This window comes from Vidua chalybeata, chromosome 2, assembly GCF_026979565.1.
Source record: "Vidua chalybeata isolate OUT-0048 chromosome 2, bVidCha1 merged haplotype, whole genome shotgun sequence".
Lineage (NCBI taxonomy): Eukaryota > Metazoa > Chordata > Aves > Passeriformes > Viduidae > Vidua > Vidua chalybeata.
The window spans coordinates 101446940-101657188 of record NC_071531.1 but is presented as its reverse complement, the minus strand read 5'-3'; the positions used below and the strand labels follow the sequence as shown (position 1 = coordinate 101657188).

Below are 210249 nucleotides of genomic sequence, written 5' to 3'. Positions count from 1 at the left end.
AAACTGAAGTGCTGTAAATAGTGCTGGGCTCTTTGAAGCCACAAAGAGGAGACTGTTCTGCTGGGAGATGCCAGGCCTGGGAACACGGCTTTCCTTTGTCCGTGCGTCATTATGCAGCAGCTGGCGTGCGCTGAGCACGACTCCCAGATTTGCTTGTGCTGCTAACTCAGGACAAAGAAGAGACAGTGGCTGCCTGGGAATGGTGGCCAAGAGAATTCTAAGTCCTTCAACCCACCTGGCTCAATGGGGCAATGGTCTTCTATGGATACATGTGGTAGGGTAAAGAACCGGTCTGCAAGCTAAATTTGCTCAGATTATCTGAGATAATTGTTTCTGTTTTGTCTTAGGAAGGATAAAGAAATCCCAGTTCTTTTTTTTAGGAGATACAGCTTGGTCTCTAATGTCTTTGTCACCAGTGCCAGTGGGTTTTGCACTGGGAGTGGTGGCAGCTGACATGAGCACCCCTGTGGGTTGTCCATGACTCCTGAAAACAGCATTCCTGTGCCCTGCTTGAGCAGTTTGGCTTAAAATGCACCTGAGGAAGCAACAGACACTGATGGGGTTAGTCCTGAACCTGGCTGAAACTTCTCCATGGATACACGCCAAGGGCAAATCACAGGGTACTTTGACTGGACGCAACTGCCCAAAAGTGTCACCTAATAAGAGATGGTTGAACTGAGCCCAAACACATAAGACAGCTGTAGGAGCCCATTACGTTTTGTCTGGTGCAAATTTTTCTTCGGGGAATTTCGACCCCATCCTACACCCCTGTCTGATTTCTGCATGGATGGTGTCTCGCCTTGAAACTTGGAGCTATTTTCTTCCACCAGTTGTCTGTGGCTGGGCTTCAGCTTTGCACAGCCCCTGCTCAGCTTTCAGTGTTGAAAGCAAGGAGGGTCATTAAATCCCACTGACCTTCAAAAGAGCCCCAGATGAAACCTTAACAATGCTTTTAATAAAGGTGCTGGCTCTGAAGGGTTTGGTCTCATGTACCTCATGCCAGATAATGGCACAAGAGATGCTTGTAAATGGGAACTTTATTAAACTTCATTAAAGGAGTCACAGGAGCAAGGGCTGCACCTTTTAGCCTTGCCATGGGAGAACCACTGCATTAAAGCTTAGTTTTTAAATTAGGCTATGGAAATCAGGTTTAACCACTCACAGTGATTTTATCACATGTGTATGCATGGAAACATTTTCTTAACTAATGAACACATGGTGAAGTGGTTAATTGATTGTAGGTGCCTGAGAGCCTCCATGCATTGCACTGATTAATTTCCTGCTCAGCTTTTAGTCTGTGAACGGCTGCAGGAATGAATGTCCCATGGAGTCAAGCCTGAGGACAGACAACCACAAAACAAGAGGGTTAGGCACAGTTTCACCAAGGAACAGTAGCCAAGATCTGGGGGGGAAAACCTGCCAAGATCATCAGCTGAAGTAAGTAACTCAAGAAGGAGCTGGGCAAGTTTCCAGAGCTGCAGAGTATGAGGTAAAGCCATTAACGGGATTTTTGGTTTTAAGATAATGAGAGATTGGTTAGTGATTGGGATTTCCTGGACTCCTGAGGCTTAGGAAATACTAGAAACACGGATGTGGAAGGCTGGCCTTGGGGAAGTGGGCTCAGGGGCTGCTCTGTGCCAACAACCAGCCTCCCCTGATCCTGTGTTCTGCAGAAGGAGGTGCCTGGCAGGATCTGTGTCGTGTTGGTGTTCCCAAATACAAGGGAAGGGTGAGCTGCCCCATTTGGCCTGGCACTTGACAGCCATAGGGCAGCAGCTGGTGGTCTGTACCCAGAGGAGGATGGAGTTACCTCCAAGGCAGGGGGTCTTTCAGCTATTTTTATTATGTTCCTTCTTCTTCCAGTTGTTTGGACAAAGGAGGTTGCACTTTTCAGGGACAAAATTCACAAAACCCAGACAGTGATCACAAGAGCACAATGAGGTGTCTGCTTACAAAATGAATCTCTTGTGGGTTTAATTCTAAACTCTGCTCTTGCATTTGGAGAAGCCATAGAGAATTTTTTTCATTGTAAGGGTTTTCCGACAGTGTTGTGGTGAAAAGAAGGAGGATTGCATAAAAATGAATTGACCACTGGCTGTGGGTTCTGAGTCCAAGCAGAAATGGTCAGTGTGTACTGACACCCTGCTGAACAGGCAGCAGGAGCTTGGATGATGATGGATTAGCCATTTTATTGAGCTTCTTACATGTCTGTGTCCTCCTGTGTACCTGCACACTGGGGGCTGGAGTTGACCCTCTCAGATCCCACCAGAGATGTGCCATTGTGCTGCCCTTTGGAGCATGGTGGCCCCTGAGCCTGGGAGCCAACATGTTTGCCATGCCCACTAGGAGAGGGAAGAGAACCCCCAAAATCCTCTGATTGCTCTCTTCTTGGTTTTTTTTTTTTTGTTTTTTTTTTTTTTTTTTTTTTTTTTAATATGCATGAGATACAAATAGCATAAGTTAATAAAGCCCATCAGCCTAAATGAAGAGAGATCTTCAGGTGGGCCTGCAAGATGGAGCTGGATTTTTCCTAGAGCACCTTGTTGCAATTAGATTGTGTCAAACCTGGTACAAGCGTGTACCATTGCCTCTGCTTGGGCAAGGGTTAACGTGATTCATAGGATGTCTCATGCCTTTATGTTTTTTCCATAAGCAAATGATCATTGCAAATCTCTTGGCATGCTTTGCAGCAATGACAAACAGATCAAATAAATATTAATAAAATAATTAGCTTTTCAGAAAAGGGTTAAACCACACTACCAGCTGTGTCTTCACAAACACCACAGCATCTGAGCCGCAAAAGTAATGTTCAAACCCCATCTGTAATGGAACAAGTTACTTTCATGCCTATGCATAGAATTTCTGTCTGTGACTCCCTGAGGAGTTTGCTTCATCTTGGCATTTTTCAGTGGTAACCCAGGCTTGATGACTGATGGAAACTTGGGAGTTTTAGTTACTAGAAAGGGATACTCAAATACTTAAATATTTGTGTGCATTAGCCCTTGTTAAATTAAAACTGTTTTAATCATGGGTTTGTTGCAAGAATCTTAATTCCTGTCTTGACTTAATGTAATCCTGTACCATAATACTTTAATGCTGAGAAAGCCTCTGCCTGTTCCATTTTCCACTACCCTTTCCTGTAGGAGGCATACCCACCTTACAGGGGCTTGGGAGCACACTGGCACATCCCTCTTGCTGCGGACAAAGCTGGCTGATTAGCACCCACATGAAAATATCAATCATCAATAAGGTTAAAACCAGCAAATTCTTCCCACCTGCAGTGATGCTGCTGAAGCAGGAGACAAGAAATGAGAAGAAATGGTGTAGGATGGGAGCTGTCAGCCTGAGGCAGCGAAGGAGAACATTAGTGGCACGGTGGAAAGTCAGCAGCAGTGAGTACTGCAGCCTGAAAGGAACTGGAGATTCAGGCCTGGAGACTGGTCCCTTATGGTTTGGGTCCAGACCCACCCGAAACTCTAGAGATTAAAATATTTAAGGATTGAACAAATGACACTTACCTAGTTTTGGACAGAGTGTGAAACTTGAGCCATTCAAAGGGGGTTGATTAGATATTAGGCATTCTTAAAGCCATGAAGTGTTAAATTCCTGTTTTGAGGAAAAATTGACTAAACTTTGACCTTCATTGCCTTGCCAGTCCGAGTTTCCCACATTCACACACATGCTTTTCCTAGAAGAAGTCATCCAGAGGAACAAGGTGCCTTTTGTTAGGAGCAGCCAGCTGAGTTAAATAATGCTGCTTTCAGATCACTCCACTGCACGGAAGGAGCTCAGTGCCCTTCTGGTTTGCTGTCTCCCATTACCTCAAGTTAGGCTGGGCTTTGCAGACTGTGAGCTGACAGACAGGAGGCCTCAAGACTTCTGAAGAAGTGTGTTTGTTTTCTGAAGCATGCACTGAGCAGGGCTCAGCTGAAAGCCCATGGAGATGCTGCCTTGCCAAGCCTGGGCCTCCAAAGGGCGGCTGGGAAGAGCTGCTGGGTGGGACAAGGAGACACCAAGTCTGGAGTCTGACACCTACTCAAGAACCAGTGTGCACAGCACTTGAGAGGAACAGAGGGTAGAAAAGAGCTCTTTTTAGGGTCTCCTCTGCCTGGGCACACTTGTTCTTGGCTGTTTGCTTTTGTTTGTGTCAGCTTGGCTTTGACTGGTTTCCTGCCTCCTTCTAGCCAGCCCCTCGCATCTATTTCTGCTCTCATTTATTTTAGAAAAATAACTTCTTTCCTGGTTTCCCCTCTTCATTTTTGCTGGTGGTTGTTAAAGGAAGGATCTTTTCCCTTTTTGTCTTTACAGAGTATCACTGCTGCTTTCTTTTTCCTTTTTTTCCACCCTGCAAATGAGGCACACTAATGAGAACGCACACCAGTGCTCAAGAAGTAGGGAGCTTTTAAACCCCACCACGTGCTGGCTCCAATTTGTGTAACGGATTTTTGGGCAGGTGTGGAGGGTGCAAACAAGGCCTAAAAAGGCTCATGTGCCAGTTCTCTGCAAGGGTGATGCTTAGGTGTCAGTGCAGACACCTGCTGCAGATGCTTGGTGTACATGATAGCGTCTTGCTCTAGCAAACCACTTGAGCAATCTTTTAGCCAAACCATCTGGATGAGGCTGAGAAGGGAGTGCAGAGTGCTGTGGAGAGGACTTGCAGGTGCCAGTGGGTGTTAAGTGACTGTGCATCTGCCTGTCAATCCTGAGACCCACCCCCCTTTTAGGAGCTGCACTAAACAGGAAGGATTATTAAAAAAAGAAAAAGGCTGTGAGCTGCTTTTGACCAAACACTAGGATCTTTCAGCTGCTTTGTAAACCATTCAGATGAATTTATGGAAATGTTTTGTTTATATTTTTTGATTCCAAGTACAGGATTGACACTCTAAGATGCTAATTTAAATGACATTTTGGCGTTTGTCACTATCCAGTTTTAACCGAATGATTTATCTGTGATATGCATGTGGATAAGAATTCACAATTGATGAATTAAAAAGCAGACGAGAAAGGATATATTTTCATTGCATTATAAACTCCTTAATGACTTCAGAGCTTTAAAACCATGTGATTAAGGCTTTATAAAACAATTCATACTTTTCTGCACCCAGTGCACAAGCAGCATTAATGCTGGCCCATGTTTGGGTATGGATGCTGCAGTTCAGGGCCTGGCTTCTGAGTGTTGGGATGTGGGGCTTCTCTTGTTTTAATCTTGTGCATTTTAAGACATTCTTCTTACAACCTATCCTGCCTGCAAAAGACCAGACCCCACAGGCTCCTTGATCTTATAGTACTATTTGCATCAGGGAGAGGAATGATTTGAGGGGGTGATGATGTATTTTTTCTGAGATGGTGCTAAAGGAGAGGAGAGTTTTGAGGTCTTCAACGCAGAGGGAAATCTGCTGTTTAGTGGGCATGGAGACCTTCTTAAGTGCAATGGTGATCGAGGGCACTTAAAAATGTAAGAATAAGGGAGAATAAGGCAACTTCTTAAAAACTTTTTTCAGTGGCACTTCCAGTGACTGCCCTCACTGCTCCATCAGTCTGTGCCTGTTCAGTGCTCAGCTACAACCTTTGCAGCAAATTTTTGAAATCACAGCAGGAGCAGGAAACAATCTCTGTCCTCTTCAAACGAGAAGATAACAGCAGAGGAGGTCAGTGATGACACGGGGAGCAGCTGCAGTGTGGCAGACCCATGTGTTGCAGGTCAGCATGGCCCTGGGCGAGCATGGGCTCCACTGCTCTTCCTAACACGATTGCTGCCCTCAGACACCAAGCTGACAGCCAGTTTAGAGCATCTCCTCACTAGGGGCTTGCTTGCCAATCTGTGCCTGCCCTTGACCAATGCTCAGCCCTTGTCCCATGAAATCTGTGCTTAAAGATAAATATGGTCCTTCTCCAGGGTCATAATTGCAAATGTATTGATGAGTGGGAGGTCCCCTTTCCTCTTGCCTCTGGCTCACTCCCTGGAACTGTGCCACACTGAAAGTGGGTCATGTCAGAAAACTCAGGCAGTGAGGAGGACTATGGCAGCTGTATCACTACTCTGATTTTGCTGTTTTGGTCGCATTATATGACTTCTTTCTGAAGGGATGCAGTGAGGTACTCAGTCCTCAGTACAGCAGAGAAGGAGGACAGAGTTTCAGTGTTCCTTGTTCACCCTCCTGAGGAATGCCAAGGGAGCTAGAGACAGCAGGAGACCTGCACAGCAGTTTCAGATAATTCTGAAGGAAAAAAATATATGGTCATTTTGGTGCATCAAAATTCTACCACGCATTCTGCTGCTGAATGCAGCACTCGAGGGGAGCATCCTTGCTTCTAACAAAATGCATTTCTTTAAAAACCTCAAACTTATTTATAATTATCAATTTGGAAACCAAAGTAGGTGACCCTTGCAGATGCTGAACCAAGCTGAAATACAGATGTTGGTGCAGATGGTATGGAGCATGACTTAGTCATGACGACAGCAACAATATGTGGGACACCATTCCTCATACGGCCCTGCAGTATAACACATTTTCCTAACCATGAATGCTACTTGTGGACTTTTTCCAGACCACAGTCTGCACATAATATTGTCATCTTACTCAGCCTGGCCAGAGAAGCCCATATAAAATATTCATTTAATGATTTGAACTGAAATGGCTGTTTCTAAGAATGGGCTTTTTATCAAGTCCTGATATAAAAAGAACTTTTTTCCTTCATATTTGTGAGATGTGTTTAGTTTATAGGTGCTGAGTGAATATTTCCACCCTCAGTAAGAGGTTCCAGGGACCAGTAAATTTTGGCTTGTGCTAGAATGAACTTGTACATATTTAAAAAGCAAGCAAGCTCCTGCAATTTGTATGCAGGGAACATAGATGTTGTATGCTAGTCCCCATGGCGCTGTTCCATGAGGTTAACAAGCCTCAATTAGTTCTGAGCACATGCCTGGGAAGTTTATTTGATGCCTGTTGCTGATGAGGAGGCTTAAGCACAAGAGCTGAAGGGCCAAAGCCTGAGGCTCAGCCCATCTCTGAGCCTGCCCACCCTCAGCCAGGGTGGCTTTGTGCTGCTTGGTGCCCACAGCTGGGCTTGGCCAGGGCATGGCACACCTCACTCTGCTCCGTGTGCCCGGTGTGCCTCCCCTGGCCACCCTCTCCTGGCACCGGGGGTTGCACCGGGGGTGATTCTGCTGCTCTGGCTGTGCCTGGCAGATCTTTCTGGCTACTTCATCTGCTTTTCTCACCTCCATCCTGATTACGCATGCTTTGCTGCTCAAGTCAAGCCAGTTCAGAAAGCTGAGCAGGTTGAAAATGAGGAATTTGTCCTTTTTTCCCCTGCTTGCCCTCTCTCCTTATGTTTGTTTTGGAACTGAGGGAACTCTGGTGCCAGGTTACACGCAGCTTTTAGGGATCCACTGCCTCAGGCAACGAGGGTCTGGGTCTAGTTTCCAGACCTACCTGGATTTGCACAGCTCAGCCTGTCCGAAGAACAACTGTATGTGATGGGTGAAAAAAACAGGGTCAATATCTGAGATTTTTTTTTTACATTTCTAACTCTCAGTAAATTTACTGCCATGAGGTTTTTCTTGACTATGATTTCACTACAAGTGTAGTAGTAGATCTGTGTTCTGATACACAGAATTTTTCTGCATGCAGTCACACCAGATGCTCAGACTAAGGATGTTATGAGTACTGTTAAAGTATATGGTTTTTAAAAATAGATTTTCATTTTCATATGTTTAATTGTCCTGTCAAAAGGTGGAGAATAGATGGTCATGAAAATTAAGTTATTAAATTTTTATAGTTTTGTCCTTGTCTTTGGAAAAAACTCACCATCACTTTCATCCTGAAGAATTGTTGAATCTCTTCTGCATTCTTCACACATACACTTATTTCCCAGAAAATGCAGTTGACTTGAAAACATTTTATTCAGTGAAAATGCTGTTCACATTGACACAGCAATCTCAAAATCAAAACCACTTCAGATTTAGGCAATTCGTTACCTGTTTATTTTGGTGGTGTAAAGACTGTCTCCTAGAGAGGAAATCCTTCAGCTGAACAGTTTGCTTTGCAAGCTATTTTTTTGTAGAGGACTTTGTTTGCTACAAATTGTTGTGAACAATCTGACATGCCTGAATGAGACATCACCTGCATTTGCTCTGATTGAAATCTCATCCGCCTGGGCTTTCTGGTGGTTTCTTCTTTTTTTTTTTTTTTTTTTTTTTTTTAATTTTTACACCAAAGTTGAATAATAATCCCAAAAATGACTGTATAGTGTAACTAGATGGCTAGTGGGTATGAACACATTACATATACAAACAGAATTAGACCAAAATCTGCATTACAAGAGGTAATTAAAAGAACTACTTCTGATGTGACTAATGCTATTACAGCACTAGTGATAGTTCAGGCCCTGCTCCAACTGGCAGCTCTATTCTTTTGCCAAAACTGGGCCTTTCCATAAAAACTGATGAGTGCAAAAGTGCCTTATTAAACTGTGAGAAGAGATGAAAAATACCTTAACATGCTTTCAGAGGGGATGAGTGACACACAAAGCTGCTGCCTGCATTGCAGTGAGAGCAGCCACTGGTTAGGCAGACAAAGCCATGTTACTCTTAAGCATTCCACTAATTAAAAATAAATGCATATTAGGAAGCTCTGCAAATCCTAGGAACATGAAAGAGGAGTGTTTGCTGAATTTTTGAGCGGTGAAATAACACTGCAAGTCCTGGTGAGACAGGGAAAAGCACAGTTGCTGCTTTGATTTCCCTGGGGTAGTGATGGGCATTAAAGCAGGTGAGAGATGTACAGCCTGGGGAAAATTTTGCCCTGAATTTTTATGATTTAGAAAGACACTGTCAGGTCAAATATGCTCTGCAATGAAATGTTATTAAAGCCAAAACCCAACCCCTTTCCTTCTGAAAAGTTTCACTCATTTCTTCTCCCTTTCTCTCAAAATCTACTGCAGTGCCTCTTCCCCTCCACTCGTGACAGAGCCCAGCTGCAGTGCTGCATCCAGCTCTGGCCCAGCACAGTAAGGACACTCCCTGTGGGAGTGAGTCCAGAGAATGGACATAAAGATGGTCTGGGGGCTGGAGCACCTCACCTGTGAAGACAGCCTGAGAGAGCTGGGGTTGCTCAGCCTGGAGAAGAAAAGGCTGCAGGGACACCTTACAGCACCTTCCAGTACCTAAAGAAGAGCTGGAGAGGGACTTGGTACAAGGGCATGTAGCAATAGGACAAGTGGGAATGGCCTGATACTGAAAGAGGACAGGTTTAGAACTTCCACCCACTCCCACCCACCCTCACAGCCAGGCCTGGCCCTGGACATGGCTGAATCCTACTGGCCGAGGGAACAAGAACTGAAACGCAGCAAACATCTTCTGAAACAAAGATAAAACCAAACACTACAGAAAGGTAACTGTAAATGATACTTATACATGAAGTATGATTTAGAGGCATAATCAAGTAAAAGATTAAAAACTGGATTTATCATAGTTTTTCCCTTAAATAGCATTGATTTTTTTAATGATAAAGATGACAGTATTTTACTGCATTTAAATCTGAGGTGAGAAAGTTTATCCACACACGTCATGTAGAAAGTGTACAGTGCATTTGCTGTACTGCAAGAAAAAGGTTCTTTTTTTCAGGACTTGCTGGCATTAAAGGCAGATATGCTAAAGGAATTTTCATGTAACCACATGTTTAGTAAGAGCCTTACTAATATTTCAATTCTTTATTGCATTTAGTATCTCATCACATGTTTACAGAACCAAGATATTTTTATTTTGAAGCATACTTCCCCCTTAGTAGCAGCATCTGTGTTTATGTGTGTACAAGTGCATTTGTCCCAACCAGGGATAACCTTCTCAACCTTCTCCTCCCAATTCCAAACAGGAACTGCATCTTCAATCTCTTTGTTTTCACATATACAGTTATCATAACAATGCTAACAAGACTTTGAAAAATGTCTTCCGTCCCCTCTTGTCATACAGAGTTTGAAAGCTGACCAGGCTTCAAAACTCATCCTAAACAGGGGACATTTTTGATGCTCTGGTAAAGATTTTTGCTGCAGGACTGATGGACTAGAGAATGACCACCAGAAGCTGGACCCTTTGAAATACCAATGGTTGTATTTAATGAGACCAAATTAATTTGCCTCCTCTCTCCCAAAGATATTGTTCAAGGTACAGCTTGATCAACTGCAGGAGTAAGAGAAAAATTAAAAGAATTGCAATTCCTCCTTCAGATTTTTATAAGCACTCTTCCTGAATGTTCTTTTATTCAGTTACTCTCTAATTAGTATCAGTTATGATGTACATCCCCCGCACCAGCTTAATTAAATCATACATTCAATTCATTGAGTATTCCACTGTTCCCAAAGAACTACAAAATAGCTCTTCTTTAGTAGATAAAGAGGAATTATCACCTCATGGGACAAGCCAAACACCAACTGATTGAATCATAAAGTAAGTCTTTACAACTAACTTGGATATTAAATACATTCTAACACAGATATCTTGCTAAAATACTTTTCCCTCTTCCTTTATAAAAAATAGCTTATTTTTTCGTGCCTAAATCTCTCCTGCAGTTTAACCTTCAAATGACCCAAGAAAAACAGACTGTGAATGTGCTCTAGCAAAGCACTAGTAATCTTTTTGTCTCCTGATTGAAGAGTCACCCCCACGTGCTGAGGCCATCTCAGGGATTCTGTGTAACAGCGCAGTGGGTGCAGCATCATCAGCTGTGCAAAGGAGACACGGCCCTTCTTGGAAACACTGCCTCTTGGGTTCTTAAGAGTGTTTTGACCTTTTCCCCTTATCATAGGCAGAACTGAACCAATGTATTTTTGTTTTTTTTTACTTCTTAACAGGCACTTTCTCTAGCTCTGACAACTCGAGCACAGTGCCTGATCAGATAATGAATGTTTACACGTGATGGTCAGTGTTTCCAAACTGCTCCATTGTTCCCAGCATCGGGGTGGAGCCCTGATGCCCATCAAGACAAGAAAGCAACAGGAGAGGAAGGATTTCCTGCCTGGCAAGAGCAATCCTGTTTAAATCAGAGTTAACCACTCATTCAAACATATGCACGCGAAACACTGACACAGATTGCCTGGATCTGCCTTGCACAGGATTACCAAATCCCAGTGAACTGTGTTTAATGAAATAGGGTGAGATGATTCCGTAAAGCTGGCAACACGGCAGGCAGAGGAATGATCACAGACTGTCCTTTGTTTGTCCCTCAGGAAAAACAGTCATTCTGTCACCATCCTCTGCCCTGATGCAGCCCTTTGAATGTGCTGAGTCGCTTGAGAGATTCTGGAGGAAAATTTACAGCCTGGCCATCATGTAGATTATGGTTGCTTGGCTGATTAAAGAAGGGTATGTATTTTATTAATAATTGTATTTATCCTCAGCTTTAGGGTTTGTACCTCCAGCAGGAGTGGGTTTCCTCTTTTGAGTTCACACCTGGTGACATTGGTGATGCTTAGGTGCTTGACAACATGGTGGATGTGAAGATCTGCTGCAAAATCTGAGGGATTTCTTTGGTATCCATGGCAATGAAAGAGCGACCTGCTGGCAGTGTCCTCTGCAGCCTAAGGAGCAGAATGAGGGACAAAACACAATTAACACCTCAAATTATCTTCCCTACCACAGGACAGGATTCCTCACATTGCTGTCACCATGCAATTAAAGGTTTGGGAAAGCAACAGAGGGAGAAACATTGAGAGCAGGTAGGGCACAGAGTTCCTTTCAGCAACACAAACAAGAGTGTTTCCAGAGATTTCTATCAATTTCCTGGATAGAAATCCTCTTTCTGACATGCCAGAACTCCATTTTAATCAAGATACCAGTGATCCCATGAGGTGTCACCACAACTGGTTTGCTGTGGACAGCTACAGATTTACACTGGAAATGAAGATACTTATCCTAAATCGACTACCATGAACCCACTGCTCTTTCAGTTCAACAAGTCCAATGATTCCAACTGTGCTCTTTGTATTTCTTTGACATTGCTGCAAATTACACAGAAATGTATTCTTCTGCCAATATTAAACTGACACATTTTTATTCACAGCTTAACCCATCCTTAAAAGTCAAACTAGATGCATATTACAAATCCTATCTCCCTCATGCCCAGTTAGCAGCCTTGGGATTTATTTTTTCTTTGCTTTTTATAGGAGATTTTACTCTATACTATTCCTCCAAGTGAGTAAAAGTGAGTAAACGCTCATGTTTAAAATTAGTTTAAAAGAAAACTGAAACTGAAAATTCCCTTCTCCTTCCCCCACAGCAGTTACAGGAAGGCTTTGTCTAATTCTGCACTTCCACATACATAGAAATGCATTTCAGTGACAGCACTGTGTGCATTTTCCATACCCAGTGAACTAGGCCATTATAAGATCTCTTACAAAGCAGGATATGGTCAAAGATTATTCTTTTCCCTTTTTTAAATTCCTATCAAAAAGTAAAATAAATTTACTTTCTGTAATTATAATCTTTCAGAATGGATTCTGTTTTGATGATTAACACAGGTCTGATGTACACACCTGCGGCCACAACTCATGGTGTCTGTGCAGTTGTATCTTTCAACCCTTTACTGCTTAAAATTATTTACTGGGGGCCAACTCCCTTTCAGATTTCTCTCATTCTCCTCTAGCTGAAGACTCAAACAGAAACAGAAAAGACACTGTTGATATTTGTGGCTATACCAGCTTTTTGCTGCAGGTACTGGTCCTCAGTGGATGTGGAACCTGAAAGAACAACTGGGACAGAATTTCTTTTTTTCCCCCTTGTGCCCAAACATTTTAAAGTGAAATTATGTAGCAGAACTAAAACCAGGCATATTGTCTCAGACACTCCAAAGAATTTATGTCTCTAACATAAGGGGTGTATCTGAATCAAAATTTTGGCTGTTTAGAAGACCAATTAAGTCCAGCATATTTTGTTTTAACCTCTTTTCTTAGGCCTACATACACTGGAACCATAAACTGGGCAATAACAAAGGCACCACATCTCTATTATGATTACATGGTGACACTACATAAGGGTATAGTGCATATCTGGCAGCAGGAGAATGGCATCAGCTGCTCCCTTTGGATGCACAGGATGCTCTGTAGTTGCTGTCTATAAGGGATGTCTGCAGGATCTACAAGCCAGTCTCCTCCCTGACACAACTCAGGAGCTATAGCTTCTCACCAGTACATTAATAACGAAAATAGTAAAAACAAGATGGGTGAAAACTCGGGCATGACCCATAAATGTGCACATGCAGCCCAGAAAGCCAATTGTACCCTGGCTTTCTTTCATCAAAAGCAGCACAGCCAGCAGGGTGAACAAAGTGATTGTGCCCCTCTAATCCACTCTGGTGAGACTCCACCTGGACTGAGTGCTGTGTACAGCTCTGTGGTCCTCAGCACAGGAAAGACATGGAGGGGGTCCAGAGGAGGACCACAAAAATGGTCAGCAGGATGGAGCACCTTTGCAATGAAGACAGGCTGAGAGAGTTGGGGTTGTTTGGCTTGGAGAGAAAACTCCAGCGAGAGCTTATTGAGGCCTTTCAATAAATACAGGGGGCTCATAAGGACATAGAGTTTTTACTGGGGCCTGTAATGACAGGATAAGGTGTAGCAGTTTTAAACTGGAGGAGGGTAGATTTAGACTGGAGCTATGGAAGAAATTTTTACAATGAGAGTGATGATGCACTGGCACAGGTCATCCAGAGAAGTTGTGAAAGATGTCCCTGCTCATGGCAGGAGAGTTGGAATAGATGATATTTAAAGGTCCCTTCCAACCCAAACCATTCTATGATCTTATGGTACTATGACCAAAATCTTGGTGTAGAACAACAGCGTGGGCAACTCACTGCAATAAAAGCGTAATTTAGATTTATGTGAATGAAAGCAAACAGTACTAGGCATAAACTAAACATGCTTACCTATCTGCCTGGTCTCCCAAGGATCCTATAAATATGGCGAAAGCATTGACTTGAGTGTTGGTGGTCAAGACCTGTGCAAACCTCGATGGCGGAATTCCGTAACGCTCCAGATTTGCGTCACTTAAGACGATAACAAAATACTCGTCCGCCTCCTCCTTGGCGATTTCCCGAATGGCATGTTCTGTCCCTTCCAAGGTATGGTCTCCACTCATGCAGAACTGAGCGTGGGCATGCATGGTCTGTGTGCACAGCACAACCACGTGGAAACATGTAAAATGACTTTAGGAACAAGCATTCATTTCAGCTAGCACAGGAGGCAGTAAATACTCAGTACTGCAGTATTAGAGGATCCATCAGAAGTGCAGACATGTGCTCCAGATAGAAAAGAAGGTACAGCTTTTTGTACATAATATGTTGTATTTTAAGACAGGCAGCACTTCTTGAAAACAGTTGGTCAAACAATCAAAATCCACACAGGGACCTAATTAGACTGGGCCTTTGGGAAGATAAAATACTTCAGTCAGCTGCAGTTTGAGTAAATACATTCCTATGTATTTTAAGAAGAAAACAGGGCTTAGTTTTCTAATGCTATGAACAGCTCCTGCATGTTCATAATTTGCACTGGACTTCCAAATCCTAGTAGTGTCTTAGTTATCAAATATCTGATTCCTAACAGTGGCAGTCACATTTAAAAATGATAAAACATTTTGTTTGAGCTGTTACAAAATAAATACACCATATTCAATGATGAAGCTGTTACCTATGTAGAAGGCCAGGAATTTTAGATGTTATTAAATCAGGTTCTGCTGATCAAAGGAGCTATTTTAAAAATAGTTTTTGAAGGAAGCTCAGATACATGCTTCTAGCCTATCAAGCTGCCAACCATGTAAATCCTACAACATACTCAATTTTTCTTCATCCTACTATAGAAAAAAATTGGTGAATACACTCACTTTGCCATTGTGATTTAACATGTTTCCAATTTAGTATTGATGCATTTTCCCAATGCTACTGTGATGCATTACTTCTTGAAGGTACCGGGCTAAATCACTGACCTGGGGTCCCTCTACAGTTTTGAAAGAGTCACTTATGCACTAATAATATCACATGATTTGGGCAGACTATCTACATCACTGTATCATCTTTGGAACTTCCCCTATCCTTTGACAGGAAGTCAAAATGACACATTTAGGGCGTAGAAATCCAGAATACGGCATACCTAGCTTCTAGTACTTTGGCACAATTTGTTTTCTGCCATGTCTCTGTAAGGTCCTGTTTAAATTTAAGGAAATACACAGATTTTTGCTTTGGTGTCTTTATTTTACTATCCTCATGTTTTGCATTCTGTGACTTGCCTACAATTTTATCTTTGCAGTCATAAAATCCTTAATTACCAGCATCACTTTTACCTTAAGAATCTCTAATCTTTGCTTATTGTTCTTGGGAACTTTGTCACACCCAACCAAGGCGATGTTGAAGCCATCTCCTGAATGTCCAACAATGTCGTACTACAAGAAAGAAACATCATCAGTCATCTGTTAGTCACAAACGGCCCTTGGCTCACAATGACATAAAACAGATCAAAGGCAATTTGCAATTTTCAACAGAAGACCCCAAGTGCTGTTGCCTATTTCTGTTTATCAGCTGTTTAAGAGAACTACTTGCATTTTCTCACTGACACGAAAACATAGGAAAGAATTGCTAAATAATGAAATTAAGGAACAGTTCCTTATTTCCATGATCTGTTTTTCACATCATCCCACCAACTGCAGAGTGGAGATTTGTAAGATCAAGACCTTGCCCTCTCACATTGTCCACGTATTTCTTTTAAAACAGCAATTTTCATCCTCTTGAGTCTGACAAAAAGCACATTGTTTAAGAGTAGCTCCTATGTTTGATGAATCCTTTTGGTGACCTCATTCTGCTCTGAAAAAAAAGGTATTACAAATCCCCTTTCTTGAAAATCAGCACTCCTAATTTTTGTGCGTAACAGATCAAAGCCATTGTTGGAAGTATGTAGAGAAGCGAATTCCAAGAGCCCCAGTATGTTTTCAAAGGAAATGGTGTGCACATCATTCTCCTGTAAGATGCTGCAAAACTGACACATAGAACTGCTATTGCAGTTCAAATATTCAATAGTTCAAATATTCAAATATAATATAGAACAAATAACGCAATATTGCGAAGGCCTCTGTTTCTTGTGAGAGCCTCATTGCTGTTACATGAAAACCAAGACAAGCTGAGTTATGGCAAGGTCCTGACCTGCCCTTTGTGTTGTGGCAGTCACTCCAGGGAGAATTCATGAGCAGGACAAAAATGGATTTAAGAGCTGTCTACACCAAGCAAGAGAGCAGAGTGTACAGAATCTGAGCCCAGACAGACCTGAGCTGGCAATTCCTCAGCATGAACATGCCTGCATTTCCGGACCTGCCTTTACTTGACAGGGAGCCTCGATGCAGTATTTTACCTTTCTGTTTTCTTTTTTTCAAGTACTGTTACAGGTTCCTGCTGGGTTCACCATCCCTAATTCCCACATAATCATTAGGTAAAAGTCAGGTCTATTCCTCAATGTTTTTCTGTCTTTTCTTTCTTATTGAAAGACACTTTGTTTGGTATAAGTCAGGTCCTAGAGAGAGGAGAAATGGCAGTCTTTACAGACAAAGCTCTTTTTGTTTCCACATCACCAATTTGCTTAAAAATGTATCAAAAGAAAGCTAGAGCAGCTGGAACAACACTTTTAAAGGTGACACCTCACTCTGTTAAAGAGCAAATGTGCTACATACTGTAGATTATTTCACCGAAGTTCAGACCATTTTATGACAGCCCCATGTAAACCAGACTTCCTTTCCCTAGGAAACCTTTATATAATCTAGTCCCCACACAATCCCATTTCTTTCTGTTCTGTTGGCTTTTCCCATTTCTGCTCTCCTCAGCTCTTACATGCCTGATATTTGCTACCAAGCCTCATGTAAAGCTTTCTGTCTGCTTTTTCTTCAAAACCTATTTCTTATCACTGATAATGCTTCAGACTCTCTCTCGATGGACATGAAGACATAGCAAATGAAAATATACAAATTTTGAGAATAATGCTGAGGCTACATTCAGCATACTTCCTAAATACAACAGGAATATATCCTGTTTAATAAAATCTGAACCACGCACAGGGAATATGCACACGAGTACCGTTTTAAAAATTAGAGGCTATTCAAATCAGAGGAACTAAATAAAGCAGAGGTTTAACGGAGCAGAAAATATACAGTGCTCGTGGTTCTTATGCAATGTCAGAAATGCCCACACATCTTCAGGGTAGGCTCTTAATTATGAATCCTTGCACATCCTCTGCTGAGCAGTTTTGCATTTGGTATCACTTTTAAATCAATAATCTAACTATGTAAAGCAAAATGCTGCCATTCTCCTGTATAAAAAGGCTGATCCCTTAGCAGAAGGCTCCTTCCTGGCTTCCTGGATGTCTCCCACTGGCTGTCCTTGGGTCAGCTCTGCCATACTGAGTTAATGGGAATAGGCCAAACTTTGCTGTTTGGGAATATCATTGTGGTTCTTGACATACACCAGTAACAGACCAAGCTTTCATCTCAAACGGTCTGAGTTTAAACTCAGTGTGACAGCCTGTGTAAAGGGAATTGCTGTATCTCCTGATGAAACACTAGATGTTGACCCTACAGCAGGGCCCCCTCCACATTCTTGCACAAGGCAGGAACAGACAACCTGGTTACAGGCAAGGCGAGGCTGAAATGATCTGAGCAAACTATTGCAGGCACGGAAAGGCATCCACCTGGGAACATCATGTCCTGTCTGCTCCCTGCTCAGAGAACTGCTTATTATTCTTTGTGTGTGCCCATGCATGCACCCAATACGATATGTGTGCTTATCTTTAGCAGATGTTATCAGTTTCCTTGTTTCTTGCCTGACAGCTTACTATGCTATTTGTGATTTAAAAACATTTGGTGAGGCAGCAGGGGAGAAGTGGCTATTTGATTCATCCTGACTGCTGCATTCTGGGTCAGCTAGGGCCTCCTGAACAACAGAGTGAGATCCTGCTGCACTGGGGAAAAGAGGAGCTGTGGTCAACAGCCTCATGTGCTGGTCCTCATGGTCCTCTGATCCCTCTCGAAGCCAAGTCAAGGACCAGGAGTAGCCAAAATCTAATGAGTGAGAGTTTGCTTTTGGGAAGCTCAGCTCCCCAAACTGTGAGGCTGGATGAGTTCACAGCAAGGGAATGTAGCTGCACTGACTTGGATTGACTTAAATCAACATAAGACTGCAGGCTGGGAGATGTTCCCTGGGAGGGGGGATGGGAGTAGGCTCACAGCAAAGTTCTAGAAGTGACAGAAGAGAGATGTTTGCCCAGGGGAATGTATGGAATCTGTCACAATTTAGGAAAACAGAGTTTGGGAGAGGAGTAAAACTGAAGCAAAGAAGCTCACTCTGAAGAGGCAAAGAATTAAAATCTCTCCTGCAGCAAATTATTACCTCTGCCTGATCTGTGTTCTAGTAAATGAACCCTTAGTGATTTCATATTACCTTGGTGCACTCTCTGTAAAGTAAAGGTGCAGACAGCTCCTCAGTCCCGGTCAACTGGGAACCCCAACACATGCAGGCACATGCAGACTTTGTCAAAACCAGTTTCCTTCCTTTGCAGTAGCTAAAGATGAGCGCAGATGAAAGGCCCTTGAAAAGCAGGGATCCAATCTGATGCTTTTTCCCCATAAATTCCCTAAGGAGGATTTATGTGGATGGAGTTACAAGTGAGAGAAAAGCTGTGATACAATCTTAGTTGAAACTGACTTTGGTTAAGTTTCACAAAATTGCAAGCAAAGGCTCTCAGGACAAATCCAGCAGCAAAATACATTTGCCATGGTGCAGCTTAATTGAAATATATTATCGTGGAACACCGGAGCATGTTTTCCAATAGCCTAAGGTACGCTGAGACAAGGACTGCTCTATTCAGGGTACACAACATGTAAACATGTATCTCAAAATAGCATCATTTTGTTGGTTTCTTTCCATAGGAAAAGGTTAAAACAATCTCTGTTTCACTGCCACATTTTGCACTGAATGGATGGTTGCTGCTGCCTAAAATGGGTAAAATGGAAGACTGTCTTCTGCAGCTGCCATGGCAAAAGGTTTCATTTCTGAAGGCATTTAAAAAGCTAAAAGAAGATGTGTGCTGAATTGTAAAAGGCAGTGTGAATCAGACTCTGCTGGAGGGCTAGATCTTTATAAATTCGTCTCTTCTTTGGACAACACTGAACATTCTATTTTTCTAAATTTATTTTAAACCTTTTGTTTATTACTTAAAATAAACTATTCTGCCAAACATGTGGACCATTTCTTCTTTTCCTGAATTAGCAATGCTGCCTCCACTGTAAATGTTGCAAACACATAATGCTGGAAGAGGCATATAAAATCTTCAATATCCCTTTAATATAGCTATAAATAACAATTCAGGCTTTTCCTACCAGTTACATAATATGCTATTTATTGAGTCACAATATTTTTAAGGCTTCATAAAATTGCTGTTGGATAATTTACTGGACATGCCTCCTCAATCTGCCATTATGTGTGCAAATCACAGTAATCCAGGATGATATAAAAACATACAGTTTGTGACAGACATACTACTACCTCAAACAAAAAAGAGAACAAAATGCCCTTCTGTGCATTTTCAAACAATTGGAACCTAAAATGGGATGTTCAGAAGATGGGCCTCCTGTTTTCCCCTTGACAAGGAATGATTCAATACCTGCACTTACGCAAAATACAAGTAGGGAGGATGTCCCACATGAGCATAAAAAGCTGATAAAAACCTGCTGCACTCGTCTGACTTTATAAAAGGTAACTTCATTACCTGCTTGGTGCAGTCACACACCCAATACTCAGGTCTTCTGTATAAGGAGGCAAGAAGAAACTATTTTTTACCTTCAATCAGTGCTATTAAGATCATCAGACAATCAACATCATCCCTGATACCAAAGGGTACCACCCATGGGAAAACTCAGCTGGGTGGGATAAAACAGCCAAAGAAGAGCCCATCTGATTAATTCGAAACTGTATGTAGCAGAGAAGTAAACCAAGCATCATCAGAAAAGTCATCCTGAGCAAAAGCCAGGAATTGCTTTCCAAAGTCTGCACTACACTTAGGTAGCTGAAGAGAACTTTACTATGTAAATCCCCTTTGCTCAACAAGCTAGATGATCCCCTTGGTTCAACACATGTTTTACGAGATACCCCTCAAATTTGCAGCATTTGTTGTTGCGAGCCATGCAGATGGGGCTACAACAGGAACAGATAACAGCAGGCATATCTGAAGGCCAAAAAAGTCTATTTTTATAAAACCAGGGAAGAAGAGAATAAGGAAAAGGAAGAAAGAAAACAGTGATAAACTGCAGGTTTTTAACTGAACACTACACAGTTGTGTGCTCTTCTTTTTCAAATGGTTCCTCTCTTAGATATGAGAAATGCATGCTACTTTTGCAGACATACCAAACCTTCAGCTTTGTCCTGAGAAAAATCAGCAGCACCATGCAAAGTGTCAAGAGTTGTACAGAAAGAAGTCAGTGATATTTTAAAAAAATCACTGCCTCTCCTGCTCTCTAAAGCCTGACCCATAGATTTTAAAATCACAGAATTGAAGAGAGTTTGTAATGATCTTAACTAATTATCCACAGCGTGCTGGCTGCATATCTAGTTCTACATGTCATTCCTTTAGCATGCACTTGAGGGTTCTGGATTCTCAGCTTCAGAGCTGCACTGGAAATAAGGACAAATGGTTATCTGTCATTGCGTTACATCCTCCAGTGTTATCACTTTCTAAGCCATTCTTCTCAGGTGTGTGAATGTAACATAATTTATTGTTCAAAATAAGAGCAGAATGAACAATTGTCCCCTGGTCACCATTTCTGTTTTAGACAAGATTTTATCAGCTTCTTGATTTTCATCTCTTCCACACCGAGCAGTTCTTACTATATAACTTGCTTAGTTATTTAGTAATTCCTTGTATGGGGACACTTCCATACCCTTTGCAATCTTTGTTATCTTTGTTATATCTTTTCTTTTTCATGTCTACAAGAACTTTTGTGAGATGGGGGAGCAAAAATTCTTTTCTTCCACCTGCCGTGCTTTACATCGAAAATCACTAAACATCACCTACCATTTTATTTCCCAGTCACCATTTATGGCTAGGTCTTTCTCAGCTTCTTGTAGCTGGATTTCCCTTGTTACTTTCTCAAGTAACTTCATATAATTAGCAACTTTTGTCACTATTCATCCCCTTTAACAGATCACTCATGTATATACAGAACAACAAAACAGCATGGGCTCTGGCACAGATCCTACCACAGCTCCTCCACGGACCCACTAAAAAATTACCACTTAGGCTGTTTCTTATATTTTTAGCAGTATTTTCTTTATCTAAAGGATTTCTCTTTTATCCCCAAAAGCCTCTGCCAAGGGACTTTGTCAATTGCTTTTGGCTAAGGAGACTCTACCAACCAACCAACCAAATTACCTTGCTTGTCATATGCATAGATACCTTACTTGCCTTTACAAAACCATGTGGACTACACCACAATATATGATATTTATCTTTGTGCCCACTACTTTTCTGTGTGAATGATCCTGCATTTTGCCATACTCATATCTGTGTTGCTCAGATATGCCTGATTTACCAAGCTACACAAATCATGCTGCATAATTGAACTGTCACTGAAAATATTTGTCCTTAACTTTTCTATTATCAGTGAGCAGGAGATACATGAACAGCAGAACCAATAAAGCCCTGATTTCCAATTATTTTTTAAATTACATTTGAATTCCCACATGGGTTCTCTGGGCTAAGATAGAAGTTTATGGTTACAGCATTTTCCTCCAACAGGATTACAGAGCATCACTCTCTACCAAGTGAATTTTCATTATGTTTTCAGGAATGTAGTGACTTTGGGAGCAAAACCATAGTTTCAAATTTGTTTGAAATTCTGCAGTGTGCTCTGTTTAAGAAAGTTTAAGGGCAAGAAAGCATTACTGCCAAAGAAGATGGCAGCACATGCCCTTTTTCTTAGAAAAAAACATAATGCCTGTCTCCTGTTATAGACTTTTCTCTTGAAAAATAGAAGTGTGCATGATTGGACTTTAGAAGACATTCTAAAAGCACATGCCTGATTTTGTACATGAGATTCTATGGAAGAACAGAAACCTGTAGAATCATGTCATTGGAGGAAGAAGGTGAAGCAGACCTGACTGAATTGATCTGGATTAAATTTCTATTAACTTTGTTTAGGAGATTTTACATTTTGTTCAGATGTATTTCAATTCTTATGTTTGATATGCTCTTCAGTAAAGGTGGTGGACATTTCTATTCTTCCGTTTAACACAGAGGATGTCCAGAATTAACTGGAGACTGCCATTCCTCTCCTCTGTACGGTTAAAGAAACATGGCCTAGACCTTTTTTAGGCTTACTGAGACAAGAAGAATACATTTATTTACATTTCATTTGCAGGCTACCATTAAATAACATTTGTAACCTAGTATGTTTCAGTACAAGAAATTACTTCTTGCTTTCAGTTAACTAGAAGAGAGAAGGGACAAAGAAGTCTGGTCTCTTCCCATGACCAAGTACTGCTGTGTGCACTCTGGCCGGATGGAAGGACGTGGTATCTCTGCACATCCTGAAACTCATATTTACTTTGTAGGCTTAAGTGTTTCTTCTCAAAGAAACAGATAAAACTAGAAAAAAAAACCAAAAAAAACTCTAGCAAATCTCACTAAATCCAAGTCTTAGATTGAATACTCCCCTGCTGAAATGTGTAATGTTTCTTACCCTCTCACTAGTATTACTTTTCAGGTTGCTAGAAATAGATTAATGTCTTTATTTCCTTGTGGGAATGAATAATATTCTTTGGCTAGATTGACTGCTGAAACACTTTTTCCAGTGCTGCAAACAGCCTGTGCAATAACCCCAGAGCTCCTAGCCCAGCTGCAATTACCTTGAATTTGTGCTCATAATTCTCAAAAGCTTCCATGACCATGCAGACAGCCTCCATGGAGCGCTCCAGCCGCCCATCCACCCCGTTGAAGCGGTACATGCTGCCGGAAACATCCACCACCAGGCGCAGGCGCTTGGGCTTCTGCTGGGGGCTCCCCGGCTGACAGGGAAACACAACACAACTGAACCCACTAGAAACGGGGAAGCTAACCATTAGTAAAAATAAAACATACCAGAAAGAGAACCTAATGCACTTTGTAAATCAAGAAAATTTTATCCAGCAAACATTGTTTGGTTTTGCTGTTGGTTTTTGTTTTCAAGAACAAAAAACCCAACTATTTTTCTATTTCAAACCAGCTCTTTGACAGATAACACAGCTCATTGTTTCCCCTCAGCTTCAATGACTGGAAACAAAATATCTCAAAAAATTCCACAGATGCTTGTCAGGAAAATACTTTTTTCTGTTTCAGTTTTGATTCTTAACATTTTATTTCAGTAAAAAAAGTCTCAAATTTGCGCTTTCTGCCAGGGCTCATAATAGAAATGCTTTTCCTTGGCATGCAGTACTAACAGCGACTGTATATGACTGTAAAAACTTGTATGCTGAGGTTAGTAACATTCCAAAAATGTTTGAAATCTTGTTCTGATTAACTACTAGTTCCATCTTCATTCTAATGCTGAAACCATTATTTTTCTCTGAAAACAAATCCCATCTGTTCTAACACGTTTTGGCACAGTACATTCAAGGGAGGTGTTTTATTTAGCATGCAATGAGATGTGTCTAGATTCAAGTATGAGGCTATTAAAGATGACCTGACAAAAGAAACCTAGTCACAATATAAACAAATAGCTAAAATGTTCCTTTTACCTTAAAGGATTTCTGTACTTTATTCTTTTAATTATTCTTTTAATAGACTGTGGCATCCCTACCCTCCCAGAAACAAAAGAAGGCCTATTAAATCCTACATTTGTTTTGGTTTTTATGCACACACTTAAAGGTGTCCTTTTTTTTTCCTCAATGAATTATTTTTACAAAGCCTTAAAACTGATACATTGAGTAAACACATTTTTAAAAAATGAGAATTCAATCACTTTTCTCTTACTAATCTTTTAGACAAGCAGTGGCAAATTCCATCAATCATTCAAAGCAACCTAAGGACCAAACAGCATAAAAAAAAATATCAGGGATTTATCACATGTAGGTATCTGACATGTAAAAAGATGCTGTACTCAGCCATTTAAAAAAAACAACTTTGTGTACTTAAAAATTGCCATCTGTCATTAAGTATTACTATTAAATATTGTGGACTAGCCCCAATAGTTTTGGCCAGGTTTAGTTGGTCTGATTCAAGTGGTTTCTTGTTGTTGCTGACTCACATAGATCTTACTGTAAAGCCTTCTAAGGAATGGCTGAATCAGGCCATAGGACAGTCAACTTTATAGTATCTTAATGGCTTTCACTCACACTTTTTTATATTATAATTTTTATATAATTTTTATAAATGTTTTCTTCTAATTACCTTCTGACCATTAAAATACAAAATAAAAATGTAAAAAACTGTTGCCCTGGATCAAAACTTAGCACTGCTTAGATTGGTATCCTCTTTCTGAGGGTGGCCAACAGGAAATATTTATGCAACACTATAAGAAGAGGAACAGCAAATTTTCCATCCAGTGGTTGCCTCTGTGCCAGGGACATCCCAAGCCAGAGATATTTTTCTGAGTTTCTCATCCATATAACCTACTCAAACTCCAAACAGAGGCACTGTACAGCCACTATGAAATCAGCAAACTGGTTAAGCGCTTCTCCACCTTTCCCTGGTTCTTGTTAGAGACTTACTTGTGGCTCAAGTTCTCCACGTCGTTTATATATGGCTTTTTCTCCTGTCAGGCCATCAATGATTTTGGCATCATCTAGCTCTCCAACAGCTTGGTGTCTCAGCCATTGTCTTTCTTTACCTTTGGCCTACAACAGAAAAGATGTGATGTGAGTGTGTGTTAGACAATGTATGACCTACTGCACATGACATACACATTAATTTCTTTGTAATGATGTGATAGTTTTGGTGTAAGTCAAAGAAATCCAAACACATGTTCACAGCTGTCCTGGCCTTCTTCTCTGAAAGAAAAATCAACACTGACAAAGAACATGTTCCCTCTGTAACTTGGTCTTTTTTCAGTAGTTTCATTTATGGGAATGTAACGTGAACTGCAGAAATGTTAACCCTTCTTCTTGCAAATACGCTGAAAATGTGTGTGGCAAGGCTGTTCAGATACACATACAACTGAAGAGACACACATGACTGACCATTTGTTAGGTGTTTTCAATACACACAGAACAAGAAAAAGTCACTGGCTGACTTAAAAAACAAAATAGTATCCACTTTATCCATTTTAGGCAATGGTAAATGGTTGCTTTTAAAACAATATTAACAGTATAAACTAATTACATATTTTAAAAAACCTATTTTTAAGATCATGATACTCAAGAGACAGTCCAATAAACTTGTTTTAGTTAAAAGGACATTGGTTATCTACAGCCCCACTTGATGAAAATACATTACAATCCATGAACTCAAACATTCATGCAACTCCTGTTGCATGCTCCTGCAGAGCATGCAGTTAAGATTGAAGACTCAAGTGTTACAATGTTATAAGCAACATATTTAAGCATGTTTTCAAAGGATAGCTTCATCATAAGGTAGGATAGGTTCATAATACATAAGATCCCCTAAAGACAGTAGAGTCTTTATATACGGGGTTTATGGTTTATTTAATTTGTTTAACTCTTCATGTTAAAATTGCTCATCCTAATAGTAAGCCCAACAAGGAAAGACAATTGTGAATTTCTATATATATAATGTTTTTGACATCTCAGTAAATTGCTGGTCAGCAACTGGAGGAAAATCAAATATCCAACAGGACACAAACTACCTTAAACATTGACTTTTGGGAATGAAAATCAATTCCTCTCTGATGAGCAGGAAGTCTTACATTACAAATCCTCAGTAAACTGCAGGCCTGGGATTTGAAAAGATGAATCTTTATAGTTCTGTATAGGCAGGTAATGACTTCTTCGGGTTCAGAGAATCTTTGATTTTGCTTTGGACTTAATGTATGAGTTTTTTGTTTCAGTGTGTAGAGAGGAGTTCTGAACTTCAGACTACTGCCTGTAATTTCTCAAGATTAATGGACTACTTGCCCATGAAAATAAGTGGGCAGAAAGACTACAAAGCCACAGAAAAATGTTTTGATTAACAAAATCAAAAGCTTTACAGATGCTTCCTGATGGGAAGAAAAAACAATGCTTCCCAAAAGACATGGAAACCTCAGCCTTTTAGTAAATCACAGAAGGGAAAGTTGAAAAGATTTCTGAGGTTGTGAATTCAGCCACTTACGTTCTCTGATACATTTTCACGGTGCTACAGTCAATTGAGCTTTGAGCCTCTTTGGCAGTGGGGCATCCATGAGTTTGTTTGTACCACCAACTAGGAATTTCTATTATCATTAAATACGCCTGGGATGAAAGCTAAATTACTTTTTACATAGGATCACTGATTCCTTTGTTGCCTTCAGAGTTGCGTAACATTCACCTGTGAATTCCCAGTGACCTCAAAAGCCAGAATTTGAGCTGAAATTTTACTGAAGGAACATGGAGTTGACATCCTATCCTAAAATAGGAAAGAATGCTGACAAAATCTGATCTTGCCTCTTTCCAAAATAATGCTAAAATCAGGCTACTTAGTGTCGCCTCTTCTATGCAGAACTACTGAGAATTTTTTTCCTTTTATGAATGCTGAAAAAATAATCCCCTTAAGCAAGGATATTATACAAAGCACACATTTTACATATGACAGAGAAAATTCAAATCTTATTTAATATGTGATTTTCATATGTTTAAAACCAACTTAAGTTTAAAAGCATTCAGAATTTTAAGAGAAAACCATAACTAATATATATACACCTTGTTTTGATACTTGATTAGAAAGGACATACAACATATTACAATTTCAATATACTGCAACCATATTGGTGGAAAAATACATTTATTGTGCTGCTTTTGAATTAGAAAAATGTGCTACATACTGTATCTTATCAGTATGGCAGTGGCTGATCACAGTGCATCACTACAGTAATTCTTTTCACCAGAAGATGTCATAGGCATATTTACAAAAAAAATTACAGCTGTTATGTCAGAGAAAAAGGTTTGTATGTGTAATTATCACATCTAACTATGTAGCTCATAATGGTAGAGATGTATTAAACACTGCCAGTTGTGGTCTGCATTTCTGGGAAATTTCTGGGAAAATGTTACACAAATGTTCCCTTAGCTGCTGAAATAATGAAAATACTACTGACAGGGCACAGGATTTTTCATATTTCCAGCTCTCCAAGCCATACTTATTATAGGACTGCTACTATTTTATTCTTACTGCTATGACCAGACCGTTCCTATATGGTCTAAATCAGAGAGTGCCCAGCAGTCTCAGTAACTCAGGCTCAGGTTTGCCCAGTTTAAATGTAGCCTAAATGATGCTCAGAAGCCACAGGGACAGTTGCCCCTAGTTCTCTCTGCAATAATCAATAATGAGAGAAGTACTTTCTGGAAAGCAAGTCACCTCACATTAAAGAAGGTCTTTCTGAGTGACTGACTGACATAACCTTTTGAATTTGGCCAGACAAGCTTCAGGGGAGAGAAGAAAGAGCCCATCAGTGGCAGGATTTCCTGGACTTCTGGCTTTGCTACTTCTACAGAAGATAAAAAAAACCTCATTATGTTTTGACAATGTTGTTCAAAGAGCTGACAGAGATCAGTAAGTTATAAAAAGCAAAATGAACAATGAAATTACATTCTCAGACTATGTTTATATGTCACTTTCAAGGATCTGCCTATTCAAAAAATCTCTTTCTGCTGCTACTAATGTTTGGAGAGCCATAGACAACTGGACCCAAACCCCAGCCTCTTGATTCTAGGGAGGTAAAATTTAATTAAATGAATATATTTTAAACAAACACACAAAATTAACAATAAAAAGGCATATGTTTAAGAGAAAATCCAGGTTAAGTGAACATGGGCAACATATTTTAATTATGTGAACATAGTTTGAAACAAAGCAAATGCAAACATTTTTAAAAAGCCAAACATTCTCTACTGAGAAGGTAATTTGGGATTTTCACAAAGTTAAAAACATATAGACATCTGAGTTGCAAATTTTACTGCAACGAACTTTGCCATTGGTTTCTTATTTGAGATATGAGAAATGACTGACTGGTAACAGAAAGAAAACTGTTCTAGTTGAGAACTCAGGGTGTACACAGGACTATACAGAAAATAATGGGAGACAGATGCACAGCTCTTCATGAGGGCTGGATGAATTACTATGCTTAAGAATTCAAACAACTTTTTTTCCTCTCAAAAATATCACATGAAATGTATTTGTACTTAGCTTCCTTATTAACAAAAGGCGTTTTACAACTAAGTATCTCCTACTACAATTTATCTTCATTTTCCTAGTTCATCTTCTAGTAAAATCCCTACCAAAATTGGTATTAAAATTAGGAAGTTAAAAATTTTATTTCCTATTGCTCTTATTCTATGCCCAGCTTTTTCAAATTCAGTTTTTATAATCATAAATTACATTTCCTAACTTTGTGGTTATCTGTTACAGGTTTTGGCAGAAAGTGAACAAAGTCTCATAAGCAGCTTATAAGACTTTACCTTGGTATTAAAATGACCTTTTTTAAAAAAGCAAGAGGATATGATTCCTTATGTTAAAATATTTTATTTTTTTTATTATGATTAACATGACCCTTGAACGTAAGAATTTTGGCTCCAAGGGACAGATGAGGCAGACTCAAAAAAATACTTCAAACTGAAGATTCACTTATTGATTTCATACACAGAGCATCCTTCCAATAGTATGTGTGCTAAAAACATGGCAAAAACCCCCCCAAGATGTAAATGTTGTAGACAAAACTGAGATTTACGTCCGATTTTTTTCAACAGAGACCTGTCTTTATAAGCCAAAAGTCTGTGTCCTGAACTGAGACACATATTAATTGCATGAATCACCTAATTATGCCCAACTTAAATGTTCACTACAGGAGGAGTTCTCTGAATTGGTACATTCATAATAAAACTGGCTAATGGTTCTTTGTGTATATATATGATTATAGTAATGCTGTTGTAGCCACAAAGGTTTAAAGGTAAAAAAAATGTAAAGAAGTATTACCCTTCTTGCTTGCAATGCCAGAGGATTGGATATCATTGTCCAGGAGGAGGCTGTTTATCATACAGAGTGATTTCTTTCTGTATTTCAGTTTTATTGCTTAAGATACAGCACAGTGACTAATAAACTAAGGTATATATACACTAGTGGTTAGTAGCCCTCAACAGAAATATTTATACTCAAATAAGCCTTATAAGGAGTAAATCACTTTTCCTTTAATTTTCACTGAAGATTAGCAGATGCCTCCTAGAAACAATGCACTTACAATTTTATTTACCCTGTATATGAATACTAGTATTAAAAAAAAAACCTAGAACAGCTACCACGCCAGTTAGCAGATGAAAGGCAAACTGCTGGTTTCAGTGAGTTTCCACTTAGGAGATTTGGGCTATACCTATTTCTATTACCAAGAGTTAAAAAGCCTGAGAAAAATCCATGTTTTCAGCTGCAAATGAAATAAAGCTCCTACCTGGAGTGGGTGCCTCTTTTAACATCTATAGCACTTGCACTTCACACCTAAAAAATACTCTTTTGGACTGGAGGTAAAGACAAAGACTGGGCTCTACAGACCTTCAAAAATTCTTTTAATAATGTGTAGTAGCATTTTCTGTCACAAAACTGTGCTCCTGAGTTAAGTAATCTCTGTAAGGTGTGGAATGGGAATAATGGAACATGTAGAGATGAGCACTGGCATTCACATGTAGGTTGCTTTTTAAAACAGTAATATGAAACTGTTTTTCCTAACTGATTATAACCTGAATCTGCTTTTAGCCTCCAAAGGTATGACCACCAGATTTTAACAGGATATTAGCAGGATAGCATTTGGGGCCTAATGTAATAACCTCCCTGTGTTCCTTTATCAGAGGATCTCAGACTACCTGCAGATTGTCCAAGATGATGCGGAGTGACTGAACTTGACGTCGGACTGCTCCAGAGAACCTTTCATAAGTTGATGCATCATATTCACTCATCTGAATCTCTTTCAATCTAAAGGAAAGAACAAGGAGCTAAGAACAGTTTAGGAAACATGCATATCTTCCATTTACTTATGTAAACGAAAAGTTTATTTACTTGGTAATAGGGAAATTTAGACTCCAACAAGCACACAGAAGAGACAAATCAGAGAAGTGGCAGCTGCTCTTGTGAATTTTTGATAAGGCAGAGGTTCACCAATGTCTATAGGGACTGTATCACATTAAAACTTATTAAAGTTACTAATATATTACTCTCTTCTAATCTGCTTTGAAGTTCGAGAAGTAAATCAGAGGTTCTGAAAATGTGATCAAATTTGAAAGGTTTTGTTGGCTCAGGTGCTGCTATCTGTACATAAAAGGATCACAAGTGTCTATTCATTACTTCACTGTCAGAGTATTTTAAACATATCCTGACTCATGCTTCAACACAAAGGTTAAGTGAAATGCAATAAAATCTGTCCTTGAAGACTTACAAATAGTAACTGTTTCAAATACTTATCTTTGTGCTTAATTAAATGAAGCAACCTTGAAACAAAGAAGTTTTAAATGACCATTAACAAAAATGTGCTCCCCCCACTGAAAATGAGTCATGCACTATCCTGTTCAGAGGCCTGTGACAGAGAGCACACCTGCACCATGAAAACAGATACATGCTTTCTTTATAAGCAAAGATGTGTCCATTTCAAGTTCTGTACCACCTTTTGAACAGCATAGCTTAGCAGAACAGGTGAAATTCACCACTGGAATGTAATTACAGAGGTCCAACAGTGAAGATGAGCTAGAGGACAGACAGATATGCCTGGAGTGCTCACTGTTCAGTATTTGCCATGACCTAACATCACTCAGAGAGGCAGCAGTCGTGTACCTGCCCACCCCACCCCCCAACATGTGGCTGGGTTCAGTCCTGAGCTGAAATATATTGGCCTATCTGTGCCCAGCCCATTTCCAACAAGCACTTCATAACAGCATAATCTCACTCATGGTGTTTAAAAAAATACTGTGTTTTTAACTGAACTATAAATGGAGAGTAAAGTATGTATAGGCTAATTTTATTTCTAATGACAAGTTTTTATAACACTATCACAAGTTAATTGCCTGGATCATAAAGTATATCTGAGAACTGCTGTTAGACTGACCCTTTGAAGATAATATTAAAATCAAACATCAAATCTTTGTTGTCTCTATCATGTCTTTTTCTATTTAAAGTTTTCATACACACAGTCATTATAGCCAACTCTTATTCATTAGAAATAGGAAAAACTAACTTTCAGTGCTGTACATTTAATTTCATGAATCCTGCCAACAGAGTTCAGTATCTTCATATCTATAAAGAAACATTTTGTTTCAAAAAAAAAAAAAACCAAAAAACCTCACATGCTGTTTTACTTTGTTGCATTCTACATAAATCCAAAGTGAAAGGTAGTTTTCAGAAAAATACCATGAAAAATTCTGCATCTATTCCAGAGTAGTTGTTAATTTTGTTTTGTCAAATAGGGCAATTTAAAATGTTTACCACTAAAAATACTATCTAGCCAGGAAAGCATCAATAACTTTTATATGAAATTTCTCCTCTCCAGATAATCCTGTATAAACAAAGCAGTGAAATCTGCAGTTTCCTTTTTTTTTTTTGTCAGCCTGAGGACTCCAACCTCCCTATTTTTATCTGTTAGTTCCCATAACTATACAAGTGGTACAGAATAATGATCCAAGTCAAATGTGGTTTCATAATAAGCTACATTTGGAGCTGGTACATGCCAGTCCTGTTGGGTTTTGCAGGACAGGAATTGGGACTTCATGTACAGATACCCAAATTTTACAGGGCATAGTTGCACTGTTCCTACAGCATGCAGCAGTAGCCAGGAATTTCCCCTTTTTTCTCATTTAGTAAATCACAGGCAGTAGAAACTCATCAAAGCATGCCAGGTGGACATATGCACAGACATATGTACAGTATCCAAGACCATACATATCCATTGTTTCTATTATGAATCAGATGCTTTTTTATGGGATGCTTTTTTTAAATACAAAATACTAGAGATTGACTTGAGAGTTCAGTTGGTGGAAGAAATCTGAATCTCTGTGCACATTCTGGGAAAGGGTTGATCAGTAATCACACATTACATTCACGCTGGGAAGACGTGCTGTTTGTGTTAATTAGTTGCTGAAGCTTAATAGTTCAAATTACAGAATCACACAATATTCTGAGGTGGAAGGGACCCACAAGGATCATCAAGTCCAATTCTTAAGTGAATGGCCCATACAGGGATCAAACCCACAATATTATAAGCACCATGCTCTAACCATCTGGCTACAGATCTTTCAAAGAAAAGCAATTTGCTTGCAGTGTTCCATTTTGAAAGACACTTGTTAAGTGATTAATTCCTAACAACATACAATCTGGATTCATCATAATTCAAAGAATTTTTCATATAATCTATTTCTTTGAAAAAAGATAAATATTTACTTCACTCTCCTTCTCCATCTAGCTATGTTTTACCAAACCACACAGTCATTTTAACATTGTGGCTTAATTCAATAAAACATTCCTTACATCTTATCCAGAACAGCTGAAAAACATGTGCTGGTAATCTCTGTTAAGTGATAATGAACAGGTTAAGGTAGCTAATAAATGCAGTTAAGAAAGAAAATTCTTTTCAGCCATCTTTTTTGAATTCTTCTGGGAAATGGAAAAGCAAAGGAAGACTTTTACATCACCTCTGTTTAAAGGCCTTTTCACCCATCTCTCGAGCAGCTCTCTTAACTTCCTCAGGAACCGCATCCTTTTCAGCCTGAGATACTTGGTAAACCCTGTGGCCAGCGTCCAGTCGATACGGCCCACCTTTGCCGCCTAACCCAGCAGTGTCTCTCCCTCCTAAGATGGTTGAGATAAAAAAAACCATTAGGAATATATATTCGATAAAAAAATAAGAACAAATTTTCTTTAAAGCTTCCATTATCATCTACACATGTTCCAAAAATATTGTTAACAATCCCCAGTTGAAATATTTATTGTGAAAGGTTTTCAAAGCCTAACAGCTATCATGGTAAACAAGAACTCCCTTGGAATACTTGTGTTTGCAGTTCCTTGAGACATGGTTCATAATGCTTTCCATGCTGTACAAAGGGGACCATAGAACATATAAATCTTGTACATCTCTTCAAAGCTCCTGGTCCCAGACTCTGTCTCTTGTGACCACTATCATGACCTATTAGAATTAGGAAGTACTTTGCCTGTTCTGTGTACCTCTTGCCTACACTATCTAAATTTTTACAGCAACAGGGACATCTAAGAGAATGGCAAATGACTCAGCCTAGTTTCAGTGGCTGCAAGCTTCTTGTTCTCTGTATGGCCAGTAAAAGGAAACACAAAAATATATTTGAGGAAGAGATCTGCTACATACAGTTTATGTTAGACATTGCAAATACTTCTTTTCTCTTCTTTTACTGGCAATAAATCAACGCTGTATTGGGTAAAATAGCTCTAGGCAGAGGACAGCTTGTATATTTTTGACTGGCACAGCATCTCCCTTAGATATCTGTCAATGATGAATAAAAAAAAAAATCAAAAAACAACCAAAAACAATGAAAAACCTGTTCCACCAGCCCACATATTCCCACCAACATGTGGCATGTTGTCTGGATCCACTTTTCCATGTTTGGGGGAGCTGACATCCAAACCACTTTCCCTCTCAATGGTTATCTGTAAAAAAGAGAGAGATGTAAATATCTCTTACAGTAAAGAAAACACCGCAACAACCTAGTAACATACTAGGTGTGCTGAGCAGCTGTAGGACCAGCATTAGTTCAGTAAATGCAACATTCCACCTCAGAACAGAGCAGAGTAAAACAGGGCTCCCGAGTGGCACATTAGATTCACACCTGAACTAAGGCTACTGTCACATCTGAGCCCCTCTGCATTCTGTTCATATCCAGATCAGAAATTGCTTCCTGGTAACTGCCCAACATAACTCAAAATCCCCCTGTAGACAGAATCACCTGCAGTTCAAACACTTCTCAGAGTATTGTATATCCACAGAACTGCACATCCATTTACACATTTCATGTGCACCCAGCTGCAGTTCCACACTCCCTATTGATGGGTAGATTGATGTTCCTTTCATGAACAGTGACTAGAGATGAGACTGGTCAGCAAATGGCCAGTTCAATGACAGGCTCACCAGTTTTCAACACTACTGCCTGGACCACAGAAGTTCTCCCATGCTGGGTTTTCCAGACCTGTCCGCTGATGACACTTTCGCCACTGACTCACAGCACAGCTGAACGCCCAACAGCTGCCAGATGGTCAGGGCTGAGTCACTTTAAGCTGGGGCTGGATTTAAGTGGGTGACTGAAGGCAAAAATACTCCTTCCTGTTATGAACTCTGAGTCATGTAGTAAATCAGTGAATCATGTGTGAACTGCCCCTTACTAATCTTCTATAATTTAGTGCCACTTTATATTTTTTTTGACGAAACCCAGTGATTGAGATAGAAAATTAATGTATCTAACCACTTAAAATTAACTTCCTTTTTATCTACCATAATACATTTAATTCTCCAATGAATTTAGATGTCCTAATAACTATGATTTATTGCCTTCTCAGAAGTTCACTGGCATTATCAGGGTTTTCATTGTAGAGCAGTGAATTCACTGTCTTGCAGACTCAACTTCATGCTGACATGAATTCCACACGTGTTTTTGAACTGAAAACATGTGCTCTAACAACACCGTCCTGGCAGCTATTCAAAACATCATTTTCTTTCCCTTTACAGAATTTATATCAATTCAAAGAGGTACAATACATCCTCTGTGAACCATATCATTAGTGTAAAATCAAGATCTAATCTGCAAAATTACATCCATTTAACATTTGTATACAAATGTTAAAACACGTAACCACAACAGCATGCTAGGGTTATATACCTTAGGGTTATATACTTTTTTTGGTTTAAGAGATTTCCTCTAAAATAAACTGTTCTTTTTTTGCATAACTGGTAGATTTAAAAATTATCAAAAACACTGGTTAATAAAAATTGCTGAGTTTAGTTTAAAACAGAATTATAAATCCAAAATGATACTTTCAGCCTCATGAAACAAAATAAAATATTATTCTATAATGAGAAACATTAAATTAGGCAAAAATTTTACATGTTCATGCTTATATATTTTTATAGAAACATATTCCTTCTTCAAAAGAAAGCTCTATGAAACAAACAAACCTATAATCAGTGATGCAAATGTCATATTCTATTTTTATCAAGTTTTTCCATTGAAAAATTCTACTAAACATTTTGAAATACAAGCGTTGTTTAAATCTTCAGTGAAAAGGTCTGTAGACAAAAGAGCTTTGGTGCTCGTATATCTTTCTCAAGTATAAGTTGTTCACAAATGGTGTTTCTAGTACACATGCACTAGACAAGTTTCTAGTATAAACTTATTTTACAACAGTATTGATCTGATTAAATCTGATTAAAGCAGGTATTTGTAACTTTGAAATGGCATGTGGTTAATAGAAAATCTTCTATCTTATAATGATTTTTTTGCTTTCTCTTCTTGAAAGAACACCAAATGTCCAACATTTAATTTCTGTTAAAACTCTGAAAAAAATTGGTTGAGAAAGAAGAAAATAAACAAGGGCTACGATCTATCATAGCTTCAGAATGGGAGTTCTTCACTATTTTTCTTTTTATGTATAGTTAATAGCTGAATGGATAAAATAATTGAAAATTCAATGATACTGGAATGGAACACCACCAGCAGATGTGTAAATGTCATACCAGTGCATTGCAGCAGTTTAATTTACTTTTCTTTTAAGTATCACCTATGCAGACAAAAGGTAGTAGAATTTTGCTAACTCTGAATACTTTAACAACCAGTTTTTATTAGCACTGGTTTGCTGGGGTAATTATTTTTCAAATTTACCATATACTTAGAAATTGCATTATATTAGCACACCGTAGAATCCTCTGAAGAGAATCCTCTGGATATACTTCCCTGTTTTTTCTTTGAGCTCTTAGAGAATTCCCTTAGTGACTTGTCAGACTCTTCCCATTCCCATACCTATGGAAGGTAATTTTACAGCCAACAAATTGTCTCTACTCTGAAAGCACCTCTATAAACTAGAAGTTAGACGACCAAATACCTATATTAGAATTGAAGATATATTTTACAAATAAATAAACAGTAAATCAATGAGCCTTGACATGAAATTAGAGGGACGATCAGGAAAAAAACTGAAGAGAAGAATTTTGGATAATGATACATTCTTCAACATGACAAATAGAAAGAGATGGAAGAGCCACAGGTACGTCACGCCTCTGAGGACTGGAGGAATTCTTGACATTAGAAACTATTGTAAAGATAGATTTAGCAGGCAGAATCCAAAACTGGATGGATTAGGAACCTGAGAAACTGAAGAACACTCAGCAGGAAATATCTAGTTTGTCTAGAGTGAGAAGGAAGACAAGAAATACAAGTACTAAAAGCACAGAAAGGACTCAAGCAAACCTAAAATCCACACTAGCTTGGCCAAGCTTGTCTCACTGTAATTTCTACAATGACTTTTCTATTACTGTTATGATGGGTATTTTTCAAATATATAAATGATTTCCTTGCTTAAAAGTTGACCTGTCCCCTCCTGAATATTTTCCATTTGAATCTAATTGCAAGACTTCTAGGAACTTTTTTCCTTTCAAAAAGTTTTGATTAATCACCCCTTCTTGAGAGAAATATGTGCTCTTCCTAGCTATACATGCACTGAAAGGCACTATTCATTACTGCATCATTGTGCAGATTCCATACTGCCTGGTGTGCATATTATGGCTTTGTGAAACAACACACAAATTCATTCTTGCAGCCTTGGGCTCCAGCTATGAGGCACAGGTCAGAGAAGAATAGCTGGAAAAACTGAATTTTTCCCTCTTAAAGTTCCTTTTGATTTTTAAAAGAACCACTATTTCCAAAACACTCAAGGCACACATACTTCAATTGTAAATTATCTAAACTTGTTTATATATATTGGTGAGTGTGAAAGCTCCTACTTTTCCACTCCCTGTTTGGGAAGGTTTTTTTTTCAGTCTTCATCGCAGAAGTAGCACAACTACCATCCTCTCCTGGAATATACAATTCTTATTTTATTCTCTGTAGAGTCCTAATTGTCAGTAATCATCAATGATCTTAGTCTCTGGTTTCAAATACTTTTGTTCTTTCATTTTCTTTCTATATTCTCACGCACTTATAGCAATAGGTAATGGGTACATTCATAAGGACTTTGTGATGCAGACTCTGTAAGTCTTCCAAATTCAATGAAATAAACAAAAATTTTGCATGAGAAGAATATGAACAGTTAAGGTCAGAAGGATGCCAGAGGAATGTGCTTTTCTTAAGAGGCAATGGCATGAAAGGAGTGCTTAAGAAAAAGGGAAATTAAGAAACAACAACAAATAGCATGACTTGTTAATTCTTTGACTTAATTTTCTGGTCCTGCCTCTTACACACCCATTAACTTCTGACAGTATGGGTAGCCAGGCAGGAATAGAACTAAACACTGATTTTACTTTCAGTGAGAGTTACATGGCACCTGAACAACTTGCTCTAGATCAGTTTCTTCTGAAAAATATGAATGTATGACAAAATGCTTTTATATGGCTACACCTTTTTTTTTTTTTTCTTTTTCCTGACAACACTGGGATTCTAAGAGCAAACTGCATAGGGAAAACTGATAGAAACATATTCAGTTTGGAAACTAAGTGATCTTATCATCCTTCATGAAGAAGATAAAGAGGCTGAAAGAAGTCCATTACATGATTTACCGCATTCAACATCACAGTGAAACCAGGTGTTTCACATCTGTGCCATATTTATGCCAAACAGCCATTAAACACATACCAATCTGTAACAGTGGCCACTGCAAAGATGAGTCAAAGGCTGGTAGTTTTGTCTAGACCTCAGCTGGTCAGACAACCTATGGTATATTGTATACTAAACAAATTTTAACTATTTTGGAAGTGGATCTAGAACCACATTCATGCCAGTTAAGTGAATGTGGGATTGAATTCTATTGAATTCTATTGAATTTTGATGTGAGATCATCTAATTTAATAAAATTAACCCCTGGAGATTAAGGAAGCACTGGCATACTTTTGACACTTTTACAATTCCTCAGTGAGAGACAGAGGCTGTATTGAGGATCACACAGCTGACCCAGATACACTGTGCATTGCCACTACTACAAGACACTGTCACAACTATGGGAAGAAAAGAGCTTGCATGAACTCATTAGAAAATAACCCACAATAAAAGCGTGGGAATTATGAAGACAGATGCTGTACTCTATTATCAAAATTACTGATGCCCCATACACACCCATATTTCATTCTAACATGAGTTATTTTCACAATACAGTACTCCTCTTTTGATTTCAGAATTAATTTGCTTCTAATGCATTGCAAAAAAAATCTCTCTGTCTGAGTAAAATTGACCAAAAGCATTATCAAATTTAGCTTCAGCTGATTTTGTGCAGGTGACCTTAATGACATTTTAGCATCCAGTAATCTTAATCCCACATTGCAGCAAAATTGAGAAGAAAAAAAAAAATCTTTAAAAAGAAGATTAATCATTTCAAGAGAATCCCAAGCAGCACAACTCTGCATTTGTATATCATAGCAAGTACTATTCAAAGTACATCTGCATTAAATGTATATTAATAGCTATATTATTAACATGTTTATAATAATATCCAGTGTAATGAGTAAAAAACATTTAGCAAAGTCAACTGAAATGAACATTTCAGTAGATGTATTATTCAGTCATTCATGTTTCAGATTATTAACAATATTCCTCCAAATATTTTAAGTCATACATCAGCTCCTCATTCTTCAGGTCTGTTACAATTAACTAAAGATTAAGATTCCTCAAGTTGTATTTATTGTGGAGACAGGGAAAGAGAGGGAATTTAATCTCCTCCTGTCTTGTCCCACTTGAAATTTTATTTATTCCTGGCAGGTTTATACAAGAGATTGAGCCAACAGCTTTCACTGTTCAAGCCTCTGTTACCAGTTGTGTAAAAAGCTGGCTCACTAAAAACAAGGGGCAGAACATGTACTCAGACTTAACTGCTGGCAGATAGAGAACTCACGGTTATAGGTTAGGAAATATATTTTAGAATTTGCAAGCAGAAGTCAGACAAGCTTGAAAATATTTCTAGCTTTGAACAGAAAAGTAATCAACAAGTGACAGCTTCCAGTAAAATGTGAATGGCTTTTTCCTTAATGCTAACTGTGATGCAACTGGGATGCAGACAATTTTTTTGGTTGTAGATATTCTTACCATCCTGCCCTGTAACTGACACTGCAGCACTGCAAATTGGCTAAGGAGTGGATGGTCTTTTAATAGAGCAGCTTACTTTTGTATCCTGACAGGGTTAACTTCATTAAAATTCCTGATGGGTGCAGGAGGTGTCAGTGCCTCCCATTCAGGACTGCTTGCCAGAAAGCTCCTTTGTGGGGCTCACAGCAACAAAAGCAAGTTTCTGCCTCAGGAATGGCAAAGAAACTCTGGTTTCCGATGGGGGCAAGCTGCCTCATGTACAGGGGAACAGACCTTTCACCTCTTGGTTTTAATTATCTCTGGCCCTGACAGGCTGAACTCATATCTAATCCTCTCACATAAAACACAATGCTTATTTTAATACTCCAGGCAAAAAAAGGTGGAAAAACCAGAAAATACCACTTTTATTCCAGGCTAACATCCTGCAGGTGTAAAGGGATGAAATTTTCACTTTAAAAAATAGTCTATATTTCCATTCTTCCAACCTCCCCAAACCAAGTATTTCTTATCCTTTTGGGAATGTTTAAGCAGAGCTAGGCATTTCTTACAGGCTTTTACATCTTTATAACAGAAATAAATGGAATTCCTCCTTGTTGCATGTGGTGACAAGGAGAATCAACCTCTCTACTAAGCCCTTTTAAGCATTCAGTGGATCATTTCACATAGAACACATTTACTAAAGATGCAACCAGCATAATTTCATGTGTCACAACTGAATAAATGTGTACAAATTATACAAGCAAACAGGGACACAGCTGCAGTATTTACAGATGTAAAGAATATTTATGGAGGAAAATCTATAAAAATAAAATTCTAGGGTGCCCAAATATTGCTTTCAAAAGTACTTATTCTACTATTAGTAATAGAACTGCATTATTTATTGTTTCTTACTGTTGATCAGAAGAAAACAGGGAAAAGAATGTGTGCACTAAGATTTGAGGCAGAATACAATTAGTACGATTCAGGTGCTTAGTTCAATGTAAATTAAGAAGGTGTGCATTAGCTTAATTTGTTGCATGATTAGACAGTCCTGGAGTGTAGGCAGATGTAGGCTAGCAAGATCCCATTCTTCATTTATTTTTTTTAACATAACAGAAAGAACTCTTCCAAGATCCAATTAGATCTTATTCAATTCTGCTCTTATCAGAACATACCTGAGATGTGGAAGGAAAAAGTTAATTTTATATTGTGGAAGGAAAAAGTTAATCTTATATTTTGCCTTTTCATTGACATAAAACGTATTAAACAGGGCAGTTTATAGTCAATGAAGAAAATGGGTTACTTTCCATGAAAGGCACTCAATTATTGCTGAAAAATATTAGTTATATGACTATAAACCCACTAGAAAGACTGTAAAGTATCTTAACTCGTTCTCCTCATTAGTGCTGTAGACAAAGATTGAGCATCTATCAGAAGCATATTGCAGAAAAATAAGGGAAATGTTGTAGATTTTTGCCTTATGGGTGATTTGGGAGATGGTAATGTCATTATCAAAATCAGTACAAAATCTGCTTTCACTTTCATACATTATTATGAAAAAAGATTGACTTTGACTGTAACAAAACACAAGTGCACTCCATGTGAAAAATACATTAAGCAATCCATCCCACAGTGGCACAAAGGATTAGGAAATGTATTCCATGGAATGCGGAATGTACTTCTGCAGATGTGCAAAAGACTGATTCTTCCCTGAAACAAAATGATTGTTTTTCTTTTATTCCTGAGCTTCTCTAACCTTAATCTCTCAATATTATCCTAGGCTGCATCCTAGGGTTTTACAGGTCACAAGAACATACCTTCCTCTAACACAATCTTTATCAGCAGCACGAGTATACACATTACATTCTCAAAGAGCAAAGAGGTTCCACATCAGGCAGATTGCAGCCTAACCTGCCTATTCCATTGTGGTTTTACACTCTACCGTAAAACTGATTCTACTGAAGAGAGAAAGAAAACATTTTATAATCTACGTACACAAACTGGTGAGAGAAAGGCATAAATAGGCAAAACCCCCTCTAATGGCTTCTATGTTGTTCACTTGTACTGTATCATGTACAGCTTTTTTTCTATGTACAACAAATTAATAGCATAATTTCTGTTCACAACAGCACAAAATTGAGTCCACCAGGAATTTTTCCATAGAAAAGCTATTCAATCTTAGATAAGACAATAAAATGTGTAAAATATATCCTGTTTCTTCACTTGTATCCTGAAATGAAAAAAACACTTGTTGCACTGCAGTATAAAACTTTTAATATGTTTTCTCTTTTTCATTTGACTTCACTTTGATTTTCTACCTTGTCTGTAAAACTTTTCAAGAGTTCAAACTGAACTAATAAACTTCATGCATCATCTGACTAGGGTGAATATTTAATTCTAAAAGTAGCATTTGAAATCCATGCAGGCATTAAGCTTTTGTCTTGAATACCAGAATTGTTGAAAGCATCATCAAACTTTGACGGCATTTTAGAAAAGTGAATCTGGATGGGAAAGAGATGGAGATTTGGAGTGAAACTTACAAAAAAAGCTGTATCTGGCTTACAAATTAAGTTTATATACACCAACTAAAAAAACCAAACCACTGTACAAAATTCTGCAATGGGCTCTTTTTTGAACTAAATGCTGCCACTTGAAGAACAACTCAGAAACTCTGCACAGCAGATGCATTAGAATATTTTGCCCACAATATACAGTGTGTGGCTTAAAAGCTGGAAAACTAAATGAAGTAATAAGATAATATTATAATACATTTATTTCATCTAATGGATCCTCTGTTATGTAAACACCTGTGCAAAGTCCATTTTCCTCTGTCATTATTTAAAATTTCCTAGTCAGTTCTATTCAACTATAAGATGTGAGGTCGTCATCTTTTTAGTATTCTAATCCACTATGAAATATTATCAGAGGAGACAGATGACATCTAGCTTGGTTATTTATCATGACTATTACACACCTCCTAGACAAGCTAGAAGGATGGGATAAGTGAACACATGATGTCAGTTTGGAATAGTCCAGACTGAAGACCACAGGGTAAAATGAAAGTTGAAAAAAATTACATGTGGAAGGAGAAAAGCCTGATTTTCTGTATACCTAGGATCTTGTCAATGCTGTCCTTAAGAAGCAGAGGCAGAAATTATTTAATATCTACTACATTGTTTTCTTTTCTAAAGGAAAGCCTCTTATAATTGGCATTAGTGTAACATATCAGATTATTTATGTTTTCCTTATTTTGTCTTTTCACTAATCAGGGAACCACTTACATAAAGGCATAATTATTAGTATGCATTTGTCTTCCTGGGACAGCAGGATTTCACTGGTGTTAGGAGCTCCAGCCTTTATGTCAGCAATGTGCACTGCTCCAGACTTTCTGGGATCTTCAAGATGGTGAGTTGAGGTAATAACTTTTTCTCCCATGAGGAGTTTGGGCTTCCACAGGAAGGTCAGAGAAAGAAAGGGAACTTTGTGCTGCATCAGACTGCTCTAATAGAAAGTTAAGGTTATTTCCCTTCTGCTCTGTCTGTCTGCTCCAATTAGACTGGAAGATCACCTTAGGAAAGAGAATGTATTTTAGACATGTTTGTACTGTGCTTCTAACAAGGGCCTCACTCAAGCTGAGGAAATTTATAGAAAAGGTATCTGACAGAGAGCCAGTGATCTTAATCTGAGTTACTTTATCCCAAAAATACTTTTAGAGATATGCATTTATTTAGCTCTGTGAGTTCACAGCTTTCCAGTCCCGTGCTTCCCCATACTCAGATGCCTTCATTCAAGGGCTGGTACACAGCTGCTAGTCCTCAGCTGAATAAATTTTATGGCCCTGGAAGAGGTCACAGAACTAAACTATGGATTTGGAGCTCATGGATCTCAGAACTGGAAGTGCTATCAAATTATATCTTGGAATCCACCTATTAACTAAATAACTCTGCAATCTGCAGTATTTCAAGATTTTCAGGATCCTGTGCAGGTCTGCAGAATGCCATCATATGGTTATTCCAAACTTGCAAGAACTCTCCACTGCATGTATTTCTCATAATTTATGGGGTTTGCACAGGCAGTATTTAAAAGCTGAGGGAAATCACTGTTATTAGCCCACTGATGCCCTCATGTGGTCAGAAAGACTGCTTGGTGCAAAGTAGAAAATAGAGAACGGGAGGGTGGTGGGGAGAAGAACCGGCCACTCTTGCTAAAGGTCATGTTTTTGTCTCGATTCAAGAACTGCAGCTTTGCCCAGTTCAGTTTTAACATCAGGAAAAGAGACTGGATTTTTGTTACGTTATAAAGTACAATGTCACTTTTTATAAAGAAAGAAAACCCCCAAACCATCAGTATAGATTAAAGCAGATTCTGAGCAGTAAACACAAGCAAGCTGGAATCACTGAAACTCCTGAATTAATTATTCTTTAGATAAACATCCAACCTAAAAAATTAAATTTCATCAGGTGAACTCACATTAACCTGAACTTTAAAGTACAGCTTCAGAAAATAACAAGAGGAAAAAAGGATGCATTCAATAAAATAAAACAATATGAATTCACTTAAGGGGTGAATACTTCATGTAGAGTTCTACATGATTAGCTGCATGGAATACAAATGGAATAAATGAGACTATTCAAGGAAGGGAATAAGACGATCATTGTCCAAATCGACTTTCAATTCTTGCTCATTATGAAATACAGTCCCCCTGGGACTGGCTGCCTGCAAAGTTATGATGATCTCTTCAGGTAATTCTAATTCAAGAGAACCAGGTATGACAACTGGGGAAAAAAATGAGCACGTGTGTGCATGTGTGTGTGCAAATATATACATGTATCTGTGTGTGAATACATAAGATACACACACTCAGCTACATTTCCACACCCATCACCTAATTTAATGTGATTGGTCTTCTTTTAACTTTAACAGGAAATGTGAGACTTTTGGCATTATGAATACTTCAGGAGTGTACTCAACTTTGACTCCAGTTCAACCTCTACATTAGGTGAAGTCACAAAAGCAAAGTGAGGAAAAAATGGGAGAAAACGTTTCCAGGCTGATTCTTTTCTTTGGAAGGGCCTGGTCTCATACTAAGGTGTCAGTATCTCTCTTACACATTTCCTTTGGACTGACACACCTACAAAGTACGTCATTTTTAAAGTGAGTGTTACCCATCAGTTTTCAGACTAGAGAGGTGGGATGATGTAGGTCTTGTATTATTCAGGTTCTACACAGCGCATACACTTGCTCATGGGTAAGTGTTCTTTATCTATTTTTAAACAGCTGGTGCCCACTCAATTCACACGTGCTACATCTTTACTCTGCTCAGTCCTACACTATGTGGTCTTGACATCACATTGGCTGAACCTGAATCATCTAGGAAACTCACCTGAGTTTCCTAGAGTTATAGGAGACATAACCTGAGTCAAACATTTCAACTTTTTGAATTTCTGAGGAAAACCACACATTACACAGAATGTTAGAGTGGGGCTCTGTCGCGGGCCAGAGACACAAGCAATATCCATCCTTGAAGAAGAAGTATACTGTAAAACAAGCAGGCCTTGACCTTTTAAGATCTGGGATGTACCAGGAAATTGTGACCCCATTTTAGGACAGCAGAAAGATGGGAAAATGGAAAGAAGTCTCTCTTTTTTTACTTGCTAACTATTCACTTAGATGTAAGTATGAATTTATTTCCAACTATGTACCTGAATGCTTATGAGGAAGGCTTCCTATACCAAATATGAGAGAGATCAGTCCATAGGAAATCAAAATAGTTACAATCACAACTACTTAACTCATTAGGCCTTTATATACAGCCACAAACAGAGGGCACTACTGCAATTTCAAAAACCCATCTCACACATGTAGGAGATGATACAACTACTGCAAGTTCCACAAATACATTAAACAACAGACACAAAAAAAAATCCCCCACCCAAATACACTCCTAAAAATCTTAGTTTACAAGAATTATTATTTTTCTTTACTCAATCAGATCACTTCTTTGGACAATCTGAAAGGACAGGAGACTATCCTCAGCTTCAGGATGTCACTTTGCATGGTGATATGACCTAGACCAAGACTACACTGTGATTTAAAAAAATGTGAATCTGATTTTGAGTTAAGATACATATTAGTATAAATTAGATGGCAAAAGCTTTTGCAATCTTTGACTAAGTATATTTTTATGAACTCTACAGGTTTGGATATGTCCTGGGACTTATGAAAACAATGGCATACTGAGTATGCAGCATGAAACATTTTGGACAACAGTCTACAGCAGGAGAACATTAAGTGGAGTGAATACAGAACTAAATGTTTTTGCTAATAGTCACAGATAAATGCCTTAACATCTATTGAAATACCTCTAATGATGTACCTTTAATTTTTTTTAATCTAAGCATTGTACTTTATCTAAATGAGACATACCACTAAATAATGCTTACTGAAAGACTATATCCGAACTATATCAGAATGTAATCAGTGCTGTTCTATTTAATTTCCATTAATAACCCTTGGATGAAAAAAGAAATACAAGCTTATCAATGTCTGCTTATTGCCATGAAACTTCAGGGCAAAATTTTAAAAATAAATTGTCCTTCAAATTCTCTTCTGGTATTTGATAATGAAGCGACCTTTTTGTCGGAGACACCAAAGAGTGAAAAAGCTCAGTGGTTTTTGGAGTAGAGTTCACAGCTTTAGAAAATACAGTATTTTGTTTAGATGTTGTATTTTAGACATTCCAATTTAATAATTTCAGAATACTGTAGTCTTATTTTGAGTTTAAAACTTCAATAAATGAGAAAAAATTTCGACCTGCCTGTATAAATGCAGGCTTATGTAAACACATACCATATTTTGATAAACTAATTTGGTAACCTCAAGACTTCAGCAGTTTGAACTCTGCTGAGTATGTCAACAATACAAAACAAATGTTGACTGTTATGAAGATTGTCACAAATTATATCAAGGGAGCCTAATTACTGATTACAAGTGGAACAGCTGTTTGTTTTCCTCTGTTTCATTGCTTATCTATATTCAGCCTCCTTCTCAGAGCTAACATGTTTGTGAAAGCAAAAATGCAGCCCTAGAAGACAGTACCAGTAGTTCCAACTGAAGCCTGGTTGAAGATTTCATTCAAATTCTTTGAAACTATATTTATATTGTAAGCCCTCTAATTCTTTTTTCTCTAAAGGGTCAGGAAGATTAAACAAATTTGTGTGTGTTTCTGCAGATCAGTGGTTCCCAACCACATAGACAGGTCTTGGATTGGTCTAAGAACATCACCATGAAGGGATAATAAGCTTTGCTAAGCCTGTCACAGTTTTGTGGGATGCAACAATGGCAGTTTTAAGGGAAGGGGAGATTGGACGTGGGTGGGTGATATGTGGAACACTGACAATTCTCTTAAACTGAGTTTCTGCTACAGGATGGCTGGGAATGATGGGTTTAGTCAAAGAACTAGAGAAACCTCATTAGACTAGAAGTTACTTAACATGAGCATGTGCACAAAACATTACACAAAAGGAGGTAATTTTCATACACTTAAATGATCAGATCAATATGTCCAACTTTGCAAAAACAGGTATCAGGAAATATTTAGCTTCAGCATTCTTAGCAAAGGAATTGTCCCTAGATCAAGAGACATGTTCTTGCTATGGTCAATTACCCAGGGAAGCTACATGAATATGTTTTTAAGGTGATAGTATCCTTTCATTTCCAGAAATGAATGCCTTAATAAAGTACTGCTTTTCTCTATTGAGAAATTAAATAGGAAAGGTGAAGGCCTTAATTTCCAATTAGCAAAGTACAGAGTTTACACAGCAACTACATATCTATTACCTTATTGGAGATTACATAAAATAAAAGACCTAATTTATTTCTTATTTCTCTGCAATGCCTTTGTAAACAAAGCTTCTTAGGTCTTGTTATCTTTCCATTCAAAGCAAAGCAAAAAAGTAAAGTAGGGAAACAGAAGTTAGTGATAATCATGCAAGTCAGAAGATCATATAGGAGGCTTTGTTCCAGTCCTTTAGCACAAATCAGAGTGTGAATGTGGGGGGGAGTGGGTTGGAGACAAAGAGAACCACTCACCTGATGTTCATGTGGCAACAGAGAGAGGTTATTCTTCAGCCCTTCTTTATAATGGGTATTTGAAAAACCTGGTCTGGAAAGCTCATTGGTCTGATCTTTTACACCTCCCACATCCTGGACCAGTGATATGCTTGCAGCTTAGGAAGGAACATAACTGCTTGGAGTTCCTGTCAGTCAGCCCAGGGGCTAGTTAATGGAGCTGGCTGGGTAGTGGAATTAATCTGCCCAGTACAAGCCAGCTTGTACTGTGATATAGTATGGCAACAAAAGAGCATGCTATTTCAGTTCTGACAAACCACTGGCTTGACACAGGAAAACAGAAAGATTTTCTAAGGAGGCTTTACCCTGGAGTGTGCCCAGTAGTGAGGCAGGCTGTCAGTGGAGAGGAATTCTACAGCAGATTTTGAAAACTACGTTGTGCCTGTGGTAAAACTTCTTAGTCTTCTTTAAAATAGCTACTTGAGATTTCTAGTTAAATGACTTAAATTTTCTTATGGAGTGCGCTTTCCAAGCCAGTATTGTCTAGTAATTTGTTGGCTATTATTGACAATATACTGTTGAATAAAGTAACAAGTTATTTAAAAAAAAAGAAAAAAGGAAAAAATAACAATTAAAACTAGTCAAACTCCCTGAGCTGGTGTAAACCGACTATATATGACCATAAGATGGTGCTAGTGCTACTGCACTGGCAATGAACATGGCACTGGCAAAGCCGTAAGTGTTGAGCACAAAGGTGCTACTGGGTAACAGTTTGCTTTTGTCATGAGTTTTATGAATAGCATTTGCTGAAGTTCAGTACAAGAACACATCAGTTCTTGCCCAAGTCTCTGTAACCACAGAACATCTTGTAGAAAGGGAGCTAAGAGTGGGAAAAGAAAGTCAAAGACATTTTGGCCTAATATATCTCATTCACACAAACTCCCAACCAACACCAGAGAGAGAGCCAGTTAAGAATAGACTCATTCTGTTTTCCCATTCTAATTAAAGATGCCACTGAACATTCCCTCTGTGTTGCAATGGTGATCACACATGTTAGCCATTAACAGTACATTAACACTCGTATATACATACATACATACATGCACACACACCATAGGTGTATATGCTGTGTATTTTCAGCATCTCCCTAAACATTCCACATGAGAACATGGCTGTATGGAGATCCTTGCTACTCTGCTCAGCTGGGAAAATTATCAAGATTAGCCAAAGGCTCTACTGTGAATTCAAGGCATTTTTCACCTAGTCTCAAGTTTCTTTTTCAAAGTAAAACCCCATTTTTTTTTCCCCCAAGAATTTGAACCCTGGAAAAATATATAACTTTCTTAAAAATTAATTTCATTATTCTAATTTTGAAAGTTACAGTTAAAAATCAGTAGGAGATAAAGAATTTATTTGCATTTAATTGTACTGGAATTTGGCAAAAGTACAAACAGTGTGAGACAAAGAGTCTGTCAGTAACCATAATTACAGGAGTTACAAAATGCTTTCAAATTAAGCTACTGTGCCTCTTTTTCTCAGGGAAGAAATCTATGAATTTTTTTCTCACAGGTGCACTTCTACTTCATAACGTTTTTCAACACACCTCTCCCCTCAACTCCTTTCCCAGCTGGAAACTCATCCATAGCTTATTTTGTTACATTTTCCAGTTCAGCTTTGTGAAGTCCTACCTGCACAGGACGACCATCTTCTTGGCCAATCATGTTCCTCCAGTCCTGCAGTGACTGCTGGAGGCTTTCCAGCCCAGTCTCCCAAAGCCTCACACCTCCTCCCATGTCCACAGTAACCAAACCCACGTTGCCCAGCGGTGCCAGCAGGGCATCAGCATCTGAGATCTTAGAGAGCCAAGATGTATATGGAGAAAGAGACTGTGACCTGAAAAACATGAATTAATGTGATTTTTTTTTGAAGCTGCAATTAAAAGGGGGTGAGTATTTCTGCAGTTAAGGCGACAATTAAATGAAATTACATCCTACTTTCATGAGAGACTATAACTCAGGCCTGTGGACCCACTATTTTGTCTGAAACTTTCCACAGACTGAAACTGGACGTAACCAAAAGACACCTGATTGTGTAAGAAGCAGTATAAAAGCCCAGGCTGAAAGGCAACATGTTGACAAAACCACTGCTGTAGTTTAGATACACTGATGTATCTCATCTATCTAAAAGTAGTCCACCTTTAGAAAACAAACTATTAAGAATATAAAAAATTGTAAAAGATGCTACTGAAAAATATTAAACTAAAATAGAAATAGAACATGATCCAAGCACTGAGGAAAATACAGTTCCATCAATTTAAGAGTAACACTTTTCTCTAGTGCTTTAATAAAACATTAAGATTTAAATATTCATTTAACAATGATAATTTAACAGCTTTATGCACAGAGAATTGCAGCACTTTTTAAAACAGCTTTCTGACAAAAATTTACTGTTTAAAGAAAGTACATAAGTAATAATAAGTACATAATAAGAAGGGAAATTTAGACAATGCAGGGAAGAATCTGTGCATTTTTCAGTACTGTTAATTACGTGCATAAATGATTTGGTAACCTGCACTAATAGCAAAATTAATAATTCTCAAAAAGATAAGAAGGAGCAACGTACAGGCTTCTACCTATGACTGAAACCACCATGTACTAACTCAACTGAAAGTTATCTCAGCATTTGACTGGGCTAACTTTGCCAGAAGGAAGAAAGGTTGTTAGATTTTAACAGAGAACTATTCATATGTTTATGATGAAAACTTAGTTTACTTGTCAGTTCTTACTGGAGTACATTTTTAAACCTGGACTTCTGCTCAGATCTGCCATACACAGCTTAAATCCTAATGCTAGCTTAAGAGTCCTAGTGTTGAAAAATAGCTTTGTAATTTCTGTTATTTCCTATAAAATCCTAGTGAAAAATAAAGCGATTCCTTACTATTTTTATGGTAATGTCTTTCATTTTTGAACGACTGTGTAAGATGTAGCCCAATGGACCAATTATAAATGGTGAACAGTGCAAAAATAATTATTAATTAAAATTTCCCCAGATTATTAATGAACCAGGATGAATTTAAATGAGAATAAATATTGTCAAAATCAACACATTAAGTGAATCGAATAATAAAAAAAATTCTTCATGTGTGAGTTTCATACATGTGCTATTTAAATACACAAAGTGGAGAAAGTGCTATTTAAAACAAAAATGTTTACTATTACAGTAGAAAATTACAATTTGGGACCAAAATATATCTTTATAAAATAAAGATAATAAAATATATTTGCAAATACTCTCCACAGTTGTGAGACACAGATGTTAAAACCAAACAGAAGCCATAGAATCTGGCTATTTTAAGTTATCATACAAGATACTTGTGTATCATGCAAGATACATGGGAATGTATACTTTCCAAAGGAAGAACTACAGAAAAGCTCAAGAGATTTTCAAAGTAAACTTTATATTGGACCAGAACTTGATTCCCAGTTTCCTAACACCTAGCAGTGTTAGGAATTTTGCATTTTAGCATTGCAAAATGCAAGTTAGCATTTTGCCTGTCTTTCTCAGATCCTAAAGATAGGGAAAAAGGAAAAGAAAATATAGACTGCAAACCATAATGAAAGAGGGTTGAGAATAAAGTGGATGGAAGAGGGGGATGGAACAAAGGGAATGAAAATCAGAAGATAAAGCTACCTTTCATATTTACTAATTAACTGCTACATTTTCATCAGCATTACCTAGTAAAAACCAATAAATAATGTTGACAAAAATAAACTGCAATGTCTGTAGAATTTTACACTAGGTATGAATTAGTCTTACTTTCCACATCAAAAGAAATATTTGCTTATCCTGAAGTAATAATAGACACTAAATCCTCTTTGCTCTTCTTCTAAGATGACAGTGATCTAATCAATAAAATCAGTTACCTAGGAATTGCAATGTATTTGATTTTCTTTGAATTAAGATCTGTTACTTCCAAGTATCCAGCAGCTGGTGGAGGAGTGACATCTGAAAACAAACAAACATGTTATTTTCCAGCTGCATGATTAACTGGTTATTACATTTGCATTTAGCAGATTAAATTTAAACATTTTATTATACAGTACATGTCAGAAAATGATAAGCTTTCATATTCAATACAGGAATATAACTTGCAAATAAGGAATTGTTTAATAATTATGATAGTGAGTAATCAGACAGTCACAGTTACGAAAGAACAATGTATTTTTACAGCAAGTGCCAAAATTACTCACAAATATCACTCTGCTCACAAAAGCACTATTCAAGCATTACTGCAGTGCCTACCTCGCTGCTTTGATCTGCCACAGAAGATAATGTCAGTTGTATATCTGACTTTAAACACATGTTGAGGAACATTTCAAAACATTGTGTTTATGACTTCCACTTGAAAACTTCTCAATAATACCAATCTAAATGCTGTTCCCTGAAATTGAACCTCTCTTTTTGGAGGCAGATTCTCAGTATGCAAAGATTTTATAACTTATACGCCCTAGACTATCATGTATTAAATATTCTGTTTATGGACAGTTTAATGAATACAGCTAATATATGGTCCTTCCCTCAGAAACAAATTTGTGTTTGTGTACCTACATTGGCTTTTGCCAACTTATGAGTACACTGTGCCTGGCCTCAAAAGTGTCTTCCAGTTAGGAGCTGACTTTCATCTGTGTGGAGTAAATTGAGGCAGTTTTTTAGAAAAGAAACCACAAGACTGAATCACATTGCCCAGTATGGATACAAAATGTCATTATCACAAGATGAAAACAAGTCTAGATTTTCCTCTGAAACAATGTATCTTTTACCTCCTTGAAATGAAAGAGTCCGACCTTACCTGCAGAAGTGTTGATGCTTGCACAGAGCACACACAGAAAAGACCAACATGATCAGCAGCATAAGGAGATCTAATATTCAAAGCAGCACAGAGAATAACTCACAGCAGCACCTCATGCATATCCAATGTATTTATATATCTATAGTATACATGCCTACAGCAGCATGTCTATTGACTTTACTCATCTTCATAAAAATGGGAATATCAAACACATCAGGAACAAGGGAAAAAGATCTGGAAAAATGCAGGTTTGTGGGCCAAAGGCCACTTTTGGTTTCCCCTAGATTTTGTTACTGTTTTAAAATGTGCTCTCTCTCTTTTGTTAGTAACGGAGAGTAAGATACACATGAAAAATTCTGATGAAGATCTAGAACAAGGGCAGATACTGAACTAGAGAGGGTAGAACTGTGGGATAAGAATTAAAAATTAAGTTAATCAATTAGAGAAAGAACACAAATCAAACAAATTAAAGACAATAAAAAGACAAAGGATTGCAGAGTACAAAGCTGACAAAAAGGCAATCAGATGTTTAAATGCTACACAAGAACTGCTGGCCAGGCTCCAGAACTGCAGTCAAGAATCCTGATGATGAAACATGAACATCAGACATGAACAAGTGCAGTTTGTTCTTCTTTTGCCAAAGCCTGACGGAGAAGAACAACTATGCACAGCTCCAGACATCAAACTTTAAGGAAAACAGACACAATGTTCAGATCTGGGCTCCTCAGTACAAGGGAGACGTGGAGCTCCTGGAGCAGGTCCAGTGGAGGGCTACGAAGATGATTAGGAGACTGAAGCAACTCTCTTATGAGGAAAGGCTGAGGGACGGAGGCCTGCTCAGCCTCAAGAAAAGAAAACTGAGAAGGGACCTCATCAGTGTCTCAAGGGAGGGTGTTAGAGGACAGACCAGGCTCTGCTCTGTGGTGCCAAGCAATAGGACAAGAGATATCAGCGAGAAAATGATGCACAGAAACTGGAACACCTGAAACTGGAACTGGAGCACCTGAAGATGAGAAAAACTTCTTTACTGTGATGGTGACTGAGCACTGGAACTGGATGCCCAGAGAGACTGTAGAGTTTCCTTCCCTGGAGAGGAACTGTTTTGACCCAGTCCTGAGTAACATACTCTAGAGGACCCTGCTGAGCAGGGAGATTGCATCAAATGACCTCAAGTGGTCCCTTCCAACCTTACCCATTCCGTGGTTCTGTGACATGAAATAGTCCTGAGGATGACAAAGTGGTCAGAACACATGGGTTTATTATAAGGACAAATGCAAGGATTTTTTTTTCTTGTCTAAACAGAGTTTTTTTTTTTTAAAACACACCCAATCCTATTGAGAAGATCGTTATAAAAAGAGCAATATTATCCTGAGTGAGTGAAGGTGACATGAAGAATTCAGTTTTGTTTAGAGAAAGAAAAGATGGATACCATGAAAAGCTTTTCTTATACAAGGAGAATGAAGCAATGCAATAGGCCAATTGTTTGACAAACCTCAGTTAAGAAGAGACTACACACGTCATCCTGTCCCTATATAAACAGGTGGACCAGATGATGTGTCAAGGCTATTTTGGTAACATTGTGTTACACTACATGTTCCAGTTACTGTCATACTCACAGAGATACACACTCAGTAATAGGGTGTTATTTTATGTTCATCTATAGAAAGTGCTGAGAATCCAAGTAAATATTTGATCTCAAGTAGTCCCTCATCTTTACAGTCTTGTTTTTAGAATAAACATTAATTCTTCTTTTCTGGATTCTGCCACAATCTCTTGTCTGAGTTTATATTTTGTGTCCATACATCTATTTGGCAGTTTTGGGGGAAATTATTACTTGTTATAATTTCTTTTCAAAAATAACTATCATTTTGTTTACAGTTCCAATAAAACTTACAGACAAATATTTCTTTGCTTATTGTTCCTGGAACAGCTTCACTTATACATATTGGAGTAAGCTAGAGTTTGGCGGAGGACTTTGAATTATTAATAGAAATGGAAGGCTGTATGCCAGAACTGACCAGTTGTCCAATAAGATGAGAAAGAAAATGTGATAGACATGGAAACAAAATCAAAAATATAAAACAAATTCTCAAAGGCAACAGAAGACAACAGAAGACCACAGCAAGTACTTCAAGGGACTGGCACATACTTGATTTCATGTAATAGGATGTCTTTGCTTCACTTTACCATCTCCCAGGGAAGGATACAACTTTCATAGGTAAATAATTACAGGTTTCCAATGCAGAAACAATGGAACACAATTAGGAATAAGCAGCACTGAATTTCAAGGGACCAAGACTGTTAAGCAGCAATTGGTAGCAGGTAATGTGTATTCAATCAAATACTCTGTCAATTAGTGAGACCGAGAGGCAAACTCCAAAAGAAACAGCAGCTCAGCAAAGAAGGTTGCAAAAACAGAATTTCAAATGGGCATCATAAGGGCTACTACCTTATTATTTCACCTTCCAAGAGAGCACAAAGACACATGCTTCTCTTTTCCTGTCTTCTCTTTTTCACTTGGAAATATTTTTGATTTGTGCCATAGTAAAGGCAATAGTAGGTTCCTCTAATCTAGTATCCTGTCCCCAAGAGCAGTTAGGTGCTTGAAATGTGAAAGAACAGACAAGTGCACAAGGTATTTTCCTCAAGCCACCAATCAGTTCCAATCTAGGGCTTCTTAAACTGAATATGCTGTCTGTGTTTTTATATCTATGTATTTAGTTAACTTTCCAGGAATTTGACCGGTTTTCTTTTGGAAAAAGAAACATTCACAACATACTTTGGGAAGTGGTTTCATAGTTAGTACTCTACAAAGAACTATATCTTGTTTGTTTTGATGAATTTCCTAATAGTTTCATTAGCTGCTCCCTAACTCTGGTATTGAGTGCAAAATTGCTGGTTTTTTCCACATCTCCATGCCATACATGTTTTTGTAGAGCTCTACCATATGTCCCTTTCCTGATCTTGTCTTCACATGCTGGAGGGTTGGCCAATGCAATCTTCTTCATCCTTTTTGTCTTTTTCTGAGCTTATTCCAGTTCAGCCTTCTCCCACCTTGAGATGGAGGACCAAAACTGAACAGTGTTAAGGACATGTGGATTTGAACAACAGCACAAAGAGATTTTCTGTTTTTTTTTCCTGTTTCTTCCCTAATAATTCTTAACATTTTATTTGCTTTTTTTTCAAGTACTACTGAGTTTGAACTGCTATCTTAATGAAACCATCTATCATGACAGCAAAATAATGCTTGTAAGATGTTCTCATCATCCCCTCTTTTTTGATGTAGAATTAGAATTGTTTTCTTCCTCCACATATTCATCTACAATGAATTTCACCTGTTATTTCTATTGCATTCAGAATTGTAGTCCTTCTCATAATTCTCCATGGCAAATCCTTCCTACCATGAATAATAACCACTATCATCAGCACTGCTACCTCAGTGTTAATTAATTTTTCGATTTTTTTCATGACATGCTGAATAGCACAGGTCACCACAGGATTTCCCTCCTCTTCCACTAGAAAATCCAGCCACTAATAAAGGGAAATGTCTTGAAAAAGTCCTGAAAAAGGCTATAGAACAGAAAACATAAGAGTCTTGCTCAGATCTTATTTAACTGAATCAGTAAGGTTATATTAAATATGATTCAGTTAAAATTAGTCTTTGTAATTCATAAATTAAAACACCATTCAGAAAAAAAATCAATGATAACGATCTTCAAGACATGAAATCTTTCAACTTAAGTGGCCATAAAGCACAGTGCAAACCTCACACAATTTTTGAAACATTTCAAGCTATCAATCCCTATTCACAAATATATTTCATCACAGCTGATAATAAAAATTAAACTGCTTGGTCAGACAGAAGCCAATTCTGAGACTGATAATATGCTCAGGTTACTGGTAACCTGGATTCATGAAGAATGTCCCCTGGTTTTTAATTATAATAACCTAGCAGTACAAGCTGTTATATGGCACAGCAACTTAAAGGCTTTTAGAAATAGCAGTCAAGATCTCAATTTAGATATCATTTGAAAGCACTGAGGGAAGATACTTCCCTCACTCCCAAATTAGTAAACTAATTTTAACAAAAGCTCAGAAGATTTACCTTCTAAAACATCTACTTCAGATTCAGATTTTTTTTCTGTGAAGGCCTGAAAAAAAGTGACCCAGTCTGACCCTTCTGCAGTTTATAAAGTATGAGAAGATTACAGCCTGAAGTTGTAAAATTAGTTCCAAGATTCTAATTCCAACTAATTTTATTAAGTTTAATCTTTTTAAGAGGTAATCTTTCCTTCAGTTATAAAAGGAGGCAACTTAAGCTTTCTACCTTGTTGATATCCTTGACTTGGCTTCTTTAGTCAAGTAAGTGTTTTATCCTCTTGGTAATAAATAAAAGGTTTTCTCTACATAGGGAAGATGATCTGTGCTTTGAATGATAACAGAAAGCTTGGCATGGCAGCACAAAAATGTCTGAAGATCTGTAGTCTACACCTGCTTTATTAGTGTCAGAGGGGAGGATGGTTTTGCTGCATGTGAATGTTGTTCATGCAACATTCTCTTGGACAGGAGAAGAACTAAATAGTTTGGGTCTCTTCAGTTTGGAGAGAAGGCTCGAGTGACTGAAGCTTAACAAGCCATGAAAGTAATGGTTAAGGTGACTGCAGAACTGTTACTCACCAAAGCCTGCAATGCTAGAATAAGGGGCACCTAGAAACCTGGTAAGAGATCCGTTGATCACAAAAAACCATGAACTGGTGACTTTGCTGTGGAGATGCACAGCTTCAAAGAGGCACCAGATAAACTTGTGGACAACAAGTCCATAAAAGGAGATTTAAAGCTGGAGACAGGGATGTCCTCTACAACATCCCCAGCAAAACAAGTGCAAATATTGAAAAAGTATGAAAAGAAAGACAAAGAAGTAGACAGGCTCACATACATTCCCAAAATAACCTCCACTATTGTCCCTGCTGGGGATAGAATTCTGAGTTAGTCATACAACAAGTTTATCACTGCATCTCTGTGTGACACTGAGCAAAAACTAGAAATACTGGTGAAGGCCAATTGCTGAACTGGAATGATCATCTTCTATTACTGGGTTTCTTCTGCAGACAGAGGAAAATCCCATCTACTGAGATATCCACAGTGTAGACACCCTGTTAATTTCTCAGAAGTATAATTCAGCATGCTAATAAAATTCAGATTAATTTTAAAACTAAGCGCCACTAAACTCCTTCCTTATCAAATGCTTGCTGTGTGACTGTTTAAGAACATTCTGGAAAAATGAATGAGTGATAGCAGATTATGAAACAAAAAACTAGTGTGTTGCAGCACAAGTATATGAACCTCTTACCTTTTGGGTAAATGTCTTTCAGAGGCACATCTCCAGGTGCTAAAATTCGGACTATTTGATTAGAAGCCAATAAAGTAACACAATTGGTTTGTTTTGCAGCTCCTGTTTTCCTCTGGGCTCCATAATAAAGTGGATCAGAAGGAGAAGCACGTTTGTGACTCAGAGAGGAGTTTCTCTTCCAGCTATACACTTCACTGGGAGACTGCAAAAGAGAACGTGTCCACTGAAGAAAACATTACTATTATTATATCTAAGAACAAACACTTTTTGATAAGTTACACTTCTTATTTAATTTCAAATCAAATGTGGTTATTGTGGTTATTTTTTATGCTACCACATGACAAGGATTAACCTGGATTATTTTGTCATCAAAAATTCCTATGGGGTGTAAATCAACAAACCATCTACATGAGTTTTAAGCATCAAGATGCTTTGAAGACCTGAAGTGGAATAGAATTTTTTTTCAATTGAACCAAGAACAGAAATCATTGAAATAACCTGATTTGGAATCAAACTATGTAAAAAACTGTTCGGTTTCCATTAATATAGATAAATGCAAATAGATATTCCAGTAATAAATTCAAAGATAAGCAATAAGGCTGGGACTTAGCTCCAGGTTCAGAGATTTAAGTGTAGATCTCTACATGAAAGCCAGTGGCTTTATCTCCCACTACTGTTGAAAGAGTCTGGCAAAAAAATCATCTTGAAGGTCTCAGTGTTTGGTGAGCTGAGCACTGCTATTACAAATAAGAGCCCAGATACCTTGTTCATACTAAACACCTACACCACCAGCTCTAAACACTGAATCTGAACTTTTACCCCATCACTCTTACATCCTCCCTTAGCACTCCCTCTTTGAAATTCACACGGATATCTAAAATTATGTATGAGGAAAGATACATAACCTCATTCTAAATCAGGCAGAGCCAAAAATGCTTCACCACCCTCACTGGTGTGTTACTATTGAAGTGTGCAGCTTCTTTAGTACTCCCTGCTCTAGACCACCTCCCTTTTCCAGCAATAAACTCACATCTACTGTAAGTAATATGAAAAGCTCGAATAAACCATCTGATAAAATAAAACCAAACCAAGGAAAACTCAAAAGCTAATTGCAAGGACTGTCTTATTGACAAAAAAATATTTTTGAATAATTTTGGATTGCAAAGAATTTTCTTCTCTCATTGCTAATTTGGCCCAATTTATCAAATAAACATGACATACAATTATTTATTCCATTATCACTACCCTTTTTAGGTACCATTAGGTGGCAAATATAAAGAATTAAACAAAGAATTAAACACGCTGCTTGTATTTTCCCTGTGTTTACCGTAACTCCTTGCAACAGCCCTAGTCATTAGACTGCTAAGTTTCACTTTCTTTTCTGGTCCTTTACTAACTGTGTCATGGTAATGAGCACACTTACACATAGTATTTACACTTAACTACATTATTCAGTAATGAAGGAGCTTTATAGTTTTGCTGTGATTTTCTGTATTGGTTTTTTCTTTTTCCTTGATCTAATCTTGCTACCTGCTGCACACTGGTAAGAAGTTCACACTGAACAGTTCAAAATTATATTGATATCCTTTTTCTCAGAGGTTATGCTTAATTAAAAAAACTGTAAAAACACATGATTTATAAAATATTACTCTAGCCAGCACTGTTCAGAGCTTACTGAAAATGTATTTTGTCTGTGATAGACATTGTATTGTCCCATTTCTTATTACCTAAAAAGCCACCTACATGCCTCTAGAATAGACTACCAAAACAAACGGTGTACACTACATGAATTTGTCCCTTGCTGTCATTCCCTTCTTTTTCCAAATCATTTGGTAAACAGGTACTTAATGGGTTACAGAATAAATGAGATTATATTATTTCATTGTACAATAATGCTGAGTATTTACCAAGAGGTCTGGGAAACCAATGACAATAGTAGCATAATTATGCTCATCTGAGAAGATCCTGTTGGGGGAGCTGATCTTTTGTCCCACAGCTGCACTGAGGTTTTCTGAAGATAGCTGGTCAGTTGAAACTGCATGAGGCACACACAATTCTGACACTAAACAGGAAAATTAAACAAAATGAAAGTCATTAAATCCAGATGTGCAATAGGAAATTATATTACCTGTAAGAGTGCTGAGCACTGAACATTGGCTATTACTTTGAGCAAAAAATTAGTAAAAAGCAGACAACATGATTATACTATAACAGAGGAAAAGGAAATAATCCTATTTTTGTAAAGTCGAGTACTTAAAATCAGGAAATACTAGCTTTATAGTTGCTTATACCACTTAATTTTGCCCTCTACTGTACAAATGAGGCAGGAAGCCTATGGAATAGAACAAAACAGCATGTGATCTCATTGAAAATTGCTGTGATGCAAATGCACCAGAAGGCAAAACATAGGTTTGCACGGGTAAGTGTCAATGTGACATTTCTTGGTGATTCTCTTGCTGTCTTTGTAATTTAAATAATGTTGTTTGTAATGCATTTCTGTTAAATATTGGTCTGGTTTTCTTTTGTCTTTAAGCTAAGAAAAACTGAATTTTATTCTGTGCATCTGTGAGAGCCCTTAACCTTGCCTCAAATTACCAACACAGTCCAACAGAACCTGTTATCTTTAGAACTGCACTGTTTCCACTTTGATGGGCACAAGACTATCTTGTTTACATGGCAGTGGGAGAAAATCTTTCCTCCCTCAAAGGACAAATGGTCTGGGTCAGCATTAAACCCGCACTGGTCTACCTTTTTTTAGTTCTTCTGCCACAGATTCTGCCTCAAAGAACAAGAACAGGCTGAATATGCTACATTTAGGGTTCGCTGGATGATTTGGAAAAGGGTGAACAGGGGATATGATAACATTTCAGATTGGAAGAGAAGAAACAAGATAACAAAGGATAAAAATAGGACAGAAAGCATGCAGCAATAAACTGCCCACAAACAGTTTGAGACTGGAAATTATAATAACATTTCTATCCATCTGAGGAATACTACTCCAGAATGGTTTCTAAATAAGGTAGTAAGAGGAAGGAAACAAGTGTGCTCTGATAGCGCTTGATAAGTTGGTAGAGTAAACTGTACAAGAGTTAAAAAGGATTCTGGATCTTTAGGCTGTGGTTAGTTTTTGGTATCCACCTGGTTGCTGTTTATGTAAATGAAGCCCTTTTATTTTTCAAAAACATTTGTTTGTACCATGTTTACACTGTGTTAATCTCATTTTTCTTATTTATGCTAGTCACAAGAACCAGAACAAAACTTGTTCCTTCTTTAAGAGATATAAAGTGGTTTTTCTGTTTGTTTCCTCTGTCTCTCTGATATATAATGACCAAAACCTATGAACTGTTAGGTGGGATGCACATGTACTTCCAGTCTTATTAAACCAAGTATACTACAGATTATGTGCACCGTGATCTAATGTTCAGGGGTGAAAATGTTATCAGATTTGAAGATAGACAGATCTCACCAGGCAGAATGATGATCACTGCAGATTTCTGCCTTACTGTGTAACTAAGACATGCCTCAATGCCTAGCAGCATCTGGCATGCTAGGCTATTGATCAAATTCCCCGTATCTTTTAACACAAGTGTGCTGGCCCCAATGGCCTCCTGCACACTACCAACAGAACTACAGAAACTGTGACTTTTGGTCTGTTTTAACAGTAGGTGGTTTGTATGTTTCTAAGGGTTGGGAAACGTTTTCTACCTCATCTGAGTAGCAGACCTGCAACAGTCTACAGCCTGGAATCATTAGTATATTTGCTCCCTTCTATTCCTCTTCTAATTCCTGCCTAGTGATCTTTCTTTTCCATTCTATATGCTTTTCTGTTTGCTGAAAGTCCATGACTGAGGGTCTTGAATGCTCAAATTAAACAAAAATGCTTTATTCAAACCACTTGAAGTTTGAGCATGGAATGTGCCATGCCTTGAGAAAAGCTGTTATTATTAACCAAGCACGATAAGGGGGAAAAAACAGAATAGGAGGGAGAGTTACTCAGACCTTTAAAGAGTCTTGTTAGTGCAACTGCAAACAGAAATGACAAAAAGAACAACAACAAAAAAAAGGAACTAGCCAAGCTTGCATTCAGTACCTGTTGTTAAGCCAAATCCCATGTCAGCTGGCTCTTCACTCAATGCATGCAGCTGGCAAACCTCACTGCCTTGAGCTTCCACATGGGCATGCTTGGTTAAAAGAAATTTCCTGTAAAAGACACACATTTAGAATAATTCCCTATTAAACTTGTCACTCTAAACAAGGACTTCTATCTGCTGAAACAGTGAAAACATTCTACATTTATATACACAGGTTATCAACACCTTTTGCTAAAACTAAATATAATTTCCCAAACATCTGTGAGATAGGAAAGGGTAGGCCAGCAAATAGCAGATTTGTCTTATGGTAACTATTTTTCATTTGCTGTGCTTTTATAAAAATGAGACAGCAGAGTAACATTTCTTTCATGTGACCATGAAAGTAAATGAAGCAGGTGCTAACTCTGGACTACATGTCTGTATTTCCAGAGATAGGTCCACCAACATTCTCATTTCTAAAAATCAGTATCACCTCAGTAAAATTAATATTAACACACATATGATCAAAGCCAGTTTAGACTTTCAGAGGCTGGAATATCCTCTTCATTTCCTACTCTAAAAGTCTACTTGCATTTTCACCACAGCAAATCTGTATCTTAAACACCCACTTTTTAAGTCCAGCCAGTTTCACAAACAGAAAAAAAAAAGTTTGAGACCAGGAGTGAAACTCCTGAACACAAATGAGACACAAAGAAGAAATAATGCCATCAAGAAAACTAGGCTGAACTAACTTATTTGTTTCATTTTCCACCAAGAGCCACCGGTCTTCAGCCACCAGGAAAACAGATTTCAGACTGATTGGAAGTGAGATGGTGTGAGTTTGACCCTCCAATACATCCAGTACAATAAGGCGGTTTCTATAAAATTGGAAGCCAAGAAAAGAATAATCAGATAGGGATATACACAAGGAGATCTGATTGAAATCATTTTAATACAAGAATATAATTTACTCTCACCCTGTTTCTTTGTAGAACACCAGCCAGTTTTTGTGTGAAAACTCTCGGCACATTTTGTAGTTGCTCTGTATAAACATACATCACAGGACAATCAGCATTTGTTAGATTTGAACCAGTGAGTTTCCCTGACTCCTCTGAAATTGTACTAGTCTTTTTTCCTTTATTTGGAAGAATCCACAGCTTTAATTACCTCTCAAAATGCTGTCTAGCTTGCCTTGTTCCTAGTCATAAATTGTATCATAACTGCATTCACTATTTTGGACATAATTCATTGTAACAAAATGTTCCATTACTTCCAGTTCTAGCCCTAAATAGGGATATTTTAAAGATACATATCTTCAGAAAATTTATTTATATTTTTATATCAGTATTCCACAACAATGCTATTTTATGTATAAGACATTTAAACCTACATAAGAGTAAACAATTAAATAACTGCTTGGGATGTAAAACCAGGAAAACTTAATGATTCTGTTTTTCCAGTACTGATACTTGCTTTTAAAAAAACTTAGTGTAATAGGGGCAGGTGCTATTCCTCACCTTCTCTTCCTTGTTGCTCCACCAAGATGTTCTCTTAGGAGAATCTTGAGCATCTGGTGAGAGCAAAAGTCGGCTAAGGGCACCGTTGCTCGTATCCAGCAACAACACAACATTGCTCTGTAAATGAAAAGCAGATCCATGTACATCTCAAGCTTGTTTAAGAGACTACAATGAATCTATCTGAAGCACTTTTGCAATTTGAGCCACTTAAACATTTTGAAAAGATGATTTTGGTTTTGTTGCAAAACATAAGATGGATTTTCTTGGTTCATTTCAACGTTCATAGAGAAACTGAAGAGGTTAAGCACATGCAAGGGCTGGAATGATACTACAGTTTTTCCACAGCATTTTATCTATACATCTCACATTCACTTTGCATAACATCTAGGAACTGGATTAGTACGGCTTACATATCTAAGATGCAGCTACAGGTAAGAGACATACCAATTAGTTCTGTCAAGTCACTAAAATACTTCATTTCAGTTTTCATGTTTTCTTACCATTTTTCTGTTGTACCTATTGCTTAAGTTCCACTGAAGGTGACAAACTGGTGAAAGAAGAAATGGCTTAGTACTTTTTCTACAAGTTCATACTCTGATACTGTGGAGCCTGTGGATATTAAATATCCCAAGGTGTGACAATCCTTCTGTGACCTGCACTCTCTGACAGCTTATAGTGTCAGAGGTAGGACAGCTGTTGGAGGACAGCAGGATGACTCAAAAGGATGGAGACCAGACGCAGATGGGATTGTGCAAATCTTCATCACATAATGGTGTGCTAAATTTTGAACTTCTTTAGATTTCTCATTTGTTACTTGATGCCCAAGGGTCAACACATGCTATCAAATGATGAGGGCTTTTTAAACATTTCTTTTTGCAAAGCACTATAGCTGCTCCTAATATTTTTAACTAAGAATTTAAGACAATAGTCATTCAGGGCCAACCTTAACTGCAAGAAATGAAACTCAAAAGGTACAAAGGAATAAATTAATTAAGCCTTGGGTTCAATTTTTTGTTTGCCATTCAAGGAAATGTTCACTAGTGCAAGGACATTAGGTTCTGCAAGAACATACTAAAAGTAAACTGCCTACGTACAACATGTGCAATAACACACAATAGACGTTAAGGAAGTAAAACATAAATTCCCATGAATTCCCCTAAATAAAACAAATATGAACAATCTGAGTCACAGCAGTTTTGTTCTCTTTGGGTACTCTTCATACTTTCACTAGAAATATTTGCAAGAGTTAAATTTAATAATGACAGTAATTTGAAGCTAAATATGGTAAAGTATTTAAAATATTATCATGTTATTTGGAGCATTTGGGAATTTCAGTTCAAGTTCAATATTTCTAAAAAAAGAAGCTTGCTTATGTATTACAAACTAAAATTATAGAAATGTGATTCAGGAAAAAAAAATAGGACATTTGCTTTGGATTTTGGTTTTCTGCCATATTTCATTTATATAATTCTGAAACAGCATTAGCCTTCCACGTGAGATAAAGAACACATACGAATCAATTACATTCTTCTACTTAGTGTTAAATTTATGAGAGCAGTTGGTAGTATAAAAAGCTTCTCTACTCCACCCCTTTTGATGTTAATGGTTTCCTTCTGTGCGAAGTGACTGATGTATATTCTGTCTGTGTTTAAGAATAGATTTTTGCGTCACTTGTGAACATATCCAAGAGCAGCTCTGGCAACTCTTCAAGTGGGCTGGGAGAAGACGCTGGTGTGCAATTCCGCTCTGTTTGTTCTTGACTGGGAGAAAAGTAACCTTTGGGCAACCTCCTGACCCCAGTGTCTGGAATTCCAAACTCTGGACAGATGCAATAACCAATCTTGTGAAGTGGTGTGCCTTTATTTTTAGTTACTGCAAAGTTTCCCTTTCCTTACTGCTGTTTTTATTTTAGCCAGCATTTTCCTCTAAAAAGTTCTTAAACCAAACAGGGCTGTGACTTCATTTTGCTGGTATGGGAAGTTGTTCCTTATGGTTTTGCAGACAGAGGAGAGAGCTTGGGGAAGTTTCAGAGTGGGAAAGTGCAAAAAACTCAATTTAACATTCTTGTATTCTTCTCCCCAAACTCACTGTCAGTTTTGATCTGTTCTGCCCTCAATGCTCATGTCCTCAGCAAGCAAGCTTGCATACATAGTCTGCTTTAGACTGAGCCTGATCCTTAGCTGGGCAGGGTAATCATACATCCTCTTGCCTTCTGTCCCACCTTTTCTATTAAAGCTACTCAAGGATCCCTTGAGTGATAGAAACATAACAACTCTGACACTGTAAATATAGGAACAGATACAAACATTAACACACCGTTCATCAGGTTCAATTGGAAAAAGTCTGTGCAAAAATTTATGGCTTGAGGCTCAAACCATCACATCTTAAGAGGTAGGGAAATATTTGCAAATAGATTACTGGTGTTCTAATTAATGCAATTGGTGTCTTTCAGATGATTTGGGAGACTGCATTCAAGATTTCAGTGAATTGAGAACAACAAGTAGTAGTATAAGCTTTGTGCTTACAGAAAATGAGCCTTATCCTATTCTACAGAAGGTGCACACATTTCTATATAAGCAGACCTTTACTATAAGGTGTACTCATAGAAAAGGAAAGTCATATAATATAAAAAAAGAACTAGTTTTTGAAGAAAATAAGAAAATACACCCTTTGTTCTGAAGACATACATCAGAATATCCTGGGGACTAGAGGTTACAGAAGTTACTACTACTATGTTACTGGTATTTTCATATTCAGATTCTCACTTGTGCTTCAGGCTAGATCACAAACTGTTAAAAGAAGTCTTTTAAAAAATGGTTGCCATCTCCTACATGTGGTGAGTGAGGTGTATCTCTGTGTGAGTTTCTGTGCCACAGACTCTCTCACTCCCTTGTTATCAGAGAGCTTTGACAGAACTACAGCAGCACGTGGGACAGGGAAAAGCATTTCCTTCCCCCCCACCCCACTTCCTGGCCAAGAAAGATAAAAGCAGACTTAAAGGATGCCAGCAGGATACTGCCTGAACACAGCTTGTTGTGCTCCCTGAGGTAGCCTGTAGGTTTCTCTGTTTGTCCAGTTGTAGCCTTTCATCACAGTTAAGTGCTTGTAAAAAAATCCCAGAATTGTGCTGTTAATTTACGGGCAAATCAATTCTCCATGCGCAGTTTGTTCCTACAACCCAATAGAAAATCATGCATAAAAGTTATCAAAACTCTTTTCTGTCTGTACCTGTTCTCCTTCTGAGCAGTAGACGTGAGAGATGCAGAAACAAAAGCACATACAGAGAACACAAAGCTTTAGCAGGAAATAAGAGTAGGCCCTGAAGTACTTGTGGGGAGGACAGATGGCAGAGGCATTGCTGCTTTGAAAAGATGAATGCAATTCCCAACTTACAAAGAAGTTACTTGAGATTTCTGCAGAGTCCTTTCAAAGTCTATGAGTTTAGTCTGAACAAAAAGATAGAGTCAAAACAGCTTGAACTCACTGAGACCAATGGCCAACATGAGGAATAAAATAATCTACCCTTTCTTCCAAGAAGATGTAAATGTGGCTTAAAATCAGATACGTCTCCCACTTCTGCCATTAAATTAAATCTCAGAGGAGTTTACTTTCAGTAATTTTTTATTTAAAAGGACAGGGAAAAATGGTGATTTTTCATTTTGTTTTGCTGGAGGGCTCTACTTAATCTAGATGGATGTCATCTGGGAACAAGATAAAACCTACAAGCTTATTTGAAGAGCCACAATATCATAATTTCATCTTTTCCAATAAGGTTATCATCCATTTAAAATTATTCATTTTTTATAACTTAGTCAGAAACAATTATTTACAAAGACCTTTATTAAAAGAAAAAATTGAAAAAGCTGGTTTTGGTATTGTCTTAATTAATGGGTGACATTGATTATTATGAAATAGCAGCTGTCAAGTGGCTACTTTATTTAATAGATGCACGTTGGTTTTTTTTTACAAATATTGTTAATACTTCTTAGTCTTTTTGCAACTAAACACAGATGAATCTCTAAAGCATGTTATTTATATTATTTGTTTTTCCTGTTTTGTTTGATGCACCCTGGCACAACTAGCTAACGCTTATAGCCTTGCTCAAAATGCAGATGTGCCACTAATCTACTTTTATTAACATGTGAATGCTGCAAGTTCTGAGTTTATGCCTGCCCATGATCTTAGTACACCTAAAATGAAGGCACTTTGACTGTATGTCAAGCCTCTTTCTGTAGCCAGTGGAGAGAGCAACTTCCAGGGGGCAATTAAACATGCTCTACTTCAGCTGAGATGAAATGCTCTTCCAGGTCACCTGTATTTGCAGGTTCTCACAGCAAATACAGAAGGTACTTGCATGATTATCTTAGGCCATATGCTTACCTGCTAACATCAATAATAATGGATTAAATTTCATACAAGTAACATCCACCTTATTTCACAGGTGCACAGAGCACATGATTTTTCCATGGCTCCACTGCAGGAAGAGTTAGGAATAAAACCTAAACTCTATGTAGGAAAATTACACTGCTTGAGAATCCCTCTTGTGATTCAGTGGGAGCTAGAGATCCTAACACTTGAACCCCAACATAAGGAAGGATAGCAGTGGCTGTGAAGACTACAACAGCAGCACTTGTCTAACCTTTGTTTTAATGCCTCACTTAAGAACCAATCCCAAATAAATTACCAATACAGTCCATGGATATGAGCATGCAATATACAAGAGAATAATCTTCCTTCTTTTTTGTTTTTTAAGTTGCTTGATGAAGTTCTCAAGAAGTCTAAATTACTTTTGAATGGTGACCTAAGAATAGGACTTTTTGCAAACAAGTTTGTAATTAAATGAAACATCTTTTCACAAACAGTGAATAAGGTCTGCCTTAATGGTAAAAATATGTAAAAAGTTCTAAGATATTGCAAAACATTCAGAATATTTTAATTCTGTATTATTTCTAAAATAGGCTTATCTACAGACAGGATGTACTCACCTGTAGCACTTGCCAAGAAAGGCAAGTCTGAAACTGGCAATATTTAAGCTTTGTTAGAGAAAAACATGAGGTTATAGCATGACTGAAGTCATCTGGAAAGGCACACTGAACTACCACAGTCTCTCTATGTCACAAATTTTATTTCAGAGTCTGAAAAATGTATCTATCATACCATTGCTAAAAGGTGTATTCCATGAGGACAGCCAAAACCAGACTCTGAGATGACTACCTAAAGCTTCACGGAAGAACCTTCATTTCTGACACCAGATGCTACTGTCATTTTGTTAAAAACAAAATGGTAGGAATTTTGGAGATTTGGAATGCAAAGAATATTGCTGGCTTTATATTAAAAAGTGTGAGACGTTCTAAATAAACATTCTTAGATACAAGACAGACTACCATCTGTTTTAGTTTCCTGCATCAATTTCTCCAAAGAAAGCCAAGAATTATTTAGAACCAAAAAAATGTGCTATGTGCACCTCAAAATAGCTCAAATGGTATTTCTATAGCTATTCAACAAGCAGGTAACCTCAGAATCATAGTTGCCAGTTTGCATTGGAAAGAATCCAAAAGGCAGCTGCACCTGCATAGGCAGTTCTACCAAAGGCAGAAAAATTGTGTTTCTCAGAAGGCACTGAACTTAACAGCAGCATCTGACACCAGAAAGTGGCAGCAACACTTGACAAATGTTCCTGGAACAATAGCATTGCAGAAACACTAGAAATTACTGAAAACAACTCTACGTAGGAAAAATTCTTCTAGGTTGAAGTCTCTCACTTACTGAAACAGTGACAGAAGAAATTCAAAGGAAAGGAAAAAAAGCCAACAATGACTGATTTAATGCCCATGTCAAACCACAGTAAGTGCTAGGTAGCCTAATAAACTATTTTTAATGTTAAAAAATGAACAGCAGCAGCAGGTATATACTGTTGCCTCTTCCCACTCCTGGGCAAAGAAATTTTGAATTGGAAATATTACAGTCAGCTCACAGATAGTAAGGAAAAGTGCAAAGTATGCAACAGTTGTCTTTAAAAAAGCATTTGAGTCAAACCAACACTGGAATAGTTAGTGGTTCTCAATTTGCGGACGTCAAGGCTTACTTACTCTTCCTTACTCTTACTTACTCTTCCTTCTAGTCTCAACACTTCACAGGTTACAGAAGAAGAAATACAAGGATTTACAAAAAATATGGAGCAAATACAAGCAACATTTTACTTGGTGACTCAGAATATGTGTCTTTTATATACTAGTTGAAAAGTAAAAGGGGGACAAGATTGGAGCAGAACTTAAGTTCACATAAAACGCTTTACTCTGTATTTTCAGAGCGTATAACAGCGTATGCTGTTTGACTGAGACTCCTGAACTTGACCCACTCTCCCCCTTTCTCCCATAAGCCTAATCTCCCTCTATCAGTAAGAGAAGATAAGCAGGTAGAACTCAGCTTCAAGAATGGAAGAGAACCTTGTCCAGCTAAAGAGTGCAAGAGGAAAATCTCCATTTAAAAACTAAAGCTGAAGGCAACTCCCAAGCTAAAAGTACAGTAAAAGAGAGAACATTCAGCAGGAGGTAGCCTTGTCCAGTCTATAGAGGTGGAGTCTGCAGTGACATACCCTCATGATACTACTTTGCCCATGACTAAGCATTTAGCTGGGATTAAATTTTTTTTACCTCCTCTTCATGTAGAACCACTTGACCTTTAAGTGGATTTCCCAGTGGTGCTGCAATCACAAAAGGTTGCCAGACACTTCCAACTGTTCTTGGGAAGAGGTCATAAAGATCCACAAAGTATCCAGTCTTACTAGAAATGTTCATGAAGTACAAGGAAACAGGATTGCATGTAGTAACATAAAGAACATTTTTATGTTCCTCTTCTGAAATAAGAAAACAAAATAGTGAAAGGGTACTGACATTGTGCATTTCTCTTCTGGAAATAGATATGTCATAAACTTGGCAGATGTTACAGCAAAAAGTACCGAAAAATTACCACTCCCACAAGGGAGATAAAGAGAGATGATCTCTTGCTATTAACTAAATGTTAACAGGCAGAAGCTTGCCACAACACTATTAACTCTAAACAAGTAGTCCAAGACACATTTGTGTAGGCATGACTGCAGTGTCTGCCAGCTGCTAATATGTTCATCTGATTTTGCTGGTTTATAATCTTGTTTCTTCTTCTTCCTCTAGCCTATCGTCCCTTTAAATTTATGTATTTAATAATTAAACATAGTACATTGTACAAACATTGTACAGAACTTTTCACATAAACCACCTTCCTGAATAATTTCAGACAATTCTTGAAACCAATAAAAGCTACCTAATTTCTGTTTCGCTTCCATGAAAGTCTGCTAATGTATTTGCAAATTGGACTGCAAGTAGAAATAGCAGCATTCCACTATTGATCATTAAAGATCTGCATATAATACATAATCATGTTTAGACTGATGCCTTGGAATGGCTACCTAAAACAGAGGATTGACAGAGTTAGATAATAAAGTGAGTATTTATTAAAAGCCTTTAACAGATACACCTTGGGCAGTGCAAAAGCCTTGCAGAGGCAACACCCAAGATGGACAATGGTCATGAGTTTTTTGGGCAGATATGCTTTGTCTATTTGCATATCACAGGTTAATTGTCCAATTACAGCTTCAGGGAATGAAGTCATATTCCCCCAGTTTGCTCCCCCCCATAGACTTTTATCTATACTTTTCAGGGCCTGAGGCTGTGAGGGTGACCTTGGTTCCAGGCCTGTAAGGATTGTTTTGTCTGACCAAAATGTGATGAGAGCTTACTGGCACTCTGTATGGAGTTCAGAGTTATACACTAATGCAATACAGGACTGAAAATTATAAAAGCTAAAACTTAAGGCATCAAGACATGCTTAATGATGAACCCTAAAAACATTTATGAATATTCCCAATGGTGCAATTCCCTCTGGGTGGAATACAGGTGGAGTACAGGTAACTAAAGCAGATTTGGTGCAGTGAGAAAGAATCAGTATGAGCACAGAGGAAAAAAGCACAGCATTCTCCAAGTTAAAAGATTTCTATTAAACTAAATTGAGAGAGGAAAAGTTAAAGAATTGTATTTGTCAAGTAATGCAGTGTTGAACACACAAATTTAACAAACTTGCAATTTTGTGGCTGTGTTCTATTTTAATTACACATCATTTTCTTAGTTTGAGAAAGGATGCATATCTTTACAATGACCACAATGACTCAGTGAAATTATGCACCAATTTCAGTGGATTATTTTTGTATTTCACCTACTATTAAAAAAAATAGTGGAAAAAGGTAAATTGTTATTCCTATAGTTCACTCCCCTACTCTATATTTTTAATTCTCATATTACAATTCCTAGTATTATTCCTATACTCTTACTGCAAGTCTATCTAGAAACACACACTACTGTAAATGCACTGGAGTGCTGTCACTACACTTGAAATCGCTCATATTGTCCTTTTATATTCTGCCACTGGCTACTGTCAAGCACGAAGTTAACAGCCCAGTCCTTCCTCATCTCCAGGACATCTCACCTCTTTGTAATGTTGCAGATCATGACAAAAGCTTTTCTTACTGTACCTTTTGTTACCGTGACGTCGCAAACTAAATTAATTTCATCTAGAGGCAGTGTCCAAAAAGCAAGTTCTTCCGTGAAACTGATGGACCTGGATTCATGTCGCTCCAGTGGAAAGCCTTGAATATTTAAGTACACAGGGCCCTAAAACAAATAATAACCATGAGGACTTCCTAAAATATACCACTCCCCTTTCTTTATGAAAATACAGAAGTCTTCTTAATACTGTAATACTATTAACAATAAAAAACTACTAAATAATTTTATATTTATTACTAAACAAATTAAAGGGAAAAGGAAATGCCTTTTTCTATAAAATCTCTGAATGTCCACACTGCCATTTCCTTTACATTATAGAAACCTTGTGCCTCTCCTCTTTAGTCTTTTCATGGTTTGGAACCATTATCACTTAGTAGCACGAGGAGATATAATGTACTGATGAAACACAGTTTATACAAGGAAAATACCATGCCTTGTCCACACTCTTGCTCCTGAAGAAATTAATCACATTTTAGATTCATCACAACCCAATATATAAAACCAGTATTATATGAGTAAAAAAATAATTCAGAAGACAAACCTTTACACCTATTTTTTGAGTTTCTGATGGACACAGCATTTTCTTTTGTGCATTTCCTGGCTGATCAACCTTCCAGTAGCCCATAAACTTATGATCTGGTAAGGGCAGTCTGTCAAATAAGGCAGGAACAAATGAATTTTTACATTTATTAACCAGCAAGTGTTACGGAATAAATAATTTAGACAACTGCATTTTCCCAACAAAATATATATGAAAACTCTCTTGTAGAAAGTGTTTCCTTGCTAAAATATTTAATTCCTTTTTACATTTTTAGATCACAAAAAAATTAGCCTTCTGGACTACTAATAGATACAATCTAAACAGTATCATAAAAGAAGCAGCAATATATATATAATATGACCTCAAAAGGAAAAGTTTTCCAGCCTGAATTATGTGAGATATATCCAGACCATCTCTTGCTTTCCTTTATTTGGATCAGGTTGTGTCAACACCCCTTAAAGGAACTCCTGTCAGTAGCTCACTCTTCTAAAAGACCAGCAGAATAAGCACAGTAAGCACTGTGGCTCATTAACCATGCAATTAAAGTTGCAAATTATTTCTGCTTATTTTACCATTGCTCACATGAAAAAAGGCAAAAGAATAGACTCTCATGTCTATGAGAGGATCCCTTTGCCTTCTGGCCAGTACAATCTACAGAAAGGATGGGGACATCTTCAAAAGCCACATTTTCTTGCCTTGGTCTAATCTCCTTGTATCTTTTATCTAAGGAAGAAATATGTGGACCACAGCAAAATTCATTTATACAGGAAAAGAAAATGCCAATGTTTGACAATGTAGCATCACAGCAAAACACAGACAGTGCAATATTTTCTTTCTTCCTTTCCTTTCCTTTCCTTTCCTTCCTTTCCTTTCCTTTCCTTTCCTTTCCTTTCCTTTTTCCTTTCCTTTCCTTTCCTTTCCTTTCCTTTCCTTTCCTTTCCTTTCCTTTCCTTTCCTTTCCTTTCCTTTCCTTTCCTTTCCTTTCCTTTCCTTTCCTTTCCTTTCCTTTCCTTTCCTTTCCTTTCCTTTCCTTTCCTTTCCTTTCCTTTCCTTTCCTTTCCTTTCCTTTCCTTTTTCCTTTCCTTTCCTTTCCTTTCCTTTCCTTTCCTTTCCTTTCCTTTCCTTTCCTTTCCTTTCCTTTCCTTTCCTTTCTTCTGAAGTGATTTACAACCACTGAAAGCAGTTTGACTTCATTAATTGGCACAGATACCTTCAAGCTAACGAACTCATAACTGTTGGCTTCTCTTTTTTTTTTGGACCAGTCACTCCTAAAGAGATCTCCTATCAAAACAGCATTCTGTGTTACATGCTGTTGCACATTATTCCACAGCTACAGGAATTGGCAAGAGAATAGAAGACATTCCTTCTCCCACTTTCTATAAATATCTTCAAAGTCTATTTTAAGGAAGTTCTCTTAGACTGTTTGTAAAAAGTATCTGCTTGGTCTCTTCTGTCCTATCTGATGATGCTTGCTCCTACTGTTACAATTATTTTCCCTCTCCTCACCAACCAACCTGGTACTTTTAGATATTAGAGGTTTGTTTCATTTCTTCTCTATATTATTTTCAGAATAAGAAGGGATCCAAAAACAAAAAAAATCACTTGGATTATATATAAAACTTGGAGAATTTTAGTTTTATTTTATTTTCCCCCTAAGAACTTAGAGGAAAAGTCAGGGAATGAATACAGATATCCCTTAATTTTTGCTACTCATTCAAGAAAGATGTCTTAACATTTCTTAGTGATATATTGATACCAAACCTCAAGCAACCAGAAGCCAGAAGTTGCAGGCATTCACTCAGCCTCCATCACCATTCTGTGTTTGGACCATCTGCCATGGCAGACGGCCAAAGACACTGTTTTGCAAACAGAAAATGGTTTGGATGCTATTGATCATTGATGCTCACAGAGAAATAAATGGCCAGCTGCCAGCAATGTGCCACTGGGGCATGTAATGAGGAAAGAGTATCTCATTAATTCCCTCTCTCAGTCAAAGAATCAGGAGAGTCTTCATTGCCTGTTTGTTGCCTGACTAAAAATATCAATAGGTATCAATGTTTGCAGAGTGATTAATTTTGCATTTTTCCTCACTTCAGTCTGCATTTTTCCATTCTTACACCTAGCTAGTATAGCCAAAGTTCTTCCCAAATGAAGAAGAGAAATGAAGCCAGATTAAAAAAAAAATGAAACAAAAAACCCCAAGTACATGGGGTTGTGTTTTTACATGGCAAATGACAACATTCAACACCATTAGGAAAAAACATTCATGATGTAGTATTTCAACATATACAAAATTCTTAGACACATTTATTCATGTAACCAGAAAAACAGGCAAGCCACTAGACTAAATGTCAGTTTAGATGTCTATGAAATAGAATTTTACTTCAGGCTTCCATTTGGGTTTCTAAATGATTTGTTGGCAAAGCATTGTTTATGTCTTGTGTGCAAAAAAACCCTGGAGAATTCTTTTTGCTCTATGACTCTGAGTAGCATAATCTCTGATATGCCTATAATCAGCAATAGTTATTTCCCATTAGCTGAGTGGAACATCAGCTCTCACAAGGATTTGGACTTTAGTTTTAATTCCTTACACATTACTCCCATGGACAACATCCTAGAAATCAAGAACTTTACTAATGATCATTAATAACTATTAAAATTGGAAACAAAACATATGTTAATAACCACCTCTAACCAAATATCCTGCTTTTTATAGCAACAGAATTACAGATTTCATTCCCAAATAAACATTTCCACTCTGTTTCAGCTTTCTGGAGATTTTCTTTGCTAACAGTTCCTTTCTTCCCTCAGGAAAACTGATTTCTTTCTCCTAGATTTTTGAGGTTTTGTTCTCCCTGTTTCTGAATTATTTCATTTCTCTGAGGCAGCAGAGCTAGTCATCATAAATAGCAAAGAGGAGGGAAATGTAGATCTGAATTTCAGAATAATGCAGAAAGCAGAGTTCACAATACAAAGCTCTTTGTCAAGAGTAATAGGGATCTCATTCTTCCAGGGCCTGGCAATTTTTATTTTTCTTTGCTTTCCCACTGCTCTCTCATGTAAATCTGGTCTAAGAAAGACTAAGAGTATTGAAGAAGCTGGTGGCATTAATGTCTTAAAATCAGTCTGCTTCCTGAATGACTTTCAGGAGGGAGTGAGGGTGCAGAACAACTGGAACAACATATCCACACTAAAAATGTGTATACATCTTAACAGCCTTCCCCTAGTGAATACATATGATACACATCAAAGTAAGGAGATTACTTTCTTTTCCCAGGACTTATAATTATAACAGTGAAATTTTAAAAATAACTTGAAGTGACAAGACTAGTAAAAACTTCACTAGATGCTCCTGCCACATGGCTGTATTTCAAATTAATTAACCAAATAGCATTTACATAAAAGGCAGATAGAATACATGGAAATGTCAACATTGGCAAAAATCTGTAAGGCAAAGAGATTTGATAGGTATAAAAAGTGCAGCGGCTGAGTAAGAATGGTACTAAAACTTCACTGGTCTCTCCAAGCTGGAGTGTAAAGAGCAATCCATGATTTTTGCCTTTGTCAAAAGCTAGAAGGGTTTCTAGAACAGAAAAGCTACAGGTAGACTGCATTAATCTTATAAGAAATCCAAGATTTAAGAGCAATGTCTAAGGAATCATTCTGGATCAGTTCTTTGATTATGGATGTGTCAAAGCCTGTTGCTTAAGGAAAATTCAAAATTGTTTTTCTGTTTATTAACCCTTAAATTTAGGTCCCGGTATTCTACATGATTACTGCTGTCCATGAAATGTATATATAGGCAGGGTTCAGAAAAGTGATTGCATGAGACCTACAGCTGATGGGGCAATTCTACAAGAAATTACTGTTTAGCCTGAATTTCTGCATGCACAGCCATCAAAGGGGAAATGATCTGTCAAAACATAATTCTCTTGTGCTACTAGAAAACTTTTCAAAGTAACACCTATAGAACACAGTTTCTTTCCATTTTATATTTTTGATTTAAGAAAATAATTTCATTTTAGGTTATTTTAATAAAATGATCAAAACCCAAAAAACCTAAATCACCAAACAACTGTGTTAAAAAAGTCAACAGAACCTGCTTTATAAAGTTATTTGTTTAGATTTCAGAGACCATACTAGAAGATGGATATGAATGTTGTAAAACTGCAGCTCCACTGAAAGCAAATTCTTCACTGCCAGGCATCGTATTAGTACAGCTGTGGAGATGAACTATGACATACAACAAAGCTGCTTAATATATGATCTTGTAAACCAGCTCAGTGCTGGCACAGAATGTATTACTCAAGGCCTCCAGTAACAGCCTGTGTTCCACCTAGCTGAAAAGATTTCCATCCCACGTAACCTTTTTGGACTTAAGTAAGATACAGCTTGAAATCAGGAGAATTCCTTGCCAACCAGTTCTCCATAATTTATCCAAACATATTTTGATTTGAAGACATTCAGTAGACATTCTGAAGTAGACATTCAGAACAGTTGTATGTTAAAACTCCTGTTCCCTGACAATTCCCCTTCCTCAGCTGGCTCTGCAACACACAGGGTTGACAACAGATGATATGAGACATATCCAATAATTAACTACAGATAACCCAGGAAAAAAAAAAGCCAGACGAAAGAACAGTCTCAAGAGAAAAAAAAAAGCTGTTAAAATTGACATATTTACATTACATATAAAAAACCCAGTTCATATGAAACAAATACTGAATTTATAGGAAACACCTGGAAGTGAATAGTGACAGGAGGAAAAACACAGAATGGCAATTTCATGAAGGATAAATGTCAGAATTAGGATTAAATGCTATTTTACCTAGAAATTGCAGATGGTCTGAACTGCGAACCAAAATGGCAGATTAACATGAATTAGAAAAACATAACAGATGTCAATGGGAAAAACAAAATGTAATTGTACATATAAAGAAAGATAATGAGTTAGTACCATGAATAATTCATTTTACCTACTATGTCTTGGCAAACCATCATAGACAATCCATCTGCTTTACATACAATACTGATAAAAATTATAAACTAGTGGGCAGGTGGTACCAGGAGAGACAGACAGTATTTTAACACCTGACAATACTGAACATGTCAGTGCCTTGAAGAATGGTTATCCTACCTGGAAAAAAATGACAACTGACAAAAGCAAAAAGACCAAGTAAAGCATTCCTTTATAAGTCTAATACATGATATTCATTTTGCTAATAAATAAATTACTATTCAACAAATTAATTTCTCTCTTGAAAAAACAACTATTGCAAGAATCATTCTGTAAATGGTCATTATAGACCATCTAATCTTCCCTTCCAAGACTAGGTATATTAATTCCAGAATTTAATCTAAAATTCCCGTAAGGGTCACTGCAAGCATCTGTTCAATTTCCCCTGGATTTCAGCAATTTCAGCTGGATACATACCTAAATAATTCTTCTACTGATACCCTGTATTTTAGTGTGTTGCTTGTGTGTCTCATGTTTTTTTTTTTTTCTAGATTTACAGCAGTTATGTTGCAGCAGCAATTTAAATAATTCTGATTCATGCAAGTTTTCTTTTTGATTCAGAAATAGGTGATAGACTTCTCCAAAGCTTATTAAAATAAGAATTCACAAATCGTTTGATCCAAGGCATGCCAGAGAGCACTTGTGTAAAGGAGTCAGCATTTCACTATAACAATTTTCCTGCCCTAGAATCTCCTGGAAATGCTTCTGTATCAAAATTTAATTGTTCAGGATTTGTATTCTTATACAACAATTTTAATGCTGTATCACTAACATCCTCAGGAAGAATTGGTTTGGACTGTTAGCCCAGTTTTCATGTTACTTAATAGAAGTGCTGAGCAATTTATTATGATAGCTAGTAAGTCTTTAAAGTCTACCAAAAAAAGACTGGGGAACAGAAGTCACCTATGAGTATATGCTGTTGTCGCTAGAACAACATAGAAATCACACCTAGAAATCACACCTTCAGATTGCCAGCTTGTGAGAGTCTAGAAGCAGGTAGGAAAACTAGCTTAAAACAGAAAGTGATCTTGACATGTCATAAAACCAATCTGAAAAAACTCAATACAGTAAGAAAAATGTAAGCATGAAGAAAGTTGATCACAAAGTGAAGACGGGTAAGTGCTATGGAGGGTTTTGCAAAAAGGATGTGGAGATTTATGTAGAAAACCAGAGATGAGTTAAATATTGCATGAAGTACTTGGCTTTTAAAATGTCAATACATTTCTATTCTATACTCTCATACTACTGTACTTGGCTTCAGCAAAAATGAACTTGACCAGTTTCACACCCAATACTTAACAATGGACACACATCAAGTGAAGACAAGGAGCATAAAAGAAAAATAAAACCAAGCAGAGGCCTTAAAAACAGGGAAGATTGAGAAGTGACTTTCTAGTGCCAAGGCTATTTAGAAACAAGACTGACTTGCCTTGGGAGGTTATAGAACTTCATCTCTGAAGTTCTTCAGGCATGAATCATGAAAAAATGAGATAAGGTTTTAGAATAACCTGCATCTTTTCTGATGGAAGTGGGCCAGACTAGATTAGCACCATTATAATATTCTCAGGTTCATGGAAAACAATAGAGAGATCAGTACTCCAGTATCTTTTCTGCAGCAGTCCAAACAACATAGACCCAATTACCTCAATGTGTCTGTCCATCATGTGAGATTGCAATATGGGCTGGAACAGATTTGGAGAGATTATCTCAATGTTCTTTAATCTCAAGACAGAATCAACATGAAAGATGTAGCTGTAATTCAAGGTGATCTACCTGTGGAGTTTACAAGCTCCATAGGAGTGAATCTCATGACCAAAATCAAGGTTGTCTTACAATGGAGGGGTAAGAACCTGAAATGCCAGCTGTAGTGGATGAGAGTGAGGGATTGAGACCAAGACAGGTACGTTGGACAGATCATCAAAGCCAAGTGCTCAGCCCAGCACAGTGAGATCTAAGAAATAGATCAGCTTTTATCAGCTGTGTGTGAACTGCTGCTGTAGTTGCTCCTCCCCTGGGCCTTCAGTGTACAAATTAGATGCTCACAGCTGCCTGTCTAGTGAAGTTTTTGATGAGCATCTTGTGGGGATCTTGTAGGTCTGTCATCCTTGGTGTCCTAGAAAACCTCAGTGATTAATTCAAAATTATCAGCTGATTATCTTTAATTCAATATAATTACATTTTTCTTTTCTCTTCTAACTTCTAGACTGAGCAGTCCCCAATTATAGCAATCTTTCTGTTATGTTTCCTAAACCTCTGATTGTCTCATTACTAAAGAATCCTCTCCCACATCTAATACTTCTAAAATTATACAAAGACCAAATTTCTCAAAAACTATGACAAATATTGTCATTCGTTAAAATAGAAATTACCACGTGATGTTTAGCAAAGAAATTATGGCAAGAGTTGCAAGTGTTTTCTGTCAATTTGACAGAATTTGTCATTGCTCAAATACTAGTTCCCCAGGCATACAATAGTCCTGTCATCAAAATTAAAAGGTACGCTATAGGCACTACTCTGCCAATCTTTTTTAATAATTATATGTAGAATATTAGATACGATAACAGTGGTGCTGCAGCAGGAGGAACCTACACACAATACCACAGAATGTGTAAGGCTGGTAAGGACCACAGTGGTCATCTGCTCCAACCTCCCTGCTCAAGCAGGGTCACTCAGAGCACGTGGCACAGGGTTGCATCCAAAGGATTTTGAATATGTCCAGTAAGAGACACTCCACAACCTGTCTGGGCAATTTGTTCCAGTGTTCACTCACTTGCACCAGAATCACTATCAATACATCATGCCATAAAAATCAGTCCCTCCTTAGCAAATATAAAATATGTCATATGGCAAACTCAATTTTCCATATATCCATAAACCTTTCTCTGTGAAAGGGAAATATTTGTTTCTTCATAAATAAATTATGTATTAGAGCTCAAGACAGAGTAAGTTTTCTAATTGTTTTTTAATATGATCTACTTAAGCCTGTTCCCTGTGAATTTTGGAAGAATGTATTACATTTGTTTCACAGAATCACAGAATAGTTTGGGCTGTAAAGGACCTTAATGGTCATCTGGTTTCAGCCCTCCCTGCCATGGGAAGGGACACCTTCCACTAGACCAGGCTGCTCAAAGCCCTGCCCAACATTTGCAGTGGCCTTGAACACTTGCAGGGAGGGGGCATCCCTGAACGACCTGTTCCAGTGACTCACCACCCTCACAGTAAAGAATTTCTTCCTAACATCTGATCTAAACATACCCCCTTTCAGTTTAAAGCCATTCCCCCTTGTTCTGTCAATAAAGGCCCTTGTAAAAAGTATCTCTCCAGCTTTCTGGTAAGGCCCCTTCAGAGAGTGGGGGATGGCATGAAGACAGGAGGGCATTACTACGTAATGCAGCTGGTTTGATTCTAACCTCTGCAAAAGAAGTATAAGGTGTAATATGTTAAGTAGTAATATAATTAAAGAATAACAGTGATTTACAGACACATACAAAAGTTGTTCTTGGAGCTTACATGCACTGCTCCATTCAGGAGAAATACTTTTGTAGAGCCCTCTGTGAGCATCAAAGACAAACCCCAGCTACCACTGAAGACAGCTTTTTTTCCTGCAGACTTAGGTGGTAAGTAACAGGACAGAAGTGTATTGCAATTGAATCAAAAACACAGGAGAAGAAACAAGTATTTCCCTTTATTAAGACATACCTGTTTACCTTACAAGATATTAATATGTACATGGATGTTATAGATTAAATATTAATAAGCAAATACTCGATCATGAAATAATTTATATCGTTGTAACTTATTTGGAAGATTATAAATTTGAACCAGTGGAGGACTGACTTCCAAGAATTTCAGGTTGTTTTAAAATCAATTAGCAGCAAGATAACACACTTATAAAGTGATCATGAGAAATATGTCTTCTTAATATATATCTTATGTTATTCTTACTCCTTGGCCAGCTGTACATTGGTTGGTTTTGCTCCAATAGGTATCCCATATTTGTGCAAAGTGCTGTATAAAATTTCACGCATTTCATTGTTGTAGGAGTCAAAGTCAAATACATTTCGAACAACATTTGCGAGTCCTTCAGATGGAAATTTCTGTAAAGAAACAGACCGCCAAATTTCTTTTAGTGACTATCTATTAAGTTACAGCACATCATTATGTACTTCTAAAATGAACAATTTTAACAGTAACTTTGACTGACAGACAAGTTCTGAAGTACTCTTTACTTTTCATTTCCAGGACATCATTTCAAGTCAGAATGAAATTATTGACACCGAACTTGATTTAAACAAAAAAAAAGCATGTGACAATTATTTAACACTAAACACCATTAATGGTTTAAAGAATTACTTTCATTATACACACAACAAGATGATGTAATCATTTGAGAATATAATTAATAATAGCCTGCATTCTTAAAATTTCCTTTCTGTAAACCATGAAGACCTGATACAAACACACACATTAATATAATTCACTCATGCAATTAATTTAAGAATTCTGAGTCTAAATGTTTACTATAGAGAAGCAGATAATACACTGGTTAACAAAAACTATTTTAGGTCATGATGGATTTTAGTAGACACAGAAATTCATTTACAATTCACATTTTTTTTCCCTTAGGGAAAAATACTAGTTGAAATGTGCTATGTACATTTTAAAATCCCAAATATTCATCAGACTTTCATTAGTATCTTTAGCAGAAATTAAAGTTTTGTTACTGTAATGGATTGATTATTCTGAATGAGGAATTAAATAGCTCGATGGTTGCATCTAGAGGTAGTGGTCAATGGGTCAAGGTCCCAATGGAGATGTGTGACAAATGTCTGTCACAAATGTCTACAGGGGTCTGTACTGGGACCAGGACTGTTATTATCTTCATCAATGACACAGTGGGATTGAGTGCACTCTCAGAAAATTTGCAGATTGATACCAAGCTGACTGATATAGCTAACATGCTTGTGGGATGGAATGCTGTCCAGAGGGACCTAGACAGGTAGAGAAGTGGGACCACAGGAGTTTCATAATGTTCAACAAGGCTGTGTGCATTGTCCTGCACCTGGGTTGGGGTAACCACTGGTATCAGCACAGGCTGGGGGATGAACAGATTGAGAACAGTTGGATGGGGCTTTGAGCAACCTAGTCTAGTGAAAGGTGTCCCATCCCAAAGCAGCAGGGTTTGAACTAAAATATCTTTTAGGTGCTTTCTAGCCAAAACTATTCTAGGATTCAATGAGTTAAAATAAGAGAAATGAAGAATTTTTAATATCACAAAACCACTCAGAGAAACTGATGTCATTGATTAAGAAAGCCACTGAGGTGGAGGACCCCAAGCTGGAGTAGGTATATGCCAAAAGGAGGCTGTGATCTCTGGCTGTGAGAAATTCACACTGGAGCAGGTTCCTGGCAGGACTTGTGGCTCCTGTGGGGAGAGGAGCCCATGCTGGAGCAGGTTTGCTGGCAGAATTTGTGACCCTGTGGAAGGGCCCCAGGAGGGAAGGACTCACAGTAGATAAGCTCATGGAAGACTCTCTCCTATGGGAGGGCCCCCACGCTGGAGCAGGGGAAGTCAGTGAGGAGTCCTCCCTCTGAGGAGAAAGTGGTGGCAGAGACAATGTGTGAAGAACTGAACACAGTTCCCATTCCCCATCCTCTTGTGCTGCTGAAGGGAAGGAGGCAGAGAAAGGCAGGAGTGAAGTTGAACTTCAGAATAAGGGAGGAGTAGGGGGAAGGTGTTTTAAGATCTGTGTTTATTTTTCATCTTCCTACTCTGATTTGATTTGCTATAAATTAAAATAATTTCCTCAAGTCAAGTGTGTTTTAACTGTGACAGAAATTAGTGAATGATCTCTCCCTGCTTTTATCTTGATCTACAGGCATTTCATTATATCTTCTCTTCCCAGCTGAGGATGGGAGCAACAGAATAGATTTGGTGGGCACCTGGCATCCAGCCAGAGTTAGCCCATCACAAATGTAAATGGAGCACACCAAAAATAAAGAATTTTAAAAAACTATTATCAACTTGCTGTATATTCTGGAACTTTACTGCCTAACTGATTCATTTTATCCTTTTTTTGGCAAGAGATGGGAGTGAGAATCTTTCTGTTTAAAAATCTCTCACTTTTCCTCCACAGGCCTTTCATTCATATACTAGATTTTTCAGACAAGGATCTAGACACTTCCATCCCAGTATGGCACATTTACATTGATGAACAAACTTGTGGAGAAGTATTTTAGGAAGTTGTAGTCTTAATTGTTTTTTTCCCCATTAGTGAGCTAGGCTGGTACAGAGAACTTGAAAACCAGACTTAGGTGTCAGAGAGGTTTATAAAAGTATTAAAAATAAAGATATTTGAATCTCGATTAAAAATTGAAACAGAAGAGAAGAATTTCAGAAATGTTTTGACCTATACTCTTAATCAAATATCAGCATTAGGAGTTTAATATTTTCCCAACTTTATAAATATCTGATCTCAATAATAAAATACCTGTGACACAAGCAATACTAAAATTAGCTAGTCACTGTGATAGATTAGAATACCACTGCTAAATTAAGCTTGTACAAACCTTTTTTTATCTGTGGTGTACATAGCACAGAATATTTTAGTACTAGTGTTGCTATAAAAGCATGTTAAACTGTGTTCTGCTTTTTAAACCTGTCTATGAGGGACCTATTAGTAGTTCTGCACCATTATAGCTTAGCAAAATACAAGTTATTGTGAGATAATATAAAATTTTTCTACAGCCTGTGCCATCTTTGTTACAACATCCAGTTCTAACAAAGTAACAAGTACAATGAAACAGGTACTAAACCCATTCTCCCATAATCTATTCTAAGTAAACACTGTATAAACATTTAAGGTCAATAAACATGTAAGGTGAATTGAAAATTTTGTGACAATGTTTAGTAGTGAAAGTGCTAACTTCTATATTTTTAATTGCACCTTGGAGTCAAAAAATAGAGAATCATTCTGAAACAACATTTATACAATGAACACTGCATTTTCTCTGTTCTTCTCAGTGCAAAGCACAACCAACACACTGGCACCAAGCTATCTAATTCACTCACAAACTATGCTTTCACCTCCCTGCACTAAGTACTGCAGAAACCTTGGTCAAGTACTTCAAATAATATCCAGTTTTCCCTAGAAGTCGCCAAGTATGTCTGCAGTTTTCTGAATCACTGCATAACTTCTGTCATCAATACACTTTTCTGCAATGAATTGCCTCAACACTTCCATGCCTCTTGTGTCAGCAGGACATCATAAAAAATTTCCTGAGGTACAACAGATGGCTTCTGGGAACACAAGCCACTTGTACAAAGATCCTCTACTTCAAAAATTAAAAAACAATCACAACTCTTCTGTTTCAAACAGAACAAATCCAATCTCTCTTTAATAACTGCTTGGACAACTTACTGAAGAAAGCAAATGACAGTTCACTTAAAGGAAAAAAAAAAGAAAAATACAAGAAAACAAAACAAAAAAAAAAGAAGAAAAAAGGTTGAATGTTTGGGGCTTGAATTGAACATCTAAAAAAAAGTAATTTGGTTTCTATTGATTTTTAAAATGAGATTACTAGAGAAAATATTGATCTCTTATCAGTCTGTCTGGTTGTCATTCACTTATTCTTCCCCTTAAAACTAACACTTCTGTGTGTACTTTAGATTATTTTCACAACTTAGATTCTTGGCTATTCCTTAAAATAGCAAGTAACATAGTTTTTTTCCTTTTAAAAATTATATTTTTATTTATGCATTGTATGCTTTATTTGATACAGAATTTGACTTGGTGAAAAAGCCATATTTTTTTGGACCTAACATTCCATGAGGATATGTATTTCTACAGTCTGCCTAAAATCTATAAGGAAAATTGCAATTTCCAGTAGAAATCAAGAATCTTAATTCAAATATGCTATACCCATTGAGGTCTACTGTACTTCTACCACTGCCCTGAAAAGAAAGTGATAAATTATCTGGTATTCAGTCTGTAATGAGTCCAGACCTTTTGACTTCTACCTTGTGTTCTCACAAATGCTCACTTCCTGTGTATCTTGGTGCCTTCAGATATCTGTTTGTTCCGTGCGCTCTTGGTTTCCCCCTGCACCCACCCCTATGTCCTTTTGCTGAATGCAGCCAAGCTCTCTCTGTGCCTCCTCAGCTGTCCTTCAGCAGGGCCAGAAGCACCATGTCTATGGCTCATCCTGAGTGACAGACATATTAATGGATTAACCAGTACTCGTGTCTTTAGTGAGCATCATCTACAGCCAAATGAAACAGCTGAATTCTCCCACTGCAATTTCAATCAGTTCCTCTCTGTCACATAGCCACTGATTTATATTAAACCAGCAGAAACCTAATTATCTTTGAAAATTGATAACTGAGATCCATTGTGACTGGCCAAAAGGGCAAAAGGTTATTAGGCAGCAAAGTGAGAAGGGGATATAAATTGTTATTTGATATGTCTAGTTTCCTTTTGAGATCAGGCTGAACATAAAAAAAAAAAAAAAAAAAAAAAAGGCATTATCTTACCACAAGAGCTTACTGAATAGGCCTTAAAACCTGATGATGAGTAGATTGCAGGGCCAGAAGGTTTCTTAGGCATTTACTCCTTGAAAACTGTTATACTAATGCCTACTGTTAGGAAGAAATCTCAGATATAAACAAGAAAGATTACCAAGAAGTAAAAATCTGAGCTTTCTGAAACTAAAGAAGAGTTAGTAAAAAAAGCTATTGCCATTTTATCTAGACTAATGTGGCTTTTGTGATTAATATCTACCAAGGTCTCATGAAAAACAGCATGTTAGATTGCAGAGAAGCAGTCATAGGAAGGTGCCTGCTTACAGGCATCTTATGGTAAGCCAACAGAGCAAGGGCAGAGCTTCTGAGCTTACCCACAAGCTACGATTAACATAAAGACTTTCGACATTTGACAGTCTGAAAACTGGAGGTAAGCAAGACAAAAAGGCTGTATCCAGGTCACCTGCCAACTAGAGGTGCAAGACCCAAATTCCTGATACAGAATGTGAGGAGAAAAAGTTGCAGCAATCAAGTTAGGTTCCTTCATTAGGCAACTCTCCCTGTGCCTGGAGTTTTGGGTCTTCAAAATAGTTTGGTGTCTCAAGCATCACCAAAAAACTTTTCCCTAAGAAAAAGTTAGTATAGAGGCAATATAGCTCTGAGCACAATGTCTAAGCTACAAATAAATTACTACATGCATAGTTCCCTAAATTACTACATACAGTTCCCTACTTGCATAATCTTAAGGGGAAGATAATCTTGTAACTGCACTCCCTGTGTGTATCCTAAATGCTGAAGATCACAATTAGTCAGAGATTAGCCTAACAATATGCTGATACCATAGCAATCAGTATATTTTTAACTGACTAGCCCTGATGCTCAGATGTGCTCTCAGACAACAGTAATCAAAAGCACCTTTTTCCTCCAAAACATCCAACCTTTTTTTACACAAGCATAAAATTCCAAAATTATGTGAAAGAAATCAACACAATAGTACAAAGAGAGCAGGGCTGTGGAACTGCTGTAAGGGAAATTGTTTAACAACATGACTAACTTCCCTCCTTCCTTCCTAAGGACCAGCAATTTCATTGACTCATTTCCCTCCTTCCTCTTTCTTCTCTACCTGAAGACCTAAAAGTTTCTTTGGAATAACCATTATGTTTATATTAATTGTTTACATTTGGCTACTCCCAGTTTTTTTATTATTCAGTTTGAAAATCAAGTAAACAAAATGTTGCATTCTTGCTATGAGACTGGGATCTTGAAAATAAATGTTACAAAACAAATCAAAGATGCATGTTGGAGGTGTATTTGGATATTTACACTTTGAAAGAGGTAAAAACTTAGCAGATGGGAAACTTCATCACTGAACTGCATCCAATGTCCAGGTTGAAGAGACTGCACTAATCTGCTTAAGTGAAGGAGACAGAAGCAGACAGTAATGGCCCTTAAGACAATTAGCAATGCAGTTCTTTCCAATTAGATGCTGTTCACACTCAAATAATACAAGAATTAAATCTTATGCTTCTGCACTGGCTGCCAACATAAATCAGTACAACTTCAGGTTACTTGGAGATAGATGATGAACAAAAGAAGTTAGGAAGGAAGGTAGGAAGAGCAGAAAGGTATGAAGACAAAAAGGAGTTAATTTAACAAACACCCTAAAAAATTAGCTTCTCAGCAGCACAGCAAATATTCCTCAGGTCCGTAATCTTTCCACTGTCATTTTGAATGTAACTGTGTGTTTAGAGATCAGCATGTTCTATCAGCTTGGTAAACAAATACCTATCAGCTTGTAGTGGATCCTAATAGACTGCTTTGTTTATGTGTTTATCTGGATTCCTCAGCCTTTAGATCTGAATCTTCTTAACCCTTAGCACAAAGTTACAGAGCATTATTTTTTCTATTATTGATAACATGGTAGCACCAGTTTGTCTGAGATCTTTTTGCACTCTAGAGACCACAGAAGACAAAAATCTATCCTCCCCAGAAATCTAAGTGAAGATTTTTAAAAGTAGTAATTCCACCCTGCAGGATCTGAATGTCTGTGTATATGGCTGAATGTGTGTGTATTTGTATGTGACCACAAACACAAAACTATCATGCAATCCTGCTATACTATGCAGTATAAAACACAGGAGCAGTAGGTCCGAATTTGTGAGAAATTACGTTCTAATTGTATTAATTACATTAATTTCCACTATTTTTTAAAAAGATCTAGGATTCAGTAACTCAAGAAACGGCCTATAAATTAACAAACTACCAATTTTACAACTATAAACAGAACAAAATAAAAGCACTGCTATTTCAAAGAGCATTAAGACACTTTATATTTCAAATACTTCAGGAAAAAACATCCTTCAATTTATAAAAACAGAAGTCAGACTTTACTGTAATATTTAAAAACTAGATCATCATTAGATCAGAATTCACAATTTTACAGTTAAATGTGTGTAGGAAGTAATCATGAATCCTACACATTCCCTTGGTGAGTTGTTATCCATCTAGCATTTTCCTTAGAAAAAATTCACTACAGATGTATTATTGTTACGCAGCAGGAATTTCTTTTTTTTCCACAGGAAAGGATTAAACCCACAAATTTTATAGCAGAATAAAATTAACAGTTGCACTGTCCTGGAAGTATTGTATGTTAAATATGGTGTTTTATAATGAGGGCTAGTATGAACATTGCACACAGCATTCACAGTATGAAATTTTTTTCTCACACAGTAGAAAAACAGATTTACAGGTTTTTTTTTTCCTATCGATAAAAATATGCAGAATAAATATCTGCCCATATACATCTATGATCCTTACCCTCTGACTATCTGAGCATCTTTAATATTATGCTTCTTTCAAAATGTAAAGTGTTTCACAAGAATTAAATAAGAATGCATGAACAATAGTGGCATCTTCCTGAAACCTTCAGGCATTAAAAAATTAGTATTGATGAACTCAAGTTTACAATTAAATCTGATGTACTGTACCTGTAAATGTTTTACAATGTTCACAACTTCTCTAGTTGAATAGGGGTAGTTAATAATTCCTTGGTCAGCTAAGCTCCTGAGCTCTCCAAAAGCAGCTACCAGTTTCTGCAGAATTGCCTCTGGAACATCGGGACCATATTGTTTAAGCATTGCCAGTTCTGACTGTGGTTTGGGATTATCAACAGCATGGCAACTAAAAATGTCCCCTACAATGAAAAAAAGAAAAAGCACAGAGTTAGATAATTTATAAAGAAGTAGCATCACAATAGCCCCTTTAAGTTTAATACTGGACCTCTAATAGAAAAGATATGATTCAAAAGAACACGGAGTACCAAGTTGCTAAAATTGTGAAAAATGTGAAGTATAAGCTATGAAGAACATTGAGGTTTCTGGAAACAGAAAGATCTTGCCTGTCATTTTAATGAAGCTGATATCTTGAGGGAGAAATCATCTTCAAGAAGAAACAGAAGTCAAATGAATTCAGGAAAAAATAAGAGAAAAAAGATTTTAAGAAAACATAACTGGTTGAATGGAACCCATTTTTTAACTTCTTCAGAATACCATAGAATGCAAGGAAATCTTGAAATGCAGGAAGACCCTAATGCAAACACAATTAAGAGGTCTAGAGGAAATACTGACTTTATCTTTTCTCCCTGCCTGTCTTGAAGTATGGTAAGAAATTTGGCAAGATATTATTTCCATACATTGGCTTTATATTGATACCAAACATAATCTATAAATCGAGTTTATTCATAAAAAGTCTCAGAACAGTTGTACAAAACTTTGAAGAAGCATGATCAGATCCTGCAGAAAAGCAGAAGAGACCCTAAGTTGGAAAAATAATACCAATAAAGAACCCCAAAGACTCAATCACACCTCTGCCATGTGGATCAAGAGTGGTAACACTGGGTTGATTAACCAATCAATTTGTTGATTAACCAATTTGTGTAAAGGGTCCATGTAAGGAAGGAAACTAGGCTATGAAAAAGAAACACAACAATAAATTCTCTTGGGGCAACATAGCTTGGTGAAATTCAGAGCCAATGAGTTTCGGACAGAGAACGTCCACTCAGTGGGAACCTGACCTGAAAAACAACAAACTACCAGGTAATATTGGTTTGCAACTTTTTTTGAGTATGTTATTTCTTACAGATTAAGCATTATGGCCAAAGTTAACAGGCAAAACCACATAAATTAAGGTTCCTGCATGAAAATGTCCAAGCTAACATAGATAATACAGTCAGTGGAGTCTGGAGGGTATTCAGTTCATAGCCATCATGTAGCAGCAATGCCAAAACCTTGCTAGAGGCCCACTTAGACTAACACTGGGCTATACAGACAAATGAATGCTTCACCACTTGCCCCTGTGCAACTTAATTTCTTCTTTTTGCATGAGATGAAGCTCTAGGGAATCTTTGCTGACACACAGAATTTCTGGGACCTACCAGGAGCTTCCAAGATAAGGCTTCTGTTGATATAAAAATTGTTTATGTGAAATTTGGACAGCTTTACCTGATACTGAGATGAATTCAGTATCTTGTCAAACATACATATTTAACTAAGGCCATATGCATGGAGAAGCAAATAAAGACTAAGAAGCAGGTAGCACAGTGCTAGCAGCAAAAAATATAGTAGCCTTTAATATTGAAAGCAAAGAGAAGAACCATCCATTAAGCTACCATCTCTCTTACCAAACAGGACAATACACGAGCTGTAGCTTGTTTGATATGGGGAAAAAAATAGTGAGTGGTTGAGAGAGCTGTCAGGTGTCAAGCTTACAGTTAATTTGTTTGCAGTATTTGTATACTCTATACACTCATTAACCAAGATTCCCATAACCTTGTGTCTGCAATGTCCATCCAGGTCCCATAAAACAAAATAGTTTTAACACAGATGATCACATACAGCTTTTTCATTCAGGGCAAGTTCGGGCACTTTTATTAAGATACATAAATTTACATGATAGTCTTAATGTCTTACATGAAACAAAGTATCAATATGCATAAGGGCCCTTCTCCTCATGAAATCTAATTAATAAAGACAGATATTCTATTAGTCAAGTCTATTACAGATCATAAATTAATATTAATCACTTACCTAATGTGCCAAAAAAGTCATTACCCAAGAAAGGGAATCCAGGCCTATTTGCCAGAACTATCATTCTAAAATCAGGATGAATAGCTATTACATTTTCTCTCCCCTCTACATGAGCATGATCTGGAAAATAAATAAAATGTATTACTTGCATATTTAAGCTTTGCAATAGTAAATGAATGAACATAATTAGATTAGGTGAAGAATTCTTAGAATTAGAAGAAAAATTCTTCTAATTTAATTACATTCTTCTTGGAATTAGAAGAACAGTTACAAAAAAAAAAAAGGCTCAATAGCTTCTTACATGTCATTCAACTGAGTTTTCTAGCATGCATTTTAAAGTTTCATAGTTTGTTTCACAAAAAAATTTAACCAAAGTATTTAATTGAAAAAAACATAAAAATGCATCCACTGTTCTTGGGGAGCAGACTACAGGTTTTCTTTATATTTAATTTCACTAAAGTGGTGAAGCCAATGGTGAATAAAATGTGATTTATATACGTCTGACATTATTTGATCTGGGAAGACAGGACCAAAATTCCTCCTGGTTACTACAAAATTTGTGAGAAAACAGAGATATATTATTTAACACATGTGAAGACTCTGGTTCTCCAAAACTACTCAGATTGGCCCCATTCAGAACCTTGTTCCCTTTCAGCATGATACCAGTGGCACATGGTGTTTGGAAATCCTTTAACTGCCTCTAAAAAACTACAGTAATAATTAGAACTGGCTAGCAAAATATTTTAGAATAAACCAACCTAGAGTTTATAATGACAAGCAAAACTCACGTGTGCCATGTAAGTATTGCATGATTGCTACATGCAAACATTATTCCCAATATTGTTAAAATAAAACTAATTATATAAAGTATGGTGTCTAGTAGCATCAAGAGATACCTTCAAACATGGTCTTGTTTTGAAAAATAATGAAAAGTATTTATTTCCTGGAACCCAGATGAATTAAATTCCATCAAATTACAGATAGCCTCATCCTGCAGGATATAGTTAAATAATTAAGTAACCATATACTCAAGTAAGCATATGCAATATTTGATTAGAAAAAACCCTTAACAATTTGACCCTAGATATACTCTTATCTTTATTCCAGACCTGATCCAATGATAACCCAACTGTCTAGATAGGCATAATCAAGATCATCATTTTCTCAACAAAATCTTTATTTCTTATGGTGAATGAGAAGCAGAGAGGTCAAGTTACACTTTCTGGGTTTAGGGGTTTTTTTTAATTCTTCAGCAAAATTCACAAGAATGCTAACTTAAAAAAAAACCTTAGTGGCTATTGTGATAGTAGTAGAGAAAATTACTGTAAATTCTTTAATTGTAAACTTAGGAACAAACAATTTATACATTTGGACTGGTTTGTGTTGCTATGGAGCAACTGAAAACCAGCAACATGTTACATTTTACTGTAAATGGTGAAAACACTTCCACTCTACTTACTGGCAACAATTCGCCTTCCATCTGACAAAACCATTTCCCCACTTTCTACTAAAGTTTTTAAGATACAGGTAACATTTGTTGGTGCTTTGTCCGCCTCATCAATTACCAAAATATGTCCAAACTTCACTGCTTTTACCTAGAAGAGAAAGGAATCATATCATCACTGCTGGCCAAAACCCTGCAAGGAGCTGCATTCCTGATTTCTCAGTGAGCAGGAGTGACACCTTGGTGGCACTGAGACAAGAAAGGGACTAAGAACAGGGATAAGCTGTGAGCAAATCACAATAGAAGGAAGAGGAGGCAGGGGAGGCAAGAAAGTTGGGTGTTTCCATTTCTCCTGGATAGGGATGGAAAGGAATATGCCAGGGAGGGAAGTGCGGAGCCTGACTGTGAACAACTTGGAGCGCAGACAGAGAAGTGCAAAGCCAGTTTGCATCTAGACTTTCAGTAGCTGAAAGAACTGAAGAATGGCTGCAACAGCTGTTTGGAGCCCGACTTAGCATGTAGGTGTGAGGTGCTACAAAGGAGAAGGAGGCAAATATCACTCTACCAGTTAGAATGTGTCAGGTTAATACTAAATTATTTTCCATACTCATTTTGTGTGTGGGAACTCCCAAGATTATCATCTTATTCACATTTGGCACAGCAAATGTGACAAATGTGACTGAATAAAAATTAATGTTTGTTACCATGCTCACTCACTGTGCCATGAAAAATCAAATCACCGACATTTTAAATCAGAAACCTTTCCAAATATAAAATCCAAATGCTACTACTGACCAGTGGTGAATCTTCATATATAATAAGACCATCCTTTACAGAAGGTTGTAGGGTGAGGCTTTGGACAGTGGTATCCCTGAAATGTGGAAAAACAGATGGTATTAACTAAAAATACACAGGAATTTTAGTTACCATAAAATGCAAAATGAATAAATGAAAAACTGAATAGTCTCTTTCTAAGAGAAAAAAAATATCTTTTTTTAGAATACTTGAATAGTTGGGAACAACAGTGTGCCCACTTAGTGGTCAAATGTGAATATCCCTGCCTCTGCCAGGACTTTCACAGTAGTTCTCCATTTCTCATAAACCCTGAAAACAAAACCACTGAGAAATGAATCGGTATTTTTTGTATGCAGGCACATTATTGATGTTACTATTTCTAGTTAAGTATGCTGAAACTGTCATTTATGTGACAAACAGGAATTGTTCCTGTTTTAGCTGTTCTTCTCCACATACCATCATGAAAAAGTCTATAAACAAACAAATAAATCCAACAACCTATCATGTAGAATTCTTAAAATAAATTCTTTTTAGTTCTAAGTCCTACTGGCTTGCTACATTTTATATCATGAACAGTATAAGCTCTTAGATGGGACAGAGGCTTCAGCAGCAGAGTTTCTTTCTGAAATTCTGTGTTTGAATTGCTCCATTACTTTTTCTTCCAATTTAAAACAGTGCTAATTAAAATCTGTAATGAGAATATTCCTTAATCTTCACTATTTAATCTATTTTAACCACCACTGAATGTACAGATAATTCAAAACCAGTTGCAATTCAAAAAGGTGAAGCAACAGACATCACCACAATGGAATCACCTATATAATCTATGTCTATAACCTAGGGAAAGCCCCTCCTGAATGTATAAAATGTAAAAAGACCTTTATCATGATCTGTATAATCAACCCCATTTACTTTGGGGTTCAGATGGACCAATGAGCTAAAGAATAATCATGGGTCATGACAGAAGGTCCCCAAGGCTCCCACGCTTTCATGGGCAACAGGAAATTCAGTCTTAAGGTAAGTTGGTCTTGCTATCACTTTCCTCCTGTATTTCAAAATTTGGTTTAGTCTGTGTCAAAAGAATGATGGGCTGATCACAGGACAAAACCCATCTGGAAAACCTCTTTTAACACTGCTTGAGATACACATACTGGTCCATTGGTAAGGTTGGTAACCTTTGCACTGTATGTAACATTTGATACAACAAATCTCTTACCTTTCACAGCTGTGCTGCGTAACAAAACTGTTTGCTTAAGCCTAGGTGACTCACTCTTCCAAATATCCACTTAGTTCTATCTTTAATTTTGCAACACCTTGCAAAAACCAACAATTCTGATAAGCTCCATGTATACAGGAAACCAAACAGTACTGTTAGCAGCACACCACTAAGTGGCTAGCTTCCAATTACAATTTTAAACTGAGAGGATAACTTGCACATTTCCTTTATTTGAAACTGCTGTCAGCAGGATTTCTGTCCCTAATCACTAATAATTTCTTGCTCAGTTTTAAGCCCACAATTGATTTATCCCAGAGTTTCCATGCACAGAAATAAAGCAGAGGGCAGAAAGAGAGACTTTGAATGTTTAGCTACCTGATCTGAACTCCAATCCAGAAGGGGAAAGGTTACAAAGATGGGACCACATTCACTTCATTTAACCCAGTCACAAGTAGGCAACCCTGCCTCAAATAGTTATCTTAACATCGTATTCACTTGCAACATATAACTTTTTACATCCTTAAAATAAGCAGTAGCACTAATCTCTTATCTTAGAAATCATACTGTGAACACAAAAACAAAGCTTCTACTGTCATCCTGTGTGTCTAAGCAATTTATATGCTGGGCAGAGAAATCAATAACAGATCCAAAAATAACAACAAACCAATGGTTTTTGTTTCTTGAACGAACATTATTTAGGGACTAAATTCTCATTTTGTATGTATCAGCCTACCTCCACTCTCAGTTAACATTTCTGATTCAAGCCTATACAGCTGCAGATGCAGAAGAATTTTAAAATGCATAAATCAAATGCTGGAGTATATGAAGGTCATAGTCACAGGTACTAATTAGTCAGAAATAACTCAAGGAAAAATGTTCTGAGGAATTAATACAAGGTACAAAGGGGAAAAATTTGTCAAATTTGAACTGTGATCTCTTTAAAGGAATAGAAAGGTGAGAAAATGAGAGGACCCGAGGATAGGATAGGTCAAGAATAATGTAAAAGGAGATTAATTACAGGATGCTTTACAGATCATAAATTTGCACTTAGGAGATAATGCATGAAAAACAATAAAATGAACAAAACACATCAGGAAATGAAGATCTCTAGGGATGCTGTGGATGGTCACAGGTGACGGCATAAGAAAAGACAAAAATGTCAAATGGTGTTTTACTGTAACATGAAACAGTACTTTACTTTTGCTGAATGAGTTAATCCTCTGGCTCTGCAGAGATTACTTACAACCCCCTAATACGGAATACTGAATTGTGCTTAGTATTCCATAATAATCAGCAGCCCACACAAATCCTTAGGATGATCTCATTCTTCAGAGAAGACAGAATTGACATATTTTTGGGGAAAATAAACACTACAAGAGTTTACTGTTCATTTAAGTGCTATTACAAAAGTAGCATAATCAGAAAAAATATAGACAGTATCAAACTAAAATAAAAACTGTCATCCTTAATCTATCTTCTATTTTTTTTTCTTATTTTATCTTTCTTCTGCTTTGTTGATAGTCAGCCTTAATATTTAAGGAAATACATTGGGGAATTTGCAATGTATTACAGAGTTAAATGTAAGTCAAACATTAATTCCACTGGCTTGATAATTTAAGTGTATGTGAAACTCCTGTATTTGCTTAGGCTATTCAGACATGTATGAATGATTGTACAAGGGTTATAACAGATTAATGTTATTTTCCTTTCAGAATTATATGCCATACACTTATATATCATTAATTTCTGTTCTTCAGAAACCTATCATGACCCAAACACAGTAAAGAATGGCTAAAAATAAACTGTCTCCTTAGGGTTTTTTCTTAAATTCCCACTTTGTAACAAATTATGTAAATGTAAAGACATTGAAATAAAGAAAAGATAAAAATACACTAAGTCCAAAATATTTTTGAACAAATGGCAAGCAGCATTTCCTAAATGCAAAATATGTCTGGCACTCATAATTTCCACAGGAAAGGAGCTAAAAACTCCAATTCACTTCCACTTAGTAATAATAGCACCTTAATAATAACTAACAGGCTCTAACAAAGACATGAATACCAAAACCTCCTAATTTCATCACATTCAGCAACGAAAATAGGTCTGACACAAAGAAGCAAGACTGTAGGAATGTAGAGTGAGAAAAACTGTCTGACATACTGTCATCTTACTCAACTGAACTGATTTTGTCTTCGCCTGATTGTAAAAGAAAAATATAAAAAGCTCACTAATGTCTTTCCTAAGAATGTACTTTTACTTTTATCAAGGAAGCCATTCTCACAAGTGCTCCATTTAAAAAGGAAAAAAAAAAGAAAAAATGTTTACTACTGAAATACAGCAACTACTCTGACAGAACCACTCAATTCTTAGTAGGACTTTTGAGAATTCTTCTCATGTTTTTTATTAGCTCATACCACTTTTATTTATTTTTTGCTACTGCTGCATTGTTTACCCTAAAGGCAGCTATTTCTGAGGTCTGCAGACTGACTCAAACATATTGCTGTGACAGTTCCTGTTTCACTGACAGTAATGCCTTCCTTCTAGAGAACAACTATGAACTGTGTCAGGAGAAATTTCCATCAACCTCAGAGAGTTAGTTGTTATCCTCTAGTTTAATAAAAGGTGTTCCAATGCTTTAATTTAAGATTTGAGTCCCCAGGAAAGCTTATGCCCTAATACAGGACACAGTGTCAAGGCCCCAGCTAACATCACAAACACTCACATTCCGTGGAATTACTCCATCTTGACAAGTGCAGAAGGACTGTATTGTCCTGACTTCTGTATGCACTTATACTGAGGCTAAAAGGATAAGAGATTATTTGTGCAAAGCAACCTTGTGTTCTAGGGGTCCCTGCTCATGGTAACAAGATTACATAAATCAAGCTCAGGTTTGGCCTTCTGATTCACCACACAAAACTTCATGGTAGTTGAAAGGAAAAACCAGAGATGTAGAGGGTATGCTCTAGAAATTCTCCTTCATTTCTGTGAGGCATCTATTATCTAAATACCTTTGTGCATAGATACATATTTCTTCTCAATTACATGTCAATCAGACATGAATATACCCATCTGCTGTGACCTAATTTGAAAGAGTATTTGAAAAATAATTAGTCCAAAGGCCATTTGAAGCTGTTAATTGGTCAGTTAATCCACTCACGGATTATCCTGATGAAGAGCAGGCAATCCCAACACAAAGAATCAATCTGCACGATTTTGACATTTACAAATTAATTTCTTTAGTCAACCTATCACAGAGATATTGCATTGCATGATCTGAGTGCTATGTTTAGGAAATTCTGAAATATCTGAAAAGTCAACCAGATGTCTCATTGCTCTGTTAAAAATGACCCTGTAAAGGTTTTTAGACTTATCTGTATGAACTGATAATTAAATTCACCTTTTTTTTTTTCCTGCTAGGCTATTACAGCTACTCAGCAGGACATAAGTTTGTTTAAAATGCAAGAAATTATTTTGACTATAAAGGTACTCATTACTCAGTATGACTGCAGGTGGCAGAAGAAAGGTCAAAGGGAATTATGTTTAATTCATGTTATATGCTTAAATCTGAAGTTACAAAATTACTTGTATGTGATCCATCTGCCAAAACAAGATGCAAAATTCACTCACTCTAATTGTAAAATCCATAAATGGGGAAACATGACACCGTGCAGCTTCCCTTATTGCTTGTAAGAATACATTTAATTGATTAAACAGTGAGAAACTCTTACTTCAGCTTTAGAGGAAAATGAAACAACAGGGTCTTCTAACCTGAGCTATTTCTCTGTAACAGCCATGCAGCAGGATATTAAAGCAGAATTCAATGCCTACAAAAAAGAAAAACGAAGTAGCTTTCTAACACCTGGAATGTGACAATAACAGAGCTAGTCAGCCAGCTTATGAAAATATAAGATTGGAAACAGGGACCATCAGCTGGCATGAAATCTTGGAAGCTTTGCATTGCAACTCTGTATTGGCTGAAAATGTATTTAAGAAAACAGGTAAAAAACAAGTAAAAAACCAAAAAGACACCTATTATGTAGTCAATGCACTCAGCTCTTCACAACATAAATCTTCATGACAAAAATGTATCATCTTCTTACTAATTTCCAAACATGAGCTACATAAAGAATAAAGTACACACTATAAAGTAAAATATTAAAAGAAAATAATCTAAACATTAATGATGCATGAATTGTGAGAAAAAATTTTGTTTTGTGGCTGCCAACAAACAAAAACACAACACAACATCTCCCCTCCCTTTGCTGTGTTCAACGGAAATAAACCAGTGCAGCTATAGAACACTTCCTTCAACAGCCCACTATGGAAATAGCTTTTCTGTATTGTTCATTTTTAAAAATAGACCTGCAGAGCTATATCAGCATTTAAGTTATTTCATGTGGTCCTATATTCTTTCAAGAGATGATAATCAAATGCAATTCGGAGAACAAGTACAATGTAATTCTAGTATCCACCTGTATCTTGGACAAAGGAAGCTGTTTCTTCTGAAACAGCTTTTTAAATTGGAATTTAAAAAGTCTGAAGTCAATAAAGCTGAAAGGGTAGTTTTAAATTATCTCAATAGGGGAAACAGATAATTAGATTTTATACTTATTACATGTGCTGAAAAAGAGGGAAAGAAAATCAAGATCTGAAGATTAAAGCACAGTTTGTAGTAAGTATTGCTTGTAGGGACACCATAAGCTCATTTTCCTACCTCAAACTCCCCATTAATTGGATTGTTAAAGATCACAGCAAAATTACATTTCTTTTGAAAAGGATAACATATGCAAACTCAGGTAAGTTTTGGAAAAAAGATCATCAGATTACTGTAATTTTTTAGGGAACTAGAAAAGGCACAACACAAAATGCAGTAGATTTTTTAAATGAACCCTGTATCACACTTTCCAGTCATCAGTCACTAGAATAAATACAGTAACTCTGACAGGAAGATGTGATATCAAATCAAGATGCCTTAAGCAAATTCTTTGTAAGGAAATGTATTGGGACACATAGAACAAGGTAGTGTAATATCTTGAAAGAGAATACTAAGATAATCAGATACAAAATAGAATTTCAATAACAGTATTCCATTGACAGTGTCAAACATCACATTTACAATAAAGATAAATTGCTGTAGCATATACGTAAATGCTTAGAAAAATAAGTTATCTCAACTTGTAAGAAAAAGACATCAAATGGAGAACTAAGACTTAACATGGCTAATTTAGGGGTAAACCTGCTTTATCAAAAGCTAAAGAAGAAAACTTCCTACATTCTCTATTTCAAGAAAAGGCATCACATCATATTTACAAGCTGTAAATATAAAAAACAGCTTGAGAGTATGACAATTCCAAATAGATGCAAATTTAAATGTTTAAATGACAGATAAAGAACATCTTACTCCAGCAAAATCATTCTTTCTGTAAAATTAGTTAGCAATTTAATTATAACAGAAGTAAAATTAATCTCTTTTTTCTTTGGTCATATCAAAGGAGACAACTATTTAGAGTCCATAATACTTTCTTCTGACATTTTTATGTAGGAGAGCTGGGAACTTACAGTTTTATACTTATCTATTGCTCTCATCAGTGCTAAGAAGGATTTTACGGTCTTAATAGAGCATATTTTCTTGCCTGAGTCTTCTCTAAAGTTTTACTTTTTTTTTCCTTCTTTCTGTGGAATCTTCTTGGTTTTAGAGACTTTGTAATTCAAAGCAAGATATCATGAGGGAATAAAAAAAAGCAAGATATAATGAAACATATATATACAATAAAGAATAATAAAGCAAGATATCCTTGTGAGGGGAAACAGAGGAGCATGCATTGAACTCTTCTCTGTGGTGACGAGGGAATGGCCTGAAGTTGTTTCAGGGTGGTTTAGTTTGGATATTAGAAAAAGGTTCTTCACCCAGAGAGTGGTTGGGCACTGGAATAGCTTCCCCATGGAAGTGGTCACAGCATGTCTGAGTTCAAGAAGCATTTGGACGATGCTCTTGGGCACAGGGTGAGACTCTTGGTCCTGTGCAGGGTCAGCATGGACTCTGATGATCCTAGTGCTTCCCTTCCAACTCAGCACAGTCTATAATTCTATGATTATCAGTTTCCAAGAAAATTAATTTCCTGATTTAATGAAATACTAACTTGATCTACCAAATTTAACTTCAGATTTTTCTGTAGAACCACTGGAAAATTCTTTCCACATCACTCACAGGAGAGATAGCAAAAGTAGTAACAGAAAGGTTCATAAAATAATGAGGCTTTCCAGAGTTCACAAATTTAGGAGCAACACAAATACTTGACTTTGTTACATTAGCTTGGAGAACATCACATTTTCTTACAGCCAGTTTCTTGGTTACTGTCTGTAAAACCAGTACATGTTTAATTTCTATAAGAACTCTTAAAAGTTCTTTAATATTAGACAAAGTAAAGCTGTTGTTTAATTCTGTAACATGTAGCTGGTGTCCCAGTTGGAGACAACTATACCAGGAAGGGAAACAAAATTTGGGATTTCTCTGCTGAAACTTACTTTTGTAGGAATGGACTGACAGGGAAATCCTGGCAGATGAAAGTTCTTAACACAGAAAAGCAGCAAAATGCTTCATAAGTGCAGTTGTAGGAAGAGGCTGTCTGAGCCTGTGCCATATTACCTGTTTCCATAATCCCACAATTAATGCAGTGAGAGAGATGGTCAACTCCTGATCAGCTGCTAATACTAGGAAGTATGTAAGAGAAGACAGCCAACTTTTTGAATAATTCATAAGCACACATTTTTCTTAATTTCTGTCATTATTGAATCTAATTGCAGATTCCTTCCATTAAGATTTTCTGCTTTATGGTACCAAAATGATTATAAGACTTACACATTTTAAGAATATAAAAGTATTCAATGAGATGCTGTAGGAAATGTTAAGAGAAAGGATTTATAACCTCCATAAGCAATCAAAACCTTTGAGTCAGGCTGACCTTGCCCATGTGAATCTGTTGCAGAGCAAGTAAATACAGACGTCCCTTTTCCAGTATTTTTTTCTCCTCTCATCCACTTGAAGTACAAGACATAAAATGTGAGATTTTAAAATGACTCCTGGTAATAGTTTATTGCCTTTAAGACAAATACTCCCTGCTTGAATGTCATTGAACATATGTAGAGTTAGAACAGTCTTAGAACTCCTTACACTCTTTCAGCAAGACAGTAAAAAAAACCCAAACCAACAAAAAAACCTACCATAATGAATTTGTCAAGATCTGTAATTCAGGTATGCAAGCACCATTAAAAGCATTATATTTAGAAATACTTTCCTTGGCATGCTTGAAGGTACTTACAGTAGCTAGCTAGGAAATCTGAAGAAACACACAGAGCTATCAAAGAAGAAGTGCACATTCTAGAATATTTTCTAATAAGGTACATCTATGCCATAAGCTACTGATTGAATCTCCCCCACAAAGTATGTAAAAGCTTACTAGGAAACTGCTTGGGTTTTTTGTAAACTTGCTCTTACTTTGTTTTGAATCCAGAAGAGTGCACTAACAATACTATAATCCTTGTTTAAACACTTTTACCTTGCAAAGTATAACCAAAATATATAGACTGAGTTCTTCACATAGCATTTCAAAATACTACTCAGGAAATAGAAATTTCTGATTTTGCTATATTCACAAATTATTTTTGTATAATTGCACAGGACTGCTCATAATTTTCTGCTTAATTTTCTACTTCAACCTCTCTCCAAACACCTGTAATCATAAGCAGTACCTTATAAAGATTGTAGAACACTGTACTGGCAAGACAATAAATGCACATTTTTCTTCCTAGTGATGTCTCAACTAGCATGCAGTAATTTATACATCATACAGCTGCATGAAAACCCCAAACATGGTGCTTATACAATGTTCTCCTGAACTATATGAATTCATATTAAGCACTGTTCTGCTTCATCACTGGAGACACACAAAAGGACACAAATGGTGTAGTACTTTATGACATAATTGGGATTTGCAAAAATCACAGTGTATTTTATCCAGATGAAGTGGGTGGCTGTTCCAAGCAGGAAAGTTAACACAAAGCTGAAAGCAGAAGGTCACAAAAGCAGCATTTCATATAGAAGCGATGGAAGTCTAGAAAAATAGTATAAAGGAAAACAACAGTAGAAAAGTAATGAGATAGAGCTATCCAAGTATCAAGAATACAAGTACAAGACATTTGAAGACAAAAATGTGGGTGAGAGAGCGAGAGAGAAAGTGTTACAGAGTCTATGCTGTTAATGGGCAAAATACCAAAGATCGACATTTTCATTAGCACTATTTAAAAAACAGTGATTATGGAAAGAGGCAGGGGGATGAAGCTAGGAAGTTGAAGAGAAAGAGATAAAGATTAGGAATTAAGCTAAAATGGGATTCAGTTAAATTGAAAATGAGTCTTCTAGATATATTTATTCTTTATTTCCATTTATTAGTTTCAAGTTCATGTTATAAAAAGCAGGCAGATAATTTCCTATTATTTCAGCTTTTGAATTGTTTTCAGTTGGTTTATTGACTTGAAGTCTGTTGTTTAGCTTATGATGTAATTTTCTAACCCAAGCTCTTATGGGTGAGAAAGAAATACATGCGCTTAGCAGGAGTGCCAAAGGAAAAAAGCCAAAAAGTCTTTACTATGTAAAATGTTTCTTGTCTGATGAGTGTTATATTCAAACAACTTTTCCCTCACACAATACCTCATGCTAAGGAAATCTTTCCAGAAATGACAGCAAAATATAACTTGCCTTTTGAACAAGGTTTAGCATCAGCACACTTTGACTTCTACTTCCTCATGTATCAAACAAGGTGATTGCATCACATTCTTGTACCCACTCCTCAACCTGTCAGCTTACTGCCTCTGCCAGACACATTTCTGTGGTTTGTGTGTCACTTGCCATAATAGGGGGTCTTTGTTCAAATAGTAAACACACATTAACTTCAGAAACATGAGTTTTAATAACATGAGAAATTTGACTAAAACAAAGAAGTATGGAAATCTAACACATTCTTACCTATGCAGCTGTAAATACTCTCTGGGTCTGTTTAAAAGGTGAAGGAATCTGTCAACAACCTTGTTTTTCCCAACACCCTGCAGTAAACAAATATAATATTAAGACATAATACAGATGCACATAATAAGAGTTATAAACCCAGAAAAGATACTCTCCATACTCCTTCATAGGTAAATACAACTTCAATCTATTTCAGAAAATTCAGAACACAAGTTGATTACATGTATTTTATTTTATCTATATATTCACAAAATACCTACCTGTCTTACTAGAAATAACCAGAAATAGTATTGTGTCCCTAGAGTTATGTCACACATGCTATGCATCCTTTAACTAACACAAGTTTTTCCAGCCTTTTTATCTCACAAAGGTATTGCAATGTCAATGCTAGGAAGTTGTCTTGCACTTAATAGGCAAAGTTAATTCTTGGTGGTTGTAGGAAACATCCTGTAAATGTCACATGGAATTGGGGCATAGCCTTGGTAATAGTTGCTGATCAAATTCCACTGGAGTTACAAAAAGAGACCCAGATGGAATCAGAATTCAGCTGGAGATAAAACTGATCTATAACTCTATTGAAGGATGTCTGCATTAGCAAGCTGTGGAAAATTATGACAGTGAATTAGGAGTTGCTAAGACCCTGGTGCGCCCTATAAAAGCGTTTTAGGAACTGGTATTTCAGCACAGGTCTAACCTGGTCCCAAGGAAGGAATTATCAAAGAGCACGAATTAGGTGGGCTGCTGGGGAACATCCTCCACTTCACTCTCATCCTAAGAGAGATGAGTATGTACCGAACTGCCGTAAGGAAATTCCCTTCAAAAGTACATTCTAGATCTGGTCTGAAGTGCTAATGTAGGTGCAGAACAAGATGACAGCTCACATGCAGAAATTCTTATCCCTCCTGCAAGGAGGTGGCTGCAGGAAGCTCAGAATGCCAGTGAGAGTGGTTGCAAAGAAAAAGGAAACAGCCGAAAGAAAAGCTCAGTCGTAGACCAGCCAAAAGCTGTTTGACAAGACACTATCCCCCTGCTGAGAGTCTCACTCTGACTGCATGAATGTATCTAGTAGTCTACACCAGTGTAAAGAAGATAAATATAACCCAAGGAAAGATTAAAGAGATTAGATTAAATCAATTTGGGTTCCACTTATCTGTTTCACTTGGCATTGAAACAGAATAGGAGCCTTCAGAGCTGCAAGTTATGACATTTATGACTGTAAGTTCTAGCTGCGTGATGGTAACTGCCAGCTGCAGAATTGCAAACGGTTTCAGCTTCTTAAAACGGGACCACAGTCTCTCCTCTGACTACATTTGTAAAAATGGAGAATCATGCACATATGTATAATGAAATCACAGAAGGAGAGTTCTCACCATGAGAGCAGAGGAAAAAATACTGCAGAGGAGACAAAAATAGAACTACCTATATTCTACTGCAGACTTGACTCCCACACAGAAGAGCCAACTCTGTTAGTGCTCTTCCACATGCTTCCTGATGAATCTCCTTCCATCTGATTCTTCAGAAGAATCTACAGCTTTATATAGGTGTAGTAAGAAGCTGCAACACACTTAACACCTTTCACAGTAGTTTCTGAAAACTGTCACCTGAAACAGCTCTCCACTGCTGTGAAAGCGGATGAAATTGTGCTCACAAGTTCTTGCAGGAACTTACAGGACGTATCCATTTGGTGGGAAATTTTCAAGTTCAGAAATTTTATAAGTGACATTAAAAGTAACCAGAAACAGGCTAAGAATCCCCTAGTGGTACACACAGACAGTTTTATTCACATATGTTTCCTGATACTTTCAGTCAGATCATAAATGGGTGAATAAACAGGAATATTTCTAATGTCAAACACAAAACACCCATGCTGAAAGCAACTTCCTCTCCTAAGAGAGCTAAAGATGGCTGGGCAGATGTCTGCACACAGCTTCTGTACCGATCCCAAGCAGATTGCGTATCCTGTTTCAGTGCAGAGTGGGACTCCAGCCAGCTGTGGCCAGTACAAAGATGATGAAAGAGATCAACACACTGAATCAATGTAAAACATACTTAATATTACACAAAGTTGTAACTGTAATTAAAAAAAAAATTACAGTTATCAAAGTACCAGTGAAGTGAATGGGAGCTGTGCCGTGACCACATCTCATCCTTTACTCATTTTTATCTGTGCATCTCTATACACTCTTCACGTATTTCCTTTTATTTAAGTAAACTTCAATTTCAGAACATCATACATTTTTTAAAAGGTGCATGCAGTATTTAAAAGCCAAAAGGCATTCCCACCAGGTTTTAGCTATTATAAACAAGTTAACATTGCCCAACTTCTAGACTGAAGTGCTTCAGAGGGTACATTGTGTGCCTTCACAGAGGCTGTGGTGTACCACATAAAATCTTTGGCTGGTGACAGTAGCTGCAGCAAAGTTCAAGTCAAAGCTTTTTGATTCTATCCCTCTACATTCCTACTTCATGACAAGTTACCATTCCTCTAGGTCTCAGCTACTCCACTAAGAAGTCACAATATAATAGAAAGGAAGAGACCAAAGATATTCAGAAGGCTCTTTAGCACCATTAAGAAACTCAAAAAAAACAAGAGTTTGGATGAGTTTTTCCCTTAAGTACTATGCATTAGTGTAAGGCCAAAAAAAGCATGTTTGTTCCAAATTCACCTGACCTCCATGGGATAAAGAATATGGGTAGTAGTCTTCTCCAGGTGAACGAGAAATGTGGAAAATGCTTACACATTTTGGAAAAATAAAAACCAAACCAACTCTAGTTACAGGCAAGAAACAAGAAATTACAAAAATGGCAAAAAAGTCACCCTCCTTTGCCCTGACTGCCAAAGATCAAGCTGGATCTTCTGAACACCCACACAGCTAGCAGTAAACTATTTAAACAGGAATAACCTGAACTACCTTTCATATGAACATACTAAAAGACTAAACTGAACTTGGATTGGATTCAGAACATAATCTCATGTAATTTTGCAATTATTGCAGGCTAAGGTAACGTTCAGAGGACAAGCCAGTTTGCCATTAACACTTGATGTGTACTATTTATATACACACTATTGCAGTTACTTAATTTAACAGAAATATAAACATATGCTAATTAGAGAGAAAAGAACATCTGTGTTGGTGTTACAGCTGAACAGAATAAAAATACTTCAGAAAGCAAATATTAGACAATTTTTATTCCATCAGACATATGGGACAACTGAAATAGAAAAATGGGAAGTAAATATCTGCACTAATGAATAACAAACAAGAAATTATGCAATTAGAAGGCAAAATAATCCCTTAGTTAAAAATCCTTCTAACTGACACTGTAAACACTTGCTACCAAGGATGAAATGGCTTCATTTCCTAGCAGAAGCTGCAGTTTCAAATATAAACAAGCTTGTTATAAGTCCCAGGAGACATTTTGCAATTCAGGATGCAGAACTGACAACTGAAATTTGTCCCCTCCACAGCCCAAATAAAGCCAATAAATTTATAGTCCAAAGGAACTGGACTCGAGTTTTTGAAATTAACAGTCTGCCTCTTAAAAAAAAAAAAAAAAAAAAAAAAAAAAAAAAAAAAAAAAAAAATTCTAAACCAGGCTGCCTCATTTTTATTTTCTTTTAAAAGATTTGCAGGTCATACTGAAGCAGCTGAAGAAGTTGCCATGTTGTGCTCTTCAGTACTGCCCTTCAGCTGAAACACTGCAATCACATCTTCTCCATATCAGAGCACTGCTTCATTACAAAATAATGAAACAAATTTTGAAACTGGTAAAAAAGCAGTTTATCACTTTTTCACCTCAAGAAGTTTCATTTTATAATTAATTTTAAAATTGCATTATTAGAGAATGAAAGACAAATTTGAGTTAACAATTTTAGTACACAGAGCCCTCATGTCAGAGTTCTCAGTTTCTAACATTATAGAAAGTGTTGTATTATCATGATCACAGAAGCCTTTAGCTGAACAATGAAAATAAAGAAAATGAAAACACTTTTCATAATGCTCCATTTCTAACCCTGGGATTGGCACCAAACCACCTTTCATGGCTACAGCTTTCGTGTTTCTGTCAACAAAGACATTTGCAATGCATGTATTGCTGAGGCTATTTTGGCTGAGGCTGCAATTTTTAGACCAGAGGATATGCCTCTGGCTTTCAAAAAAAAATGTATTATTACCAGCAAAGAAACTTGTAGTACCTGTGCAGAATTATTTCACACACTCCAGGTGTTGAGAAGCCCTGCTTGGAACAAACGTGAACAATGCATTCTAATAACTGCAGAAGGTCTGCCACCAGCAGACTCTAGACATTGCTACCAGAGGACCACTGCAATTGACCCTATCACGGCTACCTTGCTTGAATGTTAGCAACAGATTTAAATACAAAAGCAGTGGTGATTTTAACTCTTGCCCCAGATGTAATCTATGTATTTATCAATTATAAAAGTAAGTGTTCTGTGGTTTAGTATCTCATTTTTTTTAAATACAAGTTTATCATCTGGGGCACGCCAAAATTATGGTGACACCAAAAGAAGAAAATTTCACTGTAATAATCAACTTAATTCCCTGACAGGAATCATTACTGGAATGCTTTGGATATACCTCTGACTGTAGTTCTATATAAGCTTGTAGAGTTGATGTCTTTTTCTGACTTTAAGTACAACCAGAGCCCTTCAACCCAGAGCCCTGTCAGGCTAAATACAATCATTGCATTTCCAGTGAGGTAAGACAACTGCGGTCCAGTGGAGAGGAGCATACAAAAAGTCTCTGAGGGAAAGAATCAGTGAGAAGAAGTATCCACAAGAAAAATCAATTCCTTTTTTCTTTTTTACTTCTGGTTCTTCAGTTTAATGTGTAAAGGCAGAAAGCAATACTGTAAGCAGAGACACATTTTAAAAGCATGTCTATTCTCGTATGTGTACACACTGACAGAGAAATATTTTCCGAGTTTTCCACAACTGTCATACCTAATTCTCTAGACAAGAAATATCATAGCATTTGGCCCAATTTAGCTCATTTGGAGCTCAGTTTCTTCATGCTTACAATAATAATAAAAATTTGGTTTGGGATAGTACATTCTTGACTTGCAGAGGAAACTGCCTATTTTTAAACAATTTTAAGCAGGAAAACAAGACTTATTTCTAGAAAAGTTGAAATGCCAAACATTTGCTATTTCAAATTTTTTGATGACTGATATTATTACACTCTCAGGTTGTACTTAATTCAGTTTCACAAGGAGTTAGAAATAAAAATATTATATTAGAAGAAAAGATCTAATCAAGCATGTCATTTTAAATATCTTTAAGAAAGACTCAATCATTTGTCCTACTAAATTCTTCAAGAATAAAATAAATTCCTAGCGTGAGCCCAAGAATTCATGTAAGTTGATCTCCCAGTTGAAGAAAGGCAGCAGAAAGGATGAAATTACATTCTGTCAGGGAAATCTATTAGGAAATGTACCAGAATGCCATTATATTTCTAAGTCCTTTTAATCAGAGAATGGTTGGGGTTGAAAGGGAACTCTGGAGATTATCTAGTCTAACTGCCCTGCTAAAGCAGGTTCACCCACAGCAGGTTGCATAGGATTGCATTCAGGAGGGTTTTGAGAATCTCCAGGGAAGGAGACTTCATGGCCTCTCTGGGCAGCATGTTCCAATGCTCTTTCACTTTCACAGTAAAGAAATTTTTCTTCATATTCAGATGGAACTTCCTGTGTTTCAGTTTGTGCCCATTGCCCTTGTTCTATCACTGAGCACCACTGGAAAGAATTGGGCCCCATTGTCTTGACATCCACCCTTAAGGTATTTGTATACAAGATCCCCAAGATTTGACAAGATCCCCTTCTCCAAGCTAAACAGGCCCCGCTCCCTCAACCTTTCCACTAAGAGAGATGCTCCAGTCCACTCATAGGACACTCATAGCCTTCATAGGCTGGACACAGTACTCATAATTAATGTATTTCTGATAGTCTGCTTACTGTGGGTTCACATCAACACTTTTAACAAGTGTTGCCAGAGTTTCTTTCAGATTATTTACAACATTTAGCATCTTCACAGAATTCTTCATTCTACTTCTGAACAGCTCACTCAATAACTCATGGCAACAGAGTGATGCCAAATAAAATAACCTCAATTTTGCTGTTGGGTGTTCTAGAATTTCATGGCAATAAAACAATTCAGAAGTGAGAGGTTTGTGAGCCTTCTCTATCCAGAAAGCCACAGATCCTATGTAACCATAAATACTATCTGTGATATCTTCAAAGACAGCTGATGGCTGCCAAGACCTCACCTATGACTAATAAAGGTGAAAGAATCCAACACACCTCTTTACATAACCTCCAAATGCAACTATTTGGGAAATTTATATTTAACATTTAAAATTGTGAGACAAAATAAAATCATTTCAGCCAATGCTATTTTCCAAGGTTTTCCACATAAAAAAACTGTATTTATTAATATAGTTTCTCTTGCATTTGCTGAAGAAAATCCAAGGAGACAGTAAAAGATATAAGTAGTGGCCAATCCATGAACTGCACATCGTCCATCAGGAAAAATATCATCAAAACACAGTCTAAAAATTCTCCTAGGTAGTAAGAATCACTACTCCAGTCTGTCTCATGAAGCTCAAAAGCTACTGCAAGACCTGTATTTAATAAGCACATAAACAGTCACTGCAACATTTGAAATAATGGGGAGCTCTTGCTGTTCTTTGCCTGCTGGTGTGAGAGTAATATGCAGCTTCTTATTCTCAGCCAAAGAAGCTGCTTTGCAGGTGCTTTGAGAAACTGTAGATGGTCACAGATGAATTAATTCACGCTCAGACTACAGGCTCATTCAGGAAGCAATATCAGAATCCATATTTAAGGCACTGGCATGTCCTTTACTTGGAAATATTTTATAGCTGAAAATTCATACCTATCCACTGAACTCAAAGAAACCTGGTTTTTTTTGTATACAAAATGGAAACACATTCCAGTTAACATCCAAAGTAAATCATCAACCACTGTAAACCAATATTTATATTTCATGTAAAACATTTATGCTGTGAAATCCTGAGTCATATAAGCCCCATGGAACAAACATGAATTAAGTGTGGAAAAGCAGTTTACTTCAGAAGCTGAGTACTTCTAAAAATATCTGCTGCCATCTGACACTTGTCTTCAAACTCTCCTCAGTTTCATTAAGAAAGCCAGTCCCTAACATCCACCAAGATAATTTAATTATAATTTACTGATACTAATTGTCGGAGTCTGCAACTTGAAAACAGTCTTGGTAAAAGGGTTCTCATCAGTCAGCTCTCAGAGTTATAGAAGAAACCACATTTACAGACTTTGAAAAGACAGAGGCCTTAAGCTAACAGGAATTTTGTGTGTGTACATGTGTTGTGCAAACAAAAGAGGCAAAGGTGGAAAACTACATATGGTCAACCAACCAAAACCAAATCCAGACTCTAAAAGAAAGACTACAGGTCAAGCCTTGCACATTAACTTACAGCTAAATGGAGATACTTACACAGTCATCATTTTGAAAGACCAGATTATGTCCTAAGGTAAATGCCAACTCAATTAATATTCTAGGAAATGACACAAGCATTCAAAGGGATGTTAGTCCTATGTTTTGAAATACTCAGGTTCAGAGAATTTGAATTTTCACTTATTGCACTGAATTTCCATGTTTCACTCATTCACTAATAAGATATTTTTAAGAGAAAGGAACTCAAAACAGTACTTTGTATCTCCTCAAAATCATTATCTGTTTTTTCCAAATAGGAAACACAGGTACACTCTGATATATATATCAAGGCATCACACAACCCTAGCTTCTTATACAGACTGAACTGATAAAAGCAACTGAACAGAAAAAAAAACAAAACCCAATTTAAAAAAAAAGATTTTTAAAAATAATTTTCTTTACAAAAAATGGATGAAAACACTAATATCTTCAATGAGGTATCTACACATACTGCATGAAAGCACAACTGATGCAATATGGTTGCTTTTAAAGTACTTGAACATGATTCATCATAAGCTGCACAAATTTACAGTAAAATATTTAAGGAATCAGCCAAGGAATTTCTAAGTGGTTAGTGATCATTCCTGAGAAATGAAGAATGACTGTTGTGGCTCTGAAAAGACTGCAGAATGGCAAATACAGCACTTCAAACTTAAAAACAGTATTTTGAAAGGAAAAGGTCTGTTGGCCTTTTCTTAGTCACATACAAAAACTTTGTATGGAACAAATTTGTAAAGAGTAAACCTGGAAGTACTCAAAAGTATGTTAGCAATTAAAAAAAAAAAACAACAAAAACTGTATTGCTGATTTGCCAAAGAGAAAGCTCAGCAAATCAACTAATTTTCCAACTTAATGGTACAGCTGAGCTGATGTCTGGAATCAAAGCAATATGTTCCAATAGTTCAGTCAAATCTTTTAATACTGTCTTCAATTAGAGACTCAAAAGATGGAAGAAAATGTGACATGCATTAAGTTATTAGAGATGAGAATACAACTGCTGGAAAAATCCCTTATTCCTAATAGTTGTACTTGCATAGTCTTCAAAACTTTTCTGCCAAATGAGGCATGTGTCAGAGCCCTGATTTACTACTGGTATACACAAGCTCTTTCCCCACACCTAGGGTTTTACTTCTCAGTATTGAAGGTCAGCTCTGACATGGTTTTCTTGCCTTGCCGGGGTTCCTTTGTCTCCCATGCTTTGGGAGCTGCATTTACACTCAAGCCCTTGCCTTGGTTTCTTCCCAACCTGCACTGTGGCAATGCTGTGCTTGGCCCTGATCCTGGGATCTTGCTGAACCCAGCCTGATCTCAGACTTGCCTCATTCACCATGGACCTGTCTGGCAGCCACTGAGCACTTGGATGACCATGGCTGCTGTCCCCAGACCTGCTACTCTTGCTTTGGCACTGAGGGACTGCAAAAGTTGTCATTAAGGACTCTGTCCCTGCCTCTGTCTTCCTGTGGTTCTGCCTGCTCCTGCTATTCCCTGCCAGCAGTTGCTGCAGGCAATCTGTACTACATAACATTTTCAACACCAGCTTGGAAGAGGGCATAGACAGCACTGTTTATGAAATAAAATAAATAGATCTCGTTTCATTTATGAAATAGATAGATTTCTATTTATGAAGAGATTAAACCTTTTGGAGAAGCTGGCATTTATCCATCAAAAGTCTACAGAGGTTTCAAATAAACCATCTTTGTAAATTCAAATTGATAACAAGGAACCTAAACAGCATATATACTTCAATATACATACATTAATAATAATTAGCATTTTATATTCTTTGCAATGTTGGTTAGATCATAAGTGCTTTGTGTTAGACATTTTCTACAGACTATTGCAAAACAAAAAGAGAAACATCTGCTAAAAAATGATTGCATCCTTGCTAAGGGACAGCTAAACTAAAGGGGGATTACTTTTTTGGGGAAAAACAAACCTCACCAATAAAGTATTGATCAGCCAAGATTCTAGTCAAAGAAGTATACAAATCTGCTATTCTTTTAGAGAAAAGTAATATTTAGCTATCAGTAGGATTTAGGTAATACTGAAGTGTCACCCCTTACCTACCACTGGAGATTTTAAAGGAGTGGTTTGATACATAATCAAGAAGGATAACCAAAGCCATTAACTGTAGATTTTAATGATCATGATGTTACATATAGCTATTACTATGTCATGAGAGGTTTAGATTGGATATCAGAAAAAAGTTTTTCACCCAGAAGGGTGTTTGGACACTTGAACAGGCTCCCCAGGGGAGTGGTTAGGCTTAACAGAGTTCAAGAAGCATTTGGTCAACACTTTCAGGAACAGCATGTGATTCTCAAGGATAGTCCTTTGCAGGACCAGGACTTGTACCTTGATAATCCTTGTGGGTCCCTTCCAACTCAGAATATTCTGTGATTAATGCCTTGACTTTTTACTCTGACAACCATATACAACACATTTACGGCATTTACATTTTCCACAAATGTGTGCCCATAACACCCCTAGACACTGTTAAATAAGGAATTGAAAAATGGGCCAAATACCTCAGTAGAAATGAATGCAATTACAAAGAAGCAAAACAGAGATTTAATTTCGTTACTGAATAACAAGTTTGTTCCATGCATTGCAAGAAATATTTAACTCACCTGGTTGCCAACTAAAAGAAGATGTTCTCCCAGCAGAAAGTCCTTGAGCATATCTTCCATTACCATCATATGCTAAAGAAACAAAACCACAACATTCACTTGATTTTATGCTCTCAAGTTTATGCATTCACTAATGACAGTGGTACAACAGGAACTTAACTTCAAGGATTTGGGGCCAAATATTTTTGAACTTTATACTTACAGCTACTTATTACATAGCAAGAGCCTCTCAGCCAATAATAGCAGAGGCAATATATCCAGTGACTAGAACAAGAAAGCATTTACATTCTCTGCTCAAATGCATTGTGGGAGCCTGATTTCCCTAAATACTTTTAGTTCTTTGTAATCATTCCTTGTATGTTTCCTTTTAGCCTAGTTGAATGCTTGTCACCCAGAGTGTAAGAACTTTCTTTTAGTTTGTGCCAACTCTCCAGCAATATCCTAGTAGAACATTACAGAAATCAGATAGAGAGAATGAAAGACATATGTTAATTATACACATATAAATATAAATATATAAATTATTAAACATTAAACACCAGGTCTAACTTAATAACAAATATACTTTTTTTGTTCTAATCAAACTTTATTTTCAAGGAAGATAAAGATAGGACAATGCATATTCAAGTCTGAATGTGTTTATATGTGTCTTACAATATGTGCCTCACTATTCCATTTTTATTAATTATTAGTTCATATGTGCCTAATTGAAGCCAAAATGCTGGACATCTATTTTTATATATATCCACTATCATAACAGGTAACATATACTGTACATCCAGTACTTTATCTCGCTTCTCACAAATGATTTGTTTAAAAGGATAGAAAGGATTTCAGGATAATGTGGCAATGCAGACTACTTTACTTGCAATGAAGTTGTGTATATTTCTCCACTGTATCTAGTAAAAATAGGTCATCTGTAAGTAGGTCAGTCAACCTACTTAGAGAAATGAGTGATTGTCTTTAAATAAATACATGATCATCTCATCTCTAGGACTTGATTAATATAAAAATTAAAAATCAGCGGCTTGCTTATAATTTCTGAGCATAAAACCCCTTTGTTTCTGTGTGAAGGATATTTTAAATTTCCAAATCTCTGTAGAACACAGGCTGGGGGTGGGGAAAGAAACTCTTGTAAACACAGCTTAATACCATGAAATCCTAACCAGGCATTTCAAAAGACTACTGAACACACAATTTAAGGAGAGCACTTCAAGGAAAATTATTCTATTTTTTGGCATGTGTATACACTAGAAATTTGTAACTGAGGAGAATAAATATGACCAGACATACGAGAAATTCTAGGAAGTCAGTTTACCACACACACTGATTACAATTTTGAATTTTATTGCTAAGACACAAATACATCCTTTTGATGACTTTTTTTTAATCCTAAACTGAATAAATATACGTACATTATGGCTCCCCTGAAAAGCAGCTTACCCACCAGAAATACTATGTAATGATACTTCTTCTTTTGTTGGTTCTTTTTTTGCACCAGGACTTGTGTTATGATGCATGCAGATATGTAATATTAGCTATTTATGCAAAGGACTTGTATGTAGACACATCCGTTACCTTTATCAATCCATGTTCCTCAGTGCCTTGTCTGAAAATTGCATTTGGCATATTACCTAAAAAAATTACATCCCTATGACACCTGTTGTGGACCAACAGCAATGTTCTGTGGCAATATTAAATTTCACTGTAATGTGAATAGTTTCAAGACCAAACATATAAAGGCAAAAATGTACGTATTTCATTACACTGTGCAGCACTACAGAGGGCTGAGGACATATCTTTTTCTCTGTTTTCAGTTTATTTCCATGGCTTTTAGGTAATGAAGCACTGCACTAAACTCAAATCAAATTTGTTCTCCAGCAGGTTTTGTTAAATGATCATTACAGCACTTGAATCACCAAACTGCAAAGTAGCAATACAGAAAATAAGAGTAGAATTCATTTAGAAATTGGAACACCTATCCTGACTGGTATTTGGTTGCTGTTTCCTTCAGCATTTAGCAGGCATAGCTATTCAAAGACAGATACAGAGCAAGTCATTATCTACAGCAGTTTTAACATTAGTTCTCTGAATAAAATCTGAACACAGTTTGGTCTATGGTTTTCTGAAGCTATAAGCAAGAAGGTGGAAAAAGCAAAGCAGGTGTTAAGTCCTAGGAGAACTCAGGATTTCATTTCCAAGAGATACAAATTATGTGCTTTATCAAAATGGCAACAGAGAACAAAATCTCACATGAAATGTTAGTAAGGAAGATGAAGAAGTCTGTCATCTGTTCCCCTTGTCATCACCTTCAATAGGTGATACCCATGTAGCATAGTCTTTCTGAGGCAAAATTGTAAGTGAGGTACAAAAAAGGACTAGGAAAAGAAGTGTGGAAACCCATACCAGGCCCCTAAAAGCAAAGTATTTCACCAGATCATACTATCAGTATTGCCTTTCAGTAGCAAAATATTCTAAAGGTAACCAAGATGGTAAATCTCTTTCTAAGGATACCTTTGTCTGACAGTTTTGACGCTTTTAGGCTAGACAGAGAAGAAAGCTGCTCTACAAAATGGGGTGCTGGAGAAATAGAAACCAAAAAGCCCACAGTTATAAAGATCTTCCTTTTCCTTGTATTCATTAACCACTCTTTACTACTACTATGAACTAATTGACACTAATGTCTAATTAATAAGCTAGACTATTTAAAAGAAATAATTAATAACTCAAATAACTAATTTTCTAAGTACTATTTTCCTTGCTTTTCAAACATGCAATATTAATTCTAGTGTAAAGGAGTGTATTGGGTCTGGCTGAGTTGGAGCTGTTTGGACACGAAGGGTTATAGTGAATGAGGGGACATCAGTCAGTAGTGGGGTTTCACAGGGCTCCTGTGCTCTTCATCATCTTCATACATGTCTTGGAGGAGATACTAAAGAATGGGAAGGGGTAATAAGCAAGTTTGCAGATGATACAAAACTGGGAAGATCTGTTGACTTCCTTGAGGACAGGGAGGCCCTGCAGAGAGACCTTGACAAATCAGAGAGATGGGCAATCATCACCCACATGAAGTTTAACAAAGACAAGTGCTGGATTCTGCACCTGGAATGGGGCAACCCTGGATGTGCAGAGAAACTGAGGAATGAGAGGCTGGAGAGCAGTGCCATGGAAAGGGACCTGGAGAGCAGTGCCCTGGCAGCCAGGAGGGCCAACGCTGTCCTGGGGGCATCAGGCAGAGCATCACCAGTGGGCAAGGGAGGGGATTGTCCCGCTCTGCTCTGAGCTTGGGCAGCCTCACCACTGCTTTGGCTGCTGCTGAGCAGGGCTGGCACAGCATCAGCACTGTCTTCCCAGTATTTCCTCCCCATCAGTAGACTGGGGTAAGCAAGATCCTGGGACAGGACACACCTAGGCCAAATAACCCAAAGTAACCACAGGTATATTCCATACCATTTGACATCAGCTCAGACACAAAAGCTTAGAAAAGGAGTAGGAGTGGGGGCATTTGTTATTTACAATGTTTGCCTTCCCAGGCAACCAGAGCATGTGCTGATGCCCACAGCTTCCTGGAAAGTGGCTGAACATCACTTGCTGGTGGGAAGTAGAGAATGATATTGTTGGCTTTTCTTCTTGATTGTGCACACACAATCTTTTGCTTAATAAACTGCATTATCTCAACCTATGAGTTGTTTTCCAGCCTATTTTTTCTCCCATTTCCAGCTAGGAAGGGAGAATGATAGTGGCTTGGTGGGTACCTGGAGTTCAGCCAAGGTCAACTCACACCAGGGAGGTACAACTTTATGCAACAGGCCTGTAAAACAGAGTCTCAGGATGCAATCTACAATCCAGCCCTAAGGGTGGATCAGTCCAGCAGCAGTAAACAAACAAAGTGTTCAACAGAATTGTTATAATCTCTTTGCACGAGGATGAAGACATATCTGTAATGATCAGCAAATGCTATGAGAAAAATTTAAGACTAAAGAAACTACTTCAGAAATATACCCTTAAAATTTAGTTAGTACATTATTTACTATACATATGAGCATACCCATTAGTACACATTCAACAAACTTTTCTAACTCAGAAGTCAGAGATTTGTACTTACTTGTGCATTTTCATAAAACAAAACATCTGGCACTTTCATTTTCTCAGCTGAGTTATAAATTGGCATGGTCACAGACCCTATCTTCAGAATCCCGTTGTTTATTTCACCTAGTCATTTTTCAGGAAACAAGCAAATGTATTTGTTACAACATCTTCTAAGCAGACAATGCAATCAATATTAACATTTGCAAGTAACGATTTACAGATTTTAACAAGGCTCTGGTTTGGGGTAAATTATTTCTACCTAAAGAAAGAGAACACTTGGAAGAGTATCAATTTACAAAAGGCTGCATTATCATGAATTTGAATTTGCTTTAAAACTGTAAAGAAGTGTATTACAATAAATGAAGAAAAGGTGATTTTATAGGAAAAGGACCTTAAGAAACACCAGAAGTTGTGACCACTGCCTTGGTCTAATTTGACACTCTCATTGTATTACTGGAACATCACCAGTACTTTTAGGCTATATTTCCTCAATCCACAAGGTTTCACACTTCCATTCTTCTGCTGTCTTCCCCTGTCCCACTGTGGAGTGAGGCACAGAGGTGAGGTAAAAAGTGGCTTGTGGGTGCTCAGCTGAGAGGGGAAGCACACCCACCACAACTGTACAGAGTAACTGCTAATTCTTCCTTTCAGCACTGCATAGTTGAAATACCCCTCAACTACAGTTCTGAGAGAAAAAGTGCATTAAATTTTTTTCTTAGATCAAAAGAACCATAAATTCAGTACTTAGGAAAACAGCCAATAAGTGTAATTAATAACAAATCCAATAAAAATAATATAAGTTTTGCTACTAATTTCTTAATCTGGCATGGTATAAAACTGAAAATACCCTTATTTCTAGACAGATGTTTTTAGCTGTTTGCCTTTATGGATGAAACAGAGAAACACAGAAAATTCAAGAGATGTATCCAGATTTTTTTTTTTAAAGTAAGCAGGTAGCATTACACAACTGGCAAAAGGCCAAATTATTTTGAGATATAATAATACATAGATGGCTGCAGATATATATGGCTGCATAGATATTTGTATATAGTTACATACACATATTATACTGCATATAATAGAAACTATATATCCATTAATATATCAGTATCTACATGTGTACTTCTATACACACAGACATTAATAAATTTATAAAAATAGAATCCACATGAATTAAAACCAAAGATGTGTTTACCACTGCACAGATCTAACAGTAAAAATACAGAGATCTAATACATGACAAAACTGGGAACAAACATACAGAAGAATAAGAGCAGAGATAACACTGGTGAAGCAGAGAATAGGAAAAACATAGTGAATGGAAAATGGCAAATTGCTCACAGTATGCTGCCTGACAGAGGATATGAAAAGATATACAGCTAGGATGAAGGGGGTCATACAGGAATGAGAAAGCAGAAGTGAGAAAAATGGCAGAAGCACAAATACATGCATAGCCCTGAAGGCTACTACACATAATTACAAGTTGGATAAGCCAAAGAAACTAAGATATGCTCGATAAAGGTGACATGCAACTACTACAGCAATTTAAAGAGAATAACAAAGAAGTGTGTGCCAGAATGAAAGCAAATGATAGCACAAAACTTCTACAAGAATCTCAAAAAAAAAAAAAAAAGGTGATTTTAACAGGGGAGAGAAAGAAGCAATGGTAAAAAAAAAACAGAACAGATTATAATTATAAGCTCAAACTAAGGCTGTAACTCTACAGAGGACTAACTATCAGTGATTAAAAGAAATGAAAAAGCAGTACTAAAAGCCTGAGACCATGGATCTTATAGACTGAGAAACACTTTAACATGATGGAAAACAAAATTCCATGACCAGGGAACTTGGCAGACAATACAACATACTGAGAGCATCAACACATTCTGATAGAACAGAGATATAACTGAAGCAAATTACATTTAATTTTGAGGATAACTAGTACACCTTTATACATCCAGCAATTTGAGTATCATTCATGGGGAGCAGGAAAAAAAATAGCAGAAGCTTACATGTGTAATCCTTTCCCTCTAGTTTCTCTGTGTCATCTGGACTTGTTTCAATACCAGAATCCTGCAGATTTTTATGTAAAGCTGATCTGGCGAGGTTTGGTAAAAATCTAAAAGAAGGAGAATAATAGGGAGGTTGTATTTTAAGAACTTTTCTTTTTAAAGTTTTTGGTATTTTCTGTAATCTAAAAATCTAAATCTAATGTAATCTGTAATCTAAAATGAAGATTCACTTGCACCTCCAAACCCTGAATGTCTATTCCTTGCACAAAACAGCTTTCCACATTTCATCTATCCCCAAGGAGAGGAATTTAGCTTCTTTCACAGGCAATGAACTACACTTGTCACAGTGCACTCTTTTTTAAAGGCTTCAGTGTTATGAGACATTGCAATAGGGTTGCAATGTAGGGTGGTTTAGAACTGGAGACATGTAATATCCTCATTCCATTGCAAGTAAGAGCCACAACAGAAACAACTGTTTTTTGGAAGTACCTTTTCTCATTACTCAATTCACTTGGATCTCAGGTTCCAGAGAAAAAGGGTAAGCTCTGAGGTGTCTAGAACTAAACCCTTTCAATTTTCCAGACTTTTTGACAATAACAACTTGCTTTCTTTTGAAAAGACAAAAAAACCACAAACAAAATCCCAAAGCAAACAAAACCCTCATAACACTTCTAGACACAGCTTTTAGAACTGAAACCAAGTGTCCATGAAACATAAGTCAAACAAGACATTAACATGGCTCTGCTTTGAGTGTTTTTAGACAGTGAACCAATGCTGATAATGGTGACCTAATTTATATAATGTAAAGATGGGAAAAGTGTAGCAAGTCCTTTCTACTTACCTTCTAGGTTTGAGAATACCACAGAAATATTTTTAACAAAATGACCAACTTTAAGGAGCAAGACAGCAATTGTATTATTTAATAAAACACATTAAAACTTATCTGGCATGCTAACAACTGACCAAGAAGCTCTTGGAACTTCCACCAAAACTAGCAGTTCTACCTGGAAAGGCAGGCTTTATTAACAGCATCATAAAGGCTTTCATCTGGATGTTGTGACAGTCGACGGCAAATTCGCAACAGTTGTCGAGTAGATAAAAACGAGGCCAGTGACTGCGCCTGTCAAAAAATACAGGGTAGTTTAATTATTTAATCCAAGTGAGGGATTTAGAGCAAACAAGTCAGGAGAAAAACTCAATCCAAAAGGAATAATTTCAACTTTTCTTCTCATTCATAGATGCTTTGTGCCTTCTACAGCAACTCATGCACTTCAATAGACAAGCTTGTAATTCTGTATTTTTTGCAGTAAGTCACTGTCGTGGAAATCATTATGTCATCAAAAGATTAGTCTTAAAATATCACTTTTATCAGCAACAGGAAGAAAAATGTGCTGTGAACTGAATTTTATGTGCAATACAAACCCTAACATTAATACCCGTCATAAAAACCAGGTTAGCTATTGTGAAAGGATCGATGTGCTAAAAAGTCATCTGCTCTTCACAAACTACATATGAGCTCCACATGTAATGCTCTGGCAAAAAGGTCCAGCAGGATTCTTAGACATATAAACAAGACAACACTGGGCAGCAGTACAGAGATTGTATCACCTCTGCACACGCCTGCTGGGCGGGCCATTACTGGAACACTGTGTCCTTTGCTGTTGCCCACATATTAAAACAGATGCTAAAAACTGGACATGGTTCAGCAAAGATTTACAGAAATTATTCAATGCTTGAGAAGGCAGACCTCAAACAAACATGGCACAATTTAAAAAACCAAACAAACAGAACCACAAAACAAGCAACCATGTATTTAAAGAAGGATCCAAAGACTGAGAAAGAAATCATTCTATAATTATATCTACCGGATGAAGGTATCTAATACAAATAGGTTCCTTATTTTAGCAGGAAACACACAACAATGAGTGTGATCTGATAAGTCACGCCATGTTTTGCCTGGGTCAAGTGAAATATTTTAATTAGGTAATTCAAAATGTTTTGTTTTGGTTTACACAAGTTTATATAAAATTTCTAATTGGATTAAAATTGTCTTAACATATGATGCTGTTTCAATTGGAAAAAAAAAACTTGACATTTGAAATCTAGGGGAAAAAATAAGAGAAAAACAACACTTCATGAATTTCAGAGCTTTTTCCCCCTTTATTAATTTTTAAGCATGAGAAGTATCTTAACACCAATTCCTTCCTCCAAAAAACAGCAGTTTTGACAAAAAGGCATTTAAATTAAAAAAAACCCAAAAAGTCAGTTCTATGAAATCACACAAAACTTCAAAACTTTTCTCAAATTATGAGAAAGGAAAGAATAATACTTTTTAGCATACCTCTGAGCAATGAGCAAGAATTATTTAGATTTGCCTAACTGCAAAGATTACTACACCTGTTCCTCCTGCTTTCACTGACAGAAGATTGTGAAGCATCTTCTGAACAACCATAGTTTACAAGCCAGCACTGTGGACACTGTGATGTAAATGATGGCATTTAATGAGTTACTTCAAGACCTACTCAGCCATACCTGAAGCAAGGGCAAGGGTAAATATTCTATCCTTACTATCCATAGAGGATATGACCATTGAGGAAAAGTTGTATCACATCTCCTGAGTATTTCCAACTGGTAGTTGAAAGTATTGTCAACAAAATTTCGTCCTCTATTACCTTATTTGTTTGAGTTTTTTATATCGAACAACCGCAAACTCAAAACTGTGTTAGTGACATTTTTTAAAATATGTATCTATGAGGCATCTAATTCAACTGGATCTTGATTGTGGCCTCCAGATTCTATTGTAAATCAAGGAAACAATTACAATGATGCAGACAATGCCCATAGAGTGAACAGTCTACAGGTATTCTATTGTTAACAAAATCACTTTAAACAATGGTTAATATTTCAGTAGAATCTCTGGCAGAGACTTATTTACTTAGACAACTCTATAAATAGCCTAATGTACATAAGGCACACATTTAATCTCTCTGCACAGGTGCGCTGTTCCCAACATGTCTCATGTCACTGCTGATCTACAAGAATCCTCTCTCAAACCATACTGTGACTCACTTCTCATTCAGTATCACATAATTCATTTAGGTATTTCACAATTCTACAGATATCCACATATTTGGAAAAGATTTTTGTGATGCTCTATTCAGGCATGGTATTTCTCCAAGTATGTCCAAACTGATACATTTATACATTAGATGTAGGAAGCTGAACTGATGATTATAACAACTGTCACAACAGTGTACCTAGAAGTCCATTTTTTATTTACTTTTTTAAGCTCCAAAGAACATAACAGCCTCTCTCAGCTCCTTTATAGTAAAACTATAAAAGCTATTATCAATATTAAAATAGTGGAATCTAAGGACAATGAATTAAATTTATTAAGCACCTGTTAAGCTGGTATTGCTGGATTCCAATAAAAATGTTTTACATTTTACTTACATCAAGGCATGCTGAGTTTTAGCTGCCATAGCAATAATTTCTTTTTCTTGTCACCATGATTTAACTGTATTTTTAAAGAATTCTGTGGTCACTTTGTCAGCAGAACTTATTTTTCCTGACATTACTTCTTTAATAGAATAGCCTATAGCAGCAACGCAGCCAGGAGTTCTGGAGCATTCTATTTTTTGAATCTGCTGCTGCCTGTTGTCATTTTATAATGACTACATAGCTCCTATTGCTCAAAAAGCCCCAATAACTTCAGCTATCAATTTTACAATTACTAAAGCAAAGTAATCAAAAAGTACCCAAACACATGTGATTATATCCATACACATTCAAAAGGCACCTCAGCATGTTATAATGTGAGCCACACCTAAACTCACTGTGTTCTGTTCTTGATTCTCTGGGATTTGTACAAATTCCTAGAACTTATGGAGATTCCAAATACACACATCATAAATCAAAGAATTTTATAGTATGCAGCACAGTAATTGCCAGCAATAGCTTTCTGGGGCTGGTTTGCCAATCAGGCAGCCTTTGAAAAAACGCTATAGCTTAGCACGTTTCACCTGGGCTTTGTTAAGACAGTCACAGCAGGAGATAGTAAATTCAAAGAGAAAAAAAGAAAAAAAAATGGCTCACAGTGGTATCATTTGTCTCCCGAAGCTTGTGTGTTACTGACAACAACTTTTCCACAGCCACACTGGGTACATTTGGAATCTGGTTGAAAGAAAAACAGTATTAATCTTACCTATTAATCAAGATATCCAAGTTCCACATATGCAATAACCATGGCATTGCCACAGTTGCTTTATGACAAAGAGTACTTTTTATTACAGCAGTATTCAATATCAAAATAAGAATTATGGCATTAAATGATAAACAGGTATGTTGATAAGCTTCGAAAATCAGCTTCTTTATTCTACACTGAAATAGCAATATATTTTATATGTAATCCTGTTCAGTAAGCCAGTAATTGCCTAAAGTACTGAATATACTTACCATTTGTTTAATAACTTCAATTTCTTCACTCTTGCTTAAAGATCGAACATTATGAAAAAGAAACAGTGTCAAAAACTCTGGACCCAGCCATTGTTGGGTACTACTTCCAATGACAGGAGGTTCTGCTAAGACCACTATTCTGAAAGAAGGATGGATAGGAAAGATAGACCTGCAAAAAAAGAGTTTAAAAATGCATTACCTGGCTTAAGGAATGAATACCAGATTTTATTTTTACAATAGATGAAAAAAAGATAAATTATTGTACTGAAACATAATGGAGTATATCCAGATTATTTGCAATGCAACTTTATTTTTAAAAAAAAAGAAAATGCACAGGCTGCATAAAGCAACTTGGAATTTTTTTTAATTTACACATTTTTTTATGCTCAGAAGTCTACCCAATTCTCTTCATTTGCAACAGGACCTGCATGCTTCAAGATGGACAAATATGACCAACTAAGCTACAGTCTACTGTGCTGTATGTCTGAAATAGGCACATCTCACTCATTTCATGGACTTCTACAAGTGCTTTACCTACAACAGGGTGTCTCACAGGCAACTCAGGGACAAAAGAAGACCTACCAGAGCTGCAGTAACAAGTAACTTTTTTACTGAATTGAACTGACAGAAAGGATGACACTGTAGAGATTTGCCTAGATACTGTGAAGAGCTGAATTTAGTAACAGTTTAGGAACATTCCCTTACAGATGCTCTTTGTGGTCCTTGGATTAATATGTCTAACTTCATAACACTCCTGAAAGCTATGCTTCAAAGACCAACCCAGTCACTTCACCCCTGGCTCATTTTAGAGTCAGCATGAGGAGACAGGTCTCTCCAGTGGGAGATTAAGATTTACAAGAACTTCAGAATTGCTGTCCTGGCTCCTTAAATCAACCAAGCACACAAGTCTAGCCACAACAAGTAGTCTGCCTCTCTCATATTCCTTCAGCACCCCCCAACCATATCTTCAAAGACATCACAGGATAGAACCTTATTTGCTTTAATTTATCTTTGCCCAAAAATTTTTTCTAATACTGTTCTGAACTTCCCTTCTTCATCCTATCTGCCTCCACAGCTTCCTGTGAAAAAACATGCACTGTTCCTGGCTGTAAAATAATAAAAGGTACTTTTATTATTATTGTTTTTTAAGTCTTTATAGCACTGACCTCCTAGCCTAAGTCAGTGTTTCCCAGTTCTTCTCACTTGAGGATTTGGTAACTAACAGTCTTGACTCCACTGAAGATAATGGGAACTTGCAACACAAACTTAAAAATACAACTTTCAGATGTGTATTTTAGGGCACTAAAAGTCTGCTGCCTTGAATTTTGATATCTTTGCCTTCTTCACATCTTTTGTATCCCTTATCTGTGTAATATTTTCACCTCCTCTGACTGGGCACTCATTGGTACTCATTAATCAGCACACCTGCAAGACCACAGCATCACAGAGAATCAGTGAATAGTCTGAGCTGACAGCAACAGAGAAGGATCATCAAGTCCAGCTCTTAAGTGAATGATCCATACAGAGATCAGACCTGTGACCTTGGTGTTATTGGCACCATGATTTGGCCAACAGAGTTGATCTCCAAAAGCAGCAGAAACAACGGAGTAACACATCAGATACAAAAGCCAGTCAAATTTTGTCCAAGAAGGACCTGCTTTCATCAGCTAATTTTACAGTACTCTTATTAAAATAGAGGATGTTCATTTATTAAAATAGAGAATGTTCATTTGGAAAAAGCAAGTGAAATTTGATTAGGCAAAAATTTATATTGCTGTTACCATGTCATTTTCCATAAAGATTACTGAAGACATAAATTGACAAATCTACTGCATAGTTGGCTCATTTGTGCATCACAACAATAAACCTGTGATACAACTGGGCAATTACAGCAGTCTCTTGTATCAAAGCAAACAAAGCCAGTGGTATTAGTTATTCTCAGCTGAGTGTTATAAGCCTAGAAGCTACTCCTTGATTGATGAAAATAGAAATAGATGTCTGAAAACATCACATGAAAGAGGAACCAATGGGAATGTCACTGTCATTAAGCATAAAAGAAGGTCAGGGAACATTAGCCAACTTTCTTATAGAAGAAAACATTTCCTAGATAGGATAAATACATATACTTTCAGGCTTATCTTCCCTAGCACTACTAAGAAAAAAAAGCAAACATCCTCCAGACATCCATCAAATTCTGGCCCTTCTGCAATACCGTAAGAGAAGACAAGAAGGAGTCGACTTTTCAGGTGAAGGAATTGTTTTTCTTTTGTATCATTTCCTGGTAAAGAAATCACATTTCTTCTGTATCAGCTCCTAGTCACTGCCCTCAAAGGGCTTGGTGGGGACAGCGGGGAAAAGCACGGAAAGAAGTGAGAAGAGAGGAGATGCAAAGTCAGCGCAAGCTAACTTGGCGATATCAGTTCAATTCACTGACATACTCTCTAGACTTGAACAACGTCACTGCTCTAGGTTTCCAGGTTGTAAACATGAATAAAACTATTTGGCTATTTCAAAAGCCTATTGTTTGGAGTGATGTTTGCAATGCTGAAAATATCAGGCTAAGTGTATTATTAAACAAATACCATAAATGACTCAGTTCTGCAGTGCTAAATTCCCATCTTCCATCAGCACAACTGAAGAGCTTCAAAGTTGTTCCATCACATTACAGATCAATTCTCAAAAAGAACACAATATGGAGAGCTCCTACATGGAGCTGTACTTCACAGAAAAGAAATCTTTGACATGACAAGAAATCTTGTGGGTTTTACAGATCAAGATGAAGTAAGTGTATCTTCTTAAAAACTTGGCATCTTTTAAATTAGTGAGCCTCAAACACAGTGGGAAGATTTGATGTTAACCGATTCATGCAAAGAGTCTATCCTTCTCTCTATTAAACATTTACTGACAATACAGGCAGCAAGGCACTCTCCTAATAAAATGAGTGTTCTTCTTTTGACATCACTGTTTAATTTTTCAGCCAAGAATTACCACCATTGCTCTTACAAAGAAAATCACACACATTGATCAGGGTGATTTTAAGGAAAGATTTTCTTGTTATTGACCATGGTTCTGAGCAATTGACGCTTCTCATAAAAAACAGAATAAAATAAAATGCAGAACAGCATTTCTAATGCCATTTTTTCTAAAACCAAACTATTTTTTATTATCTCTTCCTGTAACATGATTTAATAAATCTCATTTTCTATCAAATTTTGTAAGTGGGGAATTATTCTAACCCTAGAACCAAAATGACCTATTGTTATTTTCTTGTTGTTTCTTTTAAATTTCACCACAATCTAACATTAACAGATGCCTTTATCTTAAAATTCACTAAACTGGAAAAAAGCCAAACCCTTAAACAACAAAGCAAATAAAAGCTTAAAAATGTAAGCAATTAAAAATTCTATTGCTTGTTAAATTTACTCCCTGCCACAATTACACACATTTGTCTTATCTACTGTGCAATCCCTTTCAACCTAACCACACAGAAAAGAATCCACTGTCTGCAAGGCATTAAACCACCCATGCATTATGAGAGACTTCTTTTAGTTTTTGAACTATCCTATTATGTACCTACTCCTAGATTTTCCCATAATAGCTGCCTATCTGTTCACCACACCAAGAACTTAGCATCTGTGTGTGCTGAGGGGGTATACCCACACAAACAGGTTATATACTGCAGCCTGAAATAAACAAACACGTCACTGTTTGATTTGTAAAGGCTGTGTGCTACCTTTACAGTATCTATCTGGGTGAAGTAATGGATGATTACAGAAGAAATTCTATGCAGAAGTCTATGCACACTCCTTGGACACACTTTCTTTTACTCTCTGAACTTGTTCAGGGAAATGAATCATGCAGTCATTAAATGAATAAGTTATCAGCAGCTATAATTTCCTTCTATGTAAAATATCTTTAAGGACCATCTGTCACTTTCTCAAGGGCACCTTTTTTTCTTCTCCTTAAACTCATGAACATGAATTCTTAGTTTCCTCAGAGGAGCGAATGAGTTCTGCAACCATTTGCTAACAACTTCACAGCCAAACTAGCATAATAAAGAATACCAGAAAAAGGACTCTGTGGCCATTAACTAGCTACTTTGCAGCTTAGAGGCTTTCAGCAGGGCAAAGAGTATCCCAAAATGTCCCAAAGGCAATGCACTGCTTGCAATTGTCACTCCTGAAAGAGCTATTGTACCCACCAGCCTGAAGCCCTTCTTAGAAAAATGGAAATTTTTCTACAGATGTAGAAATGTAACGAAATAATAGTGAACATACTACTCAATGACAATAATTAACCTCATTTAAAATCAAAATATACTTTATTAGCTCTTACAAAAGTAATAAAACTTTGAAATGTTGTCAAACATGTAACATATGAATAATAGTGCTCTAATGTGCAAAAACTGAAAACAACCTGACAACCAAACCATACTTTCCTCTTTGTTCAGCACCTCTAATAGCATCATCACGGTTTAAGCATATTCACATTCTCTACTGTAATACTGTCTGCATTTGTACACAGAGGCATATGATTTCTCAAGGTCACAGTATGATCTAAATACCATCCCTTTAGTAAAAAAACACAAGCAAACCTCTTGATCCTCTTCTACTACACATATGAGTATTTTTACCATTGAAGCACTAAACATTAAAAAGGCACTAAAACTGCAGGAACATATTAATATTCACTTATTGGAAAATTAGGTAGACAACGTGTCACTCAAACATTACAGATTCAGTCACAACAAAACTGAGAATGACATCATCTATTCCACAGGCCTGGCAAAAAGCAGTTGCACTGAAATCATTTTAGTCAAATCCAGCAAATCAGGGTAAGTAAAGCTGTCTTTCATCTTCAGAAATCCAGCTAAAGCCACTAGTCACAGTCATTGGCATGCAGCAAGAGAGATGTCCCTCATCAACATGGAAAACATCTCCCATTTGTGATTTGGGTAAGAATTTGCCCAACCAATCTGCTAATAATTCATATTACAACATACTCTATGTAGCTTCTCCAAAGATTTCTCCAAAGTATTTATTGCAGGCAAAGGAGGGATGGTGAGCACTGTTGGGATTAAAATCTGTGATTAAAGCAGCTGTAAGTACCCCAGATATAATTTGATAGATTAATTCTGCTGGATTCTGCAACACTGGAAGGGTACTGAAGTGACTGATAACTACTGCTGAAAAGGATGAGTAGCAAGGGCAAATACAGTCCTGGAATCAAACAGGAATTACTGACATTGCATCCTGGAGTCAGTTAAAAGGCAGTGATGTTTTCAAAATATACAAGTCACCAAAATCAGGATGAGGTCCTGGAACACCTTCATTTCCTCAAGGGCTGATGAGAACAGTATCCTCTCTATAGAGGAGTCCTCCAGGGATGTCAAAGAAGCTCAAAGCCAAAACCAAAGAAGTAGACACATGTTTGCAATTAGTTTAACCTAATTTTTTAAAATAAGTCATTACAGAAAACAAGGGCAGATTGAACACTTCACCTAGGAGGTGAAGATTCTCAGCAAAATGGACTTCAGATAATTGAGGAAGAAGAATTTTCATCTGCATCCAAGATGGTGCTAAATGGTCACACTGAGCTTCCAGACATAAGAATGTCTACACAATGGGATATCTGTTTCTAAGACCAAGTACTAATCAGAAATACATTTATGTCTAATACAACAGACACCCTTTGCTTATGGATTAGAGAGTGAAAGCTCACTGTCAGTCAAACAGATAATTAAGAGATTAGCAACTCAGAAACATTATATTATAAAATACTGAGGTGGTTTGATAAAAGCAGTATATTGAGATCTGAAGGAAAGACAGACAGTCTTTCAAGGAAAGCAAAAAAAACCCCAACTTTTGGAGCCTTCAAAGTAGCCAAAACAATGCAGATTTACCACTGAACAGCTGAACCAAAAGGTTTACTCAATGAGGCTGAAAAGAAGGAAAGCAGATACACAGGTGACACAAAGGAGAAGGGTCTGCAGAACAATAATTAAAGAAGACAGCTTGGACAGTGCTCATGGTCTAACAGATAATGAAGATTAAAGGGAGCACACTGCCAAAACAGCCATTGTTAGAACAAAAAAAGGATGTGCAGGATCCAGATGTAAATCTCTATTCTTGTGAGAGAGATTTAATCCACTAGGAGTGGTCGCTCTGAAGATGAATGTGTGATGAACCATTCAGGTTTTTGGAGTATATTGGCAATGAACTAAAGGGTTCAAGGCAAAACAGCACAGCCACTACCATTCTGCCTGAAAGCAGGTTGGACAAAACCATGAACACAGAGCAGGGAGGAGACTGGCACAACAGATATTTCGTAGTAAAAAGTCTGATGCAAAGTAGGAATACCATCCCAGATGGGCCCTTGGAGCTTTTTTGCTGCTCTTTTCAACATCTGTGCTTAAAATCCTGATAAACAGAACACTTCCCTGTTACATATTTCTTCACACAAATAAAACAAATGCAGGAAATTACCATCTAGCTAGGTGTACTGCCTCTGCAGACTGGACAGAATTTGCAACAAATAGGCTTAGAATGAAGTTTGAGTTTTTTGTTGGTTTTATAGGAGCAATTCTTGCCTTATTTTTTTTTAAACCCACAGTATTTTGATTGAAAAGGTAACCAGAAATATTGAAACAAGTAAGAAGTAAAAGAAAAGCAGCTTTTCTAAAGGGCAGACTATGGAGGCCAAAGAAAAAAATCAGACTCAGCAAGACACTGAGAGAAAACATGTGGCATATCATGACTGCACCCCTGCTATAAACCCATCAGGCCTCTTCAAAGTTTGGGCACACGCACACCCTGCAGCATAACATTTCTATCTGTGGAATGTTTCTAGCAGACGAGTGGAAGTAAAGGAACAAAAAGAATAACCATAATGGGTCCCAACCCATCCTTAGGATTTCCTGCCCCATATTAATTGTAAATTAAATACCAGCTTTCTAGCTCATGAGGCAAAAGGAAGTAACAAGTAGTATTTAACTTCAATTTAGCTTTATTTTCCAAGACTTTTAATAAAATGTTTCAAAATTAAGTACTATATAGCTTTATATCTATTTTTATACCTACTTAGAATTTCTTTTCAATTTCTAACTCCTTCTCTTAAAGGTTATTGAATGTTTTCCTTTTAGTTCAAGCACTCTAAACAGGATATAATTTTGCCATACCACAAAAAGAAATAGAGCTAAGGAGGAGCCTTATGTTTAAAATATGTTTCTCTTAGCAATTAAAAGGAATCAGTTTAACAGAAAAGCATTTTTCATTTTTTTTATTAGACAAAAAATTATAAAACTGAAATGCTGTTTGCATTCTATAGTCGTAGCTGATACTTTACCTCTCCTGTAGTTTCTCATCAGAGAGCTGCAATTCTTCTTTTAAGTTTTGGTATCTATCTTCCCTTAACAATCTGGTGCCATCATAGAGAGTCAGTTCTCTGTCATGTACTAGTCTGAAAATAAAGAATAAGCTCTATCTTGACTTTGATTAATTTCTATAATACATATAACAACTAAGGGTGTTTTTAAAAGTGATCTCAGTTAAATTATACCTCAGTAAAAAGAAAAAATGATACCACCTCAAGATGCATCCAGGCATGGAGGTAAAACAACATACATAAGTTTTAATGCATAGTCAATCAATTTAAATCCATATGGTAAGAACATGAAAAATAAAACATGCTGTCTTATCAGTGGAGTGTGCATAAATGGCACAAAACTGCTTTTTTGTTATGCTTGTACCAAATAATATACTTTTATTTCTTGAAATGCTATCTTTCAGCTGCCTTTAATGATTAATATACATACAGACCCAGGTTTTATTTTGTGATATGCAGAAGTTGATTAGCTCTAATGCCTGCACATGTCAAAACTAAAAATCCGAAAGGAACACTAAAAAGATGAAAAGGCAAAAACACAGGCAAGTATAAATCTCTGTTCTGTCTTTCTGCACATATATGTAATAAGAGAAAGAAGAAAATGTTTTTGCTATAACCTGCTTTTAAAGCTCACTATGTCCTCTGATTTGCAAAAGTCAGTATATGATGTATGCATATGAAATGGCATAAAAATTTGACCGGACAGTATAAATAATTATTAACATAGTATTTGCTATTACTGTGTTCTGTGAAGTTTAATTTATTTTTATTGAATTATGAAATAATGTTTAGAAAGAGATCTTTGCAATCAATATAAAGTATGCTGTGTAACATATTTTATATTATAACATACTTGTTTAGAAGCAGAATGCAAAGTGTTTCAAACATTTTCTGACAATATTGCATTTTAAAATTGTTGCACAAATATTACTAATTTTAGATTTCATAATTCTAGAATAAAATCTAGCTCATTCCAAAATTCAGACTAACACTCTATTTACAACAGGCTGAAATTTCCTGTATTATTTTAGGTTTACAAAAAATTAAAGAATTGCTTCTGCTCTTAAGTAAAAAAATGAGCACTACATATTCTATGAAACTTCAATGCTCAGCTTGATCTTTACAGTATTCCTGAAGTTCCAAAGCCATATTCACCAGCAGCAACTTAAGGTCTCAGTATGCATGCACTCAATACACACATCACGTGCACCCAACTTATCCAAGCTGACATCCTGACCTTTGGAGCACAGCTAGAGTGCCAGGGTTAATTCGATGGATGCCATCAAGAAGAACAAGCTTTCCTTCCAGAGCTGCAGTGACAAGCGGCGATGGTCTCCAAGCAGTATCTCCATTTGGAAGAGTGTACCTTTGCTGTAGCAAATCTCTAGCTGTCATATCCTGGAAGTATCAGTCCATCAGAAGAATATAATTATGATCTATTCTCTTAATTTACAAGTACACACTTTCTCCTTAAAAAGCTGCATTCTGTTCTTCCCAAGAATAAAGGAAGGAAATCTTCAACTGCTTTTCCAAACAGTATTAGCAATACACACACAAAGCTACTCACAAAATGATAAATAGTCTTTGCAAGTTCTAGACTTGCCAATATCACCTCTTTGAAACAAGAATGAAGCCTTTCTCCCCCCTGCCTCTTTAACAAAACACAAGCATATGACAACTTGTACACAGCCCTGCGCACAGAAGGGGGCAGCAATTTACACCTGGAGCAAACAAGAATAATTTCTTTCATACGGAAGCCACCTGAAGGAGCAAAGATTTTATCATTAATCTTGAACACAAACCAGCATGACATTCCACCTCTCAGGAGGAAAATACTGCTGGAAGCATCAGAGAATAATGAACAGGGTAAGAAAGAAGCCCATAACATAGAATTTATCAAAAGTACATAGCCTAGCACAAAATAATACTCAAGGAATAAAACCAAAGACAAAATCTAGCATATCCTCCAGCACACATATTTTAGATATTCCACTACAACAGGTAAGCACAAGAGAAACAAAGACATAATAGTAATTGCTGTGAACACAACCCAAAATCAGATAAAAACATATTTTCTATTGTAATTGTAGCTTTTGCATATGTCTTTTTCACAACCCTAAACCTTTGAACTTTAAGGAATAAAAATAGAATACATTACGTCATATGGCCTGAATAATTTCCTTTTTCTACATTTCCTTAAAAGCCCTAAAATAACAGGACAAAGTCTGGTTCCTTCAGTGTTTCCACATTTATTTAAAGTCTCACATTCAAATCCACAAAACCATACCATATTTTTATTGTTGTATTTCTATTGTTTCACTGCTGTGTTCACTCTTCTATATTATTAATGAATTAGACATTAAGTATTTTTTTAAAAGAGAGAAAAATGTGGGCTTTGGACTTGCTTAAGAACTGTGCATTCAGCAGCTAGCAAATGCTGTAATGAATATTTTACTAACACACCTTTGGATAATTCACCTCTAGAGAAATGAAACAACATACAGTATGAATTGACTGAGAACCTGGTATGCTGTACTCCATGTCCATCTCTAATTCCAAAAATGAGAACCATGTGTTAATTTTCTGCAGATAAACTCAGAAGAATATTTTGTGCAAAATATTTTCTGAAATAGAACATGAATATAACACTGTGATTTAAATGGTTGAATGAGATTCAGTTGAGATTCAATTAAGGGATGATTAAATACCATTGCTAACAAATGCACAGTTTTTGTAAGGAACTTATTTTATGGCTAAGTACCTGCCCAGTGATTTATTGTGCTTATTTATTTACTCTAACTCAATTTTTACTAAGTTTTATTCAAATCACTAAATATATGATATTAAAACTAGTCTTACGATACTCTAATGCTAAAAAAGCCTCCCATTGGAGGGGAGGTAACTAAAGTATAAGAAATAATTATTCCTCTTATTTTGGACAAAGCAATGACAACAATATATTTGCCTTGTGAAACAGAAAGCTTGTTTTAATTTGTAGCAGTCATTATAACTTACATGTTTTACATTTCATTGTTTATTTTCTGGAGCAGTTTGTATACAAGAAAAAAAAATTAGGAGAAAAATCAAGTAGGATAACTTCTTTTGCACTCCCTCTAGCAGCTATACCAACACAAGCCTCCATGGCTTGTAGTACTAATCATTTTCTTGGCAATTATGAGGTGAAGAATCTACATTTCCTGCTTTTTATGCATATTTGGACTCATCATTTGTTAGTATTTCTCAAATAAAAAACTGGAAGGATTTAGTAAAGAAAAATTATGAGGTCAGGAAAAAAAAAAAGTCCTAGAAACAAAACCATCACAGTACACAAACATTAATGATGTGCTTACAAAACTGTTTTTGCTAGGGAAGAAAATGAGCAAGCTGCTGGAAAACTGTTATAACATGACTTCGACTGTTACTTTTCTCCCCCTCTGAAATTCTGGGGGGAGAAAATATTTTATTTCAAGCATTTGGACTAAAACTTCCCTAGTTACAGTCCACAAAGCACTAACTGGCTACTGCTTTTCATTTGCTGTTGCTTAACTGCGTTAAGAGACAACTTAAAAACAAACCTTTCCTAATCAGGATGAATTTCCTTTCTCAGCAATCTACCTACATGGAACTGCATATAATGAGAAATCCATATAATGATGTCAGATATCACAAATGAAACAGGAACTTCTCTCTCAGCCAACTGTTAGTATAAGAGATGATCTATGTTCCAAAAGGTCCGCTTTAGGTAAATTTGATTCTCACTTCACAACACAAAAACTTTTAGAGTTGTTTTTTCTGTGAAATCAATATAGAGAAATACACCTTTTCACACTATTCAAGTTCTTCAATCAACTTCAGTTGCAAAGAATGATGAAGCAAATACTAAAAGACTATATAAATGTGTATATATATATATTAAAAAAAATTCCGAGAATTAATTTCTTCAGACAGCCTGAGCAGAAACGGTGCTATTGTTTCAGACCAAAGGTAAATGTCCCTATACTCATCTCTGTGCCTGCAAAAATTATCAGAAAGTAAATAACAACCATAGAACAAAGAAGAGCCTCCTTAATTTTAGAAATGGATTCAGGATAGTATGATGTCTCCTAAAAAAAACCCCAGAAGACATTTTATTGAATGAAAGTAGAAAAATATGGTAAATTTACAGCATTATCAAACTTTTATAGTCTTCACTGCTGAATTAGTGTATGAATTAAACATTTGTTCCATCATTAAATTATCCTATCACTCTGCCAGGCAAAGCCCCTGATAGGTTATATATTTTTAGAAAAACAAATGCATTCTGAAATTCTATTTACAGCTCAGCTACATTCATGTATGTTTATACACTGCTTTTTGTAAAAACTTTTGGGTTTATGTAACACACTGTACATTAGGAAACATTTACATGTATAGATACATATGTGGATCTTACCTAGGCTTGGCTACACAGGAATTTACAGTGAATAAGCAGCTCTCAGTCATTTATTTGCTTTATTGATACTGTTGTGATATCACCAAAAGCCTTTCTATAAAACCCCTTTGCCCTCTGAGGTTGATTAAACCCTGGTGAAACCAAAGGAAACATTCACTTCACTGAGAAATACCTCAAACATTTTCCTAGATTTTATTTTTATAGGAATTACAGATCCCTTTCAAAGAAAGATGTTTACTAAATAAATAGATCCATTGTCAGCGCTGCACATGTGGCTCCAAAAAGGAAGCCTTCTGCTCATATTCATTGAAGCCACACTAATTAAAGGTAGGAAGTTGAGAAACAGTGGCCATGTTTTTAAGCAAATAATTATCTAATTTTGCTGGTGAATACCAAATATTGTATTGTGTGCAACAATACAATGGTTAGGGTGTGCTTGCCCTTAAAGCAGGTTTGTCAAGTTGCAGAAGTTATTTTTCTGGGATGATTTTAAACTGTGTTTACAGTGACAAGTACAGAGAGAAGTACATAGAGTTGCTGGACACACAGTTCTAGCTCAGAAACTATACACCTATTTCAACAGGCCACTAGACAAAAGATAGTAGGCACTGCTGGGAATCCAGGTATATTATTATGAACATGACATAACACTGATGAGGATATGTAGCCTTAGAACCTAAATCTGCTCACACTTGGCCACGTTAAAGTGTAAGAAAAGGGCAGAAGACATCTGTCTGACTCCAGTTATGCAGAGTTTCTAAGTTTCTAAGTTTTCACCCTTATCTCCCCCCGAGTGCTGAAGCCACTCGGGGGGAGAAGGAAAAGCAGTGGGATCCTCTCTGAGGAGGTTCTCAACAGTGCAGGAGAATATAGAATGGACTGTCTTTATTCATCATCATCATCAGTATTTCTCTTTTCTATTTTCCTCTCACTTTTCCAGCCCTTCAACCTCACCACCCATCTCTGTCAGTGTTTCTCCCCACATGCCAGTACACTTTCAAATCAAATGCCACTGCTATTTCTTCCTTTGGAGGTCTCATGCTGCCTGGGAAAAAATTAAAGCAGAAAAGAGATCGAAGAAAGAGACCAGAATATTGCATTAAACCTGATAGTAATGTTTTCCTGCAGCATTGCCAATTATCACTTAGAACTGTAAATCCTGTTGTATTTGGCGTATTTTGACTCATAAGGCCATAGGACATCCTTGACTTTATATTTTATTTAAGCACTTTCCTTCCTCAGCGTTATAGAGACAACCTTACACATGTGACCTCTGTGTGAAAAGTAAGTAAATTAATTAATTCTATTTTCAAATCTTGTAATTTTTCAGCTTGTGCCATGAGGTTAGAGTGTACTACAATCTAAGACAGACAATTCTTTCCAAACAAGTACTGAGTGACCACTGGCTATGACATTGCTCTTAAGCTTGACAGAGCTTAGGGCTTGCAAAAACACCCAACACCTTTAGTGCTGTGAGAAAGTCTCTGTTTAAGACCATAGTTAAAGCATGATCATCAGCATGCTTACCTGGTATAGCATGATAGGTTCCATGCTGTATCCCAGTATATCAGCAAACTCCTTGGCAATAACTGTTTTGCCACAGCCCTAAAAAAGGTTAAAAAAATATTAATTAGATTACACTCTAAAGATCATGGGGAAAAAGGGAGAATAGAAATTTAAATTCTTACTTTTCCTCCAATTAAACACATATCTTTAACCATATGGGATTGCATCATTTCTGCCAACAGTTGATTATGGCTGGAAGTCCTTATGAAAGTATCTGATCGAGAATGATTTTTTAACATTCCAGTTCCAGCTGGAACCTAGAAGAAAAAAAAGTAAATCAAAATGCTAAATAAGCAATACTGTGATAACTCTAACTTTGTATGAACTAGGTTATGCTTGTCCAAAACTACTATAATATTTTGCTGATAATTGTCATCCATCAAACTAGAAACAGTCATGGTCACAGAATTAAACCCCCTAATTTCTAATAGACAAACTCTTTCACCTACTCTTCCTGAAAAAAATTAACAAAACATGAATCAATACAATTACAGCATCGGGGTATGCAAAGAACTTCAGGCTGTTCATGAAAGAGACAAGTAAGAAGTCACCAATATTCACTGCTCATCAGAGGAAAATGTAAGAGATAGAGCAATTAGTATTGTGAAAATCTGAAGGAACTACTTTGACCCAAACTTTGGAGAGATTTGATTGTTCACCACGTTAAGGCTCAGGCTCTACATTTCCACTTCCTGCTCTAGTCTGGAAACTGTTTAATCTGCAAACTTCTTATACCCTCCCATTCAGAGAGCATAAGAGAGGCATTCTGCAGAAGTACTTTCAGAACATATCACCTATATGTCAAATGAAAACAAAAATCTTTGCTTCAGAAAAGAACTGAATCAAGTTCCTACAGACTCAACTCTTCCTGAAAAATTCCCATTTGCTGTTATTCCACTCTTCATTTTCTCATGGTACAAACTCTCTTAGGATATTCCTCACCAATATTATTATAATCTCTCTGACTCCTACTAATTCACCTTCTTTATAGACTCTCTAGACTCTCCAAATTCAACATTAACTTCAAATTCTCAGATCAGCATCTGTTTCCTGAGTAAGAACTTATTTCACCACCTAGCAGGTCATAAACTTCATTGGACAAAACTCAAACTAATCATATTTGATGTGATTACTTTGTTCCATTTTCCCAACATCCTGTGTCGGAATATTACCAAGCACTCATTAGATTTTATTTGAAGTGTAAACAAAGACAGACTATTGTTTTTACAAAAAGAAAAAGGGAAAGCAGCATTAAGAGCATCATAAGTACTCTCTGCTATTCTAATCCAATAAAACAAAAAAAAAAAGAAATTGAATGGCTTTTTCTTTCATCCAAACCGTAATGATTCACATGGAGGAAACTATGACTTTATCTAGAAATAAAATAATGTGTGTCCATAAACTAATATTCCACTATCTAAATGCATCTCCAATAAATACCACGTGTTATTCTACCAAAAAATGTTCAGTGCAACTGACTTTTACCACCAAGTGTGTCAAATTCTTGAAGAGACGAAAACAAGTTAGTGTTTTTTAAAAACATATTATAGTTCGATGAATATATAAATTCATACCTGGAATGTCACTTCTTTTCCACCAATTTGGATAGTTACATCAGCCTTAAAGGGTTTGTTTCCATGTGCATTTTCTACTCTAGTAATCTTCCTGGGAAACAAGTGGTTTTCTGAATCTTGAAGCTCAAAGCGCTGTAAAATTCAGGGGTGAGGAAATAAATTGTTAAAAACAACTTTCTGGTTTTTTTGTTCCTTCTAAAATAACACCAGAAGCATACTCATAATTAATTGCTTGTAAAGTCCTAAATCCATTTACTTCAACTTTTACTGCAGATACCTGTGTGCACATTCTTCATGGCTGATATATTTTACATTGAAAACCAAAGCAGAGAGATTGAATACTTATTCAGACTGTAGTGACAGATGTAAAGTGAAAATGTCACATGGTGACTTGGCCAAGTCTTGGCCTTACAGTCTAAAATAAAACAAGAAATTAACCATAACCTTTAGCATGTGTAATAATAAATCACCTATCTCTGCAGCTCATTATAACCAACTGTAGAGTTAAACATCTGACTACCAATAAAAATAACCATCAAACATTGCATTTACTTAGTTTCATAGCTGCCTCATACAATGAAAATTGAGGACAACCTGTACAAATTAAGCCTTCAGCATGTTCTGGGTATATCAAGGACAAAACACGACCTATGCTTTCTTAATCTTCTTTTGAGCATTATACTCTTTATTTTTGCTGTACATAGAAAGCACAAAAATAATTTTAAAATGTTTAGTAAGTAAATGTTCACATTGGAGACTTTATGCGCAAAAAAGCTAACAACTGGAACTACTGAATTCATAGAGCCATTTTATTCCACAGAATGAAAGTTGAGTAAACTAAAGAAAAAGGAGTACTGTCCAGCTCCTTAGAATTCTTAGAAAACAGAGGTTTTTAAACAGAATTCATTCATGTAAAAGCACTCTTAAAAGACATATAGTATTATTACTACTAGGATTCATAGCATTGCCTATTAGTTCAAAAAGAACACTGAGATGTATTTTTACAAAAGCTTTTTCTCTTCATCACTTTGTAAATTTCCATTCTGGAGCAAAAACTTACAAAAATACTATGTTGAAACACTTAAGGTAAATGTACTTTAGTAAAGGGCTGCACCAAATTACATTCTTATTGTAACAGCTGAGTCTACTTCAGATACCATTAAATTCTTAGACAAAAAGAGACAGGAATGCATACTGAGTACCATCTCCAAGTATGATTCTAAGAAACATTCCAGCTACGATTCTGTGAAAGCAACTACCAAATGTTCTCACTCTTATCTTCATTAATAAATTGCAATATTCTTACTAATTTAATGGCATATTGGAGAGAGTCAAGGGTGCTTATATACAAAATTGCCAACTGCTTGTACACTAAATCCCTTACCAACAAGAGAAGATAGCTGTGAGTGAGCAAGATTACCTGCACCGGCAGACACTGGATGTTGAGTAACAAGGGTTTAGAGACAGCAACAACAGAATTGCATGCAAAGATCTTAGGAGTTTAAAATTTCTAAGGTGTTTTTTTGATTGGTTGGGATTGTTTTGGTGGGATTTTCTTTGTTGTTCCTTGTTGTTGTTGAGGGTTCTGTAGCATTTTAGACATTAAGTCAGGACAGTGAAAGAAGAATGTCTATGTGCAGATTGTTACTGAATTTACACAATCTACACAATTTACACAATTCATCTAAGTTAATTTGAATTTATCACATGTAATTACATAGATGTTGCTGAACTGAATACTCTGGTAATTAAACAACCTCACACCTCTAGTAAATACCACACTTACACCTGAACAGGAACAACAAACAAAACTGCCTGTGGCTTTCAGATCAAGACAGGTCTCTTTGACTCAGTTCTTTATTTAGAATTATGATAGGTAGAAGTGGAATCAGAGTGGCATAAAACGGATGTACAACACATTAAACACTGCTGCTGAGCTAGAAACAACTTCCTCTATAAAATATTTGAGCTGATAGCTGCAAAGGAAAAAAATATTTGTGGTTTGAGAGAACAACTACCGAGCACATTCAATATCAGAAAGTTTAAGAGATACTTGGAAAGCCAGAAGCAGGCAGCCTCACTGACTTAGAGGAAAGCAAAAAGAATAGACCAAAACCAGGGAAGTGGTTTGGCAGCTCATAATCATCAGGCCACCTTCTGTATGCCTAAGAACATGTGAGAAAAGGCAAACTGTAAAAGTTAGGGAAAAAAGGAAGAGGAATTCTGACCACTTGGAAGCATCTAATGATTGGCAATATCTCAAAATGGAAAATGAAAAGAATACACCAGTAATCCAGCAGGTCAAAGGAACAGAGAGCTAAAATGAGCCAGAGCTGCAGATGACCATTCAGTTGACTCCACAAGGCAGCTAGGCTATTCAAAAGAGACATGCAAAGATGTCTGGAAGATTCTCTGTATGGAAAGGAAAGAGAATTTTCCAAAGAACCAGAGGACTGAACTGCTTCACAAGGAGCAAAATAGGAACTGCGAATGCAAGATGGGATGGATTGATATATGAAGTCTGACAGATTCCACTACAATGGTATGTATTGGCACTAAGAGCATCTATTAATGCAAAACCCCAAAGATTATAAAGTACTTTGGAAGGAGCAAGAGAGAAACAAATCCTTCCTTAGAACAAAATTTGCAACAGAAATATCTTAGAAGAGAAAAGAAGAATTCTTTTCTCTGAAGAATTCTTTCTTGTCTAGACATGAAATAGAATTCCAGTCTTACAAGCATTCCTGTGTACTGTGAGACAGGGAAACAGTTTTCAATGAGGAGGTCAGGTAAGATTAAAGTGAGTGTGCAAGTAATACAAAAATGAGTAAAGGCAACAAAAAAACCTTTTATTTGATATAAGATCAAACTGTAAACACAGAATTAATCAAAGCATGAAAAAAATGAAGAAAAATTCTAGGGCTTTAAAGTGAAACTAAAAAAGGATATAGGCTAAAAGTGACTTGCTCATTTATTAAGATAAATCTGTTCTGTATGTATTTTTCTAAAATCTAATGGAAAGATTCTCACGACTAGAAGGTAAAAAAATCCAAACAGTGCGTGTTTCCAACACTGTGAAAAGGTGCACAAAAGGTAAGCGAGAATTAAAAGAGTAAACACAAAACATCTGATAAGTCTGGAGTAAAATACTGAAAGTTTATGGTACAATGAAGAAATAAATGCAGAAAATGTGGAGCCTCTTATTTGTCACCATGCTCAGCGTAAATGAAGCCAATCAGTTTTATAAAAGCCTCTTAGCTGCATACAGAAAACTCCAGTGCTGTGGGAAACATGCTCAAGCTTATTGCTTGACCATGTTTAACTGGAAGGTGTTTTCCTTGAAATCAGTGATTTCTCTGTATCTCAGTCTTGCAGAGAAAAACCATATATACTTTTAAACATGATTTTTACAATTATATTTCAAATGTTCATCTGTCAGTCAAAATAATTTCTCATGCCATGATTTCATGAAAGTTCTGAATTAAGGATAGTCTTTAAGAATCAGAATACAAATTGATACAGTTGCCAAAGTGCAGACACTTCAAATAAGAGTAAACAAAGCCACATCATTGACAAGTTTATTTTGATACTTTTGTCCTGTCTGTTGCAAGCTAGTGAACTAATGAAAGCTGCAAACTGTAGTACTTGTACAAATGCTTTTGTATGTTAAGCACCTCTAAAGACCACTGCTGATGCTGGATTAGTACACAGTCCTTAACTGCATTTTTTTATGCTAACTAGTTTTGAAACATGGAGTTACATTAGTATCAAATTACAAAGTTGGTTTATAGACATCCTTTTTTCCTCAACATTTTTCCAGGTTGGGTCTCACCAGAGGGGAATGGAGCCTCTCTCAGCCTGCTGGCTAAGCTGCTTTTGATGCAGCCCAGGGTACAGCTGGATTTCTGGGCTTAAAGCTCACATTACTGGGTCATGTTAAGTTTCTCATCCACAAACACTCCCAAGAAACTACCTTCACTCCCATGGAAGATATAAGTCAATGTGTCACATTATTTCATTACTGAGAATAAGAATTACAAGTAATGCCTTGATTTTGGTGCTGCCTCAGTAAGCAAGGTGCATAAGGAAAGGATTTCTCCAAGTTGAAGATAACATTTGGGAAGACAGTGCTTTAAGAATGTGATCTCTTCAGGAAACATGCACAGCATCTAACAGCTGCCAAAACTACCTGTTTGGCATAACTACAGGCATTCTCACTTCTCAGCTCCAACAGCTGACTGGAAGGGAAAATATCCTGATATTAGGGTATGTTATCAGCTATATTACTACATCCCCATATCTGCCTCTGAGTGAGACACCTAAACTTTACATTCCATTGTCGGAAATTTGGGGGTTTTTTATTTAAATGTTAGGTGAGTTTAAGAAGTGATTGAATACACAAAATAATCCATCAATGCCAACACACTTACAGTATTTTTTTGGTTTTTTCAACTCTTGTTATTACCCAGTTAAGATTAGCATTTCCTTTTACACAGAAAGAAGTATTCAGTAGCAATTATTACCTGGACACTCTCAGGAAACCCACAGATAAGAGGAGTCTTGCTTCTGCTACACTCCTCTCCCTCACCATTCTTATAGAATGTAAAAAATAATCTCTCATTAAAATTTATACAGTTCTGGAGCTGCTATTATTATAACATCATTATAAACAGATGTTCCTCAATACAACCAGTTATTTTCTGTATTTCTTAAGGTCCGTTGCTTAACAAGATTTGTGGTGTGCAAAGAGAATAAAATGCCAAATGATTTTATATGTACTTGTTGACATAGTAAGTGAAGGTAGTGATGAGGAAGACTGTCTTTAAAAAGAGGAAAATTAACACAGAAAAATCTGTGAATGAGGTACTTAAAAGGAGATTATTATTGAGAAAAACACATGGCACAGGACTGTGTCCATATGGTTCTTGAAAATCTCCAGTGAGGAAGACCCCACAACCTCTCAGGGCAATGTGTTCCAGTGCTGGGTTACCCGCACAGTAAAGAAGTTCTTCCTCATATTCAGATGGAAGTTCCTGTGCAGTAGTTAAAGGCAAGTGACAAATGACTTCAGGTCCTGGACTTCAAGCCATATTGGCTTATTCAGAGAAGTGGTAGGTAGGATCCCACCAGAGTCAGCTTTGACGGTTCAGAAAAGCTAGCAAGTCATTCAGGACAACCTCCTAATCAAATGCAAGGACTGTCCATCCCAAAACTGAGGAAGACAAGAAGGACAGCAGCCCAGTTACACAGAGAATACAGGACTGAACTCCAACGCAAAAAAGAGGGGAGAGAAGGGGGAAAGCAGGGATGGGCTGCAAATGTTTCCCTGACACATAAGCTTGGTTTTAGGGAAACCAAATATTTGCTTGCTACAAAGTTGGTTATTTCCAAATATGAACATAGAAATAGTATTTAATTTTCAGGACTGAAAGAACTGGTTAAAATGCTTTAATGCTAATTTTCAGCAACATATGTAACTCCTACAACATATTAAAAGTTAAAGAAAGCTGACACAGTGCTTACGTTTTAAAAGATAAAATAACCCATCATAATTATAGACTTTGTATGCTACTATTAAACATGGACAAACTGAAAAAACAGATCTGACCAACAAGAAACAACAAAAAGTAACACAGTCCAAATCCAGAGATTAATACAATCTATAATCATGCAATGGTGAATGTACTTTGTGCATGTGATAATTAGTCTTTCTAGAATCTTATCTTAAACGTCAAATGCCAGAGATATTTTTTTAAGCATTTGTCTACCTTAACCATACAAGTAACTATTTTCAAATTAATTAACCACTTTTTATATAATGAGGACTTTTCCGTAGTCTTTAACTGACGTCTAAATTTATCTAAGATTTCTGTTTTTATACAGAAATAATGAAGTACCCTGTCCTGGGGTGACTTCATGATGCTGAATTGTGTCCCCATTCATCTGTTTAGCACAGAAGTAAGTTCTGTCCCTTTAAAACTAGATCTGAGGGATCAAAGGGAGGGGGAAGTGCAGTTTGTGTGTGCAGAAGCTTCATTTTCACTCGCCCACATTCCTCACTCTCTCAGTGTAAGTTGTCTGCAGCACGGACAGAGGGACAGGGCTCTCCTTTGCTCTTAGTTAGTTTTTAGCTACCTGAGGCAGAGAAGTTCCCTGGACTGTGTTTGGTTTTTGTTTTTCTTGGAACTGTTCAGCCCCACTCTGGACTGAAATCCCAGAAAAACACTGTGAGCTCTCACCTGTGGCCCACTGGAGCCCAGGACACAGCATTACCCAGTGCAGGAGGGACTGGTAAGAGACTGAGTGAGCTGAGCTGCAGCCCATGACAAGGACTCTGAATTTGTCATCTCTTCAGAACAACGAGAGGTTCCATTGTTTAATGTTATTCTTTTTTCAATGTTTGTGAATACTTTGCTTGTTAAATCAGCATTTTTTCCACTTTTCTCAAAAGGAGGTTTACGTCTCAAACCAGTTGGGGGAGAGGCCACTTGAATTTATTTTCTAGAAAAGACCACTTCCGAAGTTTCCTCATAAAATTTGCCCCAAAGCAGGACATACCATTAATCAGGAGAACTACTGCCATAATCCATCACTCTCTAGAATTATAATATAAATATATTGTTCAATACTTACTTTTAACATGTCTTTGACTGCAGTCTTGCCTTCCTTTCCAAGGAAAAGATGATAGGGGTAAAGCCGGTCAATAACATGCTGGACTGACATCATAGGAAAGGAATCCTAATTAAAATTTTAAAAAATTGAAAAAAATTATTGGCTCATTCTGTCACTAGCCATTAACCCAAAATTATGCACAGCTCTGAACTTAAAATAAGACTGTAAGGGCAATATGCAAAGGACCACTACAAGCAGTATTTGACTAGATGTCAAAACAGCCACTTCTCAGGTGTAATTCATTATAAATTTAAGTGTCCAAAGTAGATTAGAAGAACTATATTCTAAAAATTATTTTCTTTATTGTGCATAAATGGAAGCTACAGTGACTGGCTCAAATACCCAAAGACAATATGGCCAAGAGAGACAAATCCCACCACAAGTAAATGAGTTTTACAGCACTACCAGAAAAAAAAAACTTACGACAAGAAATCAGTATTTCAATAATAATCTGCACATTCACAGCAATTTATAGTATTTCATTTTGATTCTGATCAGTTCTACTTAACAAATTAGGTGATAGAAATTTCTGAACAGTTTAATTAAAACTGTGCTGTTTTGAAAAGAATAACTAAGTATGCTTGTACTTCCTACAGAAAAAAAACCCAACCTTTTTTTTTTACTACCTCCCTGTTAGATTTAAGTACTAAGTTAGTACTTTTGCCAACTGCTGCCTGAATTAGAAACACATTTGACTATTTTGCTGCAGCAATAAAGAAAGAAAAATGCATTTATGACTACTGAAGACACTATGCATAAAGCCTTTCCTGGTAGAAAAAAGACATTTTAAACTCTCTCTCAATTGATTAAATATTGATCGTTTGCTTTGAAATTGACTTGCAAATTTTTAAGGATTATTTGTGTGTAACATTAGTGGGAAACAGTCATTTGACTGGCACTATCTTTTTAAGCCTTCATCAAAGCAAATAAAGCAATTCAAATAAAATGAACTGATTTTCAGTGATACACTTGGATTTACATAAGCACACAATAGAAAGAAGAGTTCCTTGGAAATGAAACCAGGAGACACATATTTTATGAAATGTGTAATTCAATTTATAAGCAGTAACACTATTTATAATGTTCCACATAAAAAAAAAAACCCAGTAAAAATAAACCAGTTATTGCACTGTAGTAAATGTACAGCTTCAAGGATCAGGGAGCCCTTTATTGCATTTTAAAAGCCCTTCCTCTATATATAAAGACATACCATGTAATTTTTTTCACATTATCTCAAATTAGTAATAATTACAATGAAATGTATAAAATAAGTCTCTTCAGAACAAGACCCTATGAAAAATTTTCCCTTTTGTCAGGCAGAGTTCTCAAACTAAGAAATTATGTTTTGGGACTGTGTGACTCTATGACAGAAGAGAAGAAACTATTCATCACAATGCACTCTCTTCACACTTTTAAACAGTTAAAGTAACTAAACTAGAAGCAGTGTATGGCACTGACCCAACATACAAAGGAAAAATGATGTAGCTCAAAATCACTGAGCACAGCTTAGAAATCCAAGTGATTAAAACTAATTCTAAAATAAACAGTTTCCATTTACCTAAAAAAAGACACTCATACAATGGTAACAGTTCACATTCTCTAATGTAAAATAAAATGCTTCCTTCACTCCATAGTTTAGATAATAGCTTAAGGCTCATTTTCTTTCTGTTACTCTGAAAGCCATCTGGCATTCATTTAAAAATAATTTTTCACTTTGTGGCTCAAAGAATAAAAAGTTGCAATTTATTTCAAAATCCAACAATATTTTCTCCCAAAGCCCTTCAAATACTACTTCATTTCACTGCACTTGAATTTTCATCATTTCTTAATATCTAATGTAGGACCCCTAATTCAGAAAACAAATTCTCTAAGTATCCAGCACAACTGAGGGTCGATTGAGCACCACAGTAACAGAAGTAATTGATATGCTTTAATGTTTATAATCCAATAAAATATGTAGGAAGTGATCTGCTGCTGAGCAGTACCATAGATAAAACGATTGCACATGAGACAACAGAGAGCTATCAAGAGTTCCTTCTACAGACATCTGCACCTTGGAGAGTGGGTCTGAGAAACTCTCCTGGCATTTTACCCTCCTGGGTTGACCATACCTTCCTGCATGCAAAAGGGCACCAACCCTTCTCTCTTTATACAGATCTCACGTCCCTGACTTCCTTAAGGAAGCACCTTCCAAGTTGTCTTTGACTTTTTACCATGTAATTATAAAGTCCAAGGGACAAAGGACTATCCAGGAAAGCAGAAAGACTGACACACCTTCAGTCCTGAGCTGCCTGACCTGTCACTGTGAACTCTACAGATGTACAATTCCTATTTCCCTCTGGACTTAGCTGTCAGGAAGCACTGCATCTTCGAGAGTACACAGCCTGCATCTTCACATAATCCTCCATTTTTGTTTATTCTAAATTCATCAGTCAGCCCAAAGACGTAATGTAGGCTTCCTCTCATACAATTTAACTGTTTCCTATGCCCACATTTGTTTTGGGTCCTTTAAGGTGTCAGTGGAGAGCAACAGGTATCTTTGTAGTGTAATCAACATGATTTACATGTGTAACATTAAATACAAAGTACTTTTGGATTGTGGTTTTTATTTCTCTCCACTTGCTACCTCAGTGCCATCAGATAAACTGTAGATGCCCTGAAGTCTGGTACGGTGATTTACCAGAGGGGGGGAAATAATAAAATGAGCACTAAGATACATTCAATAACAACACAAATCTTATGTCATACCATACTTTGTTCTTCAGTATTATGCTATATGTTTGGTTAAAGTATTATCCAGATATCTGACTGAGACTTTTCTCCCTCAAACTATTCTTAGTGTTTTCATGTTAATCTTCTTCTAACAACATGAATAAACCAAATCTAATTCTGAGCAATTTTAAACCCAAACGGTTTCACAGCACACGTATGCACATACCAAAATCTGAACTGCAGCCGATAAGCTGTCTAAAGGAAAATCTGGAAGTCCCAATGTAGAAGATTCTTGAGAGCAGAGAGTTGTAGCAAAAGACAGGAGCTGAGAAATTCTGCATATGAAAAAGTAATTACAGAGTTTTATACATGCTATCTGTATTTAAAATACTAAAGCATAAAAAGTTAAATATAGTAAAAGATGCTGAAAGTACTTCTGAGTGCACACAAGTAAGGTGTGACCAAAGTTCTAAAGCACTAAGGATTCATTATATGAAGGCTGCATACAAAAAGCTGTGGGAGCATATGCCCACACACATTAAAAATTTCTTCATTTCTGATCTCTGCACAGTGATAGAGACACAAAAATAGCATGGAATTTTGAAAGGACATAGGTTCTTCAATAAATTTTTTTCTAATTATGAAAAATTACCTCTCTGTAGAAACATTTGATCCAATTGAATATAACAGCTGAAGATGGTCCTGGAAATAGAACATAAAATCACAGAGTAAATTAATTTTGGCATCATACTGTGGGTCACAGGTCATGATATGAAGCATTCTCTCTTTCCCTCTAATTTAGACATGAGGATTCATTCTACTCACCCCTTGACACAGAATTAATTTTATTTAAGAATAAAAAAAGATCAAATTCTTTATTTTAGGGCTGTGCTATGGAAGTTACTTTGCTACTGCAACATTCCACAGCAACTCTAAGACTGCATGTCAGGAATTTACTATGCAATATGAAAATATGAAAAATGCACCTTAAGATAAATTTGTTACCCAAGAATTCTTTTCAGAGGTGAGGTAAGTAAAACATAACATCAGAATATAAACTCTACTCAATACAAATGATCCAGTCTTCTGCTACCACACTCACCTTAAAGGGGAGATGATAAACATCTCTAGCTTGAAATCGAGATCGAAGGGGTGGATCCAAAGGGTTACCAGAGTATTTAGGTACTGGCAGGCCCAAGGCTATCACTCGGAAATCTTCACTAACCCGAACAATCTTCCATGCATCTAACTCTGATTTTGTATGCTCCTAAATAAATTAAAACAAAGCAATAGGAAAAAAAAAAAAAAAAACAAAACCACACTGTGTCATTAAAAACTTATGATGACTAAGCTCCAGCTCAACTAAAAGCCCCAGTCCTTCAGCCTAAATGTGGTATTTCTCAGATGTTCTTGTCTTTCATGCAGTGACTAGAAAGACTTGAACCAGTCAAATCTCTGGATGATAAAAACAAGTTTTTCCAAAATGAACGTAGAAAAAAACTGATCAATTAGGTATAGCTTTCAGACCTGTAGCATAATGAACAAAAACCCTAGAGATGACGGTGCCTGTTGTGATGTTACCTTACATTACATCTTGTGAAAATGTACAAATACAACACTCTTTCTACAAAGAACAGAAAACAAACTCACCACAAAATATATTTTATTGTAGAACATTAGAAGTGTGTTACAATGAACAAGGCTTTTTCTTCTTTTTTCCCTCTCTTATAAGTGCAAAGGCAAATAAAATCTCCATTTTAGAAGCTTCATTCACAAATTATACTTTATTATTTGAAATAATACAGAACTAGTCTCATTCATGAGGACAGTAAATATCGTATTATGTCACGCAAAGGATTATTTGCATACAAAAATGCTCTCTTTCTATCCACATTACAGTTAAGTCCTCCCTAAAACTATACATGAATACATTTCCTTCAGACCTAAATGCTCAGAAATTATTCACACAGGAGGAGCAAAATTGAACATCAGTTTGTATAATAAAATAGACCCCAAACAACAATATTAGATTTACTATTGTAGCAAGCGATTTATTTAATTCATATACTATTATCAGTGTGCCTGAGGTAATTGCTTTGAAACATTTAATCATCAGAAAAGTGTTTAAAAGGAAGAAAGATGTTTCACAACCAAATCTTAGTTTGAATTCTCATTTTCATTCTTTAAATACAATTACATTTTAAAAGCTTGTTTTTGAAATATAATAATAATAATGCCTCCAGTAATTGCATCTACTAATTAAATATTACAAAAAAATTTTTTATGGTACTTCAGCACAGCTGGCAACCTCATACAATTGAGATCAGTGTCTGAAGGCTTATTGCAAATTTCCTTGCTGTGCCACATGGGTTTGAATCACACACCTAACCACAGGTGCGACGGAAGAGAAACATGAAGAAACAGGTGAGGAAGCAGGTGTCAGACTGACAGGTATGTGACTGGAAACTACAGTACATGGAACTAAGATGCAAAGTACTACTGAAACTGTCAAAAAAAAAAGCCTGAAGAGTATCCACCCATGCAGTGAGGCTCAAAGATATGAAAATGGTTTAAAGCAGTAATGAGAGCAGACACTGAAATCCCATTTCCCATCAAAGGAAAAGCCTCTAACCGTTTTCTATAGTTTAGACTGCTGTTTACATATACTTTTGTAAATTAAAGGCAAAACAGCACCAATATAGTGACTGAATACAGAGATACTTATCTTTTGATATCCTAATATTTTAAAAGCTTAGCAACAAGGCTACTGCCATGCTGAAGCATTATCTGAACTTCATGGCAACTTAAATATCTTTTTACAAGGACATTTCAGTTATTCTCACATTGTGGCTTTCACATTTTAGAAACATACAGGCTTCATACAAGGTTAATATGGACTACTCTTTTTCATATGTAGATAACACAGAAAAAAAAGCTGAAACCTTGGTGAAATTTCCCCCATTTGAATCCTAAAGTACTCTCTCCTTCACAATAATATTCCAGCACTACCAAGAAGAGGAGGCAAAAAAAAAAAAAAATTCAAATAACATTTCCATACCTGCAAAAGTTTGTCATAACGATCTGCAGACATGAGAAAACGACCATCTTCAAGCTGCATTTCCCTATTCTCCAGCAAATTGTTTAACACTGGCAGGACATTCCGCTCAGCCTTCTCCAAGCCTTCCAGAACAAGGATTCTGCCTTCAGTAGCTGCACGAACTGCACACTTAAAAAAAAAAAAAAATAAAGCCCCCCAACATTTAATAGAAATGTTAATAGAAATAAACTTTACATAATTAATTCAAACAATTATTTTCTTAAAAAAGAACCTACAGGTTCTTCCAAGAACTTTCCCCAAAGAACTTTTATTTCTATAAGAATCAACATGACTCAATGCAGCCATTAACTTGATAATCCTTTGAAAACTTAGGGTTAGAAAATGGCTTCTTTTCTACTTTATTGGTTGTTTATATATGGCTGCTTCTTAATGTGGAACCAAAATGTAAAACTAACCTCTGGTGCTGATGATTTTGTGCAACTTTGTTACAATGACATTAATTCAAGTACATTAAGTACACTTGATATCCAATAATTATAATTACTCCCCAGTAAAAACTCTGAAATACAATGCATTCTTGTCTTCCTCTGATTTGCAGAAATTTAAGCTGATAATAATGTGGCAGGTTTGGGCACAGGCAACATTTAGAGGCACCAGTCTTTTTTTGCATTCCTATCACATTTAAACACAATTTCAGACACAAGCACAGTTGCAAAGGGAGAACAAATGAAATCTTTTCCCAGCATGTCTCCTATAAACTCCTACAGAAGAACCTGTCATATAATGCTAGATGAAAATCACTGATGAATACAATAGATGCCAAAAAAATAGGTCAGACAGAAAGAAGGAAGATATGAAAAAGAATAATGAAGACGCACCAGAATACAAAAATAACCCACCAAAAAATTACATTTGAAAGCAGACTTATAAAAGACAAATGCATATGGATAAAGTAGGAACAAAGATGAGTTCAGCACAACAAATTAATTGCTGCATGGGTTTAAAGCACACAGCTGACTCAGACACCCATTTGAGGAGACACAGAAGACACCTGCCCTGGTTTCAGAGAGGGGTCAGAGCTCAGAGCCACATGAACATGGCCAGGCTGCTGTTCTACACCATACAGGTCATCACGAGGTGTGGCTTCAGGGGAAGCAAAGGGTGAGCACAAACCACGGGTGGGACACTGTCTCCACTCTCTCTGGGAGTCCCATGGGTGGGACACGTCTCCACTCTCTCAGGACCAGCCATGGCAACCCTGCCCTCCCCTTCCCATGGCTCAGGAGAGTGTGGCTCTGGGTGATGAAAGCAGCTGAGCCCAGTGGAGCCTGGCAAAGCGGTCTGGAAGTGGAGCTGGCACAGAGACAAATCTCAGCAGAGCCAGCGCGGCATGGTGCCAGTGCGGGAAGTGGCAGCAAAACCAGGATGAGAGGAGCTCAGCCCAAACCAAGCCTCAGAGGCAGGGACTGGTCAAAAGTGGCAGTGCCACATGGAACAGAGTTGTCCAGAAACAAGTGGCATGGTGCAAGGTGACCGATTTTCAGGGGTTGTCCATCACTGCTTTTCATTGTCTCGGAGCTAGGGAGGAGAAGCACTGACTGTGGGAGCATCCACCGTCTTGTCTTTGTCTGGGGAAGCCAGAACTAAGCTGAGGTAGTGAACACCTTTTGTGTGTAAAGCATGTTTTCTTTTTTTTGGTATACTTTTGTTGCTAATATTGTTGCTTTTACTGCGCATTTCTTATTCCATTGCTGTTTGCTTTAGGTAAATTGCTATCTCAACCCACATCTTGGACTTTGTTCCTCTCTCACCAGAGGGGGAAGGGGGAAAGGGGAGAGGCTTATTTGCAGTTTAATTTCTGTCTGGTGTTAAACCAACACAACACTAAACAATAAGACTAATCAAGATGCTTCAGTGCAATTTAGAAGCATAACTTAAAACTGGCAAATTAGCCATGGAGTAAACTTTTCACATCACTATTAAGATGGAAACAATTCCTTATTATCAATGTATCTAATCTGGACTCAGGCAAACATTACTGAATAAAAACACTCGAAAATCCTGGTACAGATCTCCAGATCAAGTTCCCTTCTTAGAAGGACAGCACTTTTATATTTAGCTTCATAATCAGTATCAGAGGAACCTGGAATAAGCCCATTAAACAAGGACTAAACCTCAAATTATTTCTCTTCCACTGAACCACTAATTCTTCAAAAAAAGCAATTAATTTTTTTCTTCATTCAGGACATCATACGCTACCTAACAGGCAACATAAAACACCTCTCTCCTCATCCCATAAAATGTGTACAAAGAACAAATTTTCTACTAACATTCTTCCCTAGGAAGGTCATTGGTCATATCAAAAATCTGCTCCAACCTGCTTGAATAGAAAACCTGAGTCTCCAGCAGACAGTCCAGTACCTGGCACGAACAAAATGCTATTCTGTCTAAATGCAGCTTGGAGACATAGCCAGAACTTGTTTTAACAAACAATTTATTTGCCAAGCTGGTTGGATTCTGCATATTATAAGTCTATGAAGACTTTATGACTGATTTTTACTAGCCAGAGGAAAATGCACATTCTGTTCATATGGTTTCAAAATATTTTGAGTATCCATAGAATCTTGTTGACTCATGTTGAGACACACGCACACTATGGATGTGTTGAAGTAACAGGCTTCCAGTACTAACAAAAACCTCTCTCTTGAACTGGTTTATGAAGAAAATCTGCTGTAGGGGTAGACAGCAAATATAAGGAAGTGCACAACAATCATTAATTTCAAGAAAAAATGCTCTCCATTAACAATGCAATCCTGAGAAGCAGCTTACGATATACACTGTACTGACTGCTGATCGTCAGCTTACAGGATCAAAATTTAAAAAGTACAGAACTTGGAAACTGTTTGAAGTTTTTATTAAAAATTCTGTTTCTCAGGAAAATAAAATTTTAAATTATCTTTGCCTACCTATATGCATATTTTATAATCAGATTCAGGAAAGGTTGAATTCACAACCATGTTTTTTTATTTCATAATCAAAGACAACTCATGACATTGATACCACCACCACCCCAGGGCACTAATTTACTCTGATGTGCTTTTTTCCATCTTCAAAGCATAGCTGAATACTAGAAATTGTTCTCTAGAATACAATGAAGCAAGTGCACGCTTCATCTATCTCTAAAGTTTTTGTGTTAAGTAGCATAAAGTCTGCTCTTAAGACCAGAAGAGCTGAAATATCTCTCTCTGAATTGTACTGTTTCTGTATTCTTGTTGGTAATTTTTTCCAATAAGCTAGGCATACTACAAGGCATCCTCTGAAAACATCAGTTTTAGCTGTGTATTGATGGATTGGTATGGAAGCTAAAACGCATTTAAAAAACCAGAGGAAGCAAAGTAAGTTTGCAATCTGTCACTGAAAATTATTTTTATAAATGTTTCCAAGAAACAAATCTTCATAATTCTATAATGGGAACCCAGAGAGAGTTGCACTGACCCCCTCTCTCATTAGTTTTGTTCAGTCTAAATGTCTAACCACAAATTTGATGGGGAGGGGTTTATATCATGTAACCTTGTTGCTAAATCTGACATTAAACATATTAATTCTTATTAAAAGGTCAAGAAGGATTTGTTAAAAGTTTACTTTCATATTTATTGTCACTGCAGCAAAGGGACTATTTTGCTCTTCAGAGGACAGATGCTGCTGCCTCCCACCTGTGCTGCCAGAGCTCTGGAAAGCTGGTAACCTGGATACCTGCTCCAGAAAATACCTGCAGCTACCAGAGACTGGGAGCAGAAATACTTCACACAACACTGCTCTCATTGTAGTGGCTTTATGCAACAAATATATTATGCAGAATGCTTACAATGGTTTCACACTGCACCTACAAAAAAAAAAATTAAAGGCAAAAACACTTTAGGAACAAGACAACCGTAGGCAGCCTTTCATTGACTCTCCTGTAGCTGAATCATGGCAAGCAGTGCAAAATAGGACAAATGCAGGAAGCTGTAAACCCTATTTTTTTACATAAATCACAGCGTATAAACATATGGATGAAGTTATATAGTGTCAGAACAGGAAGGACAGAAAAAAGCTCACCGCAAAGCACACACTGAAATGCAAAAACATCAGAGAAAGAAGACATTTTTACATAGACTATCAAAATAGTTTGTAAAGCCACAGAAGTTTTAACAATATAGTTTTCACATACCAGAACTGAAGTGGCAGTTCTTTTCTCTCAGGAAAATGCTTATTGCACACCAGAACATTCTGGTTGTCCTGAAATCCATGAAGAAGGTTCTTGGGGAACTCCAAAGGACTTTTTTCAAATCTGAGCATCATTTAGAATATGATGGACCAACTACATTCAGAATTGTTTTATAATTAAAAGGCTGGAAATTGCTCAACAGTAATCAATAACTGTGTCTTTTACAGGAGCTACCTCAAGGTACATTTTTAGGGTTTTGTTACATGATGACTTGCCCCGCTCTGAAAACTGGATCCCTGTAATGACATCTCAAGCACAGCAACCATAAGAATGTAGAAAAACAACACTACAAGCATCTCAGTGAACACGAGAACTAATGAGGTAAGGATCCTCTACATCTGCAGCCTACGTTTCAGATGTCCCTTCCAATGGAATATCTTGTTCCCACCACCCACACAATATCCCACACAAACTCATCCACCCAATTCTTTCCACTCAGTTCTCTATCTCATAAACATCACAACAATGTAATGTCCAGATGTCACTTATGATGAAAAGAGATCCTGAACAACCATCTGGTAAAGACAACACAAAACTTGGGCTGGTTTTGGGCTAACAAAATGGTGACTGGCTGCAGCAGGCTGACAAAACATGAACTATTAAATACGTGGTACAGTCTGTCTTCCATAGATGAGAGGTTTGAGTCCCTGTAACCTACCATGCTAACAAATATCACAAAACTCAGAGGAAATTGATATCTTCTAAATTCATTTCCATGAGTCAAATAAAATTAATCCAACCTTTAAAATTTAAATTGTTAAAACTACCCAATAAGTAAAAGAAAACAGGAAAAGAAATGACAGAGAAGTAGAATGGAATATGAGGAGCTTTTACTGACTCCTACTGGGGAAACTACTTTGTTAGACTTTCAAGATATGTGTAAAAGACATACCCAATGGTATCTCTCTACCAAAGACTATATTGCAAGGTATTTGTTCAGCTTTAAGGCCTCTGAATTCCCTAGCTATTGTTTTCCCCCGTGAGTTGAGCAAACTAGAAACCTGTTGAGCCACAATAAAACAGATGACTACTTACTGGACTGAAGTAATAGAATCCTACAATAACAAATTTGTTCTGACTGTTCTTACAGATAGGTGTCACATCTGCCAATTTCCAGTCACCTGGGACTTCCACAGTTGACAAGGACTGCCAGTAAATGACCGAATATGAGAATAGGCTTTCTCCAAAGTAGAAATATCAGCAAAAAACTGCACAGTAAGATAAAGGTCTACTAAAGCCACATTCAGCCACTTTAAAAGCTAAAATGTCACATTTTAATGAAAACTTAATGCTATCTTTTTCCTTAAATATTTTGAAAATCTTATGCTAGTTGTTTAAAATAAAACATATTTAATAAAAAAGTTACGAATGTATAATGCCATTCCAAGATGAGACAACAAACAGGCCTATCATTCATCAAAAAAGTGTATTCTATCTTTTGTTACAAAATTTTTCACTTTGTAGATGATAAGCTACAGTTCTGCATTTTTGAACTTAGGCCACAAATACACTGAGTTACACGTATTCCAAATGTGATGTTCATATTTAATGAAAATAGTAACTAATATGATTAATCAAATTTAAAAAGTAACTTAAGAACTAATTTAACCTTTTTCTCCCTCTGTAATGGAGCAGGGGGCTACATCTTCACTATTCAGCCTACCTCCCCACTGAGTTAATCAAGTGTTTTCTGGGTAGGTTTTATAGCTATTTTTCTCCTGTGAGTTTAGCAAAATTACAGAGCAGATACTGTTATCCACTCCTTTTTTTATTTAAATATCCACAAAAGACAGAGAAATTGCAGTATACAGGAGTGCTGTCAGCTAGGCTAGCTGGTATCCAAAGAGGGAATCCAGCAGTCTGCAGCAGTTAAGTGTTTCAGTGAGGATGAATGGCCTGAACTGGTGAGCATCTATTTCATGATGCTATACCATGGCACAGAATGAAAAGTAGATAAAGGAATAAACTCCTGAATTCATTCGAGTTTTGAATCAGAAAACTTGGCTAGAAAAGTTTACCCTAGGAAGTGAATCAACATATGATGAGAGCATAAATATGTAAATGTGACAAGAATTGGAACAGTCTTTCATTTCAGTCATTGATTTTTGTTTCCCCAGTCACTGATTTCACCTTCCTTCACACAATTTTATTTTCCATTTTTGAAGTACCACACGTCAAGTGATCTGGTTTTACTTCCATTACCCCTTACCCTAACACGACAGTCAGGTGTTTTTGCAACAGTGCCTGCAAACTGTATTTACAAGAAATTATATCCCTGCCTTGGCAGGGTCCAACTATTTTAGCTGCTTTACAGCAAGTATCTTAGTATGAGAACCAGTTACATCAGGTACGCAAAACATTTTGCCTCGTGGCCAGAAACCAGGCCTAGCAGAGGGCAAACTGAGTTTCTTAACAGATTTATTAGTAAAAAAAAAAATCTACAATGAAATAAACCTAGGCAAGGTTTATTTTCTGTACAGGAATAAGAAAGGAGGGCAATTTAAATTTTTCTTCCTGATGAGCAGCAAAAAAAAAAGAAAATTAAATACTTGACAGATATCTAAAAATTATGAAGTTAATTATTACTCTTAAATCACTTTGACTCAGAGCACCATCCACCAAGTCCATATTGCCTATGGATATTATGATCCCACATATTACAAAATATTGCTCCTTTCCCCATAGCAGGAAATAACAGCTGAAAAGGAAGTGGAATATATGTGTAACAGATATGAACATAAGAAAAAAGTATCTCACATTTCTTATAAGGAATTATAAATACATGATCCTAATGTTCCTCACATTACATCACAGACATTCATCTATATGCCTTGTACATCAAAACAAGATACTAGAGTCTGAACTGCTAGACTAACAAATCTAGTTGAACACTGACACTTTAAGAAACATGAAGTATTGCAAATGATTATACCAAAATCACTTCTACAAGTTAAAAGGCTACCATACAGAGCCCTTTAACGTGCATTTTTCTTTTAGATAAAAGATATGTTATGTCAACATCAACAAAGATTAATTTCAACCAAATACTGTTGATTTCTATCTAATATTTCCCTCTTTGTCTCCAATGTAGGAGAAACTAAGAAAATTAATAGGAACATTCACACTTTTGGAGTGGATTGCCTGTCTCTTCTTTCTTCAGACTTCACTATCTTACTTCTTGTTCTAGGTACACAGATACTGCAGTGTTAGTCAGTCCATGAAATTACACTTTGCAACAATGTGGCTGTGGCTAACTTCCCAGCAGATCAAAAACCCACTGTCACCTCCAAGGCAGTAAGTTAATAGATCACAGAATCACACAATTTTCACTCAGTGGTTAATTTTTGTTAAAAGCTGAATCATTCTTACACATCTCTTTAAGAAAATATTGAAAGTTTTTTATCTGTATACACAAACATACACACATATGTGTATACACACACACTCTCAAATATTACAGTCTCACTCTCCAATATGATTATAATTTCATTCAATTAATCTCACATCTTATTTTATAATTCCCTTTCTAATCTGCTTTGATTAAAAGAAGCCAGACTCCAGACTGGGTAGTGCTACTCCAGGGGATTTCATGTTACCTTCATTTTACAGACAGTATGGTTTAAGTTGTCATTTCTGTCACTCTGGGTGTTTGTTTACCACATGAAGTGTTTCAAGCCATGTCAGAAGATTATTCTTCTGGTATCTTGACAATCAATTTTACATTTTGCCATTGTATAACTTAGTATGCTGGTGCAGTTAGGGATGTAAAAGTATTGTATTAAAAGGAGTATGTTCACATAATTCAAAGACACTGCAAAACAGTCTAACTTTGTACATTTAATGTAAATTCTGTAAGATAAAGGGTAAACAAAAAACGGGCATTCTGGACAAAGTGGTTTTCAACTCAATCCTGGAACAACACACCTCTCAAGCACTAACAAAGTAGATTAGCTGCTCTCCCAAATTCACCTGCTACATTAATGTAGGATTTCCTTAGATGTAATAATTATTAATGTAAAAGGCTGTAGTAATAAGAATTTAAACCAGGGATGAGACTTATGTAGCTCTACACACAAAATAAAAAGCAAAACTATACAGAAATGGGGGAAAAAAGATTTAAAAAAATCAAACCTAATTCCGTAATTTTTGGAAATACAATAGGCTATTAGAATCGTCTTACTGGTTCAATGAAATTGACAGCTTAACTGTTAGAGTTATAAAAGCAGAAAATCACTTTGCAAGACAAGTCTTCTATCAATAAAAGTAAAATCGGAAGGTACCCTTGGAATACTTATGTAATATGAAGTAATTCTAATTACTTGATATACAACATAATTAACCCATGCAAGAAATTAGAGAATAAAACCAATAGGTTACTTAATTAGCTCAGTAACAGCAATAATGACAATGTTGAGGCTTTTAACAGTGAATTAACAGCTGAAAGCCAAAATTAATGGCCCCAAGTAAGGACAAGCAAACAGGATTTTCTGCTGTCAGTACATGAATTAAAACAAATAATTTGCCATTACCTCATCACAATTTCTTTATTATACATTACTCTAATTGGCAGTGAATTTGACAATTCAATGTTTACCTTTATTTTAATTATCTATTAATTTATTTTAATGATCTATTAATTAAACCTTTATTAATTATCTATTTCTGAGGTATAAACCCCTTTTTTTTCAGCCTTCATCAGATATCTCTTCTAACTACCTAACTCCAACTCTCCCACTTGATTCACTCTAGTACTAAAAACTGCTGATATGCAAGAATATTTGAGATGCTGGCCTTTCAATATGGAATTTCAAGAACTACTTCCAAATGACTACCTCTCAAATATATTTTAATTATCTGCAATCATATTCTGTAACTTCATTTTAAAATATAGCAGATGTTTTGAAATCTCTGAGATAATAATTTACAGCATTTAATCTGTCACTATTAAATGTGGAGCTATAAACAACTACAACATCTTAACAGCCACTCCGAGATAACTTTGCAAACCTTTCTGTGTCTACAAACCCGATGAGCCGCTAAATTCAAGTTCTTTCTGGTCACAAGATGCCAGGTTTGTTATAGTATGTTATTATTCAAAGTGCAAAGTAACTACATTACTATATTATGACTTGCTTACAAAGAGCCTCATATATCTTAAGCAACAGGTAAGTTTTATTGAACCTGTAGAATTCAGACACAGGATGTCCTGGAAACCAGACTTGCAAGCTCTGCTGTCTTCTCTTGTGTGACATGAAGAGCAAACATGAGATTCTACAGGAAAGGAAATGGTACAACAATCTGAAAAGCAGAGTCTACTATCTTCAGTCCCTCACATGAATTCACATTCTCTTTGTCTCAGCTATGCCAACTGGAGCAATCCAAGCTCTTTAGGGAATATTTTGTTAGGGCTTCCTACTGATACCTTTCTCAGTTAATGGTTTGTAGTTTAAAGAAGAATAGTGTCTGGCTTCTGTAATGCTCTTAGTACAGCATCTGCAAACCTCAAAATCATTAAATTAACTCATTGAAATTCAGGCACCAGTGTAATCTGTAAAACTTTATAGCTCAATAATAGAACAGAATAACTAGAGCTATGATAGTTCTAAACTATGTACCATATTTTATTCATCTAACTAAAATGCAGGATGAGAAAACTTAAGCTGGAACATCACTATCTATGAGATTAATCCTTCATATTTCAAGTATTTTAGAAGTGTTCATCTAAATACCAAGTATTTATTTTTCCTAAGTTCCATTCATAACATACATTGGTTATAAACATACATACATTGGTTATAAATATGAAGAGTAAAATAGGAGCTCAGGAAAGATGCAACAGATTCCAACAGATTTTAGTACTTTGGTATCTTGCTAAAGTGAAGTCTTGGTCTGAAGTACTGCTGTGGTGGATTGTGGCAAAAAACTTTCAATTGAAAATTTCTAACTCACTGAGGAAGGTGGTCATCTTGGACCTTGATCTTAAGAAGCAAATCTTCCCAGAGTGTTCATGCTGAAGTGAGATGACTCAAAATCGATTATCCGACGTGAGGCTGCCTCACGGGGGATCAAGTTCTACAGACAAAGACGGCAGTAACAGACCATCTCACATCTCAGACAGCTTCTTACAGTCCTCGACACAGTGGCTCTTACAAATGTTAGTTAATTAATGCTATTACACCATGGGTCAATTACCTGGACTATCCTGTACCAAGTGTGAGGATAAGGCTGCCCATAACAGCAGACAGGTGTGGAGCTGACATTAGTCCATGAGTTAATCCCACAATCTACACAAGTGCTCTTATCCTCTGGTAAATGAGAAGCCATTTACAGCCCTAATACACAGTACAGTGCTTCAAATTATCTCCTATTGTGCAATCCTTGCATTTCCAGGTAAGCATGAAATAATTTGAAGTCCTAGAAGTAACTGAAATAAAATATATTTAGATTAATTGTTAATTCTTCATTCTGAGGATCTTCCACTGCTCAAAGCCATTTATTGTCGTTTCAAGAAAATCTGCTTAAAGGTTTCTTGAAAGTTTGGGAGCTGAAGAAGAGATCATTGGGAATTCAAGAAAAAAAAAGAAAGGAAAATGTTTCTTTAAAAGAGAGAACAAAGCTTTCTGGTTTTTTCTCACAAACACCTGCATGATGGTGATATCATTAACCTCTATTGCATCACCAACCAAAAACTCTTTAAGTTCATACTACATCAAAGGAACTCACCCATCTTATCTAACCAGAAACCTAACTTCCATAAAAATTGTAGGTATCTAGGAAAACAAACATTTCACATGAAGTGTGTATTTTACCTGCATAATCAGAAAGGAAATATGCCCCTGATAACTTATGAAGAGAAATCTTACCTAACCCAAGTCAGTCCATGGCTGTGTCAAATCAGCTACTGGTCTGGGGCAATGTGGAGGGCAGGAGTATTTAAATCATTATTTTATTCCAGATCAGCAGTGAGGTTTCAAATCAAATCTCCCTATTGTCTCCCTTTACTGTGCTTGGATCTCACAACACAGGGCAGTCATAAAACACACAAACTAGATGCTTTTACAATTAAACTAGATCAGAAGATTCATTTCAGGAATACACCTAATGTGATGCAAATTTTGAGGAAGAGACATACGAGGGTAGTGCTTATCTAACTTGCACAGAATGGACCTTACTCTTATCAAAAATGGTCTGTCTAAATCAACCTTGTAGTACAGCTAAAAGACCGAGTAATCTTAGATTTGGGTAAAGATAACATTTATGATAATCATGAGATCGTTGTGCAAGAAACTTTCTACTTGGATTAGAAACATGTCAATCCACATACTGATTTTTCATAAGATAAACCATGACTTCCTTCAAACTACTTGTGAAAGTTACTAGGTGGTGTATGACTACAACTTGCCTGGTCAAGATAAAAAGCACTGCCATCTCGGATCTCTCGTCGCTGTTTGAGGTCAGTTTCTGTGGTGTCCCTCGACAATGCAATATATTCAACCTCCCGCTTTGTCAGCTCCTGAGGACAACAGGCTAAAGTTATTGCAAAAATAACACTAGAACCCAAGTGACTGAACTTTAAGAAGACACTTAATGGTGTAATTGTACAAAAAAGCTCTAGGCAGCAGCACAATGATCTGAAATAACTCTGAACAAAATCTAATATCTCTTATTTTTAAAATGTTAACAGTGTGTTCTGACTCCAACAAAATGGTTTCAATTTCTGCTCAATAAACTTTTATTTTCCCCAAAACCTATTCTAGAAGAGCTATATACTCTTTCCATTGAACATCTGTAACATCCTGTAGGTTAATCTTCTGGTTCCAGACTCTGAAAAACAGCCAGCATCTACAAATCACAAATAAAAATCAGAAGTTTTCTGTAAAAGATTGAAATGTTCAACTCTCACAGTTCAGTAACACTTCAGTTGTGATTATTACCTGCACATGCTCTGCCAGTACACTGATGAACTATATTACTCTTATCCTCTCTTCCTTGGCTGTCGTGAGATGCACTCTGCATCCGTAAAACTATAGGCTATTTAAAAAAGGAGAACCCTTGGGTTATTGTTTTTCTTATTTTGATAATATATGAGATATACTTAGAATTTGCTCTCTTAAAGGAATAAAACCAATTTTCCCATGTATTTATAATAGATATTTCTGCTACTTCCATATCTGGGTTATCATGCATTCTGCTTAGGAAACAGATTCATAATGAAATGCTCTTAGCCCTTTTTCTTCAATTAAAGATGTCATTGATTTAGCAGACCTCTCTTAACAGGCAGCTTTCAACTATAGTTGTATGAAAAAATAAAGCAAATGAAACTAAATAAAAAGCAAATGAAACCAAATAAAACTATTTTTTTCTATTTTTGCAGTGCCTATTGGGTTACAAAGCCACCAAAGCCAACCAATGTTGCAGGTAGATAAGAGTTACACTTTCTTTTCATTAAAGGGGGAAAAAAGAGTGGCTTTCAACAATTAGCCCTGTGTAGGAATGCATAGTAGCTTTCAGCAACAGCAAATAGAAGCTTTCCAGACTTATATATTTTCATTAAAGGCACCACAGCATGTATCAGCTCACATGGAAAGACCAGCCATCACATAATTTTTTGGTTTGGCATTGAATCAGTAAGCTGCAGCCTTTCTAATAGATCTCAAGTGCATACAGTCTGTGGCATAAATAACAAGACACATTCTATACCCTATGCCTGGATATTAGGTGTTTTTCCAAGTTTTAGGTTATACCAAACTCTTATCATTTACTTTAAGGACTGCATCAAACTGTCAAGTAGCACATCTGGTTTGCTTATTAAATTAAAAAATCTTTTCTCTCCTTTACAAAGTTCAGAATCTTGTAGCTTTCTCCTCTATGCTTTACCTCAGGGAGCTAGCCTTTGAATTAGCATATTTTGATTTTTAAAGGAATGTCTGATCTTTATGACGACTTTTTATACACCTCCATTTGTGATCCCACTGCTCAAGCAGATTCCAGATACAGCTCATGGCAAACCTGGTCCTACCCACATCACTTTTTGGGGCAGACATCCCCCTCTTACTGATCATTTAACGGCACCGATTTTTTAAATGTGAAATTTTGTACATAGTGCTGCCATGGTTCATGCAGATGGCTGTAGGCACGTCCTTCCCACATTCCAAGAGAGGATCATACACGCATCTACTCTTTCTAAACACTAGACTAACTGTTCCCAAATGTTTCTCAGAACACTTCTCTCCCTAATCCTTTCCTTCATTTCTTTTTTGCTGTAATGAAGCAAAAACGATTTGTTTGTAGCACAAGGCAGATATCTTAATCTTCTAACATACATAATGGTGAGAACAAACTGTTTCTCCATTTGTGATAGCATATGGTAACACAGTTTTCCAACTTTTTTTTTCCCTGGAGTTTAAGCAGAAAAACATGTATTAAAATGTCTGTACTTTCTATTTGTCTATATCAAAAACTGAGCTTTGGAAAGCACGTTTATGAAAAAACTTATTTTTCTTCTATAACTATACTATAACTTCCTAAGTAGCTTGCTCTAAGATTTTCTAGGACTACCTTTTACCATTTGTCTAGTATAAGAATGACTGACATTAATAATGATGTCTCCAACACATTTAAACCAACATACTCACCAGATACTGCATGGCAATAGATCTCCGGAGAGGCCCAGGAGGCCCAATAAGAAAGACATCTTGACCAAGAAGATCTTTCTGCATTATCCATCTTAAATGGTGGACTACAGACTGGGCCAGAGACTCTGTCACTTTGAAACACAAAGATAAGAACACATTATTAAATTTTGAAGTGTTAGATACCTGGCCATTCAACACTTTCTTTGGGCTTATCTCCAAAATTAAAATACACAAAGCTGTAGTGCACTAATCTGGACAGCTGAAAAGCAGAGAATTCCACACAGGATTTATATTAGACCACTTAACTTACATATAAAAGTTGATACATCTATCTTACCCATTACTTTTTTTCTCTGCACAAATCTATCCTTCAAAACAACAAACATAAACCAGAAAAAAAGTTGTTGATTTGTATTTCACATTAAACTGATCAACATAAAGATTGCTTTTTATTACTCAAAGTTGAGTGGACTCCCCAGCATCAGTTAATATAATATAAATACATTATACATTTACACAATATATTTACAAAACATAATTTGTAAAATATTTATACAGCCTATATCCCAATGCTTCTGTGAATTGTGAAGCTCAAATAAACCCAAAAAACTCCAATTGCACCAGACTAAGATTAGTGTTCAGGGACAAACTTAATTTGTTACTTTTTTAAAAGACAACTGCATTCTTGTTTATATTTTGACACAATAAACCACAGAATTAAATTATCAAGGAAACCCAAACTTTGCCCCATCACTACATTTATACCATACAGCTTCCAAAATCACAATTGAAAAAAACCAAACCAAAGCAGATCTATTTACTTCTATTAAGAAATATCATATGCATTAGTTTAAAAAGCAATAACCTGATGATAATTAAACTAAAACTTTTACCACATGCATACAAATGTTGGCAGCACTGGAAAGCATCATGCAGAAACAGCACACTGAAGGAGCCATACATCACACTCATTGCCATACATCATCCGGTCCCCAAAAAAGTCCTTCACATACTCCCCCAGCAAAGCCTGGCTCTTTCTCAGCAAAAAAGCACTAGTGCAGGAGGAGAAGGGGAACATAAGCAAGTCAGGAGGGGGATTTATGTATGCATGTGTGTGTATGGCTGCTTTCAGAACAGTCTGACAAGACCAATGATGAGGTTTGAAGCTGAAGCCTCGAGGGCAGTGACTAGGATGCTGAAATGCAGTAAGAAAGGAGCAAGAGGCCATGAAATCTCCAAACTAATACTTGGTTATCCGCCTTTTTTCAGTGTGATTACTGGGTGCAATTAGAAGCCAACATTTACAAAAACAAGCCCTGGTCTTACATCTGATACAGGGGAACCAGTATGTGCAGGGCACAGTTAAGGACGGCAGGCAATAGTGCCACTCAGTTCTGAAGGAGTTCAGTTCACGCTGAACCTTTGCAAACCACAATTAATATCCATTTTTGTAAGACCATGGCAACAGCATTAAATGACTGTGTAAGAATCAAGGAAGATTCCTGAAGCACAAGGACAAAAATTAACTGTAGGATTTGGTCTTTGGTCTGGCACTCAGGGAATCCATTTAAAATCATCTACTTCCAGAGAAATTTACAATATCCTTACTACCAATGTGAACAGAAATAGCATACATGCAGGTGAGCAATCCATGCATTAGGATTATCAGATTAATTGTAAACAAACATTTCAGGTTTGCCTTATTTTCTAGTTTTGTTTTCTGAACAACTGTCATTAGTGTGTCCAGGATTAGCTTTCATATATGGTGTGGTGAGATCATATGAATGTAAAATGTTTTCTTCTTTCTTGCTGAAGTACTGTATTCCAAAAGCAATGCACGTTGTACCACACATAGCTGGGCAAGCGCAAATCAATTCCTCACAGGGAATAGCATGTTCCTTTCTACAAGATTTTCAAGGAAATTAGGGAGGTTGCTACTAGATATATTCTTTGGGAAATAAAGGGTAATACATCACACCAGAATAACTGCTGTGTCCAAACTTTGCTACTGGACGGGTATGGAAATTTGAAAAGCACCATACAAAGAAGAAGTATTATCTTAAAAGTATAATTAAAATTTTAGGACAGATCTCACATTCATTATTACTTCTACCTGGAAGAAGCCAATGTGCCTCCAGTGTATTTCTACAATAAGTGGTCTTAAAAGAAGAAAAATACTTTGCTTGCAGTGGAAAAAGAAGCTTGGAACTCTTTCATGTCAAAATTTATGCACTAGAAACACAGCAAAACTAGCTTTGACACAGCCTGACTACAAATACCTCTGGCATAATTCTCATTAATATGTGTAGCTATCTTTTTCATTTTCAGGATGGTCTCAAGAAAAAACTTGGCTCACACTTCAAAACAGCACCATAAATAGCAACAGGACTTTAGAATGTTCAGCAGCATCTGCGAGAAAAACTATCATGTAAAAGAGAACATGAGTGAGAGAACACAGCATTCAAAAAAATGTAAAATCCTAGAACATCATCTCCATGAAAAACCTTAAGTAATTTAAGGGAACTTATATTATCATTGTGTTTAAACATTGTATTTTATATTGCAATAGCAATATAAAAAACACAACTTACTGAGAATATCCTGCTTTTTTTGAGAAAAGGTCATAAAAGACAATTCCTTATTGATACGTTTCATAGAAAAAGGCTTCCTTGCTTCCCCATTCACATCATTCTCCTCACAAACAAATTACAGCTAGATCAATTATAATACGTTTTCAAAGTAGCACATTGACATCTGCAAACTCGCTCAAAGAAAGCCTGTTACAAATGACGCCAACAATTTCAAGCTAGCATTCCCTACGGTGAACTATCAAGAGAGCACCTCCACTTGCCAGTTCCTTTAGTTCTAACATGTAATATCTGTACATTGTTCAGATACTAAACCTACTTCACCTTCCCAGTTGTCTTTTTAAAATTAGAAGAATGTAACATCTTCTTGTGCATGCAGTCTGTGCTGCAGTTTCCAAAGCACAGTACACTTTTCACAAGTAACCTCAGATGCACATACACAGTATCTTGAATACAATTTGTATAATTTTGGACTACTTATATTGTGTTCTCTGCATTGCAAGGCTTTTAGGTTTTCTCTAATATGACTTGAAAAAACATCCTCTCTATTTAAGAGATGTGTATCAACTTTACCACATGTACCATATAATAATTTTCTATGACATTTTTAGAAGACAAGGCAAATTCACTGAGGAAAGCATCAGCAAATATATACCTCTGTGTCCACCCAAAGTCCACTTTGGTCAGCCCGACCAGTGATGACACGGCTGGCGGTGGGGGCCACTCTCCTATGTTCCATTGGAATCAGGAGAGCAGCTCAGGGCCCAGCACTCACTCTGTCAGCCCTGGTTGGAGGAGAGGCTGGCGACAACCGTGGAAGGCAAACAGGCTGACTCTCTACTGGGGAGAAGTCCAAGGTTTATTGAAAGCTCCTAAGAGCTCTGAGCCTTAGGGGAGCAACCAGACAAGAGCCCCGAGTGGCAAGGTGCAATAGTTTATAAACCAGGGAGGAGACAGGGGAGGGGATCACCCCACTACCACTGAGGGATTTTAGGGGAGCGGAAGCTGGGAAGACAGACGAATACAATCCCCAATGGGGAAGGCGGGGAGGAGGGACCCCTGGCCCTCGCTCAACCACTCGACGCCCTTAGTGGAAGGTTCTAGATAGGTGGGATGGGGAATTGAGTGATGGACAAGGCACCAGGGAGGGGACGGGGGAATGATTCAGCAGTTTTCTGCTGATTGACTCCAGGGGAGGAGGAGGGGATTGACATATAAGGAGAGGGGCAGTTAAGGGTAAAATCCATCAGGGAATATGGGGGTACAGAGGCAAACCATTAGAGAAACAACCCGAGATACGAACACACAATACAACAAGTATATTATAACAATTTCTATTAATTACCTGATGAGTCAGATAACATCTAATGCAAATTGGGATTGCACAATCTGTTTGGTGGCACTCTGCTGATTTGCAGCAGTTAAATAGTAGGCCCTATATTCTTAATCTGCAGGATGGCGCATAGCAAGCCTCTACACTGTGTTCTCTAAGACACCATCTGGCACATGCAGGAGAGTACTTGGTGCTACAATTTGCTATTCCTGTGTACCAAGGACAGACAGCAAAAGAAATTGCATTCTATTGACTCGTGATAAGTGATAAGCAGAATCTGCACCTAGCAGAATCTGCACAAACATTTAGTAAAGTGAGCAGCTGAAGCTGAACAGAGAAATACCCAAAAAAGAAAAGTAGAAAATGTTTTAGACAGATTTTGAAGCAAACGCAGCAGCTGCTCTTGTTTGATCCACAAATCAGCTTTTGATAAAGCCAAGATTGAAATGGCTGTGCTAGCCTCAGAAATATTCCATTTCACTCATACTTCAATTCTTGGCACACTCACTGAAGCTGTAAGATTCATTGGAGATACCAGACATTATCTGCTGGCAAGTCCTTGTGTCCCACCTACAGAAGAAATCCCATAAATAAAGGAGATGTGTAACTCTTCCCACTGTTCAGACAGTTAGGTAAACTGATTCCCAAGAATACCTATTCCAGATGTGGAACAAAATACAGCAGAACTTCTGTCCCTGTATGACTCTGGTCAATCACATAATAACCAACAGGCACTTAGAAGACATCAATCAATATACATAATTTCAGCAGAATAAAAAAGACCTCTGCATACCCTGAACTTTAACTACAAGGCACGCTCCAAGTCTGAAAATGGCTCCTTGTTTCAGGAGAGCTAAAAATTAATGACAGGAACAAGATGTCCCTCCCATCTGAATACCAAGGGGTCCTGTAGCTGTCCATGGCTGTCTGCAGTACATCCAACACAGTGAGCAGCAGCTGTAAAATACAGCTAAGGGAGAAGGAACAAGGAAGGAGGTCTTTGTCTAAAAACATAAATACATTTCAAAAAGGGAATTTTTATTTTACTTTTTAAATGAGCTCACTGAGACTTACTTTGCGGCTTGTTCAGGCTAGGGGACAATGAGGAAAGAGAATGAGTTGGCCAGGACAGGGTGAAGGAGGCAGCATAACCAAGGTAGAGAGGGAGGCACTGCTATGTGGTCTGCTTTTGGCTGCTGCTATTTAGCAAATAAAACATTGCTGTTCTTCCCATTTTATGCACAGAACCCAAAGAGTTTTCAGTCTCATAATGTGGTTACATCACAGACAGTTTTCACTGGAATACTATTTTTCCTCATAAAATTTTCATGGGAGCACTCTTCATTCCAAAAAATTTTGGTCTTGCGGTGTTAAGGAAACAAGTTGCAAGTTTTTGCAGGGGTTTAGAAAGGGAGAAGTTACTTCTTGGATGAGACTGCAAAGTCATTTATCAATTCCTCTGAGTTGATTACTTCACAGGAAGGTGTTAGTTCTACACAGATAAATCATATTCTCCATGGAAGAGAAATTGAAAGATAATATAAAGGAAACATGTAAAACCAAATAGCTTTCTGGAAGAAACCCTGAATGGGATTCTGAAGACTAAGTTTCTCCCTGTGACACAAACATGGAATAAGTGAAACTATTCCTAGCTGGAGGTACTGCTCAGAAAAATACATAGTCAGAGCAGTTATCCATAGCTCAGACTCCAACTGGAGGGACATAGTGCATCTGCTTTTGAGCACAACAGCTCAGGCCAGCACCAAAAAATATGAGAGAATCTAGGATAAAAACCAAGAAAAATTATCATAAGATATTTGAATTGAGTCTAGAAAAGAAATAACTGTTTTCCAATATGCAAGACAGCACCACCATAAAGAAAAAAATTTCTCTGCATCAAGGCTATGCCAGGTAGAATAAACCCCTGGCAACTAAAAGTGTGCCCAAAAAAACTTAAATGAAGAATTTCAACAAGCTTTTGTCACAAAAGAATCCTTAATTACTGGAGCAAAGCATGCAGAGAAGTTCTGAAATCTACATCATGAGCACATTTTAATAACAAGGAGGACAAACATCTCTCAGGAGTGGTTTGGATTCAGCTGACTTAGCTTTGACGCACAAGGAACAGTGCAGACAGCTTCCTGAGCTCCATCTAGACTTTCTCTGTAGGTTTCCATGTCCTTATGTATGCCTGTGCCTCACTTTCAGTACAGACAAAATAGAGATAATAATGTCCAGAGCTCCACTGACAAAAAGCCCACTATTTCAGATTCTGGATGGGGTGGTAACACCCAAACAGCAGAACAGTTGAAAGCCTACATGAAAACTCAAACTGTTGAAATAATCATCATTTCTGACAGCAGACACCTTCCCTGAGGCTAGGAACTAAGAAATGAATTAAGTGTTTGTTAGCATCAAATTACAGTCATCCTGCAATACAACCTGTCTCCAGAAAGTGTTGCACTCTGACACTCAGATGTAAAGTTAACACAAAAAAGAATGAGCACACATTCCAATGAAAATCTGAGCAAAAACTGAACATACACCAGTCCCAGCTTCAATATGTGGCACATACGATCCTGTGAGGACGGAGATTATTACATGCAGAAGCATTCTGTTTGAATTCCTCACAATAATTACTGTTTCATATATTTCAACTGAAAAAAAGAACCCTAACAAAATTCATCACTTAATCCCTTGTACACACACATATCACTTCTGATCACACTCTGGGGGTGTGCTCAGATTGAGGACATCTGGCAAAAATGACACTGTTTGAAATTATTCTTCCACAATTCAATGCAGTTGCATGTAAACTCTCAAATGCACTTGGACCTTCACAGAGCAGCAAAGTCCTGTTGCAAAAGAACATCCATTTTCCTGCCCTAATGAGGATTTGCCATCATTGAACAAAATGTCCTGGAAGAGCTGTGTTAGGAATCGTTTTGTCAAGATTAATAAACAGCTAAAATGTCAAGTACATTGTCATTTTCATAACATTTCCAGAAACCATTAAGGAAAACAGTACACTGCCATGAACCACCCACCCCCCCCAATAAAAGAGTACATTCTTGCAATTCAATTTTAGATCTAAACTATCACAGAAAGTCCTACAAAGTTTCTCCAAAGTATAATTAAAGAAACAATCATGCTTTCAGACATGGTGAGACTTAAAATGTAGGGCTTATTTTTACTGATAAAAGAACAAGCAGTGCAAAAATAAGTGCCCTCTTTGTAGAATGTGTCAGACACAGTTATAACAGAAATCCCATTAATAAAAATTCCCCTGTGCATGACTCATTTTTATTTGTCACTTACAAAAAGAACTCAGATTTTATGTACCTTTAATTATCGTCTTCCAAGAAAAAGCCATTTGCCAACAACAGCAAAACAAATTAATATTTCAGATTAACACACAAAATGGAGCATTTCATAGAGAACTTGCTAGGGACCTAGCAAAAAACCTGAAAAGCAAAGGCATGGAAACATAGGGCAAGCAACAATACCTATCCTATCCATTTCAGCAAAATGTAATAAGGTGCAATAAAGAAGTTAAAAATCAGTCTAATTTGGTACCATGAAGAAATATTTTGGTATCAATTATGTGACAAAATGACAAATGTAAAGTTTTGTAGGTACTTATACTTTTACATTCTTTACTGCATTATGATTTTTTTAGATTTTTAAGGCTATTTTTGAGCCTAGAAAACAATGCTGAGTTTAGCATATGTTAAAATATACCTAAAATGTGCTGCAAATTATAGATATGCACTTTCAACATCACCACATTTTAACAAGGCTTTTATCTGGCAGAAGAACAAAAGCAAAAACATTGTACTTCACACAAATGATAAGACAGAAAACAATATCATATGCAATACTAGTAAATGAACTGCAATTGCTTCAATTCCTTCCTGCTAGTTCTTACCCCACTACAAACATTACAATGGCAGAGACCTTGTATCTCAGGGATATTTCCCACCTGAGAAAATTATCTAATTATTTCTAGTTTTAGTTTAAAAGAATCAGGTAAATACATTTTTAATTTAAATTTAATATTAACTACTAAAATAAATTTTCAAAATATATGATAATTTAGTTTATAAATTAGTATAAACATGCAATTACTTCCATTTGGTTTACACCAAAACACTTGTATCTACAGCAGTCATTCATCCAGCAAAACAGAAGTACTCTTAAAAGAAGAAAAGAATCTGTTAAGTAATGCATATACACTCTCTAAATATCTCACAAGATGATTATCAACATGAAGTCAATACAATCTACTTAACTCCACTATAGGAATATATCTTTGTTCTCCATAGTAATATAACCAAAGAACTTAAACACTAAGGCTTAAAAAAATTCCTAAGTTTAAATATACAAAGAAACTGTGTTCAAATATTTGAAATAGATTTTCTGCTATGAAATACCTCAGTATTCTACCTTACTTAATTTCAACACATTTGATACTTAGGTTTACAAGCAAAATTTTGTACCTTAAGTAAGCCTACTTACAGTACATGACTACTGATGAACAACAGTATCCCAAGCATGACACAGGCTCCTTTCAGTCATGATTATTAATTTTTTTTTAAAGAGAGAAACTACTAATAATACATATGTTGTAATAAGTGTTATTGTTACTTGGTATCAGACTTATGTTAGTAACAATAACATTATTATTACATGGTATCAGATTTTAGCCAAGATCTCATTATTCTGAACAGTTCCAAGCTTAATAACTTTTCACTATCAATTTTCAACCACTTTTTCCTTCTTATAGTCAGTAAATAGAAAAATCTCTCCTTTGATTCTACCAAATGCTTTCATAATTCTCTTACCTTCTCAGTCCAAAGAACTGAAAGAGATGCTGTTAAAATAACTTAGAGCTAACATTTAACTTGCTGAAAAGTGCAGATTGAACAAAATATGTAATAGTGGAAAAGCATTGTTAAATAGTTAAATGTGGTAAAGCATTGTTATAATTAACACATTTGGTACAGCACAGAAAATGAGACAGCAAATCAATCTACCAAAATTATAAGTAAGTGAAATGGATTAGCATAGACAACTGATGTCCTTGATGATCAAAGTGAGAGAAGCAACATACAAAAAAAACAGTGAAAAGCAAAAATCTATTATTTAAGGAGCTGTAAAAAGCAATGATACTGTGCAACATTTCTCAACTGTTTGGCTGCATTCCCAGGGAACTCACGAGGAATGGGATGTGTCATTACAGTCTAAACCAGAAACCCTTTCCTCATAGACTACCATGTAACAAGGGCTGGCACAGGGCACTGGAAATTTTTGGTACCTTTCATCACCTGGTAGGAAAGTGACAGCATGATGCTACTGAGTTATGAGATTTCATCAGCCCACAGTCCAGATCAGTGATCTGGCCCACCAGACCACTGGCATTTTTCACACCAGTCAAATAGTTAAAGCAAACAAAATCTTCCCCTTAATATTGCCCCCTTAACAACTTGATCTAGCTGAAGATGTCCCTGCTCTTTGCAGGGGCAGTTGGACTAAATGACCTTTAAAGGTCCCCTTCCAACCAAAACTGTTCTATGTTTCTGTATTTCTGCTACACCTCTCCAAGGGAAAATATTTCACACAAAATGTTGTGTGACAAAACAGAGGTAAGAAACAATTATCTGAATATGTCAATATTAACAGTCTACTGTCCCAGTTATTACAAAATCAGGAATCACAGAAACACAGAATAGTTGAGGTGGAAGGGACCTCTTGATGCCAGCTTGTGCAACCTTCCTGCTCAAGTAGGACCACCTAAAGCCAGTCTGATGAACTGCAGCACTATTACCTAAGAAAACAATATAAACTTTTTATATTGCCAGCTGTGCAGTGGCAAGTCTATTGTTGATATTATCAATGCCATCCTTCTGTAAAATAAACAAAACAAAACAAGCGAAAAGACCAGTGCCCCAGGAGTTTTCTTGATTCAAAATGTCATGGAATGAATTTAGACATGGTCCTGGAAAGCAAATTCACTTGAAGTCAATGATTACACCCACTTTCCACCTATAGAACTGTGCAATGACACACATTAGGAGTTCTCAGTGCTTGCCACTGTGTAAACAGTAGTATAAGACTTCCCTTTTAGAATGCCACACGTGCTTGGTTTTGGTCTGCAAATTTATCTGAGTGGAAAAATCAGTTGTTAGTGGATGTTTTTCAACTTGCATTCTGGATATCCAGCAGCCTAAATGTGAAAGTACTGAACAAATGGCAACTGATCATTTTGGATCTTCAGGAAGCATCTGGCCTGTGTACTGAGAAAAGCCACAATGCAAACATGATATACTTGTGATCCATGGTGCAAAAGGAAAAACTCAAGAAGCACGTATTCTCCATGAAAAACTCAGGAAATAAGGATGCTGCAAACCTGTGATGTCTGTAACAAGGTATCAAATGATAATGTGAATCAATTTTAGGTACATGTGTGTGTGTTGTTAATGTGCATAGTTGTCTGTGTATTTTCCATTTGACAGCATTTTTCATGACTATACAACTGACTCCTTATTGACTTGATGGATCACAAAGACCTGTATGTTTGCTGACAACAATTGTGTGATAATCTGGGAATACTAAATATCACAGTAAAAAGCCACCATCCACCTGCAAACTCCTAGGACCTATAATCGTATCGCAATTGAATGATAATTCTAAATGGCCACAGTTTTATAACCAAACAACTTGAGATTATTCTTAGAAGTAATCCCTGGATAAGAACCCTTTTGTACAAAATAATTAAACATACACAAATGATTCTCTTACTGTCCCATTGACTAATGGGACAAGTTAAATTCAAAGTTAAGATTCCTATACAAGCAGCTGAACCAGAGATACAGTAATGAACTAAGCAAGGACAGCCTCCCGCAAATTGCGTGCTTCTTCCAAATATATTTCTTAGATCATTTTAGTAAAGTCAGTGAGATGACTGAGTGAGTAGAATTTTTTTTAATAAAGCCTTGAAACTCCTTCAAAAGGAAAGCAGATCCTTACTGTAGTTCTGTGGAACAAGTTCTGGGTTCTTCGGTGTTTTGAGTTTAAAAGACACATCTCCAATAGTGACAGTATCACCTAAAATAAAGAAAATAAGTTTTTTTAGTTCTTACATACTTAGATACTTTAAAGTATTTAATGTCCTTAAAGTTTAAATCATAGGCCTACTGTGGTGAGGCTGACTGTATGTTCACAACTCTAAACTCTAATGTGTTTGCGTTTACTACTTAGGCTCTGCTGCTTTTCAGTAGGTCAGGTACCTGGACAATTTACATGTAATTAATATTACTTTTTCCTGTTTTTTCTTTTATGGCTGCTCTTAGAACCTTAAGCTGTTGGGAGCAATGGAAATCAAGCCCAGTGTAGAACACAATTCCAGCTACCATTGTTGACTTACTGAAATGAAGACTTTAGCATGTTTGCCTGTAGAGCTATCAGTGACACACACTTGTAGGGGTGATGATGAGTTTTCAAGCAGCCTGGAACAGTATCTGTTGGAGGCACAAAGTGCCAGTGGGCCCTTCCTGCACTCCCTGACTATACAGCTGCAGAACCTGGCACCTTTCCAAAGTTTGAGTGGTCTCAAGCACTTCTTGCTCTAGTTTCAAACAAACAGAAAGCATTTGGCCATTTTACTTAATGGTCTCTTCACTAGGACCTGCCTGTCTTATCTATCTTTCTGCAACCACAGGCTTGAATTAAATTGCAGGGCATGCCCTGTGCACTTTCTCATGGAAATCAAAAGTGAAATCTAGTTTGCAGTACAGAAATGGGCAAGCACTGACACAGCAGTAGTCACACTAAAAAATAGCACAATGCCCCAAACCCAGGAAAATGAGGTTTGGATTAGTAAGAACACCAAAGTTTATTTTCTTCAAGAATTTGGGCCCCACAAATGAGTTCACAAGTATTAAGACCATGAAATTAAGATGACTCTAGCAAAATGGCATTTTTCCCATTACTGTTGCCAAAGATAACACCAGTTCCACTGCACTGTAGTGCATGCATGAGGATGGAGTAAGACTGCTGCATAGGGGTATAGTTTTGCCACAATACTGATTACACCTCCTTTCCATGAACTGAGGCCAAGTTTTGGAACTGTCTCATGTGTTTATTCTTTTCTCAGAAGTGAGATGCAGAAAGTACAGAGCCCACAAATAAGATTACACAGGGATCCAATCCTCTTGTAGACCTCCCCCTTGTCCTATTCCATCCAAGAGGACCCAATCTACAGTTGCCTCTCACCAGCATCATGAAAGAAACCAAACCGTTTGGAAGACCAATGCTGGAACCAGAAAGGGAGGTGCTGGAGAAGCAGCTTGCCCAAATTAAAAGAGGCAACTAAAACTCCTCCCACGCATGCAGTAGTTCTCCTTTCAGTCAGCCATGACTCTAGTTTTACACTCAAATGCAGTACTCTTCCAGCATTCCCAGATGTTACTGCTCATCTCACAGGACTGAGAATTCCCAGGTTCTGAAACAGCTCACACAATTCATGGGAAATTACTAGACTTATAATAGCCAGAGTAGAATCACTTACAGTAACAAACAGGAAGCAGTGAAGAAAGGCTTATAGCTGATTTCCTGCTAAATTGAAGGGCTTGACTTGAATTCAGAGACTGGGATTCACAGCCTGACATACATGCCTGCACATGGGTCTTTACATTGGTTCTGAAGTCTAAATAATCAGCCCTCCATTCTTCCCTAAAATATTGGCAAAAGGTAGTATGGTGATCATTCCCACATTTTATGCAACACAATATAAATATGTATTGTACAAGAATACAGTTGGAGCAATACAGTGCTCCAATAGCTTGCCAGAAAGTGGGAGAGAGTACTGCCACAAAAGGCAGACAAGGATTCATCCCTGGTTCTCAGGGCAAGCAGAACCAAGCAGTCCCCACTCACCATGCTAGAACTAAACATCCTTCTTTGATTGTGCAAGAGCCCAGAAGTAGAATCGTTCCAAACAGAGCTGGGCTAAGCTAACAATTAGGCAGCTGTCTAGAGCTTTAGCTCCTTTTCTGGCCCTTGCTGAATTTTCATTTTAAAAGCACCAAAGAGTACTGTGCACTCTCCAGCCTGAAGCATTCAAACACAGTCCAAAAGAAAGTCCTGCCATAGTTTAGAGCCCTAGTCCTGACTCTGGGAACTCTTACAGAAATTAAAGTCACTGAACCATAGACATAGAACTGCAGGGACTAAAATCTAGTCTTTGGCTATCCCAGTGTTTTGCCTGTTTCTTTGAGTTTTAAAGTAAGAAAAACTATTTTACTGACTAAGCATCACCTGCCTTTCCCTTTCTTCTACTGCAGTTCCAAGCTCACCCTTTCTCACCGGGAACAGCTAATAGGGATCATGGCAGGGCACCAACATCTCTGCCACCACACCTTTTTAATCTGGGCTACCCATGGTGATGGGATGAGGGGAAGCCATATGAAGAGTGGCTGAGGTCACATGGCTTGTTCAGCCTGGAGAAGAGGAGAATGAGAGGAGACCTCATTGTGGTCTGCAGCTTCCACATGAGGGGAAGGGCAGGGGCAAGAACTGATCTCTTCTCTTTGCTGACCAGGGAGGCATGAAGCTGTATCGGGAGATTTAGGAAAAGGCTTTTCAACCAAGAGTATGGTTGGGGACTGGAAGAGGCTCCCCAGGGAAGTGGTCACAGCCTGACAGAGCTCAGGAAGCGTTTGGCTAATGCTCTCAAGCACATGGTGGGATTCTTGGAGCAAATTCCTGTGCAGGGCCAGGAGCTGATGATCCTTGTGGGTATCTTCCAGCTCAGCATACTCTATTCATCTATGGTTCTATGAAAATGCCTCCAAGTTGATGAAAACGCCCTAGGAGCCCACTGCTTCCTGCAAAAGTTGACATCTCTCTCTCATTAGCTCAGCCTGGAACAATTTTAACATTCTAAAAAGAGCAGGTTGCTTTACATATCCCTAAGAAATTAGTGACAGTTTATTTTCTCAGAATTCCCCAGCCAAAATGCAATGAGACAAGAGTATATGATTAATTAGCTCCTAGCTGAAATCACCTCAGCTCAATAGTAAATACCATTTCATGCATACACAGTCTTCCAAAACCCAGTAGGGCCAAGATGCCAAAACAACAAGATGTCAAACTTTTCTAATACGTTGAGATGATGATAACATCTACAGGATAGAATTCCAATTACTTAGTTTATTAGCACAGTACTCAAAAGCCTTAGTTGATTTCCTACGCTTCTTAAAAAAAAAAACCCAAACAAATCAAAACCAAGTTTCATCTAGGTGAAAAATACATCACTTCTGGTGGTATTTATGTCAGTTCATATCAGGCTAACCCTTGATCAACATATCTAACCATGTTCAAAAATCCCAATAGTATTTTGGACATCAATGGACCCTACAAAAAATGGACCCTTTAATGAAAAATGGACTGGGAGAGAACTGTATGTAAGATGTGGTGAGAGCTGAGCACACAGGGTATTCAGCTTTTAATTGTGTGTTGCTGCCTGGAGACAAATGTTGTCTCCAGCTTGCATCTGTCCAAAAAGCAAAAATATTAGCAGTGTTTAATAGAACCTTAAGCAATAATAAACCAAGACAGCAAAGTCTATTTTCCTAGCTAAATGAGCACAGGGAGGATTAGCCCACTAATCTTATCACGCACTTCCACCTGGGCTACATTTTCTCATCTCAATTTGTTTCTTCTGTAGTTGTTTAAAAACTAATGTTCGGTTACTCCATTTCCACTGCACTTCCAAACCCTTTGAACAGAGATGTCATCCTGGACAGGCTCTTTCTAGTGTTTCACCAGCTGGCAAGGAACTGATAACAGCCTGCTTGGTAAAATGGTGGCGTTAAATCAGCAAAACCAGTATCAGTACCAAAATCAGTAATTTGAGAACATGTATCCCAAATTGTTTGACTACATGGCAAATTATGGAACTGCCCACATATACTCCAACCCATTCCACAAGCTACTCCCACACTATTGTGGACAAGAGCTATATCCACAGGATTTTGTGATGGAGACTTTGTAGGCTGTATCAGGCTTGCTTGGGCAAGCAATGAAGATGTGCTTCTGCTTTCTTGTCTCCCACAGAGAAACAGTAACCTTAGATACCAGAGTCTTTGGGGAAAACAGTGGGATACAAGCAGTGCATAATATACATAAAAAACATGGATGGTGAAATAAAACAAGAGCCACGTTGGCCAGAACCCAAAAGGTAAAGGGGGCATCGCATTCACAAGGCAGATGGGATACAGACACAGGAGGTCTTTTGAGAACCTATGCAGTAGGGGTAAAAAATTGGCAACACATAAAGATTGAAACTAGTAACACAACCCTGAAGAGACTCCCTGGAAAAAAGAAAAACAAACAAACAAACAAAAAAAACAAAACAAACAAAAAAAACAAACAAAAAAAAACAAACAAAAAAAAAACCAATCAGATATGAAAACAGCCCCAGTACATGCAATGAGTTCTTTCTAGGTGTGAATTGCACCTCTGGCATTATAGAAATGCATACATGGACATATAGCTACCCAGTAATTGCAGAGCACTGAATGATATGCTCTCTTCTTTAGACCTACATTTTAGACAGAAGAAATATTATTGTCTGTATCTGTTTTTTACAGTAACCGAGAAGAGCTCTTCAAATAAGCAGGCCTATTTCTTCTACTCAGTCTGAACAGAAGGGCAGCATCTCCAGCTCCAAGCCCCCAAGCTGCAGAGGAGGCAGCCGGAGGCTGGGAAGGCACTTTGGCAGGGCACCCCTGCATGAACACCCTGTGCTTTTATTCTTCCCAGCATCTCCTACTCACTGTTGGCCAATATGGAACAGTAGGTTTGATGGACCTTTGTTCTGACCCACTGTGGATGATGCGATGTTACAATCTCAGTGAGAAGGCTTCCTGAACATGCAGTCTCACTATGCACTTGGCAGGTTTGACTGATCTTAAAAGCTAGTAAGTACACCAACTGTCCTTCCTCACCTCTCCACCTCCCAGGAGGAGACTATTCCCTAATCCTACTATTTATTCATGTATGCTGAAAAGAAAAAGCCACTGCTATTTAAATTATTTACATCAACACTAGTCATGCATAAACAGATTGCATATCAACTACACAATAAGAACTTACAAAATAGAAAGAAGTTTTCTTCTACTTGCCATTTTTCTGTAAAATAACACATCAATAAAAAATAATAAAACTAATACATTTGAAAAGGCTATTTTAAAATAAAGAAATTACAAAATCCTACTGTAAAAGAAAACAACCTGAAGAGATCTATACATGTATTTAGGTTTTTGAGTACACAACACAAACAGTTCCAATCTCATGTGTAAATCATATTTGTATTATCTGTGTTTTTGAAAGACACTAGAATGAAGCTTCAGGAACATTATGTTTTTAGGTTGTTGATTTTATTGCCTTCTGGCTTCTTCAGTCATGAAAATAGGTGAGATTAACACACTCTCCTTGGTATATTGCACATTCACTTGTACACAGACCATCCATCTGGTTTCAAGAGCCTGCAACAGCAAGAACATATTAGAACTGTGAAGGTGCTAAGCTCTGCTAATAATAATTTCTATGTGATAAAACCACACCTGTTAAAGACTGAAATCTATATTATATTCAAATACATATTTCAAGGTCATAATTTCATTCTAAAGTGAAGGAGGGGAAAAAATTATGCTTTGAACTGGTATTTATCCAGCACACGTCCATAAAGAAACATAGAAGAGTGCCAGCTCTTACTATCCTTGAAGAGCTGACTTATTTTGAAGAAACAGAAATTATACTTTCCAGGTTTATTCTTTTTCCTTAAATTTACCAAATACACTATTCAGGGAGGGAAAAAAAAAAAAGGCAGCCCTGTAACTTACTTCTTTTTTACATTTCATAGCATCATTATGGCTGCAAATACTACATTAATTGAGCAACACTGTTACCTATTCTGCACCTCATATCAATATTGGAAACCTCTCAAACACATGAATATGAGGGACAGAAACCTATTCCCTGCACTCACAAGGTTTAAGTTTGTTCCTTGACCACCAGTGTCTTCACACATAGTAGAGGTGGAGTTCAGCTCCTGTTAACAGGATGCTGCATGCAGTCTGACAGCTGCTGCTGACTGAAATAGATGAAATGTTTACACAACAAAACCTATCTCTGAGCTAAGCAAAATAAAACACTAAAGTTCTGCTTTTTTATGGGCAAAAGGAAATTTTTCCCGCTAAAAATCCAAAACAACTGTTTCAAATATAAACTTTGAATATTACTCAATCTCGACTCAATGTTCTTTTTAGACCTATTGTTTTAATTTTCAGGTTTGAAGCTAACATTAGATTTTTCAATTGTCTGTTTTGGGCTGGCTAATGAGTGTCTTTGCTGGTTACAGTCCAAGGTGGTATGAAACCAAAATCTTGGTATTTACTCCAGAAAGATAACATTTTTACAATTAGTAGAAGATCAACAACGTGAACACACAATCTTATCTGACATTGGTCTTTGCTCTCTGGTGACCAGTGATAAGACTTGGGGAAATAGCCTGAAGCTGTGTCGGGGAGATTTAGGCTGAATATTAGGAAAAGGCTTTTCACCCAGAGGGTGTTTGAATCCTGGAACATGCTTGCCAGGGAAGTGATCATAGCACCAAAGCTGACAGAGCTCAAGAAACATTTGGACAATGCCCTTCAGGCACATGGTGTGACTCTTGAGGTGTCCTGCACAGAGCTAGGAGTTGGACACAATGAACCTTGATGGTCCCTTCCAACTCAGTATGTTGTGTGATTCTATCATCCAGCCACACAGGAAGCATACAGTCTTTACCTAGCAACAGCTATTATTTGTTTGGGCCAATACCCTGAAAGTAGGGAGTCTGATAATGCTCAATTATAGAAGTCTTATGTGGTGAAAAGTCAATTTTAAATGTTTACTACCACGATGATCTTACACAGACTTCATAAATTCCAGAATATCTCTTCATAATACATTTACCTGTGAGAGAGGTGGTAAACTGCTCATTTCATCATACATCTAAACACTCCAGAAACAGTGGTCATCTTCAACCTCAACATCAGTTTACCACCAAGATGAGATCTGAATAGCTGTGGCTCTGACTGAATTTCAAAAACCTTCAAGGACGGATGTTCCACAGCCACTCTACCCAATCTACTCTCCTGCTGTATTCAACCAGATGTCACTGCAATCCCACAGCCTCTTCACCAAAGCTGTTACTCAGCCAGTCCCTTCCCAGCAACACTTTAGTCCACTGGCAGACCTTCCTACTTCCTAAACTTTCTGAGGTTTCTGTTGTCATGTTCATCAGGATCCTTCTGGATTAAATGTCTGCACTCTGGCAAGATGGTAGGGATTTTGTCCCTACATACTAAATTGCACTTTTACACTTCTGTCCTTACTTGCACTTTCATATGTTCCCCTTTTGTGTTTTAGGTCATTGAGAAGTTCTCTGCTTGGCCAAAAAGGCCTTCTGCTACTGCTGAATGGTTCATTCCTGAGCTGCCATTAAGTTTTCATTAAAAATTTTCAAGCTCTCCTGTGTACCTTCCATCTTCATGGTTGTTATCCAAAGGATTCCACCTACCAATCTCCTGAAAGTGAAAGCTTGCAGTCCTCAAGTCCAAGATCTTAATTGTGCTGCTCACCTTCCCAGCCTTCCTTCAGACGTGCAACTCAGTCACGCTGCAGTCACTGAGATCCGGGTTGCTCCCTGTGACCAAACTGGTCACAGCTCTTCCCTACTTGAAAGCAGCAGACAAAGTGAAGAGTTAACCCTGACTCTGGCATCTGAGTTACAAAATTTTTACCAGCACAGCCTAGGAAGTAGCAAGAGTGCACGCATAATGCCAGATTGCCCTCCTAGCTGATGTCTGCATGGCTGAAATCCCCCGTGAGCACAAAAGCTCATGAGTGGGAGGCTACTGCTAGCTGTCTGTAGAAAGTGTTATCCACCAGCTCCTCTTAGTCACACAGTGACAGATGCCCACCACATCGCCAGTATTCCCTTTCAAATCTTCTGTAGCCAGTGCTACTTTTGTGAAAAATTAGCTCAGAGCGTTTTCAAACTGTACAAAGGTTTCTGACCTACATTTTGCTCAGTGGAGAAAAACCAGACTATCCATTCTAAACTGAGCTTAGATAACAAGTACATCAGCATAATTTCAAAAATGAATTTCAATCAAAAAGAATCTGCAACTGAAAAGCAACATAAATGCTTTTGAAATTTTACATTTACTGAAAAGCTATCCAAAAGTGACAAAACAGCTTTAAAATTAGCTATGGCATTGCCTACAACTATCCTGAGTCCCCGAGTATGCCAAGCAGCTACAACTTAAATCTTACACATTAAGCTGGGCACAACTTGTAGAACACATCAACACATATCGGGCTTGTAACAGTTGTTTAACAGAAAAAATAAAATTTCAAACAACAGGCAAATACTAACACTCAGAAACTATTTACTGACATCCAGTCATATACCAAAAGTGAAGCCTTACAGAAACTGACCTGACATTTTACCCCTTTGTTCCAGCTACATCTGCATGTCTAATAAAATACACTATTTTTTTTTTTTACCATGAACCTTTTCTTTTCTGAATGTTAGAATAATTTGAAATAACCCAGGCATAACTCTGCAAACTTTCAGACAACTGGCTTTGAAAATTCCCATCCCCATTTGCTGCCTTCTGAGTTGTGCTGACGCAACAACCGTACACAAGGCTCACCATAAATCAAATCCCTGGAATCATTTCAGTCACCACAATGCAGTCCCCTAAGTACAACTACGGAGGCAATGAACAATTATAGGAATGTCATGAGAAAGAAGAAAGAATGAAGTCTCTCTAAAAATAGGTTTTGCCAGTGAAAAAATATATTGTCAGAAACACACAGCTGTCAACAAGTGAACCTCAACAAAGATAATGATAGAGGTAAAACTGGAAAAGGCAATGTGCCAGAAATCATTTACATCCATCATCAACCAAATCTTTAATCTTTTGAAAATGACAAACCTGGAAAAAAAAACCCACTTACAAACACACAAATTCATAGCCTTCTTTCAGATTATCGATTTTTACCACAATCATTTAGATCCTGAACAATGATGATTAACATTACAGGATTCTGAAGTATGATGCAATTTTCACAAGTGACTGTGTTTTACTCAGCAGATATACATACAAGTACACTTGTATGTACTACTGAGATCTTCTAGGTTGTAAACACAAGTTTGATTAGGAACTGGAAATGACCAAAAATTTCACATAAGGAAAGTAGAGGAAGTGAACCTGGACAGGCAATGCTACAGAAAACAGCAAATGTAGCTAGTACATATTTTGGTCTACACAAGTGACAAAGCATAAGTTATTTTATGTACACTGAGCAGCAAAGCACACAAGAGACCTTCCTTTGCCAGTACTATCTGATTGGCAATGGTTTTTATTTTTCCAGCTCTTCAAATTTAGTGTTTGTTCCCTGTAATCCCTTAAAGCAGCTCCAATATTGTGTATTCTGTCAACTTTTTAAAAACATTAACATTACATACAGATTAAAATAATTAAATAATTCTGAACTGAGTTACATAGAACTCCATTTTATCCAGCTCATAGTCCATTTAAACTAATTCATCACAAGTCTACAAAAATCTACAGTCTACAAAAACTTAATACTTTTTAGTCTTTTAGAAGGAAATGTGGTAATCACATATCCTCTGAACAGATAGAGACATACCTCTCCCAGGATTTTCCTGGGAAGCTGTGAGAAAGCTCAGAGAAAGAATTAAAACAATTATTATCCCTCTTTCTAGGTTGTTTATAGATATGATTTTCCAGAGTGTGCTACTCTTAGTTCACCAATAGCGTGAGAGGTTTTTGCTTTAGGCCAAATCAAGTCTCAGCTTAGCGAGTCAGGTTATAAAAGATGTGCTAATTTCTATTAAACACCTTCTGTTCACCTTCTGAAGACTGAAGTCTTTTGTTCCCATCCCTGACTTGACGGGCGACAAGGAGACATGAAACCTGCATTAAAAAGGATTCTGACAGTCAGCCTTCTACAACACTTGCTGCTATGAATTGTTTCCCTCGTTAATTAAGTTGTGCAACCCCTTCCTAGACATTCCCATCACCCTTTTGTCCTGCAGTCTCTTTTACTTTTGAGACTTCTCTTAAGCTTTACCACTTGACAGCTTTAGTGATTCCTTCGTAGCCCCCAGTGAACCAGCAAGCCACGTTCACTTTGCAAAGACTGAGCTGAAAAGCTAAGAAGGATGGCTTCTTCACATGTAGCAGCACAACATCAGGCAACAGTTGCTCCCTTATACTCAAAAGGTACCAGGACAGACAGTAAATCCTGTTAGGGATTTCAACCCTGACCTGGCAGGGACGTCACATCCAAATTACTGGGTACACAACAATTTGCTGTTTGGTTGAGTGTTAACAGCTTCCAGACTTTTAAGACACGTTTTGTTTATTTATTTATGAAACCTCAACACCTCTTACAACAAGAACTGTAACTACAGCAGCTGCACAGAAAGAGCAAAAACACACATGGCACAAAAAAATTCAGATCATCCTTTGTAACTTCAGTATCCTAAAAAAAATGTTAGGGTCTGCAAGAGGACACGGAAACATTTCAAAAATTCATTTGAAAAACACATACAAAATAAAATAGGGAAAAAAACAGTATTCTAAACATCAAGGTCCCAAATATGGAGAGTAAGACAGAGAGTACAATGGAATTGATAAAGGAGCCTGGTATCTTAGGCCTAATAAAGCAGAAACCATGGGAGAGACAGACACAGATAACTGCTCCCTGGGGTGGAAGTGGTTAAGAGACATGTTGTGAAACTTTGTAATGATTACCAGGTAACTGATGTAATGAAGAATGTGTTACCAATGGGAAATTGTTACCAAAAATAGAATCCTATATGTGTCATATAAGTAAACCCTATATAAACTCTTTACATTCTCAATAAAATCAGCTTCTGAGCCAAATTCACAGAAAAAATGGGAAGCACTACAAAGAATGTGATGTCTCAGGTGTCAGGAGGGCAAATATCCCTAATATTATCTACAAGATTCTCTAGTGCTTTGAGACTTAAATCTGCCTACCAAAATTCCTACCATCATTGATTGTAACTGTGAATACTCCTACTAGTCACATATATACAGAGTGTATTCACAAATACCACTGACTTAAACTCAGTTGCATTCCACAGCACATTTAAAGTGATGAAATATTTTTAGCAATGATGCATTTGCTACCACTTTACACTACTGAATTTCTTTTTTTTTCTTAAGGTTACTCTTCCCAACAAAGGGCTGAAAAGTGCTGAGCTACCTTCTTCAGGTGTTTGTTCTACTTGACTCACTTCATTGTTGACTTGTTTTCATTCATGCTACTTTGTTTTATATTAATAAAAGTCACAGAATCACAAGGTTGGAAGAGACCTTCAAGATCAAAGTTGAACCCATGCCCTAATACCTCAACTAAACCATGGCACCGAGTGCCACATCCAGTCTTTTTTTAAACACATCCAGGGGTGGTCACTCCACCACCTCCCCCGGCAGGCCATTCCAGTACTTTATCACTCTTTCTGTGAAAAAAAATTTCCTAACATTCAACCTATATTTCCCTTGACACAGCTTGAGACTCTGTCCTCTAGTTCTGTCAGTTGCAGCTTGGAGAAAGAGAGCAACCCCCACCTGACTGCAGCCACCTTTCAGGGAGTTGTAGAGAATGATAAGGTCATCCCTGAGTCTCCTTTTGTCCAGGTTAAACAACCCCAACTAGTCTTTTATATACAAATAACTCTTAAATATAAATATACAAATAACTCTAGTCTTTTTAGTACTTTTCACAAATAAGATATTATCTATTCACTAATTCTTGAAGGAATTTTATGGCTATCGATCCCTCAATGACTTCCTTCTTGAGTAACTTTTCAGAAACTGAACAAAGAAATGAATTGGTTAACTAATAAACAGATTGAAAAATATTTAAATGGAGATAAGTGGGATTGAAGGAGTGCAATTAAGAGCTTGAGCAAGTACTCCCCCATCAGCACCATTTGCAGATCACTACCCATCACTCACTCTGTACTTAGGAGCTTTGTTGCTTTTGGCATTTACCCTGAGAAGTGTAAGTTACCACAGGCGTATGTCACCCTTTCCTGACACCACTTCGACTCTGCACAGGCCCATCACCTGTCTCAAAGGTCACCAGAGGATATTCCAGGGCAGTTCAGGTCATCCTTCGTGGCATCTGCAGGCTCAAGGTCAACCCTCTATCTCATCACCACATGCTGCCGGCACAGAACACTGTCTGAACACGCACCAGCCTTGGCAGCCCCCGACACGAACACTGAGGCTCTGCCCCAGCCGAAAGAGGAAGCCATGTGATGCAGGAACAGAAAGCATGGCAAGATGTGACAGACGCTCTGCAGAGCAGGGTGGTTCTCACAGGCAGGAGCTGCAGGGCTGCCCCCTGCCTCACTGTGGCTGAAGCACTTGGCCCAGGAGCTGTCCCGAGCCACAGCAAGTGTCCCTGCAAGCCTGTGACTGAACTCTGCCCTTTCCCTTCGTGCCAGGTTGGAAAAGACCTCTGAGTCCAACCTATGACCAAACACCACCATGTCAACCAGACCGTGGGACCGAGTGCCACGTGCAGTCATTCCTTAAACACCTCCAGGGATGGTGACCCCACCACGTCCCTGGGAAGTCCATTACAATACTTAATCACCCCTCCTGTGAAGAAATCCTTCCTAAAGTGCAACCTAAATCACCCTTGGTGCAGCTGGAGGCTATGCCCTCTTATCCTGTCAGTTGTTACCTGGCAGAAGAGAGCGACCCCCACCTGGCTACACCCTCCTTTCAGGGAGTTATAGAGAGACATGAGGTCCCCCCGAGCCTCCTCTTCTCCAGGCCAAACAACCCCAGCGCCTTCATGGGACCTGCACTCCAGACCTTTCGCCAGCTCCCTTGTCCTTCTCCGGAGCCCCCGCACTCACGAACACTGAGACACAGGGGCGGCAGCGCAGCCTGGATAAGCCCGCAGCTCGCAAGGCGGAACCTGCCTGCCGGCCTGGCCTCCCCACGGCGCGGTGGCAGCGCCGGGGCCGTGGCAGCCGGGGGAAGGCAGCGGGGGTCGAGACACCCGGGGGCCGGGGTGGGTTACCTGAGCTGTGCAGCGCCCTGACCTCGGAGCGGCCGTACCGCGCCGCGGCCGCGCCGCCGCCCACCACCTGCCGCAGGAGCAGGCGGACCCTGCGCGCAGCGGGACCCCTGGCCCCGCCGCCCAGGCACAGCACCCGCGACGGCATGGAGACCGCGGGGAGACGGGCACAGCCAGGGCAGGGAGACCGGCACCGCCGCGGCCCGGCCGAGCGCGGGGGAAGGGAAGCGCAGCCGCACAAAGTCCCGCCGGAAACCGGGGCCGGGCGGGCGCGGGCCGGTGCCGCCGGGAGCGGGGACCTGCGGGAGCGGGGCCGTGGCCCCACAGCCCGGGGCGGCCCCTCGGGAGAGCGCGGGGTCAGCTGCGAGGACAGCGTGTTTTCTTTCTATAAGAGGGGGCTGAACTCCACAGCTGGAAGCGTTTGAAAGGGCCCGGAGAGCCAGGCGCGGGCCGCGGCGGGTTCGTGCGCCGAAGGTTCTCCACCTCTGGTCTCTCGCGGCCCTCCTGCCCCAGTGCCGCCCCTTGCCTGCGTTCTCGGGATCCAGGCATTTCGTACTTCAGGAGGAATTTGAGTTACTCCGGAGTGACGTTTGGCTTAGATGTGAGATTTTTGTAAAAGGTCGCGTTGCAGAAATAGACTTCAAAACTGACTTATTCCAGCTAAAGGTAATACTCTTGGATTTAAGTAAAAGCTCAGGAGTAAATTTTAGAATAATTTGTGGAAGGCTGAAGCTTTCACGATAACTAAGCCTAATTCCAAGGAAAATCCAGTTGAGACTTGGATCTCGGCACCTGTAGAAAGACGGTGAGGGACCTTTGTGGAAGTAGAAGCCAGAATGAAGCCACCACCTTTATCAGCTGTACTTCAGGTTCTGGCTTTCTCAGCCTGGAGGATTTTGCTTCCGTAAACCTCCCATTTCCTGCTTGTTTCAAGCACTGAATAATTATCCCAAAGGAAAGTCATTAAAGTGGGGGCTAAGCATCAGTTGAAACATAGACAAGCTAGACTTCTAAGCCCCCATAAGACATTACTAACTAGGAATGTTGGTCTCGTCCTAGACGTTTCTGCAGCTCAGTGTTAGGTGCATTAAACACTTACAAGAGCAGAAATTTCATGATCTTCAGCATTTCCTGTTGGCTAGGGTATTAGTTAGGTATAATTTCTATTCTTAGTACCCAATATAGGTCTGTGAACCTGTTTTCTGGGTCTAAGGCAGGATAAACTAAATTGAAATATCCTTTTATGGATATTGCCCTAATTTCTTGTAAACTGAAGATCACAAATGCTGGAGGCTAAAGATAGGCTAAGCAGCAAGAAGGTCTGTTGGAACAAACTAGAAGGCCAGTGAGGCAAAATAACAGTGGAATGGTTTATGAATATATCTTAGCAATCTGGGATATTAAATTCAAAGACTACATTTTTCTTCTTTGTCATAGCTATATAAAAAAGAATAAATAGCAACAGATACGCAAGCGGTTAAATGCATCGCCTGAATGCTAAATAGGTTTATGCTATGCTGAAAATAAGGAGACATTTCAGTTTTGTACAGATTCACAGTGTTTTCACAGTACTTTCACACTGTGAATGTCCAAAGCCTCCTTTTACCTCTGTGTGTGTATGTATATGCACCTGTCAAGCTAAATGCTTTAAATTTCAGCCCTTTCTGAGTCATGTATCTATAAAATGTTTTGCTTTTTAAAGCATTGTCTTAAAAATCTGAATTAATCAACTTTTCAAAAACTTCAAATTCAGCCTGGATTTCAGCCTCCAACTTTCCATCTGCAGCAAGAGAAAACTATACTTAGTGATTTTCAAACTGTTGCTGTGAAAGATATAATGGAAACATTGTTATCCCTGTGCATAATTATGGATATGGTAATTTTGTTGCATGTATACATGTATACACAAACACTTAGATGCACAACTTGAATGTTGCACTGTTTTTAGGCTATACACTCAGTCCTGACAGCACTCAAAATTTAACGTAATAGTGTGAATGCATAGAATCAAGCTTTTTCTTGTATATGTGTGACATTTATCTGGCTGTACAATATTACATTATTGCTTGAGTATGGCATCCGCCTCACTTGCTAATCATAAGTGATGCATACAGGCTTTACATATCTGGTACTTGCTCAATCCCCTCTGTGGAAAGCGTGATTCCGTCAGTGGTTCGGTGCTGTCATGAAGTGGAAGGATTTAGCAGTCTGCATCTTGTGTGCTTGTGAAGGCTTGCAGCAAGATTTACAGCACCGGTAACAAACAGCAATTTCATATTTTCATTCCCTGACTTAACAGCACTCTTATTTGGAATGTCAGGTTTCTTAACAAAAATACTTTTCCTTTGATTAAACAGAAAAGAACTCACTCCAAAGAGTGAGAGCTCTAAAAGCATCCCTCTGAGTTGACAGTTTCCAGACTGTTGTCTCTAGTAGCTGTCAAGTACTTTGCTGTGTAGCTCTAGCTGCAAGACTAAATTAGACACAGGTACAGACTGTAAAGAACAATGCATCATCTCTGCCTAGTTGTAGTCAGTTCTACAGCAGAAGAGAGAAGCTGAGATGAAATCCTGGCTTCATCTGAACTTCATAGGAAATCTCCTACTGAATGCACTGAGGCCTGAATTTTACTGAAATGGTCTGGCTGGACTACAGTAATAGGAGTAAGTCAGTCTTCATTTACTGTTAAAGCTTTGTCTAAAGGGTAAGTCTAACATTAAAGTCCTTTGAAACTATGTCCAGAGAATGTGAAGAAACAAAAAAGGGAAGTCTCTTAGAATTCATATCATTCCTTAGTAGTGTGGATTCCATCTAGTGATACTAACAGAGAAAGTTGAGCTATTAGTGCAGGCCTTCCTTACCATTAATTTTCCTGAGATGAAGAGGATACTTCTGTATTATTTCAGTTAGGCAAAATTAGTTTCCTTGGATTAAAACTTAGAGTTGTTCTCCCAAATTAGCTGTAGGTGCCGTAAATAGTAGATGTAGAGAGAGCCAGACTTACTGTGTATCAATTTTGAACAAATATAACTATTATTTCCATAGGGACACTCTAATTCACTATAGTGAATCTGATATACCAGAAGGTGATTCTCTTGTATGAACTTGATTTGTAACAATATAAAGCAAATAGAAATGGAAATGTACCTGTTTCTTTGTTGACTTGAATCCTAAATTTGTCCCCTTGTTTAATCCAAGTTGATATTAAAAAATAAATGGATCCACCAGTAAGATATGAAAGTTCTAATGTAAAGTGTCTTATCTCCTAGTTCTTGCTAAACTGACTTTCATTCATTATGTCTTTCTCTGTATCCAGTGGTTGTTAGAATATCCACCTCTTTGCTCTGAACTCTTATAATATAAGCAAGAGTTCGTGCTATAATTCATTCTACAAATGGTGTTTATGATAGATTTCCCACCCCAGAATGTATAATTACTACCTTTCTTGTTAAGAATTGAAAGATTTTTGCTATCTGTTTTTTTGGCAACTTCTTTCAAGAAATTAAAACCCACTCTATTAAAATCCACTCTTTTAGCTTTCTTGGTATCTGTTCAGACCCCTCTGTCTCTGTGTTTTTCTGTGCTGTTTGCAATGTTACACTGAATTAAAACAGTGAGTAAGAATAAAGTCATTATTGATTTTTGTAAGAAATAATGACGTTGAGGTAAGGAGGTTCTCGCCACCTTATTGGTGAGTGGAAGGTTGACCTAATATCCTCTAGCTACTTGGAAGTACATTTCTTGAAGATCAGTATTACTGCCAGAAAGTCTGTATTTTTTTTTTTTTTAAGGAACACAGAAGGTAAGAGAAGTGAGAACTCTGCTGAGTGGTAGTGCACATTTGAATATGTGTTATGGTATAAATGCTTAGAGAATATAAAGGCCATGAATGATGGCATCTGTAATTTCTTATGCCAAACTCCATCTGTTTTCAGTAGTTTGTTACTCCACCATTCTTTAATAATTTGGGCAGAAATTTTTCATGCTGGATTTCTGCCGCAGGCAGAACACTTCTTTTGAAAACTTAAACAAAAATAGCTTAGCCACTTTTCAAAAAAGAAAACAGAATGTTTTACTCAGGAGCAGCTATAACCCCTATGTGACTTGGAAGCTGCATGGCTGAGCAGCCACATGACATGAAGGAAATGCTTACTGCTTTCCCTGTTGTTACTGGAAAGTGGAGAATAAAGATTAAAACTTTTGTCCTGCCTGATAAATCTGCATCTGGTTTTGCCCACATGAAAACAGTTCTAAAATTAGGTACTTCATACTTCACTTTTAGATCAAGGAGTAGAGTTCTGCTAAGAGAGTCATTCTGGTTTCAGAAAGATGTTTTTTTGATTACATCCTTTTTTTTTTTTTTTTTTTTTTTTGTATAAGTGAATCATGAGCTTCTGAAAACTGGGGAAATATGTAATAGTTTAACAGGTAGGTCAACATATTCTGTTTATATGAAGGATGATCTACTGGAAGACTGCACTAGTTGAACCAGACTTCCCCCTCTTATTTCTCCTTCGTGGCCAGAGAGCACTGCAAAGACACTCTCTGATGTACTTTCTGTGCTTCTTCAGAGCAGAGGGATCAGGAGCCAAGCCTAAAGGGACAGTTAGAAAATGGTGAATTAAGTGCAAGGAACTTGAAGGGGAAGGAGGCAGGGGAGCATTAAACCATTACATGGATGTTGGGTGAGAGTAAAAAGTTATCAAAGAATCACAAACTAGGTTAGAAAGGACCCTCAGGGATCATCAAGTCCAACTACCTGCCCTGCACAGAATATTCCCAAGTGTCATACCATGTGCCTGAGAGGGTTGTCCAAACCCTTGTCTTGAACTCTTGTCAGGCTGTGATCAGTTCCCTGGGGAGGCTGTCCCAGTGCCCAACAACTGGCTGAAGAACCTTTTCCTGATATCCAAACTAAACCTCCTCTGACACAGCTTCAGGCTGTTCCCTGGGGTCCTGTCACTGCTATCACAGAGAAGAAATCAGTGCCTGCCCCTCCTCTTCCCCTCACAAGGAAGCTGTAACTGCAGCCAGGGATCCCCTCAGTCTCCTCCAGTCCGAACAGACCAAGTCACCTCAGCTGCTCCTCATATGGCTTCCTCTCAAGGCCCTTCACCATTCTCGTGGCCTTCCTTTGGACACTCTCAAACAGTTTAATGTTTTTCATATATTGTAGCACCCAGAATTGCCCTCAGCACTTGAAGTGGGGCCGCCCAAGTTCAGAGCAGAGCAGGACAATCCCCTCCCTTGCCCACTGGTGATGCTCTGCCTGATGCCCCCAGGACAGCGTTGGCCCTCCTGGCTGCCAGGGCACTGCTGACTCATGTTCAACTTGCCATAGCCCAGGACCCCCAGGTCCCTTTCCATGGCACTGCTCTCCAGCCTCTCATTCCTCAGTTTCTCTGCACATCCAGGGTTGCCCCATTCCAGGTGCAGAATCCAGCACTTTTCTTTGTTAAATTTCATGTGGGTGATGATTGCCCATCTCTCTGATTTGTCAAGGTCTCTCTGCAGGGCCTCCCTGCCCTCAAGGGAGTCAACAACTCCTCTAAGAGCTTGCTTAGTATCCCTTCTAATCCTGTGTCCAAGTCATTTATGAAGATGTTGAAGAGCACCGGGCCAAGGATGGAGCCCTGTGGAACCCCAGATGGGAACGGGACATTTTATCCAGCATTTTATCTCCTGTGAGAGACAGTATTAAAAGCTTTACTGAAATCCAAAAATATTACATCAACGGGCTTCCCTTGATCAATAAGGTGAATTACCTTGTCATAAAAGGAAGGTAGGTCTGATAAATGTGACTTTTCTCTCATGAAGGTCTGCTGGCTGTGACCAATGACTGCATTGTCTTTCATTATTTTTCAATAGTAATGAAGGATGAGGTTAAGACAGAGGCTGAAAGGACCATGACCACTGTTTTACATCTCCTGAGCACAACTGGAACCCCCAGTATTCTTCTGCTGACAAAAATAGTTGTGAAATCCACTGAAAAGAGACTGAACTGGTTCACTCATGTTGTCTGTCTGAGTGGTAGGGGCATCTCTGCTCTTCTGATGATGCATTACTTGGACTTTGAGGCAGGAGGGTTGTTTTTATTTGATTTCTGTAATTGTTACTTCTTTTAACTCTAGAAGAACTAAAAATGCTACAGTAAACTAATATGGCAGAATTGCCTGAACTGCATGAAGTCAAATGTTCAGGAATTAAATGCCAAAACAATATTGTTACATGAAGTATAACAATATTGTTGATATATAACAATATGTGTGTAATATAACTATATGGTTATCGTTGCTATTGATACAAAACTTTCTTACAGAATTAGTAAGATGACCAGACACTGGGGTTTCACTGGCTTCACAGGTATTCATTCATTGACAAAGCCTAGCATGCATTGACAATGCTCGTGTATGAGCTAATGAATTTAGGGAGTACCTAGCATAGTGTTAACACTTCAGGTGTTAGCACTTCAGCAAAGACAATGACCCCTTCAAGAAGAGAGAGACAGAAAATCCACGCATTGAGATCCTGCTGCTGTCTCACCTCCTGAAGAAGACAGTACCTGGATAGTGAATACTACAATCTGAGGAACTCAGGGATGTGTATTTAGAATTACAGACTAATTAAGGGTGGAAAAGACCTTTGGATTGAGTCTATCTGTTAACACAAAACTGCCAAGTCCAGCATTAAACCATGTCCTTAAGCACCACACCTACATATACCTCTACCTCCCTGGACAGCTTTTTCCAATGCTAGTCAGCTCTTTCTTAAAGATTTTTTTTCTAATATTCAAACCAAACCTCCTCTGGCACAAACTGAGGCTATTTCCTCTTGTCCTATTACTGGTTACTTGGGAGAAGAGTCCAACCCCCACGTGGCTATGGCCTCCTCTCACGCAGTTGTAGAGAGCAATAAGGTCTCTCCTGAGTTTCCTTTTCTCTGGGCTGAACAACCCCATTTTCCTCAGCTGCTCCTCATAAGACATCTGCTCCAGAACCTTCCCTATCTTTGCTGCCCTTCTCTGGACACGCTCCAGCACCTCAATGTTCTTCTTGTACTGAGATACCCAAAGCTGAACACAGGATTCAAGGTGCAACCTCACCAGTGCCTATTACAAGGGACAATCTGGTCCTGCTGGCCTCACTATGTCTGATACACATTAATCATCATACATGATGATTAATGAGGCCTGCTGGCCTCACTATTTCTGATACACATAATCAGCTCACTTGTGTTTTACTTGATTTATCTGTACTTGCATCAGATGTATGTTCACTGGCACTAGTGTCCTTCCTGTGTCCTTCATGGCTGTCATGATCCTCTAAAACAAATCTGGTATCCTCTTCACCCACCTCAACACTGGTGTAAAATATCTGCCAAATAAACTTCACTGGTTTGTATTTAGTGTTTGACTTTATAACTGGTCTGTTATGCAACTGTACACAAAGCTGTTTAGTAGAATGAATGGGTAGTATCTGGGTAAAATACACTAGTTCCATCTCCAGTCTTATGTGCCTATATTCTAAAGCTTTTCCAGATGCAGCCCACAGCTCAATGGCAGCCACAAAATGTTAAAGAGATAAGCAAAATCTGATCAATGATTACCTGAAATCTTTATCTTTTTTTCATGTTGAAATGGTAAGTTTCCTTTTTCCTTAAGTTATAAACAACTTGGCTTTTCCTAATGATTATGTCTCAATGGACGGCCTTTTGCTGTCTTTAGAAGATTGCACAGAATAACCTCCAAAGTTTCACTGGCGGCATGTGCAATTGACCCAACATCATCAGTAAAATGCCAGATTTCCTGAAGACAGGAATAATGTTGCTCCCCTATAATTCAGCACCATCCCTGTAAAGCACAGGTGAATTCATGTATCACAAAGGTGAAGTTTCAATAAACTGTGAGGCAATCTCACAAACTCATGTTTTCTGTTAATGAATACAGCTTTGCCATACTCTAGCTGTACAAAATTAGTGCAGTAGAACCTGAGGCCTTTTATGGGGTTTACATATTCCTCATTCCTCATTCCTCATTACATATTGCCTCATTTCTGAACCTTTCACCTCTCTGTAGTCATTATTTTTATGTGAAATTGTCAACACATCTTGCTGGCCACAGGGCAGAACTGTGAGTGGCACACAGTGAAATATTTACTCCAGGATGAAAACTGAGGTGAGCACCCAACTGTTCCACTTAGACATTTATATTCCAAGTCTTTGCTTAAGGGAGCTGCCAATGAATTCCCTGATGGCATATGTTCTGGGTCCATCTAACAGGAGAGTTCACAATCAGCAGCCTGACCCCTTGACCTTGTCAATGTAAATAAAGTACATGAAATTGTACCTTCTGTGCTGTCATCTGTGGGAAGAGGCATTGTGGCCTGCATGTCATGACTGCGTTAGCATTACATGAACACAGAATGAAAACCTTCACAAGCTATACATGTATAAAAGTGCAGATTTAAAATAGCTCTAAATGACCCGGTCTGAGATTTGAAATCCCACAGAGTTGTATTAATATAATCTCTTGTGTGTAATATAAATTGGAATGAATGACACTACTTTTTTTACTGGGAATTTTAAACTGAAAATTGGTTAAATCTTTTTTTAAAGAATGGCCTAAAAATTTTGAAATAAAAAAAAAAAAAAAAAAAAAAAAAAGCCAAGCCAGCTCTCATGTGGCCATGATAGGATTTTCTTTCTAAAAGAAAAGACCTTGAAAATGTTTGTCATTCATCTCCTGAAGTCTACATCTGAAGTGAAGTACAATCTTTACTTTCTCAGGACGAGACTATTTAACACAGGTCCTCCAGGGAAACTCCAAGTTCACTACAATTCTCTTAGTGTTTTTAATACAGCAGCATTATCTTTTATGCAATAGGCAAAGACAAACCTCTAACAATCTGATTGTTGTTTCAGCTCTTTGTTTTACTTTTCTATTATGTTCAGATGAAACAGTTCAAATTGAAAATTAGAGACCTTAACTGCATGAACCAAGGATAGCTTCCAAAAGAAGAGGCAGGAGATACAAAAACCTCTTTGTTTTTAGGTCAACCAGATTTTCAGTGTGTGTGAGTATGAAACTTACTTTCATTTGTCCTCTTTGAAGTACTGTAGCTAGCTATATAGTTTTTATCAGACAGTCTGTCTGGGAAGATTCAATTTATGACAAGTGAAAGAAATGTGAAAATGGTAATTATGAGGAGATTAAACCTGTACATTGTTAGCTCATACACTAGGAGGTGGATTTTTTCCTTTGTTTTATGACTGGCTGTATGGTAAAATAAACACTTTTAAAGTCCACAATGGAGCCTCTTAAATAAGAAAATACCTAAAATTCCTCTGAATGTATTTTCAGAATTGAAATATAATATCTGTCTGAGTAGGACAGAGCAACCCAACCCATCTCAACTTTCACTTTCTGTTCGCAGCAATGGTCTTTTTCTGTCCTAATATCCTAAATGGATAAATGTTCTAAGAATCCTTAAATGGGATTGTGAAGCTTTTGTTTACACTTGGGACGACATTCCTCTTAATTGACAAATTTTCTCAGTGTTCATTGTTAGTTCTTTCTGAAGATCAGTTTAAGGACATCTTAAAAGCCTTGCTTCCACTTCTACTTTTATTTCCTTGCTTCATAGTGTGCTGAAGTAGTTCAAGAGCAGCACAAAGCATGTCAGATGTAGTTTTGTCTTCAAAAACTCAGAATTTAAGGGCTTAAGCCAGTTTGCATGCAATTAGTCAGTCATACTTTGATTTCAGAAAATGAGTACAGTTATTCAAGCGGGTAGGCGTTAGCAGAATCGGTCCAAGGAGAACAATTACACAAGTTCACAGGAGAGAGGATTTTTTTGTTAAAACTTGAGAGTGCTTTGGCTGTGTTTTCTATTGCACAAACTGTGGCTGACAATCTAATTACCTCTTTGTTGTGTGCTATGGAAGCAGGGAGTACAGTAGGTAAGAAAGGAAGGTACTAATGCCCTCTTATGCAATTTTTCATTCCAGATCAACCCCTGAAATCCCTTCCCAAGTAGACATAAAAAGGGGAGTGGGAATTAATCTCTCCACTCTCTAAGCTGGTACAAGATGAATCAGCTCACTGCCATGTGAGGGAACAGGCCCATGTGGTGGCTTAGTATCTCAGTATGTAGGGACTTGACAGTGAGATTTTTTGCTATTGTTCTTAATTATTATTCCCGTAAGTATTAGAAGGAATTTGAAGAAGGGGAGGTGGGAGTCCAGTGAATAGAGAACAAATAAATCTGGGTGTAACTTCACAAGTAGTTATGAATAGGAGCTCACACCACTTATCTAACTTCAGATTTAATTGTGCAGGTAATTGCTTAATTACAACAGAATCTATTTTATACCCTACTTGAACAGCAGTGTTATCTGGGTTGAGGACAAAAGGAAAGAAAATCAACAGTATAATTTGAACATATTCACAGGATGAAACTTCTGCTCTGGAAGAGTTGTGCCCCTTCAGACATAGCAGTACCAGTGGTCATGAGATTTTCCTTCTTCAGATCTGTGTTTGTAAACGTGAAACCTTTTATTTGCCTATAATATACAGCAGTCACAAAGATGTTTGGCAGCCTGTGCTAACACTAATAATATTCAGCAACAGTTCAAACTATCAGATCTTATTTGCTTCTTCCATTCCCACTTTCTCTTTGCCAAGTCCACTTTTTTGGCCTCCCTATCTTTTGTAGTGTAAGATCTTTGAGGCAGGAAATAAGCCTTTTTGCTGTGGTTTATAGATGTTAAACACAGAAGGGCTCTGATCCACCACAGAAACACTAAGATCATAATGCAGATGATACAAATAAGCCCAAGACAGATTCTATGTTGGTTATAATTAAATATATTCTTCCCCAAATTACATATAGATCCTTTGAAAAATAAGACTAGGCCACATTGTCTATTGTCTTATATTCATCAAACAATAGAATATATCTATGTTGCTGAAAGATGATACTTGCTAGAGGCTTAGACAAGGCGTTCCATATTTGTGACATGATTTAACTATGCCTAGCTTTATTTTGTTTCACCAGCTCCTAATTTAGACCACTTAAAAGGCTGCTTTACATAGGCCTCTATTTATCCAGTCCCTGAACTCATCTAGAAGACAGAAGAATGACCAAAAAGCAATACAGTATAATTGTATTTTTTTGGATGAGAAGAGGATTGAGAATACTTTGCATGAATTGTAGCCCAGACAGCTGATACCTGGGGCAATAGGAAGAAATATAAGTTTAAATGATGCAGTCATCAGGAATGAAATAGAGTAATTGCTGTGTATAGATTATTCAATTATTATAATAATATTATAGCCACACAATACCAGTGATGGAAAAATTAAAAATTGAAAATAAAGTATCCGCTGACACACAAAAGGGGTGATCCACTAGAGGGAGACAAACTGAAGAAACTATTGTAGTTGAAATCATCAAAGAAATTAGCTGGAACAAACAGGGAAACTATTTAGACAACTAAACATAGTGAACTTTTTTTTGTGCGTGTGTGTGTAAGTAAATCAGCATTTTTACTTCTATTACTTCCTTGTCAGTATCAGGAAACGTGGAATTTACTTTTAATTTCTTGCCAAGTGTGTTAGGCAAAAGATTGCCACTAAAAATTTGACATCTGTATTTTACCAACCCTATTGATTGGTTCTGGAAAGATTTCTCATTTTTAACAAACCCATGGGAAATAGCTATAATTTAGATTCTTTCTGTTTCTTGATGGAAGAAATGAGTACGGCAAAATATGTTTAATGATAGCAATATTTCAGATTGCTTTTATAGATCCCAGGATTTGTAAATAATTGTTTAGCAACCTTTTAATTCAACAGGTTGATCAACATACAAAGTCCCCTTGACAAGTAGGTGAAATAAAGGATTTTAGTACAAGATGGACCAACACATAAAGTTGGTTAGTCACACTTTACATGGTGAATTGACCTTGGCCAAGTGCCAATACCTACAGAGATGCTTGTTTATTCCATTTCATGTGAGAGGAGGATAAATGAATGGCTGCGTGGGTTTCAGGTTTTGGCTGGGGTTCACTGACCACAGTCCTCCCGGACCCAGTACAAAAGTCTTCCTCATCTCAACCAGGTATTGATGCTTTCTGTGGTGGCAGTGCATATCCTGGGTGGCCTAGTGTTGCTCTAACTGGAACAAATAGAAATGTCACCAAAGTTTGAGCAGCCAGCAGAAGGTCCACCTTATACTCAGAGAAAAAAAACAGACATCCTGAAAGGACACTTCCTCTTAACCCAAGGCAGGTACGGTTTGGATGAATTGTTTCTTTGAAACATCTGTTTCCTTCCAGTGGGAACTTTGCCTCACTAGCTCAGGTCAAATGAGTTACTTTACTCACCCAAAGGCAGGTCAGGTAAAGCTAACTAACTACTTACATCTTTGTCTGATTTGAATTGCTCTTTTTTGAATGCATTTGAAACTTCTTCAGTTGTGACAATAGACATGTCCTGTATTCTCGTTCCCCCTTATCCTAGAATTAAAGATTACCCCCTAATTTTGCTTTTGTATTCTCAGTTTTTTTCCTGTGTTCTGACACTATTTTTAATAATACATACCACTTTCTTTGGTAGCAGTTATTACATATATTAGCTGTCTCCTGCTGTATTGGCTAAGCTGTGGGCTGAGAAGGCCCAGCAAAAGAAGAAAAGCTGAAAATTCATCTTTGACCTGAGCTGAATTTTCTCATGCTTCTATGCTTACTTCCCCATTTCATAGCTAATCACCATACGTAGCTCAAAGTTTTTGCACTCCTCTCCCTTTGTTGATGAAAAGGATATTTTTTGTTGAGGAGCAGAAGGAAAACTTTCCTTACTTGTTTGTCAGGACAAAATACAGATACTGTCCACTTCTATCCAAAGAAATCCAATAAAAATGTGTCTCATTGAATCTGCCAGCTGTTTTTTGTTTCCCACATAACCACACAACTTCTCAACATTCTACTTTTCTTTATACTACCTCTGTTTCTTCTGCTGGACTGCATTATCACTGCTACTCATGCATTGCACATTAGAAATCCCACATCCAAGTCTAGTCAGTGAGGTTGGATTCAAAATTTTGATTGAGGGCAGGGCTCCATTTCATCTTACTGAAAACAGCAGACTTAACTCTGCGTAAGACAATCCAACCCTAACTCACATTTGAGACTCACATTAGAGCGCTGCAGTAGGATCTGCAACTTTTAACCTGAAAGGCAGGAAGTTACTGGAAAACAAGCTCCTGTTTTGCAGTCCCAGTGGATAACACCCACTTGGATGAAGTTGCCATCTGTTGTTTTCTTGGTTTATGTCAGAATATGTGAAATAATCTGGAAGAGAGAGAAGCAAAATGACAGAAAAATGCAAAATCGAAATAATGTCTGGAAAATTACTGCTCGGGTTCTACAAAGCAAGACAAGGACACAAAATATTTTGGTTTAGATCTGGAAAATACCTGCTGGAGCAATAAATGTGCTTGTACCAATCATCAAACTGTGGCTGGAGTATAAATAAAGCTCCCTGGCTGCTGTAGATCCATCGTTGTTATGTTTTATTTCTTTTTCATATAATTTCCTGAGTACTGTCAGTGGAAAATGGGACCAGAATCAACAAGATGGACAAGTAAAGAAGCAGTTGGAGTAAATAGCATGTGGACCTAATGATGGAAACTAAAAATGTGACATTCCCATTAGCCTCTTCCTTCCAGCAAAACTGAATTGTAATAAAGAATCCAGCCTGCACCTTATAGCCTGTCTCTAGTTACAAGGCAGGAAAAGGAGACAATTTGAGGTATAAAGTTACTATCAGAAGTTTCATCAGTTTGGTGATACCACAGATATTTTCAGTTTAAATAAATTTAAATTTGAAATAAAGTGGTTTAGGATTCAAAACCAAATAACATTATCTCTGCTGGTGAAAATTAAATAATGCTGTTTATCCTCAGAAGCTATGTTTGTTTGTTTTTCCTCCCCCCTGCTATCAAGGAATACACACCCATAATATATAAAGAACATACAGATATATATTATGTGCAGTATTGCACAAGACCCAAAACTGCTATATTGTACAGAACATACATGTCCTGAAAATATTTTCAGAATTGTTTAATAGCAAATGTTTCATCAAACTGTTATATCATGTTGTATATGGAAAGAAGAAAACTAACACAGAGGTAGTTAATCTGTTAACTTGTGAATTTAAGCGAACACTTAATATACCACTAATATTTATTGTTTTTATAAACGTTAGGCATGTCTCTAAGTGGTATTTAAATCTGATTCTCTTAAGCTGAAACAGTTTTACTGACTCAATGATACAAGCATTTCCTGAAAAAGAAGGACTTATTTCCTGTATATTGTTAATATTTGACAGCACCGATCCTAAACAAGTAGAAACATGACAGTGATTTGCAAGACAGCCTTTAAAGTACAGTTGAAATTCTGTATTATTGTATCCCATGTAAACTCATTTACCGAGCAACAATTACATAATAAATTACATTTAAACCCCAAAATAGACCCTGTTGTCCTTATTTCAGTGATAGAATTAAGCAGAGTTAAAAAGGAGAGACGATTCTGCTAATGAGCTCTCAGCTGACAATACTTTGTGTCCGTGCATTGAGGTTTCCTCAGTTTCAGAGCAGACAATCTGCATAAGTCAGGTCCATGCTTTGGGTTCTTCAGAGGAGGAGAGTTTTTGCCCTCAGTGCTTAGTTTGAAAATAAAACCCCCAAAACCCCAAGAAAACTTCTGAATTAATCTTCACAGAAGGGACAAGGCTAATTTGAGATATTGTAAACTTTTTAATGTTAATACCAGTATTTCCAACAGAATTCTAGGTTCTACAGAGAGACAGTGGGAAGTTTTGGGTCAAAGAACTAACAATTGGTTGATGATACTCAGCAAGAACATCTTGTCTCTGAATTTGCAGTGCATCAGGTCAAATTTGTGCATAAACCTTCACAGGATAATCCTTAGTCTGAGGTTATGTGTCTGCGGGTACACGTACTAAAATAATTGGATTAATGAAAGTGGAAAGAAACGTGTAAGCACTCTTTTCAGGAACAGGCCCCACCTTTTTGTCACAGCTTTCCTCCTCACTGGGGACACGAGAAGATCCTTTTCCATTAACTGTAGCCAAAACACAAATATCAGAAAAGAGCCCCTTGGCTCTTCTACTTCCCACAAGAAAAAGAAAAGCTTATAGCAGGATCCTATATTGGTCAAGAGAGTAAAAAACAGGCATTGCTGTAAAATAATAACAATACAGTGCACTCAATTTTAAAGTGTTGCCTAACAAAATGTTTGATGTATCTTGATCACAGTTTCTAATTCTCAGTACATGGAATAGTGATTTAGTTGGAAAGGAGTCTTTCTTCCTACACAGAAATGTGCCAGGAATTCCAATGATCCGAAATTAAGGCTAACTTCGATGATGGAACAAATAATTCCAATTGTCTTGTAACCTTTTGATTCTTTTTTTGCGAGTCTAGTGGACATTCACAGTGTTCAGGCCAGTGTCAATGCTGGCTGCTATGTGGCACCAATGTCAGAGATGATACGGTTTCCTATTGTACAGCAAAGATTGTGTTCACCCTTACTAAGAGGATCAGGCTGAGAGCATATGTTCAGTCTCTAGCTTCCACGACCTCAGATGCTTTCCGTCTTTCTTCAAAATATTGTTTAGCACATGACTGCCCTAAAACTTTCATAGTTAGCTTATCAAATAGCTGAGAGGGCTCAGACACCTATATTGTGCAGTATTTGCTATTCCTGCAAAATTTATATCATCTGGAAACAGTTATATTACAGTATGCTTGCTTGCTTTGGATTTAGTGATGATAGTTGAGAATAAAGCAAATCCCTTTAGGACCTGAAGCAACCCTTTAAAGATAAGGCACCTTTCTATCAGTGGAGTTTTAAACCACTGATTATTATCTTAATTTTTTATTCCTCTAAATTCTCAGTTATCATGCCTAGAGGTACCAGATCAGATGCGTTATAGAATATGCACACGTATCCACACTTGCTTTGTGAGCTTTTAGTTTAAAGACTTCATCCCACACTATTTGCAGTTCACAGAACTCACAGAATGACTAGGTTACAAGAGACCTTAAAGATCATCAAGTCCAACCTATGCCCTAACACCTCAAATAACCATGGCACCAAGTGCCATATCCAATCTTTTTTTAAACACATCCAAGATGGTGACTCCACCACCTCCCCAGACAGGCCATTCCAGAACTTTATGATTCGTTTGGTGAAAAACCTTTTCCTAATATCCAACCTATATTTCCCTTGACACAGCTTGAGACTGTGACCTCTCGTTCTGTCAGTTGCTGCCTGAAGAAGGAGACCAACCCCCACCTCACTACAACCACCTTTCAGGAAGTTGCAGAGAGTGATAAGGTCACCCCTGAGTCTCTTTTTCTCCAGGCTAAACACCCCCAGCTCCCTCAGTCATTCCTCACAGGGCTTGTGTTCCAAGCCCCTCACCAGCCTCTGGTCCTGCGTGGCCCTCAAGTGCAAGCAACACACCTGCTCAGTTATTGTCTTGTTTCCCATTCTAGTCTCCTTAGAGTGTTGGAGAGTTGGATTCATACTGAACTTGTTCTTCCTAGGATCGCACCTCTCAAACCTAGTGGTGAAAGGAGCTCTACAGTGCAAGGTAAAAGACAGTTTCCTATGGACTTTACTGCTGTAAAAGGGTTTAAAAAATCAATCCAGAAATTTTGGACTGGAAACAAAATAGAATGAAAAACAAGAAGAGAATTATATCCCTAATCTTTGTAACTTCGATAACATTCAAATAAATATATTGTGTATATCCAGTCTCTTTGAATCAGAGAGTCACTATTATAAGGTTGAAAACCTCTAGGTTTTACTCCAGTAGTTTTAAAATAAATATTATGTATTTTCACAGTAGTATGCTGTGCCCCAGATAACCAATCTAGACCTTCTCAGGTTAAAAGCTTCCCTACTGCCAGAAGAGTCTTCATGTCTGCATGTTTTGTTTTGTATAAAATATTCCCTTTATCCTCTATATAAATTGAACGTGCCATTTTCAGTAAGACTCAATAGGTAAGGGTTTTGAAACTCTCTTGGCACCTCTTTAAATACCACTTTATACTGTCATGTTGTAAGAATCCAGTCCTTTTTCTTGTAATGACAAAAAAACTAAAACTACTTGCCTGCTCATGATCCTAGGCATTTTTTTTTTTTCTATTCAAATTATCTCCCTGCTTCCTGTTTCCTTTTTTAAATCTCTTCCCAACATTTCATTTACAGCCAAGGTGAAGTTGTTGATCAGTTGCTTGGGTAACCAGAGCCCATATTGCTACACCAGTCATGGAAAGACAAAGCTCCATGAGAGCTTTTTGCCTACAGCTTTCTGGAGTAGGTTGTAAAATAGCCAATTCTGGGAATAATCTAATTTAAACCTCCAAATTCAGTTCTGTATTACTGCATGGGTTCTCTTTAAATCCTTATTGCAAAGATTTGCAAACTCATTCTTTAGGTTATTAAAATAGAAACTTCTCTCCCTCTCCGTGCCTATGAAATAAAAACTTGGAAATCTCATTTTATATGTGTATATATATATATATATATATATATATAAGTATACAAATTTTGTAAAGATTAGTTAGTCCTATCCTGGGCTGCTTCTATTGTTTTGAAATGTGGATTTATTTTGCAGGAAAGTAAAAAGTGAAATCACTTTGTGTGTGAACACCATGCCAAGGACAGGGATAGTTTTTAAAAGTGTGGTGATAGACAAGTAGTGATGCAAGATGATGCCAAATTGCACCACCTACACTGCACCACTTGACACATGAAAGTTATTTTTGTAACATCCTGGTGAATAGTAGCTTGCAGTCTCTTCCCTTCTCTTCTCCCTCGAGATCCACAATTTCTTGTGGAGGATATTTCAGTTCTCACCAAAAATGCAAACAAAGAGACAAAACTTCAGTCATGCAGCACAAGTTTACCCAGACTGTCCTTGTACTTCTGACTGAGAAGAGCACTTTTTCTCTTAAAAATATTCTCTCTACAGTCTGCTTCTATGCCAAACAACCTGATATAAAACATAAGTTAGAAATTCAGCAAGTCAAGAGGGGAGTTGTATGTGTGTCTTAGCAATAGTGTTATTCTAAAAAAGAAATCATGCCCACATCAAGTGATGAAAAGCAAACCTACTACATGTGGGAGAAATATTAAAGACCACTAATTCTGTTTGGTTTTGGTCTTTAATGAGATGGGACACTCTTTATTGACAACTGGTTTGCTTGAATTTCTTCAAAATTTGAATGAAATTCAAGTTTCTATGAAAAAAAGGGAGAAAATATTATTTGTATCAAAAGAAAAATGCAAACAGGAAAGGATAAAAAATAATTTAGTATGTTAAGACTGATTCAATCAAAGAAGTCTCTTCAGAATTTTTCCAAACAATATGTCAATTAACATCTCATAGACATTATCTTTAAAGGGAAAATTTGGCAAGGGAAAGCAACAAAGGGTAGAAAATAATTTATGTGGAATTTGTCTTCTAGGTGAGCTGGTGACAACACAGTACTGTGTTGCATCAAGGAGTGATTTATTGTGTAGCATGAAGATGATGAGTTTTAACAAGTTAACATATTATAATGAAATAAAGGTGTTGCATTAATTTAATGGAAGGAGATGTATGCTATTCTCCATATTTCCCTCAGTCTGCAGAGGTGCTACCAAGAACTCTGAGAGAAGGTATCACAAAAAAGAAATTAAAATAGACTGCTGTTGTTGAAATTATCTATTGTCTTTATTTATTATTTGTCAAATATTTTAAAATATTTTAAAACACTTGACAAACTATAATGGCAAGGGAAGCACCTTAGGACTACTGCTGTTTGTGCTCCCCTTTCCTCCTGTATCTGGGAGAGATTGCAATATGCATACTTAAATTAATGGCTGAAATTCGAGGATATGAATTTGTCGTGCAGGTAATTTATTTATAGCAAGCTGGCCAACAAACATGGCTCAAAGGGGATGAAAACGCATTCTACATGCGTGAAAGGCAGCAGATGGATTTATTGACTTCAGATGCAGTCAGAGGACACAAAGTGACATTTATTCCTTAAGAACCAGACAACACAGAATTTTTCAGTCTGTGTATCTACACTAACACAACAGATTGTGACTGAAAGGTTTAGCCTCCTTACACACTTGTGTTTAATTTAAATCTGTTATTATTGTGTTCAATGTTTATGTTTCTATCCTGCTAATCAATTTTTTTGCTGTTTTTGATTTGTTTTTATTACTTTATATGAAACAACCTGAATATGAAATCTGTTCTATATTAAAGATTACTGACTTCTATTTGTCCTCCACCCCAATGGACTTTTTTTATTCCTTCAGGAAGAAAATCTAAGAACTGAATCCATGTAGGTGTGATGTACAACAAAACCTAGCAGATGGATGTCAGACATAAGCTAAGAAAGAACACAAGATAGCAAGTTTGGATTTCCCATTATCTATCAGAAAGTTGTCTGGCATGATGTCTCTTCTGCCTTTCATGTCTCTCTGATTTTCTCCTGTCTTGAACAAATAAAATGGGTATAAAAACTTTTTTTGTTCTTCCTGTTCTGCCTGGGCTTGCACTATTCTACTGTGTACTTCTAAACTATTTTTCCCATTTTCTTCAAATGGAGGTACTTTTAAACTTTCATTTTATCACTCTGCGGATCTTTTCCACTTTTTTTTTTTTTTTTTCCAAAATAATTCCCTCATTTGTACTAAATTTTTCAGTCTGATATTTCCTCAAATTTTCAGAATAACCATGATCTAATAGAAGTAAACAAACAAAGCACCTCACCCTTAGGACTAAGCATAAACTATTTACACTGCATTTTATGGATGCCTAAAAATCACTGTGCAATACTGTAATCCATACATGAAGAAGTAATTTCAGCTTCATTGCCTTCTGTGGAGCTGCAGAAATGATACATTTAGTCTGATGATCCTAACAGTGTGAAAGAGTGTGTCTTTCTTATTTTCTCATTTATTTTGGTCTTCTTGTACTCTCTTGCTTATTTGAGGTGGAAAGGAATGGTATGGTTGAGTGAATTAGAAAGCTGTACGTGAAAAAGAAACCTATATACTCTTTTCAATTCTTTGTTGATGGGAAAGCTATGCAAAAGCACAGAGCACAGCACCACAGCACTCTTTCTGCTGGATACATACACTCCTCCTCTGTTCAGCCCTGTCTTCCCTTCCCTTTAACTAGCCTTCAGTAGATTCTCATTTGCATTTTCCCTCCTTTGAAATGTCGTGTCTTTCCTGCTGCTCAGTTCCGCCAACATACCTCTCCTCATTACTTCCACTTCCCTTCCCATCAGGATAAATATAGCTGAATAACTGTATGCCTTGGCCACTTTTTCATTGTAGTACCAGTCCCCTGTGATAACTCTCAGCAGCTCAGTCATACACTGTGCTCTGGAGAATTCAAAAGCACCAGCTACATGGAAGCAGGAGGAAGTGTAAAAGGAGATGCCACTCTGCCTGAATACAGAAGGGGAAGAGTGCTGAAATCTTGTCTTT

At 37.3% G+C, this 210249-nt stretch overlaps 1 protein-coding gene across 2 annotated transcripts; it reads right to left on the bottom strand.

The window, feature by feature from the left end:
• Positions 1-9699: 9699 nt before the first annotated feature.
• On the bottom strand, positions 9700-189825 carry VWA8 (von Willebrand factor A domain containing 8). Of its 2 annotated transcripts, XM_053934989.1 has the most exons (45): positions 189658-189825; positions 176467-176544; positions 165517-165647; positions 163284-163394; positions 151615-151782; positions 149659-149823; positions 149209-149258; positions 148783-148891; positions 145806-145910; positions 139173-139304; positions 137721-137855; positions 137560-137637; positions 132838-132998; positions 131562-131675; positions 124218-124386; positions 123858-123935; positions 120767-120882; positions 119763-119869; positions 117767-117873; positions 113662-113733; positions 103525-103601; positions 93287-93362; positions 92507-92642; positions 91048-91167; positions 88951-89156; positions 81388-81539; positions 72426-72534; positions 71851-71989; positions 69941-70143; positions 63288-63404; positions 62748-62812; positions 62523-62648; positions 61791-61900; positions 59608-59762; positions 57701-57902; positions 51425-51506; positions 49190-49394; positions 33717-33825; positions 32841-32997; positions 30030-30138; positions 24762-24887; positions 22923-23081; positions 15329-15427; positions 13920-14158; positions 9700-11577 (listed from the first exon to the last, which is right to left on the bottom strand). In XM_053934989.1, exons 1-45 carry the CDS (start codon positions 189800-189802, stop codon positions 11469-11471), a joined length of 5718 nt encoding a protein of 1905 aa, XP_053790964.1. In that variant the 5' UTR covers positions 189803-189825; the 3' UTR covers positions 9700-11468. The 2 variants fall into 2 exon arrangements, with proteins under 2 accessions (XP_053790964.1, XP_053790965.1); XM_053934990.1 differs by lacking the exons at positions 9700-11577; positions 13920-14158; positions 15329-15427; positions 22923-23081; positions 24762-24887 and adding an exon at positions 31391-31449 and having other exon boundaries at positions 30059-30138.
• Between the last annotated feature and the right edge of the window lie 20424 nt (positions 189826-210249).

What these genes read in the sequence shown, in the direction of transcription:
- VWA8 (XM_053934989.1), bottom strand. Translation starts at nt 189,802, where the DNA reads ATGCCGTCGCGGGTGCTGTGCCTGGGCGGCGGGGCCAGGGGTCCCGCT. An exon ending in AACCTATCATGCTATACCAG is followed by an intron (nt 132,999 to 137,559) that starts GTAAGCATGCTG and finishes TGATACTTCCAG; the next exon opens with GATATGACAGCTAGAGATTT. An exon ending in GGAGCAACAAGGAAGAGAAG is followed by an intron (nt 62,813 to 63,287) that starts GTGAGGAATAGC and finishes ATGTTTATACAG; the next exon opens with AGCAACTACAAAATGTGCCG.